The sequence below is a fragment of the Vanellus vanellus genome (genome assembly GCF_965231255.1).
Source record: "Vanellus vanellus genome assembly, chromosome: 3".
Classification (NCBI taxonomy): Eukaryota; Metazoa; Chordata; class Aves; order Charadriiformes; family Charadriidae; genus Vanellus; species Vanellus vanellus.
Window position 1 is genome coordinate 11,810,300 of NC_138907.1, and position 288,358 is coordinate 12,098,657.

The window sequence follows — 288,358 nt, forward strand, 5'->3', positions numbered from 1 at the left end:
CCCCACAGTCCACCAGCTGTGGGACAACGCTGCCGTTGGATATCATATGCAAAATATTTGAGGCAGTAAGGAAAAAAAAAAAAAAGGATCCTGTAACACCATAACAATTTGCCCAAAAGCACTCCAAAACGCCAGATAACTCACTCTGTCGGGACTGCAGTCTTACTGCATCGTTCCTGTGGAATACTGATGCACTTTTAATCATGGAATAAGCAAAGAGGAGATACGCAAAAATAGCACACAATACAAAGATTAATCTAAACCATTTACCACATCATCTCTCACTACAGAAGACTACCCTGCGGTTCCTGCTTTGCTCTGCTCCTTGTAAGCTATATAATTGCTCATCCCATGACAATGCTGTTTCTGTTGCCTCCACTCACACTGTACATTACTCTCTGTCCTGCAGAATATACACATACATGCTAATATATTATTAATATGATAATACAGGGCCTCATTCTCTTGCAATTTTTTAATACTGAATCGGTAACAGCTGCACTGCAGCTTCTGTTAAACTGGTTTGCAGTAGTAGAAAACTTCCAGGGGGAGGAGAAGAAAAAAAAAAAAAAAAAAGTATTTTCATTTGGGGCTTAAATTGGCCTCCAAACTACCATCAAAATACTGCTTAAAAGACGCATTTTTGCAAACTGTGGGAAAACTCTTCATTGATGTTTGGGTTATTCACTTGGGGGGCAGAAAGCATATTCTGGTTATATGCACACCTCAAATTGCATGCAAGCTGAACATTTATAACTTCCCTTCAGATATCTGAACATTACAGAGGCTGGGAGGGAGATGGGAGGCAAATGAAGAGAGAAATACAGGAAGACAATAATTTTAGCACACACCAGACAAAATTTTACATTTGCTCTTCCCTTAGAGATACGCAAAACTTCAGCAAGTGAGCACTGCAAGCTCATAAGTAGGATATCTGACCTGCAAAGTCAAATTTTATAGTGGCACCAAAGCATTTCACAGCTCCTAAATAGTGTAAGTGGAGAAACTGGATTCTCTGTTTGCAGTTCTTTTTGCAAAGGCAATGAAGTCCAGATTCAGCAAAGTACTTGAACAGGTTCTTAAATGTTAAGCAAGAGCATTATATCAACTCACATGTATGCAAGAAGACAGAAGATTCAAGCTAGGCATGCCTTGAAAAGTATTTTTTTGAATCGACATCACTCATCTGACTGAGAACAGATGTGAAAAATGAGTAAATACTAACATGGGGGCTATCATCCTTTTCCCCCCTCTTTCCTCAAACCCACAAATCCACAACTGTACTCAACCATGTTGGGCAAACAAAGATTTTCCACTCACTTGTTTTTATGAACAAGAAATTCAAAGCAATGGTTTTTCTTATAAATGCTCTCCTGCGATGGGAGGAAAACTCTTGTTCTGCTTTTATCTTGAATTCAGTAAGTCCTGTGAGAGGTGATTGTTTACACTTGGCCAAATGTTTCCACATTTGTGACAGTTTTAAAACCACAGATTTATTCTTCGCAGCAATTATCGATGCTGAGATGATGACCACATTCTGTATTGTTCTCATCTACTTACAAGTATAACTAAGCTTTCTACCAAAAAATTTCCTTTTAAGCCTGCAAGTGAGACAACATCTTTCACATACAAACCAAGCTGAACATGAACAAAGGTACTTGCTAAAGGCCTTACTTAGTGGCTACCATTATTCACAATAAATGTTTTCAGTTTAGCCTAGATGTTGAAAATAAAACCAAAAAGAGTCACACCTGTATATTCAAAAATTAGTCATAATCTCATGTCACTGTTCACAATTTATTATGAATATCAGTCCCAGGCACAAGCTGAGGAAATGCTCAGTAAAGATCGAGACTATGGACATGATTTGCTGCCACCTACACCAGTACAAAAGAGGCATGTTTTATAAAAACAGAAGAAGGGAAAGATTTAGCTCAGAACTTTAGCTGCATTTTTAGGTGGAGGAAATAAAATAGGGACAGGACAAGCAGAAGGAGCTGCTGTATGCCTTCCATTCTGTATCTCCTCTTGGGTAACCTTGAACCGTCATCCCATTTTCCCCTTCCCTCTACTGTCTATGTCATGTTCTGGGACACAGGCTGATTCACATGGACTCCCAAAGCTCATCTTAACATCATTGTTCATACCAACCACAACAGCTGAAATATCCCAGCAGTTATAAAGGCAACAGGGCAGCAGGTACTTCAGCAAATGCAGAACTTAAAGCATGTGAGGAGCCTCCTTTATTTCAAAGGGAAGTGGTCTGCTGGAACACCACTCTGAGGGCCGTAGCTGCCTTCTGGATACAGGTAAAACTCTGACACACATCTATAAAAATTACCTTGCTAGCGTAAAGGATTCCTCAGACCTCTTCCAGTCACTTTTCATTACTACAAAGGGTTTGTCACTACTCTCATCTACGTAACTGTTTCCTTGTCATGAACCTTTATTATGATATAGCTAGTTTAATGCTGTCAGTCACTGGAATTAGCTGTTGGGTGTTTCTTGATTAAGAAATGCTGTACAGTAAGTTCCCCTTTCAGACAGTAACATCTAACCTTGCCTCCAGCATTATACCTGCCCATCTCATTCCCGTTGCAGTACAGGACACACTAAACCACTGCCACAATGATATCGAAGTTGGAAGACTCCCCTCTCTCCAGAGCTTCTATAGCACAAGAAGTCTCCTCTTCAGTTTTGCCAGATATTATGGGCAGGCTGGTGAAACCGTTTCACCAGGGGACTTCTCTGGGGTGAGCATCAGATACCTTGATTTGAGAGTCTTTGCTGCATTCTCAGCTGATCAGGAATTTAAAACAACACATACTGTTCTCAATAACCTATTTCATCTTCCCTTTTAGTCTTCAAGGTGTCCCAGCAAGAAAAGAACAACTTGCCAAGAAAGCAGAAATTGAACTGTGCCTCTAGAGAGTAATTCCATAGGAAGACTTGTGCTACATGCAGAAATCTGCACAGAAAACCACTGTGTACAAAGTGCTGTGAGTGGAAGGCCTTAGAAGAGAAGTTTCTTTATAAAAGGCCCACAAAGAAGAAAGTAGGCTGCTCAAGTAACCTCTGCATCAAGAGATCTTCTGCATGAAGATCATTAAGCTCAACAGCTTCTTCTTGCCCCTTCTGCAGACCAGCTCAAGTGGTTTTAATCTCCCCTTTCTCTCTATCACTGGACATACAGGTTTCCACTGCAAGTTTTGAGACTTGACTCTCACTCTGAGCTGCACGAAGCAGATGCTGAACTGACAAGCTCACTGAAATTTCTACCAAATTTCTGTGAAACGCACCCATAAATAAAGTCTGTCAACACTTGCTGTTCTACACTGATTGCCAACATCTCACTATTCTCAAAATAAATACCTCCTACAGCTACTTTTAGTTGCCTGGACTACTAGATCATAGAATCATAGAATGGTTTAGGTTGGAAAGGACCTTGAAGATCATTGAGTTCCAACCCCCCTGCCATAAGCAGGGACACCTCCCACTAGACCAGGTTGTCCAAGGCCACATCCAGCCTGGCCTTGAACACCTCCAGGGATGGGGCCTCAACAACCTCTCTGGGCAACCCGTTCCAGTGCCTTACCAGATCTTTAAATATAAGTTAAAAAATACAACTTCCAACGTGGATTAATGATCTTTGCTCACCATTAAAGAGCTGAAACATCAAACAGATCTGAAAGATCAAATCAAAGTCAGTTGCTGTCTGTGCGTACAACTGCTGGGCTTCAATGGACTTCCAACGGCCACCCATTCTGCCTCAAGTGATTTACGACAGCTGCTTCATCCCACAGTTTTACACACGGTAGTCAGTAGTGCATTCCTAGGTTTTCTTAAATCCTAGGCAGAGGATAACCCTTCTAAATTTCTGAAAATCAGAAGCATTCAAAAACTAACTCAGGTAATCATACATAAAAGGAGGAACACATTCAGTTGTAATAATCATTTTGAGAAAAAAAAAAAAAAATCAAGCATCTAGAACAGAATATATATCCCATTTCAGAGTAGACTTTCTTTACAGTTTTTAATTATTTTTTTTTAAAGAAAATAAGCAACAGTTTAAGGAACAGCAATACTCACTGTTAGTTATAAACCAGCTAGCAGGTTGTAAAATACTAAGGGAAAGCAACCATACACCCCCAAACATCAGTTCTTGGCTGAAACCAGATATCGAGCATTCCAGCACTAAGTTATGGATACACCAACACTGAGTTATCACTACGAAGAGTAATACTTCACTAGAGGTGAGTAACTTTGCAGCATGAAACTACTTTTACCCAACCATCATACATTTAATGGTACTTGGGTTGCTAATACCTGAAGAACTTACCCCAAGGCTTTTAATGAAGTGCATTATGCACCCAAGATGAGATTAACACAACATTAGTAGCAAAGAAAAGAAAAGGGTAAAGATACCTTTGAAGAGGATTAATACACACGGGTCCACCTGGCAAGGTCCATCCCAAAGACGCAGCCAAACATTAGACCACTGAGTCGTACAAAAACACTGCTGTTTGATCACATCCTTCTTCCCTTAGCAAACAAACACCACAATAATCCAGAGTTTGCATTTCCTCTGTCTGTGGGCTCATCACAAATAGTTAAGTCCATCTCCTTCCTGCTACCAAAGCTGTAAAGAGCTGAACACTTGCAAAATCACCTAGGACAGCAGGTCTGTATGGAAAGAGATAATTTCTGCCAGCCAACTCTGAAAGTATTAAGAACTTTAAATTGGGCTCAGGCTGAACTCTGACTATGCAAGAGCCTGAGCAGCCATGTTACCATTTCAGATAGACTCACCAGTACCAGGAGAAAAACGTTCTACAGTATAACCCCGCCTTCTAAACTCAGCCACAAAAAAGGCTGAAGTTAAAAAAACACAGTACCAGTTCAGCTGCTGAGAGACTAAACAGGTCCTTTCAGGTTAACCAGTCGCAATGGATTGCCCCAACGTTGCTTACAAATCCAAACTGAGCAGTAGCAAACAAAACTGTGCTATGGATCCCACCCTCCACAGCCCTTAACCAGAGGCTCAGAGGCCAAATTCCCATCTCCAGCAAGAGAGGCACATAACCACTTCCGATTCAAGTTCGTATCCTCTCATTTGATAAAGCATAGCACATCATTACAGACATCTTTTCAATGAAAGGGACCATTTATTTTACACATGCAAAACCAGGCAACTTAATTATGACCCTTCTGATGAGACAGTTCCTAGGTTTTCTATCAACATGTTCCCAGGCCCATTCCCAGGGGAATTCAGTGGTAACATGAAGAGCGTGACCATTTGCTTGGCTTAAGGAACACATTAATTTATCTGGCTTATAGAATTTAAACATCTGACGAATGACAGTGTGGTTGATTTTATTCATCAGCTAATTGCTTTGCCACCTGGAGCTGCAGCTTTATATATTCAGCTTATAAAAGATCTGAAAAGGATCTCAATTATTCTTTAATTTGTTCCTTGAATATAAAGTAGGAAAATCTGGCTTAATCAAACATTGTCTCAATTCTATTGGGATATGTCTAGTTACCTTATAACAAGGTAAGCTTTCATTTAATCATATGATATGATAATTCCCCACTTTCAAGCCAAGTATCCTCTTAGTTACAATCAATTTTCCACTGAAAAATAAACATTGTCTCTTTACTGAAATCCCCGTAGAGGAAAATAGTCCTTTTAATGCATCTTGCTGTTAGTACAACCACCCCAGGAATTTTTGTGTTGGAATTCATTAAGCCCCCTCATTTAGCACTGACGGGTAAATTGTGATATCCTGAGTTTTTAGAAATGACTCTTCATACACAGGGCATTTTTTGGCATAGTTGGAAAAGTCTGATAACAAGCATTTGGGCAGAATGGTGGGATCAGCAAAATCTGGGGGTCATCTTTTATTTTACCATATAATACAATTTTATTTTCTGTGGCATCCTCTCCAAAAATTGACTGCCCAATAGTCTTTGTACTCATTTTGACAGCAAATAACAAAGGGCAGAGATGATATATCAAGCACCAAGTGGCTTTTCTCCAAAGATTGTGTTTAAAAATTCTTTGTTTCCGTAGGAAGATAGTACTAGAAAAAAAAAAAAAAAAACCAAACTGGGTCATAGTCCTGCATAGTCACATAACAGATATTTACCCATAACCGCACACCCCAACAAAACATTCCCCAACACTAGAGCACTTTCACCCTTACCAGAGGAAGCCTAGATCTACAGCGAGCTATGGAAAGAGCGCAGGAGAGATCAAGAGTAGGCTGCGTCCCTAGCTCAGTGCAGTAGTATGGAGTTCGCTACCTGCAAATAGCAGGTTAAATTAAGAAGGTTAAGATAAGCACCACATTAAATGAGAAGCAAACATAAGTGCATGTTTGCATAGGAATAATTGAGAGGATAAAAACAATGGGGGGGGGGGGGGAAGAAAAAAACATACAGAGAATTCCCAGTGAACTTGAACTGCTATAAAACCCTTTCTTTAACCCAAACCTGCTGCCTGGTGCAGTCATGAGTGCTCAGCCAGACATACTGACGAGTCCAAAGGCTAGCCTGGCTGAAAGAAACCTCCTCCTGATGAAAACAGCATCACAGGCACTGGAGAAATAATTAGATAAGGAAGTGACATGAGGAGAAGCAGTAAAATGAGTTAAAAGCAAAAATTAAGTCCTGAAACACTGCTGGGAAGGGATAACTGAACCTGCTCATGCTTCTACAGGCAGAACTCTCCTTGCAGCCAGAGCACTGAGGACCATAACACCCGGCCACAGAAAAGGCAGTGGCAATAGCAGGATAAAGGGAGGAGAAACTGAAGGAGAGAGTGAAGCAGCTGACAGCCCCATCTGGGCCACCACGGAATGGTTTGGCAAGATAAAAATGCTTATGAAGAACAGGCTTATATGAGTTCTCAGATGAGGAAGAGGAAAGGAAAAACAAAAAAGAAACCACCCAATGAAGGAAGCAAGTGAAGAACTACCTAATTATATCTCTTTTGCATCTCTGGTTTTGGTAACATACAGTCCAGCTCCAATTGCCTGCCTTTATTTGCACAGGAAGCTCCTCATTTTGCAAGTCTGGAATTTCATAGCACTCTTAACATGCACTAATGGCATTAGCCATAGTGATTTGTAGTATTAACACTATACTTTGTATTAATTGTTAATAAATTCTCTTTTTTTTTTTAAATTATACTTAGATTTGAGCAATACAAACAACTGAGTTGCATTAAGGGGGAGCAGGCACTGTGAGGGATTTGGAGGAGAGGATGAACTTCCCCTGAAATTAATTTCTCCAGAAATTCAGATTCTTGCTCTCCGTGGAAGACTTTACATGCAGCTGGAGAGCCACAGGATACAGCATGCATACAAACACACAGTGGCACTTGGAATTCAAAGGCCGTTGACTTGAGTAAATACTCTACAAGAAACTTGGGATCCTTGTCATAAAACGAGACGAGCGTTTCTGTATCCAAATTTTATACTCCGGAGTCACAAGGCAGAGTGGAAGCTTTCAGTGAAGGAGCCTGGCATTTGGCAATACTTCCTCGAGATCTCCCTGGAGCTCTCTTCTCTGGGAATGGCAACTTTGCTCCCCTCTAGCATCTGATACACATATGAGGTTGAAGCAAGAGCTGACTTCTCAATTAGCTTTTTTCACTGAATTCAGGCAATAATGCCTGTATTTTTAGCACTGAAAAATCTTTTAATCAGCCTCACTATTGCTTCAAAGAAAGCTGGATCATGGATGCATCCAAGCCATTGTGAATTTCCGATCTGTTTGCTGCCAAGTGGAATAACGCAATGGGTTCTACAAAGCATCACAGAGCATAGGAAGTGCTAAGGTCTGTCCTGACTTTTATACAGGGGTAGCATAAGAACAGAGAGCGCTTTAAGTTTTGTAAGAGTGTAAAAGCACTATGTCCAACAGGATGACTCCTGGCAGGAATCAGACATACCTACTGTATACTTACAACTGAAGCCACTATGAAGAACCGAAATGGAGTATCCTCTGCCACAGCTTTTAGATCATCTACTAGTGCTCACCTTACATTTCAAAAAACTGCCAGAAGCCAGTCATGATAGCCACGTCTATGTCACTAGGGTCCATATGTCTGTATATACTTAGTAAACCCATTTATTTGGAACTTAGGTGGGCCCTTTTGGTCTATTCCCATTCTCTGGTTATGAAAATAGCAAGAGACAACAGTAGCTCCGTTAGATTTTGGCTAGCATCGGAGAGGCTGTCCTGGCCAACAAGGAGGGTGTACTTCATTCTCCCAAACATATGGCAGCGATCAAGTGGAGCACTCAATTAGAGCTGTTCAGTGCTCTCCCAACTTAATCTTTTTTTTCCTCAATGAATAATCTTTTGTTTTCTTAAAGAAATACCTATCCATGAAAAACACATGTTTAACAGGGATTTGGGATAGTGTTTCCCCTATTAAAAAAAGGTATTATTTTCATCTTCTAGCCTGTGTTCCTCTTCCTTTTTTTTCTTCTTCTTCCTCCTTCATCTCTTTTGCCTCCAACAACTAATAGGGAAAGTAAAGGAGTCCCATCCTCCCCAATTTTTAGAAACTGAAAAGCCTTGGAAGAGTTTCATTAAAGAAAAAGAAAAAAACAAACACAAAAGGGGGGTAAAAATAACTTGCGGAACAGATCAGATCTTTTTCCCAAATTTCCAAGCTCCAAGTGTTGCCAGAGCAAGCAATACTTCCCAGGCTCAAATTAAACACCATTGCCAGCAGTCACCTCCTCTCCCATTGATCTCCTTGCCAACTTGCAGCCAGATCAGCCTTAGAAATCCTGACAGCACTGGCAAGACATACCGTGATGTGAAAGCCCATGTACTTTGAGCATTTCTTTAAAAACCAGCACTCCACATAAAAGTAGAAACTTTGTAGAGGGATGCAGCTGCTACTCCCCTTGCTTTGGCTGTTCTCTGAGTGAATAAATTGTACTCTTAAGCACATCACTTAATTTTAGTATAGCCCAATAATCACGGAATCACGGAATTTTCAGAGTTGGAAGGGACCTCTAGAGATCATCTAATCCAACTCCCCTGCTAAAGCAGGATTGCCTAGTATATAATATTGCCTAATATTAACAATCTAATTGTCAGGGGTAATAATAAACTAAAGGCATCAGAAAGACCTCATCCATTTTCATCTAAGCTCAGTCAGAGTTCCTGTCTTTTCACCTTCTCGTCACACAGACAGAAGGACAAAAAACAACAAGGAAGCAGGAAAAAAAAAAAAAAAAACAACTGGGGAAGCAACATCCAAATTTTCTCTGCCAACCTCCTACCACAGCACACAGGGACAGCTTTCCTACCAGCACTGGCACGTAACTTTAATTCATTACAGGACAGTCTCATTAAAATGGATATGCCTTGAATGGACACCACAGCTAGAAATCACTCATGAGTTCAGGTATACAGAGCTCAGCACCAGATTCAGCTGGGCTGATTAGATGAATGTATAATTCTCTCAGCTATTATTTCAAACCCTAACAAACCTGTCTTCCACAAGAATTTAGTACCTCCCTAATTTTACTGAAAAACAGATTTACCCCTGAAATAAAGAAACACAGGAAAAAAGATGTTGTAGAAAGAGTTATTTCCAGTATAGGAACACAGACCTGTACACTCTCAATCTCTTGAAAAAGCAAATGTTTATTTTATGTCTTCCTCGCTGTGGATCTTTGTCAGAAACCTTGTTACCCCTTGACAAGGTAAGGCTGAAGACTTTGGAGGAAACATAATCTAAAAATGACCTGCACTGTGGAGAGAAGAAACACAAGAAGACTAATAAGACCATCTGAGCAAGAGCAATAGATAGCTCAGAATTTGAAAGGCAATATTATTGCATGCACATAAGCCAAGCCAATATTTTGTAGCAGGCGATATCCCAGCAGAGAGCACAAAGCTGATAACCCTCACGCTGCATAGCTCAGATCCAGGATCATTATGTTAGTTTGTGGGGACGATATTATGAGGACAGTTATTAATTAAAAGGAGGAATCAGAGAAGCAGCCAGGGAACTAAGGAGGCCGTCTTGAACAAAGATGGCAAATGGCCTTCAGCTTCGATAGGCAATGACTGGGAAACTCCTAAGAAGCCACTTATCTTTAAAGGCCAGAAATCCCACAGACAGAGAACTTGTTATTGCAGTCACTGAGCAAGAGCACAACCACGGACAGCCAAGAGGAACACTGTGAACAGCGCCAAGCAGCCTGGGGCTTTCACTGTTCTCCTCTCAGCTGGTTGTGTTGATGGAGCACATGGAGACACTGCAATATCGTGTTTAGGATGCCCTCAGGGAGAATTAAGAAAAACGAAAGCCACATTCCGAAGTGAAGCCACTGAAGTTAAAATAGTAGGACTACAACCCGCACAGGCTACAAATGGATAAAATGGATAAAAATAAATCCGTATCTGATTTATTCTCAACAAGAAGCCACCTTTTTAAGATAACTGAAATAATGAAAATTCCACCCCAATCTTAAAATGTAAAAAGAGCTCCTGTTTTTGTTGTTGGGCACTCGCAATATGAGCCAAGAAGATAAAAAGTTGTGACTCATTCTTAAACAATAACCTCACAGATAGGATACTGCCACCTGCTGGAAGTGTTCAAATAGCTTCCTTCGCATGAGGGGATCTGAAGTTCAGCCTCTCATCTCCCAGAGCAAAACCATCAGTGTCTTCTGGGGTACCTCCACCTCTCCTGTTGACCATGTTCCATTTTGCAGACCCTGCTTGAATACTCAAAGGTCCAAAAAAGCCAAATTACTTTAAACACCAGCATTTATAGAAGACTAGTGAAAGGCTGGATACCTGCTTTCATCTTTTTTCCAGTCCTCTCAGAGAGGACATCTCAATGAAAGAATTCCAACTCCTTTCCACCGTGGTCCAAGCTCACTTGGATGTCATCCCACAAACACAGGTAACAAAAGCCATCGTTTCAGCAGTCCACGCAGGCCTACTGTTGGCAGACAGAGCCCCCCAGGATCTGCCTTGCCCTAGCTATACTGAGACGGGTACCCACGCTATCTTTAACCTTGCTTCATTTACTAGTGCTGTAATCCCCTTCCCAAATACTCAGATTAAGGTACTTCCAGGTGTGACACTAGTCAGCTGCGGAGCTCCCTCTCACAGTAAGCAGCAACAGTCATACTGCCTGAAGATTTTAATATAAGACTGGACAAAACACTGAAAAGCTACTGTAGGGAAAAATCTTGCCTCAAGAAAAGGTCTGTTGAACATTCCTCAAATACACTTCTGAAAATGGTTGTTGGAAGACCTAAACGTTCTTTAATTTCAAGAATGAATTTTACATGGATCCTCTGGTTTCCTCAGTTGTGGATCTACTCTTCAAGTTATCTGCTGATTAAGCCAGGATGAGAACTGTTATTTCTTCTTAATCTCTTTACATACACAGAGAACGTTAAGAGAAATGTCATGTTTCAGCCCTTTCCTTAATTTCTACAGATTTTAAGCAAAGCTAGAAGACCTAATTTTGCTCCAGCACATGGGGGTAAAAAAAAATCTGAAGCGGTCACACTTAAGTTAATGAAATTGTACCCCTATACAACTGGTAAACTGAGCCCCAAATCAGATTTTCAAGCTTAAACAGACTAGCAAAAGGCTTCTGCAAATGATAGTATATGGAATGTATGCAATAGCTGTCTCATCAAAGCGGGACGCTATGTAGAGATAACATGGTACTACAACCATGTACTTGGCTACAACAATATAGGCAGCACTGTAATTACAATAATGACCTCCCGGAGCTATTGTGTCTTTAATTAAGTCTTTAAGAGTAGGCATTTGCCACTTAATCCTAACTCACTGTAACTACTGCAGCGTATCATCTACATTTTCACAAAGAATTAGTGTCATATTTCTGTCAGAAAGATGAAAGGGAATATTTTAGTTCAAGTGGCATTTAGAGAACGAAACCATATAAAGTAAGAGGCCCAGAGATGTCCTTTTAACAGCACTTCAGACCAAGTAAATGCTTCTGTTCCCTTTCTTTCTCCCACTACTTTGCTTCCTCCCAGCGTAAGCCGGGAGAAAGCAGGCAGGAGGAGCTACACAGAGCCAATATCACACCTGATTACACGGATGATAAAGCTGTGACAACAGATTTTAACCAGAATATGCTGCACAGCAGCAGTGCCACAAAGTAAGTTTTCAGGTTTCACTTAACTCTTTACCGCTCACCACAAACCAACCAGCAAATTGTTCTCATCGGTGCCCACCAATTCGCACCACCCTGTCTTTGGATGGAAGAGCTTTCCCGAGATCCTTTTCCGTTCCTGAAGTGTTTTGAGAGAAATCAATATTCAGTGCAAATGAGTCTCGTCATGTTATTTTCAACATCATTAACAAACTGTTATTTAGGGGTATTCTTCTAATAATGGCTCTGCAAAAGTGAGGAATTCTTTCAAAAAAAGATGTGGGGGTGTGTATGCAGAAGAGTTTCTCTCTGTTGCCTGAATGGCACCACTGTTAACTCAAACACAGAGACTCTGAGTAGCTCTGTCAGTTCTACTTTGCTTTAACAGACTCACAGGCACCGGAGATGAGAACAATTTTCTGCTTGTTTATTTGAGGGATTCTTATTCTAACTACGGAAACCTGACTCGGCCCAATTTCCACATCTTTTCAGTGTCGTCTTTGATATGAATATTTTCACTCTGCTCAACTCCTCACCTCCATCAACTCACATACCACATCCAAAGTCTGATGAATGAGAAGAATTAAAACTAAAAACTACAGAAGTAGTAAGGGAATTAAAAAGTGATCAGCCTCTTGTGTATTCCTATATCATCACAAAAGACTTTCAACACTTTGTCTTGCCACTGCACACCAGGGAAGAAAAAAACAAGGCGATCTAAAGTTTTCCCTATAAACAAGGCAGGGACGTTTAAGCAACAGTCAGCACTGGTTTAACTCAAGTGCTCTTATTGCTGTAGTCTTTCCAAAAGCACCCGCATCCCAGCATCATACCAGATTTTGATGTCTTCTCCGACCCTTCTGTTATTTCTCCAAGTGAGTGTATTCAGTTACTTCCCTGGCTGGTCTGTAAAATACCAAAAAAATAACGCATTGCTTGCATTAATACACTATTTGAATGACATGAAACACAGCCCCAAAAACCTCCTCCCTTGTCATCAGAAACACTAATGTATCTTCTGCAAAGTCCTCTTTTATTATCGTCTTTCTGATCTTTGTCATGCTTGTTCTTCCCTTTTACAAGATTTTTTTTTTTTTATGAGCCTGGAAAATACACGCTGTTCGCATCACAAGACAGACATCAACAGTTGCTTGAAGCCTCTTCTTGCTCCTTTCCCTTTCTTTCCTACCATTCGCTGGAGTGTTAAGATGATATAACCTACCCAGGCCCATCTTGATAGTAATCCCTAATTTCTAGAGCACGAGAGAAACGGATGCTGTGTGGTCCTTTTCTGCCACTTCAGGTGTAATTTCTACTATCAGGTACACAGATGCAACATCTTAGCAAATTCTCATCTCCTGCCCACACACCGTGCAAATCTAGAGGGGTAATCTGGGCTGACACCAGCTGGTAAAAAAATTGAACAAAGTTATTTAGCATTATAAGGCTCAGTGGTTTATTTCTACTACAAACCAAATTTAGCACACACAGGTGGATAGATTTATCGACAAATAACTGTTGGTATGGACAAACTACCTGTAGATAAAGATGTTTGAAATGGTTGACGAGAATCACTCTCTTTGTAAACAAGTAATTCAAGTGCTTCTAACACATCAGGAAGGATCTACAAGATTTGCCTATAACCAGCACTGCCCAGTGGGGTGCCACACAGAAAAATATGTTTATAAAAAAATTGGTTCCTACTAGCAATTATATAAACAAGGTCTTTTCTCTGGTGACCTAATTGAGGATGAGGAGGGAAATGGCAATACTTTTTTCAGTTCTTTGGATTTCAGCTAACCAAAGGAAAACAAAGAAGAAAATATAGCTTCCAGTACTTCTGCTCAGCACAAGATTTTGTAGTCCAGCAGAACTATTCCATTTCATTTTTTTTATTAACTCCTTATGGGCGGCTAATTGTGAAATTAAAACACTTCTTGAAAAGATTCAAAAGCTCAAAGGAAAGATACTCTCACTTTCCCTAAGCGAAAAGTATTATTTCAACATTTCAGAAATGCTGTTCCTTGGTGTTTCTACTTTTAAAGAATTATCCACCATCCCTGTGTGGATACAGCAACGTGATAGACACATCTTAAATTACTTCCCTAAGGTGAGAGAAAGGAGTTCAGCCTTAATGAACCATCCCTCTTGCCAACACTTTTGCATGCCAACCTTAACCAGACCCTTCTCTCCAGGCTTGATGTGAAAAGGTCACTGGCCTTTTATCTGGAGAAGATAGCCCCTGCAAAGTCCAACCATCTCCTCGTTTCATGTGACACCAGTGACACAGCCTCTGCTGTTAGAAGACAGGCACCTCTGAATGCCTGATCACATCTCTCTCTACTACAACTTGACAGGCTCGCAGTGTGAAGGATGTGTTAGAGTTCATTCCATTTGTAAAAGAACATCTTTAACTGCTGAAATCGTATCTCTCTCTCTCTCTCTCGACGTGCTAAGTAATCGCAAGTTCTTCTTGACAATTAGAATCACATCCCAAGACTTGCCATTGATTTCAGCGAGCTTTAGATCAAGCACACATTTACCGAATGAGACTGTTTGGGTTTGATTTCTTCACAGAATTTAGGTTGAGTCCATAAATGCTACAACAGTCCCAGGTAGCCACGCAACCTGACCTACAGAGTCTCATACTTTCACACCTTAAGCAAGATGGGTTTCCCCACACACATATGATTGCTCCCCTTTTGAAAACCCCATTACATCACACAAAACCATTTTACTAATAAAATTCTTATTTCTACACAAGACAGATTTTTTCCAGTTCCTCTAGGCTGAATCATTCAGTCAGATACTACTTCTGGTTGAGCTCTGAAACAGTTTATTTTAAAGTCATCCCAGGAGTGTGAAACAGGTATCTCTAGAGATTTCTGAAATTTTATTCTCTCACAGCGTATGTATCACAACAAATAACCTTGCATTCCCTAGGAACAGGAGGAATCAATGAACTCATTTCTTTTGAAAAAAAAAAAAAAACAACAAAAAAAAACACCTTTTTCTCTTATTTTCGGCAGAAATCCCTTTCACGCACTGAAAGTTAGGCCACCTTTAGGCACTTTAGGCATGTAAAATACTGACAGGGATTCAGTAGGTCAAACCCTTCTGGCCACAGAAGCATCCATATCAAAGACAAAAGTAAAGCAAAAGTCCAAATTACAAGAAATGAACAGATACATTCAGGTTCCAGCTCAGAGTCTACAAAAAAAGCAGCTTTAAGAGAAGGCAGAAAAACCTGTGGACAGGCAAGTCTGAATAGCAGACTGAAGGGGACGGGGCAATAATCTGCCAATGCAAACAAGGCGGTTGCCACCAGGAAGGGGCTATTCCATCCTCTTTCTCCATGGCAAATAGGTCAAGAAGTTTATAGGCTTAGCTTGCCACAGAAAAGATTCAGGGAAAGACAGTAAGGGTAGAGAACCTGGAGCCTTCCAATGGTTAGGAAATGGAAACTCGGGAACAGATTGCTGTGGCCTGGAAGGGCAGAGGCTCCACCAGTGGCGGCCTTCAAGGACACTGCTTTTTCCAGAGCAGCAGCAGCAGAGCTGATCCTGTCTCAGGGGAGAACAGCATATCTGACATCTGGATTCTTCCCAACCACTTCAGGTGGGAGCAGGATCCTACGCACCAGAGATTTTTGCTCTTGATTTTAAATGCATGAGGATTTCTTTCTTTTTGTAAACTTTTTATCAATGAGTAAATATGGCCTAAGAAGGTGCATTTCCGCCAAAGATAATGCAAAACCTCTTGTTACAATGACTTGTGAAAGCTATGCAGCTCACCAGTGACAGCAGAAAAGGTGGGGAAAGGCTCCCCAGCCCCAGCATCGCACGTTGTACGTTGTTGCATACAGAACTGCTCTCGTGGAGTCTGAAGTGAGCCAACTGGAAAGCAGACAGGAGCAGGTACTGCTATTACACCAGAACATATTGTCACTGCTAGAGCCAACTTACCGTCACCGAAGCTGCCAATTATTCCCAAGTCACTGATATATTATTTTTTTTTAATCCCAGAGAATGATCTTCTGCTGGAGGCTTTTTCACACCCATGACTCTGAAGTATCCCTGGTGGCATGTTGGCTAATTAAGAGCAAAATCCATCTCTTGATGAAATAACACTGCCACTGAAAAAGATTTCTACAGTTAGAGAAAATGCTTAATCAGACTGGAAGGAGCAGCATCTTAACACTTGCACTAAGCACAGGAAAGAGGTCTACAGCTAGCAATTAGCAATGATGAAAAGGACAGTGATTTAAAGCATATTGCCATGACATTTTTATCAAACTAAATGAGTTTGCTAGGCCCAGCGGCTGCATATGCTTATTGTCATTTAATGTTTGGATAGCAACACATCAGGCACTGAGTATCAGGAGGTGCCGAATTTAATAAGTCATTTTGACACTGGTGTGAAACGAGCAAATCAGCATTCTGAGGAATGTGTTCACACTCTGAGCAGACAGGCAGACATCCTAAGCATGTGAGGTGACACCAATCAACAAAAAAAAAAAAAAAGGGGGGGGGGGGGGGGAGGCGGGAAAGAGAGCGAGAGAGATGAAAGCCAGGAGAAGAAACAGGCAGCAATACTCCGGTGAAAAACTAGTTCTGTCCTGTCTCCTGGTCTGGCTGGTTGGTGTCAACAAGGCAGATTTCTTTTCACTAAGGCTGGGATGCACTGTCTATCTTCAACAGCATAAATCTCATGTATTATTTAAGCCCTACATGGATTAGCTCAAATGAACTAAAATTAATGTCATGGAAACCTTTCAGGACTTTTTATTGCTTTAGCGGCAATGCAAAAAATTCCTGCCACGTGCACAGTTAATCAGAACTTGTTTTTTAGCACAACAAGGCTGGCTCTGCGCACACACTTTGAGAGCCCCTCAGACACATTTCTCCCTGAAGCCCAGAGGAGTTGCGCCTGTGTGAGCAAACTAAGGCTCTGGCTTTTCATGACTTTCAAAGAACCAGCAGCAGTTTTGATCCTAGCTCCTCTGCCCTCCACAGATTGGCTGCTCGCTCCGTCCCTCGCCTTCCAACCCTCTTTATATTCTCTTTACCTCAGGGTATGTCTGTAGTGCAGAGGTACCAGAGTCAGCTATAAAACTCACCAGCTCAGGTGCTGCTGTAGATGAGGCTGCGCGGAGCTCAGTGCAGACTAATTACTCGTGCTGTCACTAATTCATTTAAAGCTAGGTTTAACCATGTCACCCTGACAGACTCACTCCCCACGTTCATCCTTACCACCACGTCCTCATCCTCGACCCTTCACTTCCAAATACTCCATATTTCACCACCAATCTTTTCAGTGGGTCGATCCACTTCTAAATTAGTCTCTTTTCCTCCCCCCTAGAAAACCACTGGTACTAATTCAACAATCCTTTTGCATTTTGAGACCTATCTCAAACTGTGCTTTAGCTACTTTAGCTATTTTCCCCCAGTCCTGAATGCCTAAAAATGCAAACAGCAGAGTCGCAGAAGAAAAGTGTCATTTCCTTGTCTTGCAGAGCATCGGTAAGCACATTAGGATATGATAAAACTGTTACGATGAAGAAAAATGAAGCACTTTTTGGAACATAACCCAGAGTAGGAGCAGCATTAGGGAGATGTGGTGGAAAGGGAGGAAGAAGAGAGATGAAAGCATCCTCTTCATACGTACTGTAAAAGTTCCATCAACAAAAGTGAGAATAAATCTACTTTCCTCACATACACTGTTTGGACTTACTCCTCCCCTATTTGGACTTGCACTCTTACCCCAAAAAAGATCAGAAGTTTGAGCTGTCTGTCAGGTAAATACACCAACAAAGCAAGAAAGGAGAAATGAGATACCATTGATACTGGAACCAAGTCATTCTATCAACACGCATAACCCACATTTGATGGGGTATCCACTAAAAAAATAAAGACACATTATTTTGCTGGGCTGATGGGAGGTCTCAAGAGAATAGTGTCAGGTTTGCAACATAAGATAAAAAAACAAACAAAAAAACAAAAAACCCTACCCAGGCTGAGATGATCTTACGTGGCCCAGGAACTCCCCATCCTCAGGCCTGGTCCAGTCACAGATTACACCAAAAAGCTGGTAGCTATCTACCTCTCCCCTCCAACCCCCCCTAAAACCAGTAACCAAAACAAACACAGTCTTCAGTACAGCTTCAGCAATGAAGCAGAACATAAACATTTCAGCCACAAGCCTCCTGCAAGAGACAAATGCTTCATGCCTTAGGGAGATTCAGGACATAGCACCTTCCACTTCAGAAGGGACACACTCACCAAATTCCCCCGGATCTCACACACAAGTGGGGCACAGGCTGGGGGGCATTTTACAGGATCAAGGGGTGGGAATTCAGTGCGATCTCTCCGGCAGCATACGACGACTCTGGGCTATTAAAGTTAAAAGTGTGTTATATTGGTTGTTAAACTTTTCAATAAGGACTGAAACAAGAGTAAGAGGGGCTCTGGGACCACAAAAATCGCAGTAACAGGAAGAGCTGTACACAATGCTGGACAGGGAGCAAGGGACATGCAGCTGCGAAAGAAGAGAGAGGGGGCAGGAGGAGGATTAATGAACATGCAGACTTGCAAGCGGATCAGAGCCAGCCAGAAAGTGCTGGGAGAAGATAGGGGGGGAGCACTGGTGCTCAGCTGGGTATGATATTCTTCTCAGGGCCATGAGTGCATTCCCCTTCTAGGATTTAGTTGGCTAAGCAAAAGAGTGTAGCTGGCTGAGTCCAAGGTCAGCTCCTTCGCCGATAAGAGCTGTTGTGAAGAAAGCCAGAAGCAAGGACCTGCCCCTCATTTCCCTTGGGAACTGCTTTTAAGCTGGAGCTTTACCACTGGTGTCCACCTTTCCAAACCATCAGGGAGCAGCAAGGGCTGGCTGGGACGGGAAGCTAGGAACAGAGTGGGATAATAAAGCACGTGCAAGCACTGACCTTGCCAACATGGAGTTGGGATGGAAATCGGCAGGTCCGGGTCAGGATCAGGGTGGGAGACAGAGGTCAGGGTCAGACACGGTCCAGTGATCACCCAGCAAGTCTGCAGTGATGGGGCAGGTCCAATGTCAAGCCAGGATGCCCAGCCAGTGGTCCAGGTGAAGGTCAGAGTTGGGGCAGTACAAGACCATCACAGATACACCTGCAAAGCTGTGGTGGAGCACGGGTTGGGACCAGCTGTAAAGCCCCAGCTTAAAAGCAGTTCCCAAAGGATAGGAGGAGCAAGCCATTGCTTCTAGCTTTCTTCACAACAGGTTTTATCAGTGAAGGAGCTGACCTCAGGCTCTGCCAGCTAAACTCTCAAACCTACCCAGCTAAACTCCTAGAAGGGACCTGTGCCCCAGACTTGACAGCTCCGACTCCTCAGGCCCCACACAGGAAAGAGCATGAGACAGAAAAGAGGGTCTGGTGGACCAGGTTGTCTGCTCCATTCCTACTCGTAGGATCTAGCAAGACTGAGGTAGAAGAAAAGAAAAACTGGTAAAACCAGTGCCCTTTACAGCAAGGTTCAAGGGCCACCTGTCAGCTGAGGAAAGTTCTCAACCCTCTGAAATTCAGTTCCTTCTCTGTGACCACAGGTTGCAAATATTTTTTTGTTTTCTTTACATGTTTGGAAACCAGCTTATCTACATCGTAAGTCCCTGCAGGGAGATGAGCTAGAGCAAAAATCAGAGACGGAGGACTTCTAAGACCTACACATCCTCCATCCTTGTTTAATTTAGGGGGTGGGGAGGAGGGGAGAGAACTAACTAGGGACCCAAACTGAACATCACTTTGTTCTTTCATCCTTCATGGAAAAGGTACATCCAAACATCACACCAAAGCCACACTCTTTGACTTCAGGCTGCAGCAGTTTACACAGCCCAATTTAAAATGCCTTGCATCCCCTGGAATGTGTAAAAGGTGCAATAAAATTTTTACTAGCTGAAATTATAATAGACTTTTCCCTCTTTGGTCTTTCTTCTCACACTCTCTCCTAAGACCTCACCGTTCCATGTGTGGGCAGCAAAGAACAGGGGTAACTGTTCCCATCCAGTTGCTACACCACAATGCTAATACTGGGCAGCAAAGGCGTTATCAGCCCAAGATGAAAAGAAAGCTTTTTTGAGTCCTTCATCCTTAGTTAATATCTTTTCCTTCCATGTAGCTACATTGGCACTAACTCAGTGTCCAAGAGGGCAGCGCACCTCTGGCAGTGTGATGGGAAGCTGGTGCTAATGCAGCTTCTTGGTCAGCTGCCAGGCGCAGCACCATCAGCGCAGAGTCCTCACATCCCCGAAGAAGTGTAAGAGCTTTTCCTCCCTGTTCTCTGAGCTGCTGGCATGCGTGATGCCGCAGAGCATGAAATCCTACACTGTCCCTAAGCTTGCATCACCAGAGGTACAATTAGGTCATGCTGTCGAGTAAATGTTTCAAAAGAGACCTAAGACAACTTAAGTGAGGACCTTCCACTTGGGAAGGAGCACGAGTGCACAAATATATCCCTTTGCTTCCAGCCTAAAATGCAACAGAAGCGATACCAGAAACACTTTCCATAAGAGTTGCAGAGTCTGCAAATGCGTCTACCGCCTTCTGCGTGCAGTAACCCATTCTGTGCCTGCTTTTTAAAACAGTGACTCCTCTCTAGTCCTACGCAGCTTGGTGTTGTGTTGCCTCATCCCAGTTGGGTTGCACCTGCTAAGTACGCTGGAAATCAGGGACACCACCCAGAGAGTAAAGTAATGTTCAAGCTACACAGGAACAGCAGAACTTAAGCCCCAAGGGAGATTTATCTCCACACCTTCAAGACCAAACAGCTCTGACTTGTCATTCTTTCATTTTGAGGTGGAGAAACCAGAATATTAAATCCCATCAGGAGATGCCCAAGCGTGTCCGATATTTTTGCCTTTTTTTTTCCTCCCCCCTTATCCTATCATTAAAAATAAAAATAATAATCACAGTTTCTCCATGGTTGGAAAAACAAAACAACAAAAAAAAAGTCTGATACAATCCAAATGTTGAAACCAGTGACAAGTGAGCCACGTCAGGGATTTTGTTTTACAAAAGTAGGTACCACAGATGGAACAGGGTGTGGTTTCTACCTTAAATAAGAATGGCTCAAAATCAGTAACAAAGCCATTTAATTACACAGCCCAACTATATAACTCTCTACACGCATCAGGTATTAAATAGTTGAGAACAAGTAAAAAACTGGCAGATGGACAAGCTTATGGTCTCCTGTTCATTTTCCAGTCGAGTTACAAAGAAAGCTGCTGGGTTTCCCTCCCAGACTGGCAGTTTTTGGAGTGACAAGCCACAGTATCGCCATATATGACACAACAAGGTTTTGCCAATTTCTAAGGAAGTGCAGATTCTAAAGGCGGTGTGAGCTGGTGAAACACTATTTCATGTTCCTGCTACAAGCGACCTGCAGACATTAGCTAAAACTTCCAGAAGGACACGACGGAGATAAGAAAGGTCAGCTTAGAAGCATCAATAGGTTTGAGTCTAAAAACAGAAAAAAACACCCTCTTGAGTGCCTCCAGACTCTCGAAGCTGGCCAAGGGGACAGCACTCTTATCAGCTTCTACTTTGACCTCCAAAGGCAGTTTTGCTGCTCTGACATTAGCTGAGGAACTATACTAACCAGCAGAGAGGAGCTAATGATGGAGACCTCCTTCAAGAAACAGAAATATGGAACTGCCATCATCATGAGAGTCATAAAACATAAGAAGCAAAAGGAAAACGCAGCCTAGGTAATAATACAAAATTTTTTTGTATTCTCTTCCTCCAGGTCTTCACTAGCAAAAATAATGTTGCTTTCTGAAGACCGTGCCCAGGCACTGCTAATGCACAGTCTTTTACAGCATCTGTTGGAGGTAAGAAGTTAACACTGCTGCTTCCCACCAAAACTGGCTGGGAACTGAATTTTGAATCATTCTGGAATTTTGCTGCTGGATTAACTTTGCTCTTTCCTTTAGAATATCTTTGTTTCCTTGGGCATCGGGTATAGACATTTCATGGTGGCCAAGGAAGCTATATAATGGGAAATTACATTGTAATAATTAGCGCACAAAACAAAACCAAGCCCCCATATGGCAACGGAAAGGTTGGATTAGGTAGAACTCTGGAGAAAGCCAACGTCCCACACAGCTGCTTTCTGGGTCCTAAAAAAAGGATCCAAGTTCAAGTTGTACTAATTATACCCAGGTGTAGAATAGAAGCTGGTTTTCATTTCTTTTCAATCTCAACCAAAGGACTGTTTTTCTGCCTAGGTTAATTTGTCCAGGGGGCCTTTAAGGGGTGTGGCTTTAATTTGCATCTGGCTTCAGTTTGGGGGTTCCTAGCAGTGGCACTTTTCTGAACTCTTATGAAATTAATTGAGCACTCATGCGTAACTCCGTTGGGCACTCATGCGTAAATTAATTGGGCATGCAAGCGTGAAGCAACTGAGTTCTCATGCATGAATCAATTGGGCACCCATGCATGAATTAACCGGGCATGCAAGCGTGAGCTAATTGTACGCTGAAGTGTGACCTGATGGGGCACTCAAGCATAAACTCATTGGGCACTCATGCGTGAACAAGTTGGGTGCTCATGTGTGAATGCAGTAAACCCTGCAATTTATGCCCTTACATTCTACCCTCCTCCTTGGTGAAAAACACATAGGAACAGTTTCAATATCAATCCATTACAAACCCTACTTTCAACATCATCACAGTCTTAATATACGCCAATTATAAGCTCCACGCTTATCCTGTAGCTCAGACAATAGGGACAAGCACTGCTTGGAGCACATAATTAGCCCCTCTGCACCACACAGCACAGCAGAATGCAGATCTCCTGGGCTTTCCCAGCCCCACTGAGCCTTCAGGGAAGATGCTCCGGGATCCCTGACATGGAGTCAGCGCAGGTTGCAGGCCACTGGGGCTTGAAGCAGAACCCATGACGTATCTTCCCAGTCACCTTCCCATCCCTCAGGACCTTTCTTTGGTACCTTCCAACTCCACATTTCCCACCTGCTTACACAATGTCCACACCTACCCCCCTGCAGACATGATGGACCCACCACAACACCCCAAATTCCAATATGAGAATCAATACAACTTCCTGAGCCCCAAAGTCACTCAAATTATTGCAGTCCCGGGCCATGCCAGCCCCGGGTGCTGCCTGCATTCTCCACCAATTACTGCAGTGTGCAAAGCAGCCTCCACCGGGGAAACCTTTACTTAAGTTACTACAAATTAACATAACTTCTAATTATTAGTTCAGGTATAAAGAAGGCAAAAAACTTAAGCAATTAAACACTTAAAGCACCTTTTCTTCCTCTTTCCCGGGCTCCATTTAAGCCAAATGCACCTTCCTAATCTCAGCTTCTCTTGTTGGCATCACAGGTTACACGGTCTGTCCCCATCGTTTCAGTGAACCGATGGGCAACACAGGATGTTGGGGTTGTGTACACAACAGCTTCTTCTGTCTGCCGCAGCTTCTTGTGTCTCACTAGGTCTCTTCCACTCCCCCCGGGTTTCCAGTGTCACTGCGCTGGCGCAGGTCACCCATGACCACAGTCATTCAGTGTGTCCCTGCTCTGGTGTGGGTTGTCCATAGGCTGCAGTCCTTCAGGTATGAGTTCCTTGGGCATGGAGCATCCTCTTACTTGCATGCCTTCTCTGCCATCTTCCTGTCCGCATGTCTCCTCCACCATCTCCCCGCGCGGTCTGCGCTGGGGCACTGTGGGCTCCTCAGAGGGCTCGGCATTTTGGGGACACCATAACAACCTCAGAGCCAGCTGCCACCTGCCCAGGGCACTTCATGGCCACCTCCCACACTGGCACCACTGCAGCCCCTACATGCCAAACCCTGCCACGTGTGTCTAGAGTGGCACTCGTGTGAACTCATGGCACACTTGGGGGGGTGAACTCATCGGTTGCTCATGCATGTACTAATTGAGCATTCATGCATGAGTAAATTGGGTGCTCATCCAGAACTAATTGGGCTCTCAAGTGGGAATTGATTGGGCTCTCAAGCACAAACTAATTGGGCGCTCATGCGTGAACCATTTGAGCAATAAAGTGTGCACTAATTGGGCACCCATGCATGAAATAATTGGGTGATCAGGCATGAACTATATAGGGCGATTACGCATCAGCTAATTGGTCACCCATCCCATGCATGGACTAAATTGGCACTCATGCATGAGCTAATTAGGTGCCCATGCACAAATGTAGTAAACCCTACAATTTAATCTCAGTACCTTCCACCCCTTACCTCCGCAAAACGCATCTTTAAGAGCTGTTTCAACATAAATACATTACAAACTCTACTTTCAACATCCTCACAATCCTAATACAAAGCAATTATAAGTTTCATGCTTCTTTCCCACAGAACAGATAGTAGGGATTAACATCGTAGCAACACTAAAGTTTTGTTCCTTGCCCCACAAACCACATTACAGTGGCTCAAAGAATCATTTAGGTTGGAAAAGACCCTTAAGATCATCTAGTCCAACCATTAACCTAACACCACCAAGTCCACCACTAAACCATGTCCCTAAGCGCCACATCTACACAATCAGAACACCTCAGCCATCACAAGCTCTACCCTTTGCCCTGGTAGGCCAGACTGTATGGGGTTAATATCATAACAAAGTCCACATGCACCTGCTAAAATTCTACCCCTGAGCATGGGACCCAGATTACAGGGGGTTATCATCATCACAGTCTCAACTTTTATCTATTACAAGCTCCACCCCTTGCACTTGTGGACTAGATTATTGGGGTCAACCTTAACACAGTCTGATCGCACGTACTCTTCACAAACTTCAACCCTCATCCCCCTAAATCAGACTGTAGGGGTTAATATTCTAACAACCTCAATGCATACGTATTATTAGTCCCTTGGGGCATAAATTGCAGGGCTTACTGCATTCATGCATGAGTGGCCAATAAAGCCACACAGGGATGCCCAACTAGTTCATGCTTGAATGTTCAATAAATTTGTGCATGAGCACCCAATAAATATGTGCATGAATGCTCAATTAGTTTATGCATGGGCATACAAATAGTTCACACCTGAGCAGTCTGTCAGTTCATGCATGAGGGTCCAATCAGTTCATCCTTGAGAGCCCAACGAAGTCAAATGTGGGCACACAATTAATTCACATCCAAGTGCCAAATTAACTTATGGCAGACCGCCCAACTAGTTCGTGCATGAGTGCCCAGTTAGTTCACGCATGAGTGTCCTGTAAACTTACACTTGATTATCCAATTAATCACTGCATGGAGGCACAATTAATTCATGCTTGAGCACCCAATTAGCTCACACGTGGGCATCCCATTGGTTCACGATGCTCTATTAGTTCATGCATGGCTGCACAACCAGGTCACACGTGATCACTGGATTCATGCATGGGAACCTGACCACTTCATGCATGACTGCACAGTTCACTTGAGATTGAGATGAGCAACCAATTTACTCATGCATGAACACTCAATTAGTACATGCATGGGTATCTGATGATCTCACGAGTGTCACACTGGGTACACGTGGCAGGCTTTGGCATCCAGGGGCTGCAGCAGTGCCAACATCCGAGGTGGCCATGAACTGCCCTGTGCAGGTAGCAGCTGGCTCTTAAGCTGATGTAACTGCCCACGGCATCCCAAAATGCCAGGCCTCTGAGGAGCCCACAGTGCCCCATCACAGAGATATTTAAGAGCAGCAGACACAAGGGGAAGAGACACATGGGGAGATGGTAGAGGAGACACATGGAGGGAGACATGGCAGTGATGATGTACAGGGGGAGACCTGCTCATGGAAGAAGGCACTCCATGCCTTGAGGGGTGTCCCTGAGGGACTGTGGCCCATGGGTGACCCACGCCAGAGCAGGGACACCCTTGGGAGACTGTGGCCTGCAGGCAACCCACTGCCTGAAAGCTCCCACAGGTATTCATAGTCGCTATTTCTCTTCTGCTATGAGCTGGTGGGAAGTCCTACTGATCTAGCAGTGACCTATATGTATCATCACACAAAGGGAGCGTGCCAGAAGACAGGTGCAACATTAGCAGCAAGGATAATACTGGAAGAACAGTAGTACGGCTGACCTGGGAAATAGTGTCGAAAAGGACTGAAAATTCTACTTGCTGCCACCCTACATATTGGGACTGTTCCTGAAAGATCAAGGACAGAATAGGATGAAGTGGGGCAGAAAACCCTTCAGAGACGAGAGCTGTGAGTCAAGGAATTGCAAGTACAGGGGAAAACAGAAGGCTCAGTTAATGTTATCCAGGATGTGGAGCAAGGTCCAGAACAGTTGAGCCATTTGGTGGACCATTTTACTCCCCAGGTTGAGAAATGCCCGTGTTGCATCAAGAGAACATTCTTCACCACCTATCTGAGGTCTGGACAAAGCCCTACAGCTATTTGACTCACGAACCTATTGGTACCTCCAACAGTCGTGTTAATCTTCACTTGTACTGTTTCACCATCTGCTTTGTATGATAGAGTATAGAAAATAAATGAAAAAATCTGTTGCATTCTTGATTTTGTGTTTTGCAGGAACAAGGCATGAAATTTGCAGTAAATGCTCAGATTATGTTAACCCCAATAAGGCACTCCACAGGGGAAAGGGGTGGCATTTATAATCCATACATATTCAAACTGTTGTGCCTTCATTACATTTGTTGCTGGAGCAAGGAGTGAAGTTTGTAATAAGTGTGCATTCAGATTGTTATAATATTAACCCATACGGTCTAGTCCACCGGGACAAGGGTTGAAGTTTGTGAATAATACATATATTCGGACTGTGATAAGGTTGACCCACATCTCTTCCTATTCATCTTCCCAACCCTCGGGACCTTGCTCAGGTGGCTTCGAACTTTTTCCCCCTTGCTTACATATTGTTCACATCTACTTCCTCCCCCTTGAAGACACAACAGCCGAACCACTTACACCCCAAATTCCCAATACCAGAACCAAGGCTCCTCGTTGGGCCCCAGTGTCACTCAAATTATTCCAACCCCAGACCATGCCAGGCCTGCATTTTCAACGAACTACTGTCCTGGGCGCACTTACTGGTGTTAGCAAGATAGCCTCCATTGGGGGAATTTTTACTTAAGTTATTGCAAATTAACACAAACTTCTAATCACCGATTCGGGTAATAAGAAAGAAGAAAGGAAGCAATAAAACACTTAAACACCTTTCCTCCTCCCTTCCCAGTTTAAGCTGCCTTTGCTTTCACCGCAGGTTACACACCTTTGGCGAGGCAATGGGCACTGCAGGAAGGTGGGGTTGTGCGCGTAACAGTGTGTTGCTGCTCTCGGCTTTGCACTGGGTTTCTTCCACTCCTTTTGAACCCCAGTCTTCCTGCCCTGGCATGGACTGGATGGGCAACACATCATTCCTGTTCTCAAGACACAACTGAGTGATTTATTTTTTTTCAGTCAGTGAAAACTGCACTTAATATCTTTTACTCTCTCTTTTCTCAGCAATTATTCAGAAGCCCTTGCAAATGTTCACAGTATCTGCAGCAATATAAAAGGTGAAGCCATAAAGCCTCAAGAACATGCACAATGCTGAAGAATAATGTTTTATCCCTAAGCAACAGTACACAAAAAATCCCAAACACATTGGTTCAGTGCAATATTCACCACACTGTATGAAAAAAAAAAAATCAAAGGACTTAGATTGTCAAGCACATCTCAGTACCTCCCGGACTACTCTTATCCCATTCTAGCCATGCAAAGCATTCAGCAGTGCGACGTGGCTGCCTGTACCAGAATGATAACTCCTTTGCAACAGGCAGCCTGGACTGTATTCGGGAGCCTGGCCCATTTACCGCATGTTTCTGCCAAGATACATCTTAACTTGCAGCTGACTTTGAAATGCAAACCACTTAGCAACCCATAATACGATGCTTTCTAATCTCTAAAATCCCACACTACCTACTAAAGGCAGGAGGCTCAGGCCTTGAAAATGCCAAAGTGCTAACAGAGTCACATTGACAGAAACAGCATTTGTTTTGAAAACTCTTCAAGTGCATTGATACCAGAGCAGGGCCCATAAGAGCCTGTCAGCCAAGAGTCACGTCTCCTGTTCCTCTCTGTGTCGACTGGTATATTCGCTAAGATGTCTCTTGAGCTATACAAGTCAGGAGGGAAAAAAACTTGTAAAGCGGTCAGAGTGAAAAAATAAGCCTACTCTGTGGCTATGCCTCACCAGTGCAGAACAGCTGCAATTTGTGGCAATACTGGTTGTAAAAGTACTGTTTTGGTGTGAGCTTTGAACTGTCACACTCCCAGAGCTCTGTCAGGAAAAGGCTGAGTATTTCCTGACAGACAGGAGGAGAATATCTATCCCGTACAACAGCACCAGCCAAAGGTTTGCCCAAAAGCATATTCTGAATCAGAGAGGGATGATGACTCACGTTGCTGAGATTTAAACCCTGTGAGCACCTCTTCCTCTCCAAATATGTACATATTGGTTTAACATGGCTGTCTACAATGGCAGATAATCGGAATTTGTCTCAGCTGGCATCCCCCTGTTTAAGGGAGCCTCCAGCAGGCATTTACACAGGCAAGTAAAAGAAACAAAAATGAAGGGCTGAAGAACAGGAATCATTCTTAGTGTACTACTGTCTACTCTTTGTGTTAAAACATAACCAGGATTGACAGAGAAGACACCTGGACGGTCTGAGCATATACTTAGAGGCATGCTCTATTAGTGGCCCTATGGAAGAGAGACTGTCTCTTCCTTCACCCGGCAAAAACATGCTCCTGCCCTGCCTCCCATGGCTGTCAAACTACCTGAAAATGCTGACAGTGGCAACTCCATTCCCGGGCACGAGGGAAACACCTGGTAACACAGTGCTGGAAGTCTGTGCCCACTCTTGCAGCATGCCTAGATACACGGAGGTTTTACATGGCCAACTCATCTCCTGTGTGCTGGACAGCCACGCTGGGCCACTTAGCTTAACCACACACTTGTTAGCCATCCCCAAAATTAGCATGGAAAAGAAATAAACACCATATCACAAGAGCCCAGTGTTAAAATGCACTCTCATTCCCTCCCTCGATCCGAATTTTGCATTCTGCTACAAGCTGACAAGATAATTGTTAGGTAATTACACTGTCTTCATTTCCAAGCGCAGCAAAGATGCAGCAGCAAGAGAATGTACTAGCATGATAAAACTAACATGTTTGTCTGCTTTTCTCAAAAATCATCCAGCTGGCCTGAATATTACCAAATAAGTAGTGGGCTGAAAGGAAATGAAGGCAGGAGAACGCTTCAGAGCTCTGTCTGCTGCTCTTGTTGATGATATTGGCACTTGCAGCTAGAATAACAGAGGGTAACAATAAATGGTAGTGCTCTCCTCACCACCGCTTCCCTCACATAGCAATGCTGGGGTACCCAGACAGAACTTGGGAGGTATCACCACACTTTTGTCAGCCAAACCTCTCGTAGCAAATAAGGTAACTTCAGCTGTTTCTGGTGTATTTCTACCCTATGGCTATTGCAGCCCACATAGATCTACCCAAATCAGCTTTAAAAGCAGCTCAGCCCAGGATTCCAGACTGTGCCCAGGAGGAACAATGTGGCCCGCAAAAACCCTGCTGAGAAATCCAGCCTTCATGCAAGCCAGTTTGACACTAGTTGTGGTGTGTCCACATGAGCAGAGATGCTCTAGGAGAAGGGTTGTTCTTGCACCAAGGTGTTTTTAGGATCACACCATGCCACTTTCAAGTCTTAGCCAGGAACATTTTTACTCTCCATGGTGAATTTCTAGTGCAAGGTGGAGGGAGGTGTTCAGAGCAGCAACCCTAAGTTTTCCTTATTCAGAAGTACTGCAATCCAGCGCTATTTGGTCTTAAAAAGCCTGAATTGGTTTATTAACCTGTGTGCCTTTCCCTTCCCTCTTCTCCATCCCTCAGCTTTCATGAGGGACTTGCCTAAATCTGAAACAGGAGATAGTTTTACATTTCCTATCCACCTCTGCCCAGCACACTGAAGGAGCAAGTCCTTAATTAATGAAGACCATATCCTAAAACACTCTAAAGCAACGCAATGCAAACTCCGCCCCGCCCCCCGTGTTATTCCTATATATTTCAGCTACTAGAATTTTCAGCTAAGGCTAGTAGCTGATGATTGCTTTTGCTAATCATTGGTTTGATCATGTCTTTCTCCTCTCCTTGAGGGACTCAAAAGTTATCCCAGAGGGCCCAGGTGGGGTTGAGAAGGTACTCAGGCAGCAGAGAGTTTGATCTCTTGTGCTCCCCCTTTCACAAAATAATTGCACATCACAACTCTCACGTTTGTCTGTGAGTACCAGGGATGGATTTGGATATGACAGATGGAGAGACCTGAGGAGTGGTGCGTTACTGGGAAGCAGGGGGGAAGAATGGAAGAGTATAGATGGGAGCGGGCTGGTAGAGAGGAAGAATTTCAAGCCACTGGCTGCAATTGCAAGCAGTGTATTCCTTGCAGCATATTCCTTCTCACTGAAAGTCTGTTTCCACCTGAGCTGTGCCTGTTAGGAAATCTGCTCAGTGGAGTCATTGGAATAATGACCTAGATTCAGTTCAAGTAGACATTCAAAATAGGTCATTTAAATCCCTCTCCTATGGCACCCGTTTCCTCTCAGCGAATATACAGGGCCGCAGGTGACAAGTGCAGCTGTGGATACTGGAAACGTCCACACTAAGCAAGATGAATCTCAGCCTAAACATCTCAAAATCATCAGTGTATTTATCATCTCAGCATTCCTAACAGATACGGCAGTAGTACCCTTGACAAAGTGAGGCAAGAGAAATCACAATATACAACTTCAGGCCTAAAACTCAGGCTTAAAAACAGGAGCCTTGGTTTCCTACGTCATCACTGAAGCTTAACAGAATGCAATACAGAGAAAATTCCTAAGCAAAGTGACTTGAGTCAACTCACTCAGGAAGGAGCTTGCAGAAAATAGTAAATAAATATCTCAAGTAGACACACCTACCCAAGAAACTACATGTGCAATCTACTTTTTTTTCCCCCCAAATCAGTATGTGGGGGACCTAAACAAGGTCAGAAGCGTACACAAAAACAACAAAAGCCCTGAAAATACTCAGAGAAATGGATTCTGTAGTCTTTCCAAAAGGATATATGCTTTTCAGTAGGTGCTTCTTGATTTGGATGGAGTCATTGCACTGGTTCCCCAGCAAGGAGCCTAGAAGCCCTAAGTCTGAGCTGATGGAACACATCTCAGCTACTTCCCTAGTCTCCTGCACTTTCCCTGTATGGGAGATCAGGCATCTTCCCCACGAATCCTGGCTGTGTTCCTTCAGGAGCATTCCCACAGAGATATGTTGGTGGTTCAGTGGGAAACCCCTAAGGTCACAGCTAGGACCCGAACCATACCATTTGCTATTCAAAAAGTCTAGGGAACTATAGGAATTATTTATTGAGACTAATCTCAACATTAAAATAGTACACACCGGAAGCTATGAAAAGCTATTTGGCAGATTTCCATACCAAGTAAACAGGGATGATTTTTTTTTTTTTTTTTCTTAAAGATATGTATTTGTCTCAGCTTTGGTAGCCACCACAGAGGTACACATAGATTAGGTCTAGGTCACCCCTCAGCTTTCCTGCAAGCCAGCTCTCCCTAGAGATGAAGGCACCACGTCAGTACACCCAATTAAGAGCTTTTGCTTGATTTTTTTTTTTTTAGAGGGTGTCTGGATCTGGATGCCATGAGGACCTACCAATGGATATGCAATGCTACAACTTACAGACTTAAATATATGAGAAATAACAGGGGAACGTATGTCATATTCTTTGTGGCAAGCTTTAAATAGTCTCAGCTAATGAACCTTACCATACCATCTCAGGGGTATGTGGGGAACACTCCAGCTCCATCATTTGAGATGTTCTGAAGCTTCTTTTATTTTGCGCCAGGATGTCTGCAGCTTTTCACCCATCTTCAGATACTTCTCACACTGTCTGTCTGGTGCAGGAAGTATCTGGAGAATCTTCTCAGCTGACAGGATAAAAAGAGCACTGTAAGTAAACAAGACAATTTCAGAACACCTTTATTTTAAAAAAAAAAGGACAGTTGAGGTCCCTTCCAACTCTGAAACTCCGTGATTCCATTAATGTGCTCTAGGCAATCCTGCTTTAGCAGGGGAGTTGGACTAGATGATCTCTAGACGTCCCTTCCAACTCTGAAACTCTGATTCCTTGATTCCGATATAGGATTCTAACCAAACCCCATCACCAAGGAGAACTTATTTCAGCTAAACTCAAGAGCCTGGCCGTGTATTGCAGCGCTATAATTTGGATTTCAATAGCTTTGAAAAAATAAACTAAGACTCTTAGATGAAATAGATGAAAAGGTGCAGAGGTGGAAGATTTTAACAGGATCCTTTTACTGACAGAGGAAGCACTCTTGGGACATCTCCCCACAACCAGGAAGAATATAGCAAGGCACAATATCATGCTTGTTGCATCTGGTGTAATTTTCTCAGTCTCCTTGGTACCACAGTCCAAGAGCACCTTTGAACGTTGGTGACACAAGCAAACTGCTGTTTTGTTCAGGTAACCCAGGGAAACAAAAGGCAAAGTGAGGTCCAAAACCACGGTTGACACAAATCAGCCAGCTCCCTCAGAGTCAGTAGAGTTCATCCAGCTGTAAACTGAACCCTGTTTATATATTGTTTTTTTGCCTCATAGGCATAAGTAAAGTTGCTGTCATAGAAATGCTTTTGCGGTTGCTTTACTAAAGTAACCTTGATGAACCCTGCTATTCATCACAGCAGCACATTTGAGCACCACAGTCCCCAATAAACAAAAACATGCCACAATGCCTGTAATTCTTAATCAACATTTTTGAGCTTCCTCTCCCCAAACACCACCATTAGAAAAAAAAAAAAAATAGAGTGGATGCCAGTTTCCCTGCTGATCCAAATGAGTATAATTCCATTGAAATTAAGAAGCTTCAGCCAATTTAAACAAGCTAAAAAATTTGGACCTGGTGCTGTTCCTGCTCCTGCTTAGAGTGGTTTTTAGATCACACAGAGTTCTTGCAGGACATGTAACAATGCAACAGCTATCTCCTAAAGCAGCTTTCATGCAGAAGTTTGCAGTCCTTTACAGAGGAGATCTCATTACCCGTGAGTTTTAGTTCAGGCAAAGGAAGAAGTGACTTGTCTAAGTCTCTTAGGTAAACAAGAGCCAAACAAGGATATGCCCAAGCCCTGGGTTTCAGAGTTTCAGAGTGCCGGTTCCACCATTACGTTTAACCAAATATCTTTTCAATGATGGATTTTGAAATTAGGAACCTTTGCATTATTTTTTTTATTGCTCAGAACCGCAGCTACCACATTGAGACACATTCCTGAGCTTTAAAAAAAGGCTGCTTTCAACATTCCTAATTTTCACTGTTTATAAGCCATGACTTTATTGAATGATATTTTTTTCTGTGTAGTTGAATACGCCCTGTATCTAGAGGGTAATTTTGGCTTTAATCTGCTCTAAACGCTAGAATGTTGGACAAGTGAAGCATTTGATGGTGATGATAATGAGTAGCCCATTAAAGGTAATTTTTAAGAAGTTAATGAGCTCTCACTAAGGGACTGACACGTACTGTAATGAAAAATGTTTGCATAAAGAATATAACTTTCTTGCTATTTATTTTACTTTATAGAGAATCTATAAAACTTTTTAATATGCCTTCAATTAATTCAGCAGTTTAGGTGATGCTTGAGTTTTATTCTTGTTTTGCCATAGTAGGATACAGAAAGCTAGTTTTCTAAGGAAAGCAACTGATATCTCACAGTTAATCACTCTCTTTTGCCAGCCTGTTCTCTATTGAATGTCCAGGGATTCAATTCCCCCCCCTCCCCGCTTAATTAAGGGAACTCAGCAACAAAGTGATTTAGTGATAATGACTCTTGCCATTTCTTTAGCTGTGTGGTCACTGTTAGCCACTATTTGAATTTACCAGCATAAATAAAGCCCTTCAGTGGCTAAACAAAGTTAAAGTAGCAATAAATTAAGCCTGCCATGTACACTTGGTTAAACCTTTAGCCAACATAAATACAAGCAGCCTTTTGCTGTGATTTGCTTGGTACAATGACATCATACATTTCCAAACAGAACAGCAAGACCACAGCCAAAAAGCTAACACAATTCCCCTTACGCGAATCAAATTGCAACAATCTAGAGTTTGTTGCACTGACCGTTCAGTTTCTGGCTTCTATGCCCTCCGCTCTCATGTGACCGCATTATAAAATAATCTATACGGTGATCTCAATTTTGCATTTTCTGCATGATTACATTTTGGCAAGGGGACTCCCTCTGTCATCTCTCTCTGCAGGACTGCTTTGAAAGTTACTGAAAAGTCAGAATTTGCCAGCTCAGAGTCAAATCCAAACTTCTTGGCCTGAACCACATCCTAGGAGGAACAAAGGGCTGCGTCCAGAAACAGACCGAAAGGCAAAAAAAGGGCACCAAAGTCACAAGCAGAGACTGTGTGAATCGGAGTTAAACCTAGCTGGGGCTGATGAAAGTTGTCTATGCCCGTTTGGATGACAAAATGTTTAGGTGGTGGAGAGGAAAACAAGGGGGCACAGGGGGACAAGAAAACTATCACAATATCCTGAGATTTTCTCAAAGTCCATAATTCTGCTCACCTCCCCATCCATTCGAGCATCTCCTGGGGAAGGTGCCTATGCTGCAGGACAACGCACAGCCCAGAGACACCTTTACAGAAAACAGCTTCATTGCTGAGAAGTGTCACCCCACAGTGCACCAATCTCAGAAAGTGTTTGCTTAGTCTGCTGACACCAAAGTGAGCCTGGGTCAAAGGCACAAACCTCCACAGCAAGGCAGCACCTGAACCCTTCCATCAGAAATAAGGCTGCTCCTCCTGAGGGTTTTTATCCCCTGCAGGGGATGACCCTGGCCAGCTGGGATTAACAGCAAAGCATCAGGCTGCTTTTTGCAGGATAAAGGTGCTCAGCTGGCTCCTACCAGGCAGCGCTAGTCACACTGCTCACAGCAGAGGAAGCATCACTCCTGGCGCACCTGCGAATAGCACTTCCAAAAGCACAGCAGGCAGCTTTGCTGGGCTACCACGCAGCTCATTTTGTGCTACTGCTGCTGCTAAAAAAATAATAATAATAATAATAATAATAATAATAATTAAAAAAAAAAAAAAAAAGTAGCCAGAGGTGTTGGTGGCTGCTGAGCCTGTTTCTGAGCAGGCAAACCCCATCCTCAGGTACCCATGAGCTAGTAACTGTGAGTGACTGTATCTCAGAGAGTTCGCAGGGAAGTCTGGAGTCCTCCTGAGCTCCTGGAATGGAAAGGAAAATATTCTGCGGTTTCTTCTCTTCTCCCTTGTATTCCCACCTTGGAAGCAGCCAGGTTTAACCCAGAACTACAGGTTACTTCTAAAGAATCATGCTCTTGCATTTATTTCTTCACTAAGTAAAGCAAACCAATTAAACTTCCTAATGCAAGAAGAAAAAAAAAAAAAATGCATCACAGATCCAGAGATGAGCAAAGGGTGAGAGGGAATACCTCTCTGAGCCCGTGTGCACAACACAGAATTATAAAAGGAGAAAACTAATAACTAATTTGTTTTAACTTTACAGTGAAGCTATAAAAATGGCAATAAGAATATTTTGCCTGAACCAGTCTTGTGCCAGGCTGTATGATTTTGTCACTTTTTATTTATATTTTCATCATGAAAATTTTGTTGAAAGAGAAGCACTAAAAAAATAAATATGGTGAGGCTAGACTTCACAATAGATTATACTTTTACAGTATTTTAAAAACAAATAGAGAGTCACTCATATATCAGCTTTTCTCTACTCTGTTCTTCTAAGCCTGTGTTGAGTAATAATTCTTGCCTTCTAAATCATGACATATTGAGGACTTCACATCCTTTTTCCCCTCTCTCCCTTTCTTTTTATTATTCCTTTTGAAAGATCTGCAAAAGGCTGAAATAGCATCCAGGCCTCTATGAAGCCAATCAGCACAACACTTATTACGCACAACACCGAAGACATGATCTATTTTTAATTAAGCCATCTTTGAACAATGCAACGTAAGAAACCTGGCTTTTCAACTGCGAGGCAATCAGCGAATGGATGGTGAGTGAATTAAAAGTAAACAGGAGGAACAATTCCAAATACAGGGAGGGGATTTTTTAAAAAAAAAGGAAAAAGTTTCCTCAAGGAAAGAAAAAAAATGGAGATTTTTCTCATCATAATTTTGAGGGTGCATTTCATTCCCTATTTTGACCCACTTTTCAAAACCACATCAGGTTGTTTGTAGAAACAATTTGTTAGCAAATACATGGTTCTCCTCTGCCCGGAACATTAGAAACTGCAACATATATACAACACTTACTGATGTTTAAGTATCAATCAGATTGTGTATTATTTGAGCAGAGTACACATTCAAGTCCACTTTACACCGTTATGGAACAGACTAAACAAACCTGACCTCCAGGGTGACCCTCATAGGATCCCTAAAGATTGCAAATGTATAGTAGGCAGTCACCATGAGACATTTACAGCCTGGTAATGGCATGCAAATGACACTCTGTCTCTGTAACGCAGCCAAATTCTGGGGTTGTATATGAGAGTAATTTCCTGAAGAATTTGGGGAAAATGTGATACTTTTCCTTTTATGTACGAAATTCACAACATCTCGTCCTTTTACTCCAGGACTACAGGGAAAGCGCTGACAAACTTATCGCCGAACCGTACTGTTCCCTGTAGTAGCACCTCTCCAAAACTCTCCCCTCTGTAAGCAGAGCGGGAATGTTTCCCCAGTATGCAGAGAGAGCCCAGTATGCTGAGCCCAGTTTCCACACCCCAGAAAACATGCTCAGCACCTCACCTAGACTATGCCTGTGAAGCATCCTCCTCCAGAGCCCAGCTTCAGGCTGGAGATGAGGGGAGATGCTCTGAATTGCCCTGTGTAGGATCCATTCTCCCTCTCCAACATTTATACAGGGTGCAAGGAAACTGGCTCTGGTTGGCTCCTTAAAATCAGTCCATGGGAATTCTACTCGTTCCCCTCAGGGCTGCGTATTTTTTAACAGAATATGCAGCAATACAGATGGTTCCGCATGAGTGAAGCTGGTTAGTGGGTCTCATGCCAGCGCAATGGGTGAAGGCTTAGCTTTGGTTGCTCCATCACCAAGGATTAGGCTGATTTTCACAGTGGCAGCCGCACCTACACATCACAGATGTAACTTCTTGTCCACACAGCTCGTATCTTTCTTGGCACCCTCAGTGCTGTAGCTCTGTTATTCCAGTTTTGCTTCAAGGCTTCCACCGCAGCTGTGTATACATTTGCCATAAATCAGCTTATCTGTTCCCACTGGAGCTCTTAGCAGAGGAAAAGAGACAGGGAGGGAAAGGTAAATGCATCTTCCACAAGCCTTTGTACTTTTATGTACACTGGCTAGCGAAGGACCAGGATCATACTGGCGTAACACAGAGGAACCCACTGGTGGTTCCACCCTGGTCTTTGAGGAAACAACCCACTCGAGCCACGCTGAGTAGCAGCTCCCAAAGGACAGCATGCCATGGCCACACTCACTCAGTTTTAACAAGAGTTCACAGATGGACATCTGTTTTAAGACATTCTTATGACCACAGGGACTCAGAAGGGCTTTTTTGTCTCTCAAACTGGCCATAAGACTCCCACTGCCTATTGGGGACCTCCCTAACATTACCTGTGCTTTTATCAGGTCGCTGCTGTGTTGCCACAGTCTGCTCCATGCGCAGGCATCTCAGGGATTACTAAACCCAAAATCCGAAAAAAAGAGTACAGCAGCCCCACTTTTTTGCCCCACTTCTCAAGGGCTGTATTTGGTGCTCCTACCATGCAGTTTCTTTCACCTGACCTCCTCTGCTATGAGGCACTGGTTGCTACCCAGAGACAGGACTGTGCAACAAGACTTACACCAATGAATTATTTGGCCCAGTAGGTTAGGAACCTTCTGTGTGCGGTGACTGCATTAAAGGGAGACACTGGGAAACTCTGCCAAATGTAATAAAGCAGCGTTAATTTAGCATATCTGCTGTGTGGAGCACTTAAGCATAGGGCTTAATTTGGAACGTTCGTCTAGCTTCCTTGAGGTACTGCTTGTTAAGGTCAACCTTACACAAGGACTACACAAGGACTGCTGGGAGAAAAAGTGCTGGGCTCCTGTACTTTCCAACAAAATAAGACAGAGTGAGATTTTGTCGCCTTCAAGACCCGCTTTAGCCGTTTCTTCCTTTTCCCAGTGCCCCCCTTTCTTTCCTCTTCCCAGAATCACACTGTTGGTAAATGGGTTTTCTTCCAATATATAACATTACAAACCTATGGGTATTTTCCTTTCCTCTGCAGTTCCAACCTCTTCTGGGGAATTAAGTTATGCATACTGCATGAAAATAGGACCACAGGCTGGGCCTCTACAAGCTGCTAATTGAAAACCTTGTCAGAAGTAGGAGGAAGTGGCAAGAAACTTGGCAGGCCCTCATGCTTTTCATGCCGTACTTAGCTCTCGGTACTTATGAATGGCAGCTCTGCAGCGCTTTGCAGAGGTTTACAAGTTGTGCCAGTGCTGTTTCTGCAATTATAGAACAACATGTTCTTCTCTGTGATCTGAAAAAAAAAGCCAAGAGAGGTTATATCCAGAAAGCCACATCCTGCCTTTTTCATCCAGGTAATGCTGCTGCCGAAACGGAAGTGAAGACGACAGAAGACAAGACCTAACATCAAACATATTAGACATGCACAGCTATCGGCTACAGAAAAAGATGATGAGGCAATGTTATTCTTTGGGGGAAAAAAAATAAAAATCCATGTGTTAGATTCTTGGCAAAGATGATCTCGGGCTGTAGTAGGTAAGAAAGCAAAAGAGGGCACAGGGAAGATGTCTTGACCTCATCCTGCAGTTCTCAGTTGAATCCTGCTTCAAAACACCAACTCACACAGCAGCTGAAGAATCCAGCCCCATTAAAAATTACTACAAATTACCTGATATGAAATGCTTACATTATGAAAACAGGGATGATTTTGCATCTGTTAATGAGGATAATGACTAATATATTCAGGCAGCAGACGTGACAGCTGTCTGTATGTTTTTAGGGGCATGTATTTTTAGATGCCATTTACCTCCAAACATATTAACTACTACATTCTTCCAAAGCGCTCCAAACCTCCGAAGCTTAAGAATGCAGGTTAAATTTCTTTCTGCTTCTGCATCACTCCGTTACATCACTCTGCCTCATTATTTGCAAGCTCTCACATAAATCTGCCCCTCAGATCCTCAGCTAAGCGCTACGGTAAAGGGAAACGGCTAATGCCAACGTGAAACAAAACAAATTTGAAATCACAGTCTACAGAAACATTGCTTAAAGACAACTGCACTGCCTGCTGCTCCATTTTAACTCGTTTAATTGCTTGCTGACCAAGCAGGGCTTATAACTGTTAAGGAATATATGTTTGTACTTTTCTGCTATTTTTCAAAACCAAAGATTTGCAAGAGGAACTCCAATTTTAAGACAAAAGTCACCCCATTAAATCTTAACAGATGTTTCTCAAGTTTAGAAGATTAAGAAAGATTTCAGCATCAAAAATCAAAGAAAATATTCTATGACCTTAAAAAAGGATAAATCGCAAAGCTCTAAACAAACCAAAAGTCCACTTTGACAGCTGCATCTGACTGAATTGATGAGGTGCTATTGATGTTTGGATTAAACTATGCCTCTGTGATCAAGTACTCAAACATGGGATAAAAGAGGAATATATTCTTTAATCCCACCAACTAATTTTGTGTAGGCAGCAGTTGCAAAAAGCAGTGGTTACAGAACAAACGTTGGAAGTGGCTTCACTTTTGCTTATTGACAAAGCTATTTTTATTTCATTAATTCACCGAGTATACTATCAGCGTTTAAACTAACACAGGGAAATCTATATCAGGCACAGTATTCTCCACAAACAAATCACTGAAAATTTCAAAGTCATTAAAGGTAGAATCAATAGGATATGATTCTGAAGGGCTGGGAAGATGCAGTGCTAAAGTGTAATAGAAAAATTAGATATTGATTTTTTTATATAATCTTGATAAACAGAGTAAACAACGCAGGAGATTCCAGTTCTGGTTTTATAGCATCTCTTCTCCAAAAAGGGAAAGGGTTAAAAGACAGTTAAGTCACTTGTTAATTACTGTCTTCATCTATCTCTCTCTAACCCTAGAAACTAGCCACCTCTAGGAGAAGACTACATTACGTGTGCTTTCCAAAACTCCTAGTGCGGGTGGAACTGAAGCAAAGCTATGCTCTAGATGCTACGTTCGTAGGAATCCAGATGGAAGAAACCCTGAACTTAAAAACTAGCCATCTGAACACCTTAATCCTCATCAGACTACAATCGGGAAAGGGCTTTGGAATAAACGAGACTCCAACCTGTAATGTTTAAAGAGTGTCACTGTGTCCGCTGCTGGGTGCTGGGCTACCTCCCGGTGTTCAGAACCATCATGAGAAGGATTTTGTATGAAGGGATGGGAAAGACTCCGGCTGCTTGCAGGAAGCCCGGTCCCAGGCTGACACCGTGTGTCTGGACTGTCAACATATGAAGCCCTGCAACCTGAGCAAACAGCTGAGCACATCATTTTCTGGAGTAGAAAGTCAAGCGTTGAAAAAAATAGACTCTCGGGACATGGGGATCCCAGATCTGCAGAGGAGAGGGCAAACTCACATGTAGTAAATTTGTATTCCAAATAAACCTTCCCCACTCACGCACACAAAACAACACCCAAACATTTTTTTCACTTGAGGCACTCAAGAATGTGATTCGGAAGTAATTTACTGGAGAATGATGTCATTTTAGGGGAATAACTCCCATCAGTAAATATTTACCGTGAGCATCCTTTCACTAAAATAAAGGAGAAAAGCGTATCCCAAAGAGATCAAAGGATACAGTAAAGGCAGGCAGCCAGTCAGGGAGCTCTGTGGTGGGGTGGTGAATCCACTGAAGCTCGTGGCAAACTTCTCATTGGTTTCAAAAAAGCTAGGACTTCATCTCTAATTCTTGACGCATCTGCCTCTTTTTGTTACTTTCTGTTTCACTTTAACAGCTGCTCTTTCCATACAGGTAAGGAACACCTACTTTCCGATCCAGATTTGCACGCACTGTTCTTTTATTGTGCATACATAAAAAGGAGAAAGCTTTATAATTCCGAGAACCGCTCCTGAGAAGAGCCAAGCGCTCCCAAGCTGAACTGAACTAACCCATACGTTTTGCAGGATTAGGCCCGAATTAAGCAAAAGCAGCTGCCTCGTATTCAAGAGAGGCAGCAAAGGGGACAAATGATACCATGAACCATAAAAGAGAATAATGAAAAGCACGGATGGTCTCTTCACCTGACTTAGAAACCTAAAAAAGGCATATTCTCAGCTTTGGGGTAGTCTAGACTCTTCATCACTTCTTCAAGCACAGTTACATGCACATTTTCAGGAAGAGGCTGGGTGTAAAAAGAACTTGACGTTGCAATCAGTTTAGTCTGTCTTTACAGTCACTGCTTTGAGGCTGCAAAACCACACAATAATATGACTGGAAAACACCAGATAAGAAAATGTATGTGGTAATGTGTCCATGTATTAATGGTTATTTATATAAAAGTATTGTGCTTCTATGTTGTAGGAGAATACACAGAATATTGACAAAATGTTTGAGCCTATTGCTGGTTTGGGTTTTTTTTCAGCTGGATAAAATAAATCTTTGCAATTTTTTTTTTCCCCAAACTCTTTTTAACTCACAAATAGATCTTCTTATGCTTCCATAACCATAAATATGAAACCAAGCAACACCACTGGTTATGATTTATATAGCTGGTCTGTGACTATTATGCAAAGACAGGTTTTACCATTACAATTATACTTATGTAATTCTGACAGTTTTCTTTGTGTTGCTAGGGAATTCTGTAAACAAACCAAAGAAAACCACAGAGTACTTCTATAGCGGTGACAAAATTCCGTAGCCACAATACTGAGAATATGGTCTAATTATTCTATAAACACACTTTGATTTGTTTACTTCAGTGTCAAATTAACTTCAAATATGTAACAACAGTCACTGATTTGATATGGTATACAATACTGCCAGTGACTGCTTTCATTGTAGTGTGTGTAAATCTATCTCTTTTTAAAATGAGTTCATTTGTGAAAGCATCTCTGCCGTACATTGTGAATACTAAACAGGGAAACACATATGAAACTTATTTAAAAGAAAATTATTTCCAATGAATTCTGCTATGATCCAGCATATTTCGACTCCATTTTATTTTTCCTTCTGCACAGTAGAAGGAATAATTTTTAGGAAGATTAATAACTCATGACTTAGAGAAACAAATTATAATCTCACTGGGGAAAAATGAGCCAAACTAACCTCATCTCCATCCACGCAGTTGCCCTGAATCAGTATATTGTGCTACTTTAAAAGAAAGACAGAACTTGGACCCTTTTAGCCAATATATAAAACTGGGATAAAATCAAATTTTTTGAGCAGTTGCTAAGAACACCAATGCTGGAGAGATGCACTGAAGAAACAAATGATTCCACTGTGGTTTTCATTTCATACTATATTTAACTGAACTGTAATCTAGGAAAAACATCAATTGCTTACAAAAATATTCTGATGTGGGATTTTCACTCTTTATTGGGAGGTATTTTTGGGGGAGTGGTGCGGGGGTCGCTGCAGACCATGACCATCAGTGGTGGCAAGTAACAAATGACTTTGAAGTGGCTTGTGATACGCACGCCACAGCTTGGAAACCCCTGGCTTGGATCATAAAGTGCCTTTCACATTTAGATCTCCAAACGGTTTACAAGCTGCACTCACTATAGACAGGTCAGAAGCCCACCCACTGAAACAAGGCCAGCCAGGGACAGAATGAGGCCGCCAAATGGCATCTGTAACACTAAATAAGATAATTATGCAGAAAAAAAGAAAGAACATTAGTCCCATATTCTGCCAGTGACAGCTGTTTCTGCTCGTTTGCCCACATAGTATTGGGAGGTGTGACAATATCCAGTGGACAAATTTCCCTTTCAGCAAGCAAGGAGTTAACGTCTCACTCACCAGAGCCATGTGTATAAAGCAGAGAAAAGAAGGCAGGAGCAGATCTGCCCCAGAAACCAGAAGGTGAAAGAACAGAGGGTGGAAGTAAGGGCAGGTAGCCTGGGAGGAATACAGAGAAATTGTTCGAGCAGCCAGGGATGAGGTTAGGAAAGCTAAGGTCCTGATAGAATTAAATCTGGCCAGGAACGTCAGGGGCAACAAGAAAAGCTTCTTCGGGTATGTCAGTGATAAAAGGAAGACTAGGGAAAATGTGGGGCCTCTCCAGAAGCAAATGAGAGACCTGGTTACCTGGAATATGGAGAAGGCTGAGGTACTCAACGACTTTTTTGCCTCGGTCATCACCAACAAGTGCTCTAGCCGCACCACCCAAGTCACAGAAGGCAAAGGCAGGGACTGGGAGAATGAGGTACTACTGCCCACTGTAGGAGAAGATCAGGTTCAAGACCATCTGAGGAAACTGAAGGTGCACAGATCCATGGGACCTGATGAGATGCATCTGCAGGTCCTGAGGGAACTGGTAGATGAAGTTGCTAAGCCACTATCCATCATATTTGAGAAGTCATGGCAGTCCAGTGAAGTTCCCACTGACCGGAAAAGGGGAAACATAATCCCCATTTTTTAAAAGGGAAAAAAGGAAGACCCAAGAACTACAGGCCGGTCGGTCTCACCTCTGTGCCCAGCAAGATCATGGAGCAGACCCTCCTAGAAACTATACTAAGGTGCATGGAAAATAAGGAGGTGATTGGTGACAGCCAACATGGCTTCACTAAGGGAAAATCATGCCTAACAAATTTGGTGGCCTTTTACGATGGCATTAGTGTTGGTGGATAAGGGGAGAGCAACAGACATCATCTGCCTGGACTTGTGCAAAGCACAAAACACTATCCAATGCACGACATCCTTGTCTCTAAATTGGAGAGACACAGATTTGATGGATGGACCGCACGGTGGATAAGGAATTGGCTGGATGGCCGCACTCAAAGAGTTGCAGTCAATGGCTCAATGTCCAAGTGGAGACAAGTGATGAGTGGTGTTCCTCAGGGGTTGATACTGGGACCAGTGCTGTTTAACACCTTTGTCGGTGACAGGGACAATGGGATCAAGTGCACCCTCAGCAAGTTTGCCAATGACACCAAGCTGTGTGGAGCAGTCGACACACTGGAGGGACCTGGGCAGGCTGGAGAGGTGGGCCCACGCAAACCTCATGAAGTTCAACAAGGCCAAATGCAAGGTCCTGCATGTGGGTCGGTGCAACCCCAAGCGCAAATATAGGCTGGGTGGAGAATGGATGGAGAGCAGCCCTGAGGAGAAGGACTTGGTGGATGAGAAGCTCAACATGAGCAGGCAATGTGTGCTGGCAGCCCAGAAAGCCAACGTCATCCTGGGCTGCATCAAAAGAAGAGTGGCCAGCAGGGGGAGGGAGGGGATTCTGCCCCTCTACTCTGCTCTGATGAGACCCCACCTGGAGTACAGTGTCCAGCTCTGGGGCCCTCAACATAAGAAGGACATGGACATACCCTTAACTCCCTGCCACATGGCTTTTCTACCATGGAGGCTGTGACTGCATCCCAACCTGTTTATGTGAGCTGTCTGCTATGACAAAGCAAAACATTTCTGTTGCAACAACTGAAATGACAAAATATTGCAGAAAAACACTGGGAGTTTTGGGATCCTGCAGGCATTTCATCTACCTCACCTTGTAAGGGAACCTCCCAGGGTTTCTCAGAACAAAGAAGACAGAAGACTATCATCTTGGCAATAGTTAGAGATGGATGGAACAACTTCCTATGAGTGATTCGGGAAAACAAAGTCAGCTGTACAGCTGATGACAGTATTGGACTGGCATCCTTTCTGGCATGACAAGTGACAATAAATAAATGGATTCTAGGGTAAAACAATTGTAGAGACAAGAAGTGTAAAAGCCACATAAAGAAGTGTTGTATTTCCCCTGGGACATAAAAACCAGCTCCACAAAAGCTCCCTATTTACCTTTATCCTCAAAGATTGGTGAAGAAATAAATTGAGGAAATGGGCTAGAAAAAGGCAGGGAATCTGCCACTGCACAAGGTCAGCCCCCCAGCACATACCCGCAGCAGTACTGCTCAGGTTCCTTCAGCCCTCTGCTCTCTACATAAACAGTTGCTGAACCGTCTCGCTCCTGTTCTGCTACGGGACACCTAAGGAAGCTTTGACTTCAGAAAGATCCCAGTGACTGGGTATTGCGGAAAGCATTTGGTCCCAGGACACTAATGTGTATGCAGTGTAACCATCAGGAAGGCTCCACAGCAGACTCCCAGCAGTGCACCTAAACGGTATCGAGCAGAGACACAAGGACTCATGCCCTTTAAAGGACTAAAATCTCTGAGAAGAAAATACTGGATTTACCATCATTAAGCCGAAACAATCTAGGGACTCATGGAGAGCTTAGAGTTTTAATACTTGTGAGGTAGAAATTGCGGAAATTAACAATGAAGTTGTGGAAATTAGAGGCTATTATTACAAAGCCTCTATTTAAGGGATAATGTTCTTGGCAGAGAAATATACGAGGCAATAAATTGCATTAGTAGGTGATTATATTCCCAAAGCAAAAACTGCAGTGATGGCTGAATAAGTAACCACAAACACCATTATACAACAAAGGAAAGGACAAAAGCCGTGAGTTTGAGCCTTCTAAAAATATTTCATACACGCACATTATTTTCCTCCATTATTAGTACATTTAAGAGTCTTGCGCTTCATCTTTCTTAGCATTTCCATATTTACCCAAGTAGTATAGATGGAGCCTAAAGGAATTCAATTCAGAGGTGGGCCTTGGACACCTGACCTACCTGACACTCTCTGGTAAGGATATACTGATGGTTTGTAGATCAAGTTCATGGGTAGGGAAACATTTTCAGCTTCTAAGAGGTCATCCAGTATAGTTCTGCACTACCACAAGCACAAGAGTATAGTAAGAAACCAAGGGGAAAGGACCACCTTGCCAGAAATGCAAAAATCCACTTCTCCCCACTCTTAGCTCTTAGTTCTCCAAAAAAAACCCCACTCTTCCCTCACAGTTATTCAGGGTGAATTTCATCCAAAAGAAATAACTCTTCCAGCGCGCAACCCGTATGGTTAGCAGAAGCAAAGCAAACTACGAAGTACAGCAAGGGCTGTTATCTTCATCTTTCCTGTACTTTATATTTTGCAGCTTGGGGCTCTGATGGCTCTTCAGCTATTCCAAGACTGGTAATAAGGATTCCCTTTTTTCCCTCGTTATGTATGGCTGAAAAATTGTAACTGTTTCACCAGCTATGAGCCTCACTGCCATAATTCCTGCCTCCGTCACGTCACTATAAGCTTGCTTTACGTGTACGGAGCATGCACCAACCCCAGGCTACACTTAAAACTTGCTCGGAAATGGGAGCAGAATGCAACATGCCATTGTTATACGCAAGTTCCCAAGAAAATGATTCCTCTTCCACAATTTGCACTGACTGCCACGAAGTTTCCATGAGGGGAAGGTGTAATGGAGCTGATTTTGCCCTATAAATGCTGCTGGCTATTACTCCGTTTCCAGAAAAGAAGGGGCTACTGGAGCCTCTAGAAAGGCCAGTTTCAAGCTCAGGAAGACCAAGTTCTCTGGCCAGCTTCTACAGGCAACAGAGGGAGACCGATTCCTCCAATGAACTGGTGAACACTGTTATTTTCTGAAGTCGGGTGCCTGGAATGAGGATCTATCCCTGTCTCCAGAGTTGGGGTTCCCTACACTAGGTTTACTCTCTGTGAATACACACTTCCCACTCTGACACAGTGGCAGGGTTCTGTGCAGAAAAGTTCCCCGGCTCTACCATTAACCCCTCTCTAGCTCATTTAACGAGTTTGTGAGATTGCCCCAAAGTGTCTTTCTCCTGATATGGTTTCATGGATGCCAAGAGTGAAGGGCAGAGGTGCTGGGGGTCTGGCACCTTTAACCTCAGCTGGCGTGGCCGAGAGGAGACCTGTCAGATCTGTCATAAAGAGACCTTCAGGCTCAGCTTTTCAAGAAGATCCAGAGCTGAAACCCCTGCTTCAACACTGACTGCAGGGACAGCAGAAATATGCCGCATCACGTCGTGTGGCTACCTGTACCAACTAAGGGCAGGATTTGAGGGGCTAGACATTCCTCTTCATACTCATGAGGCAGGATCTTCAGATTTGTGGGCTGTAGGTGACCTGAAATGTCTGTTAGAGTGCAATTTAGTTAGAGCACAACAAGTTTTAAAGGGCCTGATTCTGCAGAGTCTTATTGATTCTGCTGTAACCATTCTGGTATTTGCACTCCTTACTTTTGAAAATGTGCCCTTCAAAAGCCTAATTTTTCATCTTTCATTTATCAAGCTGATTTCTGATTTCTGAAGATGATAAAACAGAAACAACACTGCCCTTCTATCAGCAGAGCAGAACACTTCTCTGTACCCAAGCACCCCACAGTATCTGTTGCACAAGGACAACAGGGTCTGCCACTAGCTTGAGCTCCATAACTCCTGGTGGTACCTCCAAAACCTCTACACTGAAGCAGCAAAGCAAGTGCTCCAAAAGATAAATTGAAACTTTACCATCTGTAACTCTGGGAGCCTTCCATTCTTTGACCGTTCTACTTATCAAAGGACCAACATTAATCAATTAAATCCACCCTTTCATGGACAGGAAATCCCCATACAAGGCAGCTGCCCAGGAGGGATGAGGACTTGTTAGAGGTTGGAATTGAAGTTCTGGAGATCAGCATTTATTTCCTCACACTGCACAGATTTCCCGTGCAGTCTCAGGCCAGTCACCTGATCTCGCTGTGTCCTGGGTCTATGTTACTGTCAGGTCCACATTGCTATATTCTTCCACTGTGCCTCATTTGAGATTGCTGGGGGTGGGGAGTGCAGGGATCAGCAGGTTTTTCATGACAGCACAACCCAGCACAAACTCTTCCCAGTCTGCAGCAATCACCCTCTTCCAGAGCTAGCTGTGCCATCTGGGGACATTCTCATCATCCAGTGTCTGTTACTCACTTGTCTGAAATGAGTCCCACCTGTATACACCCACTGGCAAAAAGGCTCACCATGAAAGCTCTCCCCAAATCTGCATCCAGCAAAAGTCAAATTGCTCAGCTCAAATCACCTGTTTATGCTAGCATTGGTCATTTTATCTTCCAGTAACTTCCAGTGGCTGTGTTTGAGCCTTGCCTTTCTGTTGCATTGTGAGCTTGAGACAACTACATCCATCTCTATTCTCCTTCTCTCATTCCCTAATATAATACTCAATTTCTCATACCTGCCACCAAACCCACCTCACCTCCAAACCCCACCCCACACAAACACATATACATTCAGCCTACTTGCCAGCTCGGTCAGTCCAACAGCACTCCAAGCCCAAAACCACCTTGGTGAGGCAAGCTTCAAACATTCACCTCACTAGCCCTTTGCCATCCAAGGAGTTCCTGGGTACCAACAGCCATGAAACTCTCCTGGGCAGGAAAGGAGGAAAAACATTAACCGCAAACTCCTTCTTGGAGGTATTTTCTGTTTGTTCTCATGGGATGACATCACCTTGCCTGAAAGTGGCCCCTCACACACTTTCAGAGAAGTCTGATTTATTTTCAACCATCATTTGCTAACCCAATAATCAATAAACTGGTCATTGGTTCGCAATCCCAGTTTAAACCAACCCATCTGGCTTTTCCTTTAACGGATTAGGGACAATGCATATGATCCCTTTCGCAGGGAGAGTTATAACACTGGGAAAAAAACATCTGGATAGTTTTCAGCTCTCGCAGCTGTTTGCAAAGCCTCGGACATGACTGCAGCAGTATTAAGTGAGCAACACTCTTGCTACAGGGGCCAGAGTCGGCCCCTTTGCTATAAGCACGCATTTTTACCTACCAATGGGTTTCCAGGCCTTAACATCTCAATCAGATGTGCCTCCATTACCCGAGAACTGAAAAGAAGCAAAGCCACATCCAGAGCAGACCTGTTCGGAGGAACACAGAACAGAACTACCCAAAAGCGATATAAGGCTTTAGGACAGATTTCACATCTTTTTCTTTATATTTCCTACTTATCATAAGAGCCTACAAAAAGGAATATGCCCTTGTGAATAATTCTAACTGAAGATATTTCTTGCCTGGCTTTTTTAGTAACCAACACAAGGATAATTGTAACTTTTTTCCAAAGCCTTTTTTTTTGCCCTCAGTGGAGTCTCCTCTCTCTACCTCCTCACACTTCTACACACGTAAGACAAATACCAGCCGCACTGCCAGCGATGCTGACAGGGCTGTGTGCAAGAACAAAAGTCCAGGAATTTCTAGCACACGCATTTGGTGTGTCAGACACTTCATGGAGCGCTGCAAACCCTCGGTGAAGGCTTTGGATTTGTGTATATTGACCATAAGCAAACACATTTCTTCTGGATTCCTCTGTGCCCACAGAGGCCTTGTGCCACTCACTTCTCCGTGCAAGCTGACCAAACTGGCTTTCATGCATATGCTGCATGAGGTTACATCTCTGCTGATAGTCACGCCAAGGAAAAATAAATTAGTAGATATCACAGTTCTTTCTGTCCTTTATTTCCTAAGACCAGATACATTTAGGACACAGAACAAGCAGAAAAAAAATTAGTGGAAACCTCTTTAACATATGAACCCTCCTACCATGGCAATGAAGTTTCTGTGTCTTTCTCCTCACTTCACTCTGACCTCTTCCACCTTAAACAGCACACTCCATTGCTGCCAATGGACTGGGCAGTCACACACCTTCCAAATCAGCTGGTGCCAGCTGATGGGGCAGTTAAAAGATCTAAAAAAGCACCCAGTATGTTGAAGCACACTGAGAGGTGTTGGGAGAAATGCTGCAAATGACTGTCCTGAGATTCAGAGAGGAAAAAAGCCTGCTACCACAAGTAGCAGGTAAGGATTTCTATTTCTGCACTTTCAGTACAGCAATTTGTAGCTGACAGGATCTGACAAGCATCCCACTAGAAAAAAATTACTTCCCCAGATGAGCTTCAAACCCATGGGATCATCAAGACAGAGGATGGGGAGAAGTGTGTGGGGGCAGGGGGAGAGCAAGAAGTTCTCGGTGCATTGAAGTGCAGTCAGATGCAATAAATATCATCAGCAACTGTGCATTGACAATCCATCCTGCCAAGGTCTTCAGCTGAGACAAAACAGGGATTCAACTATGTTCTTAATTCAGCATATTCTTAATTTCTGCAAGAGCATTGTGGGCTGTCCTGTTCCATTGATGATTTACCCTGGGCATACAGCAGTGCTACCAGAGCCTTCCGTCGGTGTAAAGTGAGATCTGGTGCAAAACTGAGATCCTGATCTCCCTCTAACAGGAGGAAAAAAGTATTTTCAAATCAAAAAGATCCTGACTCAGTTCTGGCCAGGTAACTTTCCAGAATTTCCCCAGGATCTTTTTCTTCCGTGTGTGGGAACCAGAGCTTAAGAAGGTGAGGTCCTCATAGCCAAGGGTGAGGAAAGTGGTCATTCAATAGTAAGGAAGGCAGAATACAAAGGAAAATATGGTGGATACATGCTAATGAAAGGCCCCCAAGAACCCTGCGGCTGAGATGGCTCATACAAGGATCACAAAACTATCCCTAACACTACAAAACTATCCATAATGCCCAAGGAACTGCTTGTACCATCTTGGGCTGCAGCAGAGAAGCATCTCCCTGAGCACTCCTGAAGATCTAGGTGAATTCAGATTGGCTTTCCCCACTCCAGACTCTGTAGTAAATCGGAGCAACCAAAAAATCTGAAGTGCGTGGAAAATAACTAACTTCTCTGAGATGCCCGCTCTTCTGACAAACTTTCTTGCCAAGTCCTAATTGAAAGACAAACAAGGCTGGTCTCAGTTTAAGAGATGGAAGTCAGCAGCTAGCAAACTGTTCAGTAAATTTCATCGCAAATTAAAAGGGCCAGTAACCCAGATTCAGCTATAAAATGGACCCAATGGGTTCTGCCACTGTCTGAAAATGAAGATGCTCTATCTGCCTGTAAAGTGATAGCTTCTCCTTAGTTGGATTTAGGGGTCTGCAAGGCAGAAGAGAGGCAGGACCCCGTTCCTCTATTGCACAGCAAGGAACAGCATTCCATATGCAGTTCAGGAGCAATTTTTTAGCAGTAGAGCATTTGTGGGATGAGTTCTGCCTGAGGAGACACAGAGATAAGAAGCCAAGCACCAAGCACAAGAGAAACAGAAACTGACCTTCCCAGAAAATCCTGTTACATGTTGCTGTTAGAAGAGGCTTCAGAGAAAGAGCTGACCTTTTGGGTAGCCTATGTCAGTACTCAGGCTCAATGAATCATTTAGTCACTGCTACTACTCACTCAGTCACAATTCAACAACTAACCGCTAAAACATTACATAGCACATTCGAAGTCAAATACCCTCAAGCTACCTCGGAGAGGGACAACAGCACAGAAAAAGGTGTTTATTAATTCCAGTTTCCTAAGCTATAGGGGGAACCCATCTTTCTCCTACGCCGTCCCTTTCTGGCTATATATCGTGCATGAACTCTGTCTTTTGGAACAGGGGCTATAGAAAAGGACTCCCGGTATTGTCTCCTTCAGAGGTTTGGTGGGAAATATAATCCAGAGTATCACAGCGGAGAAGGAAGGAGATAAATGGGCATAAGCAAAATAGCGGGTAAGGAGTGGGGAGAAAATGCAAAGGAAAATCTTTCTGTCTTTCGGTTACAGGGAAGAAGCAGCCCAATTTAAACGCTCTACTATGGATATATTTACGTAGATGACTTCAAGGGAGACAGGGAAATATCAACAAAAAGGTGTCTCAGAGGTGCGCTACCTCTTTTTAAATGGTTCCTTAATAGACAATGGATGTGTAAGAGAGGAGTTGGCTCAGTTGCCGACAGTAGAAATATTAATAGTTTTGCAACACAGTAAAACACACAAGGAGCTGAAAGCAAGTTGGAAGACAGAAACCAAATTTTGGGTCAGAAAATAAAAGGGCCTCTGTACCTGGCAGGAAGAAGGGAGCATTAAGCTCAGCCAGGAGCTTGGGAACACCACGAGAGAGCCCACGCTAGAAACAGGCTGTTTTGCTGCTGAAATTCTCTCAGTTGTGAGTCTACCTGCCGACTCTGCAAACACATTAATAATAGCAGACCGAGACAATTTAATAAGCTCACTCCTGCTGCCAATTCCTTTTCCTTCTTTAAAAGAAATAACCCATCCCTCTGGTTCCAGTCTGCTAACCATCTGGCATAAAGCCCAAGTGAGGCTCGGCTCTCCAGCCCTGAAAGGCAAGAGGTGAAATCCAGTCCTCGTTTAATACCAACAGTGTAAAGCCAATTTAAAAGTCTTTAAAAATCTATCTTTGATCGAAAGGAAGATGTTGTTTAATTGAAAAGTCTCCTTTTCTGGAACAGCTGGATTTTCCTCGAGCTGCAGCCACTTCAAAAGGATTCCCAGTAATGTCAGAGCTTCTTAGGTTTAAACTGTCAGCATCGGAAGGGCTGCTACAGGCTTTCGTCTCCTGCAGGTTCCTAAAGACCTCCAGTGTATAAAGATCCATTTTAAATAATATAAATGCTTTAAAAATACCGAAGGGAGGGAAAAGGCTAAGAAAAAAAAATCCTTCCAAATATAAAGTTATCATAGTTTCTGCAGAGAACGGATTTCTGCAGCAGTTGGGTGTTTTTTCAATAGTAATCCTTTTGCTTCTTGGTCCTTAATTTGCATAACATGTAAACAGTAATGAGGTACCCATTGCTGTGTACACACAAAAACATGTTTTGGAATTGCTGGTTTACTTCAAATGCATTGCATTTAAATGCAGATGGAAAATGCACTTAGGCAGGCATTATTATTCAATAAAGTGTGCCCTGTCACGTCTCATCATGCTTGACTAAAACTTTGTAACTCTGGCATAGCTGGCATAAAAATAGGGATGTGCCAGCATCTGGATGGAGACATAACATTCTCCTCCAGAGAGAGCAGACAGCAGCTTAACAAAATTGATGTCATACCCAAACTCCACTGAGCCCTCAAAATAAGACAGACTGGCTTTTTTAAAATTTCAGAACTGCCCTCTGCACCTCAACTTTCATGACCTGTGTGAGGATTTACCATTTCTGTATATATAGATTTAAATTCCTAGCACACACTCTTTATAGATCAGCAAGACCCATTGGCAATTGGCTTTAAAAGCAATTCTTCCACACAGACAATGCTGAGGTCTGTTTGAAATTAAAGTAGATGAGCAGAGATTCATCTATATTCTCAAATCCATGGGCTGCTCATGTTTAAGGACAAAAGATTTGAGACCATTTCACTGTTGGACTGGGGAGAGCTGTGCTCTATAGTCTGCAAAACATCAGATAGGATCAGTCCCTGTTCCCTCAGGTCTCTGCGTGGACTCACATAGACCACACTCAGCTGACCTGGATTCTATATCTCCATGCCTCACTTTTCCTGCACACTCTCTAAGAGACTTTTCGTCCAGCAGCTCAGGTAAGCTTTGGAACTTTCCCTCCCTGGACTGAAACCTTTGGGGTGAGGTCCTCTATGAATCTCACCCTTGTGCTTCTTTGTGCTTAAATTCCTCCCTTGCACAATGAGTGCCACAGGACTCCAAAGGGTATTTGTGAGGGCAAACAGGGCTGCTCAGAGGCTGTAGGAATGGAAGTCATAAAGTGGGACACTGCAAAACATGTGACAGGAAAATCTTCTAAAACATATGCACATATTTAATAACAACTGATTTTTGGGTTCCCCATGCATGAGGACCCATAAGGAATCTTCTGTCATGTCACACTGTATTAGTCAGAGTCACACCAGTGTATTCCCTTTACAGCGACTGGGGCGGCTGGTATTCTGAATACTCATGTTTGCCATCAGTAAATTTGGGAGTGAGGGACAAAGGGTTAGATTAGGACAATTAGAAGCTTGTTCCATTACCGATTACTTATATTGCTAAGCTACCCCTGGTGTAATTCTATTAAATTTTTGGAGTTGCAACAGGGACAAATTTGGCTCAATGTGCTTAAATATTTGTTTGTATTTGATACTCATGGCTGTATTTATATCCAAAGCAATATGTCTCTTATTACAAACATAAGTCTTTGTTATGGCATAAGCCCTGAATGCATAGGACATTCAGCCCATAAAAATAACCAAGGTCTGATCCAGTCTCCATTGAAATCATCTACAAAACTCCCATCATTTCTAATGGGAACAGAATCAGGCCCCAGCTTCTCTGCCCTTAGAGGGGAGAGTTGCATTAAGAGTTAGTGGTAATATCCCCATATTGATGAGTCACTCACTTTGCAGTACATAACATTTTATGAAGTAGAGAATCACTTTCCCTAAGCAATTACAATTTTGAGACAGGATCTCAGACACTGGCAAGTTCCTTTGTTTCACAGCCCACTCTTGTGTGGCGCTATAGCCGTTCTTAACGTGCCTCCCTGGTTATTTGCCAGGGTAAATAATTTGTAAAATGTGGTTTCTGTGATAAGAAGAGATCCCAGCTGGATATTAAAGTGTGGGTTAAGATTTCAACAACTGAGGGTTTCTCTTACACTTCTTACACTTCTCACCCTATTTCTTTGGGTTCTTGATTAGGGGCCTGTCAGTAAGAACGAGAACGTCCACCTCTGAAGCGTATTAGCCCTACCAAAAGCAGTCCCCTTTAACCCTTGTCCAGTATTGAGTGTGAACAACAGAAGCTCATTGCATGTGTAATAACAAGAGCAAGTGCAACTACTAGAGAAATCTTTAAAACCTCTGCGCATTACCTCAGTGCTGACAGAAATGTAGACATTCCTTCCACCATGTTTTGGGAAATATTGCTGACCACTAGCAAAATCCTCACATCTCTCCAGCAAGACTGCTGAGATCTAACGTTAGTTCTGCCCGCAGGAACAATGGGCTGTACTAAGAGCATTGCAACAACTGAGATTGACTGCTTCGTCAGAGGGAAAAAGTACGTATTGGTATCAATTGCTCAGCCTTGGTCAGGGAAATAGGAAGACTTAATTATTTGGGATGAAGCCTCCAAACCACACCTCTGTATTAAGAAACAGAAAAAATGTCTAAATGGACAGGGCATCAAATGGCCATTTGATAGATTGGGCCGGGGGACGGCTGTGTTCTTTTCAACTCAGAGAAATTTTACTTAGGCAAAGCATTACCTTGGCCACTTGCTCTCTCTAGTGGCCAGTATGGAGAATAACCTAAGCCTTCAACAGCAGGTACGAGGTTTCAAACGTTACTAAAGAAGAAACACTCTTAGGAAAGAAAGACAAACTACAAGCTATAAATGGAGATCATTAAACACTTGATCTGCCACTCAGAGCTTAGTCATCTCACCAGCACGCTGAGGAGAATGTAGGAAACAGGACTGAAATATCTGATTCTCCTCTAACAAACCTCCTTGAGCTGCTAACGGAACTCCCTGCTTCAGTTTTTGATATGGTCAAAGTGTCCTTGAGGCACACTGCCAATGCACAGAGTGACTTTAGATGGGGGAGAGGTATGATTCAAACAGTGAAGAGCCCAGTTCTGGTTAGCATCTACATGGTATGTTATAATATGGAATAGAATCTGCTCAAAGTCCAAGACCAGCAAAAATGAGGCTCCTAGAAATCAAATTGCTATGGGTTCTGCAAAAATATCCAATTCTTTTTTGAAAGGTAAACGCAATAACTATAACCCAAGACCGTCTTATCATTCAGGCTTTCTGAATCAAAGTGTATCTGCTCCCTCTTCCACTGTAGCTTCTGCTTTTACAAGCTTCAGATTGCGCAGCTGCACTGTAAATCCACTTCTAACGTTTCCCAAGGAAGAGTTGTGGACCTCTGAATTATGTTCTACTAGAACTGGAGAAGAAGACTTTTAAAATGTAAAGACGAAATGAAAGTTAGAGATGAAGGTCTAAAACAAGTGGAAAATAGATGTAAATTAAACAACAACTTACTGCATAACAGCAATGGAAAAGAGAGTGCCAAGGCTTCGGTTTTAAATAGAATACTTTCATCCCATGTCATTTTTTTAACCCAGAGATTGAAGTTACAAGGCACTACCTCAGTCTATTGTTTAATGACATTTATAACTCTATAATAGTATTTTGCAAAAATTACTGCTCAGGCTTAACATTTCTGATTATGGAATAGACAATACAGTGATGTCACGAATGCAAAGTTAGTAAATTATAATCTGTCATTTGGCTTTAAATAAGTGTATTTCTTCAGACAATAGGCATGATGAATATAAGCACAAATGAACCATGAATCTCTTCAATTATTCTTATTTAGATTCATTTTCCTATGAATTTTCATTTAATTCCAACCACAATCTCTTTACCATAAATCAAAGGCAGCCCTGTCTTGCGGCAACTTGCCTACTTAATATAATGAAGAAACACCTACAGTCATTAAAAATAGCATTTCCATGATCCAAGGTTCTTTTATAGCAGTACAGCCTTGTGTTTGAGGGTACATTCTGGAGTTTGCAATATTGTCCCTTCTCCTCTAGCATTAGATTGTTACTGTCAACCACAGCAATTACACAGAAACTACATTAAAAGCCTTTTACCTTTAACACTAAACCCAGGTAACCTGTATGATTCTCCTAGTGCAAGAACCTCAGCTCATCTACCCATCACCGTTCACCTCTTGCCCTGACAGCATGGAAATGAGCTGGTATTATCAAAATAGGCCATGTTGCCTCACTTGGACTCAAGCCCAAGGCCTGAGAGATTCCAGACCCAGCTTTTCAGTTCAGGCAGATCCTCGGGGGGACAACGTGGGCCCTAATTGCATCAGTACTAATAAAGATGCTTAGCTTTAGCTATCCCACTCAAGTCCACAGCCCCCTTGAACATGGCACGCAGCTGGTCCAAAGTTTCCCAGCCCGAATCCTTGTGCTCCATCTGGCTCACGCTGTCTTTTGAATTGCAAACCACACATCTGCAACGGGAATTCCATGCTGCTCATGACACCCTGAGACCCTCCTCCTGGATGTCGCGGTCACAGCTGAGGTCATGCCCCCTTGCGAGAGTAAGAAAATGCATCCCAACTCTTCAAGAGGCTCCAAAAGACTCCTGTCATACCCTCTGTTGGGACCACTGATTTAAAGCCCCACACAAAGCCCCAGGGTCGGAGGGTACAAAAATGGTGCCACAATTCCTTTATGTTGCTTCTCCCTCACCTGTTTGCCTCCACATCAGGGTTTAATCTTCTGTTTCCCTAACCTTTGTGGCATATAGTTGATCAACTTCAGCCTACTTCCGAAGGTGATCCTGTTCACCCACGGAGCTTCCTGCTCCCCTCTCCTGACGCTCTCCTATTGTAAGCGAGCAGAATAGGCAGAAGGCAAGAAGATAATCAGGCAGCCGATGTGGTCTGAATGCAAGTCTCGTTATCTCTTTATGCATTCTCTCCTCAAATTGTATGACCTGCATTTCAGGCACCCTTGGGCTTGGGATTTACATTTTTAATATTGGGGGCTTGTGACGCCGTCCTCTTGTTGGTTAATTGGTATCAGAGAGCAAGTGTTTTCCCTTCCACTGAAATAAATCTTCCCTAAAGCTGCAATTGCTCATTCTTTTGTTCCATCCTCATTTGAAATGGGTTCTGCAAAGCCTCCACACCATGCTAAATAATCTTCAACTCTCACTTTTTAAAATCTGTTGGTTTATGCCTTAATGGCTTTGATGGGCTTTGCTATTCAGTCTTGTTACTTAAACCACTTTCCTCATATTCCTAAACTCTGTGTTTTCATTCATCCTTACCACAGTGGACTCTTTGAAGCTGAAAGGATTTATTTATTATCCAGAATACTTTCCCCCCCTGATTTTGGAAACATACCTTTTTAAAAGACAGTGTGACACAGTTCAGGGTATTTTCTTGGTCTAGAATATTGAGCCTAAAACAAACGCATTTTGTGTTCCGATTTGCTGAAAAATCCATCTGTACCTTGCAAGGAAACATTTTTCCAGCGGATCTGTGTCAGCTCCAAACAATAGAAATGTTGCACTCATGATCAGTTTAATGTGATCTGAAATAACATTCTGTTCAAATTCAGTTGTTAGTGGTGTTAATAAAAGCTAATCAGTAGCAATGGTGAATTTCTGGAAGATTACTGCACATGAGCTGTAATTCTCTGTCTTCAATATGCATTGCAATTTTAAATTAAACAAATTTGGACACACATAGGAAATGTCAGTCTGGGTAACGCTGTGTAAACAGACTGAAGTATCACAGAGGAGGATCAGGAACAAATAAAATCGTCTGTGTGACTTTGTTCTTAAATCAATGTTGACACTTTTGCTGCTCCTACAACGACAATGTAACTTCCAGCTTTCTCTTCATGTGCTGTCCTTATTGTGCAACCCTGGAAATATTGAAAAGTGTAATCATCATTTTGTCAGTCATTTATTTTAATATTGTTCTCCAAATATTTGAAAATATCTAAAAACAAGGGCAGAATTTCCAAAGCTCATCTACCAGTCAGAGGCAGTCAGCTCTCCTTCCAACCCACATGCAGCTTCTTTGAAAAATGGAAAGATGTCCGTGTATTTGAAACATCGCCAGTTGCTTCCAGGCCAGCCAGATGATATGCCCAGATTCCTCCATTCTCTGGGGGGAAAAAAATGCAACCAGAATTGGGAGCCAAAGTTGTTTTGTTTTCTCTTACATTTTGACACTGATTCCAGAAAGAGATGGTGTCACCGAAACATTGCAGTCAAAACGAGTTTTTCTAATGACTGAAGCTGTGATTCAGCCCCAAAAGACATGGACCTTGAGCCAACCTGAAGCCAGAGATTTCACCTCATCTGGCTTCTATGGGAAAAGAACTGAATCCACATAGAGCCCAAATTTGTGGGCTGATATGGAATAGCATTTGCCTAATTATAGAGTCCAGCTGGAGGCTTGTTGTGTAGCAGGATACAGCGGGCTTTTACTTCTACAAAGCAGTTAGTCAGGCACGCAGGAGAGACCTGTGCTTTCTGCCACCTAACCAGGACATGATGGTGTTTAATGGAACGGTGACTCTTTTTGTATTGCAAAAAGGCCCCTGCAGAGCTTTGACTTTCCCTGCAGTCACAGTCTCTCATCTGCGGTACTTACATGCTCCATGCTGCAGGCTGAAATACCAGTTTTAAAGGTGTGGTCAAATACGGAGGCAGTAGCCAAGGTTTGCATCTGCACTGGGTGGCCTGGGGTTAACCCACTTAACTACATTAAGGTCATCTCAGTTTTGAGAATAATACCACCTATTTTAGAATCTCACAACAGGGGGGCACCAGGATTAGTTGATGCTCGCAAAGTGCTCTTGAGGTTGGAAAGAATTTTAAGTGGTATTTTGTAAAGTCATGTGCAGAACATGACAATACAGGCCGCTCCTTACCAGGTCTGCTGGTCAAGATGGATTTCTCCAGCATCAGATTTCCAAGTGATACAGTTCCTTGCTCATATTGTGGCTTAGGTTTCACCAGTGAAGAATTTGGAGGGATCCTGCTTTTAGGCAAAAGGGAAAATTGAAATCCCATGATAAAACCTTCCTGCAGTCCTTCCTGGTTGGAAACGGGTTTCTGCATTACTGGATATGCTGGGGCGGGGAGAGGAGGGAGGTAGTCACCAGGACTCTTATTACCTTGCACAGTGAAGTGTTCAATAAGAGCAGGAAGAAATACACCTTTGCTCTGCAAAATGCACCTTGGACTAGATGTCATTTGTGGCCACGGTTCCCCATGCTTCTGGGAGGACTATAAATGGAACTTCAAAGGGATGTAGTGGTCTATCTCCATACTCTAGTCATACCAATCCCTGTCCATTAAGACTGAGGCGTGCTATCAAGCACAGCAAAAAGACTGCTTGCCCGCCACAAGTTTTTCCCAATTTTTGTACGATGAGAGTGTCTCGGCCCTCAGGCACACTTTCAAGACACTGAGCATCAGCTGAGCTGTGGTAATTGCCCACGCATGGACACAGAGTCTAGAGGAGGATTTTGACTCACCTGAATTAGCTTAACCTTCAACAATAAAAATGAGTGATGTTCCAAGTACGTTACCAGTTCAGGGACTAAGTGCTTGTGCATGCCTATTTACCGCAGGTCAGACAACATGATTAAATATATTATTCCCAAGACCGGTTGACACTCTTTATCCTGATTTAATTATTTCAGATCTGGTATTTATTCCATAAAGTAACAAAAGTAAATGAATACACACCCTTAATGCTGACACTTTTATAGAAGAGCAATGGTATAACTTCTACTGCTTTCATATACCCTCTTGGGATCACAGAGGACCTATCTCAGCCCCTGCGCACCCATCCACCCCTGCTATAAGACAATGAGAGTGGGCAGGTCATACAACAGTTAAGTTCTGGTCTAAACAAGTCAGGCTAAATAAACCAGCAGCAAGACCTAGTAAAAATGACCCAAGTTAAAAGGGCAAGGCTTGTTAACAATCGCTTAACTGAACAGTGAAGACTAATTAACTTAAGTGGGCCTGTTTGGATTTACACCACACATACAGTTCAGACAGCAGACAGGAAGGGAAGGAAAGGAATTAGATCCCTATCATTGGGCCTACAGGTAGTAAATCAATGGGAAGTGAAGAGGGGAGACTCCTTCAGCCAGCGTAACTATCTACCTTGGAAAGGGACATCTGGGATGGCACCTTTCTTAACTGAGAGTAGCAGTGGCCCTACCTGGAATCTCCAGAGGTCACAGTCCTTGCCTCACAACTCCTGCAGTCACCTCCCTGCAGCGTTTAGAGGCCAAGTATGGGTAATCGGCTCCTGCCCTGAGCTGCTTCAGCTGCTGGCTCCATTTTTCCTTGCATGGCCTTTTCTGCCCTGGCAGTATCAGCCCAGAATTTGATTCGGGAAGGCTGAACCCAGAAAAAAAAAGTCTGTACCAGCTAAGAGAGACAACATCTCTCTCCCTTTGCTCACTGATTGGTACTTTTTAGCTGCTTCTGAGGGGAGTCCCCTTAAAACTTACAATTCAAGAAGTGGAGAAAAATAACTCTTCTCATTAGCAATAACAGCCATGTGAAAAAAATACTTGTCTCGCTAATTACGGGCATTGTGTTCGCAGTCCATTTGCTCTTGATCACCACTTCTTTTCAGTTACTCCTTGTACTGCCACTTCATCTTGCTCAGTGAGTAGGACAGCAGCACAAGGGGATCCAGTACCTCTTAGTGCTCAGCTACTTCGTTTTTTGCATAACCTCACTAACGCCCTTTCACCTCTCTCCCAGAGGATAATTTGGTATAGTGAGGGATAATAGTAGAAGTCTAGTGATGGAAAATCCTGTGTAATATTAGTCTTTACAGGCATAGCATATCCTAAAACAGGCGAGCCAGCAGTATTTTTCTGTGGAGCTTTCTCCGTCCCAAAGGGAAAAAAAAACAAAACAAAACAAAACAATAATCTAAATCTAGCAAGTCACTTAAATTGATATTATTTCCCTGGTCATCCAAAGGAGCAAGTGAGGACAAGATGCCACTGCGTTTAAGAAATGAAGTTAGAATAAGAGATGAGCTCAGCATCCCAAACTGGAAAGAAAAAAAAAATTTACAGTTCCAAACTGCCTTCTGTTCATCTGGTTTGCAACCAGACAAACCTCATTAGTGCTGAATTTCTGCAGAGCATCATAGTGACATTCAATGGACCAGTTGCAAAGTATGCATTTCCTTCAAGGGTCCAGAACAAACTATCTGGACCTGGAGCTGAGGCCAGCTGTTTGTTAGAAAGCCAAGCTTCAGGCAAAACACCCTTCCAAGCTTCCACACTTGCTCCAATTTGCCAATTAAACATACAAAGCAAATAATGGGGAAGGGGAAGAAGGAGGGGGGAGATCACAGTGTTGCTTTGCCAGAAAATGTCAAAATAAGCCAGACATGGGAGCCAGTACAGCTACTTACACCACATTATAATAAGCAGAGCATTGCCTGCCTCCTGATCCTGATAGTAATTTGTCATTATACCGAAGCCTCATTGCGTTTGTTTCCTTTAAGGGAGCCAGAAATCTCATATGCCACCCCCCCATCTTTGAGTGAATGTGGTCAGGCTGCCTATCAAGACATTTCAAGGGAAGGCCAAGATCCGCGCCTTGGAAAGTCAACAGTTTCTCTGTCTGTGCGGAAACCTAATGGACACAACATAACGTGGAACAGTCTGTCCCAGCAAAGGGCTGAACTACTAATCTTTGCTGTTACCGGCTAAAAGCAGCAAACACTCCTGATCTGGAAGCACAGTGAAGTATAGTTCTCAGCCAACTCAAGCAAGCAGTCAGTGCTGCAAAGGATGGGATGTCTCTCCATGTTTCAGTACCTGCCATCTATCTGCACACAGCAGGCAGAGTAAAGACAGGCTTGTGTAAGACCTACATTAGACTCAGCTTGACCTCCAATTTTGTCTGTGCACCAAGAACACAGCAACTGGACACCACTTAAAAAAGAACGATGCTGAAATCCTCTCATTTTATCCATCTGTTTGGCGCTCTGAGGGACATTTCTGGCTGGGGACTGTGACTTAGCCAGGCTGGGTGTAAAAGCATACTCACAATGACAGCTCAGCTCTCTGTGCAAACTAATTTAACCTCAAGGAGAAGCCAGCTCAGTATCTCAGCCAGAGCTAGACGGAAGCAAGGTTGTCCTCCCAAATCCTCACTCCCCCTTCCCGCTTCTAACACATATCTTGAGCCAAGACCCCAGCAATGTGTGAGTTGTCTGTCTACGCTATGACTTAAATTCCCCATGCAATTACATGCAGAACTCAACTCTAATTGCAATCCTGACCTTCCTTTTCTAAGTTCTCTCCCTTTTCAAGCATCCAAGCCTGAGGGTAAGGTTCCGCAGTAGCTCGAGCTCCAGCCTGTTTTGGTCCCATCTTCATATCTGTAACGCAAGTCACATAATCAAGCCTCCTTCCTTGCACTATTATTGGTGGTCATACAAACGGACCAGTTTAAGAAACCAGCACAGCTGAAAATAACCCACACCAAACAGAGAAAAAAGAAGCTATTAAGTTTCAGACAGATCAGTCTCCTGAACAGATTAACTGCACATGAATGGAAAAGCAGGGAAACAACTTTTCATGGGAAAGATGTAAGAAAGCGGTACGGTCCTAGTACAGTAGAACTGTCCCCACAGGCAGTGGCCAGGTGAGAAATGAACCTGATACTTGCTACATCCAGAATTATACCTGTGTCTGCTGATAGGTTGTAGCTTGACAAGGTGGGGGCAGATGGACAGAAGGAAAAGAGAGTCCTAGGGTGGCTCCAGCAAGCTTTGTGTACCTAAGGCCAGCTCTGAGCTCTGCACTACACTGTAGTTCTGCAGTACAGACATAGATATTCATTGATCTCAGAGATGGCAAGCAAAACCATCAGCAGTGACTCCAATTCATCTGCAATTTCCATTTCTAGCTCCAAATGTGGCCTGTGAAACTGTTCAAGAGTTTTTCCTTTCATGAATTAGGAAACGCACATACTTTGCTTCGTTCATATATTCCTTTAATTATCAGGTGCCCATCTTGTAGTCAGAAAATTTCTGATTTCCCTTAAAATATATTTCATATCTACCATTTACTATAAGAAAAGCAGCAATCCTTACAAAAGACAGATTCACAGATTCACAGAATCATAGAATCACAGAATCACAGAATGGTTTGGGTTGGAAGGGACCTTAAAGACCATCCAGTTCCAACCCCCCTGCCATGGGCAGGGACACCTCCCACCAGACCAGGTTGCTCCAAGCCCCGTCCAACCTGGCCTTGAACACCTCCAGGGATGGGGCAGCCACAGCTTCTCTGGGCAACCTGGGCTAGTGCCTCACCACCCTCACAGCAAAGAATTTCTTCCTGATATCTAATCTAAATCCCCCCTCTTTCAGTTTAAAATGCTTACCCCTTGGCTTAACACCGCACTCCCTGGCCAAGAGTCCCTCCCCAGCTTTCCTGTAGGCCGCCTTTAAGATTATTCCAACCCACCATCCTGTTTTAGACTATAGCAATGAAAAAATGTCATTGGTAATCTGGAATCTTGTTGAATATGCCAAAACGTTTGTTTTGTACTCTAAAAGGGAAATCAGATAATTGCTTTGGCAAGACTGCACATTGCTTATTGTACATGGTTATTGCAAAACCTCCAGCAAAGATATATTTTTTAAAAAAAGTTTTCAGAGCCTTTTAAGCCTATCCTCTTGCCCTCATACCCTCTTTTTTCCCACCCCAAAATCTCACAGCTTTATTTTAGCCCTGACTGGAAAATCAGCATAGAAAGTGAAACCTGACAGGAACTGGGGGAACAGTTTTTAAGTAAATGTGAAACAAATCTTAAAAGGATTTTGGTAATTTTTAAATATTTAAGGACTGCAACCACAAAATCAAAGTTTTGCATTTCGGATAGTTTTATGTACTGGTCTAACCAAAACCAGCTTTGTATAAAAATACAGTTTTGCAAGTCAGCCTACTTCCATAAAGAGAACTATCCCCTTAAGCTACTGTTTAAAGGTCATTTGGCCTGCAGGGACTTGCCCCCTTCTCTCGTACACTCCCGTTAGCAGAATGGGAATGACCCAGCATCCCATAAACCTCTAAGCCCTTGAAATACCAGAGGCACCCAAGTCAAAGAGTAAGAAAAGCCATTAATTTGGCGTTCATTTCCCTTTTTAGATGCCTGGTGTGAGCCGTTTCTGGACCTGGATCCTGCAAAGGCTCAAACACAGGTTTAGCTTTACACACTGCATGGGGTTCCATTTACTTCAACAATTGCAAACACTGGGAGGCCCAGGGACTTACAGACAAACTGGAAATCGGCCTCCGCTATCTCTTTTAAAAAGGATCCCATCTATCTGGAAAGCCCATTTGCATCGGGGGGGTGGAGGGGGGGGGGGTTAACCTATTACAGTTACATTACACCATGTAGTCCAACTGAAAGAAAACAGCAGGAACAAAAAAAAAAATAGTTCCTACTTCCTCTCCACTCCCAAGTTAGTTTATTATGTGTATTTGATGGCTCTTGACGAAGAGGCAGTAAGACCCTGAACCTGCAATGACCCCTGTTTCCACACAGAACATATGGACTTCAGTGCAGGGGTTTGCCTGGACAGGGCTCATTGTCAACAGAGACTCAAAACATCCCTGAGCAAGCAGAAAAACAAAAACATATTTTAATATCCCCCTTAAAAAAAAAAAGAAAAAAAAAAAAACACAAGTCTAGCAGATTTTTACTATTCTGTTTCTGTGAGACACTTCCTATTCTGTTGTTTTACAACGGGACACATCCTTGTAGGTGCTGGATGCTCTGCAGGGTCTGCACTATTTACATGTAAGGCACCGTTCTGCAGCATCTTGATCTGTGGTACTCAGCATCTCAACTCCTCCTGAACCCTGCTAGAGTTGAGAGCACTCAGCCCCTCTCCGGATGGGACAAAAAACTAGTTTACTTTCATCTTAAGTGCTGGAATTGTTGGTGATTAAATCTAATTTCATCTAATCCTCAAATATATCCATTCTGCTAACATTTGCAACTTCACTGAAAACAATATATGTAGAAATCACTAGCATCACACATCCTACTGAAGATGAAGTTAATTTACAGAATCTAGCCTTTAAAATACAAGGATTTCACAACAAATGTGTTGCTATAGCAACAGAGTAAGCTTATGTGAACTTCAGGCATTCATATTCATAGAAACTCCTGAAGCAAGACTGACTGTTGGCCATAACATCCCGACTCTTGCCAAGTTTCAAATAGTGCATGAATTATGCCAAAAATAAATGGGTGTGACTAATACAAGCACACAGAACACCGAGAGAAAAAGAAACACCCAAGCTTTTGCCTCTAAGGCAACATTTGTTGACAGAAAAGATGGGCATTTGGAAAGCATGCCTTTTCCTTCCCTTTATCTTTTTGCTTTACTTGCACTTCATAAAAGCCCCACATGCACATTTGCCTCCCATAAATTGTACGACTGCTAGTAATCGCACATCTTTGCAGTCTATAGAACAAATCTTTTTTTAAAGACTTGCTCCCTTTGTACTCCCCTGGTATTTCAGGAGCACGTGTGTGCTGGAGGAAGAAAGTCAATCTGTTTTAACTCATACCCTCCTCTTTCACAGAGATGCAAGCAATTCTTTTTGCAGCCTCTGAAAAAAAGCACGCCCAGCCTTAGCCCGCGACAAGCTCCGCGACATTGAATCCATTTCTCTCACATACTCTCCTTCCCGTCTCATCTCTGCACCCTAGCCCAGCCTGCCCGCTCTCATTTACCGAGGTCAGACTTTTCTAAGGGCCAGCCCTGCATTTACCACGCCGTATCCAGAGCCAGAAACTTCTCGCTAATTACTGTGGTCACACTTCCCAATCCAACAAGCATCAAACCGCACAGTAGTCTTTCAAGTGGAATAGGTCACCTAGCTGTATCTGCTGCAGGTCATTCACTTGGCAGATTTTTCTTGATGAAAGATAGTTCTGCAAGGTAGCTGTTCCAACATGAACAGCAATCTAGACTAATTACATGTGATACACCCGCTCTGAGTCATGAGGTAGCACAGAAGGAAGGGGAGGGAGGAAGGGGAAGGAGATGAAGAGAAACAGGAAGAGTAAGCACGGTAAGTCTTTAACTCATCTAAGAAACAGAAGAAAGTTTAAGGCTTTCCACTGTTCCCCATGGAATAGAAAGGTTCTGCCAATACTGGATTCCAAGAATTTATTCAAATCAAGATGTTACCCCTCTTTTTCTACCTGCCCCAGCTCCTCTTCCTAGGCTGTACACCGGCTCCATTTCCCACTGCGATTCAACCAAAACCAACATTTCTTTCTCAGAAGTCAGCAACTGCTCTGGGGTCTGATGAACTCTATAAATGCTGAACAACACCATATTCAAAACAAAACGTGAAGGCAGTGGGAGCATCTCTCTGGCTGTCATTTCACCCCATGTTCTCACAGATGATTTTACAGTCATTCACTCTCCCCAAATCCTGATTTTTGCTTAATGATGAAACTATCCCAAACACATGTTGAGAGAAGACTGTGAAAATGTGGGAGGCTCCAGGAGACCACAGTAGACCACCGTGGAGCAGAGGTCTCACAGGAGAGAAACATAAGGCCTGTGGGATTAACTTTACAACTGATCTTGAAATTCAGTGTGGGGATATGGAAGAAGGATTTCTTCTTTGCATGCGTTCCCTCAACATTCAGTCCACCTGCTCAGATCAAGTGTTAGGCCCCGAAAACATAATCTTTCACAGCATGTTTTGGACAGAATGACGCCTCTGACATGCCTCCTGTCAGGCATGATGTCAACGCACCTTCCTTCCTTTCAACAGTGATGACATCCACAAAACTTCAGCTCAGCAAGTAAGTTCCATGCGGATAGAATTTTATCCAGGCCTTAAGACAGTCACCTCATATCCTCCATAAGTTTATTAGCATAGTTATTTTTCCTTTATCTTGATAGTAAATTGATTTCAAGTGATTTGCATGGTTGTTCGCTCCAGATTCTGTAGAGAAACTCTTTGATAAAAGTCAGCCATGTCCACAACTGAATGCAAGAACATGCCATTTCCTCAGGAACAAAAGAATTGGCCCAATGGGATAGATTAAGAAACAACTTGTTGCAACATGGTTACTTCAGGACTGATGCCGCTTGACTGGGTTTCCTTGCACGTGTCCTGTTTTTGGTGGAGGTTGTACTGATCTAGACACTAGGTTGCATTTATTGTTTGCTCCTGCACCCCAAAAAAAAAGGAAGCCACCTATGTGTTGCTTGCTAAATATAGTATCTTCTGTTAGGATGGCTACAAACGTTCAAGAATGAAAAGCTGTGAAACACAATAGGTCCTTCTGAATAAGGAGGATGAGAACACAACTTGGTGATCCATTTTGACAGTCCATTGACAAGTCCACTTGTGCACGATAGAGCCGGCTGTTTCCAGTTTCCAGGAGCTAGGCCTGGAAGCTGTGAGATCTTGTGGGAAATATCAAAACAACAGAAGAATAAGAGGGAGAGGAAGAAGGTGAGAAATCACAAAAGCTACTCATGGTCCATGGATTATTTAAGAACACCTGTGTTACCTGAACACTTGACCTTGCTTTGCCCTGGATAATTCACAATGCTGGCATCGAGTCGCCACTTGCAAGGAAAATCGTATTGGGTTACTCACCATCACATGAGATGGGCCTGCCTCCAAAGAGTGCGGATTCAACCAATGCTGAAAATTGCACGTATTCATAAGCCTTTGCCAATTGACTGCCTATTTCCCAGCCATAAGGGTTTTGGTAGTTTGCCCTCCAGCTTTGCTGCTAACAGCACTCAACTGAACATAACAACATCTCTTCTGAGCATGCTGGGGCACTTAGCGGACACTGCAAAGACAGGTCTACCCCTGAGGGCTTGCTCAGAGCTCTTAGAAAGGCTTACCTTGGCTAACACAGACCTTAGGTCAAACTCCACTCCCTCATACCAGGCTACAACAGCCAGCAGTAGGGCAAGGAACCAAGATGCAGACTCACCCACTAGATTTTACACCACCGACCACAGTTGTTTTACCCTTGGTTTACCCTCTCACCTCGTTCTGAAATGTTGGTTACAGATTGGGTCTTCTTGTTTCACAGTCATGTTTTGGTCTCCCTTCATGGCTACTTGAACTCTGATGGAGTGCTTTCACTCCTCTCTGGCCACAGCATAGCACTCTACCACATGAACACATTTTCCTCTCAGAGTTTTAGTAAAGGGCTTCTGCAGAGTGTGAACCTGCACTGCCTCAGGCTTTAAAACATCATTATAATGCCAGCACCCTGGGGGTAACATGGACAGTCCCTGGAAAGGACTAGCAAGAGAATCTGGAACTTGTTTGCGTTTCTACCTGTTACATGTTTTGGGGGCCCTCTACCCTTTGGCAGAAATACTGAACTACCAGAAAACAGAAGCAAATTCCTACAGCTTTATTCTAATAGTAGCCAAGGCTGTGTTGGCTACTCCAAGTGGTGCCCACTGCCTTTAAATCGATTAATTCTGCTGTCTGGAGAAGCATGCAAGTAAGCTTTGGCAGAACAGGAATTAAGATTTCAGAGTGGTTGTCTTATAATAGTAGTTTAGCTTAAAGAATTACAGGTGTTCCAGATGTGGGCCAGCATGTTCAAACTGGTATTCTTAATACCAGTTCCCAGAACTGCTCAGGACTTGTATCTCCGCCTTTCTTCAGGAGTTGTGATTAGTTGACTTCACTGGAAACCTGAGCTTTTGTCCCAGTCAAGCTCCCTTTTCCTTTTCTTCCCTCTAGAATGGATAAATTAATTTCTACCTATTTAACCTATCGTACTTCTTACTCTTTTCTGGAAGAAAAATGTTGGCTGTTTCTAGCCTTCAGTTTTTTGGAGCAAAAGAAAACATTAGTTTCAGGTCAAAAAAAGCATGTAAACCAGTTTGTAGCTGTTAATAGCCAGGAAGCCATTGTTCTTCTGCTAAGAATGAAAGGGCAGTCTCCGCAAAAGCCCAGGTTGTTCTGGACACTGCCACCAAACTGCCAGCCACTGACACTGCTGAGTCAGAAGCAGCCTTATCTAAGCAAGCAGAGTGGTCTTGGCCAGGTACAGTGGCAGGCCTGACTACCCCTCGAGGAGATCAGTTTGGTGTTGAGTGCTTCAAGGCTGCCCTTTGCTTGCAATATGGGCAATATCCAAAGGTCCTTTGATACTTTGCTCCCAGGTAAGTGCCAAAATGCTTCTGGGAATTGCGGAGTCCTTGGCAAATTTGCAATGTCAGAAGTATGAGTGACAAAGGACATGCTATTGCTCAGGGCTTCCCGTTCTCCTGCTCACGGGATCCAAAAGGCTGTGTACTTTTAGTAGAGACGCCGCTGACCTCATCATGAACTACCTGAGGCCAACAGAAAAGACTCCCACAAATTTTCATGGATGTGAAACAGAGCCACTGATAAGTGTTTGTAGATGAGTCCTATTAGACACACTAAAGGAGCTTAACTACTTCTAAAAGACAGGAAAGAAACTACATTCCTAAGTATTATTTTAAGTAACTCCACTGCTTTAAATAAGTGCACTAAATATCTATTGAAGTGTCAGGTTCAGAATGACTCTGCTCTTGGTAAATGAAGGCTTCAGTTTTCCTGGTAGCAAGATGGAGATCTGGTGCATAGAGATGAAAAACATTTCTCTCATTAATTTCAATGGGTCTGCCTGAAGACCCAATTCTTAAGCACATGCTTATGTACTTGATTGAACACAGAAAGGACTTAAGCACATGTTTAAGTGTTTTGATGAGTGTTGCCATATGAATTTCAACATGGATTTACAGATCTGTGGCTTGACTGACAGACTCAACCCTTTCAAACATATATTATCTAATTAGTGCCTGAAGGGAAAGGCCTAGATATAGAACATTTGTCTTTTAGCACACAACTCACGCAGCATTTCATGACGTCTTGACACTTATTAATTGCATTCAGTTTGAATATAAACACTGTCTCATGATCCTTAATAGAGAATTGGCTGAAATACCATAAACAAAGGATTACAAGCAGAGAGCAGGGAGAGTGTGTCTCAGGGGATGCCATGGGGAATTTTGGTTGTGTCCAGTCTTGTCCTCACACGATAAGGAAAATAGATGGAATAAATAGAATTAAAAACAAGCCAAAGTTTGCAGATGGTAGAAAACAGACATGAGAGGAGCTAGAAAAACAGAGTACCTGGAAATGTTTGAAACTTGGTGGAAAGAAAGAAAGGAAGAGTTATACTGGAAAGGAAGACAGACATTTTTGTCTTCTTCCTCTCAGCTGGAACAGAGAGAATATTCTCACCACCTTCCATCCAAAGAGTTAAAAAAATCCACAGATGATCCAAAATATGCACAAAGCAATAGTAGAGACAGTATCACAGGATCATACAGAGCAATGAGAGTGAGATGCTGCCTCCAGGAAGAAAGGCAGAGGAAGAAGGTGTCTGTAAAACAACCATGCCTTCTAAAGAAACCCTAGCAGCAGGAATGGCACAAGTATACATCCCCTTTCTGCCTCCCCTCCATCTGCCAACCTTCTTCCCGAGGCTGCTCCAGTTTTGCCATCTCCAGGTCTATGACTTCAGTCATCCCAGCTCATGTTACAGGCTGGGACTTGTGACAGAGGCAAGATAAACTATTTTCCCTAGCTTGTCATGACATCAGCGAAATTCCTTCCTTGCTCAAGCCATCACAGCCTGGGACCAGGATGTGACTGCCACCAATAGGCAGTGGAAGAAGTTGATGACACAGAAGGACTCCTGGGTTTTAGGGTCTCCTACAGGCATGTATGACTTTGCATGTGTTCACAAGAGCATGAAAGTTCCTATGGGATTGCAGGACAAGACCCTAAATTTGCACTGGAAACTAAGAGGACTGCAAGCTCTGGGACCCTGTTTCTGGATGAAATACACTCTACCCTTCAGCTAAGAGGAAGCAAAATGCTGGAGCCTGCATTCTGTATTTGTAGAGCTGCAAGAAGTTAGCCCAAAGACATTTTTTCACATTAGTTTGGCATTTGCTAAAAGCCGCTACAGTTGCATTTATAGCATATCATTTTTCAGATGACCAGAAGACTTATTTTCATCTGCCTGTCTATTAATTCATTTATCATTTGGACCTTTCCTTTAAGTAAAAGTGTTCTCTCATAACTTTCATACCATTGTAAATTTTTACCATGTGGGGGAATCAAGTAAAATTCATCAGAGCTTTCAATCAACATAAGATATGTATAGATAGAGAGAGAGAGATATATGAAGGAAGTGCAGCAATGGTATTAAATTTCAGAGCAAAATCATTTATTCTGCCTAACAATGAAGCTGCTATCTAGAAACAAGACTGATTATTCATAATACTACCCACTGCTATTACCAGAACTCTTTACAGCCCCCGATAAGCTTTTATCCAACATGTTTAACATGTCAAAGTCAATTTGCCTTGCCACATGTATATTTCATAACGTTACTCAAGTATACAACCAGACACGCAAGTATTAAATAGAGTATACATTTGTTTGTATTTATTTAATATTGCCCTAGCTCTTGACAACTTTAAAAGAACACACGTCTTAGAAATAACTGAGGTTTCTTTAGGAAAAGATCTGCCATGAAAAGTTATGTTTTTTCTAAGCAGCTTAATGGTAGAGGGTTACCATTTCAAAGTGGGAAGACAGATTGTGTAATTATATATCTTTATAGTTACATAGTGCCATATTCAGTATAATTTACATAGCTAGAGTAACAAAGGATGAGGATATCGCCCCTAACAAACACCCAGCAATGGCAAACTCCGGCTACCATGAGAAATAATGGGAGTACACAGCAGACAAACTGACCGCACAGATTCGGGTCAGATCTGTCAGGCCTCCTGAGCCCTACAATGACACCAGTCCCAAGCCAGCCACTGGGACCACTGACAGTGCACTGTGCAGGTGGGGCTACAACAGCTCAAGTCAAAGCAACAGTACACAGACATAGACCAGGTCCAGTACTGTCAATGCTGAATCAGACTTCTCAGCCCCATTGACATGGGGGCAGGCTGTCTCTGCCTGTGGTCCATCTTCTAGAGACACCAGATCTATCAGCTAACAGCTCCAGGTCTGCTTAAGAGCAGTGCCGCCACTACTGGCATCAAGCTTCTCCTGAAAGACACAGAACTATTCCCACTCACTCCTGCACCTGAGCCAACACACCCTATGTCTCTGCGCAGAACAAGCTCATGCTGCCCCACCTCCATAGCCCAGGTGTAAGCCACAGCCCAGCCAGCCACTCGCAGAACCCTAACAACACCCTGCACGTAGCTTCATCTGCCCAAAGAGCTCCACTGCTTCCTCCTCACACCAGCAAGCCCATCCTCATCAGCTCCCAACACAGCCGGTACTGTACCAACAGATCGCTCACCCTTCAGAGAGCAGCTTCTGCTGGCCTGGTAGCCTGAGGATCCTGCTGCACCTCAAACACAGCTACAGGGCCCCATCTCCAGAACCCTCCTTCCCACAAGGGCACAGCTCTCCCATTCCACTATATCTCTTTATAGCCCGGCCTCCTCATGCTGCGCAGGACTCCTGGCTGACTTAGCACCTTTTAATGCTCCTCTGCCTGGTGAGGGTGAGAATGAGCCTCCCCACGCTGCTGTACAAACACTGAACAACTTCACACAGCCTCCGCAGGACAGAGAAATTGTCTTGCCTCCAGTGGGGAAACTGAGGCAAGCAGCTTGAGCATCATCTCTGCTGTCAGCACCAAACCTGCGCCCCTCTCACGTTAGCACATAAGTCAGGAGGAGCTGTGTGGGCCATAAGCAGATCAGCTCCTCACATGTGAAAAGCCCTGTCTAAAGTGCCCACCACCGATGAGCTCTGAAGCCGATTTCCATACCGTACTAGCAGGGCTTCCTTTTGGGCGAAGCACCTTTACAGCCAAAATGAAAGCCTGAGGAAAACTTATTATCCATGAAATGCAGACTTACCAAAAACATACAAAAACCTTCGGCATTTTGAATTTAGCTTACCTTGGAGCACCCCTGCCAGTTTAATATAAAGACACATGAGCACGCAAACACTGAAGTACAGGTTAAGAACAGCTAGCTGAAAACCAGGGCCCAATCTTCTTCCTGTTCACATTTCTGAAATAAGCCCATTTGGAGCCAGGATGTTCCTCTGCTTTCATATCACCAAAATCATGAGCAAAATCTAAACTACTCCTGGTAAAATACTTCTGGAACGTTCAGCTTTAAAATACATGTATTCCTCCTTCACACTGTACCCTGCATATACCTGATGGCATGAGAGAATGACAAAATACAATGTTTTTCTGTATTCACTTGTGTTCTTCTAAATAAATACAGAAAATACTGGAGATTTCCCCCTAAGTTACTTTGGAAAAGCTCCTGCAGTCATTCTTGCAGTCTACTGAGCAATTCCTCTAATAAATGCAACACCCAGAAAGATTGAGTTCATGTCACAGAGACACATCCTTACAGCTGAGAATCATTTTCAGGCTTTCAATCCAGCTAAAAAGAGACGCATTAGCAACCACAGATGATGCATTACTATTTTCTTTTAAAGGAGGTCTGACCGGCACACACGATGAATTCTTAGACCCCTACATGATCTAAATAAATAGCCGTGATTTTTTTATTATTATATTATTTGGAGGATCAGGCAAGCTTTCCCAGTTTGAGATTTAAATGAAAGAGACCACACTCTTTCCCATTTATAGTGCATACCTTGGACAGCGCTGACAGCAATCAAAATGGGCCAAAAAGGCTTCCCAAATACCTTGGCATTGTCTGGATGACCACTGAATTTTAATAACAATTTCAATTAATTAAGACGAGAAAATACCAGAATCGTAACACCAGCGCTATTTTATTAGCAGGCTACTGGGGAAAAAAAAGAGGATTCATCTGTTGGCCAGCAATAAAAATCAAAATAACTGCAAGTAGCCTCGGGGTTAGATTCTGCTCTTATTTACACCATCCAGGTAATTCTGTTTATTGCAGTGGGATTACTCTGGGCATATATTGTGGTCTTGCAGCTGTTGAACACCTCGTGCAGAATAGAGCCCTCCAAGGAGAATTTGGCTCCATGCATTTATGCTTTCTATCAGGCACATACCCCTAAGGGGCTATAATGAAATGTTAAATAAATGAAGTAAAATAAAAATAGGGCCTTCTGGCTCAGGTTTTAGCTCTGCCCTCCTGCACAAGGTTCCAACTGATTTACCAAGTTAGTATCGTGCCTGGGAGGCACAGGAAAGTATGAGGGGTAAAGAGCTCATTTCTCCATTACTAATTCCTATTATTGTTAGCTAGAGTCAAAAATATGGTGATTCAGAGTGAAGATGTCAGAAAAAAAGATCAAATAACTTGAACAGGCAATAACAGCACATTGACTAGCTATAGCAGCTGGATTACAGGTGGTAGTTCTTCCTCCCAAAGAATGGCTGGCATAGGAAACAATTTTCAGGGTGAAACACAGGACACTGCTCAGGACAGCAAGAGAAGAGACGGTCTTTGAATGAATTCTTCCATTACTGAAGTAAGATATCCTCCTAGAAGGAGGAAGACAGACTTTGTATTTTCACATGCCCTTATGTTTCCCTGCGCTCCCTTATGTTTCTCAGTCGCTGTGGAAGAAGCGTCAGCTGAGGATGGATGTTTGGCTGGAAGGTGAGTGAGTGATAACGGCTGGGGATCTATCCCTTACAAAGGGTTTTTCTGTCAGGCTACACATGAAGATGATGTCTTTGGTCAAGGCCAGTGCACCACAAAACATTCATGCACGTCAGCCGTTCAAACTGGTGTGACCAGGAGTAACAATAGAAATTCACTCACTGCCACTAGCTCAGGCAGCAAAGCCTTCATCTAGGTGACTGGTTTTACCTGAACTTTCTCGGTTGTGGCCTGCTGGTGGAGCATATTAAAACATGTATTGCCTCCATCAGATCCTTTCAGCTCCTAAGTATGTTCTTGTGACCTCGTCACAGTAAACTCTGAAACAAATGATCTGCAATATAAAATGACTTCCAACCAAACCGATTCAATTTCACAGGTCTTCAAAGACCAAATGCTTAAGGACATGGTTTCAAGAGAATGTATGCAGATGCTTTTAATTAGATGCAGAAAGAAGTGCTTTGCTGAATGAGAAGCTAATATGCAGCTGTGAAAGCGGAAGGTTGGCTTGTTAAGTGTAAGATTTCTCACATACCTGGAATAATACACCTGCTTAAGTTTGAGAGCAATAACTGTTTTGTACCTACGCTACCCACCAATGGCCAGGCAACCAAGTATGTCTTCTGTCTGCACTAAAGTTGCAGAAAAGTCTCAGGCAAACAACTTAGCAGAGAAAAAACAGTGTGTTCCATTGCACAATATGGATGACATTTTTCTTTACGAAACACCACAGGTTGATAGCAGGGTATCGGCACAGAGAAGTTATCTGTACTTGGTGACTAATTCACCTTTGGAAGATATTGCTCCTACAGCTGATAACAGACTCAGACAGGAGTCCTGCCCCTGAAATCATTTCCCATCAATCTCAATCACTCTGAAAGGCTCAGACACCAAAGGTTCCCAAGTCAGCTGGCACACAAATGTCCAGACCCTGCCAATATTTTGTGACCCACTTACTGTAAACACACAGCTAATGAATGTTCATTCCCTTGATGATTCTTTTGGAAAGTGGAGACATGTCTAAGAGTATTTAGGAGGTATGTAGTACTCCAAAAAATTGATAAATATTCTGTCACATCTTCAAACAGAGGCACCAACGCCTTCAGCCAAATAAATAATGCTAATCTTGTATATAGACATGAGTTATCTCAGGAGCCTCAATATATTAATTTCATTATCACTGAACATCACAGTTGTTAAATATTCTGACCCCATAGCTTGGGGAAGGACGGGACCAAGTCTAATGCAGATGAAAATTGTCAACTGTTATGGAAACCTCTGCATCACTGTGATGGCAGTTTTGTGTCAGTCTGTGGATTACATATTTCCACCATCAGCAATGGCTGTTGCTAACACATAACGTCCACTTAGCAGGACCTGAGATAGTACAGCTATTCCAGCAAACAGCATGTCGCAACTCAGGGAGAAATGCTGGCCTGCAAGTGAAAATGTGAGGTGCCAGGGTTGCTGCCCACCTTCCCACAGAGCTAAGCTAGAACCTGGCAAGGCAGTACCAACAGCCTACAGGAAGACTTGGATCCTATTTTTCCTGATGCCCTGAGGGTCTGTGGAGCACAAGATAAAAATTGTTGTATAAATGCAGTCATATGCATACAGACATGCATACACTTAAAGTTGAAAAGGATGTTTTAACAATAACCAAGAACCACCATGAAAAAAAAATTATTTGACTTGAATTTCTTTTCACTAGAAATCCCTCAAGGCAGATGATGGGACCCTTTGAAGGCACTATGAATTTGGCAATATGAAGCAACTTGCAGATGCTGTGTCTGACACAGCACATCCCCTGTGAGGCTGTATTCACTGGCTGCCATCTTAGAAAGCTTCAAAGCATCAAGGAAGTTGAATGCAATCTTCCGGTCCTCTCAGTCCTTCCACAGAGTGCGTCTTCCAAGGAAGGGAATAGGAAACCTGCCTCTTTGTGTGATCATGTTGCCATCTAGTGACCGCAACCTAGAGAACACTCAAGCCCTAACTCCCACGCTAGCACAGACGATGCTGTGCGTGAAGCAACAGGGTCTTGTATAACTGAGACCTCAAGGGAAGTCTAAGCTGTTGCCAAGATATACAGGATTATTTCTCCTAAAGTTGCAAACCTTACTTAAGCAGAAACAGCAAGTTCCTTCAGTAGGGTGATAAGGAACTGAAAGCTAATAGGGGTTGTAGCTCTTGCAGTATCACTTTTGTGCCACCCTTCAGCTCTAGGGCCAACACGGCAGTTCCCTTTCCTGAATTCACACGGAGAGTCAGCAACACCAACCACGACAGTCAGTGGTGGCCAGCTGATCTCTGCCCGCCCCCCCACTGTGAGATTTGCTCAACTTTTCCTGTTAAGCACAAAGAAAAACAAAACATCACTGAACAGGGCAAGGCCTCCTCTGCTGCTCGTTGCACCTGCATTCAATGGCAGATTTTCTGGGACAGGAGGAAAATGCAGTTATTTTCTACAGCCCAAAAGATCTAGGTACCCAGCACTCTTTTTATAAATGACTAAGATACGTAGGCAAATAAAATTTCAGGATTCCGCACATAAGCACTTCTGAAATCCAGCTCTCGATACTCTTCAGGCATTTTTTACCAATCCTGGCCCAAGACGTTTAATTGACGTCAAAGCTGTTTGAGAGTTTTTCAAACTCTCAGTGGCACGCTTCTTTTTTGGCAATTTAAGAAGGCAAACTTTCTTTCATAAACATGTATGTGCTCAGTCCACTAATATGTAGATAACTGTACATACGTGTATAAACACATATACACACACATAGCATCCTTTCCAGGACCCAATCTTTTCTTTTTTCCCCACTATACACATTGCTACCAAGTGAGATGTAGACAACTGGCCAGAGATACAGAGATGCACTTATACGTGGCTTTCTGCAGTATCTCTAGTGAGATTTTCATCCTGCCTAAGCACCAGATATTACCACCCCAAAGTCTCTGTACGCTGAAACTACCACAGTATCAGGTTTTGTGGAATTTCTCTTTGTTGAAAGAAGGCCTTCTACTTCTGCCTTAACAGAGTCACATATCAATCTGGATCAGTATCATCTTGTTGGTTCTGTCTATAAACACACACAGAGTAATAAAACCAGCTCACATGCTTTCTTCCTATTATTCCCTGTATTATATCTTTCTTTTGCTTTGGGATCTGAAAAGCCACTGATTTGTTTTTACTAAAATATAAATAAATTTTAGGCCATATATTCCCTGATCAAATACAGACAATGAAAAGCTAATTTCAGCATACTTTTCTCCTTAAACTGTTATAGAAGTCTCAGTGCGGTTTCCTGAGAGATATGATACATACAAGAATTGCTAGCAGATATAATTTACTGGCTCAAATTTATTAGAGATCAAAGAATGGGGAAAGCAGGCCTCATCTTTCTTGTTCTTCCTGGCAGTGGAACTTTTAGATCACTTGGAAAACCAAAAGGCAAGAGGAAAAGAAACAACATGAGGATATAGAATTGCACTGGGGAGAAAATCACGATCACACTGAAATACCTAAGGGACCTAAGGATGGCTTCCAAAAGCCTTCATAATAATTAAATGCATAAACCAAGTCAGATGCAGATTACCAAGCACCACGGCCCTTATCCTCAACAGCCATAAATCAATCTTGATGTAGCTATGCTAGTGTGAAATAGCTGAAGATCCTCCTCCACTGTCGTGATGCTCTAGGGTTTGGGATGGGATAGTTCCAGTGGCATATGGCGGAGAGCATGCAGCTACATACATCCCTGCCTGGGAAATAAGGGAATCACATTTTGTAAAACCTTTTCCATCAAAATGCACTAGCTGATGAAGCTACTCGACTACTTCTGTGAGATCTGCTCGACCTTTCCTGTTAAGCACAAAGAAGAAAAAACTGTGAAGCAGAATGAAGGATGGCCATGTGCAGGATTGCTATTTTTGCTCTATTATGCTATATATGATTATTCACATAGTCAATTATTTTTTTAAAAAAAAATACTAACTAGCTGAGACAAGAGACTGAAATTTTATTCTGTTCTGTCCTATGGGAACTTATATTCCTCAGGCAATTCCTTAAAATCAGGTTTTCTTTTAGTTTTGAGCAAAGTGCTTCCTTTCCAGAGAGACGACCCAGAAGGAAATAGGAAGTTTGAGGGGCAGAATGCTGAGTTCAAGCCCCATACTTACCCAGCCACCAAGGAGTTAATGCGTTGAGCAGCTACTTCATGTTCTCCAGCTATGTATGTACTGATTAGCAGTGGCTGGAATAAAAGACTACAGCCCAAGGAAAGGCAGAGCATTCTCAGAAACAGCAGTCTGGCAAGAAGCTGTCAAGGGAATAGATCCAGAACCCCCAAGAAGAATGAGACAGACTGACTGGGAACAATTAAGGAAAATCATTCCGTTCTCTGTAAAGAGGAGAACAGAGCATCTTTCTGAAGTTGTGGGGTCCCTGGAAATCCCCACTAACATTGGCTACAGCGAGGACTAAAAACCCAACAGACTGGACCATTCATAATCTCGCGGAGGATAACAACAAAACCCCTCACAAGGAGAGCAGAAAGTCTTCCCCAGCATTATCTCCCTAGCAAATGCGGTAATGATGGCAACAATGCTTCTAGAGCAGGTTTCACCCCGGTGCAGACCAGACAGCCGCTGGCTCCTTGTTTTGGGGGTTATTCAGGGTAGTTGTCCATTACTGCCTAGCTATGCAAAATTTAAAACAGCAAAGCTCCGATGGTAGTGGCCAGTCTCTCCACTCAACCCTTACCTGGCCAGAAGCTGTACTATGCTGCTAGAGAAAGCTATCCAAAAAGTGAAAGGTAAGAGTCCATCCCCAAGCCCATTAGTTCTTTGATTATTGACAGTGCTAATCATTAGCAATGACTATTGAGAGATGAACTGGCTGACTGACATTACCAGCTCCTTTTACGCACACAGCTGTACACCACCCAATCCCACTTAGGAAACTTCTTACTGAATCTGACCCAATTACAGCTCGGGAAGCAGACAGCAGTAGTCATCCCAGAGAAAGGTACAGGATGCTAGATATCAACAATAATCTGCTCCTCATCCATGCATCTGGACTTCACCTTGATTCCATCAGGTTTTGTATCTTCTTCCAAAAACTTGTTTAGCATAAACTATTAGGAAACTGGTCATCTTAATTAGGCAGACACAGAGGATTTCTTCTCTCTATCTCTTGCTGAGTTTTGGTCCCAATGTAATCTAGCAGCAACGAGTTTCGCAGACTAATTACATGTTATGTGAAGATGCATTCCCACAGGGCAGCTGTGATCCCTTCTAGGAATCAGCAGCTTTGAAGTTTTTCTGCTACAGTGACCATGCCTCTGCGGCCATCTCTTCTTCTTTCTTTCTTCTATGGGAGCACAGAGGACAAGGGCACATTCCTGGCTGGACCTGTGTCGCAGGATGATGATCACAATACAAAAATACCGCCTCCCCCCTGAAAACCAGTTTATTAAAACCATTAAATGATCAGCAAGGAGCGGGTCTCCTTAAAGATCAGAGACCCAGCTGGTCCCACCTCTCAAGCTGGAGTGAGGGCATGTTCCAGATCTAATCAGCACTCTGTCTCACAAAACAGAAGAGTGAATGGGGGACTGAGTCATGAAAGCGTAAGACACAGATACATGAAAGGAGGGTGCAATGTGCAGGGACTCAAAGATGAGTCCCATTGCTACTGCAGAGGATGTGCCAGCAAGTTATATTCCAGAAATGATGGAACAAGGAGAAAATTCCTGTCATCATTCTTACACTATTCCTTATTTGGGGAACTTTATCACACCCCATCTCCTTGATCCTTCTAAGGCAAATAAATCTGTTCTACGGCAGTGTCTTCCCTCTGGTCCATGGGGACAGCTGAATGCACTGCATGAGCTCAACACTTGTGTCAAGTACTTTTGTGCCTATATGCCTCTTTTGGGGACAAAGACAGGAGCAAAGCTTGTGACTCGCATCATCTCAGTCAACAGGTATTCTCTAATTCCCCTGAGTGTAATATGCCTGAGTAGAGCAAAAAGATAGTCCCGTTTTCACAGCCAAATATTCTCAGCCCTGGTGTGGAAAAGCCAGGCAAAACCATGGCCTGACTTTCAGAGGTGTCACAGAATCACATAAGGGTTGAGGTTGGAAGGGATCTGTGGGGGTCATCTTGTCCAACCCCCCTGCTTCAAGTAGGGTCACCTAGAGCAGGCTGCCCAGGACCATCAGCCTTGCTCCTATTGTTTTCAGTGGGAAGTACTAGCGCTTACAGCACCTCTGCAGGACAGATCTCTCTCCTTAGGCATGCATTTTATTATATACCAACATATAGAGAGGAAAGCAAGTGATAATATTTCACAGGAAGTAGTGCTATTTGCAATGGAGATGGAGTCTGACACAAAAGACTGTTTGTAAAGCAGCTATCTCCACATACACAAAAAAAAGCAGAAATGTTTAAAATACGTATATGCAGGATTAATTCATAACCTGTAAAACTCTGACTGCAATCTTGTATCAGATTGAGCCATCTGTTTATTTATCCATCTTAGTAAACCAAAAATATATAGAATAGCAAAACTGCACAAACCGCCCCCTCCCCTGAAAAAAAATGCATGTTGCTATCTCAACACTGAAACAAAAAGAAAAGCCACCATCTTTGCAAATTAATTAATTTATTGAAACCATTAAAGAACCAATCAGAAACAGTTGTTAAAAAATAAGGCTTCTTAGGCTGTGAAACAATTCAGAAACATGAAATCCTATTATTCTATTTGGAAGGTCTTCTTGAAGTACTTTGTAATGGGCTGCTGTTAACATTACAGATGGGAAAGCCAAGGCCTTACAAGGTGATATAATTTATCCAAGGTCCTTTCACCACCCAATAGCAGAAAGAGGAATATAAACAAGGTTTCCTAATCCTCAGTCCACTGCCAGCTTCCCTTAGCCTTACCTCTATCACAAGTAGGACTGGAACAGCAGTTGATAACTAATGTTTACTCGTGGGCCCTCGCATTGTGGTTCCATCAGAATCCGTGTGGGAACCTGGAAGGATGTAACAACACTGGAGGACACTCTGCCACAAATCATTCTTCCTTACGCAACTAAAGGCACTAAGGTGCAACAGGGACCCACTCCTGCATGAAGAAAAGCTACTGCAATTTCATACTAGACTTGAATGAAATGACCTTGTCTAGAAAATGCTGGGGAAGAGCTTTGAATAACTTGCCCCCAATCGAGTAACTTAAGGGCGCTGCTTCCTCCTCCCTAACTAGAGCCTCATTGCAGCCACTCATTAATTTGCCACCTCTTTCTTGTCTCCCCCTGAATCACAGATGGAACCAGGACATCTCAGAGCTTCCGCTCTTGAGGATGTACTTCTGCACACTGCTGCTGCGGTGCCAACCCCAGCCAGACCCCCGCTCCTATTCCCTTCACAGGCATCCCCACCTTGGGCAACATTAAACCATGTGGCAGACCCACCACAAGCCACAGCCACACACGCCAGCCAGCTGGACGGAGCAGAGGGCCTGGACCGAAACGCCACCACCCTCCAGCTGAGGAGACCCCAGGCTGAGGAACCCATTTCCACCAGCGGCTCGGAATTACCTCTTCCAGCCGAGCAGGGCGGGGAGATAACACTTCAAGAAGAGGCAGGGGCGGGTGCCATGATGGACAACGAGGGGAGTTCGGGCGACACCTCCCCTCCGTCCCCGTCTTTAGCCGTGAGGGGCCCCATTCCATGGCCGCCCCGGCGCGCACCTCGCCACAAGATGTCGCCCGCCCCTCAGGCAGGGCCGGGGCCGGGGCCGGGGCCGGGGGGGGTACCCCACAGGGCCAGCCCGGCCACCGCTCCGGCGGCAAGGCGTGGGTTAGGCGGCGGGGTCGATGATGGCTTACCGGAGCCACCCGAAACCTGCCGCCACCCCCCCACCTGACGGCTGTTGGGTAGGGCGGGAATTGCGCCGGCGGGCCAGCGGCCGCCATGTCGCGGAGCCGCTGTGGAAAGGCCGCCCCCCGCCGCGGCCTGCTGAGGGCTGGTGGAGGCGGACGGGGAGACCCCACTGGCCCGCAGGTCTGCCGCTTCTCTCCTGGCTTTTGGGGCACTTAAGTTTCGGGGCGCAAAGCCGCCCAGCGCTGGCTGCAAACCAGCCCAGGGCCTGGCAGACTCCAGCTCGGGGAGGAAGGGGGGCTGGTCAGGGGCCTGGTTCCTTCTGCCTCACAAAACTCTTCCTTCCCGCGGGCAGTTCGTTCTGCACTGCTCCTGTCACACCGCTGCCCTTTTGCCCCACTTGTTTTTTTGCTGTGTCTTCTGAGCAGTGAAAAAAAAAAAAACAACCCACCCAAATCCAGCAGTCCATGAGGATGCCTGCTGTTTCCCATTGCTAGGAGAGTGCAGCAGCATCTTATGGTGCCTCAGTGTTAAGGTAAAGATACCATCTTTACTAAACCCTCCCCCATCTGGACCAAGCACACCTCCAAAAATGACGAAATGCAACAACTTGATCCCAAAATGGGTCTCTTGCAAGGCTGAACAGCCTCAGCTCCTGTTCAACTGAAGGCAGTTACAAGTTAGGACTGAAAGACCTGGCCAGGATGCAAACAGCTGCTCTGCTGAAGGTGTATCCACCTCCCACTTAACTTGTCAGCTCCTGCCTGCAGGAGAGTAACCACCTTCCCCACACTGTAGGTGGGATCACCTTCTCTACGGGCTGTCTGATCCGCTCCAGGCACCATCAGACAGGCTGGCTCAAACCGTCTCAATCAGTGGGCTGAGCTCAGCCAGCAGATTTTCCTTGAAGCCCATAGGGGATGCTGGACAGACAACTCCATCCAAGTGACAGCGGTATTAGCTTTCCATAGGTCCAACCAGATGGAAGAGAATGAGTGTCTCTGGGCTGCCACTCTCTGGTGGCTTCCCAAGCTGAATGACCCTTTTCAAACATACCACAAGCCTTTCACTAAAGATATTTTGGTGATCCTGGAGAAGGCCTGCCATACATAACATCTAGACCCTCAACAAGTTTGCCAATGATACCAAGCTGTCTGGCGAGGTAGACACACTGGAGGGGAGGGATGCCATCCAGAGGGACCTGGACAGGCTGCAGAGGTGGGCCCAAGCCAACCTCATGCAGTTCAACAAGACCAAGTGCAAGGTCCTACATCTGGGTCAGGGCAATCCCAAGCACAAATACAGGCTCAGCGGGGAATGGCTGGAGAGCAGCCCTGAGGAGAAGGACCTGGGTGTGCTGATTGACGAGAAGATCAACATGAGCCAGCAATGTGCAATTGCAGCCCAGAAGGCCAAACGTATCCTGGGCTGCATCAGAAGTGTGGCTAGCAGGTCAAAGGAGGTGATTCTGCCCCTCTACTCCACTCTCGTGAGACCCCACCTGGAGTACTGCATCCAGCTCTGGAGTCCCCAACATAAGAAGGACATGGACCTGCTGGAGCATGTCCAGAGGAGAGCCACGAGGATGAACCGAGGGCTGGAGCACCTCTCCTATGAGGAGAAGCTGAAAGACTTGGGGCTGTTCAGCCTGGAGAAGAGAAGGCTGTGGGGAGATCTTATTGGAGCCTTCCAGTACCTAAAGGGTGCCTGCGGGAGAGCTGGGGAAGGACTTTTTACTGAGGCATGTAGCGATAGGATGAGGGGGAATGGCTTTAAACTGGAAGAGGGCACGTTTAGATTAAACATTTGGAAGAAGTTTTTCACTTTGAGGGTGGTGAGGCATTGGAACGGGTTGCCCAGAGAGGTTGTTGAGGCCCCATCCCTGGAGGTGTTCAAGGCCAGGCTGGACGTGGCCTTGGGCAACCTGGTCTAGTGGGAGGTGTCCCTGCCTATGGCAGAGGGGCTGGAACTCGATGATCTTCAAGGTCCTTTCCAACCTAAACCATTCTATGATTCTATGATTCTATGGCCCAGCCCAGACCACATGTGTTAGTACTCTGGTTCTGAGTCCGAGAGGCTCACAAATGTGTGACCATTAAGTGTGGGGGAGACGGGAAGAAAGAGGTCACCCGCAGCAGCCTCTGAGCAATCCTGTAACGATGGCGTGTATGTAAATGACGTAGGAGGGTTCAGAACAGGAATCTGCTCTCAGAAAAAATTTGCCCTCTGTGACACAAGGAGTCATGCTGATGTCAATGAAGCAGGAGTGGCAAGCCCTGGTCCTCAGTAAGGACAGATTTCCCTTTTTTTTTTAATATTCACACAATTACTATGAACATCTGGTAAACAAATTCTTTCTTAATGATTGACAAGATTTTGACCATTTCCTTTCAGACAGCTGGCTCAGAGTAGTGAGACACAGACTCTAGGGTTTAGACTCACTCTGTTTTTCATACATAGCTTCTTCCACAGAAAAAACAAGGAAAGCTTCTGCTTACACATAATTGTATCCACCAGCAAACCGTAACTGCTGGGGGGGAAAGTTTTCCATAAGACTGCGTTTAAATCCAAGCATCCCCCTTCCTTTTCAAGACTGTGCTTATTACTAGAAGACAGACGCAATGGTACTTTGGTTGGTTGGTACCTGTGGAAAAGAAGATTTAACAATCCTAAACTCTGTGCATGAAGTTAGAGAAAAGAGTTACACCGCGATTCAATGCACAACAAGGAGATGATTAAACCAGGCACACAGGAGAATCCTTTCTAATTGACTCCCTGGATCAGATTTTGCTGGCAACCATTGGAAGTGAAGATTAAACGTTTAACAGCTTCCCTTTTCAAAAAGCGATTTTTAAGAGGAAAATATCACCCTTCATTAAGAACTTCATCAGAGCTGCCATGAATTATGTTCTAAAGAAGACATACTTCATTGCTATCTTTGCTTTGGTTCTGTAGATTCAAGTGCATTCTAGGAGAAGTTATTTTTTGTTACCATGGTAAAAATTATTTTAACTGTATATGATCAGCATTGCCCCCTCTGTTTGCTCATAGTCTCTTCTACTCCTCCACTTTCCCCTTCCAAATATATAAGCATCGAGATTTTTTCCTTCTTCCTTTCACTCACATAGGTAACAGGAAAACAATCTCTCAAACATATCCCGTGATGACACCTGTTTATTAACTAGTCTGGATAAAAACCAGCTCTGTTTGTATAGCTAAGTATTCAAGACAAATCCAAAAATTTTAATAGCTGGAAGTTAAACTCCCTTTTTTATCCTGGCTTCCTAATGAAATGAGGCTTATGTGATCCTGCTGTCTGTTTTCCTCTCCTTTCCCACCCTCCTCCCCCATTCAAATGCTTTTAAACCTGTTGGCCAATTCCAGCTAAATTTGGCAGAGAGATAGGAAAATAATATCTCTGCAGCCTCACCGAGCTTAATGAAAATCAGCAGTGGGCTGAGAAGAGATACCCAAATGAATGCCCTCATTTTAGGAAAGACTGTGTAGTTCCACAGTCACCTCTTCAGCTTATGGGGTGAGCCAGCAGTGTGCGCACACCGGACAGCTCGTCTGTATAATGATTAATTGAGCTGTCCCACACCAAGTGTCTGCTGCTTGGCTAGCTGTCATTGTGGTATAGCAGGCGAGACTTAGATGATGGCTGGGAGGAACTGGAGGTGGTGCGGGGCTGTGCAAGGCATTGGGTGAAGTTGTAGTTATTGGGCTGTGTATACAGAGGCATGGGATAAAGACGCATAAGGAAGCAGCTTTCACTGCATCAGCTGCTGCCAGAACAACTATTCGCAGTGGCTGATACTGCCCACTTGGTAATAGCCACCTTCAAATAGCACAGTAATCCAAAGCGGCACGATTCTTTCCCCATGATACATTTTGCCATTCTACATAAGCAATTTGGGTAGGACACGTATAAGAACATTTCCTGTAAAAGGACTGGAGTATTCCTTATCTTCCATAGCCACTGTCTCCAGACAACCTATATTATGCCCTTTGCATCCTGGGTGGGAGCCAGGACTGCTAGAGTGATGAATCAATAACATTCATAAGGAAAATGAAATGGAGGAGGCTCTTATTCAGTACATTTATCTTTTGTTAATTGTTGCTATATTTCATTCCAGCCCCCCATCCTTCCAAATGGCTGGGACTGTGACTCAGCTTCATCAGTTTACATGCTCAGAAGAGAGTCACCCTCCTGGGGCTGATTTCACTATCATTTCATAAGCTCCATTGCTCAGCAGGCTTGTCCATCACACAGATCCTTCTGCAAGTCTCACCCATCCCGCATCCCGCATCCCTGTCTTGTCCCAGGCAGCCAACCACAATGGACAAGGACAGCCACTGCATCAGGGGCCAGCAAGATAACTCTGGTAGCAGGACAGCTGCATAGGGGAACTCTGGCTTTGGTCACCTGGTATCATTGTCCTGTCCTCATCAGATGCATAATCTAAATGACGGAGCATGAACTGGGCCTAAAGACAGTGAGAAACAAGCCCCGCTCTCCAGCCCTGCTGCAGAAATGCCAGCACCTGATGGACAGGCAATACAGACTAAGAAGGGCAATTATTTCTCTGGTTGTGGCACTTAAATCCAGTAGATTTGGTTTGTCAGTCATGAGTCAGCTCTGAAGCAACCTAGTGCCTTCAAGGTATGGTATAGATGCTTCACAGTTGACACCTAGTAAGTCACTCTGTATGTATGGAAAGCTTAAGATTGCGGTTCCTAGGTAGCAATCACACTAGATGGCTGGTTGGAAGGAGGGGTTCGCATAACTGGTAACCAGAAAGGAGGAGTCAAAGTAAAGTTAATGAGATTTCTTTTTAAGATAACTGCTGTGTCCTCCTCAAAATAGATCAAGGCCCTTTAGGTGTAAACTGAAGGGAAAGACTAGTGAAAGCAAAACAAAAAAGCAATGAATAGCAACAGGAAAATAAACTGGAAACGTGTAAAACAAAGACAGAGGCAAAACAGACAGGCCTTTCCAAGCATCACTTTTTAAGCCCCAGCTCCTGGGGCCAGGGGATGGCATACAGTCCCCAGTGTCATTAAAGGAAGTTATTTTCTCCTTGCTGTCCTCTGCAAAGAAGACTTCGAAAACATAACATAGGTGTGCTTTAAAGAAGAGCCAGAAAAGGCACCCAGATTTGGCTACCAAACACTGGGTCTTTAAAACCAGAGTGACCTGGTAATTCTTTGAGATTTGCCCCACAACTTTTGAACAGTGAGGAAGTGTTCAAAATGCTGGTAATACTACACGGGTTGGATGAATTAATAGTTCGGGCCCTGGAAACAACTATGCTGCCTTCTGGACATAAGAAGAGTATTTTCATAAAAAAGGTGTTTATGTTCAAATATGTCGCTTTCAGTTCAAAAAGAAACCTGGTATCAAAAAGTAAACAGCGAGGACAGAGATGGCAAGAGACGTGCTGAACCCTGTAAGCTCTGTATTATAAGGCTAATGTTTCCAAGTGCAGCTGGAGACAGTACATTTATATTGCTAAAAGACCCGGCCCACACCACAATGACAATGGGACACTATAATGGTATTGGCAGCTGACTGTAAGTCTTCTACTGCTAATGTTTTAGAATAGGTCAGACACCACAACCCATATTTAGAGCATGCTTTTCAGAGACACTGGCCACCCGCAATTCCTACAGGGCTGGGCACAGACATCAAGCCAACAGATGTAAAGCTCTGATTTCCAATGTTGCATTTCCAGTCAACACACAAAGCTTAGGTAAGGAGCATATTGTCAGGAATGTCTTCTGGGTTTGTCTTTTATTTTTTATTCAGCCTGTTTCCCAGCTAGTCTTACTGAAGAACAAGAAAATCAAATTACTTGCATGGAGGTCACAGACTGAGTCATCAGCTCAGCCTAGTGACGGTCAAATAATGCTTATTTGTAAAACTATAATTTTATAGTGCTCTACTGCATAGCTTTAAAAATGAATGTATGGGAAAAATACACCCACATATGACAAACGTACTTATACTCTTTCGGCTTTGGGTGGACGTTCTGTTAGTCACAGGGAAGCATCTGTGTAAAGCTTTTTTTGTTGCTGCTTTTTGCTTCTCTAGACATTTCATCAAATGGTCCCTGAGTCAGAAGTGGGTTTTGCTATTAAAGTCTGTGTGGAGGCTGCATTCCAAAGCTGTTGGAGGATTCAAAGATAAATATTCCTACTTTGGGGAAAAAAAAAAATCAAGAATCTTTGATTTAAAAAACAACAACAATCCAAACTGAATGTAATGTTTACAAAGACAGCAAATAACTAATGATCCTGCCTGATAGTCACTTTGGAACTGAAACCCAAGAGGAGTTTCATTAAAGCACAAGTTCCTTTAAAATTGCTTTCAATTGTATAGAGTATGCGCCCACCATGCTAAAAAAAAAAAATGGTATTGATTCATATTGAAACTAATTCCAACAGCAACAAAATATTAGCCAGCAACCTCATGCAGCCACTGTGTGATGAACAAAGCTCTTTGGAGCAGGAGTCAACTCTGTTCTGTGATTTGTATTTTGTGTGGTAAGGATGGAATGCAAGCCTGTAATAATCTCTCTTAAGAAAATATTTGGGGGTGAGTGTATAGGCTATGGCTCCTTCAGCTTGCTACTTTGGAAGCCTCATGTATCCTCTCAGATACATGGCTTGCATCGACAAAATGAGGGAGAGCTGTGCGGTGGAAGATGGTAGAGTCACCCCATCCTGTGAAAGCATTTCCCATGTACATACAAAACCAGCTGCTGCAGAACACACAGGAGGTGTCATACAAGGAGGTTGGACCATACTCGCCTTCAACTCAAATCTAGGTACATCGCTCAGCGTAGCATCCCTGCCTTAATTCAGGACAGCCACTGAGCAGTACCTCCAAACCCACAGCTCTCCCTGCTGTGGTCTGCCACAGACAGCAGAAATTACAAAGATGACCTGCGCTCTCCCTACATAGTATCTGTCATCATCCTTTACGTGGGGTTCCCTAAACCTTGGTGGGCTTGGAAGGATTTTGCCCTCCCGCACGAGGCAGAAAGTGTTTTCTCCCCGTTGCCCTGGGTGCGCTGATGAGCAGAATGGAGGGAGTAACTTTCTCAAGGAGGGGGAAGCCCGCAGCAAAGCTGGGCCCAAAGGTTGAAAGCAAAGTTGGGTTCTTACCCCATCCCACTTTGCCCACCTCCAGCTGGGATGGAGGCTGGATGATCTACTTCATACTAAAAGAATGCCCTAGACAAGGGCAGAGGGTTTAAGAAATTCATCTAGCCTCCCTCACTCATGTAGCTTTAACCCTTTTTTGCCTGGTTTCAGCAAACAGCTGAAGAGCTCTGCCTCACCAGCTGTTTGAGGTGGAGCTGGACATGAGGGGAGACGATGAGCCTCTGGAAGTGGAGCTTTGCAGAAGGAAAGCTGTTGAGCGAGACTGCAGAGGAGAAGGGGACAGTTTTGTTTGCGCTGGCCTGTTCCCAGCCTCACATTGCCGTTGTGATCACGACCTAGGGAAAAACACACCTCATCTCCGACAGTCAGATCACCAAGGCAATTGCAGCTCATGTTCAAGAAAAGCTAAGAAGATGAATGAATAAAAATGTTGAAATATTAGATCATCAATAGAACAATGAAAACCCCAAACAGATACAAACAATGTTATTGCTTTTTTTCCTTTTTTTTTTTTTTAACTTCAAACTGAAAACCTGTTTGGGCCATAATTCTTTGTAATCGTGCTACTGAATGTGCCTATAGTTAGGAGATGAAAAAAAAAAAAGAGGCGTTAAAGTTTCTAGGGGATGTGATCATCACAATGAGGGACTGGTTGCAGCCTGCAGGAACCTGAAAAGAAACTGGTGAGTGCAGGAGTTAGAAGGCATTGCTATGACAACAAAGCAAACCACCCCTGAAGAGAATAGAAAATATGTACAGCCATGCCAAGATCATAAGCAAAGAAATGTATATTCTAAGAGGAGGCAAATGAAACATTGACTTGGAAAACAAAATTACGCCTTTAGCGTGATTTCTTCTTTATACATGGCACCTCTTCAGGAAAAGCATGCATTTAGCAGAGGGAAAGAAACTTTCGTCAAAGCACCTCTTTGCCCAGTCCTCAAGCTTTGAGGAGGCAGCAGAAAGATCTGCACTTTATGTTTGAACTCTCAGGTTTCAGTTAGCCGTGGTTGTTTAAGCTTTCCATAAGGTGGTCTCTATGTTTTTTTCCAACCAACACTTACTGCATTTGTGAACAAATTTAATGCTAACTTTCTTACTTTTTCCCTCCTAATAAAATTAATCTCATTTACCAGAAGATGCCTTTTTATTCACTTTTAAAGCCTAGGATACTCCATGGAGGGCTAAACCTAGAAATTCCTCCAGCGTTCTGGCAGAGAAGGTTTCCATGTTCTTCTACAGCTGCACATAAGTCATTAACAAGATCAGTCCAAGCAGTTGTCTGGACCATACCTAGCAGAAAACTCCCCGGTGACACTGATGGTTGATGACAGTCAACTCTTGAAATCAGAGCCAGCATGGATGTTGACATAATGGTCCACATGTCATGTGCTCAGCTAGGAGAAGGAAAATCCTCTCGTTCCCAAAGTGAAGGAGCAAATGAGCAGGCTGGAGGAATACACTATAACAAGAGCGTGCTAAAGACGTGGTGAGCAGCATCTAGGGTTTGTCACAGGGAGCAGAGCTGGGCAGCTTTGTGCCACGGGTTTGTTCTGCATAGGGTATGTCCTACACTGGGAGAATTGAATAGATACTACTGGAAACAGAGCAGCATCGGGCTCTACCTGGATAGTCTTATGATGGTTTTTGAGATTTATCTTCTAATTTAGTTGTAGAGTGGTAGGAGAGAGGGTGTCATATACACAGGCTCGAGTGGGATGTCCTCTGTCTCTACAAAGTCCTCATGATGTAGCTCTCTGCCTCCCTCCAGCAGACCTGAGCAGTTCTGCATCACTTTCTGGCATAAATCCTCCCCTGCTTCAGCCTCAGAGATTTCGTTCCCCTATGGCACTCCTTAGCCAGAGACTGAAACACAGAGCTCAACTGTTAGAACCATATGCTGTACCCTGTAATGTGTCTGGAACATCAGCAAACCAATGCATGAAAAACGTTGTCCTGGGATAGGACATCTTGCGGTAACAAGAACAACAACAACAAAAAGCGTAATTGGCCTTGCCTGTCCTGTGAAAGCTACTGCCGTGAAGCAGCATGGGTTGAACCCCCTAGCAGAGATACGGCCTGTGCCACCAAAGGGAATTTCAGCCTACAGCAACGCCACCTACGTACCCAGACACGCTAAACTGTCAGAAACACTCATCTGTCAGCATAGCTCTGTCTACACCAGCGCCTTGCCAGCAGTGGGGGAGTTGATTTCTTTCCACACCCTAGAATTACACTGGCAAACCCTGTAGGTTACACTAAGCCACAGAGTGCAGGCCACGTGTGCGTACACTTTATTGGCCTTCATTTGATCCTGTGCATTAAAGGCAGCTGGGCTTCCTCTCCTTCCAACTAAATAATAATTACACCTATTGTTCCCAGTGGGCAAAGAGACCCTGTTCACACATATCCAGAAAGACAAGGCATATAATTAACACCTTGCTGGGATAGAGAGCTTTTGTTCTGGTTAGTTATTACATGTCTTGCAGCCTGAAAACAGTGCTTCTTACATTCATTTCAGCTCGTTTCCTCCCTGCCTTAGAGCTTAACTCCCTGCTTCTTCCCAGGTCTTTGTGCATGAACGTGTCCAAGCAGCAGTGTTTGGGAGGCTGAGTCCAACAGCTTAATCCAGATGTTCAGAGCAGGGGGTCCCGAACCGTCACATGCATCCCATGTTACAGGATCACAGAATCACAGAATGGTCAGGGTTGGAAGGGACCTCTGAAGATCATCTCGTCCAACCTCCCTGCCAGAGCAGGGTCACCTACAGCAGTTGCACAGGACAGCGTCCAGGTGGGTTTGGAATGTCTCCAGAGTGGTAGACTCTACCACCTCTCTGGGCAGCCTGTGCCAGTGCTCTGCCACCCTCAAAGTCAAGAAGTTCCTCCTCATGTTTAGATGGAACTTCCTATTTCAAATTTGTACCTGTTACCGCTTGTTCTATCACTGGGTACCACTGAAAAAAGACTTTCCTGAAAAAAAGTGTTCCTGTATGCAGGCAGGTGCCGTGGCTGTGATTGCTGCTGCCAGATCCATCTGTGAACAAATGGCAAAGGTCTCCACTAAAGATGCAAGGCAGAGGACACGTCCCCTCACCTTGAGACTTGGGCTACAGGAAGAAGGTGAGGTTCCACCAAATGGCTAGGCTTAAATAACAGCTCATTGCTCTCCTCTTCCTCCTTCCATTCTCTTTTCTTACTTATCCCATTTCCATCCTCTCTGCAGCTCTCATTTTCACTCTGGGTTCTGTCCTGTCTCTTCCCTTACCATGTGCTGGACTCCACCCTCTGCTGACCAGTGCAGTCAAAAAATCTCCTTTTTGGGGGTGTGAGGATTTAGGTTTTTTACTTTTTCACTTTAGGTTTCATTTTTCAAGCCTCCAGTTCAGTACATTCAACTGAAGGATCCCAAACAGGCTGAAGACTGGCACAAAGCGGGAAGTCATAGTTAAGGGCAGAAAGGAGGTTGACAGGGAAAGGGGGTGTGTGCTCCCCTCTTCTAGCAGCAATCCGCCGTGAGATCAGCTCAAGCTCTCTTCGGTAACTTTGCCATTTGTTTTACCAACACAGCGACTTGGATTACAGTGCTATGAAGAGGAAGGGAAGGTTGAAGTACATCATTTTGTCAGTAATAACGTTGCCTAGGTACTATTATAGCAGCAAAGAATCACTTCATTTCAGGGCCAAAATCCCATAGGCGAAAGCGTTGCATTGCCAGAGTAAGGTCTAACTTTATGACATGAGCTTCCCAGGAAGGCAACTCTCAAAAACCCTTTTGGATATGGTGCTCCCCAGCACACTCAAAGGGCCTGTGACCCATCCAGGCAGCGCAGGGAAATCTTCCCCACTTCTATGCTCCCAACTCGCAGCCTTCGGACATGAACTGCTGACAAGACCGTCGCTTGCACTGATAGGCACCAGCACTCAGGAATACAAGGCAGACAGCAGGAGCTGAAGAGCAGAAGCTACACTCAAGACACGAGGAACCAGAGCAAGAGCAAACCCCAAATGCTTTGGCACAATCCATACAGGATTTGGCCATCAACTGACAAAGGAGCAGATGTGGCTACTGCCTTCCAGCATAGGTCCTGGCAAGCAGCAGGGTTACCGACACCCAGCCGACAGGCGCTTACACAGCCAACGTTTCATCACTTCGCCCCGTGCTCAGTCCAGCATGTACTACCTGATTTTGCAAGGTCTCTGCAAGCCCAGGGCGGCATTTTGCCCACTGATGGCTTTAATTATAAATATCCAAAGCATCGTACCAATACAACCTGAGTGAGAAGGAGCACTTACATCAGCTTAAAGACACCCAAGTACCAAGTTCCTTTGATGGGACCACTCTCTGCTGCCTGTCATCAACATGAAGCTAGAGGTCAGCTCTGTATCAGAGCCCTCCCAAATCAGCTGGATTAACTTAAAACTCCTTTGTCAGCTCCATAAACTAACATGGTGCACAGCTGGGGTGGTAGCATATAACATTTTCACTGCCTCAATGCAGATAAAGCAGCAGCGGTGCTTCGAGGAGAAAAGGGTCTAAAAAAGACCATTTCACACCTGTACTAACTTAATAAAAACAGTAATAGCTGTGTTTTGTAAATGGAAAGTGCAGCCACACTCATGCAATACTGGAAGTCTAAAAACTCCTGTCGTGCACGGTTCTGTCTTCTTTTGCAGCCTCTAAATGCAGTGGCATCTCATGCCTTGGGGTTTCAGCCCTTCCAATTAACTAACAAGCTTTATCTCCCACCGGTGCAACTGAAAGGTCATTCTGTGATCTCAGGAAACACTAATTGCTCTTTTTTTTTCTCCTTGTTCTAATTTAAATAACATCCAGTCCCACCCTACCACGCAAGGAGCTTTAAAAATGTCTGTACTTAGCACAGGGAGACTGCAGCAGACAGGTAAGCAATTAGGCGAAATAAGCAGCAAGTTCTTCTAATAGAACAGCCATGCAAAGGTACTGTTCATTTCCTGTGACAACTACTGTATTGAAATGATGTAGGATGCTTAAATGGATATGACACCTAACATTTTGCTAATAATCTCTGTTTTCAGACCTCAGTGCTATGAAGTAGCATGAAGGTCCCTTATGTACATACCCCACCAAAATTGGTAGGACCCAGACAAGCATCTGAAATCACCGTGATAGCAATGTCCCTAAAACACATGGTAGTATTATGTGACGACAATTTGAAATGTTATTGTTAGAATTAGCAGCTTAAAGCCTGATGTAAGCAACAAATCCAACCCAAAACAAAACAAACACCCAGCCCCAGCTTCAGTCCTCCTTGTTCTCCAATTCTATGCTCAACAGTATTTCAGCAGCTGCCTCAGGAGAGGCTAAAATATCCCTGGCAAGAGTCAAGCACTGCCAGGGGAAGGACACAGACTGCTGGAGATGGGCATTACTTCCCCCGTCCCATGAACCTAGCCCAGGGTGGCAGCCAAAAGAGTGTTATTTCAGATCCTTTTGTAACAGCAAGTCAGGAGAGTTCAGCAGTGCCCAACAGGCCGGGCAGAGGCAGAAAGGATTTGTCGCAACTGCCCGGGACACTCCTTTCCTACTTTCCGTGGGAGGTCTCTAATCTGCTTTTACTGCTGGTGGCTGGAGATAATAGTAGCTGTACTGCCTTGGGCATTTTTCTCCAGGATCTCATCCGGTACCCTGAATGGGGACAGCAGATACACTTCCTTAGGTTCCCAGTCCATTCCCTGAATGAAAAGTTATCTACCGTCCCAGTTATCTCAAAAAGAACAGCTCTGGGAAGCACAGCTTAGCCCTGAAAAAGGCCCTGTTATGAGGAGGCAGGGAAAGTAAGATTAAAGAGAAAAGCAGCAGCAAAGCTGAACCACAACATCTGATTGAGATCTCAGGTTTTACTCACAGTTTACTGAAACTCCCTCCCACTTCCAAATTTTCTCATGACAGAATGAATTGCTCTATCAACAAGTGTAAAAGGAAATGATTAATTTACCCCTCCCATCCAAACTGATTACCAAGACTTCCATATCTCCAGGACCTGAGTAATGAATGAGCTTCCTGTGATTATAGCCAGGCACACCAAGAGGGCTCTGGTGTTAGCATTCACGCCTCTGGGTCAAAAGCTGTAAGGACCACACAGCGTATCTGTGCCCATCAGAGACAGCAGCAACGTTTTCGCATGGTGAACAGTAACTCCTGTAGGCTTTGACTTTGTGCACAGTAGTAATCTTGTTTAAAAAAAAAAATAATCTCTGTTTCACACCACATGACATGGCACATGGAGCTAATGGGAAAATGCTGGAGTCCTGGTTTCCCTGCCACGCAGACCAGAGCAAGGGTAGCATGCCAGCTTGGACTTTCTTTCCGAAGCGTGAAGCTCAGCTTGCTGGGAGAAGCACAAGAGGAATTGGAAGCTCCTGTCTCACAGAAAGACAAAATGCTGCCAGCAATTAATGGATGGTATCTTGCTTCCTTACATGACAAGCCTCACTCCTGGTGAGACGGGAATTCAGCACGAGCTAGGAAGCTGCAATTTTCTTACAGCTCCTTCTCTTGTAGTGGCATGCTTCCCAGTTGCTGATCTTACCATGTGCCAGGCAAAAATCTGTCCTCCTGCTATCTTTGGCCTCCACACTATCAAATGCTGACCCTGATTCAGAGCTGCGCTGGTCTGAGTTAAATGGCATAGCAGCAAGACAGTGGGGCTTCTCTGCACTAATGCACTCCCCGTCGCTAACAGCGATGGGAAAACCAGGCTGGACATCCAAGCGGGGACATGATGGTCACCCTCCTCTGTTCTGTCCTTCAGATCAGATGTTGAGCCAAAGCCTCTTCTCCAGCTGCTTTCAAGGTAGAAATTACAAACTGTCACCGTCATTCACAAAAAGAATAAAAAACGAACCTCAGCCTTAGGGCACAGGCCAGCATCCTCCCTTCCCCCCGGAGGAAAATGGTTTCTGTGTTAAACTTTCACAACTAAACCTGAAACCCAGTGATGTTTGTTTTAGGTTTTGTTACAAACCTAGAACACAGGCCAAGTTTGAAAAAAAAAAAAAAAGAGAAAAAAAATGGGCAAAGTTTCAAGCAAATCAAGACCGATTTATGGTTTTGAGTGGAAACCATAGTCAATTCAGTACTTTCACAGGGGTTTGATCTGAAACCAGGCTCAATCTGGCAGCCTCAAGCTGACTTTTGCTTCAGGTTAAATTGCAAGCCAAATCCAGCACATCTCCCCAAGTATCCAGGCCTATGGGGTCCTTGCAGGAAAGAAGGATTCACAATCACAGATGTTCTAGAGTTCCCATAATTGCGCAGTGGTACCTACACACCCGTGTAAGTCATTCCAGTCTCACACGGGCAACAGATCTGCCTTCAGGACAGTACTGTAATATACACTGAGAGCTTTCACTATAAAATACGTCATATAATTAAAATTCTAGCCTGCAATTTTTCATTTGTTGGGGTTTTTTCCCCCATTTCCTTTAATTGTTTGCTTTGTTTTTAATCTCTCTGCTGCTTTGGTACAGTTGGCTTTTTATCAGATTGCAGACAAAAATTCTGGTGGTCTTGTATCAAAGACCGTAAGTTGTTGCAGTAATTGAGAATGCTGTTGCAGCGCTGATAGTAATTCACGAATTTTATGGAGAGATAAGGCGCACGCTTTACTATGTGCATATACTGCATTATCTCCGAGCTCTCTCTCCCTCTGCCGAACACTGATACTTATGTACGTTTTTAGGTCTGCTTTCGAAATATTAAACACAAGTGTCCATTTGAAAAAAGTGATGGCAACTGTGCCATTGCTGGACAGACAGTGCAGGAGTCAGCATTTCACAGAGGCAGAAGGAAGGCTGAAGTAAATACTGGACAACCAAAGCCATTATTTAACGACCCTGTGCCTGGCTTCTAGCATTATTTCACATCGTTAAATGTAACGTCTCGCCTCTCCCTGCCAGCCCTCCATTTTCTAAGTCCTACTTAATACCTGGTAGATCCAGTGAGGGGTTTTGCATCCCTGAGTCTGACAAGACGATCCAGACATGCAAACGTTCACAATGCAGCAGCCCGAAGTCAGCACATCAGTATTAGGGCCGTGCAGTCCGTGCCTTACACACATATGTACGTGTGCTTGATTATAGGCTGGGAGTAGACTTTCATGGGATTAGCCACCGGGAACATTAAGTGCATGGTTAAGTTTTTGTGGGACTGGCAGGCCTATCTATTAACAAAAGAAACAGATACATAAATACTACTTTGCACGTATCCAGTCCCCCATCCTAATTCTTTGTATTTTAATCAGATTAAACTTTGCAGAAACATATTATTTCATGACAAAAACACCACGAGGAGCAATCCTTTGTATAGGATATCAAAGAACCATCTGAGACATGGCTCCAGTCGAGTTGGCACGGAAGAGGTAAAGCATCCCCAGCCACGAATCCTCCCCACGCCGGCAGGAAGCCACAGGGAAGTATGCTTGCTGGAGCCAGGCTCCTGGAAACGTGCTGCTCTCTGTAGTGGTTTCAACAACAACAACAACAAAAAAATCCGATAGCAAGTATGATGGGCTTAACACACGAACCATTCCCTGTGCAGCCGGCTTGATGCGCTTCAACGGGTGCAGGGGAATCTTTTTCTTGCTACTGATTTCCCCAGGTCCCTGCTGAGATTGGCTTTGCCTCCCAGGTGGTCCTTTCCCAGCAGGAGAATATGGGTGGAGATACATGTCCTCCTCTGGCTGTACAGCTGTGCTGGCTGAGTCGCTCCCACCGCTACCATCCCCACAGGTCCCTCGACCCACTCCCTTTAAAACCTTCTCTTTAAGCTGATTATCGGGCTCGTTTTCACCTCGCTGTGACAAGCAGCTGGAGACAGGCTGCAAGCAGCAAACATCCGACTGCACCTTCACGGGCACATCTCCCACAGGCCAGCGGGGGCCGGCCAGGTGCTTTGGCTTTCTTCTTTGCAACACCTTGAGCCCCAACAAGCCGTGACAGCCACCTCCATGCATTCCTCCGAGCCAGGGGACCAGCCAGTGGGTTTTGCCCGCAATTCTGCACCTCTACATGGACTTTGCAGGGGGTTAAATTGAAGTTGTGAATAGCCCAGCACTGCCGAGAAACCTGAGTAGCCCTAGTCCTTGCCAGACAGAAGGCAGCTTGGGTTGGTATTCCTTTACTTACCCTTCCCAAATTTACCAGGCTATGTGATCTTTCCAAGCGCAAATCACCCAAGGTGACTAAGGTTAGAAATTAATTTCTAGATGTTAATAACACTGTCAATTCAGCTAGTGCACAGAGCTGCCAAGTAGCAGACCAAATTCCTCCCTAATATATAATCCCAGCGAAAGGAAGGTTATTCCAGCAAGGGTAATTCTTACTTCTTCATGCTAGACACATGCCACTTCTTAAATCCAGTTTTCTATTTACATTTTAAGTATCCTCCTCGGAAGATAAGGGAATTAAGCAGCCGTGCTGTCTACTAAGGCTGACTGAAAAAATGAAAAGAGAAAACTATTCCAGCTGAAGCACAGCTGGACAACTTCTCTTGTTATTATTTGATGCCCTTCAGGATATAAAGAAAGTCCGTGCTCCATTGTTCCAGTGACAGAATAAAGCCTGCTGAGACCCCACCACTTCATTACAAAACATCGCATGCTGGAGCAACCACAGAAGGCAGCAGCTGGCCAGCTCTGGGAAAATCAGAAAAAAGAGTTTGCTAACTTAAAATGGCTTGAATTCAGAATTTCTGTCCCCTGCTAGTTGGAGCACACAGCATTATTTGTTGGTCTGGAAGGAAATGCCCGTCATCTAAGCTGCCAGTTACCATACATCTGGTTTTAAAGGGCTACTGCCTTCACATTAGATGTTACGGCTGGAAAGAGAAGCTCTAGGACTTGACATTCCGCTGGACCTCATAGTGTCCCCCTGCATGAGCTCCCACCTGCCCCTGCCCGAGACTGCCAACAAGTTGGGCAAACGCTCAAGCTGCAAACCATATTTCTGCTTCAGTCAGTTGCTTGGGATGTTTCCCTCATGCCTATCAGCATCCTCTCTTATCTGGAATGAGCACAAGGCATTTTGCTTCTCCGTACGTCCCTAGCCTGCCTGTGGATGAACAAGCAAGCCCCCAGCTCAAGCAGGGAGGTAGCTCCGAGTGCACCTCTACACCCGTAGCCCTAACGGGGCAAACCTGCTGAAAGAGAGAGCCCTGCAGACCCCCAAAGGGGATGGGGTGCATACTAATAAAACTAGCCCCCGACACCTCTCACATGACCCTACACAACTCTCTCTATACGACCTGCCAGCAAACGGAGAAAACCTGGAGTTTATTGGGATGAAAGGCTGGTGCCAGCGATCCGGTTGTTAGAAAACCAATCATCCAGCGGTGCAGCCATTTAAAACCAAGCGCTGTAAAGCTGCACGCATCCATCCCCTGTTGCCTCAACTCTTTCATCACTGCTGCTTCTTCAATATCTTTGCCGGGAAATAAGAGGGCACTGGTAATGCTCCTGCCTTCAGCCTTGAGGCTCTGCCCCAGGTGCTGTTGTGAGCCTCATCCTGTGCCCTGAAGATGCAACCAGGAGTTGCAAGCACTCCCAGTGCCTTTTGCTAACATAAGTTGTGACCCCTCCCCCAATTCCCCCATTCCCTTTTCTTGTTTCTGCAGAAGCAATTGCTCAGCAGGAATTGAGCGAGGCCAAAAAAAACCCAAAAATGTCTGGGGGGGAAAAAAAAGACAAACCCAAAACGTGCAATTTTGGAGCTTCCAAAATGAACGAAACATGGCAAACATTTTGAACTGTACCCAAAATATAGGGGAAAAGGACATATATATCTACATTTCTTGAAAGAAACAGTTTGTTTTGAAAATGCCACAGTATTTTATTTCAATGCCTCTTAAACACAACCCTTTGATTTGCTATTTTGAAGTGGCATTTTCCACTCAAAAGAGACCTGAAATAAAAGAAACTGTGAGAAGCAAGAGGGGTAACTAACCTCAAAACAAAACATTACATTCAAAATGTGATTGGGGTTGACCCAAAACAACACATTGGGTTTTTTCTCATTTCCCCTGAACAAAAAAAAAAAGGAAAAACAGCCATTTCTTTCACTTTGACCCAATCCAGTTCTTTTTCTCTCCATTTTCCAGCTCAGACCCTGAACAGAGGCAGCTATCATTTTCCCAGGTCTTTCCAGAGGGCATATCCTCTGCTTTGTGCCTTCCTGCCATGCAATTCATGGGCAAACACAGAGCGAGCGACAAGGCTGTGCTCCTTCGGGGCAAACCGAACCCTCAGGTGCCTTGTTTTTACTCAATCTTAACTTCTACATAAGAAACGAGTCAGTATTATCCAGGCCGCCTGACTCACGAATTTCAGGAGAATCTAAAATGCTCAATGCAGATCTACAGTCTTCGCACGAGTGCGTGAAGCAGGCAGGGTAAGAGGAATCTGTTCATATTTAATCTCCTTTCTAACTCTGTCACACTCACTGTGTGGCTTTGGCAAGTCGATTTGCTCCCGTGACTCAGTTTCCCTGACTCCAGAGCAGAAACAATCTTTATCAGCACAGCAAGCTGCTGTGCCTGCTCATGGGTGCGCTCTCCTGAAAACAGCACGTTAACCACTGCGCTGTTACGCACCGTAATTTCTTCCCCTTTATTTCATCACCTACAGAATACCAAAAGGTTTTAATGGTCTAAACCTGCCTATTGCTTGTGTCTCTTTTGGGGGATGTTACTCTGCTTGCAAGGGCAGCCAAGCTTGGAGAAAAACAGCTTCTTCCCTCCCCCCCTTTCCCCTTTTCACTTTTTTTTTTTTTTTTTCAGTATCTTCCTCCGTGGGTTTCCGGCGGTTCCTTTCAGCCCCACAACAGACAGCTGTGCTCACTGTACCTGTGCATGCGTCTGACTTTTCCTCCCCAGGAGATTTGTCTAGCAGATAAGCACAAGCTTGCGGAAATCCGGTGGCACCAACCTTAGGGCAGCTCTTTGTAGCAGGGATCCCAGTGACATTTTGCCCTCCTGGAGGTCCCACTGACGGACACATCCATGCATTCTGCACCCCCTGAAAATCTGAAGTAAAGCTTTGGGTGCCTAACACCATCTCCCCAAACACGAGGCTCCACCGCTGCTCTGTGGTTTTTGCTGTGGCCAAGCTTACTTTCATTTTCACGTGGTGGAGGTGAACGTGGTGCCTGGGTTGCAGCCAGGGAATCCTGCATCAAGGTCCCGAGTGCTACACCCTAAAGACACTGCACACACAAGAATGATCCCTTTGTGGGGGATCGATGGGGAATTTATCCCTGGAGAGCTGGGAGAGCTGGGGTATAAATGCACCAAAGTTATGAGGTGCTTAGTGGAGCGATGACTCTGAAGGGAGAAAGGAGCAATGAAGGGAGGAAGAGCTGGGGAAGGTGGTGAGATGGGTCAGGCATGTGTCTCCTGTGTGGGAGAACCCTCTCTTCTTGGCATGGAATAAGGTCAGTTCATTGCGTACTAAGAAGGGTTTGTTGGGAGAAAACACATACCCAGAAAAGAAAATCAGGACAAAACAATATCCCAAGGATGCTTGTTAGGATGCCAGGATGGAGGCAACCCGTGGGCATCTCGTTGCCCTAAGTCAGAGAGAAGCCAGACGCAGAGCCCCCGCAGTTTCACTGATGTTATAGAGGAGTTCGGGGGCACCTAAGGGCCAGCAGCCAAATTTCAGCCTTTCCAAAGGAGCCACTTTAGTGCCTGAGACAGCTGCCTTCTCCTCAACATAACAACAAAACTTCCCAAGACAGACCCCACAATATTCATCACAAAGCCACACAAATACACATAAAAAAAGCGCCAGGCTCTCCTTTCCCCGAAGCCAGCACTGCGTACGATGTATAAGACTTTTCCAGTTCCACTCTGACCAAAGGGGTCTACATTGCATTTTTTTCCCTAGTTTAGAAAAACAAAAAATATTTCTTGGGCTTTTGTTTCAAAAATCACTATGCTGTGACATTTTTCAGCAAAATATTTCAATTAGGGTTTTATTGTTCTTTTTTTTTTTTTTCACTAAGACGGATTTAGTATCTGGTTTCACGGAGTCAGCAAGAGAATAAATCAGAATTTATAGGAAACTGGGAAATCCCAAGTGGACCTACCCGGGTACAGAGCAAAGATTTAAGACTTATTTGAGGACATGGAAGTAAAAAGAACAACAACATTTCCTTTGGGAGGAGCAGCTCTTGTATTCATGGCTTCCAGTTTAAACAGAAATGTCTTCCCTCAGCAATTTTGCATCACGGGCACCTTGGGAGACTAGCGCAACTGGAAGAGGACAGGGAGGGGAATCCCAAGGACTCGATGACAGTGTTAAGTAATTCCAGAGACTGTCCTACAGGAAATAAGAGTCAAAAGAGGAAAAGGAAAAAGGTCAACAACACCTTCCAGTTCAAAACTCTCTGCAAGCCATTGTTTTGCAGATGAAATTGTCAAGGGAGGCAGTGTCTTCTGGTGGTGAATATTCCCATATTTCCTCTTCCTTTCAAGCTTGGTTAGCACATTTATGTCCAGCCCAGTAATGCTGCAGGCGGCTGAATAACATTTACCGCAATGTCTAGACACAGGAGAGCACTGCGCCTCTTAAATTAGCCCAGGATGCTCTCCAACCACGATGCTCTAGGAGAGGGACCACCAATGTCTGACACTTGAAACAGATTGCAAAATTTTTCCCCCCAACAGAGAGTTACAAGTAAAGAGTGCCGTCGAATAGGGGCAGAAGAAGAAGTCTCACTCCGGCTGGAGTTTGGGGGGGTCCCTTCTGTATACCCGCAGAATGATGGAGCCAATGGCTCTCTGAAGCTACCCATTCGGCACCCGGGAGCCATGGAGGTGGAGAATGAATTTCACATCAATCCCATACAAACCTAGAAAGGAGGACTCTGGTTCCGCAGGGATGCACAGCCTATGGCAAGGTTTCCATAGCTGAATACCTTCAGGGAGCTACATTAAAGGCCAGCCACTGGTCTCACCACGGTATATATATCCAAAATAAAGGCACCAGTGGTATTATTAGGGGTCTATACCACCACACCGGAGAGGAAAAATTTTCTTCAATAGTCTTAATGAAGAGAAAGCCACCAAGAGCTAAACAAGTAATTCTTTACACCAGGCGTGATCGCCCCTTCTCAGCCTGCAAACCACTAAGCAAAATCACCACGGAGAGCCACCAGACCTTGACCTCAGAGCCTGAAAACCATAGGGAGGAGGAGCTGGGAGGCAGAAAGGGAGCTGAGCACCCCTGAGCTCTGCAGCTCCCTGGCTCGTGCTGGGTGCCTGGCCACAGGAGTTCCTGCACAGTCTCCCGTCCTCCAGGCAGTCGGCCACCCCGTATTCAGCACTGGGCTCAATTTTCGCAGTCGCACACGTCTCCAAACCAGTGGGAATTAGAGGCTTTATGATCCGACTTCCATGATTCAGAAGCTTGCAATTTTGCGGGATGTGGGTGCTTCCCTCGCGTGGGACATCTGAAAGGCCAAGCCTTGCTCATCTTCGAAATTACATATAGTGTTTGGGTATCTTTCATGTCGCAGTGCAATTTCCAGGATGAATGCATATGCTGCACCCCTTTATGGTAAGTGTGTTTTAATTTAGGTCTCTGTGATGTAAGACCCTGAAAAGTTCATTTAAAATTGAAAAGGCAGCTGGTCCTCAACACTACAGGCACAAATATGATACCGCAAAACTTTTTCTGAAGGGTGTGCCTTCTTCAAACACACCTTCATTAGAAAGATTAAAATTCAGAAAAGAGACGGCATATGTCTTACAGTCATTATTAAAAAAAAAAAAAAAAGTCGGGGGAAGCATTATAACTAAGAAGCTAAGTTTAATTCTTTATCCAAGTTACGTGTTGGCACGAGTGCAAAGGAAAGGGCTCTTGTTTAGGCAGCAAAAAGTATTTGTAGGTGAAAACACTTCTTTGGAGGGTGAAAAATGTGTTTCATCTGTAGGGAGTCATTTTCAAACTTGGAAATCAAGGTGTAAAGAATTTTCCTAGGGTAGAAATGCACACAGGAGCACTTTTACTCAGGCCATAGCAGGCGAACGATTACAACCACGTTCAGTTTGATGGGGCAGCTTCACAGCAGCATTTAATTTTAATCCATGCTGATAGAAACCATGAGAGGAGAATAAGCAGTGTGGCATTTAGGCCTGAAGCATTTAACTTTACTCCAAAATTCTCCTAAGTTTGGAGTAATTCCGGTATGTCTCACAAACATGTTAGAATTTATTTCTGTCCTTTCTAATAGTAAATTACAGGGGAACAGAGGGGCTTAGGTGATTTAAATAGCCTTTACAGCCAAGCAATTAGACACACATAAATAAGCATGGGAGATTAAACTCAAGTGGATGTTATTTTCCTGTCCTAGATGACACCCAAGTGCTCCTGAGTCTGAGTTCTCCCCCTGACACCTGGGTGTCTCCTCAGGCTGTGATTTCTTCTGCTGTAAGGGAAGACCAGCGTTCTTCTCCACCCTTACAAATGGCTGTGAAGGATGCTAATGAAAATTAGTATATAAGACCAGACATGATTACACAGATGCACTAACTATATTAAAAGTCACAATGTGTCATTTATTACCTGGGTGATTATCTTTTTTTCAAGATCTCGTGTTCCTCAGTGATTATCTCCCCCTGATACTTGGAAAATGACTATGAGAAAATTCTGTATAATGAAGCGCCATTGTTAAAAGGTCAAAGCCCCTTTTGGGGTAATTGTGTGCAGCAAAGTAAGTTACTGCAAAGTTTCCACTGCTTTCTGGTATAGCAGATTTTATGGTCAAGTAAAGCTCTGGCTGTGCTATTGGTGACAGCTGTATAGTAGTGCCACAAAGTCCTTTCCACTCTTAGTATTCCTCAGAAAGCAGAAGGCAGCAGGCTCTGGTGCCCTTTCTCAAAGTGTGCATCACTCATCCCGTCACTAGCAGAGGTAAAGTCCACCTGCAGAGGGGACAGAGTTGACCTTGACTTGCTACAGCAAGGTGAAAAATCACCTCTGCTTTGCACCCTCCCAGGTTGTTAAAGCAAGACAGCTATCCATCTTTCTTCCAAGAAGACAAAAGACTTATCCTGGTTTGCATGTGACCCCAAGAGAGGAGAAGGGCCAAAATTCAGACTGCCATCTCCCAGGCCTTTGATCAAGTCTTGTCAGAGAGCTTTCACGTTTGTTACTTCCTTAGACTCAGAAATGTCAAAGAGAAGACCCAAATCTCTTTAGAGCTGAGCAGGAACTGATTTATAAGCAGCTTTTCAATGTCACAGTTATCCAGAGCATTTTATGGAGTAATAAGTTAAATACTGGTAGTGTGCAATGGCTTTGGTACAAGGAGCGGCACTTATGTGCAAGGTAATGTGTACAGGCCACACGGTTAGGGTAATTCTGTCACCCCTCAATGAGTTTTGGACTACATTGTATGGGAGGAACAGATCTGGTGGGAGAAAAGAAGCAGAAAGCAAAAAGTAAAGGAAGAGCCCAGACTCTGTGAGAGGTCTGATGAAGACAAACCCAGTGGCATTAAAAGAAAATATCATCAGTCACCAAAATGTCTTCTGCATAAGCTCTCTAGCTCCCTGTTAAAAAAAAAAAAGTGATAAAATGCTTGAAATGCTGTACAGTGCCGCTCAGTTGGGGATGTATAAGAAGCTAAGGTGGATAAGGATACTGTTGAGAATCTTGATCTTTGTTCCCCCCAAAATGTAGGGCAATTGAAAACCTTTCTGAAGTGAGGCCCATCATTTTGCAGAGGTTCACGCCCACATTGAACATGTGTGACCCTGAAGAGATGCATGGTCCTAGCATACGTGTGTGTTCTCCGTGTCATCGATGGGACCTCTCCTCGTGAAATCAGGAGGCAGGGATTTGCCATAGGCCACTGAAGGTACATTATGGCTATTTAAAATAAAACCTCTCTTCTGGATGGTCTGTTCCTGCTGCCACGGCCTTCAGTGGAGCTGAATCAGGCAGTTATCATCAGTGCCATGTAACTCCTCCCGTAAAAACCACCCCTCCAGCCATACTTTGTAAAGCTGCAGTCAAACAATTATCACGTGTTAAAAATATGTGCAGGAGGGGATGAGATTCTCTTCCTAAACACAGCTTTCAGCACATCCATTTAAGTGTAAATGCTGGGGTGTATAGACTACAAGAGAAAAACAGAATCTAAGGCAAATGTTTACCTGCCATGGATCTAGGAGGTTTCCTTCATGGTTCCTACAACATAAGTCAAGTATTCCTGACTATGGAAACAAAGCCAATTTTCCAGAATGTCTTCCATTTGCTGGTTTCCAGCACATTCTAAATTCTTTGTCATAATAAACCTTAAATTAACCCCCACTCCTCCCCACTTGCAATTTTAGCATGATTGTATTAACTGTAGCATGAACAAAAAATGCCCTTCAGCCGCCCCTTCAGTACACCCCATATCTTGGATTGGTTTTACTTCCAGCTTTTAAGGTCAGAACACACACCCAGCAATAACCAGTCATCCCCCCCCCCCCCCCCTTTTTATTTTGCGAAGAGACTGGAGAGGCTCCTATCTGAAGCCAGGGAGTTTTGCGAGCGGGCTGTGAATTCTGGGGAGGCGAGCCTGTGCTTTTAGCTTTGCAGGCGTAAAGCTCTCATAACCTGGGCTTGCGATTCTGGGCTTCATTAATCCTGGCAGCAAACGTGCTGCTGGAGATGCGGCCGGGGGTAAGCACGTGAAAGGCCTTGCACCCAGTTTCTGCAAATGGCAGCATCTGCTAATAACCACGCACAGAGCAGAGCTGTATGTCTTCGTTCCCTTGTAGACAGAGCTGGAATACATACCAGAATATATGTACAGTCCCAAAAGATTTGTGTGGGGTGACTAATTACTTTTCTCCTTAGAAGTGGGCAGGTAAGCATAATATGTTGGTGATTACAAGGACATAAAAGGACCGTGTGATTTATTTTCCATGGGAATCCTCAGGAACAGCAATGCAAGCGTCTTGGAGGATGGCTGTCTAAGGTGGTGCTCTCTGCAGGACCATTAAACTCTCTTCCCAGCCTCTTCATCTTGTGCTGTCACTTATGCCTGGCGAAGCTACCCAGTGGTGCATGGGGTTAACCATGAACTTTCTTTAGCTCTAACTCTCCACCTCTGAGTCCTTCCAGGACACTCATAAGCCATGTGCTATATTTGCCTAGTTGGAGTTGTTATGAAGACGGTGACACAAGGGAAAATACCTGCCTGGAGAAGAGGATGGACTACTGCTCTTTGAAATTAAGTATTATCGAGCATCTATAAAGGACTGCGTGGGTCAGTGTCACTGAGCAGCCCTGAAGCTGAGGGCTTGGTTAAGGAGGACGCAGGCAGGGTACATAAAACACTTGTTCCACTTGTTTCCCCTGCGTACCATACACCACTAAAGGCGTGACCCAGCCACGTCCTCATTTCCATATTTCAAAAGCTTCATTTAACTCCAGAAGCCTTTCCTGATCTATACCCGTGTGCGTGTTTCTGCCACGGCTGGGCCTGGACTGGGTAAACCTGCGATTATAAGTGCTCACATATGGAACTAGGACCCTCAACTCGCAGCGAGACGCTAGGTGAGAAAAGCAGGTCAAGCCACGAAAACTGGTTTTGCCAAAGTAAGTAGTCAACAGTTCATCCTGTCACCGGCTGAGGCTGACCAAAGAACTTTGCAATAAAGGAGATGGGGGCGTTCAGATGGGATGGTCTCCCATTAGCTGTGCGAGAAAGGGAGGAACGCTGGTTATCGAGTGAATTTTGGGTATCGGAAGGCGACTTTCTTAAAATACACTCAAGGTTCAAGCCTAATTTAAAAATTCACCAAGGAGGGGAGGAAAAGGTGTGCACAGCTCCAGTGTTTTTCCCAGATCCATCCACTTTTGTGGCCCTTGAAGTAAAAACAGATTATTTGGCATCTGTCTATTCAGCTCCCATGAGGCCCTGGAAACAGCTGTATCATAAATACAGAAAACTCTTAAGGGAGGAAAGGCATCTTGAGAGGAGAGCAGCCCTTCCCTCATGCCAAAAGTATCCCAACTTTAGGACTAATCCTGAGGTTGCCAGTGCATCCGTGACACTGGAAGAGTTCGTGCATGTTTATTTTTTGATCTGATGGGCCAGGGCACACTCTGAACCACGAACGCATAGAAGCAAAGCACTACTGGGGAACTGAAGGTTCCATAGCAGTTTTTCCTTCCAAGCATTCAGCAAAAAAAAAGGTATGCAAGAAGTTCAAACAGCAGCAGCCACCTCTTGTCAGTTGGTGCCGACATCTCTTGTTGCCAGGGACTCAACTCTACTGGGACGCCCAAAAAACATCATCCTGCATCACTACGTCTGAAGGAATCACCCTCACCCATGTTGCTGTCTCACTAAATCTGCTAATGCCACCCTGTCACCAGGGTGAAATTTGGGGGGTGAAGGAAAGCTGAAGTGCTGAACTCAAGAGCAGGGCATTTTCCCGCTATTGGAACCACAAAGACAATATGTCATATGCTTGTGAGATTACAATTTGGGTTTGTTATCATCCCTTCACATCAAAAGGAAGTTATGCACACAAGGGAAACACCAAACCATCATGTCAGGAGGGCTATAAATCACTTACTGCTGAATATAAAGAGGACATCAGAGCGCCCAGTAGGAAAGCAAGTGTTTTGGAAAACTCTCTTTTCCCCACACTCCCTTCATTTCAATCAACCTTGCTTTTATTTTTGGGAGAGGGCGAAGGAAAGCGCGTGGTTTCGTGCATACAGCTACGAATGAAAACACGTTTGTCCTATGCGTGCGACTCACGGCTGACTGCAAGCACTGGTCAATGCCTTCCCGGCCATCGGGACATTGCTGTTACCCACGTGGATCCTGTGGTGCCCAGAAAGGGCTGAGCTCCTGCTCCACCTCTGCTTTCAGCTGAAAGCACCGAGCTGCTCGTCCAATCAGCCATTTATTTTATTTGAACTGGTGAGCACTGGGTTATTTTGGAGATCTCTACTCTTCTCCCCTGTTCCTCCCTTCCCTTTCTTCCCACCAGCCACCAGCTCCAGCATCTCAAAGTTGTGCAGAGTTGCATGTATGCAGTAGCGAAGAGATCGCATAAGCTTTGTTGCCATTTTCTGTCCAAGTAAAACACGTGGTTAGAAAAAAAACAAGAAATGGAGAAAACAGTGGGATAGTCAGATCTTGAGCAAAGCAGCCCATCTGGCAGCAAGGGTCCCTTTCTGCTTTCCTGCTCTGGTCTTATCGCCCTTCAAAAGGATGTCCTGGGAAGACTGTGAGGAGCCCTCCACCCCCTCTTCTCCTGGCAGGGGCCTGAAATCCTCCCGACAATTCTCCAAACCGGATGCTGAAATACCACTCCTGCTGAAGAAAAGCCTATGTATTTCCAAACTCCGTGACATCCCAAAACATGTCACCTCTGGAAGCTTTCAAGCTGACCACAAATGTTGCAAATCATTTCTGTAGCTCTTAAATTCTGAGCGATTATAACGGGGGAAAACACGGATGTAACAATTGCTTTTAAAACATGATTGCTGCTCGAAAGAATTATCGGGGAGGGGGGTAATTGTCTGGAGGATGGTGTGATTCAGGCCTGCTGACTTCTCCTCACTCATTCAAAGTCACCATGTGAGTCAGTGGATAAGTCAAGGTACTGACATTCATATTTAGGTTCCTAAATCAACAGCATGGGAGATTTCGGCTCAAAGGTATGGGTTTTAAAAGCAAGAGTGGGTGAAGGGAGCAGGCTACATTGCAAGCCTGCAGTAAATGCCACCCTAAACTCTGCCGCTTCAAATTCCAGGGCTTCTCACCCCAAAGAAGTGCCAGCTAAAGATGTAACAGCCCTTTGGGGAAGTCCGTTTTCAGTCCAAGCAGAAACAAGGTCCACACACCAGGTTCTCTGCAACGACTAAAATATTACCCTGCAAAATAAATGTTCCTTTTGAATATAAAACACAGAATAGTCGTAGCACGCAAATCATTAGTACGCAGAAGCTTCTGTCTTGAAGCTCTGCCACCAATGGCTAATTAATTCTAGGTACCGTAACGATCGCATCACAGGGAAGCGCTATTCTTTGTGTAAGCAGAAGCTCTGTATACAAACAGTACAATGCACAAACAGAAATTGCCCCTTTCATTCAGAAAAATCAGTCATCTTGAAAATGCTACTTGCAAGAACCGGCACTGTAACTTGAATATTAGAAAAATAAAATTCAACATTTATCGGTATGAAAGTGATAGTAAGAGGGTTATGCAGTGGGAGAAATCGTTCAGAGAATACATAGCTCAGCAGCCTCCAAATTAGCAGGACAGTGAAAGCAGAGATCAAACGCAAGATCTCGCAAATCCACAGGAAATGACTCAAGAAACTAGATCGAGTAAAAGTTCAGCTTACAAACCTCAGACACATTTGCTTCTTGCCATTGGGGCAAATCTACACATTCACAACACAACTACATAAAAATACATCAGATCATACAGTTGAGCTCTCAAGCATTAATCAGACAGTGATTAATACCTAGTCCTCCTCAGCGGTATATATGCATTATAATGGCCTTTTAATTACATGACTGCACCCTGGGTTTTTCGCGTGGCCATAACTGTCCCCTTATTCTGGTTCTGTAGTAGCCAACTGCTAAATGCCACGCTCCCCACTTCATCCGCATCGATGCTTGTGCTGACCACGGAAATTTTTGGTGTGAAAGATTTGAAGGATGTTAGACGTCTGTGCAATCTCTGCATTGTTGGGGAGGGGGGTGGTGGTGGTGTAAAAAAAAGACATACGATGGGTGGAAGTTTGTCAAATCATTACATCTGGTCTTTTATGGCACAGCAGCTGAAGATCTTCCTGCCATTTCCTTGCCCCCAACCGCTTACTCCTGCCCTGACACTTCCTTTCGCTGCCAGCTCAGATTTGCCAAGATGTTTATCACGCCATTCTGCAAGCTGGCTCCTTGAATAACTTTCCAAAATAAAGAGGTATTGGGGAGTATTCTTAGCTGGGACCATTTAGCAGATCCAGCTGCGTAACTCCCCAATGGGGAGATGTGTTAGCACAGCCGAGGGGATGTCAAACTGTGCTTTGCAGAGGAATGAATGGGTGGGAAGGGGATGGGGAGAGCGGCAGCATTGCCAACCGAATGAGCATGCCACAGGCTTCCAAGGGGCGGGAAGGGGGCTAGCGCCCCTCACGTGTTATCTGGGTGTCATGGCCAAACATCTAGCAATGACAAGTGTGTTACTATAATACTGTAATGCCACCAAAGCTGCGGATTCTGGTACCATCTCCAAAGGACATGCTGCTTCTCCCTGGGGGTAACCTCCCATAAAGAAGACCTCAAAGCTTTCATCGGCTCTTGCCTCCACCGCATTACTAGCAGTCCACAGATTTTCCTCCAAGTTTCCACTTCTGTTCCTGAAAAGAAAATTTACAGCGCTTAGAAACTGAAACCCAACAGAGCAGAAACACAATTTCCACCCCAAAATCTGAAGGCCCCTTTCAAGACTAAATCCCTTAGACTAGACTTGAAAGATAAATCGGTTAAGTGGCTTCCTTAGGAATACCAACTGTGGGATTCTGAATATACTTATGATATCTGAATATCCCTATGGAGTGAGAACAGAGACAGGACATCTCCCCACCCACAATGGGAAAGAGATGCTGCAGCTGAGGAATCTGCAGAGGCCAGAAGGGCAGGGGTGATGTGCTTGGGTGGGACAGACAGATTTCTTCCCCCAAGATTGCCTGGTCACAGAGAACCCGATGGAAAAAGCAAACCCAAAACTCACTGCTAGTCATTCAACTTCATGGGCCACCAAACTTTCGTTTCAAAAGTCGGCTCCTGTCACCCCTTCCTCTGTGGACCAAGTAAGTTTCCAGGGCAGGAGAAGATGTCACGGTGTAGCTGTGGACACCCCGCAAGTTGGGAGAGTGTTTTATGGTTACGGCGCTGTTCATTGTAGCTAAAAAATGTTTCAACTGACATTGAAAAGGCTGTGCGGTGCTACCAGCACACCTGCCTTCACCCCCATAGTGTTGCTGAGCATGGCTCCAAGGGTTGGTCTGGGCTCTTGCAGAGGGCACAATGGGGTGGGAAGAACGCAAGGCTAGTGACAAACAAACCCAGCTGTATGGGCAGAGGAGCCCCGTTAACTCAAGACGAAGCTCTGAGGGGCCAATGTCTGCCTCCCCGAGCTCTTCTTCTACCAACAGGCCGTTAGACCCCTCGCTGCACACGTAAATCCTCCACACGTAAATCCTCCTCACGGGGCCTTGTCAGCCATGACAAGGAGCTGCCCCCAGCCAGGCCTGCGTGGGCCAAACCCAACCGAGCCGGGCCGGGTTGGGTCAGGCTGAACCTCAGCCGCGCTGGGCGAGATGGGGCTGAGGCGAGCTAGCCCCCGGGCAGGGCTGAGAAGGTGGGGCCGAGCCGGGTCAGGATGAACAGCACCGAGCGGGGCTGGGTGAGGGATGAGACCAGGCGGGAAACACGCTGAGGTGAGCCTCGTCCAGCCGAACCGAGCCGAAGCGAGGCGGGCCGAGCCGGGCCGGGCCGGGCCGAGCCGAGCCGAGCCGAGCCGAGCCGAGCCCAGCGGAAGCGATGCAGACTGAGCCGAACCGAGCCGAAGCGAGGCGGGCCGAGCCGAGCCGAGCCGAACCCAGCCGAGCGGCAGCGGGCGGGGCGCGGGGGCTGCGGCGCGGCGCTGAGGAGAGGGGGGCGGCGCCGGCGGGCGGAGGCGATCGCGGCGGCGGCGGCCGCACCCCGGGCGCTGCGCCGCGGGGGCTCGGTGGGCCGGGCCGGGGCGGGCCCGCGCCGCCGCGGGGGGAGGCGCCACAGGCAGGCGCGTCTCCTCCTTCCTCGCCGCCGCCGCTCCCTCCCTCCCGCCCGGGTCCGGCGCTACCCTGCCCGCTCCCGGCGGCCGCGGCCGCTCGGCAGCGCCGCCGCTTCCTGCCGGGGCTCCCCCCTCCCTCCCCCCAATCCCTCCCCACCTCCTTTCCCTTCCCCGCTCCGCCGCCACCCGCGGCGCCCCGCCATGGCGTGAGCGCGGCCATGGGGCTGGCCCGGCGCCGCCGCCTGCCCCCGGGCGCTGCGCCGTTCCCCCGGGCCCGGACCCCGCCGCGCCGCCGCCGCCGCCGCCGCGCCCCGCCGCGCCCCCGCGGCGAGCTGACCGCCGCCTCTTCTCCTCCGACCCTGGCAGCCGCCGCACGGCGACGAGCGCGGCCGTAGCTCCCTCCCCCCACCCCCTTCCACCCCGTTCCCCCCTCCTCCTCCGCCGCCCGCGCTCCCGCGCCGTCGGGCCCGGCGCGGCCGCCAGCCCCGGGCCCGCCGCGGCGCGGCCTCTTCCCCGCCATGTGAAGCGCAAGGAAGATGCGGAGGCGCAGCCCGGCCGCCCGCGGCGAGGGATGAGCCTAGACGGGGAGAAGATGACCGAGGAAGCCTATCCTGACGAGTGAGCGGGGCCGGGGGCGGCGGGCGGGCGGTGGGGGGACGACGACGACACCCTTTGTTGCCCCGGCGGGAGCCGGTGCGGATCCTTAAAATCCCCCCCCCCCCCCCACGCACACAGAGACATACGGACCGCGGGGTGGACAGAGGGACGCGGACACGCGCGTACGTGTGCGCGCTGCCCGCCCGCGCATCCGCCATTTCGCGCTCCCCCCCGAGGGCCGCGCTCATTTGCATACCGCCTTTTCATTCATAAAAAAAAAAAAAAAAAACCAACACAACCCAAAACATAAAAAAAAAAAAACGGGGAGGCGCGGGGACACCGCAGGCGGCGGCGGGGGAGGGGGAGCACATACACACACACACACCCGCCGGACACCCCCATCCGCCGCCGCCACCTCTCCCCGCCCCGGCTTGGGGGGAGGGGGTCGGGGCGTCCTGCGGGGGATGTGATGGGGGGGGCAGTGTGCCCTTCCCCCGCACCCCCGGGTTTTTTGAGGGGGGGCGGGGGGGGGCGACATATACGCCGTAGCGGGTCCCCGCCCCGGCCGCCGCCGTTTTGTGAATAGGAGTGCGGCCGCCGCCGCCGTCACATGACGCCGCATTCATAAACCCGCTCACCGGCGGCCTCCCCATTCACCGCCACCCCCCCCCAACCCTGCACCCCCCCCCCCCCCCCAAACCCACCCGAGAGCCCGCACCGAGGCTTTCAAAAACGCCTCACGGTGCTCTCCCCCCACCCCACCCCCTTTTTAAAAAAAAAAAAAAAATATCTTTTTTCTTCCTCCAAAATAAAGCTTTAAAGCTCTCATCCGGCGAAATTACAGGAAAAGCTTTTACTGGGTCGTCCCCCCCCCTACCCGCTGGCCCAAACCTTGTTCCTGGCTGTCTTCTTTCTGGGTTTTGACAAGTCGTGAAAAATGACTCACTTTGCGTGCCGGGCTGGTTCTGTGCCAAGCGCCATAGGATGTACCCGCACTTTAAAAAAAAAAAAAAATTACTTCTCTCGGGGCGTCAAAATTGTGCAACTTTTCGGCTCGGTTTTGGGTTTGTTGTTTTTTTTTTTGGGGGGGGAGGGGGGGAGTCCCAAGGAGGAAAAAAAAAAAATCATAATTGGGGGCATGTGCAGCGCTTATACCTTTGTAAGGGTGAACTTGTTTTAAGGCGATTTACCAGAGAAACGCGAGTGCTGAAGGAAATGGCTTCTGCCTGCGACATGTGTGTTAGGAGGAATTGTTATTTTGGTGCTTGTTAATGAAGAGACTATAAATACGTGTTTATATGTAGCTTCTGAAATTGTGGTTATTTTGAAGTTGGTATGGTTCTTCCAAAAAAAAAAAAGTGTAGTTTCTCTCTTGTGGATTGCTATGACCTAACAGGCTGCAAGAATGTGGCCAACTCGTTTTCCATAAAAACCCACCGATTATTGGTTTGGTGTTGGTTTTTTTGGTGTGTTTTTTGTTTTTTTTTTTTTGTTTTGTTTTGTTTAATTTCTTAAATTGTACAAGAGGAGGAGAGGCGGGGGTCCCTGCCTCTGGGTTTTGAGAGCGCAGGGGCAAGACAAAACGTAATTTGGTGGCTGAAAGCTGGTGCTTGCCAACCTTCGTCTTGCAGGAGGACGTTGCTCTGAACACGTTTTCCTGCAGGGCTCATTGTGGAGGTGAGTGTCTGCACCCATGGTTAGGTTTGGTTTGGTTTTCTGACCCCCTTAACTGTAGGCTGCAATTTGTTTTGGAGTAAATTCTTTCTCCACGTGCTGCTGCCACACTGCTGTGGCTGAAGGAGACTTTGGCTAATAGGTTTTGTGTGCATCCTACCTGGGCTGAAGAGGATCACGCCACCTCTCCTGGGGCCACCGATCAACCCAGCAAGGTGGTGCTTTGGTCCCTGGGTGCTGGGGACCGCTGGTGGCGACAGGGAGCTGGTACCCAACACAGCGTTAGCTGGTTTCTTGGCTTCTGTTGGCTTTCAGGGTAAATGATGCACCGTGGTCCTCACCCCAGTGCACATCCCTATTTCGGAGGCTGCAGTTGGGCTTCTTCCAGTTTAGTCCGGGCCTTGCAGGCATGGCGAGGTGTTTTAGGTAAGCCATATTTTCCTCTGTTAAGCTCTTTGCTTCTTCCAGCCTTGCATTGATTGATAGCGTCGCTGAAGCCAGTGACTCATGGGTTGTTTTTCATTTCGGTGGTGGGTGAAATGATTTAATTTTTTTTTTTTTAATCTTCCCCCCCCCCCCCCCCCCCCCATATATGGTGTTAAAAGAAATAAGGACAGGCTCTCCTGATAAGTTTTCTCAAGCTGTCAGAACAATGGTAGCATAGCGTGCTATTTGCCCTAGATATCTGGCTTTAATTTGCATAGCTATTCTCATTTCACTGAGTGCACTGTGAGCAAATGTTAACAGCCAGATAGTAAAGAAAAAAAAAAAAGGACCACTGTCAGGATGCAGTTGAAAATAACTCTTCAAGTAAATTATGAAGGTTTTTCCCCCTTGTTTTTGGCTTTTTGTTTTTGTTTTTGTTTTTTTTTTTTCAATTCCTTGAGAATAGCTTGATAAGATTTTGGGTTTTGAAACAATTTAGAAGAGATTTTTGGGTTTTGAAACAATTTAGAAGAGATTTTTGGGTTTTGAAACAATTTAGAAGAGATTTTTGGGTTTTGAAACAATTTAGAAGAGATTTTTGGGTTTTGAAACAATTTAGAAGAGATTTTTGGGTTTTGAAACAATTTAGAAGAGATTTTTGGGTTTTGAAACAATTTAGAAGAGATTTTTGGGTTTTGAAACAATTCAGAAGAGATTTTTGGGTTTTGAAACAATTCAGAAGAGATTTTTGGGTTTTGAAACAATTCAGAAGAGATTTTTGGGTTTTGAAACAATTTATAAAACCAAGGATGGGAAAGTGGGGGAAATAGGGCTTAATGCTGCTGAAAACTCATTGGTTCCTTCAGGACTGCACCATTTCAGATCGATACTTAGAGGTCAACTTGTCATTGCAAAGCCAGCGCCTCTTTCTGCATCTCAGCCTTTATTTCTGCCTCCCTCCTTCCTCCCCTCCCCCACCTCCATCACCGCTGTGCTTCTCCTTTGCGGGGCAGGGGTTGGGAAAAAAAAAATGGGAATAAATGAGAGGGGTGAAGCTGCAGTGCTTGGGCATAAGCAGTGGGAGAGTTTTGAGCAGTGCTGCCAGCACCTGTGGGGAGCAGGGACCTTCTCTCCGCAGCTCCCGGGTGGGCTGCTGGCATCTTTCCACTTGGAAGAGGATGGAGCCCAAAGCCTTAAAGCCGTTGGGTTATGATGCCCGCCCGGAGGCTCGTTCCGACGCAGGGTTCCAAGAAAAGTCGCAGGAAGTAATTAAATGGAAAAGGTCAGAGAAGGAGGAAGTGTTGGTCCCGCAGCCTTTTCGCTGTTTGGGATGGAGCTGGACAGATGCCCTTGCCCCGGCCAGGCAGCGGCTGCATCCCCCGGGGTGTCCCCGCCAAACACCCCCTTGATTTATTGCGGCGAGCCCGGAGAGTGCCTGCCAAGTGGTTTGCTAGTGGGACTGGTCCCCTGGAGGTTTTTAACGAGCTAGGTTAAGTGGGATACATCTCCGGCGGTGGATGGGGTTGCTGTCTGACGGCAAAATGCGGTGTGAGATCACGGCGATGCTTCAGGGGTGTGTGTGTGCATTTTTCCCAGCCCAGGGAAAGAAAATTAAACTTGACTCACGCTCGTTTGTTCTTTCCCCCTTCCCTCCATCACTGAGCAGGGACTGGCAATGCTTCCTCTGAATAACGAGTCTTATCAATATTGCAGTTTGCCCTTTATGCTGAAAAAAATAATTCTCTTTTTTTTTTTTTTTTTTCTTCATTTTCACCACACTTTTGCCCAATACTGATTATTTTTCTGTAGGTGTCATAAGCGGCTCATTCAGCTAAATTTTTTTTCCTGAGGAAAGCATGGGCCACGCTGTGTGTCATGACATTATTGCTCGCAAATAGGACAGGAAATAAAGGGTTGCCAAAATATAACTGTTTATTTCTTGGCCTGAAAACATGCCTGTTTAAAGTACAACATGTAAGTAGCTGGTTTGTTCGGTTACTGGGAGAGGCTGCTGTTTATAAGGGAATAATAGCTCTGTCGGATGAAGGGGCGGGGGGGAATGAAAGGGAAAAAAAAAAAAAGGGATTTACCCTTTCTATTTCTGTCTCGGAAGTGCCTTGGAAAGGAGCTGTAGGTGGAAGACGTATGGAAGGGGGTGTTTGGTCGGACAAGTGGAAGGAGAGACCTGTGGGAAGGGGGTTGCCACAAGCGGGAGGGAGCTGGACATGAATTTCTCAGCATGTTACTCCACGCTTCGGCCAGGCAGTCCTTGGATAACCCTGAAACCTAAACAACCCACCTTTGGGCCAAAAAGTGAGTTGTTTTGGTTTTTTTTAGCGTGGCTCTTCTCGGCAAGAAGCGTGATGGGATGGTGGTGGTGGATGGTGTCCAAATGCAGCACAGATGCCATACCCGTGATAGGATCATCTTCGACCTGTTTTTTTTGTTTTGTGTTGTTTTTTATCTTGCTGGGGCGCACCCTCAAGCGTGGGTTAAAAGGTAGGCTTTATCTGCCCGTTTAATTAAATCCTGAGGCTGCAAACAAAAATACACCGGGCAGCAAGGCTTGCTCTTAATGTGGCCTCAGTTTGCTGGTAGCTAGATTTAAACCACAAAATTGTTTCCTGTTGGCCACCGAACTGCAGGGAGATGATGGTAATTGTCCTTTTTCTTCTGGGCCAGGCTGGAAAATAGGAGCTGAGGAACAAGACACAACTCTTAGTTTCAGTCCCTCCTTTTGCTTTCTTATGCGCTCTGGCATGCTTGAGGAATCGATAAATCCAATTTCCTTCCCTCCAGCGCAGTAAGACTAAATGATCCTCCAGAGGTTTAAAGCCTGGGAGAGACGTGCTCGGAAAGTTTGAGTACCAAAAGGGTGCGAGCAGGTGGCCACGTCCCAACACGAGCGACGTTGTGTGTAGGTCTGTCCCGGTGAACGGCAGCAGAAGTCGAGATCTTGTCCTTCATCGGCAAAGGTGCACCTCTTGCTTTCTCCACTGTTAGGACCAGCTTTGGCCAGAGGAACTCTTTCCTACAACAAATTAATTGGAAAAATGTGGTTTGTTTTATTTTTCCTTTTTTTTTTTTTTCTCCTCCTTTTTTTTTAACAGTAGAAGGTAATCCTTCTTGCAAGGGTTGTGCAGGAGCAGAGAGGGCACAGAGATCAGTAAAATTAAAAGCAAAGTTCTGGGGACTGTGTTTTTGACATACGCCCTGTTTCCTAAGCATCACGTTTGATTTTTGGAGGACTTAACACTTCTGAAGCAGTGCAGAAATTTTAAAAAGAAAGGAAATTAAAAAAAGGTCAGTTGACTAAAAAAGGTACAAATAGACTGCAGAGTTGATTGATGGCAGATGGGAAGCGCAGTGGTCCTGACTTCTGTGGACTACTGAAGCAAGAAGCTGTTGTCACGTAAATCCCAGCACTGGTGCACTGGTAAGGGAGGTGTTCTCCAGCACCTGGAGCTTCTCCAGCTCTGCCAGCGAGGGCAGCGGTGCAGCTTCTCCCAGCGCCTTGCTTGCACTGATCCTTTTCTTGCCACCTTGGCAGTGGGTGAACGCAGCTGATGGTTTCTTAATGTGTTTTTTTTTTGTTTGGTTATTTCTTCCTTTTCTTACCTATTGGCTTTCTGCCAAGATTTTGTGAGTTTTCCTTTCCTTCCTTCCCTTTTCCCTACCTGTGTCTGCCCCCTTTCCTTGTCAAATTTCCTTTAATCATTTATTTTTCTGGTGCTTGCTCTGTACTGAAAGCCTGACCCTCTGACGATGCGGAGAAATGCTTTCCCTTTGCGCCTAACCCTCACATTTGGTTTTGCATCAGCATTTTGGAGCAAAGTTTGGGTTTACCTGTGTAGTTTCTCACATTTCGTTTCCTCGCTCGGCGAGGCTGCCCATCTGCCGGTCCCCTTCGCTCGGTGAGCTGAGGGTGCTGGGTTGCAGAAACAGAGCCGGGGTGAGCCCTGCTAACGCAGCAAGAGTAGCAAAGCAATGCCCAAATACTGTGTTTCTGCCTGCTGGTGTAATTGTTTTTTGGGGTTTTTTATCATACTGGTGTGACCATTGGTGTTGGTACCTGCAAATATAGAGATGCTCTTCACCTCTTTTCCTACTCCAGCTTGATGCCAAACAAATGTTGGATGGGCAGAGGAAGATCATCTCCTCTAGGTCCAGGAGGATGTCTTTGCTCCATCTCATTGCTGTCCCTCCTCTAGCAAAGTCACCAGTGGTTCCTCCATGGTATACTGGGAAGCAGGGCTTGCTCCGGCACCCGCTGGCTGGCTTTTTGGCACGGGAGACATAGCTTTGCCTCCAGCTGAGGTTGGCAGCAGCTCTGTGCAAGGAGCCAATGAGGGGCTGTTCCCTCCTTCTGCTGGGTTTCTGCACTTTCCTGCCTGCTTTCTCTGTTTCGCTTCTTGTTTTGTGCTCTTTCGTTTCCTTTCCTCTGCCCTCTTGGGGTTTGGGGTTTTTTTTGGTTTTTGTTTTTTTCTTCTTGCTTATTTGCTATTCCTTTGCGAGTCGCTCTTGTCTGGAAGCAGGACTTCTGCCATGGCCACAACTCCTGCTGCAAACCAAACCCTGCGGCAATATCTTCTCCCTAGCATCAAGGGAAGGTGGTCTCCCCTAATGATGTGCACCTGATGTCACCATTGGAGTGAAACACTGTCTGCTCCGTGCAGCAGAAGTAGATGCTTTGCCTTAAAAGTAAGCTGTGTTTTATCAAAAGCAGCGTTACAAAGCATGCTTTCAAGACGGTTCAAGACCTTTATGCCAACAGCCGGCAGGTTCTACCTGTTGCAGTAGGTCTAAGTGAGATATAACCTAAATTATTATTTTTGTCTCTGGTCTCCTTGTTCTTAGGCTTTTTGAATAACTTTCTTCTTTGACTTTCTTTGCTTGCAACTCACACTTCAAGGACTATGTTTTGGGTTTGGTTTGTTTTTTTTTTCCCCTTTGTTCTCAACTCCTACGTGTGCTGTAATCGGAGGAGAGATCTTGAGTCTATCAAGAAAGCCTGACAGCTGATGGCTATTCCAGCTAGGAAGGAAACTTCTTACTGGCAGGTGCGGGGAGGAGGGGTTACAGTGCTTTCTAACAAAATTACTTGATTTCCCCATCTGTGGTGTTTTCAAAAGTGGGATTGTGGAGTTGTCCACCTCCACAAAGCCCTTGGACTTTGACAGCAGTGCCTAGCAAGGAGAAAAGCATTTCGTGGCTTGAAGACTACCATGGTAGCAGAGCCTGTTCCTTGCTTGCTAGTGCTTTTTGTCCGAGGTGCTACAGAAACAAGGCAAAACGCAAGCCAAAAATAGCATCTTTAGTGAACTACGTGAACAATTAAATGGATTTTTTTTGCTTGCACATGTATTAAGTGGCCTTTCAAAAGTAACGTTAGGACTTGCCACCCGGCTACATCTCTCTCTCTAGGAACAAAAAGTGTGTGTCTCTTGTTGAGAGCAACCACTTCCCCCCCCATCTCTTTTTTTTTAATTTTATATAATAGGAAAGTTGAGCTGGTCACTGTTACACCTCTACTGTTGCTCTTTGTGGGACGCATGCGTTTGGCGGCGCTGGGAGATGCGTTGTAAAGCCTGATAGTGTCTTTTGATCTAGCGTATGGGAAACACGTCTCTCTGCTTGTAAGGACCTGCGCTGCCAGGCATGGACAGGAGCATGTTCCATACATGCACTCAAGTCCCGAGGAGGTCTGGAAACTTTTAGATTATCTTTTTTTTTTTTTTTTTAATTGCACTATATATATGTCCTGTTTGGATAGTCCCATTACTTACTACTTTTTTTTTTTTACTAGTTAAAAGAGTCTCTGAAGAGCAGGCTGCTTCCCTCCCTGCGCTGCGCCTTAAAACGTTAGTTCTATGAGTAGTTAGGAGTGAGATTCGTTTCCTTTGCAATAGCTGAAACATACTTGAAGGTGTTTGCACAGCAGTCCCGAGTTTCAAAACACTGCGGGAAATCACAGAGCTTCTTCCCTAAACACCGGAGCCTGTTGCAGCACCGCGGTCTCGCCTGCCAGCTTCTTCCTTGTCCTCCCCTCGCCTGCGGAAAGACAATGTGTCTTAAATGATGTGGTTTTATAGGAATTAAGTCCAGGCTTAGGATTAGTTGATGCCACTAGCGGCAATTAGCATCTGAGTTGAAGCACATCTGTGTACTATTTTTTTTTTACTTTTTGAGTCTCTAGACCATTTATGCTTTTTTTTTTTTTAATTATTTATTAATTCACATACTGAAAGCCAAGAGCTCAGCTCACCTCCGCTCACTGCATTTCTTCCGCTGACATGTCCGAACACTCCCGCCTGGGTTTTTAAGCGCTTGGAAGGCAAGCTGGCTGTTTACGTGGTTTTGTGAGTGGAAAGGTATGCCCTGAAGCTGATATAAGGTTACTAATGCTTCAAGTTGCAGCATATAGAGAAGTGTGTGCTTTGCCTTGAGTTGGGATGATGCTTCGAGGGCTCGATCCCTCTGCTGTGAGGACAGGCTGAGAGAGTTGGGGTTTATCCTGGAGAAGAGAAGGCTCTGGGGAGACCTTAGAGCCCCTTCCAGTCCCTAAAGGGGCTCCAGGAAAGCTGGAGAGGGACTCTTGATCGGGGGCTGGACCTGTAGGATGAGGGGAAACCATTTTAAACTTAAAGAGGGGAGATTGAGATTAGACATGAGGAAGAAATTGTTTGCTGTGAGGGTGGTGAGGCACTGGCCCAGGTTGCCCCGAGAAGCTGTGGCTGCCCCATCCCTGGAGGTGTTCAAGGCCAGGTTGGATGGGGCTTGGAGCAACCTGGTGTGGTGGGAGGTGTTCCTGCCCATGGCAGAGGGGTTGGAACTGGATGGCCTTCAAGGTCACTTCCAACCCAAACCATTCTGTGATTCTATGAAACGAGGCAAGAGCAGCGGGAGTAGCTGGGTTCATGCCCCAGTAGAGAGCAGCAGCCCGGACAGTTCACGTGTGCCTCCTTCCTCCATTGCAGCCTATCACCCTGCGTCTGGGCTGGGTTGCCTGGAGGGTACCAGCAGGATAGTTGTTCCTGGGGTCTTTATAAGATCTGCTGAGGGCTGAGAAGAGAAAAAGTATCCAGGTGTTAACACTGGAGAGCTACTTCTTTTTGTTTTCCAGAAATCAAAGGGATGCCATAATGAGTTGCTGGAAGGCATGAGCAGAGCTGTCAAGTAGACTCAGCTGCTGCTGCAGGGCTTCTGGGTCTGGGGTGGCAGGTTATTTACAAACAGTCTGGTTCTTAAAAATTACGTAGAGATCTGGAAGTATCACCCAGGCTCATTCAAAGCACGTTTGGCATTTTTTCAGCTGCCTAACTTGGGTTTTGTTCAATAGCACAACTCCTGTAATGCTTGGACCTTTGCATCTCTCCATCGTTTACTCATACTGCATGGGCAGGGGTGCGAGGACAGAGGTCCAGCGGCACGATAAATCCCTTTTTTGCCTTAGATGCCCTATACAGTGGGGTCCTCTTAACACTGGCAAGCTGAGGAATTCACCTTCCAGGTTGGCTGTTGAAGAGCTGCATGGGACAGCGTGTTGCTGAAAGCGGGGACTAGACCTGCCTTCTCCTACCTTCTCCACGGTTTTGGCAAGGCAGATGCCTTATTTGATCGTGTTTCCTAAAACCCAAGGTGCCTGGTTACTTAGCACTGATTTTTTTATTATTATTATTTATTTATTTATTTATAGTGTTTATTTTTATTTTCTAACTTTTATTAAAAGCCCTGCTGCCTCAGTGGGGGTGGAGAGCCGGGGTACAGCCACCCCCGTTAAACCACAGCGTAAATCCCTGTATTTCAGAGCTTGCTACACCCCATGTGTTTAAAGTGTGTGTGTGTGTGTATAAATTACAGAAAAGCCGCTGATACTTCAGTGGACCACGCTTGCGCTTTTTTTTTTTTTAATACTGGTGAAATTACAGCAAAAACTTTATTGCTGGAGATTTATAGCACTGCCAACATAATTCATCCTTGACTGAAACTTGGCATGGGAGGTGTTAAGCTGGTTGCAGCCAGTCAGTGCTTTACCTGTTGTTACTGGATGTATGCAGTTTGGTGGCTGTAAAGATAGAAAGGTTGAGGAATGGCACAGAGTTTTGTGAAACAGTAATTCCCATGCTTGCATTGGCTTCAATGACCTTGTGTTTTTAAAAAGCCATCTGATGTTGGGTTGAACTAGAGGGAAAACTTTGTGCAGAGCTTGTTTTCTGTGTTTAAAAACAAGAATAAAAGGCTGCAGTACAATTAAACCACTAGAGCTGCTTAAGAGAAAAATTCCCTGTTGGTTGTGTTTTGTTTTGTGTTTTTTTTTTTTTTTTTCCCTCAGCAAGTATTTAGCGTTTTGGTATTGTAATAGTGCATGAGAGCCTAAATGTTGAATGGCTAGAAAGTTGTTAAGCAGTGCTGGACATGAACTTGTGCTTGTTGTCCGAAAGAAGTGCAATGTAGAGAGTGTGCTGGCTTGGTTAAAAACAAAAAATAAAATAAAACATTAAAGGAGGAGTGATAGGAGAGCGGGGAGAAAGGGAACTTAATGACTTAGAGTTCAGTCCTACTGACTTCTTTTGAAGAATCTGCAGCCTCTGTACCTCTTGAGGGTATAAATACTGCGAACAGGCAGGCTGGGGCGGAGAGGAGCTGGAGGCGCACGGAGAGCACGGTCTCGCAAACGCAGCCAGGAAGTTCCAGAAATACCCTGTATAAACACTGCATCCTACAGGAAGAACCCTAAAGCCCAAATAAACCGTTTCCCCCTATGTCTGTGTATACATAAACTCCACTAGTTTTGGAAGATCTTACCAGGTCAGTGATGTGCCTTTTTACAGTAGTTCCTAAAACAAATTATACAATAAATATAAACTTTTTTCTTTTTTGAGCTGTTCATTGGGTCTATCTGTGCTTTTATTAGTTATTAAAAAGTCTGTGTCTTCCTCGCCCGCACGCAGAAGTTGTAAACGTTCCCAGGTCAGTTCATCTGAATAAGTGACCATTTTTTGGTTAAAATCCTTCCAAATGTAGAGTTACGCGATTTGGTGCAGATGGGCAGAGGCAGAAGGAGGGCGGGTGGTTTTATCTGTTTGACTTGATGTATGCGGGGGGGGGGGGGAGGTGTCTTCCCCCACCTAAAAGTTCTGCGTATGTGTAGAAATGATTAACAGACAGCAGATAAAGGGGAGGCAGAAATAGGCTTATTTTGATGCCTTGGGATGAACTACCTGGGGTTGCCGTGGCTGACTTGTATCATGTTGGGCTGGATGATGTTAAAATATGTGTGCTTGTGGCACAGTGAGGTTTTTACCGAACTTTTACCGACAAAGCCAAGTGCAGGGTCCTGCACCTGGGTCAGGATGACTCCTGGTATCAATACAGGCTGGGTGGAGAAGGAATGGAGAGCAGCCCTGAGAAGGACTAGGGGTGTTGGTGGATGAGAAGCTCACCATGAGCTGGCAAGGTGTGCTGGCAGCCCAGAAAGCCACCGGCACCCTGGGCTGCATCCTCAGCAGCGTGGCCAGCAGGGCGAGGGAGGGGATTCTGCCCCTCTGCTCTGCTCTGGGGAGACCCCACCTGCAGTGCTGCCTCCAGCTCGGGGGGGTCCCAACAGCAGAAGGACCTGGAGCTGGTGGAGTGGGGCCAGAGGAGGCCACGGAGATGCTGTGAGGGCTGGAACCTCTTTGCTGTGAGGACAGGCAGAGAGAGTTGGGGTTTTTCAACCTGGAGAAGGCTCCGGGGAGACCTTAGAGCCCCTTCAAGCCCCTAAAGGGGCTCCAGGAAAGCTGGGGAGGGACTCTTGATCAGCGGCTGGAGCCATAGGATGAGGGGAAACTGTTTTAAACTGAAAGAGGGGAGATTGAGATTAGACATGAGAAAGAAATTGTTTGCTGTGAGGGTGGTGAGGCACCGGCCTCTCAGGTTGCCCCAAGAAGCTGTGGCTGCCCCATCCCTGGAGGTGTTCAAGGCCAGATTGGATGGGGCTTGGAGCAACCTGGTGTGGTGGGAGGTGTCCCTGCCCATGGCAGAGGGGTTGGACTGGGTGGTCTTTAAGGTCCCTTCCAACCCAAACCATTCTGTGATTCTCTCCTGTGTTTGCACGTTAAAAATCTTGCTTCTCCTGGTTTTATTGTTAGGTCCCAGAAATGGTTGTGTACCCAGAGGCCAAGAACTAGCTGGGGTCTCCCAGTTTTGGGGTGTGGAGCTCGTGGTTGATGTGCCTGTTTACCTCAGCTGTGCTGATCCTTCCCCAGCGAGCGGTTAAGGAAATCACAGCCTATGAATGAAAAAAATTACGGCTTAACAAATTCTGCCACCAACCACTCATTTGGTTTGGTTCTGCATGCACGCCTGTAAAGAAAATCCCTGAAATAAATTTCCAGGGTGTGCAGAAAAGCCCTGTCCTCCAGCCCAAACCCTCATAAGCAATGAAAAAGACTGTTCCCTAAAGTTAGTGGTCCTGTGGATTATTTTAGAAATGGTGGTAATAAAGATCTATACATTGAAACAGGAAAAAAACCATCTGAGGCATTTTTGTCTTGGACGTGAGGCTTTGGCTATGGAGTGCCAAAGTTCTGCGGTGTTTAGTGCCTCTGCATCTGTATACCTCTCCATTTTCTTGTTTGGGAAAGTTCTTGGTGGATTGTAAACGGGGTTAATTTGTGAATAAAATTTGCTGCTCTGTACAAAAGTCATTAAAAAATATTTCTAGCAGCTTTGTTGCTGGTGGGGGTGTTTGGGTGGGTTGTTTTTGTTGCTTGGTTTGGTTTTTTTTTTTCCCCTCCTTCCCTTTACTATATCTCTAAGGAAGTGTGGGCTACCTTTATCAGAGTATTGGTGGAATAGCTTCCCCAGCCTTTCATGAGGGCGAATGAAAAAACAAACACTCCTCCTTATGGGAAGGAAGGGATGGGGAAAGAAGGGTGTTTGTGTAAACTTTCCCATTCATGTTTTAGAAAGAAAATATATAAACTTCTGGAGTCGGTGCCCTGTAACTCATGCGATTATAGGAGTTGGGAGTCCAAAGCTTAATTTGCTTTCTCAGCCCTGACTTACAGAAACAAAACAGGAATAGCGGTGTGCAGGAGAGTGCTTGCTGCTTCGGTTTTGCCTCTGTTGGACAACATGCGCTCCAAGTTCTGCAGTGGTTTAAGCAATAAAATCACTGGGTGCTTTTGCAAATCAGTTCTCTTTGGATTACGAATGTATCAAAGCTTTATGTGTTGATTTGGGGTAAGAAGATGCAGGGAAAAATGTGTTCTTTGTTCCAGCACTTAAATTTTGAGATTTTTAGTAAAACACATACTTTTTGTGCAAACTTTGTATCATTAAAAAAAAAATATTAAATATTAGTAGACTGTTTTCCTCTTCTGCTTCCTCTCTACTGCCAGAATAGGAGGAATAATTTTTCACGAGACCGTTCACCAGGTTGTGCTTCTACGTGAGTCTGGTACCTTTCTGAAAATACTTGACTGCAAGCAGTGCTTCCCTGTACGTGTTTTAAGAAGGAAAAAGTTGCTCTGATGTCTGTGCTTTTGGGGTACAATGGTAGAGGTGGGACTAGAAATGAGTCTATCCCCGGTTGGACCTTCTACAGATGATCATCCGCCTTGAATCACCGGTGGTGAACCCTGGCTACCTACTGTATATAGTCTATACTTTAAATGTATAGATGTTTAAAGCAGCCCCTGCGCTGTAAGCAAGGGTGGAAAAACCCAGCTGCGTTGCGAGGGGCTCCTGGATCTGCTGTCTCTGACCCGTCATCTGTAGAAGAGTTGGAGGCAATATATAACATGTTGTTTGTTGCAATTAATGCTATAAAGGATTAATTCCGTGGACTTCAGGGATCTAGCTGAAAGCTGGTGGTTGCAGGGAATGTGCCTGTACCTGGCAGAGGTTGTCTCTTCAGATGGTTAACATTAGCTGGCCTTCAGCTATGAACCAAGCATCAAAGAGAGATCCTTCACATCCTCTCTCCTGATTTTATGAAAATGATGGCCCAAGTATTAGGATGCATTAAAAGATGCTTGGTAAATAGCTCCCAAGGTTGCTTTTGAGTACGGTTAGTACTGGACTTTTTTTGCAGTGTGTATGGAAGTAAACAAACATTGCTGTGTGTAATGGGAGCAGTGGGGAGAGGAGGGGAGGATGGGATGGCAGCGAACCTTGTTGACTTCATTGGTGATGCATGAGCAGAAAAAGTACTAATGTTTTTTGTACTGATTCATTTCAGTTTCTAGTTTAACAAACTGCCACGATGTGAACCTGTGCCAGTTGGGTCACGCCTTGCTCCGAGGGGCATGGGAAGGTGGTGACTGTGTTTTTTCTCAGACAAGTAGAAGTGAATCTTCTCTGAGCCTGCAGACGGTGTCTTCCACTGTCAGACTGTGCATGTCTTCCTTGGCTTCTCGTTCAGAGGCTTGTTTCTTATCAGGTACAGAGCACCTGTCTTTTTTCTTAACCATTAAGCCCAGTATAATTTTGTCCTTTCTGGAGTCTGGCAGAGTGCAGATGCCCAGCAGCGTGGCAGGGTAGCAGGGGATGTGCTTTTGGCTTCAACCCCAACTGCTTGTTCAAGCATGCATGCCGTAGGTTCGTCCTGGAGGTGTTCTTCCATTCCTGGAGGTGTTCAAGGCCAGGTTGTATGGGGCTTTGAGCAACCAGGTCTAGTGGAAGGTGTCCCTGCCCACGGCAGGGGGTTTGGAACTGGGTCATCTTTAAGGTCCCTTCCAACTCAAACCATTTTTCTATGATTTTATGAAACCTAATTCTGCTTTCTTCCATGAAGCAGTGGGGAGCACAAGTTCACACCAAGCCCCTGTTTGCAAAACAGCCCAAGAGAGAGAGGGATGCTTAGGGTTTTGCAAGTTCTTTAATTGAAAGAGGCTCCCAGTAACTAACACCCGACTGCTCTTCTAAGCTGTTGTTTCCTTAGGTGGAAGGAATAAACACCTAGCCTCTCTCCTCTACTTCTGCACGTGACTTTTTTCAGCAAGAAACTTCTGCTGATCCTTGAACTTCTGAGTAAAACCAGCTCCTCGGAACAGAAAAGGGAAAGTCCTTGAGAGCACTCTCCAGCGTCAAAATGCGCCGTATAAAAGCACGTTTGTACATTTTGTTACGCGAAGGAATTCCTGGCCGTACCCAGCCTTAAGTAAATAGCCAGGGAGAGGCGACTGAAGCATGACGGATGGCTGCGGTTGGTGAGGAAAGGCGCGCGGCGTGGAAGTCCACAGTGCAAAGCAAACGAGAAGGGGAACCATGCCGCATTTTACAGAAGTGGTGTTGTGTTAGGAGAAAACTGTCTGGTGCCTAAAGCTGTGCTCAAGGTCTCTAAAAACAAGTACAGAAAGTGCAGAAAGAGTTTCTTCAATCCATAGGTAAATTTTCCTGTTACGCCACTCATTTCAAGACACTTGAAAATTGTAAGTCTTCATCAATGAGAGGAAGTAATCCATTGGGGCGTTTTGCTGATTTGATGTTTAGCTTCAAATTCTGGACAGAAAAAACCCTCCTGTTTTAGAGGATGCATAATATAAGGTCCAGGAAAGTCCTACCTATAGATTGCCTGAGGTGCCCTTGGTTGGTGAGATGGCAGAAAACCAAGTAGGGTTTTCCTTGGATGGCTTCAATAGAAACATGCCTGGTTGAGCACATGGTTCAGGCTTCTCTCGTTGTATTAATTCATAGAGGGGATTTAGAAACTCCCTTGACAGCAAAGGTACATTTTTAAAACCCAGAGAAAACTCAGGGTGGGAGAGAGGGGAAGAAGTGGCTTGTTGGAAGGTGCTGTGTCACAGGGAACGTGAACGCTGCTGCGCAAGAAGTTGAAATGTTGTGCCTGTTCACAGCTTGTACACATTCTTGCCATTTTATATTTAACTTCAGAAAATTGTAGACCTTAAATATAGGGAAGGAAATACCTAAAGGCTAAAATCCAGTCTCTGTATATTCGTTTTGTTTTGGAACATCTCGAATACAGAAACTTTTTTGCAGGAACGTGGCTTTGTCATTTGTGATCTAATTAAAATGCTAAATACACTAACCTCTTTTGTACTTAAGGAAGATATTTGCTTATGTATAAGGTAACTTCCTTCTGCAGGATAGCCTTGATTTTTCTGAAGAGTGGCTTATTGTAAAGGTCAGAGGGTGGTTACCGTCTTCCCTCCCATCAAATGTGTGCAGGCAGATGTGGAAAAAGTCTCTCCGAGATTGGTCTTTGTGGTTTTTCGTACCAAAACACACAACAACCTGGCACAGGGATGCATAAGCTTGCAAGAAACCTGTTTATATAAGGAGCTGTTCCTCATGTGTTTGGTGACTGGGAGGTGGCTTGCAGATAGAGTCTCCTGCCCAAGCGCGGGTGGCAGCCTGTGTGAGGCCATGCCTTTGGTTGCACCTATTGGTTGCAACACTTTGAGAATGAGGTTTGCGATGGGCTCCTTCAGCATGTCGGTGCAGACATGCCTGGGAGCTCCAAGGTTTTGGGAGCTCCAAGGTTTTGGGAGCTCCAAGGTTTTGGGAGCTCCAAGGTTTTGGGAGCTCCAAGGTTTTGGGAGCTCCAAGGTTTTGGGAGCTCCAAGGTTTTGGGAGCTCCAAGGTTTTGGGAGCTCCAAGGTTTTGGGAGCTCCAAGGTTTTGGGAGCTCCAAGGTTTTGGGAGCTCCAAGGTTTTGGGAGCTCCAAGGTTTTGGGAGCTCCAAGGTTTTGGGAGCTCCAAGGTTTTGGGAGCTCCAAGGTTTTGGGAGCTCCAAGGTTTTGGGAGCTCCAAGGTTTTGGGAGCTCCAAGCATTGTGCAGACTTTATCCCCATGTTGCTTAGCACAGCACTCTTGACTTACGTTGTCTACGGCTGTAGCTCTAGTTTTGTGACCGCTTTTTGCCATTTAACGCTCCTCTGCCTTATGGATCACATGTAAATTAATCTGCCCGTGTCACGGAGCAGAATTGTGGCAGAGTGGATTTTTATTTTATTTTTATTTCTTTAGCTAGAACATGTTCTTCCTTTTGGCTAAAATTAAACCTTCTTCCCCACCCTCAGCTGCTCTCCCACCCTTGGACTTTCACCACGCAAGGCATGAGACGTATGCAGAGCACACCATAGGTTGGCATGATGTTTCAATTAACTATTAAATTCTTTAGCCTGGGATATGACCTAATTAAGCTGGAAGAGCATGCTTGCCTCAGGTGAATGGAAAGCCTGCTCGAGCAAGCACTGGGATACCAAGCAAAAACTACTCTGGATCAAAGGAAAAGCTTAATTTTAGCCCTACAAATCTAAATGGGATGTAGCACCTTCAGCAGCTCGTGGATGCGGGTTATTGCGTTGCCAGCTGTTAGCAGCTTAAAGTCAATAAAATCTGCTATTTGGAAACAGCACGGACACTGCCAGGCTCATAAGAGCCATCCGTGACTGTTTCACAGCGGTGTTTCAGAAAAGCAAGGGAGGAGCTGCTTTGAGCTCGCAATGCTGCTTGCTTGGCGGAGGGTCATGAGGAAGTCCCAAGCACTCTCCAGGAGAGGGATTTTTGGAATAGTCCCCGTACCATCCTCCATACCGGCAACAGCTGGTCATCATAGGCATGATGGGTGTCTGGCGTCCTTGGCACCAGAGCCTAGCCTTCCTCCTTGCCTTGGTTGGCAGGAGAGTCCACAGTCTGTAAGTGCTGTGGAAATTTTTAAAGCTGCTTGATTTTTTTGATAATTATAACTTTTTATTTTATTTCTGATGTTATTGGCATGCACCTCTGACTTTCTGAAGTACCCGTGGACCTCAAATGCTGGTTGATTTAATGGATTAGGCAAAAACACCCCGTGCAGCCAGGGCTACGCAATGCCAAGAAGCCATGAGATGCCCCAGAAGAAGACATGTCCAACGCCTTCAGCATTGGCATTGTGCACCGCACGGTCTGTAAGAAGGGCTGCCAAAGCTTGGAAGGCTGGGGTTTTTTTGTCATCTTATTGTGCTTTTTTTGTTACTTCATACTGTTTTTATATGCTTTGAAGAAAGGGACTTGAAGAGCCTATCAGTGACTTCTGAAAGTATCTGTTGAGTATTGACAGGCAATGGAGAAAAATAGACTTTTGTATTTTGCTAATTGTCTTACACCTGACGACCTGCCTTAATGGTAGGAGTCAAAGTTTGGGGTTTTTGTGGAAGTATTGTCCAGATTTTTTTGGTAGCTCATTCCTTCATCTTCACCTAGAGCAAAGAAAGGGGTCAAGCCAGAATATCTGGGTCATTGTCATGACATTTCATTGAAATGACATTTCTGGGTGATGTTTAAAGGTGCGAAGCACAGGGAACATTGATGAACACTGAATATTGGGTGCAGCTTCTCACTGCTGCCTCAAATACTTAATTAGCCAGGGAGCGTGAACCTTAACGGAGCTCTTGATAGTGATTTTCTAGAAGCCGGTGCTCAAGGGCTCTGTCTGTGTCTGTTGTTATTATTTTAATTTCTGCTTGTAATTGATGCGAGTTCGTTAATTACCAATACCGTCAGTTAACGTGAGGAGCTACGAGGTGGTGCAAAACACTTTGTCACGCAAAACTGTGATATGCCAGCACACACGGGAGACAAAAAGTAGGGAAGATTAACAGCTGGTCTTCTTGGATGTGCAGCAATTTGGCAGTATTTTAATGCAAGTAATCACCTGAAAAGGGAATGTGGATTGGCATAAGGCAGGTACCCCCAAGCTAGCCTGCTGGGCTCAGGTGGGCTTTTGAGCACGGACCTTTCCTTCTCTATCATAATTGGGGAGCATGTCAATGCGCTTGGTGCCACTGTAGCAGCATCAGCGTTTCTTTGGACGGGAATAATTTGTGTGAACTGAAATTTTAAATTGTTTCAGAGTCAGATTTTTGCTTCTCTGATCTTACTGCAATTTAATTGTCCATACTGGTGTTATCATGGGTCATCATCTTAGTTGATACATACAAAACCAGAAAACATGTGGCTTGGTGTATTCTGTGTCAGACAAATAGCAATGCTTAATATTTGATGTAGATATTTATATATTTATACAAATTTTCCTCGCAGTGAGCATACAAATAGCATCTAGGTCTTCACTGCAGTGGTGGTAGAGGTCAAATCCAAGTGGATAGCTGGGTTGATAGTAGTGCACTTGCTTTTTTTTTTTTTTTTTTTTTTTTTTTTTTTTTAAGGTAGATAATTTTCCCGCCATAGTTAACTAACAACTGCTAACTAACGTGGAAATTTAATTCAATTTCCTAAGCGATGAATGCCCTAGTTCGAAGGGATCATTTCCAGTGGACAAAAATAATTCAACTCTTTATGGTACTAAAGAGCGAAATGATGAGAACATATTAGAAGCATAAATATTTAAACCTTTTTTTCAGGTTAAGTTAAACTTAATTTCTGTACTGATGGCTTTCTGGGAATTCTGCAGACAGATGTGAGCTTAATTCAGCTCTTAGGGTGGCATTCAGTACATGCACGTAGCATTGGTTGCGGTGGGAATGATTCAAATTTATCGCAGACTTTTGCAAGAAGGAGGTGAAGACGTTGCTTCAAAAAGTTCCTGGATGAGGACAAATTGATGTGGTGTCCCTGTCCTCTACTCTCCCCACCTCCTTTAATAGCAGAAGAACCCTGGGCAGCACTGTGCTTCAGACTGACTCATTTAAGTAAGATAACTTGTGTATAAGGCACGACACGAGTCCGAGGGCTCCTTGTGATGCCACTGTGAGCTAGCACGAGATGTTTCTCAGACAGAAGAAAAGGTTAGTGCATCCGGATGAAGCAATGGTGTCTGTTCAGCTTTGCGGACTTGGTAATGGTCCCAAAATAGTTGTGCCACCAAATTGCTGCAGAAGTGGTGGTTGGCTTCAGCACGTCCTCGCTGCATCCTTGGAGAGACAGTAATTCACAGCAGTGGTAGTTCTATTTTCACTCAAACAAAAACTAAGTCCAGAACAGCTTTTCTTGATATTTTCTGTTTGCGGCAAACCCTTCGTTTCCAGCAAGTACTACCTTAATATTGAGTATTAAAGTAAATATACCAAAATATCACCTTCATCCTGTGACTGCAGGGGGAAACACAACAGCATAGTAACTTGATTTATTGGCATCACCTACAGAACGTTGTCCACACAGCAACAGCCCTTGTAATGACTTTAAATGAGGTGAAAACCAAACAATGTTGGGTGGGGAGGCAGCTAATCCGTGATGTGCAGGATGGTCTGCCCAGAGTGACAGCTCTGGGGACCCGGGTGAGGAAACTCTCTGCAGCTGCTTTTTTATAGAGAATAGTGTGACCTGCAGATGGAGGTTTTTGCTGGTATCTTAAGCTTCAGAAAAACAAATATTCCCTCAAAATAACATTTTAAAAAAAAATAAACTTCCACTTCTTCCTGTTTTTATAGTTCGCTTATTTCCTCAGTGTCATGGGTTTGTCTCCAGTACTGTAAATTATTAATCTTCAGAGGATCAGGACCTTCGTAGAAGTATTTCCTGTACATGTTTATCTGTCTCTTTAACAAATTAGTGTCTACTTGTTCTCTTCTGAATTTTCCTGCAAATAATAGGAAACTATCCCTCAGTAATAAGGCTTTTTGCAAAAAAAAAATATCTAGATGAATTGCTGCCAGGGGTTAAAGTACCTTTTGTATGACTTAGTTGATGGCATCCGTTAGGACATCTGCATGTAGCCCCAAATTCCAAAGGTCACTGTCTTTGTGTTGGTTTTCACAAAGCATTGTTTCAGCTAAACTTCATTTATTTGGTTGTAAGTGCATCTGGAGGTCTCCTGTCCAAGAGTTACCTAGACTTCTAGAAGAGGGATGCTGCTACATCCAGAGCTTGTTTTGAGACAGCCGTAGATTTCCACCTAATTGATTAACAAGGTGAGCGTTGGCTGTTAGTCAACAGAGAAGTGCCTGTTTTCTATGTCCAACACTTGCGTTGCTGTGTTATAACAGGATGGAGGCAATCTGTTCAACCTCTACACTACTAACTTTTGTTACTTTTAGCCAATCTCAGCTCAGTTTTTAAATGCATGCATTAAATACATGCATTTAAATATATGCCTCCTAAAATGTGCATGCATGCGCAAGTTCTCCATGGACTCATTACAGTCCGAGCACACCTGGACAGGCTGATGTGAGGATGCGGTTTCACCCTTCTACCTCAAAATTGATGATATGCATCATCCCCGCATCTCCAAGGGAGAGCACCGAATTGGGACGAGTAGCTGGCTTTTCATCTTGGCTTTCTATTTCGGACAGAGCTGTCACCATCCAACTCCGTCACAGAATCCGCTGAAGCTGGGTCTGTTACGCTGCCCATAACTCAACGCTGGTGCTGGCACCACCATGGGTTTCCGCGGCATGTGCTGGATTGCATTGATATCTGCAGTGTCTTCACAGCGTTGACCTGGTGGCTCCTCCAGGGCTGTCCCCACGGTGGAGGAAACGTGCGCTGGGCACCTGCCTCATCGTGGTGCTAACATTCATAAAAAGGCGTCCCTGGATGAAGCAGCAGGTTGTGGGTCCTTCAAGGTGTAATCTTTTGAATTGCTCCTTGCTCCACCTTGCAGATTAATATTGGAAATACCACTTGATCAGACTCAGAAAGGCTGGGGGGTGTATTTTTTTTATTTTTTATTTTTTTTTCAAAGAACTCGTGATTTCCCATCACAGTGTGAATCGTTTAGCAAAGCTCGTATTCAGCTCACTTTTGGGCAGTCTGTGGTGTGTTTCTCTCCCTTAGCGTGCCAAAACGCCATCGCTGTTTTCCCTGAATATCAATTTCCAGCGGAGAATGAGGCCTTGCAGGTCAGTCTTGGCATGTCACAGTTCCGTCGCCATCTTGTCTGGGAGCCAAAACATCCTGCTGGAGCACTGGGCTGCTCTCCCTTTGCACGAATGGAAAGAAGACCTATCTTTAGACCAAGGCTTTTCCTTTCTAAAATTTGTCTTGCTCCAAGATATGAGTGGACACAGTGGCAGAGGCAGGGAAATCCTAAGCAAGGAAGCCAGAAACCCATAATAAAACTGGGTGAAATCACCTTAAGGGAAAAGAAAACCAAGTTCGTAGATGGAGCATCGAAGGATAAGTGTGCACCTCCTGTTGCTTTTGCGTCCTTGGTAAACAGGAATTAAAACCCTAGTTAAATCCGAGTTTAAGGGGAGGAAAAAGCCGGTTTGGCTTGAGATAAACACTTGTGGTTCCACTATCATCTGCTGAACATGTGTAGAGTGGTGGTAACAGCTTGAGACAGTGAAAAACAAGTGGGAAGTTCGGGGGGGAAATCAGGGTATATCTTCTTCCTCCCTTCTAGACATTACCTTAATAATTTACGGGGCTTTGCCCAAAGAGAAAAGGTGAATGCTTCCTTCTCGCAGATCTTCAGTGAGAAGATAATGTCACTTTCCTTCAGTATTCATTTTTTTATATATTTTTAAGTGTTTTGGTGTTAAAGGTAAACTTAGAGTGGTGCAGCCTGTTAAATGAGTAGACTTGCATAAGCTGTTACTAGGTATTTTCTAAGCCGAAGCAGTTTATTTGGTCTTGTGCGGGGCACTGGTTTTCTGGTATTCCCCGATAAACACAGACAGTTAAGATTGCAGCTCCCAGCTGTGCTGAAAATCATGATGGGAGCAGGATGAGAAGCTCCTTCACCATCTCTGCTACTCAAATGAAAGACCACATCTGATATGTTCCAGCTGTCCCTAGGCAGACGTACCAAAACTCACCTTTTTGGAAGGAATGAGCATGAAAACAGAAACGTGCAATATGTTGGACAACTTGGTCTTTGCCCGTCAGAATGAGAATATGGGCTGACCCTGAGGTGATCTCCCCTGATGGATTTCTCTGCCATATGCTGACAAAACTGCTCCTGCCAGTGGAATATTTGGCAGGCACCAAATAATTTAGCATTTAAAAAAGCTGCCTGTTAAAATGGAGCGCAGGAAATAGAAGCTGTTGAACGCGAGTGACACTTGCAACTGGGCAAAGGAAGAGAGGCACGCAACTGCGGGCAGCTTGAGGAAACTTCGCTTGTTTGTTGATGTTTTTTTAATTATTTTTTATTTTTATTTTTTTTTCCCCAAAGCCCTTTGGCTTCGCAAGGGAAGTGATGGCCGTGATGTAAACAGGAAAGCGGACTGCAGGGAGAACAAAGTTAAGAGGTCGGGAGATGTGCGCAGTTGGCTGCAGGAAACTGAAGGTATTGGTGAGAAATCTCTGCCTGCCTTAGGACTTCAAAGAATTAACGTCAGAAAGCTGAATAGTGATTAATGCTGGATGTCCCGATACAGGGCAGGTGCGATGGAATTTGCTGTACTCTGTACCAGAGGGGGAACCCGCCCTGTATGATTTCTGCGATCCCAACGAAACAGACAGTGAGGATCACTATCTTAAATGAGCAATAAAATAATTCCCATGCTACTAAAAATGAAAGCAGGCTCACAAGCGCTAACCATCTTCCTTTAAGTCTGTAAAACAGCAGCTCGTTCCCAATGAGGGCTGGTAAGAGCCGGACAAGGTACGTTTTAAGGGCAAGATAATGTTTTACTAACGCTTACGGGGGAAGCAGAGTGGTCTTGAAAATTTAAGCTGGTTAGCTTAAGCCAGCAAAACAGGGAGCTGGCTGAAAGGAGGTGCAGTCACCGTCAGCTCGAGCGTATGAACTTGGAGCTGGTCAGCGTGGTTTTATGGAAATATTAAGCAGATTTAAAAATCGAGGCGGATTTAAAAATCAAAATGGGTAAAGGTTAGTGTATCGTGGTGGTTTCTGTGTCTTGCTGCCTTTGCAGGTACTTTTAGCATGGGAGTGTTGAGTCCCAGCACGAGGGCTTTGCGAAAGATAGCGCTGACCCTCCGGAAGAGTGGCAAAGATAATTCAAAATCTTGAAAGAAGAAGTTGAGAAGACAAGAAACTGGATATATATTGGTCTGGGGTACCTATAATTAATCTGAGGGCACTGGCGTGGGAAAAATTTTTATCCTACAGAAAGGAAAAGCAAAGATGCAGTGGTTAGAAGTGAAAAAAAGATTCAACTTTAAAAAAAAAACACTTTTTTTTTTTTTTAGGGATGTTATGGATTCTTCATCACTTGAGATCTTTGGCAGATAACTGGAGTAAAGCATCTGTTAGACAAAGCAGTCTAGATTAAAGCTGAAATGAAACAAAAGTTTGATTTAGGAACACCAGCCAAGTCAAACTCTTTAACCTGTGTTGTGAGCAATTGATTTTCTCGGGGGGTCAGAGGGAGGAGCCCATTCATGGCATTCCACTCTGGCCACACTAGGAGATACCGGTGCAAGAAAAACGCAAATTCGGATGCAAACCATGGAGAGGCAGGACATCAAAAACACCTCTCCTTTGAGCTAAGTATTTAAGCATGAAAAAAGGGAGGAGGAAGGTCTCCGTTTTTTTACTAACTCTTTTTAATCAATTTTTTTTATCATGAAAATAAAAACGTGCAGTGTGCCCTGTGATTGGCAATCCATGTCACATGAGTAAAGCAAAGTACAGGGTTAGATTTCCTGGAGTATATTACAGCTGTTTGTCCAGGTATCAATTAGGAGCTATGGAGGAAGGATTTAATTAGAAGAAAAGCACAGGAGGCTTTTCCAGCACGGAGGAGCTGGGTGCATGTCATTTGTGTAACCTCTTTTCTGGTCATGGAGGCAAGTAAGATGCTCTTGGCGGCTTTCCTTTGATCTGTCTGCAGGAAAATTAAATCCACATGGCCTCCACCCAGAACCTTTCTGTGTCCTGGATGGAAATATCCATCGTATGCTGGGGTCATTTTTTATTGTCATCTGTATGTACAGAGGTCTGTTCATCAATAAGAATGACATGCCTCTCCAAGGCTGAGGCTTTAAAACAGCCAGAAAAGAAAAAGCAAGCTGTCAGTTGCCAGGAAATGGAACTTTTTAAACCAATATATAGAGTTGTCTTGGTTTGCACAGTTTGAAATGGTGAAGAAATGCTGCCTTCAACTTGCCATGCTCATTTAGCATCTCTGTAATTTATAAACAGGTCGTTCCTTCGCTAGGACCTGGGATTGTGGTATGCGTAATGATTTTGTCCAGCTGGGATGATGAGCTGCAAAGCAATTGCTGCCAGGCGTTCATGGCAAGATGCTCCCACCGTGCTGGTGGCATGCAGTTTGCTGGAGCCAACTGCAGAAAGCAAAAAGGATGGATCCTCTCTTGTTTGGCATCAGATGATGTCTAAAAGAGATTAAATACTGCGGCTTTCCTCTTTCCTCGGTTGTACTGGAGTACTCAGAGCGCGGCTGTGTTAGGGAAGTGTCATGCTCAATGATGCTCAACATCTGCGTGAAGGTTATATTGAGAAATAGATAAGCAGAATCGAGCTGCACCACTACCAGAACTGGTCCCGCATGGGCGTTCATGGACCATCCATCCCCCAGCAGACTCCTTAACCGCTGAAGCGGTCGGTATTGAGCTGTACTTTTGATACAACGCCCTGCTTTTGTGCTGGCAGAGGTGTGCAACATGGCAGAGCCTTACCCTGGTTTCATGGAAAATACGGGAAGCGTGGTAATGGTAGGGAGGGAGGAGCATTTCAGTGCTCATGAATATTCAGCAGCCCCAGGCACTTCATAAATGACATGAAGTCATTCCTAAGGATCAGCTTTTGTGCTCCTCTGTTTCTGCCGTACTTTCAACTCTTCCCTACAGCGCGACTTGAATGAACACTGTATTCAAGAAAGCTTTGTGGGCAGTAGGGACAGCATGAATGGAATGGGTGTCTCTGAAGCGTGTTGGGCAAAAACCTATGCTCACCATGTCTGTGAAGTCTTTTGGGGTGGTTTGTTTGTTTTAATTAAAACAAAAATGGAGAAAAGCATGCTTCTTTTACCCCTTCCAAGGCACAGTAAGCAATGTTTAGGCAATATCGCTGTAACAAATCTTGAATGCTACACCTAAGGTAGTTCACCTGGTGTTCCATGATGATAGAATCATAGAACAGTTTAGGTTGGAGGGGACCTTGCTGCGGAGCTGCCGTGCTGTAGAAGTTCAGCCCGTTAATACGACTGACATTAACGAGGTGACTGAGTTTCTTCCACCGCCTTGTTGGCTCTCCCAGTTGCCACGTTTACTTTCGATTTTGAATAGCACAACCGTGTAGCAGCGTGCGTCCTGCTGGAAATATGGGAAAATGTTTGTGTCTTGAAAGCAGCCGTTCACGGCTCCGGGCGAGGAAACGCACAAAAGCTTTGGAGGATATTTCACTGTAGCGCTGAGCTGGTTGAGATTGGTGTGCGAAGGCGATGTTGGACAGGGCAGACCTTAAGGGGAAATAAATAAATCGAAAGCATGGCAGCATTGCCAGCCCTGGAGCTGAGGTTTGTTAGCTTATCCTTAAGTTTAAAGAACATTTGCAAAAGTGAGAACCCAGCCAGTGATTCGGTTGATGCTAATGACTATCCGGTGGCTTGATATGCGCTTCCCTTTGGAGAAAACCCTTGGGAGTAGGGCTTGAAGCCAACCAAATTAGGTGGTGGTTCTTCTTCTTGCCTGATACAACAGCATCTCTCGGTGTAGATGTAAAGCCAGGGCATGACCTGCTCCGGTTGCATCCCTGTGGATGGAGCACGCTGTGACGTTTGTGATGGAGAGCTTCTCTGTGTCTTACATTTTCATGCGCAGAGTGTTTTTTCTCCCAGCTCCCGACACACCAGCAAACAGGTGATTCTGCAGAAAATACTCAGATTGTGGCTCAACCTGGCCACGTGAGCCGAGAGCCGCCCTGCCACGCTGCACATTCCACGCTCCACAGCCTGATGGCTTTTCCCTATAAATCCGTCTTTGGGTGTGTGATGACAGCATCGTCTCTGTTAATGCTGCTCCTCCATAAGACAACTGATGTCAGTGCTCAGTCCCGCCGCAGGCTGTGCTTTGAGTTTCCAAGAGGACCACTGGGAAGGCGAGAAAACAGAGAAGCTTTGGGGAGATGTAACCGGTCAAGCCATCATTTCAAAAACACAATTACAACACAGCTTATTCGAAGATAGTTGTGTCTTACTCTGGGAGGATAATTTCATCTTCCCCCATCCCTCGGGAGAAAAAACTTTAGAAACTGGACTTGCGGCAAAAAGGGCTTGAATTTTTCTGGCCGACGTTGCTTCGGACTCGTGTGCCGAGTTCTTGCTGGCGGCAACTGAGGCTGGAGCTGATGAGCAGGAGTGTAAAAGCAGTGCTACAGGGGAAAGCGAGGCAGCAGATCCTGGTGCAGCATCTGGGGAGGACCAGTTGTGGACTGGGGATGTGCGATTAAATTTTTATTTAAAAATATTTTGGTTTTTTTCGTTACTTGGATGGCACGATGCTCTGACTGACTAATGAGTTACCCAGTGGTCGCAAATGCAGTTCCACCAAAACATGGTACCTTTTGCCTGTTAAATTAAGGGTGGTTTTATGTTTTATATTGAAATAGGGTAGACACAGCTGTCGCTTGACCCCACTATAACAACCTTAAAATTCTGCCTGTTGCCTTCAGTGTGGCTTTGGACTGTCGTGACAAAATCCACTGTCGTGACAAAATCCAACCAAGCTGCCAATAGGTGCTTGCAGCTGCCCCCCACACATGAGAAGCAGCAAATACATGCTTCTGTCCTGGTGCCTCGGGATGTCCTCAGCATCCTCCGTGCAGCCTGGTGTCTACGCGCTGTAACGGGGTTCAAGCCTCAGTGGTGTCCAGCTCAGGGTTTCTGTGGTCCAAGCTTGAAGTTTTCAAGATTGTGTGTGATTTTTTTTTATTATTATTATTTTTAGGTTATTACGTCTGTAAAATCAGGGTGCAGCTTTCCTAAAGGATGCTTACAGGCAGCATCACCTCAGCCACTGTTCTGCGCTGTGAGAAAAAGGGGATTCCCGCCCCCCCCCCCCCAAATTGAAGTTGAAATGGTTTGGATTTGAGGAAGGCAGAAGTAGCTGAGCCTGGAAACACCTAAATTAGCTTTCTTCCCCTCTCCTGCCTAATCATCAGTGTAGACCAGTTCCGAAATCAGGCAAGCATTTTTAGAAGCTGCTTTCAGAGTCCCAATGTCACGGGTTTTTATTCTTGTTGTCAGTGCTGTGGCAGTTCTTGAGCAACATTTCTGCTTTTAAAAAAAAAAAAAAATGAGAGGGCATTCAGGGGAGATCGTATAACTTTGGGGGACAGACGGACACACACACGCTGCCTGAATGAGGAGTTAAACAAAGCAGTTGTGAAAGTTTCTGAGCAGCGAGAGAGTGCTTGAGACCTACTGCTTGAAAAGAAGCTGGTGTGTGGGGATGCTGCTGCTGCTTTGGTCGTGTGGGCTGCCCACAGAGGTATGGTGTACAAGGACCTATAGCTGATGCCGGTTGCAAAATAGAAAATATTTTCTGATCCTGTTAAAAGCTGTGATGGAGACAGGCTCGTTGGGAGGGCTGAGTGCTTCCCCCAAGCCTGAGGAGTTGTTTGCACCCTTGGTTGTGGTGCTGCGTGAGCAGCTTTTGGGGAATAAAGCGCAGGTGGGGTTACCGGAGGAGATGACGCCTGCTTTCAACCTTGGACCTGTTTGCGGTCCTGGGTGAGCTGGTGACGTTCCCACCGGTCTGGTACAACCTCCCAGCAGCGCGTTTCCTCCGCCCGCCACTGCTCAACGCCCACGTTATTAGTTTATGGTAGGTTGTATCGTAATTATATTATTTTTTTATTATTGTTTTTGCCCAGCCTATAGCCGGGGTGGGGAAGCAAGGATCTTTGGTCGGTGCGTGCAGGGAGGATGTTGGGAATGAGTAATGGTCTGTCCAGGGCTGTAATATGCAGAATACCTCTGGGATGACTCACCCGCTACAATGCAGTACATCCCTCAAGGAGACTGAATCACCAAGCGGGGAAAAGCCACCGCTTTCTCGCTCCCTCGGCAGCGGCCAGCTGGAACGCCGGGTCAGAAGCCTGGTAGTGGCAACGATGGTAAAATGGAGCAATTGGGGTGTAAAATGTAGAGGAGATGGCATCCCCCAGCAGGTATGTGCGTGTGCTCTCGCTGTGTAGAATTTTGTATTTTTTTCACTCTTGGTTTTTTTTTTTTCCCCTCTGCCTCCCCCCCATCTACCCCCACAGCCATTCTGAATCTTCTAAATCAGCGTATAATTTATCAGTGAATATGTATGACTTCTTCTGTGAAAGGCAGGCTTTCTTTTATGATTACTTTTAATTTTTTTTTTTTTTCTTCAGAAGTAATGGTTTAATGTGCACCCTCCCTTAAATACCGAGAGGAAAATAGATGAATCTGCTTCCCTTGATCTCCCCGGATGCTTTTTGGGGTTGGGGGGAGGGAGGTTTAAAGAGAGGTGGAGGGCAAACTCAATGGGCATGCTGGTTTTGATGTAGTTAAGAATGTCTTTTTATTCTGTTTTTTTAAAATGCGTTTACCTGGCAAAAGATTAAAAACCCTTTAGGTTTAGACCACACTTATCCTGCTTATTCCCTCCCCCCTTCTCTGATTTAGATTCAGCTGGAATTGAGTCACAGAAATTTTTTATTTTTTTTTTTTTTTAATATTTGCAAAATACTGTCTACCTTTTGTAGTTGTATCATACGTGTCACGGAGGATGTCTACAGGGGGATAAATATAGTTGCATTCTGCACTCGTCAAAATGGAGGAGAGTGGGGGGAAAATTGCAAATTGCTTTGGGTGATCAATTTCTGGGGGGGTTTTTTTGTTTTTTTTTCTTCTCTTTGTAAACTTTGAATTTTTCAGAAATGCTAGGTGTATATGTGTGTGTGCATACATTAGTATTTTTATGTTCCGGAGCATTGTTGATTCTGTAGCTGAAGATAAGGACCCGTTGCGTTATTTTCACTTGCGTTGTAATATGTAATTGCGTTAGGACGGGTAGCACTTAATCTGCAAAACGGGATGTTATTCGGGAGTAAGGGGATGCCTTGTCTGGGCAGCGCGTTTGGTGGCACCACAGCGGTCTACGGTGTGACAGCAAAAAACTCGTTGGATGGGGAAGAGGGTCACGTGGCAATAGCATCGTCTTGTGAATTGAATAGATTTCTCAATTACATTTCTCTAATTTTTGGCGAGCGGTATCAAATCCCTAGTTTTGTTTTTTTACGAAATAAGGAGGGCAATAAAGCTTTTAAAGCCGGAAGACAGTTGCTGTGCTTGTTTCGTTATTTTTGCTAAATATTGCCATTTGTTAGCTACCATAGGATAACAGTAACAGAGTGTTTGTGGTCAGTTTATGTTATGAAAAAATTACGGTGGAATTAGGCTTTTTTCAGGGGAGGGGGAGAAAAAAATTAATTCAGGATGCAGATGTCGTGCAACTACCTGTTCGGCTGGCTAAGCTTCTATGTGATTTCTGCTTATCTTGCATGTGATGTAAAACAAATACCATCTGTCATGCAATAACAACTTCCTCTCTCATTACAGTAAATGATAGTACTAATTAGCTTTCCTTGAAATCTGTTAATATTTCGTACCCTTGCATGAAAATAGGAGGACTTGAGTGTGCAACTCTTGCCTGTACTGCATGCCGGCTTCATGAGCTAAAGGGTAAATTAGTTAAATGCATTATCTTATTAAAACGGTACTTTTGTTTTGCTGCTCCTTTCAGCTTTCCGAGATGTACTGACATGTGCAACTATAACGATTTACTGTAGAATTGATCCATTAAACAATTCTGAAGAAAAGTCTTTTTTTTTTTTTTTTTTTTTTTAAATAAACACCAAACCTGTAATTTGCAATCACTGACAAAGCAGCCACTGTGCAAAGCTGTGAGGAGGCTGGTCCGGAGGTAATTCCATTCCCCAGTGAGAAGGAGGTTCGCTGTGATTTAATTTAATTTTATTTTTTTTTAAGAGGTTTCACTAAATGGTTGCTCATTAAAAGTTTTGTCGTTAGTGCGCATCCCAGTGGGTGTCGTCACTGCTGTCTTTTAGAAAAAAGATAGATTTGGGGGTGTTTTTCTAACAACTTTTGTTGTGGGTTTCAATAGCTCTAACATGGTTTCAACAATATATTACGTAGATACAGCCACGAGTAGTAAATTAAACCGCCCCTGATATGCTTAGACTTTCATTTTAATTCAATATTGTTTGTGTAGCAAGCTAATTTCTGGGGGTAGCCCTTAAAATCTGTGCACTTGAGCTGCCTCAGTGGATCTCTGCTTGCCCATCAGCATGTTTTCAAGCCTGATTTTTCTTTTTTTTTTTTTCCCCTGCTAAAAAGCTGCTTGTGGGTTCCTTTGGGGTTTTGCCCACGTGTATGGCACTTCATGGGGATGGCTGGGCAAGCCTGGCGCAGGAGAAGCTCTGCCAGTCGAAAAGGAACAGGTTTAGCCCATGGAGGGCTAAAACACCCTGTGAATTCACACAGCCGTGTGAATAGCGGTCGTCTTACCCCTGCCTGATTTTAACAGCAGATACGTAAGGAGGGGGGGCTGAAGGACCCATCTGCAGCAGAAAATTGCTCTCGTCCCCTAGTTCAGTGCATCCAAATTAGCTGGGATGTTGTGTTGGAAAAACAGGCTGTGAGAGTTATTCTCATGGCAGAAGCTGATGCTTTTGTGTGTCTCATTTTAAAAAATATAAATGTGTGTGTATATATATATGAAAAAGAAAAAGTATATGGGAATATAAGAAAATTTATATGTGTGTATTTTTTTACACACATATATATATAAAAATCCACTTTCCATTTACATCCTGCAAGGATCTGAAATAATTATGGGATTATGAAATCCCATTCGAGTAAGGTAGGATAGAGCTGTTTCTTGTAAACTCAATAAAATCATCCTTAAATCATAAAACCATAGAATGCTTAAGAGTTGGAAGGGACCTTTAAAGACCATCTCGTTCCAACCCCTGCCCCGGGCAGGGACATCTCCCACCAGGCCAGGTTGCTCCAAGCCCCGTCCAACCTGGCCTTGAACACCTCCAGGGATGGGACAGCCACAGCTCCTCCAGGCAACCTGGGCTAGTGCCTCACCACCCTCACAGCAAAGAATTTCTTCCTAATATCTCATCTAAATTTTCCCTCTTTCAGTTCAAATGTTTAACAAACACTTTGGTGAAAGGGTTCCTTTGTTCGTGGTGGCCTCAGTGTTTAAGGGAGATGTGGAGGCGGGCGGCTGGATTGTTGCAGGTGTCTTGGTTTTTTGAGAAGTCCTTTTCCTTCTGGGAAGAAAAAACAAAACAAAACAAAAAAAAAAAAAACAAAACAAACAAAAAAACCCAAAACAAACCAAAAACCTGCTATTAATCTTTCTTAGGGAGGTTTTTCGGATGGGTTGCAGTGCTGGAAACCAACCCAGGCCTGCTGGGCACTGGCCGTGGAGGACCTGGCCCCTCTTTAGGGCTGTGGTAGAGCCATAAAGGCGTCAAGGAATTAAAAATAAAATCAAAACGTACTTCTTGGAGTTTGCCCCAGCCTCCTGGAGCTGTGCTGCTTGCGTGAGGCTGTGTGTCATCTAAGACGAAAAACTTTTGAAGGTTGAAGGCACTTGAGCCTTTGAGCATCTCTGCCACATCCAGACCCCTCGCGGTCCATCTGGGAGATCACCCAGCTGCAGCTAACAGTGATCTTGGAGTTAATACAGTACTTTTTCCCTTTTTTTCCCCATGAAATGGCTAGTGTACAAGGTGAACATGTGCTGCCCAACGCAGTTCAGCAGCCGGGTGTGAATTGAGGAGTTGGAAGAGAAACTCCTTTCCGCTTCAGAAATGCTAGTAGCCCATAAAGTTTGCTCCTTTTGTTGAAAGAGAGAGAAAAGTCCGAAACTGAGCTTGTAAGGTTAGTATTGCTTTAAGGTAAAGCACCACAGGACAGATGTACTGCAGGACTCGGACAGCATCACTGGTGCATGGCATGCAGAGATTGAATCCTCTTGTATTTATTCTGACCAGGTGGAACCCCAGATTTCCCAGAAAACCTTTTCATTCTGTCAGTATTGGATTTGAAAGACAGAAAAACACAGGTTGCGAATTTGCTATACTGGAGATGGGTTATAGATGTGGTGGTTCTGTGTTCCTGCGGTGATGCAGAGGTGAGGGGCAAGGAAAATTTTTGGGAGGTTTTCCATGTTTGTTGTGGGGTTTTTTGTTGTGTATTTTTTTTTCTTGCTGATATTTAATGAAAAATCTTCAAACCTGCCAGAAATGTAAAAGGTGTTGAAATACCAGCTTTATTTTGCTGTGGCTCCGTGCGCTCAGAGGTTTTCTTTCTAACAAAGTAATAAGTTAGGGGTTTGAGGAAGAAAATGCTGGTGTGATCTGCAGATATTTCACCCTTGCTAGAAGATTCATAAACCAAGCATCAGATTGAGAAAGCGGGACTCCCAAAATAGCAGTTTTTCATGACTTCCATTAAAATGCTGCTGCTTTCTGTCCGCGGGATGAGCTCCAGAGAGGATCCTTGCAATGTAATTTCCAGCAGTCACCTGGGCAGAATGGGAGGGCTCAAACTCCAGCTGTCGGAGTCGCTGGGGCAGGGATGGTGGGCAAAATAAAAGTGCTGTGAAATACATCCAGCTCAGCCAAAGATGGATTATGCCCCTGTAGTCGTAAAGTTAAATTTGCATGGATCCAAATGGTTCAGATTAAGTTTAAGCGACCGGTGTCGTTTCAGCTAAACAGCCCTGACCTCTTCCCACTGGTGCATTAGCCACCTCCTGCTGTCATTTTGGCTCTTCCCTGAAATCTGGGAACGTTGGTGTGTTAAAGACAGCAGTCCGTATTTTTGAAGCCCGTTTAATGCAATGACCTTTCTGTCTGAGACCTGAATCTCTCTTGGCCTTGTAAGCTGCAAAGTTGAGAAGGGAGGAAAATATCAAAGTGCCGTATGGCTGCATTAGCGTGAAAGTTTATATTTTGGACAACTGGCTAGAGGAAAAAATATTATTGAATTACGGAGGGTGCGCAGGAAGTGTTTTAGATGCCAAATGTGACTCAAAAGTAGTAAATGTGGTGGGTTAGACTACTTCCCCCCCCCCCCCTTTGGATTTTTATACCTCTCAGATGGTACTTCCAGTTGCTGTGTTTGAAGCAAAGGGGAAAAGAAGAGCGGCTGGTGGAAGGGAGCTGCATTCTTCAACCCTCCTTTTACAAAGACACTGGCAAAATTAAAGCCTCAACTAACGAAGGAATTATTTGCCATGTAGTCCTGGATGTGGGATTGCATCTGTAAGCCCATGCCAGGCGTACAACACGGTTGCTGCGCTTTGTCCCCCGTTGCTTCCGCAGTGGTGCGGTTGCTGTAAGCGATGTGGCTCGTGTCGGAGAGCACTGGATGCTGTCGTCCGCGTTTTAAAATGTGGTTGGTGCGTGCTGGAGGAAAGCACTTATTTAATCCGCCTTGGACGTCACCTCTATCTTAGACACAAATGCTTTGTAAAAATTAAACTATAGGTAATGCAACTGTGGTACAACTATCACAAAAGTAATCAGTCAGTCGCTTCTTGTTTAGGAAAAATCTCAATATCCTTCAGAGTAGCAATTATGCACACACACTCTTATTTTTAATTATTTTTATGTATATATACACGCACACCCATGAGCTATAATTTTTAAAGCTCCTTTTCCTTCCAGTAAAAACAAGCACGTGGTTTTCGGTGCTACCTTTGCTCCCCAAGTTCATTATGGTTTTTTTGGCTCTGGGTGGGGCGGGCTGACAACCTGAAGCAGCCCCGGGAACACACTGGCCGCTTGCCATGCAGCTGGGTAATCCCTCCAGATACTTTTCCTCCCAAGCTTTTAAGGCTGCTGAAGACAAATCTGTAGAGTTAAGATAGCAAAGTATTCCATTTAAGAGCATAATTAAGAGTAGTTTGCATGAAACGCAGAGCACATAGGCCATAAACTCGACAATTAGAGTGGTCTTAAAGTTTAAGAAGCCAATAAAAATGAGGGGAACTAAGGCTGCTGCGGGTATTTTTTTTTTTTTTTTTTTTTTTTTAGCAGTATCATTTTTAACTCTATGAAAGACTTGCATTATCTAATTTCATCAGCAGTCTATATCTCATTAATGGGAACGACCCAAATATTTTCATGTACCTCATTAACCATTTATCTGGGAACAGTCGAATTGCACAGTTACGGTGATGAAAATGCAGGGGGACTGACTTGAAACATGGTGGTTTCGCTCCAAGAACCTCAGTGCACCGAAGCAGTGACACGCGTGTGGGATTTGTCCATGGCTCCTTCGCAGCGGAGGATTTTGAGCCCTTGCAACCAGCCAGAGCCTCGGTGTGGTCGCGTAAAATTAAATAGCACAGAAAATAAACAGCTTTTACGCGAAGGAAGCAAGGTCCTTATATGGACCTGAAATATTTGAGTACCTCCCAAGTATTTATCAACACTGGCATGAGGGAAAGAAGCATTGCCTATTCTAGGCTTGCGGTTGGAAACGGCAGGCAAGATTTTCACAGAGAAAACTGAAGGAAGTGGCACGTCGCCTTGAAAATTCAACGTGCAGCTTCTGAGTGCTGGTCCAGTGACTAATCCAAGCTGCCAAGCCCTAAGAAGCATTAACCACCTTCTTTCTTTCTTTCTTTCTTTTCCCTAAATCCCTTGACATAGGTTGCACGTGGCTCCTGGGTGGGAGTAGGGACGGGGCTCTCCAGGGAGGGCAACGTCACCGGTGACTTTTGGTCGTGCAGAAAAGCGTGCCAAGGGATGACGTTAATGGAGCCAGAGCTCTGCGTACCTTGCCAAAGGTGAACCCTTCTGCTGGGCAAGGTCCTTTCCTAATAGGGGAGCAGAGGTCTTCTTGCTGTGGTAGGGAGCTGGAAAGTAACTTTTCTGGTGTGATATACTTCAGGAGGTGGCTCTTCAGGTTGGGAGAAACGCAGTTTATATGGTGTTCTCCTGGGTATTTGGGGCTGACAGACAAATGCGGTGAGTAATGAAGAAAGGAGTAAAATTTTAACCTTTCACTTTACGCTCGGGTTCCTTTAAGTTCATATTATTTAACATATTCTTGAAAAGCCAGCAGATTGTCCATCTGCTTTCCATTAAAATGAATTACTAGATTACTCTGTTTGGGTCAAAAAAACTGCTATTCCAGCTTGTTTCCCCACCCATTTGCCCCCCAGTCCCTGACCCTCCGGCATCACAGTAGCATCTTGGATGCAGGCGGATGCCAACTGCCAAGCCCTGGTCCAAATCCCGTCCATCTTCTCACCCATCTCCAAGAGCTTGAACCAGGTGCACAAGGCATCTCTGGGGGAGGATGCTGACTTCCAAAAAATGCCACTCAAAAGTGGAAGCAGCAGTTTTGAGTTAACAAAGCACCTGTCTTTTCCCCTAATAGGTGTCGTGTCTAGTCATAGAGCTGTTGGACGTGTAGATGAAATTGGTGGCAGAGGTTGTAAGAGCCGTAGGTCACTGCATCGGTGTGGATATGAAGATGAGGGGCTGGAGATGAGAAGCTGGAGAGTGACTTTTTGCAAGGGCATGTAGTGATAGGACAAGGGGTAACGGTTTAAAACTGACAGAGGGCAGATTTAGATTAGATATTAGGAAGAAATTCTTTACTCTGAGGGTGGTGAGACAATGGCCTAGGTTGCCCAGAGAAGCTGTGGCTGCCCCATACCTGGAGGTGTTCAATGCCAGGTTAAACGGAGCTTTGAGCAACCTGGGTTGGACTACATGATCTCCAGAGGTCCCTTCCAACCCTGACCATTCTGTGGTCTAGTGGGAGGTGCCCCTGCCCAGGGCAGTGGGGTTGGAACTAGATGATCTTCAAGGTCCCTTCCAACCGAAACCATTCTATGAAAACCATATGGCTCTGCACCCCATCAGATTGTGATTATAATGGGCAGGGGTAGTAGTTGAGGGACCTAAATTTAATGTGTAAGTGTCCACTAGTTTTCAAACATAATTACGAGCCTAGAGAAATCACCGAGAGGTGATGGAAACACACAAATAATTGGTAGAAATCACAAAGTACTGAGTAGCTGCTGCTTGCTTAATTTTTCTTTACGTGGAAGATTCCTGCATCAGAGTAACTGAAGACAGCGTTACCTTTGGGACAGCCGAAGGCTCTGGCTGTAGCCGTAAAAGTGAATGGTAAATCCTGCAGGAAGCTATATTGCTGGTAGCAGTTTTCAAGCATGGAAGGAGAAGCAGCAGTTCGTTCGTGTGGATGACTTTGCGGGAGAATGGGAAGGAAGGTCGTATTGAGCAGCTCCGACTTCAGAAGAGAGCTTGAAATTTAATGGGAGTTCCCCAGAAGTGAGAAGAGTTAAACATAAGTCCAGAAAGGATGCTTGGGGAACAGGACAACTATATAGAAATGTATAGTTGGCTTTCTTTTTTCTTTATCTGTTAATTGCTAATCGTTATAGACCATACAGGAAAGGTACAAAGAAGAAAACAAAAATTGTCTTGGATGGAAGCAGCTCGATTTTTGCACAGTAGGAAATTAGCTGAAGTATTTTGCTTAATTCTGAGCATCAGGAAGCCAAGAGATTAAAGTTGCCAGTGGCAAAATCTAGAAATGGGGTTTTCATTAGAAAATAAAAAGGTAACTGGATCTGGTTGTAGATGCGCTTGCCCTGTTTCCTGTACCAGGATGCTGCTTTTAAGGACTCAAGAGCAAAAATATTCTTTAAAATGTTGTTTCTCAGTTCTGTGAATGCCTTGCATGTGTCAGCTGTGCTATGGGACGCGTATTTGAGTATGCTGAAAAGCTTTTTATCAGCCAGTGCAAGGTCCTCAGAGCAATAGGGGATGAACCTTAAGCATCTTTGTACTGTCTTCATCGTGTAGGTCTGGTGAGAAATTTGGTGTATCCATAAAATAAAGGCAGTGAAGGGGAAATTGCGGCGTGTATTTTGCAAGGTCTGTCCAGCTGCGGAAGGGATTAGCTGGTTCCAGCCACTTCTGCCCAGAAGATGCTTGCCGCCTCCCTTGGTCTGTCCTCAAAACTGCCTTCAAGTAGGATCTATGAGGCTGCTTGCTTAGGTATTAAATAAAATCTGGTCGTATTAGAGAAAAGGCAACTCAGACTTCAAATAATAGCACTCAGATTACCAAAGTGATGCCAAAATATTACCTGGAAAGAAGAGGCTGTTTTACCTGGTGCAGGGTGAAGAAAGCTACTGCTGCTTGTAATTTTGAATAGAAAGGGCCCGTTCTGATTCCCTAAAGGATGATACCAGTTGTTTTGAAAGATCTCCTCTTGGAGTCCTCTGCAGGTTGAGCTTTCTTCTGGTGAGCTCACCTAGTGGTCCAGAGATGGACAATTCCTGGGCAATTTTCTTTTCACGTCCATTTTCTTAGCCCCATTGATGTTCCTGGTTTTGCCCAGGTTTGAGCGCTCTGCGGCACATTTGCAGGCACTGGTGGGTGTCTCAGCAGCTCTGCAGCCAGCAGTGCTGTGTTTGTGCGTGGTTGACATCTAACCATGGCATGGTGACCTCCCCGTGAGGGTGTCTCAGCCATTGGCGCTGTTCCTGAGCAGTCACTGGGTTAATCCATGTCTTAACGTGTGACAGGTTACACCGAGCTGGGACTCAGCAGAAGTGTGAGGACAGTAAAGCTAATTTTGGTATTTCCCAGAAGCTCTGGGTTGGAGATAACCTGTTTTAGCTTGGAGTTTGTTGCGTGTCCCATACGAGATGCATGGCTTTTGCTTACGTCCTGTAGTGGCCTTTCTGCTCCCAAATGGCCCCCTGCCTGGTGATGTGCCCAGCAGATGTTGGAGCAACTGCTCTGTGGAAAGGGTACAGGCAGTGGCCTGGGGAAGCAGAGCCTCCTACTGCGGGGACTCTTTTGACCCCTTGCAACGGGCACCTGGATTATGCCCAAATATCTCAGGTGCTTCTAGAATAGCTTCTTGTGAGGTTATGACGTGCCGCCTTTGAAAGCCCCTTGAAATGCTGGCGGAGCTCTTATAGGGATGTGGTGTGGTCGTGTTGACCTCAGCTGAGATTACTCCCATCTCCTTTCATCTGAGGTGCCAGCTGGAGCCACGCTTTTGGTTTTGTTTTTTTTTTTTTTTTCCCATAAGGCTGTCCCAGTTGCAGGTGGATTTGAGTGTCATCTTCCAAAGCCCACTTCACTAAATTGATCTCAAAAACCTCGAAACACTTTGTTCATGGGTTATTTGAGCTCCACATGTTCTATCAACACTTTAGAGATGCGATGCCCCAAAACATTTCCATGTGGGTATTAGCAGGGTAGCTATGCAACACCCCCTCTCAGTCCCTGTCCCCAGCGGTACGAGGTACAGGGTGTCTGGGACCATGGGTTGTTTGGTCTGTATGTTGGTATTTGGAAACCCAACAGAGCCATTCCCTTGCTGTTTGATGGGTGTCTTTCCTGTGGTGGCTTGGGTGGTTAAGATCATCCATCATGGAGGTGGACTTCCATCCTGGGCAGAAACTGTGTGTGGGACCAGACCAGTGCTGCCTAAATACCGCCTTCAAGAAAAACACTCTGGAGAGATGGTGTGATGCTCACAGAAGGTTTTGTTTTGTTTTGTTTTGTTTTTTGTTTTGTTACCATTGCAGTGACAGCTATATTGTGCGAGTCAAAGCTGTGGTTATGACCCGAGATGACTCCAGTGGGGGATGGTTGCCACAAGAAGGAGGCGGTCTCAGTAGAGTTGGCGTCTGCAAGGTCACGTACCCAGAGGGCAATGGAAGAAGTGGATTTCTAATCCATGGTGAAAGGCAGAAAGACAAACTGGTAATAGAACCTAATTCAACTTTTGTCTGTTCTTATAATGAGAATTTTCCCAAGTCTATTGCTATTGTATTCTTGTGCAAGTTTTTTTTTTTTTTAAACATAAAAAACCAGACATGTGCAAATAGTACAAAACAAACCCATCCTCATCTAGAGTTGCCATTTTTTGCTATCTAGGTTGTCATGCTGCCACCTGGAAGGAGCAGGTAAATTTTCAACATCTGTGTGCAAAGGCTCCCTTTGGTGATTGAAAAAGGGCCCGTTTTTTTGTGTTTTTTTTCTTAAGACCTAGCAGAGGTACGCGAGAAGTGAATTGAAGTGTAAAGAACCCATGAAGCCAGTCACATTGCACTGAGTAATGCAGTGCAAACCTTTAAAACGGCCATGAATTATTTATGCTGCGTGCCGTTCAAGGTTTGAACGAGCAGAGTGAGACTATAAAGACAAGTTGTCTCTTATGAATTGACACAGTGGGTTTCTCCTGGTAGCTGTTTATCTAAAAAGGAGCTCTCTTCTTTCCCCACACAAATCAAATTAATAAAGCCTTTCCTCTAGTTCCAGGGTCTGTTTTAGATGTTGTAGTTTATCTCGTTTCTATATATTTGATCCTTCTGAAATTCGCTCCTGTGAAGAGATGGACTAGCTTAAAAATACACTCCCTGCACAGGCTCTGTGAACTCAGCATTTGGGGGGAAAAAAAAAAGGCATTATTTGAGTCAGACGTGACATTGCTTTCAAAAAGACTGCTGTTTTAAAGCTGTTTCAAGTCCAATTTGTCTTTTGCAATATTGTTTTGCTTAGGATGCCCTTTTTTTTTTTTTTTTTTGACACTTTTGGAGCCCTGCTTAGGGTTTTGGGGGACGAGGTAAGACCTACAAGTCATTCCTGTTCTCCCTGAGCATCCCCCTAGAGATGGCTTTCGGCAAAGCGAAGCTTAAGACGAGTGCCTGGCTGTGGGTGAGGGAGGAAAAAAAGGGTGAGGGTGTTATTCCAGCACCTCCTAGATCTGCTGGCAAATAACATTTCTGTTGAGCAAAATTACTGAGGGAAGAGGTTCTCCCTCCACCTGGGCCTCCGCTACCTGTAACCTGTGCCATGCTGGGTCTGGGTCCAAAATAGCCTCCTGGGGTAGCAAGGAGGCACCTACTCAAAGCACAAGCAAGAGATGTACGTGCGATGGCTGTGAGAACAATGACAGTGTCTGGTGTTTATTAGTCATCATTTGGTAGGGAAGGATGTTCCCCTATGCGAGGCGTGACTTGGCTTGCTTTTGGGTCTGGGCTGAGACGGTGCCGGCTGTGTCCTTGGGGTGGGAAAAGTGACTTTGCTCCTCTTTTGGGGCTCGTGCCCTCCCAGGTGGTGCTGGAGTGCTTTGTGAAGAAGGACCTGGTGTACACAAAGGCGAACCCCACCTTCCACCACTGGAAAGTCGACAACAGAAAGTTCGGGCTCACTTTTCAAAGCCCCGCCGATGCTCGAGCCTTCGACAGAGGAGTGAGGAAAGCCATCGAGGACCTCATTGAAGGTACTGTGACACATGGGAGATGCCACTTCCACCTTCCGGAGAGTGGGGAAGGGGGTTTTGAAGCACGGAGTTGGGAAGAGGGGTGGGTTTAAAATCAGTTCTTGGGCTTGGATGTCTAAAGTGCACGTGTCCAAGTGTAGCCGGGCACTTACCTTGTGCTGAGCAAGCCCCAGCTTACTTTCAAGAACTGAGTTTTCTCATCCCTTAAGGAGAGAAGGGATTTCAGTCCAAGTATTTTCCAGTCCCGTCTGGCCTAGTCTGTCCAGACTTCCCCTCCTTAATTATCATCGAGTCTGTTATTATGGCTTTTTTTGATAGACTTGGATACCACGCTAGCAATGGCAACTCAGACAGCCCAGGCTCTTCTCTATACACAGCACAATCTCATCTTACTGAATCTTTGTTAAATCACGGTATGAATTCCTGCCTGGAGTTGAGTAAAACTTTGGTTTGTTTTGGGTTTTTTTTTTCAGTAATTAGTTCTGTCTGCATCCTCTTAGTTGAGTGTTAGTTCTTGAAGACTTTGTTGTGTTTTTGTGTTGTTTGTTTTTTTTTTTTAATTCTGTAAAAAATGCGTTTGAATTGCCTGTGCTTTGAAGTTGTCATAAATTTTTCCTTTTCACATTTCATTGCAATCAGGCAATCATAATACAGCTATAATTCAATAGTACTTTATTTTAATGAAATTTGATTTTTCCTGAGTTTTTTGATTTTGGGGTTTGTTTGTTTGGTTTTTTTGTTTTTGTTTTTCACTTTTTCTAACCATACTAATTTATGTAGAACCATAGTGGTCCAAAGCCTTTCTCCTTCTCACCCAGTGCGTCCAGGATAGTTTTATATACAAATGGTACTATTTTGGGGGGATACTAGCTCAAATATATATACACATGTGTTTTCTTTTGGAGTACATTTGCTCTGTAAGACAGGATGCCCTGTCCTTGCTTTAACATGGCAATGGTAGATCCTAGAATTAACCCCCCGGAGCTCTTTCCTGGTAAATACCTCATCCGTTAGAGGAAGGATCTTCTCAACTGGTTATTAATTTGCTTTTTCATGTGCCATTAATGTGAAGAAGGCCTTCCGCTTTCTTCTTCAGGCTTGCTAAAACTGGGAAGCATTTTGAGTCATGAGTGATGTTTTATGTAAGTGGCACGGGATTGTGCGAAGTTTCAAGGAGACAATAACTCAGCTGTATTGAGTAGTATCTTGGAGGTGCTGCTACATGGCAACTCCCGTTCTGCTCTTTCTGATCCATTTTACAGTGGAGGTATTTAAAATGAAGTTCTGCTGTATCTCAGAGTCTTCAAAATCAGCAAATCTATATTTGTCCCATTAACAGCACAGACGGATCCTCATGAATGTGTTCCTCCTTAACTTCCAAATAAGGCTTTCTGAATGAAAAACAATAACTGGCTTGTGCACAAAGAGCATCGGCAGAGGATTTCATTTATTGTGCATATTTTGTTCAGGTAGTTGACCAAGCTTAGCGGGTAATACAAAGCACAACCATGCGCATTTGAAGCTTCACTTCATGAAATCGCTGCTTTATTAGAATCGTTGCTATTAATATTTAACCAATAGCTTGTTCCCTATAGCATCAGAAGTATAGAAGTTTCGTGCACAAGTGTAGGAATCTTGTGCAGCTCTATAGAAAGTCTGGATTTTTTGCTTTTAAAGCTAATGTGGCAAATGGCACGAATGTTTTTGCGTTAGTGTTTTAAGTAGGCTTTCGCACTTAGCTCTGCACATCTTCGTGATGATGCAGCTGAGAGCAGCCAAGGCTGGTGCGGATAGTGTTATATAAAGCGCGTGATTTTAAAAAATTTCCAGAATGAAGGTGGTACAAACAGTTCAACTGTGTTAGTTAGGGATGTGATGTGGCCCTAATTCAGTGTTAACAGTGGGCTTACATCAAAAAAAAAAAAAAAAAAAAAAAAAGAAATGCCTTTGACTTGGGGTTTCTCCCACCACCACAGCTTCTTAGCAGCCTCATGGGGAGGTTAAAGCCAGCCAGGAAGGGGGTCTAGGACTCTCGGATGGGGAGAGGGGACACCCCTACTTAGCCACAGCATAAACTTCACTGCCAAGTTCAGCCACGGCGTGTGCCACCCTCCCCACTGCCCACCACCTAACTCTTCATTGTCTGAGTGAGGTTTTTTTTTTTTTTAAATAAAAAGTCATTTTCCCCCCAGATTTAGGGAATATGTGAAGAACAACTCATATATGGTTTCCTGACAGCTGAGGATCTGGTCTTGAGCACTGATTAGTACGTAGCTTTACTGTTCTTCAGAAATGAACGTCTTCCGTGATTGGAAATGTTAACCGCTATTTTTAACATAGTTGATTAGCATTGGCAGCCATGCAGTTGCGTGTCAAAAAACACTTTCAGATTTTTCCTTTCCAACCCAGCTACCGGTAGATGGGTTTGTCTTCCTTAATTTGAGCCACTCTTTTAGACATCTACAATGTACAAAGTTGTGAGAATCCACATATTTACCAGCTTAATAAAAAAATAGTTGCACAGGGGTGCCATGCCTTTAAAAAGCTGTTGTGCTTTTTTTTTTTTTCCGCTAGGGTCTACAACTTCCTCATCAACGCTTCACAACGAGGCTGAGGTTGGCGATGATGATGTCTTCACAGTAAGTACATCTCAACCAAGGTTGTTTTACAATGAGTTCTTTACACTCCAGTTCACATGGTCAGGTTGAAAAGGGTTTTTCTCTTTTATGCCTTGGGGTTGGCTTCCAGCCATCATCATGTTTGGCCAGTGGGTGTGTTTTATTTGATGGAAGTACATCCTCTACAGAAGGTAAAGCCTTGGCTTTCTGTTGGCCTCCCGTCGCCACGTGAAAAGTGTGGCAGAGCAGATGTTGTCAGGGCTAGAAGTGAGTGAATAATAACTCTCAAATTTCCTATGGCTTGGTCTGAGTGGTACGCACACCTCTTAATACCTCTCTCTCTCTCTCTTTGAGAAGCTTCCCACAAACTCAAGTGGGTGGCTGCTACTCAGGTGCATACTGTAGGAAGTAAGATTTTGAATTGCAATTGTTAACAAAAGCCAACAAAAAAGTGTTTCGCCTGTGCATGAAATGTAGAAAGTTCAAACAAGTGTTTTTCAGCTGGAGAAAAGCACAGTAGCGGGCCATCTACCTAACCATCAGTGACTTAAATAGGAGTGAGTTGCTCGTATTTAATTTGTGGTAATGTCTACAATGTGTTTCGGAGCTTTCCTGAAGATGAAGAAGCTACTTTCCCTGCCACATATGCACACTTTAAAAGGGGGAAGAAAAAAAAAAAGGTCAGATGAAATTGTAATCCGATCACAGATACTCTACGGACTGAAAACAAGACGCTCACAACAAATACTTTGTCTTATTAAATTTATTTGCTCAGCTCCGATCACAATCCCCTGTGCACACACATGTACATGTGTTAGTTATATTATAAACGCCGTCCTTGTCCCGTGGCGCAGGTGGGAACTGGACGGCAGGAGAGTGGAAGGTGGGACATCCTCAGCACAGCAGCAGCAAACTCAATTAAAGTCATCTTTGGGATGCTTCCTTGCATCTTTAGGGTGAACAAGGGAAAACTGAGGTTCTGCATCAAGCTGGTTGAAAACAGGCACTGGGAAGCACCCGAAGCCAAAAGGTGTTTTTGAAAGGAGGATGTTTCACTGGTATGGGACCAGGGCAGGTTCCCTGCTGCGTTTTGACCGGATCCTCCCGACGGCTGGCATGTTGTCCGCGTCTGTCCTTTTGTCCCAGCTCCAGGAGACAAACAACAGCAGGCAGGGTTAAAAGGTGACTTCCTGCACTCAGCAGCAAAACTATCATTAGCAGCTGCTTCCCAACTACCTGCCAGAAGTGATTTATAGGCGCTGGGCTGGGATGGGACGGGACGGGGGGGGGGGGGGCACCAATTTACCAATTTGTGCTGTTTTGTCCCCAAATTCACCAGCTGGGACTGGATGTCATGATGGACTCGCATGTGGCTCTTTTTTTCATCAGAAAGGGGACAACCGTTGAAACACGTCTTAGGCAAGCACAGCTCTTGCTGAGTTAGATGTGGAAATACTCCGTGTTAAAGCAGTGAAAAGAAGCCTGTGGAAAACAGAAAGGATATTTTTGCTAAAATCCAATTGGCTGATGCTTAGGGACCTGGGAGTGCTCTTGTATTTCTGTGCAATCTCGACCTTGTGGCTGAGTGTTGATTTTTAAACTTGTAGGGTGCTTTTTTTACTGGGAGGAAGAAGTTGTTGCCTTTAGATAGGTGTTGCTTTACATTGGAAAAGTTGGATGAATGGTGCTCCAGCTGCATCAAAGTCACTCAAACTCCTGCATTCAAAGTGAAGAGCCAAAGCTGCGAGAGATTTTTTTCCCCCCTACTTGACCCCAGGGAGGTGACAGATTAACCCCCCGCTGTGCAGATATTTACGGTAGGATGCTCATCGGAGGAGGAGGAGGAACAAGATACTTGATGGCATTAGCAAGGAGGGAAATTTCAGCTGCAGTCAGCACCTTGTTAGGATCCAGGGGGACATCCACACGAGGGTTGTGTGACCCCCAGAGTGGTGAGAGGGACTGCACCAATGGTGGTAGCTTGTGTGATGCCGTTGGTCAAGCTGTCGCATTGAGGCAGGTGTGTTGTCATACTTGAAAAAACAACCTTTAGGAGCATCTTTTTCCCCAAACAATTTTTCTTTGCTGTCCCGAGATGAAGTCTCTCCTTTTCCTGCAGTCCTTAAGCTCTTAGAAGCTCTCAACTTCCCATTTATCTGGTAGGTGATGGTGGAGTATGAAGTCTGCATAATAAGCCAGAAGTGTGGAGGGGTTTTAGACTGGAAGAAATTGATAGGGCTGTGATATGTTTTATTCTTACCCTTCTGTTTCATTCTTTCTTTGCGTTTCTTTTTTGACTTGTGTATCATAGTCCATTTGGTCACACACAAAACTTCTTTACAACTTTCCGGTAAATGCTTTTCCCCGGCCGCAGCAGTGGATTTTTTGGGTTTGGGGTTTTTTTGCTCTGTTTTAAAGAGAAAGTACATTTGTTCTTTTTTATTTCCTAAAGTAGTTATTAAAATCTTCACAGTCCTCCCCCTCTCCCACACATGCATGAATAAACCTAACTGCGTGCGGCAGAATTTTCAAAAGCATCTGCATGATTGAGTCATTTAATCAGTCACTTACCCATCTCTGAAAATCCCAGCCGTCACCACTGCCTCAAATATTTGGCCTGAGATCCTGCCCCTCCTTGAAAATGTTTCAGTCTGTTCAACCACAGCGGTCCAAAACTTCACATTTCTTACACTGCTTTACAGATGGCCACCCCAGCTTCATCTTGCACGTCAGCACTGATGTTTGCACCAATGTAATGGTACCAGCTTTAAAACAACCACCCTCGTTACTTACAAGCACTGACCCTGATACAGCTGTTGGATATTGATTGGCACGGGGCTTTTATAGTGTCCCTGATCCTGTTAGCTTCAATACGGGTCTATGAGATGATGACTGTGTGCATATTTTTGTGTGTGCAACTCGTACATCATCCATTTCGTTTATTTGTCAGCCAGCACGCAACCCTTCTGGGCATCCAGCAAGTTATTTACATGGGGAAGAGAAGGTTTGCCCCAGAAGGCAGAGCTCTCTCTCAGGCTGTGGTCTTGTGTGGCTTAATGGAGGATCATTTTCTTGCACCAGAAGGTGGGGGTGTTTTTGTTTTTAAGGGGGTGAATTATCTGCAGCTGTGGCTGCGTGAGCATTTGTCAGCATTTGCTTGGGAAGCATCACTGGTGTCGGTAGCCTTATCTCCTCCATCACTGTAAGTTGTGGTACTGAGACAACAATTTGGGCAGCAGTACCTTGCTCCATCCCTACAGTATATCTGTTGTTTTAAAGCATGGGTTATATCTTTAAAAGCAGGACTTTGCCATCTAATAATTTTCCTGTGGATTAGACCTACAGCAACTAGATGAATCTATACAAACCCTTGTTCTGAAACTGATACCTGACAGGGCGGAAAGCAAAAGTGTATAGAAATAAATGTCACTGACTTGAGGCGAAAAATGCTTATTTCTAAAATGAAATCTCCGTTTAGAAGTTTTAACAATGTGTAGTTGTGTTTCTTTAATTCCAGATCCTCAGTAGAGCCCATAAATGTTTTCCATATGTTAGCAAATAAATTTCTCCTGTCTTGTACATTATAAATCGTCCTCTCAAGAGGTGCAATCTGAGTAAGACTAGCCATCCGTTCTGTCTCCATTGGGGGAAACATTGTCATTGCAACGGTCTGAGATTGTTCTGTTTGTCTTCAGCCAGCCAGCCTGTGTCTTCAGCCTTCTTTAATTAACATTCATTTCAGAAATAACGTTTAATAAGGACTGAATATATTCTCTAGTTTCTCAGCCACAGAATTTGCCATGTAATTGAGTTCTTGTGCAAAATCTACACTTTTACTTTCAATTACAGATGATAATCCCACATGACCATGAAGTGAAAAATGTGAATTGAGTCCAAGGAAAGAAAGGTCAATGTCTTCCAGAGTCTGCAGAGTGCCTGAAACGGTCTCTTTTAGCAACCCATCCAAAAAAGCAGAGGTGTTTGTTCCGAAACAAACCTTAAGACCAGTTCAGCTGAAACGCCACTCATGTTTGTCAGATAAATCTGCAGCCTTGTGCCTGCGTTAGTGCTAAAGAAAAGACACCCACTGGCAGGAGGAGCGACAGCTCCAATGTCAGTTCTGGTTTGCGAACCTAAAAATTACTCCAGTCCCCTTCTGGGTTAATGGGGAACATAAGGGAGAAAACAATAAAACTCAACCTTACTAAGTTTGGTATGCATGTTACAATTATAGCTGCTTCATGTAATCAATAATTTGTAAAAAAAATCTAGTTTCTGTTCAAAATGAGACTTGCAGAGTTTGGCAGGTAGAGCAGGCGTGCTCTAGAGGTGCATGGCTGAGCTATAGGGTTGCATTTCAAGACACCTAGATTCGATCCATTGCTTCTCTTGCTCACTCTGGCTAAAAATTTGTTTACCTTGGTTCTTCAAATCCCAGATGGGGAAACTATTCTCCTGCTTCACTAAGGTGATGTGGACAGATGTTGCTGCCACCACCGCCACTGCTTTCCTTCTCGAACTTCCAGCAGAAGTCTTCAGACTCATGTTTTTACCACTACGTTGCATGTTTGGAGCGATCCTGCGCCCCTCATGCCTTTTTCTCAGCATGAACGTGTATTCCTGTGCTGGGGGATGTTCGAGTTAGGAAGTTTGTCATGTGGCTTGGACGCTGCTGACAGTCGTTTAAGAGACAGACACAATTACCCATTCTCCGCCGTAGCGGTGCAGATTGTGGCAGATGTTAACGTTACAGTCCTCCTTGCATCTCTTCTGGTTTCCTAATTAAAAAAACAGATTTCTCCCTGCTGCTTTTTCCATGAAACCTTTTCCCTACTTTCATCTCCCATGTGGGCCTCAAGTGTGTTACAGCCTCACTATTAAAATTTATAAGATTTATGTTAGTTAGATAAACACTAAATCTAATTTTTCTTGCTGGCTTGGTCGTTCCACGTTCAGATGGTTCTTTTAAAGAACCACTGTAGCTCTTTTTCTTTAAAGTAGACATGTAGAAACCCAGTCCAATTACTTTGGAATATATTTGAAAGTTCTGTGTGATGCTGGAGTATCTCTCATCCCACCCCTCCATGGAAAATGATATTGCCGAGAGTGGAGAAGCACTGGGTTGCAAGATTTATTTCTTTCACGAGTTGTGCTCGGGGATTGAGGAGCCGCAAGAGCCTGCAATTTCCTTTTTCTGAAGGCTAAGCTAGAGTAACAGAAAGCAAAAATACCTTTTAGAGGAGCAGAGCCCTATACGGGGGTGGTGGGGTGCAGTACTTAGGTAGTCACGGTGAGCAAATCCACCTTGTTTGCGCTGTGAGGCTGAGCAAAGCCATTCGGGGATTGTCACAGCAAAAGGACTAGACGGCCTTACCTATGTTTTTCTTCCTGCTCAGCAGCTGGCTGTGCTGTGCATGTGCAGCCAAAGGGTTCATTGCTGCTAGCCACATCCTCTGATGTCTGGATTTTGGGCTTGCATTGTAAACCACAGCTATTCTAATTCAGATTTTAAAAGAAAAAAATAAAATAGTACTTGCCAAGAAGAGAGAAATTCACACACAGAAACCAGCAGGCTTAAATCCCTTCCTCCAAAGAAAAAAGAAAAAAAGAAAAAAAGCCTTTCCTGGCTTTGTGCAATGAACTGGACTAAGATTTTGTCATATTTTTTATAGTTGGGTCTCTCAAGTTATATGCAGTGCTCTGGGCATCCCCGTCCTACACTTGAACAGTCAGCACAACACCAACTTAGCAGTCGCTCGTCATATCTGAACACGGCTTTCGCTCTTCACACTTCAGCGCTGTGAAATCTGCCTTGATTTGTTCCAGCAGACTGACTACAGAGGTAGTCCCAGAGTCTGAATTCATTGGTTTATCCGTAGTTTGATTGGGTTTTTTTCTTCCTCCCGTTAATACCAGGGCCTCTTGGAATTCTTCCCGCTTTTATGCCAGGGGTCAGGAGGCAGGAGAGATGCCACTAAAACAGTGAAAAGGTCCTGAATATCCAGCTATTTTAAGGCTAGCTTCTTTTTATTCCTTTTTTTTTTTTTTTTTTTTTCACCTTTCTTCAGGTTAACTTTGCCCACATCAAATTCATGTCGCTCACAATGGGAATGGATACCAAGGCTCAAAGAGATTTTTCAGTAGGGAAAGACAAGTGGAAAGTTTTTTTTCTCTGGCTGTCAGGTTTTTTCATAGTGTTGTGTTTTTCCCTTTCCTTCAGGACCTCCTGTTTCTTTTAAAAGTGATGCTGGAAATTAATCCATTTATTTTTTGACTCTTTCTACCAATACAAGCAAGCTACACTCACTCTGATCGTTTAGTACGATTGTCGCTGAGACAGAAGTATCGCTGCTGTGATCTGGGGTGGCAGCTGCTCTTCTCTTTTCCTTCAGAACTGTAGGGGCAATTACTGTCTACTTCAGTCTATGCATTGTCCTCACTCACAGCCTGTCGTCTGGACAGAAGGAAATACGAAAATTAGGTATTAATTAATATTAGGAGGTATGCAGTACATAATCTATTTATTCTTCTGTATGTAACAGATTCATGAGATGTAAATAAAGTGAAGCACTAAGGGGAACTGATAGGAGAGAGAACGGGAGGAGTAGATTTGAAGCTTTATTTGCCTTTTTTAAAAGAAAGCAGGGGGAAGTAGAGGTCTTGCACAGTTTATGTATTGCTCTGTTGTATTTATCATATTTTTTTGCTTTCGGGTCAATCCCTGATGGGCAAAGGAGGCTTTTCTTGCTAGCAATCAGGAATATGCAGTGTAACACAATTCCCAAATACAATGAACTTCAGTTGCTTTGGCACTATTTCTGTCTAAGGCTTTAAAACAGCAAAACCTTCTGCTTTTTCTTCTTTTTTTAAAACCAAACTATCAGTCTGGTTGGTTTACCACACACAATCTTCGAACTCCTCAGTCCCTGGCAAGAAAAGGAGCACCCAACCAGCACTGCACTGCTTCCCGAGGGTCCAGCAGTCGCCGCCGCACTGGCAGAGAGATGATGGGACCGTGGTTGGAAATTTGGTCGGTCACAGGCACCCGTGTGCACTTTGGTGGAGGAGGCAGAAAAGTGCTTGCAGTCACAAAACCAGACCCAAAAGAAAGGATGTGATTTTTTATTTTTTTTTTTTTTAATTTATTTTTTCACGTTAGCCCAAATATGGGAAGCTGTCCTTTCCTGCAAGTATTCAGCCTACTGAAAGCTTGGGGTGTTTGGGGTGTCCGTGTGAAGACAAGGCGAGGAGCATCTGTCATTCAGTAACAAATTATTAAGCAGAAAATATCTGTGTTGCTATCAGATATTCCAAGTCTTGCTGTCATGTAGTTCTTACTTAGCTAATTACGGCAGTGACTTGGATGTGTCGAGCTACTTTGCTGAGGGTAAGCAATTTCTCCTGTCACAATTCTTCCCCTCAAGACTGGTTTTGTAGTGTATTTTCTGGCTCTGTACCGTTCCCACATAGAAACACAGTTGGTCCTGCACTGGGATTGGGATATATCCTGCAGGAAACTGAAACGTGATCTTCTGCTGTGATGGAAGTTTCCCTATAGCTGTATCTTGCCAGTGTGGTAATTTTGCACCAGTTAAGTATTGGGGTTTGTTCTGTTTGCCCTGGCAGTTCAAAGGAGAGTTTTGTCAGATTTTTTTGGTTTCTTTCTCTTTTTAACACCCGTTCTCCCCTTTCCTTGTGCTTAAATGATGACATGGTCACATTATAGTGTGCTGGCTCTTTCGATTTTACAGTCTACTTAATTATTTTGTTATGTATAACCAGACTTGCATTTATTTCAGTAATTTTCACATTACTGAAAGCCTGTTTACTTGTAATACGCAGTCACCTGGGGCTTCGGGATGAGAAGGGTCACCAGCAGACCTGCCTGTAGGATTCCTTGTCCAAAGGTGAATTGACTGGTGCCTTCCTAGCTGTGGTTTCTAGATGATGAATTTGTGATGTGCGTGCGTTGTAGCACCGTTTCACACTTGCAATCAGCTAGCTACGCGTTTGTCTTCCAAAAAAATAATTTGGCTGTGTAGTAATGTACTTAAACTATGTGATGAGTTAAAGTGTGAAGCTCTTTATGAGCGTCTTCCCTTTTAATTCATCTGGAGCTGAAGGCTTTAGTGCATTTGTGTGCTTAAGGCACAAATGTGTCAGAAACAAAACATAGCCAAGACAAAGTTGCTTTTCCTTAATGTACAGTAGAATGGAGGGGAAGAGATTTTTGGGTTTTTTTTTAATTTTTTAACTGTTTTTAACGGTTTCTTTTTTAACCTGGATCAGCCTTACTAGTTGGACTTAGCGCATGGCATCGCAGGCAACAGCAGCAGCCCAGGTAAAAGGGGGATGAGCATCCAGACGGGAAGCCCGAATTGCTTTCTGCTGACAAAGCCATCCCTGGGACCCCTTGCTGAAGGTGGGCTTTGCTGTTCCTCCCCAAAAGCAGCCACCATGGCCCTTCCTATTTTGCTCGCCTAGCTCTGATCCCTCACCTTCAGCCTGGAAGAGCGTTTGCAAGTACAGCTGGTCTTTTCCACGTTCCCAGCGCAGCGGTTTTGCCTCCCTCCGCTTGTCCATGAAGCTTCATAGACTGGGTTTGTGGCCTTCTCGCCTTGGCCTTGCTTTTGTTCGGCTGTGGTTCCCCAGGCATTTTTTTAGTGTTATGTAAAGAGGACCCGATTTGAGGCAAGATGCCTGTGAAAAGCAAGTTACTTTCCAGCCAGCTTGGTTCTCCCCACCTTGCTTTTGCAGCCTAGCCGTGCCAAGAGCGGGAGCTAGGAATGAGGTTGCAGGGGTTATTTGATGTGAAACCACAGCCAAGGGATGCAACTTGACTGGGTGCGTCTTTAGCCTCAGCACCACTGAGAGCCAGCCGAGCGGAGAGGGGCTCCTGCTGACCCCCTTTCACCAGCACAGCTGACCCCGTGCTGAGCCAGCCCGGGGAAGTGAACCAAAAACTAGCCCTATAAAAGAAAGCGAATACTTTTCCGGTGGTTTAGCTCCTCGAGCCAGCTCACTGTAGGGCCGGAGGAGCAGAAGTGCTGGCTCAAGGGAAACCGTAAGAGTGATCGGCTAAGCAGGCAGCAAAAAACCTCCACCGCCCTGCTAATCTTCATCGTGCCGCCTGAAATTCGTTGTGTATCTCCTGGCTGTGGATAGACTGCCTTTTGCAAGACAGCTTCGCTGCGTACCTTTGCTGTGCTTGTGCCAGTGGTACAGGCAATGTGGTTCTTGCATTCGTGGTTGAGCCTGGCTTAGTATTTATGGCATTTTCCTCCTTCATGTTGCTACTGCAAAATTCATCCGTCGATTGAGACAAGGAGATGACAGGATAGCTGAGGGGGGTGTATTATCACCAAATGTTATGCTTCTCCCTTGAAAATACATGGTTGATATTACTGTAGTTTTCCATTAGGTTTCTTCTGTAATTCAGGTTATGCCATTAGTCTTTTTTTGGCCGCAGGGTGCTTGAAAATTTTGCAAAGACAGAAAATAGCCTTTTCCATTATTTTAATATACAACCTAAGGAAGTCACCGCTTTCAGCAAGGAGCTGTATCTGTAAGCCGCAATCTCTCCCACTGCTGCATCCGAACAAAACGTTTTGTCCCGGAGCACTCATGGGAGGAGGCACTGGGGACGCCGGCCGGATTCGGGGTGTCTCACCCAGCCCTGGGTGCTGCCTCTGAAGGAGACAGACAGAGTAAACCCAGCAAAGGGTGTAAATGTGGTTGGAAAAAAGCAACCTTGGCTGGGGGACAGAGCAGTGATTGACAACTTCCCGCACTGCAGCAAAAAGGATTAGGGAATTGCCCGGCACATAACCCAGCAGTGCTGGTGGAGCCAGAGGGATGTGAGTCTGGAGTGAGCAGGCAAAGCTGTGCTGGGCCCCGGAATCACAGCTTCTCAGCGTAATTTAGAGGGGGAAAAGCATTTGGCTCCTGGTGCCGAGCTGGAGCATCCATCTTGGCAGCAATATGAAGGGGGCTGAGTTGGAACTGTGGGGTAAATGACTATGTTGCCCTGCTTTTTGGGAGGGAGCCTGTAATTTCCACGTACAGTATAAACACTGGGAAATCTAGTTTGAATCTGTTGTCTCGCTTAACAGGTAGAAAAGAAAAACAAAACACAGAGTTCAGGCATGCTTGGAGTGTGTGCCTGAGTTTTGCTAGTCTAACCGTAATTTGGTTGCATCCTCTCAAATGGATTTTTTTTGTTGTTTCTTTTTTTGGACAGTTAGTAAAGGAAAAGGAGGAGTTTTGTAAAGCTAAGCAATAAAATGTGCTTTTACATGAGGCTTCAAGAATGATTTTCCTTTAAAGTGGTAGGCTTCCCCTTGCACCCCTTTAACAGAAAAAAAAAAAAAACAACCAAACACAACCCTCTCACTGACAAAATACTGCAGGATGGTACTTAGCCCTGCCCCCAGGCATACGTTTGGTAGTAACTGAGGATGGACAACAGAATACGTGAGTCTGGGGAGCTCAAAATGGACCTCTGCCCAGTACAGAAATGCATTATAAACAACTGCGTCTAAATAGCCCTGTTTCCTTCCCTCACCTGCCTAATGTGTTTTGCCAAGGCTTTGCTCGCCCTGTATCTCGTAAATATTTTACGAAAATTAAATCAGAAGTGATTATAGGGAGCGGTTCATCTGTCTCTAGTTCTGTCTGCAAAAGGAGAAGGAAAGGCAGAAGTAAGTAAATACCATTGCATTTTTAAGTGGAGCTTGACATATTTGCAGTGCATGTGAAGAGGGTATTTTAAAAGTTTGCATCAGCTGTTGGGTTCTATTTTGGTGATGGATTCCAGCTAAAATAACGTGGATGCTCATAACTGTGTGAATAAATGACCCCTAACTGACTTCTTAAAATATCATACCAGTCTGCTGTGGGAAGTTTGCATTTAACTGGGTTTTCCCCTCCATTTGTAACCTGGTGTATTATATAGGAGCGTGCTGCTGAATGTAGAGGCTGAAATGTTGAATGTGTACCTAGCAGAGACACGAAAGATTGATTAGCTACACCAATTCTTTTAGCTTAGCTAATCTAATTTTTGTTAGCATTTTTTTTCTCCCCCATGTTATCTTCTTCCTCCCCTCCGCCCCTTGGAAATTTCTGTAGAGGAGCTGAGATTCAGCAGTGAGTTATGTGGAGCCATCTGTTCCCGGCTGCGCACAGCAGCAGCAGTGCGGGCTCTTGCCATCCCCTGTGCACGTGCAGTGTTTAACACCCCCGGGCTGAGCTTTGCTTCTTTATTTCTTAGCATCCCTACCTGTCTTCCGAAAGGAGAGCTTTTCAGCAGCATCAGATGTGCTCAGTTCCCTGTTGGCGTCTTAAAATAAGCAGCTAGCGCTTTCCAAATTAATTGCAGCTATGCCGATGACAAGTGGGTCAAAGACAGAAGAGTTTAAAGAGGAGCTGGCACCCACCTGTCTCTCCAGACCCCCCAGCCTCTACCCCCTGCCTCTCCTGGGGACCCTTCTGTGCCATCAGGGCACAAACCTCTACAGGTGGTCAATTGGGGTCAGGGAGCTGATGGGAAAATGGTTTTGGGCTGGATTCTTGTGGTTCTCCACCCAAGCGTGCACACAGAGCAGGTGATGGGATGGAGAAGCAGGCACTATTGCCTCCCCACGGCGATATAGGACCTCAGTGGCCGTCTGTCATGGCCGTCACAGAGGACAGCTGTGGTAACGTGGTTAATACTACTTGTTAGAGGAGTAAGGCTTTGCTAATCTTCACGGAGCAGTATGAACACAAATATTGGGCAGCTGATCATCCCAACAATGCTGTAGTCCGCACCGGGATGTCATTTCCAAGGCATAAACAGATTAACAGAGCCCTTTATGCAAAAAGGAAGAGCTTGCCTCTGTCCCTAGGTGGTTTTGAGCAATCGGTTGGCTTAAATGTTTCCAAGATTTAGGTAAAAACATCCCACTGAAGCAATGTAGCTCGTCTCAGCATGGACAAATACAATCAGGCCGCAGCAAGGAGGAGTTACAGGAATGAAGAAGGAAACGTAAGAGTCCTGATAAGGAGAGGCTCTGCAGATTGACAAGGACACAAGCACTTCACAGGTAGGCAGAGCCATCCCACTCTCACCGCTCTACCATGGGATTGCTGTGCTTGCTGCCTGGGAAGCAGCCCCAGTAACTGAGGCTTGCGGTTTTGGGTTCTCCCCTTCCCCCCCCGCCCCTTACAACATTCTGGTTTTCCCTTCTGAGCACCTGATGCAAAGGCTTTCCCTTCCATCGCAACAATATGCTAGCCCAGTGGTGTGGTAAGTGCAAGACAAGGGGCATCATACGAGAAGGAGATGTCACATGGACCCGCTCATCCTGGGCTGAGCCCGAGCAAAATCGGGTGCTCTCTTCACTCCTCCTCTGGCTTTTGCAGGCATTTCGCTTTGTATCTGTTCAAACGCCTGCTTTTGCAGAGATGTGTCTGATGCCGTGTATTGCTGGCAAGTAGCGAAACAGGAAAATCTCACTGAGGTTTCCCCCTCACCACATCTGAGTGTTTGCCGTATCGTCTGATTCTCATATGTTCTTTTTACTCCTCGAAGTGAGCTGTTAAGCCACATCTGTGGTCCATGCAGAACTGACTGATGATGCCAGGAGTGGGTTTAGCATTAGCTTAATAGAGATGATCTTGTGCACCGAATCCTTGTAAACATTCCTTAAGTTTTGCTGACTTAAGACAGCACAGCCACCAGCATCTTTCTGGCACTGAAATCCATAACCGCAACATTTAACAATAAAAAAGGTAGCAGTAAAACTAGCTGGCTTTCTGCAGTTTATATTGGTATTCATGTAAGTGGTGACTAGGAAATGGGCCAAACGTTTGAGAAATTATAGTCCTGTTCTGGTTTTAGAAAAATCTGAATCCGTGCTTATTGTAATGGTTGTGTACGGCTCATTTGTCTTTGAACTGTACTGGAATATGAACTGTACTGGAATATGATCTAATGTGAAGCTTTTCCTTCAGGCTCTCTGTGAGGGAATAGGACTAGATTCAGCTCCAGCAGTCCTCAGTGGATGGAGAGTGTCAAAATGTTTCAAAAATTTATGGAAGTGTTTTTTCTTCAATACAATTTCTGTCTTGCCTTCAGTGATGGGAAGCAAACAGAAATTTGACAAAAGCATTTTCTTCCGTGGCTTTTCTTGCCATGACAAATTAAAAGCTGGTGCTCAGGAGGCAGGAGTCTCAAATCTTTTCTGATTCTTCACACTGAACCTTTTTCTTTCTTAATACTTAGATAATCTAAGCTCCTTTGAAGTGGGCTGTCCTGAATATAGGGGGCACATGTAGAGGAGGATGGAAAATGTCAACTGTTTCCTTTTCTAATTTTCTTGAATAGAGAGAAAGAGGTGTTTTGAGACAAAAATTAGGATTTTTGTTCTTCCCCTCCCTGTGAAATTCAAAAGTGCTATATCTCTTTAGGCTTAAAAAAAAAAGATGGAGGGGAAAGGAAAGACTTGTTCTGGCAAGATTAAGCTGAGGGAGTTCTGTGAGACTATATTTTATCTTAATTTCTTCGGAAAGGTGGAAGTTTCTTTGCCATATGTCCAAAATAGCTCTCAGACTTCCTTTTTGTGAAATTCATAAACAGCCGAGGCTTTGCAGATAAACTTCAGATTGGTGCTTGGCTCAGTACCACTCGCTTGCTGTACCGTTTCGCCAACTTTATCATTTTTCCTTTCCGTATTGATAGCACAGCTGTGCTTCCCCTTATTCCAGCGAATTAAAAAGGGCCAAGCAAAGAAGAGCTGGCTTGTGCCGGGGCTCCTAAGGGGATCACACCTGGGCAGAGCACACAAACAAAGGGCTCTGGCTGCCTGCGGGGAGCTCGTCGCACTGGTCTCAACCAGAAGGTCTTCAGGCTATGGCCAGGGGAAGGATGCAGCTTGCTGGCTGTCATTTTTCCAGGCTCATCCTCAAGCTGTGAATTGGCGAGGGGGCTGGGTTTCTTGTCCTGGGGATGGTGAGGATGTCTTTTCAAGTGACCATGGGCTCCTCTTCAACGTGTCCAGGCTTCCCAAAGTTCGACAGTTCCCCTCAGATACAGGTGATGCCGTGAGCAGGCTTGCACGGCAGTGGGAGATGAGCAAAGCGGAGCGTGGCAATAGAGAGCAGCTTGGCTTGTAGAGGGACTTGGACTGGCACAGGTTTTTGATTCCTTTAGGACCATTACTTGCAAAACTACTTGTTCAACATAACGATACTTCTATTCCCCCTTGTTCTCTTCACCTCATGTAACTATTAAAATCCTAGAGGGCAAAAAAAAAAAAGCATCTTGTCTTGCTTGACCCACAGTTATTTTTGACAGCACACTTGCAAATGCTTTAGCTGGCTGAGAGCACTTGGGGAAGTTACAAGTGACAGAACTCCATAGTTCCCCTCTGGCAACCAATTTCTGACAAGCTGCCACAGATTGTATTGCTTCATAATTTGGAGATGAATCTTTCTTCTTTTTCTTAGTCCCCCTTGGATGTTGCATTGCACGAGGTGAACCTATTCTGTAAAGCCGTTAGAGGCAAGGTGATCAGTCCAGTTCAGGAGCAGGAGAAGGCTTTCTTTTTCTGAACGGTTTTTATGATAGATGCTTATCTCAGAATATTACTTAGGCACCTGATTAGCAGGCCGTTCTTGTGTAACAAATCCATTTCAATGAGAAGTAAACTGCAGTAAATGATTAACATAATCTTCTTTACTAATGACTAGGGTTTTTTAATTTAATGAGTCACTTCTGAAAGTCGGGGGGGGAGATATGGACACTTTTTTTCTTTTTTAAAACGATCACAGTGCAATCATTTGCATGTAGAAGCCCGACGTCGCTTCTCAAATTGGCCATATCAAACATGCAGTATGTGTGCTTGCTCAGATATGTACAGCTCACTTGCAGAAGGAAATGTGTTGCACGCTTTTTATAAAATTACTATTATGGTCATGATTAATGATTTTGTTATCCAAGCAGTGAAACCACAAGACTTCGCGACCGCCATAGCAATCGCAAAGCTCTAGTACGTGCGGCACAAATTTCTCTAATTGAGCGTTTGAGGGCATGTTGAAACAGAGTTTCTTACTGGACTCCCTGTTCCAACAACTTTAGTTTTGGGTTCATTTCTCTTATGTGGCTACTGAGCATGTTTTCAATAGTTTCCCCTCAAAAACAAATACTGTAGCTGGATTGGTTTCAACAGGCTTTAGAGGAAGACAGTGTTTCTCTGACAGACCAATGGTTTGGGACGTGTTTTTCCATATATCCTGACTCTGGAGACCACGTCCTTTCTGGATATAGTCCTGTTCTGTTTGAACCTTCTCTGAGACTGTTCCAGTGAATGCCTCACGATCTTCTCTTCTGAAGGATACCAAAAGAACAATCTCTTCCTATTCACATTCCCATGGGACTTAAGATTCCATAGACTTCTCCTCTTCCCATCTTCATGGTCTCTTCCATCGTCTCTTTTCCAGGCTGGAGAGACCCTGGCTGGTTTGTTAGCTGTTGTTGAGAAGCCATCCCGTGCCCTCGATTGTCCTGACCGTGGCTCTGTGAGCTTGCCGTGATGGAAATACCCTTATTGACAGAGGGCAGAGGAGGGGCCTGAACCGCAGGCAGATTGGGGAAGCACAGCAGATAAATGCAAGGCCTTGATGATCATCTTTGTTGCTGCTCCTTTTTTATTTTTTTTTTTTTTTAAATCTGTTGCTGAGCCACCAACCTGACATTGTCAGGGCTGTCTGTTTTAACCCCAAGACCTCTTTCCCGAACAGCGATATCTGGTTCAGAGTGCATAATTGTACATGTCAGACCGAGGTGTTTCCGTCACTTTTTGCACTTTAAGGGTAATATATTTTTTTTCATTATTTTTTAAAATCCAGCCTCTCAGAATTACAAGATTCTTAAGTGAGTTTTCAGGGCCAGCTTTCATTTTTACTCCCTTGAATAACTTAAATTTCATTGGAAAACTGTGTCATCTTGTTTTTCACCTCTCACTTCAGATCAGTGATGAGTATGCTCACCAGCACAGGTGAGGAGACTGTTTGGTTCATTGGTGACCTTCGGGTGGAGGGTATTTTCTACCTTTTTTTCCCCCCAGTCTTCAAATCATTCATTCCTATGTGTTGAGAGCCTTCTCTCTTCTGCAGAAGTCAGAAGCTTCAATGGGGGACCTTGTTGGAAAGCAACAGTGCTTATCCCAGTCGATGGTCAGCAAGGTAACTCTGCAGATGCTGCGTTTGTCAACCAGTTGCCTTTAGCGTCACCAACCAGGAGGCAGTGGGAATGTTTTTACGGACGAGTGAGCAGAGACCGAGTCCTGGGTAGCTTGCTTTCTCCCTTTCTGGGCGCTTAGAGCAAGTGTTTGTGTTGGCAAACTGCCCCTCTAATCTGAGGGCATTGAACGTGGAAATGCAGCAATTTTTAATAAGGCAAAAACGGAGGCCAGAGCCACAGCCTCTGTGGTATGCTGCAAACAGGTTTTGTAGCCATGTCAACACATGTGGAGGAGAGGCTCGGTTGCCCTGCCGGGTCTAGAAGGAGAATAAGGTGTGGAGGAAAGCAAGGGTAGATAAGAATCGGGCAAGATAAAAATCACTACAGCCTCTTTTCCAATTGCCTATTGCAGAAATCCTGCCTTCCCCGAGAGGCAGCAAATAGCAGGCAGCTTGGGGGGCTGGTTATAGCTCCCAGCTGCACCACTGAGATTATCTAGCAGTTATATCCAGTTTGGGATTTTTATTTTCATCTGGGAGGGCGAGGAGGTTGCAGGCCCATATGTGCAATCTCCTCCAGTTGGGTAATTTTCCCAGGCTTTGTTATTTTGACCATGAGCACCCATGATGTTTTCGGAAGGGTATCCATGAAAGGCTTGTCCCAGCAGGGTTCGGCTGCGGTTCTGATGAAGGTGAAGGGTCCTGCTGGCTGGCACAGCACCGTGTTACGGCCCTGCCTCCTTTTTCGTTCATGCCAGTCAAAGTTTAACTTTGAGAATACTGGCTGAAGCTGCCAGGGCTATGGGATGTGTGCCTTTCTGTTGTTCCGAGAAGCTTAAATTACAACTCGGCATCTGGGTCTGCACCACACACAGCACTGCAAAAAGGTACTCGTGTGAGGTGACTGTTGTAAATAAATCCTAACTCTTCTCAGGTTTTCCAAATAGGTTGGAAGCTTAATGTTATTGTGAAGTACAGGCTTGTAGAAGCTGCTCATTTTCTTTTGAAACATCCCCAGAATGTGCTAGATATTGTAGGACCTAAAGTTACAGGCACAAGAATTGGCTTTGAAGGGTTTAAACCCCAGATTTGAAGTGCCTTTGTTATGAAGTTATGAAGACTGGGCTGGTGAAACCACTTTATAAAAAGAGGCTGAATATCAGCACAGTTATGTTTTTGAGGTGGTGTTAACTATCTTAAGAGTAGTTCTGCTTCTAGGTACTTGTTTAAAAAAAAAAAAAAAAAACCACAACCAAAACAAACACATGCATTAAAAGTCTGTTCCTCGTTGGTGGGTCAGCCATTCAAAACTCATCCTGCTTGTACCTCTCAGATAACCCAGCCTGGCTTTACATCACACTGCAAACAGATCTGTGTGTTTGCTTTCAGTAAAGTAAGTTGGGAGTTCAGTGCTTTTAAGTGCTGTACCGGCTGAAGAGGATTAGCATCTATTTTGTGTTGTAATGCTTTAAGGTGTGCTCACCTTTGGACAAGAGTCTTGCAGAGCGTTGTTTTAAGAATAAACAGATATCCACAATGAGCGTTCTTGTATTCTTGGAGTAAGAGACGTGTCTAGTACAATTCATTGGAAAATAATATTTAGAGAGTGCATTCTTGACAAGGAGAGGTTTTTCAGGTAAAACCAGTCTTCTCCCACTACCGATACAACTTTTCACCGCTCTTGAGGTTGTGTCTCTAGCTAATTGTTGTGGCAAATGGAAGCCTTTCCCTTGGACTTGTCGTAGCTGCAACACAGCTTGTTAGTCAGAGGGGGATGGAGATTTTTCTTAGTTCAAAACACTGATATTTTAGGCACCTGCAGTGTTACGGCTCCTCTCATCGTTGTGCATGGAGGCTCTTTTTCCCGCTCCTGATCCATTAGTGCATTTAACTGCTGTCCTCTTGATATTCATGGTAATATGAAAAAGCCCAATCAATCTATGAAAAGAATTAATAGGCAAAATCCTGAATGTCTAGATATTGTATGGAAACCATTTTAACTAAGGAAGGGCTATGGATAAAGGATGGCTGAGACTGATATCCCACTGTGTACTTCTCCAGGAGGAGAAATACGTATATAAAGAAGCTGAGGGTATTGGCAGCAGCATGTTATTGCATGATATTTCACTCTTTTGTGATTGTTGTTGTGTAATGATGTAACTAATTAACCTAAAGAAAATGCTCACCATGAGCCAGGAACGTAGAAAAACAGAAGTAACATTCATTGCACATTAGAGAGTAGTGACAAAACGAGGAAAAAAAAAAAAACCCTGAGGTTTATAAAGGAAAGCTGATTACTCAAGTAGCCTGTGATGAACTAGAATTCAGTGAGTGCGCGGAGAAGAACATGTAAAGGAGTTTTTGGCTTAATGGGAAGCCTGCAGGTCAACAAAATTGCCAATGTTTTTATAGCCTGGGTAACTAGTGGGGTACAGCCTCAGCACACAGGTGCTCTGTCTGAGTCTGCCCGCAGGACTTAACACAATTGCATCATTTGACACAGTTTAAATTTGCTCTTCAGAGGGACCTTCTAGCCTTGAACGCTCATCATCCCACAATACCCAGTATAACAAATAGCATGCCAAGCAAATACGAGCAGTGTTGGTGAATATGTCACGGGTAGGCCGTGGCATATTAATTTTCCATGTGTGTGGCAACAGCTTTTACGGCCTGGCAACAGATTCGCCTCTTTCAAGTACTTTATGTGAAACTTTATGAAGCTGCCCGCTGTCAGGTGTTGCCAGTATTGCAGGTGTGCGCGAAGTCAGTGAGTGGCAAAACATGTCTTTTAATACCGCATGCGGTAACGGCTGAATGTATGACGATATTTCCTCTCCCCCCCTGCATTTCCATTTAAAACAGAATGCTACAGATAGCTCCTCTAACTCCTCTCAAAAAAGGGAACAGCCTGTGCGAACTCTGGCTTCTCCTGCATCCTGCGAACATCGAAGAATTTGCACTCGTGGACACCTTCACGACCATTATAGCTCTGACCACTACCATCTAGAACAAGTAAGGTTTCTTCCCAGTGTTGCCACCTAAAGGGCTGTGTCTGCCATAGCTAAGACCGGTGTTTGGTTTTTCCCCCCACATTCCTGAAAGACACCCCCCCTCCTTCCTTCCTCCCCCTTTCCTTCTCAGTTAGCTTTACATGGCTTCCAATTATTAAAAAAAAAAAAAAAAAAGCCGTGGGGGTGTTACACTGTGATTTAATATGTTACGTTGTACCACGTGCACACAGACGTGTCACAGGTCTGTGACAATTGTACTTGTTCATCAGTCAAAGGCTGAAACTCTGTGATGGGTCACGGTGAAGGGCATACAAAGAAGGAAAGACAAAAATGTTAAATGCCGGCTTTTCACTAAGCAAGGAGACAGTGATTGCTGATGGCAAAGTGAGCTTATTTATCTTTTCTCCCTCTTCATCTCCATCCCTACTTCTGCAGTCAGTACCGCGATCCTACCGGCACGTCAACTTTCCAGACGATGATGAGGAGATAGTGCGCATCAATCCTCGGGAAAAGATTTGGATGACTGGATATGAGGACTATCGCCATGCCCCAGCACGAGGAAAGAACTTTGATCCTGATGACATGGACTCCTACGTACGTTTTGCCAAAAGCGAGGCCTCAAAACATGAATACACTTACCCTTATGTAGACAACTCGGACTTTGACCTGGGTGAAGATATCAAGGGTGCTGTGATAAAGACTCAACCTGTCAAATTTAAGCCCAGGCGGAAGGAAGATGGTGAGAGGTCGCGGTGCGTGTACTGCAGGGACATGTTCAACCACGAGGAGAACAAACGTGGTCAATGCCAGGATGCTCCAGACCGCGTCAAGACTTGCATCCATCGAGTGAGCTGTATGTGGTGCGCAGACACTATGCTCTATCACTGTATGTCCGATCCAGAAGGAGACTATACAGATCCTTGCTCGTGCGACACCAGTGATGAAATGTTTTGCCTCCGGTGGATGGCCCTTATCGCCTTGTCTTTCATTGCTCCATGTATGTGCTGTTACTTGCCGCTTCGGGCTTGTTACCACTGTGGGGTCATGTGCAGGTGCTGTGGTGGAAAACACAAAGCTGCTGGATGACTACAGATGCATTCAAAGTGTTATGTTTTTCCTGTAGTTCAAGGAACACCTTGGTTTTGGAGCATTGAGATCACTCATTTTGATGCAGCCACTGTGCCCAACAGCATCCAGAAAACACCAGTTCGGATCACTTTACATTCAGTCGCCTGGGGCTCACACTGCATTGATTTGCTCATCAAGTGTTCTAACTAACTAACCTACAGCATAGACTTTTGTATTATTAATCTGTAATCAAAACAGACTGTCTTGTACATGTTCCTTTTTTTTTCCCAGTTAAAATGAGTTTGAGAAAAGAACTGCTTTAAATGGTGGTGGATTGTAGAACATCTCCAGGTTGTGTCCATCTTGCTTCCGCAGTCCCATCAGCGTGTTAGCAAGCTTTGGCATTTCTAGAAATGGGGTGGTGTAGCGAATGAAATCTCACTTGGAAGACATTTTAACTTGCCATCAAGTTATCGTGTGTGTATAGAAAGTGTGCTAGTAACAAACTTGTACCACAACACAGTATTTCTGTCACTGGTTTTCTTTGGGTTTTTTGTTCTGTTTTCCAAAGCCAAAATAGCCATCTAAGCTGCAGTTTCTCTTCTAGAGTCCATCGTCATTTCCTTCAGCAAACATCTTAAATTATTTCTCTGTTCGTTAAGCTCTGTGAACAGAAAGCAAGGCTCAGTTACCATAGTCACATAACCATTGAGAATCTGGTAGTTCTCCTTACCTGTAATCATTTCAGACCACTACTTGAAAGGGAAACTTAAATTTTAGGGCTTTCTTTTTTCCCTAAATAGCATTGGAAAAATAAAACTGTGTTTTCAGAATTCTGCCCAAAAGAAAGGGAACTTCTTCATTAGCCAGCCATGTAATGATCTGTGAATAAAACACTAAGGTTCCACATAAGGAAAATTGTTGTTATGCAAAGAATTACTAACAATGCAATGTCAAAAGCACTATTATGGCAATTCTGGGGAAATGCTGCATTAAGTGGTGGATTATATGGAAAATCGTATTTGTTTGTTTGTTTTCTGTATAATACATGAGCATGAGAACATACGCGTCCACGGTAGAAACTACATTTAGCAATCTAAACAGGTATTTAAAATCAAAAGCCAGGATGTTGACCACCACTTCCATTTCCTGACCTGCGGTCGCAATCCTCCAGATGCTTACACATGTCTCAACGCTTCATGCGTGCAACTGGCGTTTCCATGCCTCTGTATGTCGGATTTTAAGCATGTGAGTCTTTGCAGGAACCAGACCGAAGTGTCTCCCTGGCTTTTCCCTCCCCAGTTCACCACCCAGATTTATCAAGTGGATGCATAAGGTGCATACAGCAGGATAAGATTACTTTAATTTTTTATTTTTTTTTGTTTGTTTTAAATGTCATGTTGTCTTGTGTACAAGGCTTGTAATTAGCTTGGAAAAAGAGTATTTTTCTAATATATTACAAGGAATAGCCAAATAATTTTTATTAAAAAAAAAAAATGATTTAGCGCAGTGAGCTCTAACTAGCATAGTACAATCTGAATACTTTGAGGCAGCTAGGGATTGGCTTGTCAAAGCTGGCACTGCTGTTCCTGCCATAATTTCTTTCTGCAGTAAATTGCCAGTGGGCGCATGTCCTTTCCCTCCCTCTATTGCACATTGACATCAGTCTTAAAAAGAGAGGAATTTTTTATTTTTTTTAATTAATTTGCCAAATAAATGTAAAAGGAACGCTTGCCATTCTTTCTTGGTGGAATGTCCCAACGGTTCCTCTGAGAGTTAATCACAGCTTTTTAGTCAACCATGAATTAAGTATGCAATGTGCTTATACACTATAGAGTTTGGTAGGCTTAATTCGTAGCAGTTGCTGGGGATTTTTTCGGTTGGGGAAAAAAAAAAAAAAAAAACACAAAAAGAGTGATAGTGGAAAAGGGATGGAGTTTTACACTCTGGGTGATGTGTCTGGGTTTGCTGAATGAAATATAAATATTTTGTGCCTAATAGCAGTTGACAAATCTCTCAATGGTGTCTAGTAAACATCAAGCCAGCCTCGAAAAAAAATAAACAAAATTAATGGAACAACCTTTTCCTTTTATTTCTGTTCTCAAAGTTGTTTCATGTAAACAAACATCTGTAAGATCTTCTCTCTTTAAAGCACAACACTACAAAAAGATCTTACAGCTTTTTGTCCGGTCTTGAAGTGCCCCTATTTATTTAAGTAAAGTAGACATACTCCAAGCCTTTCTGTATGTCTGGAAATAAAAGTTTAAAAAAAAAAAAAATCCCTCTTTTTTTTTTTTTTTTTTTTTTTTCCCTTCCCCTCTTCCTTCCTCCCTCTTCTCTTGGGTTTTTGTAATACTTGTAGATTTTGCTGCGTGTGTTATTTGGTTTGTGAAGGCAGTGGTGTAAGGGCACAATGATAGAAATGGGTGTTTTTTTGTAAATATTTCTCCTTAATTTCCACACTGCTGCTGAACAGTGTGTAGCGTTCTCCCAGTCAGCTTTGCAATACTGACATCAATCATTTGAGAGAAATTATTCAGATTTTATTTTTGTATCTGTGGTAACAAAACATTAACCAAATTATTTTTTTTTTCTGTTGTGGAAAGTTTTTGGTTTTTTTTTCCAAGCTATCGCTCACGTTAACAAATTAAAGTGCCTGAAGCCTCATCATTATTGTATCTATATACTAAAAGTTAAAACCCTGTTGTATTGATTTTTATAAGCCTTTTTACCTCTGTGTAAAAAAAAAAAAATATATATACAAGTGTATGATGTACATTTTAGTTCTTAACTTCTTTTTTTATTGTTTCTAATATGTATGATCAGTGTAGCTATTGCTTTAAAATGTACCATGTAAATATAAATACATCATATCAAAAATGACACTGTTTATTGTTACTTGGCTGGCTGGAAAATGAGGGGAAAATGAAATGCCGGGGCCATTGCCTGAGCTGCCCCCGCCCCCAAGACCTCGGGGCTTTCTCAGGAAAAGAATTGATTTATTTTACCTTTTTTGGTGGTGAACGCCTCGGGCATGGGCCATGCTAGCCCCAAACGCCACAGGGAGCATGGGGGGAGGTGTTTTTTAGGTGATTTTCAGGCATTTTGCACATTTTGAGGGGAGGGTGGCCTGGCCTGGTGGCCCCAGGAGGCCCTGGCGGCCATGACAGGGGCCGAGATTCCCTTCCTGCTCTTCCTTCTTTTCTCCTGTGTGCTGCTTTGGGCTGGGCTAAATACGCTGCAGGGATGTTTTTTATTTTATTTCACTTGATCTAAGCAGAGTGGTCCCAAAGAAAAAGGGGAAAGCGGAGAGAAAGGCCTGCAGATGTGGCTGCCGAGCAAGGGCCACCTTAGTTTTTGAGGGCTGGCCAGCCGCCGCTGAGGAGAGACGCCTGGGGCAGCTGCCACCGCCGTCCCCGCTTGGAGAGATTTAACATGGAAAATGGAAGAGGAATAACCCAGTTGAAACGGACTGATCGACAGAGGAAACCGGAGCAACACCAGTGAGTATATTTGAATTTTTACAGTTATTTCAGGTTGCTCCAAGCCCCGTCCAGCCTGGCCTCGAACACCTCCAGGGATGGAGCCTCTACAACTTTTCTATGTGCTGCTGCTGCTTGTTTTGCCACTGAATAATGAAGCTGCCTTGAGGGGTATGTAAGAGGGGAGGCAAAGAGCACAGGTGCCAAACTATGTGTCGTTTTCAGAGAAAGGCTTTGTTCCCTGCAGTGGCAGTGATTTTCATCATCCACAAACCCCCAGCACACGGGGTGACTTGCTACTAGTTGCATAAATAACCTCGGTTGTTTAATTTTTCGCAGCTTTGCTGAGATCCTGAGTCCACATTTGCTTTTTATTGGTTTATATTTGTATTTGTGTATTTCTAGAAATACTACATGCTTATATAAACATAGATTTCTGTTTACATTTATGATACAGGTGTGTATTTGCTATAAATCTTAAAAAAAAGTACTTTGTAGGCCTTGTGAGAAGCACATATGCAGTGGATCAGGTGTTGTGTTCAGGAGGACTCTTATACACAATATTCCTCGATCTGCGTTGGTGTTCGCTCCATCCACAGTTAAGCTGAGGGCCAAGGGACTCTGTGACAGCCTGTTGTTTCCAGTTCATCATACTCTCTTGACTAATTATCGCAGGAAGACTTCAGTGCTGTTCCCTGGCCATTCAAATTAAGCTTGTCCTGCAGAAGGCCTGGCTAAGCCATGTTACCTTCTGCCATGTCCTCTTGCTTTTGTCTGTGAATCAAAGGGGTCACTTATGCCTGGAGATTTCTAAAATGAACCTGTAAGTGGTACATTTGGACCCTGGATCCGTGGAAAATGCAAACGCCACCAAGATACGAGGCACCATGAAAGGCAGCCAACCTTCCACACCCTAATCAATGCAGAGGTCCTGGGCTTACTCCTGATCATCTGGGATGGGTACTGTCCTCTTGACAAGGTGCAATAGGAGATTGAGTTTGGAGAGGACAGAGGAGACAGATCTTGTAAGCTGCAACCATATGAAACAAGGTTGGATATTTTGCAGCTTTAAAAAAAAAATCTGTTTCACTAGTAAATATAATATAAATTGCATTTTAGAATAATGTCTTTCACCCAGGCTGAGCTTTAGGCACTGACAAATGCAGTTTGGCATTTTATAGCAAACGTGGTTGGGTCAGAATGGCTCTCCCAGCCTCTCCTTTCCCTGCTTTGGAAGCAGGAGCAGTGCTGACCCAGTTCACCCCCAGGCCTTTCTCCTGGGGATGCATCCTTGGGTTCAGACAAATGTCACAGCAGTCCCACCTCTGTGAACTTTTCTCCTTGTAGCCTGTGAAACTGAAGAGACACAGGGCAAGGAGAGAATTTGCTTGGCTGTACTCACTCAGGAAACCTGCAAATACTTCCAACAAGCCTGTACTCAAAAAAAAAAAAACAGTATCAGGTTAGGAATTGCAGGGGGAATGGAGGGTGGCTGTGAGGGATAACCAGTGCGAGTCGCTCCAGCTACAACAGCTATGTTTTCCTGCAAGGCACCACGATAATAGGGTCAAGTATTTCTCCAGAGTGACTGCAGCTGCCCAGCATTACCTTCAGGGCACAATTTTTGCTTGAGGAGGGTTCACGCAGCCTCCTTTAATCGCTCAGTAATAAAAAGCTTTTCTCATTCTGTTCAGAAAGCTGTAATTCAAATAGGCAAAACTGACTTATCCTGGTTGTGAAAATGAGCAAGTCCAAGAGAGTTTGAATGACTTGTGTAATGTCACATGGGGAATTTGTGGCACAAGAATCCTGAGTACAACTCCACCAATATCTTCATCCAAAGATTGTCTCTCCTGTCACTCTGAAGATTAACTGGGAGGTTTGGGCTCCTATAGGAGCTCGGCTGCATGGAGCAGAAACCAAACCAGTCGGCCTGATCAACAAGGAATGTGTAAATCTCCTTACTCTCCTAATTCCACTTAGAAATGCAAATTGGAAGTAGCTGTCAGGAGCCTGGAAACAAGAGGTATCATTGCATGTGTTCCCAATGCTTATCACAGGCAGAACTTGGCTTCTCATACAGACCAAATGCAGCCTTTTTCACAAATCATTTGAGAGCGAGCTTGCAGTGCGAGCAACCGGAAACACTTTCCTTTCTTCAGCTCATGATGCTAGATGAGTTAACATCCTCCTAACACCTTGTCCTTTTCCAGGATGTTCAGCCTTCTGGTATTTTCTTAACATTTTGAATTAGGCAATTAAATTCCTTAGTATCTTGGTGGCATACGTGGAAATAAATAGAAAAATGTTTGGCTTCCACCCAGAGACAAGATATTTAAATGGTGGAAAGTATGTGTGTATTTTTGGGGTGGCGTACTTAGATCTCTACAAATATTTTTAGTTGCTTCCCTGCACTCATGCGCAACCATCCCATGCCATTCATCTCATTCCCCCGTTCCCCACTTGTAAATTCATTTAGGAAGAGTTGACAGACTTCAGTTTGGCTTCTGTTAGATTTCAAGCCTGCTGCCTAATGTCGTGTGAGACAGGATCTCACAGTACTGCTCTGGGTGGTTGTAAAGAGAAAGGTTTCCTAGGACTGTAATGCGCCCCAGCTCTCTGCACTGATGTGTACTCTGAGGTGGGAAGGAAAGCACAAAGTCCTTTCCAGACTTAATAGAATTCACGTAGTGACCTAACGAGTCACTGGTGTTAAGAATACATATCATTGCATGGGGGAGCTAGAATTAACGCTTACTTTGGGATGGCCAAGACATTTTGAAGTCATACACAGCCTTAAACTTAATTCTTATCTACAATTCTTAATTATTCTTAATTATATAGAGAGCGTAATATGAACTGACATTTCTGTTTCTGCATTTTCTAAGGTTATGTCACAAAGAGCTGCAGAATTGGCCAATATCTGTTTTAAGGGAACTGACAGGACTAGTATCAGGCTTACCACTTTGAGCAAGCATTTTTCTGATTTTCACACTCCTAATCTCTGTTTCAGTGTTGTGCCGATGTTAGCTCATTAACTGTTTAAGCTCTTGATGTGAGATTTCAGTCTTATGAAAAAAGGACAGGGACAGGGAACTTAGTGCAAACAGTGAAATCTTCGATGTTGAAGTATCAAGTCTGGTATGTTCCCAAATGTACCCTATCTTCTAATCTGAGATTAAGAAACTAAAAGATCAGACACTTCTAAAATTTGAAGCATTAACGTCCTTGTGCCCTGGAGGGCCATTTCCAACCTTAAAAGCCCAATTCTAAAACTACTGAACTCAAGTGATTTCAGTTTAAAAGTGCTTACTCTTTACAACTTCCTGAGAACAATGATAGAAGCCAGGTTAGAAAGTATAACTTTCAACCACACTTTGCAAAAGTGCTGGCCACAACTTAAAATAGAGAGCATTTTGATGTGCACAGCCAAAAGAAGCAGCACTCTGCTGTTTTTGTTCATGAGCCTGAACATTGCAAAATTCGAACCCCAAGAAATTTGTTTCAGAAAACTCTGAGCAGCTAAAAAAGACGAGTAGAAGCTAGGACTGAATGCAGATGTAGGATATATGGTTCATCCCAGATATGAAATATAAGTAGAAATACAGTCTTTTTTTTTTTTTTTGAGGTGTACCTAAAATTAAGCTCCCAGTGTCACAGTAGTGCGTTGGTACAGGGCCTGATGTTCAAGCTAAAGTACCGCCAGCAGTTTCCGCGTATTCCTGCCGGGAAGGGAAGATGGTCTGTGCCTCTGAGAGGAGCGTTCAGACCAACACTGCGGCTTAGGCTGCCAAGCAGGAAATGTATATACACATATATGTGTGTGTGTGTGCGTGCACACGCGTATCCTTTTGGAGCAGAAATCTGAAATTACCAACATGAGCTAAAAACCCAAGTGACAGTTACCCTTTAAATAAATAAATAAACAGGTAAAACTCCAGCTGTGTGGCTGACCCTGGTGGCTTGGCAACAATGAATGGGGTTTTCTGTGCAGTGGCCCCAAGTATTGGGTATCGCTGCAGGATTTCTCTGTTCACTTAGTGAATAGACCTCAGTGAATGTCCTCATCGTGGGGAAAACCCCAGAACCTCATTAAGCGGTTGAGCCAGTCCCAGAAATGGGAAGGCTTCCAAAGAAGAAAGCAAAATAGCGATGGGATGAAGCAGAGAGATGTATTCTGCTCAGAGGAGTTATCTCCTTTGCTGTGACTGGAGGGTCATGGGCTGAATGGTCAGCGGCTGTTTTTCTGGGGCTGGGCTGTGGGGAAACCATGGGCACTTTGGTGACTAAGAAAGCCTGTGCATTCATTCCTCTGCCTGAAATGGGGGGGGTTGGTGCAAACCATTTGGCCAAAGCAAGGCAGCCTTTGCAATTATGCCAGTACCACAGTTTAGATATGGTTTCTGCCATATGCCACAGGGCTGAGACATAGTTGTACTTCCACGCGTGGCCAGAAGTGCCACAGGCCTGGAGCAGGCTGCTGGGTGAGCAAAGTCCTTGCACTCACCTCTGTCTTTGCAGAGAGATTTGAAGGGCTGTAATGTGTCAGAGAGGCAGCAAGAAATACCACATATATGTAATTTCAAAACCAATGGCAGGAGATTGCGTTCACCCATTCCCTGGGGTAAAATCCTGGCTCCACTTAAGTCAGCGGCAAAAATCCCATAGACTTAAGTGAAGCCAGTACTTGCCTTCTGAGATCTGCAGGATTTGGGTGCCAGTATCTCAAGGTTTGGCACCAAGAGTACCCCTCTGCTAGCAACTCCCTGAAGGTGAACTTTCTTTTTCTTCCTCCCCCATTCTCCTAAGGGGCACTTGGTACAATAACAGCCTAAGTCCATAAAAAGGGATTTCTTAGCCTATACAGTGCACCAGCTCCCTGATTCTGTCTTTAAAGGGCTGTGTTTGACATGGGAGCCACTTTCTGCTCCCACAGTTACAAGTGGATGAGTGAGGAGTGAGAGCGCCCTGCTGACAGCTGAGGAAGGGCTTTGTGGGACCCCAGGATCACTGGTTTTAACCTTAGCACTATAACACGTCACCTTTTTCCCTGTGCCCAATTGCCAGGTCGTTTCATTTACTTGGACCTTCACAAACCAGCTTGGAAAAGAAAAAAAATTTATCTAGGAGGAGTAAGCAGTTATTGACTTAAAAAGTGACAAACTGGCTGGGACATTCCCTCAGCCACCTTTCACTCATTTTTGACAGCTTGCAGGGTTTCGAGCTGGCAGAGATTCTTTCCGCTATTAGGTTGAATTCCCAATCGAAGATTAAAAGGCTGAAAAGGTGCCTATGTACTAACATACATGAGAAAAAGGTCCTGTAACAAAGCAGCACCCCTGAAAGGACTGTGTTTTCAAACCCACTCACATACATAACTTTTTTAAGATCTGTCACCATCAGAGCACATTTTATGGCCAGTTCCTGAAGGAAGTGGTTGTAAAGATGTGGCACGAAGAGCAGAAAATCCAGGTGCTGAGCAGAGAGCTTTTGAACTTACAGCAAATGCGTGATACTTTTTTCTAACCAGAACAACTGCTGTTTGTGACCATCTGAACTTTGAGCTACAAGAAAATGTCTTTGGGGTTCAGCAGGCTGATATCCTGTCTCTAACCACAGGCTGTACCAGATACTTCAAAGGGAGAGAATACAAGAAACTCTGTATTGGAATCATCTGCTAGCAGAGGAAATTTCTTCCCAACATCAATTTGTCATTGATTTATCCCCTCAAACAGGAAAGTTTATGTCCCTCTTAAAAAGAAAAAATCCAATTTAATGTCACAGCAACGTGAGCTTATTCATTAAGCCTAACAAATTTTTATTTGAAATGTATTTGATTTCTCTGAAATACCATAACAACCCTTCTTTTTTCTCTGGAGATTTTTCTAGCGCTGAAGTGATAGTTTGAGATTTTTTTCCCAGCCAGGTTTTATACGGATAAACCTGCAAATGTGATGATGTTCAGGAGCTGTGGCCCTATCACAGCCATTTTGCAAATCCCAGTGTCTCCTCCTCCAAATCCTTCTCTGGCAAGTGTTTTTAATCCCCTTTTAGGGGTCCTTTAACCTTAATTTTCTTATCATTGAGCTGATATTGTGTTCTTTTTGTTGTACAGTTTCTCTAAAGCCTCTTATGTGTCAAAAGACACAAAACGGATTGAGGATATGAGGCGGGTAGTGAAAAGACAGCAAATTTATTGCTTTATTTATTTGTCAGGTTGCTGACATGAGCTGGATTTATAATATTTGTTTTCTGGGACTCAGATACTTTCAGAGACGGCTGTGCTCTAGCTGTGAATCTAAACTAGGATGAACTGTGTGTCTCAGATGAAGGTGTAAAGTCCATATTTAGGCCCCTAAGTACAAGTGGCTTTCCTCTGAGAGGTGCTGAATGTCTTAATTTCTTCCTGAAACTCGTAAGATTTCCTAGATGGGTAGGTGTAAAACATTGGCCCCACTGAGGGCCACTGAAGGCCCAGTGGCTTCAGTTAAAGTATAATCACCCCCAAAATACAGGGTTAGGAGACTAATTATTGGCAGCTATTTTTCTAACAGCCTGGCTAATACATAGAACAGTACCAAAATGCCTTTTTTGTGTTTATTTCTTTGTGCAAAGCTCTTCTATGCATTTTCCCATCCCTATAAAGAAATACAGAAAAGTTCTGCAGCCTGAGTTGCCATCACAATCTATTTAAGGGTCCTCTATTTGGTCTTAGCCACAAGCAACACAAGCGAAAGACCTGCTTCGCTTAAAATGAGGCCTGGGCAGGTGAGCGATTCAGCCAAATAGTAGAAACTTAGTGGTTCTGATGCAGAATCTCCTTCGTTGATGTTTGGATCCTAATTTGAGACTTCTAATTTGATTGTTTAGCAATTGTTGATTGCTTCAACATGAACTACAGATGATCAGCATCTCTGGAAATCAGGCCACAGATTGCTGAAAATAGTAGGTATGGGGTTTTTTTTTAGGATGTGGGTCCTAAGGCTCTGTGCCTCATTGAATTTAATCACAGCTTGGAGGAAAAAGGCACACACAAATTCAGCTTTGGCTTGGTTTCTAACAGATTTGAATTTGCACCATTAATCTTCTGCCTATCCTATTCCTGTGATGGTTCTTGAACCACACGGCCAGTGAAAACCAAACCAAGGTCTTGAAGAAGCTAATTGCCTATGGGCTTCATAAAAATAGGCAGCTGGATAAAATGGAGAGCTGTTAGTACTCTTGCTGAGGCAAAGCAAAATGTGAGCTCATCCCTGATTAGACACCAGGAAAATAATGTGGGAAAAGCCTTGTTATGACTGCCCTACCTGTGGATAAACTCTCAGCTGGCAGTCATGCCCTCCTGGACACTAAACATCCACCCCACAAGAGCAACTTCACTTTCACACCATACCTCTCTCTTAAACAGCCACTCATGCTCAGGCACATCCTTTGGAAACCAAGCACTGTTGTTTTCATCGCTTGCGGAATACTTGTTTTAACATATACCAGTGATATCTAGGAGGGAAGTGACATGTTTTCCCAATCAGGGCAAAGAAATGTGTCAAGTAATGCCCTGGGTTTTTTCAGTCTGGCTCTAGCTGCTAAAGGGTCTGCTTCACATTTTGTTAATTCAGCTGAGAGTGTTGGCTATATCTCTGAAGGGCTGTAGGTGGATGATTTGCTTTTTTTTTTGTTGCCAGATTGAAGTCTGCTTTCGCCTTTTTTTCTTCACTTGCTTGTGTATCAATATGAGTATCTTTCCATCTATGAAATTAAATTATTGTAGCTGGAAAGTCAATGACTACAAGATATTTCCTTGGGCTTCTACTTGCATGATGACAGAGATTCCTGGGCTCCAAAAGGCTTAAAATGTCTGAGTCTTGCTAATAATAACGACCCAAAGGGAATAGTCCAGCTGACTCTATGTAGGCCAGACTTAATCAATTAACACACTGAGATAATGACATACCAGCTTATGGATCCTCCTAAATATGATCACATGTGAAGACAGCCCTTGGCTTCAGGAGGGCTGATGGTTTCACAAATTAAATAGCACAGAACTGCCAATACTTAGATCTGGGATTTCGAGAAAGCCACGCTGAGACAGAGCAACAGCAATTTGTGAAGAAATGTGCATCTTTCTGTGCTAATATCTAAACCGAAACCACGGCTCAGGGGACATTGATACCAGAAATAAACGTCTTTCAGCTACAGTCCTTTATGGCTGGTGGTTGCAAACTGATACGTGTTGGAGTTGTTCGGCAAAGTCAATGGGACCGTTCCTGCACATGTCTGTGCAGAACGGGGTCCAGCGTACAGAAGTGTTGCTTGCTTCAGAAGTTTCGGTTGTACGCGTCTCCGTATTGTTTGACCTCATGTGAGCCAAAGTTTGCATAACAGCTCTTAAAAAAGTGGGCCTCAAAAAGTCAAAGGGAGCCCCCTTTCATGTAAAAGATGAAAGCCACGTTGCCTTGGCTGAATTCCAACATCTATCCTTGTGTGTTCAAGCGGATGATGGAGGTTTTCTTGTGATGGCTCCTGAACCGGCTGCCCTTTTACAGCCGATAAAGCTAAGTTGATTTGCCTTGATTTTGCTGTGGGCTAAATTGTGTACAAAGGGGTTACAGTAAACTCTTAATTGGTGGTGCAGCTTGAATGTGTGTGTGGACCCTTAGTTCACCCATCTGTACGATGAGGGCAAAATAGGGCTCCCTTCCTTTTTGACCCTTTTGTCTAATCTGGTTTGATTGTAAGATCTTCCAGGCAGAGATTGTTACCACATGGTTGCACATTGTCTACTGGGATGGGGACCCTGGTCCCAGTGGTAAATAACAGCCTTCAACAGTTACTCTCACGTGAATAAAATACGACCGGCAGAGTGATCCAAGTCATCTATCAAATAACCCACAGCTCCACCCACATACAGCTCCTCCATATGAATCCTGAGGTTAATTAAAAGAATCTAAAGAATGATGGGGTTACGGTGATTTTGGTTGAGCACTGAAGATTGATGTATCCTCATAAGCTCCCCGTGCCGTTCCTCCAGGCTGGGAGTTTTGCGTGGTTACTGGCCAGTCCCCGAAAGACCAGGGCTAGGTTTCGAGCTGCTCTGTGCAGGCTATGCCGAACTACAGGTTTAAATATTCATTGCATTCTTCACATGCCAAATCATCTAAGTTGGAAAGCAGGAGCCTAAGATTTTGCAAAGCTGCTTTTGCACATAAAGACCATTAAAAATTCATCGTGACAAGGAAAAAACAACAACATTGCCAGTAGTAGGGAACTTTATGTTGACTTGGCTAATGCTCTGTGGGGCTAAGTTAGAGCTAACTCACATTAATCCACTTAAATGGAAGGGTGAGCCTGATCCAGTAAAAGCAATAAATCCTCTTTACAGCTGACCAGACTCCAGTTGCACTAGAGGAGAATGGGGCTGAATGGCAAACAGTTGGCAGGAAGTAACTGGATGGGGCCTAAATTTCCACTGCGCCAGGTAATTTAACCCACAGCATCCCCTTTTCCCCATAAGCGCAGACCAGTTGTGGGTAGAACCACATCCCAAAGCTCTTGGCGCCAGAGGTGGAATGATAGACTGTGGGGCGGGGAAACTTCCTGCCAGTATAGAGCTGGAAAGGTTGAAGCAGCTCTCCATCATTGCAGGGAGCGGGTACCCAAGATGCCTGTGTTGGCAGAGTTATTATCCCAGGCAGCTCAAGCAAAAGGGTGAGATGCAGAGAGCAGAGATGGACAGACAAACGCCTGACCTGGAGCTGATGAGGCTCTGCCTTGCCTTGGAGACAGACTGCAGATGTCAGGAGAGAAGGGCCAGCTGCTGCTGCCTTGTTATGGATGAGGGACTAACTGGGTTGCTGTTAAACTCCACAGAATTACATCTGAAGCTGAACTGGCGCAGGAGCAAGCAGACCTGCGTGCCTGGGAAGTGGTTGTTACTATCAGAGAGCAATTTTCTCAAGGCTGACCCAAGGCATGGAACTAAATCCAGACTGGGTGAATATCTCTGTTTCCTTATTCCTCTGAGAAACTGGGCCTGAATTTAAAAGGCTGTTTAACACTTTGAAGCCACCCACAGTTCTGTCTTTGCCTCCCACACAAGCTCCAAGGAACTGACTCATTCCCACCGTATTTTCAGCTGCGCATAGATCCTGCTCACAGCCCAGGAAGATCCCCGTTCAGCCAAGCGAATCAAGCACACATTGTGACTTGAGTTAGCTGGTCTTGAAAGGGTTTCGCCACGCCGACTAACTGTATCTGAAGACATCTGGCCTGCCTTTTAAAGTAGAGTAGGAACCATATTCTTTAGTTAGCTGTATAATTTATGCCTTGTTCTCTATTCATGATGCTTCCTTATGTTGACTGTTAAATAGCTGTCTGTGAAAATAAGTGACACTGTCATCTGCTGTTAGATGAAAAGAGGTCTGCTCTACGAGCAGGCATTCACCTCTCCTCTCCCCTTCTCCGTGGCAAAATCATGTTGCTTCTCTCCCCAAGGGGACGCTGCTTTGGGTTTTGCAGCTCTTTAACGAGTGTGAGTGATAAGTACAGCTCTCGATGGTTCGTAACTCAGGAAAATCAACAAGCGTTTCTGCAAAGGAAGACATAGGGTTGTCCTTCTGTCCCCTGCCAATCCGCTGAGCTCAGATGCTCTTTCCAGTTTGGACTAAAGTCCTGACATCCCAGGATTTCTAGCTCGCTAATTCTTCCACTGCTGAGGAAAACAACTCAATTCTTGCTGACATCATGCCGTCCTCCCGCTATGCCGTATCCACTGTGAGTCTTTAAAGCTTCATGCTATGCCTGAACAATTACACCCACGTTTTGGCTGGGAAACAGAGACAAATGAAGGCAGTTAGAAGGAGGACATGGGAGCCCTGCCTTCCATGTTCCTGTTCTTCACACTGGGCTCATTACTGCCATCTTTCCCACTGCCTGGTAGCAAGGCTCCAGCAAATGACTATTGGGGACACCGCTTTGTGCCTTTTCCCTGCTTCTCTGGACCACTTCTGCATGCCATGACATCACAGCACAGTCTTTACAGATAAAGATTTGCAGGTTCTTGGGCATAATCCTGCTCACTATATTGTTGGGAGTGTTGGGGGAGTAAACATCGTTTGCAGTACAAAGGAATTGTCAACAAACCTTGGAGAAGAAGGGGAGAAATATCCCAAGGCATGCTCCATATTTGGCTTGTTGCATTTGGTTTCCTTCATGCAACTCACTGAATGTTTGCCCCCCTCTGCAAAAATCTAGGGCAAAGGCCTGGCTCTTGGCTGCACTATTAGCTAACAAAGTCAGGAATTTACCTCTGTCACCACCTGGGAATTGAATAACGTAAAACCCAGCTCCTCCATCCTACTGGCACTGGGCTGAGTTCCATTAGCTTCTGAGGAGCTTTTTGGAGTGCAGAGTCCTGACCTGCTCACAGTGGCTAGTATTAGCTGAGACATGAATAAACAATAAAGGAGATAAAGGAGAGGCTGGGTTAAAAGCAACAGCTGTTTCCTCTGGACTCCTGAATAAATTCAGGCTTCTCTTGCTGAGGGGCTGTGCTTTTGTCCTTGTGCAAAGGAATGAATTGCTCTGGGAACCTTGTTCTGGTATGGGAGCAGAGTGGTATTTGTTTATAGTTACACATAAAGGGCAAGCTCAAGAAGAAAAAAATGTCTATTTTAAAGTGTAATTATTTCAGGTAGTTCCATTATTATTTCTTTTAGCTCGCTTCAGCTGTGACTCAAGGAGCAGAATTACACCCCAGATTTACATGTGTAGATCATATATAGCAAAGAGCAAAGTCCTTGGCCTGAGATAGCCTTTTGCTGACTCCAGATGTGCTCTGCCATAAAACACTTTGGAGGCCCAATAGTACATTACACAAGCCACTCTGGTTTTAACATTGATTTCAGCAGAAGGAGCGATCCCTTCTCTGTGTAACTAAGCAAAAGGTTTGGCTTGAGCCTGTTGCTATAATGAATTTGTAAAGCTGGGCTTGTGGGAATGACTCTGCCAGCAAAGCAGGAGTCTCTGCTCTGCCCCCAGGAGTGCACAGCAAATCTCCAGGCTTCAGGCATTCACTCCGGATTTCCAGCAGTGGAGCAGAGAGAAGAGTTTGGCCAGGAGAGGTGGATTTTCCTGGTACTTCTCTTCTGTAAGCTCATTCCGTTTGTGTGGAAATCAAAAGTGTTTTTCTTTTATACGGAGATACAGCCTTCGGTTATCTCAATGGTACAGCAAGAGGAAATTCTAACATCATGATCCGGGAACCAGATAAATGCAATCTGTCTTCATGCAACAATCTCCTTTTTGGTTACTCCTGCCAAGTTACTATATCTGAAAATCCTTTGCAAACTCTATTTGCTCAGGTAATCTCTTAATTTGCTGAGGGAGAGGGTTTCTTTTGCAGGGGGAGGATTGTTTTGTGCTATGCTTGACAAATCTTCCTTGAGCTGATGTAACAAGGCCCCAGACGGTCTGCGGGGCCTGGCCATTTTTGTTTACATGGGTGAAACCTGCAACAAATTTAGCTCCCAGATTAGCTGGTCCTTATCCTCCCCCTCTGCCTCCCAGCTGCAAACTGCAGCAGTTTGATCTTGACACTGTCACCGCAGAGACCTTCCCCACAAAACAATAAAGGGTTTGGAGATTTTGTAGGGAGCCAGAGTTTGAACTGACTCCATTTTTATGTTTTCCTCTTTTTTTTTTTTTTTTTTTTTTGGAAGCAAGGAGGTATAATCTGTTTTAACATCTGAATTAGCAGATCCTGGTGTAGGTGCCCTCCCTGGTGGATCTACCTTTCCAAGCTCTTGGCTCTAGCTGCAGCGGGAATTCAGGGCAGCTGGGGCTAGTGGGCTGTGCTGTGAGCCAGGGCAGCCACAGCTGCAATGAGTTTGTGGCTCTCAGGGGTGGCTTGGAGGTACCTGGGCTGCTGGCAAACTGGCTGCCTTGGGAGAACAGATCCCATCAGCCCCATCTCCTCAGTGAATCTAGGGGTGAATGGTAAAGAGGAGCCATGACTGCATCTGCTGTGTCTAGGTTGTCTGTTTGTTTCTTCTTTTTTGGGGGGCCAGGGGGAGTAAAATCCCTGGAAGAGGAAAATCTAAGGCTAATCAAGCTTTAAAAGTTTTGCTATTTGGATATTTGAAATGAGTAATACCTTGCCTTTGAGCAAACCTAAATGTATAGAAATATGAACTTGCTAAATTTCTAATGCTGTTTTAGGAGAGGACGACTTTGTTTTGAAGTTTAATATTAGCTAGAACTCGAATGGATCCCTTCAGCATTTCCTTTTTTTCTTTCTCTTTTCTGTTTTTCACCAAGTTTTGCCCATCTCGACTGCTTTCCTGAGGCTCTTTTTTGTTTATCCTACACAATTTCCTTCCTTCCTTCAAGTCCAGACCCCCTTGCTCCCCTGGGGCTTCCTATGATAGCTAGGCACTAATCATGTACTTCTGCCCCAGAAGCACAGATAGAGGCTTCCTCCCCCTGCTTCCAGTCAAAGGAGGATGTAAGGCATAATGGTAATCTTAAACAACACTGCTATTCATTGTTTGGGAGATCTGGGAAATATCCTTGAATTCAGCTTGCTAAATTAGCTTCTTCTTGAGTAACCCACAGCTGCTGCGTATCTATCCCATTACATTTTACAAAAATGCAGCAGTTCTCATTACATACGATATTCTCTCGACATATGGACCTTCCATTAGTTTATGTCTCTGTGTAGCACTGTTGCCATGAATGTATACACAGAAACATTTTCTTTTGTACTTAAAAAAAAAAGAAACAAAACTCAAACCCAACAATTCTTGAAAATACATTAAAGACAGGCATTTGCAATTATTCAGATGGAGCAAAGATGTTGGAGCACCTCAGAATACAGCCTCTGTCAGGAGCCAGTACTTAGATTAAAATGTTGCTTCTGGCAGTAAAAGTGTAACTACTAGTGATTTTAAGACTTCATCCTGCCTGTTGTGCACATGAATATCTCCCTTGAAGTTGGCAGGCGGCGTCTTGTGCGTGCAGATATTGGAAGTCAGATGGACCATCAGTGTAAGGTGATGCTTAACCATCTATCTGAAGCTCCTAAGGAGGCAGCGACATGGTTTTTTGGATTTGGTCTTCTGCATTTGCCTCTTCACAGCGATTCACAGAGGAATTTGGTTTGAAAGAAAATAGATTCCTGGTGTTAGTGGATTTACGCTCCCAACCCTTTTAATAACTTTTCTGGCGTGAGCAGGGAACTTGAACAAACCTTGGGGAGAAAGGTTTCTGTGTCTCTTCCCGCTTGTGCGCTTTTTTTATAGGCTTTGCGTCTCAAAGTGAAGCTGTCTCTTTGAGGAAAACCCAGACCTCCATCTTTGCTGTGCTTCCTGTGAAATAGCTGGTTCTGGTAGGGTGTAATCCTTGATGCATCAAGTAATTCAAATAAAGATGCAATGTTAGAACAAGGAAAAGTTTTCCTTAGACGCCTAGAGCATTGTTCAATGCCTCTCTTATCCCATCTAGGCCTTATTTCATTGACTGCAGAAGGAGTCTGGCCAGGGGTGAGCACCGGCTCTGCTCCAAACAGTGAAAAAGGGCCACAGGTTTGCACACAGACTGTTGTCAATTTGCACAAACCATGGAGGGACAGACCACATCCTCTAAAGGGCATCCTCAAGCTATGCTTCGTCACGTGGTGGCCAGCAAATGTATATGTGACAGTGGTCTTGACAGGGTAACCATGGATAGTAAGCCAGTGGTATCCACCTCATTGCCTGCCTGCCTTCCTCCCACCTACCCTGGTCCTCTCTCTTGTCCCTTTTTCCCTGCTTCCATCTCTCTCCTGTTCTGTTTGTTTTTCTTTTCTTGAGTTGCATTTTCCTTATTCCGTTTTTGTCTTGCCGTGAGCTGATGACTTGACTCACTGCTGTGAGTTTGGGGCTCTAGATCTGTGTCATTCTTTGGGATGTTGCCGTGCTTAATCCTGTCTTTTTTGGGGATACGATTTTGGAGCTTCCAATTAAGCATACTGAAAATTGAAAAATATGTAATTAACTCCGCTCTGTTTCTGGTTTGCACTTCTTTCCTCCTTTTATAACTGAACTACAAATATGCCTCCTCAAACCTATCCACCTAACTACAGACACAGCATGCTCTGTTCCTGTAGCTGAGCCGTCTGCGATGTACATTTATGTGTGATACCTGCTTAGTGCCCCTGTGCTGCAGGAGGGGAGGATCATTACTCTCCCGCCAGGGGCTACAGAGCGGTTGGAGACCTGAATCTCTGCAAGGATGTGGCTCCCCTGCATCCTGCGGGAACTGCCAGTGCTAGAGGCTGTCAGGTTTCATGCTGGTGCATGTGTGAGGGTGTGCAGAGGATCTGTGTGCAAGTTGCTGCCAAAACCTGGCAAATACGAGAGGCTGAGGACACTGCTGCGGCCTCTCAGTGCCATTCAGGTGCTTAATCCTGTGTTATAAGGAGATGTCTCCTCCCCTTCAGGATGCACAGGCACTCTTTGCAAGAGAGGCCCTTCTCATGAAATAGAGGAAGAAGGTTTGGGTTTCCTTTCAGTGGCCTCTAAATCATTTGTCCAGAGCACAGAAGTGTCTCTTCCTGGAGGTATTTAGGCCCATTCCTTTAGAAGTCATCTATGATTGTGTTAGTATTTATGCATAAATGAATATTAATGGTGAATGTGGTCTGACTACTGGGCCCATTTCCTCCCACAGCTGTTTTTGTGTGAGACCTGATCCAAAAACATCTTGTGCGCACATCTTCCAGCCTGGCTCCGCAGGCGAGCTTGACGGAGAACACTTTGCTGGTGAGGGCCTGTTGTGGTTTAGGCATGGACACAGCACATAGCTGCTCAGTGCTGTCAGGGTCTCAGCAGATCTGCACTTGCCTCACAGCAGACATTTAGGTACCCAGGGAACAAGTATTTTAGCTGGAAAATAGCTTATGTGCCAAAGGCCTCCTGTTGTAAAGGAGGCTGCAGCTGAGCAGAGGTATGGAGAAGCTGAATGCCGGAGTTTGCTGCTCCAGCTGGCAATGAAGGCCCACCCACAGCTTGGGTGGTGTTTAGGGCTCCAGATTTCAACCTGAGCATCAGCACCTGAAATCAAGTATTGGAGCACCTGCATTATAACACTTTTATTTTATTTGGATAGGGTTTCTACACATTTCTGCTTTTATGTTTTTGTGGATTTATCCCAAAGAAATTGCTGGGACTGAGCCTGGGACTCCTGCAGCAAAAGACAGTCCCAAAGACAAGAGGTTCTGAGAACAAATACTCCCAACAACCTATTTTTTAATTGCTAAATCAGCACATCCTTACAGATTTAGATTTATTTAAGTAGGGAAAGGGATTCGTTGTATGACTTGCTTGTCCACACTAATTGCTACTCAAATTTTTTTAAGGCAAAACCATCACAACTGCTTGCCAACAATCAGCAATGGATGTGTGTGCTTGGAAACTCCTGAGCAAGTAATTTTGGACGTGCACACTTGAAAAGGTTGTTTGCAGACGATGCATGTGCCGACACCTTCTGTTGAGAAGGGGCCTAATTCAGAGTGTACGGCAGACAGCAAAAGGTTCCTATTGCTCAAAATTACTCACAAATAATTTGCCTGGCTCTTGGTTTTAATCACGTGATCCAATTACAACTTAATCCCATCAATACGAAATAAATGTTCCCACCTTTGGTTATTTTCTCGGTGTGGAAAGCTGCTCACAGCCTCAAGCCTGGTAATTAGTCTGTGTTTTGTGTTCCTGTTGCAAAAGGGGACGGGGGATGGAGGAAGAATGGTTGGTGAAATGCTTGAAAACCCTTCTTTTGGCCCAAAGTGGGAGCGGAGCAGCCCACAGAGATACTGTCATGGATCCAAGCAGGCTGGGGTTAAATGATTTCCTCAGCTTTTCTCCCTAAATCAATTTGAATATTCTTGGCAAGCTCTGTTACTATGCATGGTGGGCAGCTGTGATTCAAGCAGGGATTTTTTTTCCCCCCCTTTCTACTGTCCCAGTCTTCCTGTCTTGTGCAGATGTGATCCTTTCCCTCTGTCTGCCTAACAGCTAATTATTTTACCAGACGAGCCAATAGTCTGAAGAAAACAGACCATGCATATTCTTGAAAGCAACAACTGTGTTACAATGTCAGGGGGGATGGGGAATTAAAAAAAAAAAAAAGTCACTTCCTTCTGACCCACTCCGCTCCTTAAGAAAACCTCCAAAAATAGCAAGCGTTCTGATTTATAAAGGGCCAACCTACCTCCCAAGTTAGTAGCCCCCTTTAACAGCAGAAACTTGTACCATGTATTTGGGGAAAGTGGGGGAAAAGCCAGCTTGAATGTAAAAGACATCCAGCTAATATCTCTGTAATTGATGGCAACCCAAAAATGTACATACCCCTGTTACTGGAAGGATGTGGAGAAGAGCACATCAGCTGCTCCCCAGAAACTGCCTGGGTGTCACTACACTCGCTGAAATTTCATTCCTAGTCGCAATTATGCCTTTCTGATTAAAATCATTAGCGCCTGGTTCTGGAAAGGGCACAAATTCTGCTTTCTGTGTTTGGTGGTTATGTTTGAGGGGGCTTTTCTGGTGGGGTAGATATCTGGGCTTCACAGCCTGCTCCAAAGCCAACAGCTTTAAACCACCATTTGCCATGTCCCAGGTGTGAGCTGTGAGCTACCAGGGAGCACGACAACCACGCAGTTGTTTTGTAGCCCATGGGCTGCGTTTTGAGAATGCCTACGGTATTGTGTTTCATAGGCAGGACAGGCAGAGGAACGCTCTGTATTCAAATCCCACAGAAGCTCAGCACCGGTTGCTTGCTGGAGGACTGCTGTGACACATGGAGAGGCGTGTTGTCCTGCCAATACCTGCTGAGCCACGCTTACTGCCAGGAGGAGGCCTGCCTACATCCCACTATGGCAAAGAACAGCAGGTCAGGGGTGTCCTCTTTGTTCTGAAGAGTGTGGTGTGTCCCTCCTATTTGGGTTTAAGCAATGGGGTTCTTGGTATTTTTGCAAGCAGGGCAATAGCATACAAATGTTGAGACGCAGGAATGAGATGAGGTAGAAGCTGTCTGGTACCTTTTGGAAAGTGAAATTAGAGCCTAGGGTGCTTATTGTTAGTGGGTTCAGCACTCCTGATAAGAGTCTTACAGAGGTCTTACTGCTGCTGGCAAAAAAGCTTGCAGGGTCTTTAATCATATAGGGAAATACCACCGCTTTTTTGACAGGCAGCTCTTTTCCTAGGTGGTAACAGCATGTCCTGACATGGGGTACAACCAAGGCCTGTCCCCGCCACGCTGCATCCGCACCAACAGACTGAGTGCTCCAGATGTATTCTCTTTAAAATTCTGCACAAGAAAATCTTTGAATGTAAAAGGGGACCCATACTGCTCTGAAGGCCAGAATCAGCTGCCTCCCTGGGTAACCTGGGTCAGTGAATCCTCCTTAATTTTGCTCAAAAGTTGAGTTGCTTTTGAGTATGCACTCTACTCTCCTAAAAGCAAGTTTCCCGCCTCAGTAACACCCTACAGTATTCAGAGGATGAGGACGGGGAGAGCTCTGTCTGTCCAGGACTGACGCATTCACCTTTCGAGGCGCACGTGACTTCACTGACAGTACTGGAGCAAGAGCCAAAAGAACGAATATTCCTCATTTCTTTGTTGCCATTTTAAAAGCGGATAACCATTTAATTAGTTGTTCACCCTCCGGGGCTGTAAGTTCTTGTATAATTAGATAATGAGCAATTATCATTACAGCATTTTGTTCTCACGTGGTACTACATGGATTCCAGCACTGACCACGTTTCAAAGGCTTCATGTTATTACCCAGTAATGCTAGGGGAAGAACTAGCACCCCCTTTACAAGAAGACTTTCTTAGAGGGGACAATCAACTAGCATGACAGACGCTAATATAAATCCCACCTGCTCTTACTGGACTTGCCCCATGGTCGTTTGAAGTACTGTTGATACCCACTACAATGGGAAAACCCTAAAATATGCCAAGGAGATTATGTGGTTGGGTGCTTCCCGAAATACTGCCTTTCATGTCCTTAATGCCACCCTTGCCTTTCCTGCTTTGGCAGGGAAAACCAACATCAGGGCTACACAGAGCAGTTTAGAACGGAAAGTTCTTGGACAACGCAAAGTTTAGATGTGGAGTAGCCCTCAGAAGGGCTGCTGTGCTAAGAAAAATGCTTGATGCAAGTCAGGACTTACAGGATGTACTTGTGTTGAGGTCAGCAACTGGCAATTAATTAATTCGTTAAAATACCTGGAGAGATTTAAAATGGGCACATGGTGAGAACATGCGTGCAAGAGGAGGATCTTGAAACCACTTAAGCTTTAGGGCAAACAAAAAACAGATGGGAGATGGGCGTGGTGATGAAAAGGTGTAGGCAAGGGGCCTGTATCTGTCATTATTCCTGCAGCTACAATTTAATTACCATTCCTAGGCTTTGGGAAACAGAGATTATTTTTTTTTTTTAAGTATGGGAAGGAACACAAGTTTTGCAGTTGGAAGATGCCCCTTAGCATCATCCCAAGTCTCTGCTAAGACTCTTAATATGCTTTACTCATCACCCAGAACAGAAACCGTTTCCCTAATCTTTAATGTTACAGAATTGCTTTCAAAGGGGGGGGGGGGGATAAATTGAGAAGCAAAGCCCCACACTTCCTCACCTCTCCAAACTTCTTGTTTCAGCAGCACCAGAGCAGAACTTGGCACAAGGAAGGCAAAAAGCCCTTCTCCAGCTGTCTGGGTGACAACCAGATGTGCACTGCAATCTCAGTTTATGCAGTTGTTGGCTGTGACAGCAGGCTGCACCAGCAGGTTTCAGAAAGGTAAGCTACTTACCTGGAGGATGTTACTTAAAGCTGATCTTAATGTTGTAATGCAGTGAAGGTAAGAGGCAAAATTAGCAGCCTATTCTGAATGGAAGATTTTTTTTTTTTCTTGAGGAATATAAAGGCAAAGTTATAGTGACTTATACCACCTGGACAATAATCCAACCCATTAGAGAGGAACAAGTATTATATTGAAGGACTTGAATAAAGCAAATTTTTAGTTTAGATATTAATACTTGCTGAAAAGGTCCAAAACATTGTTTTCTAAGACTGTTCTGGTTGCTAGAACACAGGAAGAGATATATTTGGATTTAAAAAAACCCCAAACAAACCAACAAACAACAAAACCAAAAACATCCTTGATTTTTCACAGTATTGAAACAGCTAATGAAGCTTGTTTGTGGAAAATAGATGAAGTGCCTGCAGGGAGGAATTCACTATTGAAAAAGTTGACTAGCAAATGTCGACTGAGCTGTATTTAGTCCTTTCCACACAAAAGCCACATCAGGCAAAGCAAGCCAAAGGGGAGGAGCAGGGAACATGAATTACTACTGAGTGGAGGTAAAGCCTGATTTATTTTATTTTTTTTCCAAGAATGCACAGTAATGGAATGAAGATTTGGGTTTGGTGGGACTTTTTTTTTGCTATTAAAATCCTGTCTACCTTTACCAGTATCTAAGATGGCATGTGCTTGATCTAGCCACTGAGACAGGCACACCCAGAGCCAAACTGCCCGTACTGGGTCACCCTAAGAAAACCAAAGCCATTATCCTGCTGGGGACATGATGCATGAGGAACATACCTACAGAACAGCATGTACAACATGCTGGGGTGAAGATGCTGGTTGAACTCATTTCAAAAGCCAGATAAATGCATGGTGATTAGCAGGTCAGCCACTAATGCACACAGCATGTCTGAATTACAAAGTTTCAGGTGCAAGAGCTGCTTCAAACGAGTGCATCTTTCTAAATGCTACACGTTAACCACTCACATAGTTCTTATAGCAGGTCAAATGCAGGTGATGTAGCCCATGAGGTCGCAATCACGGAGATTTTTCCTAAACAGAGCATTATTATGTGGCTTCTGAGCTTAGCCAGGCATGATGAAGTCAATAGAAGTTGAGGGCTCTTCCCATTTTGCAGTACCATGCTTGAACTAGAAAAGATTCCTGTCCAAGGATAAGGATTTTACTTTATTTTTAAAGAAACTAGGATGGAGGGAGGGGAGTCTTGGCTAGAGAATAGAGTAGGGCTGCTTTTCTCACTCTGTGACAGCAATCAATAGGGAATGCGTTATTTTGCCACATCAGATTTCCTCAGCATAAGCAGCTCAGGATAGTTTTGTGATGGAAGTTAGAGAAAAACTGACAGAATTGTGATTTCCCAAAGGAAACAAAGCAAACGTAATCTACTTTGAAAAAAATCTGATTTTATTTTCATATTGAAAAGACCTGTCAATTTAAATAGATGTTTATTTCCATTCATGGTTTCAACCAGTGTTGCGTGTTAACATTATTCAGAACTGTATAAAAAGCCATTTGTGTTACATCAGTTAACATCCTAGAACACTTGGGGAAGGGGGGGGGAGGGTTTGAAGCAGCTTAACATTAAAAATAGGATGTTCCCAAAAAACTTACAACTGCTGTGGCATCTTCTATTCTAATTTTATAGGAGCTGAAGCATATTGCAAATACAACTCAAGTTATTTGGTCTTCAGAAAAACCGCTTTAAACCCAGATTGCTTTCATAGCAATATTGAAGCTGTCAGCTGAGAGAACACACGCACACACTCTTGTGTGTGCAAACACACACACGGAGAACCACACTGAGCACAACTGGAACACCCCATTCAGTTATTTGGATTACGTATGCCTTCTGAATCCATGATTGCTGTAATTTAAAATGCTAGTTGCCTTTTTTTTTAAATATATACATGGTTTCCATGGAAACCCAAGATTCTGCACAATCAACTGACATTTATTACTCATGGTGCTGTTAAGTTCTCTAGTGAAAGGGCCAAATTCCAAAACCTTTACTCAAATGTGCACATACCTAACCGAAGCCAATGAACAGGGGAGAAGATGGTTTAGAAAAGAGGTTGCAGGTTCAAGGTCTAGATTTGGAAAAAAAAAAAAAAAAAAAATTACATGACAGATTGTCATTCAAAAAAGGTTTTTAAGTCATTCTTTGGTTTATTTCCATGAGTCTCAACACTGTCCAAAAAGCCCAGAGACAGTCACATGAGAAACCATAGCTCTAAAGCAAGCCCACAGCATTTTTAAATCTTGCGTATTAAATGTTCAGAAGACTACAGGAATTCAGAGTACCCCTTACATTCATGTCCCCAAAAATCTAGTAACTGCTGAAGTGCATGCACTGAGGCATGACCGGCATGCCTGTAAATTCATATTGTTCAAGTTAAGAGTAAATATAGCTGCAAAAAACCCCACCCACCTATAATTAAATGGTCATTACTAGCAATACTATAGTGACTGTCTTGTTATTAAAGAAATGCAGACGTGGTTTCTGCCCATTTGGCGCTCTCAGCCAAAAGGAAGCTGTCTGCCCGATTTAGAAAGAAAGCAAATTTTAAGAGTCCAAGGGAGTTTTAATATTTCCATGTTCCTGGGGTCAATTATTACTGTAAAGATGTAGACAAATGGCAAGTATATGAAAGCATATCTCATACATTCCAAGGTTTGGAAGTCAAAAGCAGAACTTAACTTCCTTAGGCTTAAATGTTATGGTAGGCTTGGAAAACCAGTAAGAAGTGATACGATATTTTCGTGAAAAGCAAAGCAGAACTAAGTCTAACTGGCATTTGTATGCAAGCAGTTTTTGCTATGCTTTATGTAAGGCAGATTTTATTGCAAGGATAGTTACCAGTCTGCTAGTAGGAAAAAAGACACAGGCAACTATACTCGGAGAAGATGGCTGATAATTACTAGTGACAACTTCCATTTTTTCAGAATAACTCAGCTTTAATGTACTTTCTGGAAACAGCATTTTAATCACTGGTTTTCACTTCCTTCCCCATCACACATTAAGTATCAAAAAATCAAGACTGGAGAAAATGAATTGTGGATATTTACCAACCAACAACATCTCATATTCCAATGTTATTTTTAACTGGAACAAATACAGGTCATTCTTTATAACCTACTGCCAGTGGTTGTTTATAAATATCTGCTTGCTGCAATAAACACTGGTCATTGAAATATTCATTTGCAATAACTACTTGGCACTAGGTTAATATACTTGTAAAGTTTAATGGAAGTGCTTCTGATGTACACACAAGCACTTAAAACACCAGACTTGTAAAACTTAGTTTGGGGGTTTTAATATCTATAGTTACAGTTTTCACAAGCATTTCTGAAAGTATTAAATCTCTTCAGAAGTTTAGAGGCTCCTGTCTCAGCACATCTAAATTTCTCAACAGTTACAGAATAGCTAATTTATCATTCTTGCTCCCTATGCTGAGACAACACGGTACCAAAATTTAGCTATAAAAAGAGGCATTTTTGGTCAGACTGACCCCCAGCTGTCCCTTAACAAAAAAGCAACACAGCTCCAACCTGTCTCCTCCCTCCAGAAAAAGACACCTAAGGCCACAAATGTACATTTGCCAGAATAGCAGGTGTTTTGCTGTTTGTGGCAACTGCGTACATGCCCACTTAGAGAACTACAGTATGAAAGGCCCCCCCCCTTTAAGGATAAACCACCTCGGAAGCCAGTTCAGGCAGCAGTGCATATGGAACCACATCACATTGAAACAGTGTGTTAAAGCCATTCCAGCTAGTTAAACTAGTTTCTAAAAATGTTTAATCAAAATTCCTAATTGCAGGAAAGAAAAAAAAAACCACCCTTAATGTAGAGAGAGGCAAAAAGATGCAAATATAACCACCACGATGATCCAATAGCAAAAGCTCCTGTTTAAAGGTTTTCTTATGCTAAAAAAGGCACACAAACCCCTTGTGAACTAGAGACAAAAGCTAGCAGTACTACAGCAATAAACCCAGAAGAAAAAGCCTACCAGAATTACCCAATTGCCTACTGGGAAGAAACAATGAAGTAGACAGGCTGCTCTTGCTTTGTTTTGTTTGCAGGGAAGTGGTCAAATTTAATAGTCAAATTTAGCCACATTAAGAAACATTTAACAAAAGCTACCCCAAGAAACCAGAACAAAACCTGACCTTTGGGTCAAAAGGCCGCAGACAGGCCTTTCCATAGCATGTAGCTGAGTGAGTTCAGAGATTGGCAATGAAAGAAAAAAAAAAAAAGCTTTAGACATGTGATGGGAACAAGCTTTGGGATTTATCGAACAGTCACACCAAGCTTCTCCAGCACACGCACTCCCTTTTCTTGGTATTCTTGTCGGGTCATCCAGAAGTTGTCTTTGTCTTTCATGATGTCTGCTAGAACCGCGCCACCCAAAAACACCATGTGCTTTCGACGAGGTGGATCTTCAATTCGGATCTTAAATTTCTAAGAAAAAAAGAAAAGAAACTGTTACAAGGATTCTTGAAACAAAGCCTTTCAAAATAAAATTGTGCTTTCCACCAGAACAATGAAATGGAAACCCTTTAGTGAGAAAAATGCAACCAAAATACTGAAACACTAGCACAGGGGACTCTGTGTGAGCTTCCAGCTCGCGCAACCAAAGTAAAATAACTACTTTGCACTGGAAATTAGAGACGGCTATTGACACTTTCCCCAGAATTATACATTTGGTGTATCCACAAAAAGCCCAGAAATCAAAATACAAAATTAAAGACTGTATTTTTGCATTTCATGAACATGGTAAAGAGTAAAATACTTCCTAAGGGTCGATGGCTACAATTATCAGAATTTACCAGATCACAAAATAATTTTGAATTATACCAAGTTTTAGAAGGGCAGACAGAACAGATTTAAAATGTACATAATCTAAACCAGTTTAACTATTAATATTCCCCTAAATTCTTTGATGCTAAAGCCCTAACTTCGAGAGCAAAAATGAGTACAGTCAAAGCTACGTATGAAATACTGTTTTTTAACTTAAAATATTCTGTACAATTGAGTCAGTCCATATAGCTGCAAAAGATCTTTAGAGAATGCTGTATTAAGAACCAGGGAAGCTCAATGCAGTTCGACATTAGAAACTCCACTCAAATGAATTTTCTCTGTAAATATCGCCTCCTTGAAAAGCAGATAGCATTACAATGCGATGTTACCTCTGTAACGTGTGTGTGGCTGTTGTCTGCTTATCGCAGTAACCAGTGAACAACGGACATTTATTCCACTTGAAGGTGTGTGAGAACTCTAGCCTCTTACACTTGAGTACTTCACTTACAGCATGAACCAAAACTTTCAAAAAAAAAAAAAAAATCATTTTTGCTCAACAGTGACAACTTTCTAAGGCACAAGAACTCATTAGCTTTGTTAAACCTATATTACAAGTTGTGCCCTAGCATTTAACAGCCCATTTTACATTCAGACTAACCAAAAACTTCAGTAATTACCTGCTATTAGCACGGACTAGAAGGTGGCTTTATTGCAAATATATACACAACGAGCCGCTGACTCAAAACGAACTGAGAGGCAGCAATTTTGCAAGTCGGGTGGAGGGCCACCAGCAGCTTCTGGCATTTCTGACTGCTTGGTTCCCTCTAGCGGGGACTCAGGATAAATCTCTGCCCCACACAGATAGAGCAGCGATACGGTACCCACCGAGAGTTTTTCCACGTCTCCTTTCAGAACTCGTTCCAGGTAGAGCTGTTTAAGTTCCCGCTCCAGTCGCGAAGGCAGCCCGGGGTACATGGTGGACCCTCCAGACAGCACGATGTGCTTGTAGAATTCAGACCTGACAAAAAAAAAAAAAAAAAAAAAAAAAGTCTTCCTAGTGTCGTGTAGTATACTCTCTAATACAAATAGGTACCTGTACATACAGGGGAGTAAATACAAATCTAAAAACTGGTTGCTACACAAAACCAGCTTTTGTGTGAGTTTGGCAGACTTGCTCATGCTTTTCCGGGTGTCCCAGAAAGCTGCATTAAAAAAAGAAATAACAAAATACTGTGCTTTAAAGATTTTACCCTTGCTCATTCATACCAAAATAATCAAGTTTCCAGAAAACCAGTAAAGTTCCAAGGAGTCATCTCAGATTGACCCCCACTCCCAGTATATATTCTCCCCCCAGCAGCACATGTATTTGTGTCTAAAGCAAAATATGTTATTTTGTTTGAACACAGTTTTCACGTAACTCAGCACCCTGACAGAGGATTTTAAAGTGTTCCGCTCTTACCTGGTATCGATGTCAGCGGCCTGGATGGTGTTAAACAGCAATTCAGCCACACCAACCCCCTCTACGTTGATTAAGTGAGGCTGGAAGAGAGCCTCTGGTGCCTCAAACCGTTCTCCACCAACTTTGATAATCCTGCCATCTGGGAGCTAGTGAAGAAAACCCAACATTTAGAAGACTACTTTTAGCTACTTGGATACTAAACAAACCAAGAGGAAATGACCTACATTGTTCCCTAATGTTTTAAAACAGGAAATTGTTGATAATTGTCACCACTGCAAGAAGTCATTAAGTACTACCGAAGGAAGATACAAATTCTTCAATTGTTAAGCAATTTACTTAGAGACATCAGGGACCAGATACATCGATACCAACGCAGCAAATGCATTTCCTTGCAATACAGATCCTAATATCGATTTAAAAGATGATCTTACAGCAAAAGTAACGCTTTCCTGCAAGATCTTTTCTTCCGTGTGATCACAGAAGTTTCCACTAAGAACAAATTTACCATTCTTATCACCAGGTATCAGCCTTATACGTGTCACTGCTACATGGACGAAGCTGAAACAATCTGAAATGCTAGAGTAAGACCACTTTCTCTCTAAGTTCCTGTAATTTAATATTCAAATTTCAAGGATCTACAATGACAAAAATGAGTAAAAAGTCTTATGGAAAATCTGCGGGAGTGGAAAAACTGAGTTACTGCCAAGAAAAATGTAAAAGGAATCAAAGCTAAAGGCTACCCAAATTTAAACTTACAAAGTTTAGGACAAGAAAAGCTGTCTTAAGACACCTACCGTGTAGGATTCAACTAGTACTGTGGTCTCTAATGCCAGTTTCTGCTCCTGTTCAATGTTGTATCCCACGTAACATAGTTTTTCCTTGATCATGCGAACAGTCTCAAAATCAGCAGAATGGTTGAAAGCATACCCTCGCAGCAAGAGGAGCTACAGCAAACACATTAGGTTAGCAGTAAATAACAGGAACAATCAAGGATCTCTTTTAATCAGTAGACGTGTACATTCAAACATGCACCTTTAAAAGTTTGTCTCCCTCTTTTAACTGCAAATTTAGTATTAAGTCAAATCTATCACAGTGTATCTGTTCTTACCAGGAAAGTAGAATAGCAGCAGCATTACTCCACGTTGGAAATTTTCTTCTTCAATTTTCAGTATAATAATTACAAAGACAAGTGAAAGATAACCAAAAGAATTCTCATATATTGGACTTCGCTTCAGAACACTCTGGTGTTCCAGTTCAATCATCAGATTTGTCAATCCAGAATGCTGCTTATATTTTTTTAAAAAATAAATATTCTATAAAACATATGATCTTATTTAATAATCAGGTAAGAATTACTACACTATTTCCTACACTGTAAGCAAAAGTCTTTCTGAAAATAGATGAGTCGAACTGGTAGAATACAATTTTGTTTTCACTTTATATATCAAGAAAGCCAACTTTTGAGTTTTTGCTTCCCAAATACGGGCTAAAATCCCTTCCTACAAGATTGCCACTAAGAAAATGTGAAGTCTCTGAATAATATCAATAATATCACATGTGATATAATAGGGAAACATAATAGATAGACTGAAGCGAAACAGAGAATACAATAGAGTTCTTTATGTAATTAACATAATACAATACAGTACTCTTTATGTAATTAACATATAAATAATAAAGGAAAAACGTATAGTGGTTTCTTGCTACCAAGGGATTTTAACTTGAACCAGTGTACCACAGAAATCAGCTTCAATCTTCAAAATTCTTTCCAGCTTACCTTAATGAGGTACCTAGTGATATCCCTCCCGGCGATATCTAACCGCCTGGTGAGATGAGGGAGAGAGAAACCTTCATAAACTGGGCAAATATGAGTTACACCATCTCCAGAGTCCACAACAACACCAGTCAACAAACCTAAAAGAATCCGGGGGGAGGAACAGTACAACTTTTATTAGCACCTTCATAAATAGAGCAGAATAGTAGTGAGTTTAAGATCGTTTTTTTCACTGTAATCTTAACACAACCTCTGCTCCCCCAGTCATCAGTTTGGGAAAAAAAGTCACAATTTACAATTCAGTTATTTCAATTCAGCTGGATTTTAAACTTCAGGTTTTCATAGTAACGAATGCTTTAATATACGTTTTTTAAAAGTATTACCTCTACTTTTTCCTAGATGCTTAGAACTCTACCATTCACAATTTTATCTGGTGTTTTGACATTTTAAATTGCACTCTAATTAAAGAGGATATCTAAGATCATTAAAGGCTTGTTGGGGCACAAATTCCTCCTCAGATTCAACTGTATATGTGCAACTTTATATTAATTTCTCAAATATGAAGAAACATAGAGGTATTCAGGCCACAAGTTTACCTCGTTACAATTGTTAAGACTTGTTGATCTTGGCTGCTATTCAAAAACTAAAACAATGCTTTCATAAGGTAGAGAATATTTGGACTATACAGCACACATCTAATTTTTTTTTCCCCACAGAAATAGCGTTAGGCTGAATCAGATCCACTTTCATAGACTAAAGAAATGAACTCTGGTGAAACAAGTTTACCATAAACCCATTAAATTCTAAGGTGTTCAAAACTGAACTATTATAAGCCTGTAGGGACAGAAGCTTCTATACTTCACTAACAAAATATGTCAGAAGCAGAATTACCACTGAAGAGTCGATTAGAAAACAGTTTTATAGTTTCTCACAAGCTACATAAAGCAAGAAAATGTATTTAAAGGGGAGACCTTAAAATAATGAAGGAACATTTAATAGGTAATAGCAAGGTGCATTGGTTTGGCTACTGTAATTTGCTCAAGCTTTGTAAAGAGAAGGCAAACAAATTGGTTATTTGCCTCAAATGAGCCAAAGAACACACCTTGGTTCAGTTGTGTGATCAGATCTTCTGCTTTATTCATGAACTGGAATAACCGCTATGCAAACACAAGTCTTGCAATCGGACACACGCAGTAAGGAAGGAAATAGTCACAAGGGACTACACCTAACTCCAAAAGGCTGTTGTGAGGAATCGCTAAAGAATTTCCTAATTAGAACTAGGTTTTGATATATAAACCCCTTTGCCTTTACAAGGCACGCAGAATTCCAGGTAAAAGCAACAATTAATCTTAAGAGAGTTTTAACAGCAGCAACAAAATGTGGTGCACTGAAATGAGGCATGTAATTCTAGCCACTACTTTAATCTTTAATGTAATGTTTATAAGTAAGATGTTTTAAAGGGCTTTTTTTTTTTTTTTCAAAAGTAAATGTTCTATTTATGTGCCACTTGTTTTTTATATCTTAGAAGGTCTTCAAGTTTGATCAGATGATAGTATGTAGAAACAGTGTGGACTGTTCTAAGGTGTTTCCTGTTTTGTTATTTAGAAACTAATTGAGCACATTACTAATTGAGTAATTTAGCACATTGCGCTAAAATACATGTATAATTACAGCAGAATTTAAGACTGTATATATTAGTCAATTAACTACTTATAAGGAACCACACCAAAGAAAAATCAAGGGGGGTAAAAAAAGTAATAGCAGAGATCGCAGCAGATAAAATTAATGTCCAGGTCTGCAAATGTGGTTTTGGTTCAACTAGTTTTAATGACTTGCATTAACAGAACCATCCTTCCAGTATCCCATCACTTTTCCTCTTGGACCTAGAAACTATGGTGACATGTTAATGGCCAAGGATATTTACATCCTGTACGTGACAGCTAAATACACTGAGCCACTGGTGAACAGATGTAAGGAGGCATGTTATTAGAATTGATGTGCTTGAGTAACTTCTTAAAATTCTAGATGGATTGCAGTCAAGAGTAGAATTTCTGTTGAATTCAGTGAATCCATAATTCTCTCCTCAGGCTGAGGATCATTTATTCTAGTTTATCTACAGCAAAAGGATCAACTTCTTTTTTTAAACTCTAAATAGTGCAAAAGTCACCTAGTCATCTTCTTGAAATTCACTTATGGTAATAATTTTTTCCTTTATCAGAAAAATCAAAAGCATGTCATTAAGACTTGATGCCAAAGGCTAAATGACTACACCCTGACAATGACAGTTGTAATAAACCAGGTTTTTCCATTTACAAGCTTGTCTCCAAGTCGGTTCATGAAAATAGCACTGATAGTGGTACCTATCAATAATTCCTCAAAACAAAAAGCAAACCCGTAAGTCAGAGCTGAGGTTGCTTAAAACAGCGTTGAATTAAGACCCATTAATACCATATTAGTACTGTGGCTCAGCAACATGTTTATAAACTGAAGAGATGTTATCTTTGCCTACCTTGAGCATACAAAGTAAGAACAGCCTGAATGGCTACATACACCCCAGAAAACTGGTATGTCTCAAACATAACCTGTAAGATGAAGGCAAAAATTAACATCCAAAACAGGCCAAATACTTAAAAGAAATTTCAGAGAAGTTTGAAACCGTGTTTCTAGAATTCTGCATTTTTGCTAATCAAAGACACCTTCCAAGAAATTTCATTCCACAGATTCTACACAAACATTAGAAACCTCTTTGCTTTATGGCAGTCAGTAGTACATTCAGTTCTATACCTTACCTGTTCACACAAGACGAGCCATATGAAATATTCCACATCCGTTTAGCAACGAAAGTGGATACTTAAAAGAAACCCACACACACCAATTTCTGCAGCTTTACCAAGCCGTGTTCCAAAGTGCTTAATGAGTGGGAGGCAGTACTTGTAGACCAGCCAAGTACTTCATTACTGAAGTGTGACTTGGGAATAAAGTGTTTGTTAAAGGTGTATGCTCTAAATCTAATGAAGTTCAGGGTGTTTTGTTTGGTTTTTTTTGTTTGTTTGTTTTTTTTTTTATTCTTCATATCAAGCCCTACAGACTTTGTACAACTGCAGAATATGTCAAGTAAAGACCAAACAGACTCCTACGCGTATGGGTGTAGAATCACCCCAGTGTCACGGGTTGCTCTCTGCATCTGGGCCCCCTTCTTGCCTTCTTTAAAGCACAACTGATGACAAACATCCAAAATCAGTGCAAAATCCACTTCAATTGAAATAGTACAGGTAGGGCTGTCTCTGTTACTACATACAGAACACCAGGGGTTTGCAGAACTCTTATGGAAACACAAAAACCAATGGCATTTCTTGTAGATTATGTTCCCCTAACCACTAAACTAGTTTCAGTGAAGAAAGAGTCTCTAAGATTAAAGGATGTAGAGTTTATAGGATCTTAGCTTCTTTATAAACACAAAAAAGGCCAAGTAAACAAATCATACTGTACAGCAGTTTTCCCCTCAAAATGCTTTACCAGGACAAACAGATGAACTCTGATTATTCCAACGCATACAGAAGTTTTGCTTTTGCTATTCTGCAGCCTCCTGAGCACTTCTGCAACTTCTAGGATTAGAAACTGATTAAATCCTAAGTACTCCCACAGCTCAAGTAAAAGATATCTAAATATTTTTAAAGAAAAAAAGCTGATGCTTGACAATTTTAGAATTCTGAACTATTTAAAGAACCTCCTCTGTTAGAATAGTGTGACTTTAAATGGCTGGCCCATATCAAAAACCTGATCCTTGCAAAGTCAAGTTAATTATTTCAGAGCTGTATCAAGCACACCACAACCCCCCTGGAAAAGCTGATGCCACCCTCCTTGGGATATTTGCTGTGAGCACGCAGTATAGCGGAAGTCAAGCAGAAAGGGACACAGGAGGGGTGAGCTGCAGAGCACCCCGCCATGAGAACATCACGCTTTGGGTTTTTATAAACCCCTAATGCGAACTGGGTAATATAAAAGGAAATTTAACACAGTAGTCAGGTGCATGGGCTAAGAATGAGCAAGACATCACAAGGCTGGCTATAACTTCCGTATTGGCCACAATTTAGCACATATGTAATACCTTCAGAAACAAGCAGCAGAAGTGTCTGCCAGAAAAGGTACAGTTGAAAGGGCAGCAATTCAAAATGAGATCCCATTTGAGTAGTCATTGTTCAAAACCAGCACTATTCCAATAGATCAGTCTTTCAAACAACCTGAGTGCTTACAAAATGAAAAACTAATTTAAGAAAAATCTAAATTACCATCTTCATACAACAAAAATCAATATTGAAATGGCTTAAGTTACTGCCTTCACATGTACTAAACCCTAGAAGCTACTGCAAAACCCTTTTATAACCTATATGGTAGGCCTTTGGAGGGTTGTTTTTCTTTCAAGACATCTAGGTCTGTTCTATTTGACACGAAAAATGCCTTGACATGGGACATACATGTTAACAAAATTTAAGATGTAAACACTGAGCAGGATGTTCTCCTGAAAAGATGATTCTTCTCATGACAGCAGCTTTTAGATTACCTACACAGTGATGTTCTAAATGGGCACAGAAAGGAATAACTAAAAAATAGGAAAAAAGATAAAGACTACGGATTGGAATTAAGAGAAGTGCCTGTACTAGTGTATCTTCACAACTACATGATATGCCATTACAGTCTGGCTGCTCCTGGGGATATTGCAGAATGAGAACGCAACGGGTAACTAGAGACAAACAAACAACAAACACTCACTTAAGCTGAGGAGCAACCAGTGTCTTGTACGTGCTAGGAAAGAAACCTTTTTTAATACACATTTTACAATATAGCTGTCACTTGCTGCTGTTGCGATGTAGCTGAGTTTGATGCAGCAATGGGGTGAGGAGAGAGAATTAGAATGAAGTACAGCATACGTAATTATGTGTCATCTTGATATGGTCCAGATGACTAAGCTTTTCTTTTAAAATGATGCTGCACTATCACAAAATGCAGAGGCATTATTATATTTACTGTGGGCTTTAGGAAAAATCTTAATTCAGTCCTCTGCTTCATACTGGGCTAGCCTCCCTGTAAAGGAGGAGTCCATGTCAAAAATGGAAAGAGTATAAATACGCTGCAACTAAATATTGCTGGTCTTCGTAACACTGTGATCCATTCAAAATATTAATAGAAACAATGAGCTTCTCTAACTCAAATTTAAATTTACAATAATGGATTCTAGGTCTCCCTAATCCTCTAGATTATGATTCAGTATCTACAATTTCTGGAGTGGTTTAAAAAAAGCAAATGGAGCAATACAAATATTTTATCAGACTTCAGAAGCCATACAAGACTTTTCAATTTATAGTATAAAATTACTCAGTCCCAGAATAACTAAAGGCCCAGCCTTTTGTGTTTAGCAGGAAGAAAGAAACAAGAACACTATTGTGGACAGCTGAAAAGCGAAGAAGCCTGAACAGGAAATTCAACCATTCCTGCTACATGGAGACCACCCAGAATAATCTGCTACGTCTATCACATCACAGCTGACTGATACACAAGAGACGATATCGCTAATGCTGCATCACATAATACTTCACTAATAGGTCCCTAATGTCCACAATTGCTAAGAAATGCTGAATTTAGATTGCACAGTTTTATTTTCTTCACTTAAGTTTTTCCAATTTTGCTATACTTGACTTGCTCCCAAGTCACTGAGAGAAAAAGATGAGTGCAAATATATTCACTGCCACACCACAGAAAGCACTACTGTAGCTGTAACAACAAAAGGATTATAAAACAAAGATCAGCAGGTAATGATAAAGGCAAATTCTTATTAGACTAAGAAACAGATTTGGGAAAAAATATATGTATACAAAGCTTTCATATTCAAAGTTCTGATAAACGGATGAGTCTTCAGACTTAGAACCCATTTTTCCTGCCCTATCAGCTACTCTTAACAACAAATTTTTTTAATTACATTTTTGTTACACTGAGTACTTACATTAATTGAAAATACCCATGATGCTTGGAAAAAGAAAAAAAACACCAAAACAGGAAACTAAACTTTTTGTTCTCATCAAGCATTACTGCTCTCCAAAATTGAGTCTTTGTCACATGGTACTAGAGCTAAACAATATACTTCTGACAACTGGCATTAATGCAAGGTTCAGATGGAGCTTAGGTCGCCAAGGGCAGCACTATGAGATCGAGGATCCACGAATCAGGCTTTCCTTCTAAGAAGGCTTTAATTGATAATCCCTAGCATTAATCAAAGATTAGTGAATTGGTTGTCATCACACCTTTGTCTCAGCTACCTCCAACAACACTGCTCCATCTGGTAAGCATCATCTTGCTCAAGCCTCAATCTCCTCTGAAGCATTACTGGCTTACAGAAGTCCAAGTCATTTAAAGTAATTAACATTCATCCAACAGCTAGTAATCAATATATCTTGGATACATGAAAATAAACATGTATTTCCAATTCTGTGTCTTACTGGTGATATGGCTTGAGACAAGGAGCCTGCTTATAGCTTTTCAATAAGGTCACCTTGTTTGAATTTAACCACAGTAGCCTTCACGGCTATGGCTGAGGATGAGTTTCGGTTAGAAAACAAGAGAACTGCTTTGCCTCAGACAGTTACCAGGTGTTCCAAGAAGTTAAAATCTCATAGCAATGCTTCAATGACAGAATATATCAGTTTCTACTAGACAGACATACCTCCACGATCTTCTCCCTGTTTTTAGTTGGATTCATGGGAGGTTCTGTAAGTAGTATTTTACAATTTTTTGTGTCAATATTAAGTTTTTCTGGTCCAAACGTGTAATCCCAGAGGTGCTTCATATCATCCCAGTTCCGAACTATTCCATTCTCCATCGGATAATTAACTTCCAGCATTGAGCGTAATTCACTTGCTTCATCACCAACCATGAGATCCTGTAAAATTTTAAACACAGAAACATGTCAGTGCTTGCAAAGTTTTCCAAACACTGAAATCCTCAAAAATGACAGTGAACTGCTCCAGCTTGTGTCCGACTGTGTTCTTAAATAATGCCCATATTTTAGAATAATTTTCAGGTACTTAGGAGAAAAGTAGAACATATTTCATGCAGCATTTAAATTTAGTTGTTACTCATCCCAAGCCTTTTCCAAAATAAGCTTCATTAATTCCATTCTCCAATTACCCTTAAACAAACCAATAAACCCTGCCACAGCCAGATACCACAAAGGCCTTTAAAAGTACAGATGTTTCTTCACTGACACCTCCAAAATTCTTTTAATCAAATACTATTTTCAAAAGGCCAAGATGCAAAATAGCACATAAGGGTAGTAGGTGGGATTGGCAGAATATTTTTCCATGCATGTTGCAAATTTCTGTGCACGATACCAAAAAAAGGAATAATGAGTGGTGAATAAGCATACCGAACAGTAGCAAAAGCAAATAAGAGATTAGAAGTTCCACACTAGACATTAAAAGAAACAATGGTTTACATATTGCCTATGTCAGTAGGGTGTGAAGAGACACATCTAAATATAAAATATACCCTCGTCTGTTCCATGCTAAAAGTCCCAAGCCAAAAACACCAGTAATGCATTCTTACACAAATACAACCAACTAATGCATAGTCTGTATAGTCATTTCACACTGATTAAGCAATCTGTTTCTTAAAGTTAGTTATGCAAACATTGCACGTTCAAATTAGTAGCATCATATCTTCTCCTTTCCCACATATTTCCCAGAGGAATTATACACAGTAACATCTTTGCTCCCTATTATACCCCATACTTTTCTAAAGAAACCTTAACTGACTTGCTCATATTTATATTTAGCCTACAAGAGCATATTTCTAGGTACCAATTGCACTGTTTTTATACTAGTATTATATTTATTTCATTGCAAAAAAACCCAGCTGCTTCATACAAAAGTATGCCACCGCAGCTTGCAGTTACTGGGGCACTTTGCAGCGAAGGCTACTCAACCAACTAAGTCAATGCTAGGCAAAAAAGATGCACAGTGAAAAATCCAGCATCCGGTTTAGAAGTATCCTTTTTTTTAAAGTAACCTAAACAGTTATTGTTGTCCATAAAAAAAGGAAGTTAAATGAAAATAATCTAAAGCAAACCATTCCTCTTCGACCCCCTCTGCCTGACAAGGCGTTTTATTTGTTCTCCCTTGCACAGCAGATCACACGTCCGTTCTCTACTGCACGGAAGACAGAAGTCAAGACTCTAACATTTTAAATCAAATGTACTCTAGGTGAAATGGTACCATGAAAACTCCACCACACAGCCACATTACTCAGAATTTAAGACAACAGAAACTCCACCAGTTAGCAGAATCAGAAGCCTTTTTTGTGCGCTGTTGTTAGAGGATCTATGCTGCCAAACAGGACATAGCCCAGGAAAAGCCGCTATTCAAACGTGCAATGAAAGTTGCACAAAACTTTCACGTCCTTTTAAAACGAAGTTAAAGGGCAGAACAATTGCTGTCAAGAGCACGCTAACAAACAGGTGCGCTTGGTAGGTGAAGAGGCAGAAGGACAGCACAACTGAATTTGCCAAGAGGAACCCATATCATGGCATTCAATGTTTCCACCACTTCAGTACTCAGTAATATTTCTCTAACTGAAATCTGAAAGTTTTTTTTCAAGCTCTTGGTTTGTAATGTTAAATATAGCAATTTCTACTGTTAAAGATGCTGAGCTTATGTTGATCTTTAAGAGTTATTCTTACATCTTGCAAAACTACAGGTTATGTAGCATTTAGAAGCAATACATAAAATATTCTCACAAATTAGTTGCTAGTAAACCAAAGCAATGAACAACGTCCAAAATAAGTATGTATTCAAAAGTAAAATGTAAAACAAGACAAAACAATGAATAGCATCAAAAAATAACGTAACAGCTACTTGGTCCCATCAAGCAAAAATGGTAAACAAACAGCACAGGGGCACCTCACTTACCATCTTTTTGTTATTCTACTTCAACAGGCCAAGAAATGTGAAGAAAGAAGGTAGAAGCAAGAAAGTCAGAAAAGGCCTAAATGAAATTCTCAAATTATTTTCAGTACACAGTAGAAATAGGCTGAAAAGAGATGCATGTACAGCAGGAAATGATCTGAATTAGTTTAGTTAGGGCCAAACTAATGTTCTCAGGATCTCAGATCAAAATGTTTCTTTAAAGAAAGCTATTGCTACTTGTCAGTGGCGTGTCATGTTCATGCATCTTATGTTGCAAAACAAGATCAGTATGTCTGCCTATTTCTCATAAATAGGATTCTGTGCATAAATGTTCTGTAACACTGGGGTTTTACCCTGGGCAAGGTGTTTATCTGCACTAGACAAGACTCTGCACGCGGCATTTGACCATAACTACCTCTGAAATATGCTAAATTTAAATTTTGTTTTAAAAAACCTGTTTTAAATACCCAAGAACTGAAAACCACAACAGAGAAGCGTTCACCTATAAGCAGGCTAATCTGTTCATATATCATGGAACAAATACCCAAAAAGAATCAAATAAGAGATCTTTACTTAAATTATGGCATCTACACTCAGAATGAAAATAAGCAATCATGAAGTGCAGTAGCAAGAACAGTGTCTCAAAGCTCTTTCCCTGTAGCAAGCTATGGAAGTAGGAAGATAATTAAAGCTGCTGGGAAGCACTATGAGAAATAGGAAGTGTATGTGTACAAACATTGTCTAAAACTATACTAAAGCCATTTTCACGATTATTGAGATTTTTCCTCCTTCGATTAAAGTGACTTTGAGTCACCTAAACTGTCAAAAGCCATAGGATAACTATCAGCGCCATTAAGGCAAATCTACTTAATTCTGCAAATTGTGTCAGAGCAAAAGCGCAGCTTTTTTGCCAGTTCCTGGCAGCTGCCTTTGAGCATGCAATAAAGAGGCTGGTCAGAGCGTGGCCCTCTTCCTCGCTTCAGGTCCAGAGAATGAAATGACCTTCTCCAGGCTGTCTTTGTCAGAAACTGAGCAGAACTGTAGGACACAGACTATCACTCAGCAGGTCACTGGGTCTGATCTGTCCTAAAATCCTAATTGTTTTAACTAGCCAAAGCTACTCATCAGTCTTGCCTTCCTAAGAAGGTTATTAACCCCCCAAACCAGCTTCAAATATTAGTAAGTCAGTAAAAGCTAAGAGCAGCATCTATGCTTCTGATTTTAGAGTTTCAAGGTTGCAATTTTAAGCAAAATAATACAGTAATAACTGAATTTTTGTGTTTATGTCCTGAACTGGGGACTCTGAGTAGGAGAAAAAGCTATATCCTTGCTGCTGACTGAAATGAGACTTCTTTCTTTCTCCAGAAGGAAAACATGGACAAAGCAGCTTGAAATTGGTAACTCAATAGATGGATGATAACCAGTTTTGATCAACTTCCAGACTCTTTTCACAGAGTTTCTGAATTTCACAGGAATGACGGCTTTTCTGAATAGTTTTGAGAAGTTAAACTGATAATATTCTTGCCAGCTTCCTTTAAACTTACCCTGTAAGAATTTGCAGCGAATGGCTAGAATTAAATTTTGGCATAAAACTCATCTGCTAAAATACATTTTTTTAGGAAACCTGCAAGAATCTCAAAGAAAAACAGCACTCGCACTTAACAAGTCTTCCTACTGTATTATCCTACTGGGATACCCAAAGTATCTGTGGCAGGGATTTCTTCACTTGATACAGTTTCCTTAAGGAAAGAGTGACAACCTATTATAGGCAGATCCTATAAAACTTCTAAGAATCTAGACACTGTTTATACTCTCTAAAATACACTCGCGTGATCCATGCTCAAGCAGAAGATGGGCAATGCATGCGAAATTATAGTTTACTGGTTCTTTCACACTGATCTAATAGCAACTACCCACTTCTACCTTCTATCTTTCCAATTCAACACTATCATCTGTAATGATACTCAATTAAGTTATCAGATAATCAGAGGACACCAAAACTGGCAGGACAGGCTGTATCAGATCAGCTGGAGAAAAAAACATGACTTCAACAATGAGATTTAATGCGACATAATTTTATTTGGACTTAAGACTTGTAAATCGCTGCATAACTTTCATAAAACTTTACCAGGACCTCTTTGAGGAAATTCTCACATTCAGTTCAAGTAGATATGCAAAGAAACACCTCTCCCCAAGTCTTACAAGAGAAAGGAGAATGTTTTCCCTCTCCTTACAAAAACTCCTATCTACTCTGAAAGCGAAAGATCGCCATCATTTCAACCAAATCGTCCTAGCTGACACCAGGTAAGCAGTATTGCAATATTAATATAATAAAATATTAGAATATTATTATATTTTATTAAATTATAATATTAATATATTTAAAAAACAAAACAAAACAAAACAAAACAAAACAACAAACTAAAACCAAGAGCATTTTGGAAAGGTCTGATGTCTTACACCCTCTTGACTTCCTAGTATGGCCTTATGCTGATACTACTAACTTTTTACAGGCAGCAGCAGAAATCAGATAACTGAAGTTCTCCTTGTTACCCACTGCGTTCTGAAAACAAGGAACAAGACTGGGCACATTTTCTTTTTCTTTTTACTAAGCTGCTGTTCAGAAGCAACAAGGAAAACAAAATTGAAAGCCTGTACATGTGTGGTTCTACTTGACCTTCAGTGGCCTAAGCGAGGGCTTCTACACTTCTGCATCGCCTCCTGCTTCTCCCTCAAGTTCCTGGTTCTGCCTTGCTCTCAAACTGGAGCTTGCGCAGTTGTCTAGCGAGGCAGTCAGAACTTTACCTGACAAAGAAATCACTCTTTTTCAGCTGGATCAGCTCGCTAAAGTGGCTCACCACATGACTGCACAAGCAGCTCGACCAGCACAAGGGGAGAATGTGTGGCTAGAAGCAAGAAGGTAGGACATGACCACAGCAGAGCCAAGACATTTACTGAAGCCTGTATTGCAGAAGCACCTAGTAACATTTGAAGTGTTACTCTTTAATTACAAAACAAAGTGAGAAATGATAGCTCCCCAGACTTCAGAAAAAGATTCTCAAACAGTGATGTGTCCCCCCTCATTCCAAGCTTGGAATGATGTCATAAGGTGAAGTAGCCTGAACACAGCCTCTCCATCTCTAACTGGTGTGGAGTATCCATGTCTGTCAACAGCAAAAAGAAAAGAAAAACAACAGAAACAATGAAACGCAAACACAACCAAGGTTAAACATCTCATACAAGATCACAGATGATCAACCGTGAGTAGAAAGCAAACAGTATAGAAAGACCTGGAAGCTCTGGCACTTCTTCAGCATTGTCTCAGAATCCCACGGTACAGCCTGGTGACAAAGATCAACCACTTCCATGTGATTTCAGCCTTCCGATCTTGACATCAGATACATATTGACATTTGAAGCCCCTTTTTGCCCAGAACCACTTGAGCCCTACCTGCTGGCTCCTCAGTTGTACTATCTGAAGGCCTTCAGCGCTTCAGGTTACTCTCTTAATAACTTTATAGTTTGTGACAGGCTAAAACCCAATACACAAAGAGGAATCGAGATACTGAAACGGCATAAAGCAGAATTAAGGAAAAAGCACTTCCAAATATTACATAAGTCAAAAGCTGCCCTAAATATTTTTATCTGTCAGAAATGAAAAATAATGAAAAAAAAAATTTACCTTGATTTCAATGTTTCCCACTTTAGCAGTTGATCTTATAATGGGTCTTCCAACCAAAGCTGGAAAAATGTGCTCCGGAAAATTTGAGCCTGCGTAGCCACATTTCACAAACTGAAAAGGAAGAAATAATTTTATTAGAATATGCATTACTTTTGATTACTAATAGAAACCTGGTTTGGGGTCAAAAATTAAAAGCCCAACTTTAAGAGCATGTGTCCCACTGGAAACCAATTGGAGTTACACTTCCAAATCAATTTTACACATTTCAGATGATGTAAAATTGAATTAAAAACTATTGTCCAGAATGAATCAGACTGTCAGATTTTTGAGAAACAGTATTAAAATGACTAAGTACGTTGAGAGGTGTCCAGTGTTTGAATTTGGATTTCCTGCCACTCTATAAAAAAGTTCTCTAGCAACCTGAAACCCATCATTTTGTAATGGATCACCTTATAATGTGTACTCAATTAGATGAAATTAAATTGCCTCTCCAATTAGAGTACACAGTAGCATAATGAATTACACATCAGAAAAAAAACCAAAACCTTCATCAGAAAAAAACAAAACCTTGTGAATTCAGGTGTTATGCTGGTCTAAGAAGCGTTTAACAACGAACTAGCAGATAGTCTGTGCAATTCTGATGGATTTCTCAGTTTCATCATTTTCAGGGCTTCTTTTAAGGATAAAGCTATAAGTTTGCAGTAAGCACTTCTGAAACCAACAGCGCAACCGAAACCTCAGCTGATGGTAGTTCGCACCAAACAGGATATTCTGAAAGAGTGTTTGTTACCAAAATATGTACAAAAGGAAGCTTTATATCACTGGGTCCCAAGATAGTACGTATATAGGCTAAGAAAACAGTGAGGATTAACTGAGCATAAAAAAAAAAATAAAAAAAAATAAAAAAAAATACAGTCACTAGGGAAAGCAGAGTTATAAAACAAGTACTTTAAATGTACCAGCAAGAAGGTACAATTTTAGCTCATGGGGATCAGCAAATTATGTTCTTTGGCTATCGTACTCAATGTTCATGTATCACGCTCTGATGTTCTGCCTGCAGCTCATATAGCACAGGCCTCTCTTTTTTTTTGATGCATACTTAGTGTACTGTGCTACATGCCAGAACGACATCCTGCAGTCCCAAACTAAACCTTATGCATTCTCATCTGCAAAATTACTCAACCATCTAGGTGTGTAACAGCAGTAACGCGGCATGATGGGATCGTTCAGGTTGGAGGGAACCTGAGGAGCTCTCTTGGACAACGTGAGGCTCAAAGCCATCAGCACTGAATGCAGAGCGGGTTGCGCAGGGCTTTCACCAGTTGGGTGTCAGAAGCCTCCAAGGACAGACAATTCACAGCCTCCTTGGGATCCTGTCCCAAAGCTGACTTCTCCTTTTCAGGTCATATTAAAAGCCATCTACTAGAATTTCCAAAACGTTCACCGAGTTTTCTGAAGTGAAGCCTGAAGACTGCCACTGAAACAATTATCACAGCAAAGGGTACAGCTAATTGCAGCTGAGGGGAATTCTGCCTTTACACTAAGGGTAACACGAAAAGTCACTTTCTGTTGCTCTAAATTCTTCGGCTTACTGCAGTAAAAAGGGCACCTGTTTTGGAAAGAAATTTATAAAGCCAGATATGCAAAGAACCAAGAGATATTTTAATTAAAGTTGGGCTATTATAGGGGGAAAGGGATTTTTTTTTTTTTTTTTTTTGCATTTTGTGACCCTAATTTCTTTCACCCATTCAGGGCTTGTCTCCAAAGGCAGAGCTGCTTGGAATACCTGAGGAATGACACTGGATATACAACTCATTTTGCTCATTCTACTTCAATCCACCTTCTTTGAAAAGGCCAGTACTTATCAACTCTTTTGCTTATATTAAGGCCAGAAGTACCTAGGAGTGACATAGATCTTATCTGTGCATTCAAGAATGCAGCATTGCTACATGAAAGCAAAGAGCAGCCACAAGCATTTTTGGATCACGCTACCCGAATACACCAAAAGGCACTATCAGAAGTTTTCTACCAGAGGAAACACGAGCCATTTTGAAGGACTGAGCTAGGTCTAAATAATGGTGTCCAATTATTTTTTTTTTTAAATAAGCTCGCTTGCAGTAATTTGCTAAGTCTGAATTCAGGGCAATTACACAATTTTTGTTAAGACTACAATATTTGGGTATGCTTGTTATAAATTTCATTGTGCAGGACCTGGTTCAACTAGAAGGAAGTTCTCTAAAACAGCTCATACAATCCCATCCTCCAGCTTAGGGTTTCATAAATCATTCCGAGTACAACCATAAGCACCTCCAGATAGCCCATGCACCTTTACACCCATATAAATATGAGGAAGAAAATTTTTACACTGAGGGTGGTGGCCCAGGCTGGCCAAGAGAGGTGGTAGATGCCTCCCCCCCATCCCTGGAAACATTCCAGGCCAGGTTGGCCGGGGCTCTGAGCAATCTGATCGAGTTGAAGATGTCCCTGCTCATGGCAGGGGGGGGTGGACTAGATGGCCTTTAAAGATACCTTCCAACCCAAACTATTCTATGATTTGCTTACAGCTTTTCCTCCTTTTCCTTCCCCCAGCATGAAGCAACTTCCCTACCAGTCATCACCAACTGTGTTGGTCAACAGAAGCAACAGGACCTGTAACATCTAAATGAATCTTTAGGACTCAAGCTACTGGAGCATCCCTCACGAAGCTCCACTACCCACACTTTTAAACCCTGATGCCTGCGCAAATAAACCCTGAAGGTTACACAGCAACCACCGAGATACACGACCAAAACAACTACTGCGCAAAATCAGTAAGTGCTTTTTGGCCAACCTTAAAAATACTTCTTGAAATCACATACAACTACGCTGACCTAGAAAATCCCAACCTACAAAAATACTACTCTAAGTTCTTACTATTTGAACTGTAACAGTAACTTCCAGCCCCTTTCCACGTTAAAGACTTGACACACCTTCCCAGGTAGTTAACAATGTTGGCAATTAATAAATCCTAGATTTTAAAAGCAGACTGTCATTTCTCCAAACAGCCTAAAACAAAATCAAAACCAGATTTAATCCATGTAAACTACAATAAGCAAGATTAAGCTTGGACATTCATGGTCTGTTCCCTACCTCTTCCAGGCTGGAAGAGACAGCCTTAAAAATGACATTTTAACAAAGTTTGGTAAACTCAACAGTAGATAGATGGGGCAAAATGTTAACTCTGTCTCTACCCCTTCAAATTTGAAATTTATCCCCCCAGGCTACATGTAAGTTCGGTGAAGATGAGAACAAGTCAGCCTCGTACGTCAGCTTTCCCAGCAACAAGACAATACCCACTGCAGTATTCTCCCTGACACCTTACTGAATATTCAGCTGGTTCGGTAGGTTCATGACATGACGTGACATTGGAAATTATGGCTGAAGAACCAGACTTGGTAAAACTACCAACAGGGCAATGCACACTTGTTTCTCTTCCGTCCCTCATTGTGCACACCCCTTGGAACACCTATCAAATCATTTCAGTACAATGCTTTGTATACACCATATCTTGAACAATAACACCAACACTCAATGAATTCACACATCTTTGTAAGGAAGCCAAGAGTTCATCATCATTCATTTTTGCAAGCATTTGATACACACTTAGAATGTTTTAAGAATAGCTACTCAGCTTGCCTGGGTGCAAGACCGCATATGTAAGAAGTTTTGCCATATATAGTTTCTTCTCCATTTCATTGTGGTTTATACTGACTCTTTCACTTCCTACTGAGTCATCAAACAGTAAGAACTTGTATGTATAAGTATTCTTTCAAACGAAAAGAATGAGGAAGCTCGCAAACAGGTCACGTGACAAGTTTTAAAATGAATACTAATATTCTTATCAGGTCTCTGTGCTGAATTCTTTCCATCGATGCAACTCTCCAACAAAAACCCTAAACACAATTAGAGCAATTTTACAGGGCAAATAACTCACCATTTGTCCTATACCAATAAGAATATCCATCTCTAATGCTTTAGACCTTGAAGATGTCATTGCCTGCCTCTCTGCTACGGGTTGCAAGAACTTCCTCCTAGTCACCTCTTCCTCACAGATCGGTTGCAGCCAGATACATTAGAAGTCCCATTGCAGCATAACAAGACCCGTAAAATTCAAAGACAAGCCTAAAGTTAAAATTGCACCGTATTTTTCTGTTCTCCATTTTTATGTAATATTTCTGGCACCTGGCAAGAGATTTCATTCTAATCATGGTTTTAAGTATGACACATCACAGTGTATCAGAAATCATTCCGACATAAAGCAGCTCTTCTTTGTCATTCAGAAAAAATATTATTATAAAAATACTGGTTTGACAATACAGGACTACTTGATAATCTCAATACACAGTTGAGGCTCGAAAGGTTTACCAAATGGAATTTTCTTCAAGTTTCACTACCCCAATCCTAGCTCAATTATCCCGATTCAACCTCAACATTTTGAGTTTATTGATTTAACAACGATTTCTTGATACTTTGGCTCTCCCACATAATGCACTCTGTGACCAGGGTACTTCCATACACGTGTTATTCTGCTCAGAAGCCCAACACAACCCAAAGCAGCACAAGCTGAAGTGACACAGGCCCCTCCTCTCCGCACCGTCCAGGCACCTTCCACTGTTATAGTTATTTATATCCTGCTGGTACAACTCCCAGAGGGAGAAAAAAAAAAAAGGATCATTCTAAGATGTCTCTTGATTTAAAAGCGTGCACAGATATGTTACACTGTACAAAATCTGTGTTGCAAACTCCACTTGGTAAAAATAATGGCTTCTACACCACGCCTCGCACCTTACTGGGACTGGCCACAGCACAACACTGCTGTCGCTGCCGATATATAAAACATTTTACAACCCATTGATTTATTGTTACGTAAAGAACCACACTAAAGGATAAAGCAAAAAATATTCTGGGGGATATGGACCTGACAATAAGAGTATTAAACAATGAAAAAAAGAAAACAACCCAACAAAAAAGCTTCCACATCCCTTTGTAAGAAGAAAATGGTAAATGCCTTCTTTTTTTCCTTTTTCTAAATAATAGTGTGAAAAGTGCCCAAAGTCTACAGACCCTAGCCTTGTTAAAGATAATTTTTGCTACCAGGAGGAAAAACGAGAAGACATTCGAACTGTCAGACCCCAGAACTGTCAAATACAATGTTCTTCTTCCTGAACCATCTAATCATTTCAGACGCTAATCGGAAAACCCTCTAATTCAGGATGCTGAATCTCTAACAACGGCATCCTTTGTCTTAACTATTCCCTCTCGGGCTTTGAAAAAAATAATAAAATATCTTCTTTATTCCAAGTGTTTATTAAAAAAAAAAAAAAAAGAATCACTTCCTTTTTGCCATTCAAGAGATCTTTACATGTTGTCAGCTGTGTTAACTCCCCACAAAGTCTTTCTTTACTGGGGGGAAACCGTAGATTTCTGAACAAAATTACCGAGAGGAAATATCCACTTCTAGCATCTTCTCTTTTTTTTTTTTTTTTTTTTTGCTTTAAAATGGTTTTCTTTTTCTCTTCCTGTCGAGGCGCCTCGAAGCCTGCGTACCACTGACAAAAGGGTGAATTTTGAGTGGGTGCCTGCACACTCACGGAGGGCAGAAAAGGGGAAATGATGGGGAGAAAACTTTTGGGGCTCTTTCGATGTAAAAAAGAATGCCAATTTTGGGTATGCTGTAGATCAGGAAGGTATAAGGAAAGGATGATGCTCCATTTTGACTAGTAGCTGCAAAATAAAATAATAACAATAATCCCTAAAACTAATAATCCTGCATGCAGGGGACACATCCCCGATTGCTCAATGCATAATGGGCTCGATTCAATTTTTTTTTTTTAAGAAAAAGGTATTTTTGGTTAAGTACTCGTTGCTGCAGAGACTTGCTGAGGTTATGTAGAGAAATAAGATATTCACGGTAAAACATCAAAATGCCGGGAGGGAGGGAGGGAGGGAGGGTGGGGTGGGTGGGAAGCCCCGAAGACTCCCAACGGTAGATTTCGCTCAGTCGGTTTAGAAAAAGGGGAAGAACGGGCAAAACGCCGGGATCGGCGGGGTTTTTTCTTCCGCCCCGAGCTCCCCCCCTCCCAATTCCCGCCTCATTCATTCCGTAGGCCAGCACCCACCCGCAGCGGGGCCGGGGCTGGCGGAGGGCGGCGCGGCCCTCCCGGGAAGGCGGAAGATGGGGTGGTGGTGGGGAGGTGGATAAGGCGGCCAGGCCCGGTAACGGCGGCGGCAGCAGGCCGGGCGCGGCCCGCGGGCGTGCCGGCAGGAAGCCGGGCCGGTGTTAGGGGGGGGAGGGGGGGAAGCGGGGGGGGGAATCGCCCTGCTTCCCTTTCCCGGGCGGATCCCGGTGCCGAAGCGACTCACCCCAGTGCCGTTGTCGCACACCACCACCTTCCTGCCCAACGTGTCCATCCCTGCACCGCCGCCCCGCACTGACACAGACCCGGCCGCCGCCGCCTCAACCTCCGCCGGGCCCCCCCTCCGCCCTGCCACCCCGCGCGCGCGCCCGCCGGAAGCCGTCAGCGCCCTCCGCCGCCCAATCAGCGCGGAGACACACACCCCCGCCCCGTCGGCACCGCCCGCCTCTTCCCGCCCCGCCCGCCCCCGTTGCCATGGCGACGGCCCCGCGGCCTGCCCCGGCCCGCTGCCTGACAGGATAAAGGGCCCGGAACAACAAGCCGAACAACCGGATTTTATTTTTATTATTATTATCATTGCGTTTCACCGATGCCTCGTGCTGTCGTGACAGATAGACTCTTCCGCCGCAGGAGCGCAGCATGAAGTGCCCGGGGCAGCCGCGGCAGGGAGCCGGGCGGGAGCAGCCTCCCCCGCCTCCTGAGGATAGCAGGCCGCAGGCCTGGGGCTGACCCGCACCTTCCCCTCCCCGGCAGCCTCCGCCCTAATGGATTTATCCGCCACCTCTCCTTGCGCAGAGCGACGTTAGGCAGCTGTTAAAGAACTATTTATCATTTCAGCCTGGAGAAGAGAAGGCTCCGGGGAGACCTCAGAGCCCCTTCCAGTCCCTAAAGGGGCTCCAGAAAAGCTGGGGAGGGACTCTTGATCAGGGGCTGGAGCCATAGGACGAGGGGGAACGGTTTTACACTGAAAGAGGGGAGATTTAGATTAGATATTAGGAAGAAATTCTTACCTGTGAGGGTGGTGAGGCACTGACCCAGGTTGCCCAGAGAAGCTGACTGCCCCATCCCTGGAGGTGTTCAAGGCCAGGCTGGATGGGGCCTTGGGCAACCTGGTCTGGTGGGAAGTGTCCCAGCCCAGCACAGGGGGGTTGGAACTGGATGATCTTTAAAGTCTCTTCCAACCCAAACCATTCTGTGATTGTGTTGATTAATATTGTATTATTTCATAGCTCAACATCCCAGAAGAGCTTTTACTCTCCCCAAGAGGCTTTGCCCAGGTCTGCTTTACAAACAGTTTGCATTTGTCTGGCGGACTCCAAAAAAATAATAAGTATGATCTCCTGGCTTGCCTCTCACAACCCAGTATTTTTTTCTTGTGTTGTCCAAAATTCCACTGACTTCTGCAGGACTTGAGAACTCAGGAATAAACCCCCTTTTTACTTCTGTGCGGTGAGCTATGTCAATCCGCTATGAACAATGGCCTGTTACAATTAGGCATAGCAGAAATGATGTAAGCCCAAGGTGTAGTTATATGTTATATATAAATAATGGTGCTTGTAATGTTTTTTTCTGCCTTGAATTTTACAGACTAGTGAGAACAATGAGAAATCTTAAAAATACCAGAATATAGACCATAATATTTGACTTTTTTTTTTTCTTTTACTTTAGTAACATCCAGATATTAAGAATGAGGAGAAGAAAGGGTATTACCTAGTAGCATGAACAGGCTATGCAAACAAACATGGACTAATGCAGTGCCATGCAGCTATAATGGAAGGACATCCTGGTTACTCTGGAGCAGTAGTAGCTTTACTTGGGTATGAATTGCTTTCTAATATACATATGTTTAATATTCATACTTTAATCAGTTTTTCAGGGCATGATGTTTTGGTATTTATACAAGTAAAGGATTTACATTGCTGGTTGACGCCAGGTACGTAAAGCAATTGCCTTAAAAGCCAGCTCTTTGTCCAGAAAAAATAGTTAATCTGTATATCTGAAATCACTCGTCTTGTTGAACACAGCAAAGAGGGCTCAGACAGGGGAACTACACCCTGTTAATTGCTCTGCTCTTAGACTTGCTGGGTAATTCTGGACATATCCGTTAACCTGCCTATGTCTTAGTTTCAATAAGCTGGATAAGGTACCATGCCATATCATACTAATGCTCATTAATAAAACATCTGCAGTCTCTGAATCAGAAATGTTTAATTTTGGGTTCAAATCACCTATTATTGATTTGTCAGACAGAATGCTTCATGCCTCCTCATATACAGTGATGGCAAAATTTACTCTGCTTTGAGGCAAATTATGTTTTAATTCAGCAGACCTGAAGAAAAAAAGAGCAGTCTAAAGAACAAACTGCCTTCACAACTTTTCTGAGATTAGATATTCACTAGATCTTTATATATGTTTAAAATTTTAATTTTATTACATTAATATACATCCCTTGTAACCTTTACCACATGAGCCTTTTCCTACCAGGGATTTAGACTATTAGTTAAAGAAAACGCTGTATGACAAAGGGTTAGAGAACTGCAATCAGAAATTACAGTGTAAATAAAGTCAGTCAAGTAATACTGATATTATTAGTGATATAATGGTTAATTTGCTGCTTCTAGCATAGCATATAAGATTACATATCAAATGGATGCAAGTTTTGTACCACAAATAGGCCTATTAAGGAGGAACTTATGTACTGCGCGGTAAAGTCAGCAAATCCATCGCTGTTCTTGCTACCAACTCTTGCTGTCAGTTGTTGGATAGCCTTAAAAGATTTTGGTGTTTTCTTAAAGGTCATGTACCATGCAGGAGAGGAAATATAATGTGGTTTGAACGGAAATCTATTTTAAAGCTTGTTTTACTAGTTTAGTTGAACTGAGGTATTACTTCTTGTTCTAAAGGAAAAAAAAAAAAGCCGTGTCTGTAGGAAGAAAGTTGCAGAGCATGGTAGCAACCTCGTTAGTAACAGGAAGGGAAGTTTTGTCATGGTCTGGACTCGTCAGTGTCATTTGCTGCGAGCAGGGTAACAGGGAATGTCTTCTCCGTGCCAGTGCATCCACTGGTGTGTCACTGGCATTTAATTAAACACCCCAGAGATCCTGCGGAGTGTCAGTATTTGTGAAATACTTGAACTGTGCTAATAGTACAGTGTACTTATAAATAAATCATGGCTGCAGAGATTTAATTTAGTTACACCCAAAATACACAGGAATTGGTATTTCTTTTGTAGGTCAGTCATACGATGCAAAGAAATCTTGGAGTGGAAAAGCTTAAGAATCAGTGAATAGATGGTTGAAAATATAGGGTACTGTATACATTTGAATTATCTTCTTTGTGTATATATTGCACATATTCCGTTCTATGTATATTCTAGTTAGTGCAACTTGCTTAGAAGGTTGTAAAGAAATAAGCAAATGGAAGAAAATAATATTTTTTTTTCTCTTTTCAGAGTAATTTTGTGTATATATACTTCATAACTTACTTTTCAACTTACTGCAAAAAACTAACCTTTGCATAATATTGTGCAAATAGAAGGTTTCTCTTCCAAAAAGCTACTGTCTACTCTCTACTGCTTGTAAAGCCATGTAGAGAGCTACCCACAGTTTCCTAGTAGGAGAAGGTGTGGTGACTTGATGTGACTTTTGCAAGAGAGCAAGTCTTTGTGATAGAAGATAATAAAAGTATGATGACTAAGCAGAGTGCTGAAGCTTATCAGATAAAGTACTATGACTATGTTATACTGACTTTAATAGATTTTTATGAATTTGCCGATTAAGTGCTCCGTGCTTATCCTAATGTGCAGGCATAGAGAAACCATACAAACAGAGTCAGGAAATACTCAGAACAGGAAGGGAAAGTGAGTTATTGGGACAGCTGTCCCACAGCTCTGCTCAGTATAGCAGAGGAAGGAGGGTCAAGGAGGAACAGATGACATCTTACACGCAGCACAGCGAACAGTGTGTTTCTTAGTCCCACTTTTACTTACTACAGAGCCCTCTCTTTCAGTGAAGGTGTACAGGATTTGCACATGCCAACTCTGTGCTGTCTGGGGAAACTGAGGCCTGTTCCTATGTTGGTGAGGCCGGTTCCAATGTTGTTTTGGCAGAACAGGGGAAAAACATTCTAAGTATTAGTATTAATCTTTTCTCTTCATTAATTGGTTTTGTTTCTTATTGAGGCACTTTACCTTTGTCTCAGAATTATTTCATTACTTTACCAAAAACAGAAGATTAGAAATATTCACAGAAAGCGACCCTTAGAATGGACTAATGCGGCTATCATTTGCCGGATTTATGAAACAGTAGATATAGTAAGTTAAAACCATTTAGGAAGTCTGAACACTTCTAAATAGATCATGGTTTAAAGGGCAGATAAGCCCTCAACAGACACACCTCCAACATTGTATGACTACCTTGTTAGCATTAAGGGACTCTGACCTGTACCAAATCTTGAATATCTAACTTTCCTGGTTATCAAACCCAACCTTGCTCAGGTGCCAGAAGCAGTGTGGTCATGGTAGCCTCTGCAGGATCATTTTCTTGCTAAGTAAAGACAACTTGTGTTGAACTTTGTTGGACTAGAGTGCTCAGCAGGCCTGAATTTCTGTGAAGGACAACAGGGTCTGGATTCTCCTCCCTAGAAACACCACCCATTGTGAGTCATCTGAGCTGGAAGTACTGGCGTAATCACAAAACATCTTCCCACAGATGGTATGCTCCAGTGTATGTTACACTAGAATTCTTGAGTGAGATATTTGGCTGTTTAATTAAAATATGACAGCGACAAGCTTTTACGGTTGGGGATTTTTCACTAACGTTTCTTCACGAGGTGGATAAAATGTTTTTCCACTTTAGTGTCACAGGATTACAGAGTATGAACTTTTATTTTTGTTGACTTGTTTCCAGAGAAATGTAAGAACAAATCATAAAGGTCACTTTGTTTTCTAAATTCAACCCAAATTTGTTTCTGTGTAACATCTCTATCCTGTATCGCATCTGCCGTTCAAAGTTTTTAAAATGCAACTTCAAAGTTACCTTGTAGAGTTCAGACATTGCAAATCATAATGAATTTTGATCACTGTATGTGTGATGATACTTTGTCACAAATATCCAGATCCCCGCAGGGCATATACTTACGTTGATTTCACTGAAAGTTAGGGGCCACAAATAGTTTTATGGTAAAGAAAGTCTGCCTTTTCAGCTCTGGCTTCTTATTTGAAACACTTTAATTTCTGATGACCTAAGCTGAAGCACCGAAATGTGCAGATGAGGTGTGTTGGACATTGGCCACCTCACTCATGGCAAGCCCCTGGATGCTCTGGACCCTACTCTCCATTGCCCTAAATGTTTTGCAGTTGTTTAGGCATGTGCAGCAGATGCAAAGTATTAATAAATCTGAATTTGCCACTTATGTCACTGGTAACATTTTAGGGACACTTTGCAGAGATATAAATGACAACCAATGGAAATTCAGAGTTTGAGGAATCTGATTTGCAGACATTTTGAGTTCTTTTTGTACCAGCTGAAGTCAATGGAGCAATTTTCTGAAAATTGGGTTCCAGATATTAAAGTCTGGCAGGCAAAGCTGGGTTATCCAAAATTAGATGCCACCTCTGAAAAGATAATTGTAAACGATTATCTCATAGGGGAAGTCTGAGATAGAGCCAAAACTAGAATCTAAATCATCTGATACCCAGTCCTGTGCATTAACTACAACACCGATTTTTTAATAGTATGAGCTTGAATACTGACTTGTTAAAAAATAAGTGCAGTTTTCAAAACTCATCCACAGCATGTGCAAAATAGTGTTTTGACATAATCCGCTGATGGTAGAATTCTGATAGCTGAAGTCTACTTGCACCTCACATTTTCAAAGAATGGGGTTTCAAATCCATTCATTCTTCGTTGCTGTGACGTTATGCCCCATACGAGTGAATGTTACTTTTAAACAAATTGATTAATGAATTTATTTTTTGTTACCATTCCTTATGTGTTTTCTGCATTTTCAAATTCACTTTTTACAGAATATTTTTACATGGGTATATGCTTGGTTGCTATAAAAACACAATGGTGGAATGCTGTTGTTTAGAGAGAAAATATTGTTACATGCTATTAGATTTTAAGAATAGCCTTTATTATATTCTTTTTAATAAGAATATGTAGAAAAGAAAAAAAGGTCCTGAGAACATGACAACTGAGGTAGCAGTAATTTATGTGTATTATTTAACTAGTCTGTATTTACTTGCAGTAATGACTTTGTGATAAAATATGACCTGAACAAAATTAAGTCACTGGTAATCGAGCTAGCTTGCATTTGTGTACATGTATATGTGATGATAGGGATGTTGAATTTGTGATCAAAAGTTATTGTCAGCACCCCATTGGGATACATTGATCTGTAACAATTATTACATACTTAACAGCTCATGTGTAGTTTTCATAGAGATGACATCCTGCCATGTTTCACAGATACATGATTCAAGATCCAGTGTATATTTGAGGATGTATGCAGGACTGTATGGAGTCTAGTTGCACATGAGGATGAGTTATGGTGAGAGTTGAAGTGTGTTATAAGTATCTGTTATTTTAATTCATTTGAGGAAAAAAATATGTTCTATACATACTAGAAACTAGAAAGCAGTGAGTTTTTCCATTTCTCCTATGAAGACAGGCTGAGAGAGTTGGGGTTGTTCAGCCTGGAGAAGAGAAGGCTCTGTGTAGACCTCAGAGCCCCTTCCAGTCCCTAAAGGGCCTCCAGGAAAGCTGGGGAGGGACTCTTGATCAGGGAGTGGAGCCATAGGAAGAGGGGGAACAGTTTTAAACTGAAAGAGGGGGATTTGGATGAGATATTAGGAAGAAATTCTTTTCTGTGAGGGTGGTGAGGCACTGTCCCAGGTTGCCCAGAGAAGCTGTGGCTGCCCCATCCCTGGAGGTGTTCAAGGCCAGGTTGGATGGGGGTTGGAGCAACCTGGTCTGGTGGGAGGTGTCCCTGCCCATGGCGGGGAGGTTGGAACTAGATGGTCTTTAAGGTCCCTTCCAACCCAAACCATTCTGTGATTCTATGAGTTGCAATGACTGAAGCAAGATGAGTTGCGACGAGAAATTTCAGAGCAGAATGCACCATGGAAGTAGGACATGTGGGCTTAGTAAATAGGCCGTGTGCAAGGATATTGGAGAGATTCAATCCTCATTGATTCAATACTGCCAAGCATGCAGCGTGCAAGAGGTTAGGAGATGGAAACATCTGTACCTTGGTTTCCTGGTCTATGGGATGCAGGAAAGCCTACTGTGCTGCTGTGCTCCAGGGTTTTTCAAGCTCTCCTGCCTGACAATGCTGGTCCTGCAATGCTTGGAGAGCTCTCTGTAATACTTTGAAGACTAGGGAGGTAAATGAGAGACATTTCAGAATCAAGTGTGCTGTCGTTCATTAAGTAGCTTTTCCAGAAGGCATAAGAATTGTCACTATATGGTGCTGCTATGTGGTTTGAATCGCACCTCTCACTTTTTTTCAAAAGACTTGTTTTTTTTAAAGCCTTTTGTTTTTAACAAGGACCAAACGGATTTCTCAGAAATGCTGGACATCTGCAAAGTCAATTGATTTACATGCAGTGCAGATGCTCAGCATGATTACATTTTTACCATACTCCATTTAGTGTTAAGAAGTGTATCATATGAAAGCAAACCAAGACCTGCTTCAAAAACGATGCACTTTCTTTTTTTGTCCTTTTTTTTTTTTTCTTCCCACTGCCATGGCACAAGAGAAATAATATGTACAGTGTTGAAGTGAAAACTAGTGAGTACTGACCTTGAAATTCCTGACTGCAGGCCTCTGGTAGCTACCCTGGTTAAACAAAGGCCAAAAACTTAGTAAGACTGAGAATCATAGAATCATAGAAAGGTTTAGGTTGGAAAGGACCTTGAAGATCATTAAGTTCCAACCCCCCTGCCATAGTCAGGGACACCTCCCACTAGACCAGGTTGCCCAAGGCCACGTCCAGCCTGGCCTTGAACACCTCCAGGGATGGGGCCTCAACAACCTCTCTGGGCAACCCGTTCCAGTGCCGCACCACCCTCAAAGTGAAAAACTTCTTCCTGATATTTAATCTGCACCTGCCCTCTTCCAGTTTAAAGCCATTCCCCCTCATCCTATTGCTACATGCCCCAGTAAAAAGTCCTTCCCCAGCTCTCCTGCAGGCCCCCTTTAGGTACTGGAAGGCCACAATAAGATCTCCCCGGAGCCTTCTCTTCTCCAGGCTGAACAGCCCCAAGTCTTTCAGCCTCTCCTCATAGGAGAGGTGCTCCAGCTCTCGGTTCATCCTCGTGGCTCTCCTCTGGACATGCTCCAGCAGGTCCATGTCCTTCTTAAGTTGGGGACTCCAGAGCTGGATGCAGTACTCCAGGTGAGGTCTCACGAGAGTGGAGTAGAGGGGCAGAATCACCTCTGATCTGCTGGCCACACTTCTGATGCAGCCCAGGATACGGTTTGACCTTCTGACATTGCTGGCTCATGTTGATCTTCTCGTCAATCAGCACACCCAGGTCCTTCTCCTCAGGGCTGCTCTCCAGCCATTTCCTGCTGAGCCTGTATTTGTGCTTGGGATTGCCCCAACCCAGATGTAGGACTTTGCACTTGCCCTTGTTGAACTGCATGAGGTTGGCTTGGGCCCACTTCTCCAGCCTGTCCAGGTCCCTCTGCATGGCATCCCTCCCCTCCAGCGTGTCTGCCTCGCCAAACAGCTTGGTGTCATCGGCAAACTTGCCGAGGGTGCACTCAGTCCCACTGTCCATGTCACTGACAAAGATGTTGAACAGTACAGGTCCCAGTACCCTGAGGAATGCCACTCGTCACTGGTCTCCACTTGGACAGCAAGCCATTGACCGCAACTCTTTGAGTGTGACCATCCAGCCAGTTCTGTATCCACCAAGTGGTCCATTTGTTGAATCCATGTCTCTCCAATTTAGAGACCAGGATATCGTGTAGGACAGTGTCAAACGCTTTGCACAAGTCCAAGTAGATGACATCAGTTGATCTTCCCTTGTCCACTGCCGCTGCACTGCCGCTGTAACCGCTTCATAGAAGGCTACCAAAGTTGTCAGGCATGACTTGCCCTTGGTGAAGCCATGCTGGCTGTCACCAATCACCTCCTTGTTTTCTATGTGCCTCAGCAGTTTCCAGGAGGATCTGCTCCATGATCTTGCCAGGCACAGAGGTGAGACTGACTGGCCTGTAATCAAATAATTGGATGCACCACTAGCTTAAAATAAGGAAAACCTCTCTTCTCTTGTTATGCTGAAAAATACCTGAAACTTTCAACTTGCAATTTTGTAGAGATTATTTGCCCTGCATTTCAAATGAAATAGGGCAAAACAGAAGGAAAACGAAAGGAAATAAAGGTGTTTTAATTTGTAAATTTCAGGTGAGGATTGGGTGTAGTCAAAACTTTTGTATGAGAATTTTTATGCTTCCTTACAAGGAGGATATTGAGGTCTCAAAGTAGATAATAACACACGAATGTGCGTTCACATACTTGGACTCCAATAGCCAGACTCGTGAAGAGAAAGTCTCAGATGTGAAGGAAAGACTGTGAGTTTGTCACCTAATTGATTAGAAGCAAAGAACTCTCAGACATCTGAAGTGTGCAGAGCATAAGACTGTCCTCTAATTTCTCAATTTCGGCAGTTTTGATGTCACTTTTACTTAATGTCAGTATTAATTGTTGGGAAAAAATGCAACCTTTCTCCCTTTAATCTTTCTTCCTTTAATCAATAGTTTATAAATGCAGTAGCACATTTCAGATGTCAGTAATGTATTTTTATCTGGCAATTGATTAATGTGCATAATAAAATGGATGGGCCTGTCCGTTGAAAGACACAGCACAGTGCTGCTTGAGAAGGAAATAATATCTTTTGGGGATTTTCATTAGGTCTAGTATCTATAACTATTTGTAAGACAGATACAACGTATTGCATACTTTCTCTACTTCCTGTAACTTACGTAAATATTTGTGTCTGATTATTTTTGACGAAGCACCTTTCTACATAGAATTAGCTTTACCAGCAAAGGGAGTATTAGGAGAAACACCCTGATCAAGTTAGTAATCAGCGAGTCAATGAGTAGGGATTTAAGACAGGAGGTGGCAGTCTTGAGTAGCAACTCACTGCTGTCTCTACTTAGTTAAGCTCAGAGCCGAACTGGAGTCAGAGCTGAGCACAAATAACTCAGGATCTGAGCCCCTTTTCTTAAACATCGCAAGGACAAGTAGCTTAGATATTGAAGATGGCAACAACTAGCTTTGTCCTTTGTGCCTGATAATTAAAAGTGTAGCTAAGTTATTTAATAATTTCAATGTGGAGTTGTATGAGTTTTCCTAGATTTTTTAATATTTGGATGTTGTAGAGGGAAAGACTGCCGCACCGTGGAGAGGCAGAATTTAATCTGTCTCAGTCTCATCTGGGTTTCTTTATTTTAACTGGGAAAATCATGTTGCAAACAGGAATAACTCCCAATAAAATACTGTATTGTTTTATCCAAATAAGAGGTGTGTCTAATTCTTGTCCTCCTTTTAAGTATCCTGGAAGGCTGGGTGATCCTTCCTTCCCTGACTGTGGTCTACAAGCAGATCATGAGGTACTTCTATCTCCCTCACGAACTACCACAAAGTAATGGCAAGAGAACCGACTTTTATTAATAAGATCACTGATTGAAATTTTCTAATCAACAAATCAGCACAAAACCTTGCAATTACCCAGTCTCAGCAGAGAGGGGAACTTGATGACGTCATTGTTTTTCCCCTGTGAAAATGCTTAGTTGGAAAAAGACAAAAAAAGATTAAATGAATCACAGCAGCTACATGCAACATCCCACTTCTAATCTTTTTGAAGAATGTGAACAGTACCTTTCACTGGGACGATCAAGATGTAACCAAGAGAGTTATGCAGCATTGTTTCTTTCCGCTGGGTATTCATAGTAGGAATTTTACCTGTAAATTTCATTGTAAATTTTGTATATCTATTGATTGGTTTTCCCTACAGCCCCACATTTTAAAAATATGTATGTTGGACCAAATCTCAGTTTACACTCAGATGCACATGAAAAGTCTTCCTTTAAAAGGTTTCAAAGCAACAAATACTTCAAACAGAGTAAGTTACAACTCTGCTCTACCTAGAAAGTATTCATGAATGTAAGCCTTGATCCATAACAGAACTGATTTTCTAAGCTTGTTTTTTTTTGTCACAGCCTGTAGACAAAAAATACAGTCTTGTCTTTTTTCCCTGTGGCTTGAATCCTTCAGTTAGCCCATGCATGCACAAATCTGTCTGCTCCACACAGACACAATAGTCTACCTGGACGGATCTGAAGGCAAGATCAGGTTTTCTGTAACAGTCCAGTCCTGTTAGAAGCAGCAGACATTGTCATGAAATCTTTTGTTTAATCCTTTTATTAAACAAACATTTTCCTAAGTTTGCATAAGCAGTCGCCCAGCCATGGCTTCCACACAGTCCTTTAATAACTAGCAGGGTGTGGCGATTAAATTTCCTCAGAGGCTTTTCTTCCATCTGACTACCAAAGAGTAATTTATTCCTCAGTTATCATCGCTTACTTGCTTTGTTTCTTCACCTCCTTCGTCTGTCGGAGATAGATGAGTGAGTTAATAGCTGTCTTTTTAGTGCAAAAAGGGGGTGGGGGATGATTCTTTGAGCCTGATTCCCTAAAGAAATAAGGCTTATGTGATCATACTCTGTCTGTCCCAACATTCAGCACTAATAACATGGAACCCCGTTGGCCATTTCTCTTCAGATGGAAGAGAGACAGAGGACTCCAGTCTTCCAGCTTCCTGGCAATTTTATGAAAATGGATGGCTGGGAGGAGGAAAGAGATCCTACTACTACCTTCTAGTAAGGGAAACCTTGCAGTGCAAACTCATTTCTTATTAGACAACTGAAAATTCATTCAAGCTCTCCTTTGAGGCACAGATGTCTGAGACACCAGTCTTCACGAGTTGCGTTGCTGAGAATTTGTTCACATGGGGATAGCTCTCACGTCAGTGGACACTAGCGAAGACAAGGCACGGGCAATATTTGTACTTTGGGTATATGGAAGTTCTGCAGTGAGATGATAGCTATCACAATGTGACCGCGTGCCTCTCCTTTGTAGTGAATATGAGGCTGTGCCTCTTCTGTGTAGATGGGGTACCTGAGTATGGTTGTCACGGTGCTCTTTGGGATAACGCTGTCTTTAATCATTCCTGTATCCTTCTGAAGGTGAAATGTACTATACTTGATGCTGAAGAGGTATGGAACGCACTTGATTTTTGCATGTCTGCAACAGAACAAGGTGTTTGTTCATTTAGAAGATACATGCCACATTTCAAATATCAAAATGATGTGATTTTAGAATTTATTTGGGGTCAAGGTGAGCACCTGTCTCTTTGTGTGTGTTGTTTTTTTTTTTTTTAAATAAGGCCACTGAAACTGTGAGATAACATGCAAAACTTGCTTCATACAGCTGATCAGTACTGATCAGTACTCTTAGGTTGAAGGCTGTGTCTTAACAGTTGTTCTGTGTATTAGTTTAATTTTCACTCCTTCACAGTCATGTTTCTGGGATCAGAGAATGTGCCAAAAGATGTTTTGCTCTATGAAAAAGTGCAATAAACTTGGGCCTTACAATGTCTGTGTTGCTGGAGAAATATGGTTTCCTTTTTTTACACAGGTGTTTTTGGAGTCCTAAAGACTCCGTTTCTGTTTCTTGGTTCTCTTAGGACAACAATAGCTGCAGCCTTGGCTAGTTTAGAACATGGACAGATGTTTTGTTCCAGATCCAGGTGTGCAGAGGAAAGAGATTTTCCATCCACAGCCACATGGGTCCTTCTGGCCGCTACAGACTGACCTGTCAGAGAGCAGGTTTTGTGAGTTCTTCCTAATTCGTATTAAGCCCAATTAGGTAGATTATTTTAAGCAGTTTAAAATCCTGGTCTGAGATATGGTAGCTGGTTTTGCCTCACCTGAGTTAGCAGTACTCCCATAAACTCTTGTTAGCATGTCTGAAGAGCGGTGAGGAACTTCTGCGATTATTAATCCTATTCACAGGCATTGCTAGATGTAGAAGCAATAATTTCTAGCCCTGAAAATAACCTGGAGTTATATAGCCCTGTTGATAACGTACAAGCATATGGCATTGCGGGCAAGACTTCTTCTTGCATGAAAGATAAATGAATACCATTTGAGTACTTGAATATCCAAGCGCAACAAACAGAAAGAAAAAGACTGACTTTATACTTTTACAAACTAATGCCAGTGAGCAGAGTCACATTTTAAACAAGGCCACCTATGAACATAGTTTCTTACACTGAGAAAAAATGTAGATAGGTGGAAGTAGGGTATTTGAAGATCTGTTTAGTGGTTTGGGGCACTAAGGAGATCTATTCTGAGTCTGGAAAAAAGTCCTCATTAAACGTACATTGGAGTTTTTAAGAAGAAGAGGTAGTTGGAGTGTAAGGGATAATCTTGGACTGTGAATGGCATAAGCAGATATTTAGGGAACCCTAGATGTCTGTGTGCTAGGAAAGTCTAAGAGAAATGAGCAAGTATGTCCATGAGCAATGGAATCAGTGAAGCCTGGTTTCCAATGGATTTGTGTGTCATGCAAGTTTTTCCCCTGGCCTGGATGGTCTTTGTGTCTGTCCTAGGTGGATTGTCTGATGTCTGATGAGAATGGGGGTTTTGCTACATCCTTTTCCATGGCTGGAGGCTGGATCTCCTCATCTTCCTAGCTGGCTGCCTACTTCCACTAAACTTGTAACAACTTTGTATCTTGAAACCTGTGATTCACTCTCAAATTCAGTTGAAAAGCAGACACTGGATTCAAAAGTTACTTGAAGAGGAAGTGAAGACAGCGCAATAGGCACTCATACACAAAATATGATGACAAAGGCCTTTTTTCCTTGGGAAATCAGAACAGTTGGAGAAGGCACTTCCTCCAGATTTGGTGGTTTCCAGAACTGGCAAGGTCATCTCAAACTGGGGCATAGAAAGGGTACATGGAAGCAGCACTAAAACCTGCTTTCCCGTTGCAGCCCCTGAAACTGTTTCATAGAGAGCTGGGGTACAGGCTTACAAGTGTACTCTTGTGGTGGGTTTCTTGGCATTTAATTGGAACCTGGTTAGTTATTAGGTGAAAGTATGTATAGTTAGAATTCCGGGTGTTGGTTGAAATTTGTATGTAGATTACATTTTTTTCACTATTTGTTAGGCAGGCATTACTGATATGATTTATTTTGCTTAACCTGTTAGTCTTTCCAAAGTAATATTTTTTTTTCTAGGTGGGAACTGCAGTGTGTATGAATGAGAAAACAAAATCCAGTAACAGGTGCATAAAACAATCTACCTGAACATGTATCTAGATCAATTTTAATAGGCACATTTTGTGAACCAGAACAATTTTCTGTTGGTCTTATCAACATTTTTATCAAATCTTCATCCCAGTAGGTCAGAACTCCATTGTTTTGCTAGTGCTTTAGTTGACTTGAAAAATAACCCTCCTTTGACTATTTGAGAACCTGTAGCTGAAATATGTGGCAGTGGCAGGCTATGCTTTTGTCCTAGGGAAATAAAATGCTTAAATGGAAAATGAAAGAGGAAACTATCAGAAGAACTGTTCAGAATAAACAGCTGTGTGTTTTCCCCCTTCGTCTCTGAAAACTTCATTTAGCTCCAGGCATGGCTTTGAATAAGATACCTCATGTTTGCTAACAACAGCTAAAAATTTATTCTACACAGAGTAATGTATACCTTGAATCAGAGTTAGTAAGAAAAAAAACAGGTTTCGTGTAGACTATGACATTGCATGTAAAAAAAAATGCAAGCCTTGACTGCACAAAACAAAATGCTTTATCTAGGTGCTTATCCAAGTGCAAAAGTTTTTCCACCAAATAAAAAATATCTGTTGAGATAACTAGGATGGGAGAATCCATGTAGATAGGTGTGATAAAAATAATTCTGTGCCTCAATGAAATTCTCAGTCGGAGTGCACCGGCCACTAGTGCTTGTAACAGAATAATATTCCAGTTAAACAAACTATAACTTATGCTTTTAGAAAGTAGCAATGCTTCTGCAAGAACTGTATGTAGACTAAACCCTAGGATGTGTTGTCTAACAACACAGCTCTTATCCAGGGATAAGTTCTTTTTAAATCTGAGAAAGTTCATTTCTATTCCCCGCTTTTATATCATTTCCTATATTACTCTAGGAGATAGTAGACTTCTGTGATTCAGTTCCTGCCTTCCAAGCCTTACTTTTTCAATTCTAATAAGCAGTCAGCTTGCAGGGCACGCGCCCTACTTTCAACAGTTGCAGTTTATAATATTCAACACTCCTGAGGTAGGTAGATTAGGATTCCCCTCTTTAAGGAATTCAAGGTGGTGTCAAACCTGTCAAATGACTCTTGCACAACACTCTGATACGGGTGGCGTGACTGGTGTGTTCAAATGACTCCTGCCTGAGCAGTGCTGGGGTTGTTGTAAACTAGTGCGGATGTCTTGACTGTTCGCATCTGTGCCTGCATAAGCTTAGCCGACATTTGAATCAACTTTAGGGCCAAGAAAGGCAGTAGTGGTGGGCTTTTACACACCTTAGACCATTTTCCTGCATTGAACATAATGTTTGCCAGCACGTTAGAACTGCGCCTTGGGTATCATCTATGAGTTTGCTGGGTACGTATGGTAAACGGGAGACATCTTCCAATTTGAGGCCTCCTTTAGGTATCAGGAAGGTTAAGTGCCCTCTTTCTGTTTATTTCAATGCCTTATGTACTATGTGCATCTAAATGGGTAGTTTGGGGTGTTCTTTGTACTTGACGCAGTATGCGAACAAAGTGGTTCTCGTGATTCTGTGAGTGGAAGAGGTCTTTTTGTGTGACCTTGGCAGCAGACATAGGTATGTGTTCATGGCTACGGGAGGGACAAATGGTTATGGAAGCTGGGGACTGGGGGAATACTTATGAGAAATATCACTACATGTTTACCTTAGCCTGAATAGTCTTCCTTTGACTTCCTTTGGAAGTGTCTGTGTCATGGAAAACAAGATTTAACCACAAAGGCTCTGTAGAGTGTGATCCTGGTGCCCGAGAGCACAGACCATACCCATAGCAGCCACAATCTTCCTCTTAACATGCTTAGTGTAAGTCACAGCATCTCAGATCACACTTTCCAGTAGCACTTTCAGCGTTCCTTGGGTAGTATTTTGAATATTGTCAGCTTAAAAATTAACTTGCTCAAGAATATTTTACTGATTTCATTCGTGAATAGCTAAGAAAATCCGAAAGCTACAGCTCATGAACAGGACAGTCTTCCATTTAATTTCATTTTCTTTCCTCCTCCCCATTTTTCGTTTCTCCTTGAAGCTGGCAAAGCCTTGCATGTAGGGATTTTTACTCTCTGCTCTCATGCCCTGAAATATGACCTCATCATTCCAGGCCAATTTGTGGTAGTCATTTAGCAGTACCTCTGCTAGATACGGGGATATTAAAGTTAACAAAAAAGCACGTAGTTTAACTTCTAGGACCCAGGCTAAAAATTTAGTGCCAAAGCATGGAAAGTCTGTTCTTTTTTCCCAATGAAAATGAATAGACTGAATTATTGAGACAATAAAGACAGAGTCCCACGATGGTATTGTACACAGCTTTGCTTTTCTTATTGAAGAGAGCTTAGAAGTAATTGACAAAGTAAAATGGATCACACCCTAAATCCGAGCCAGCTTGTCTCAGCAAATGGTCAATAGTCAATAAAGAGAAACAGGCAATTCAGAAAATGATTCGTTCCATCTATCTTCAATACCTACTTCAGGATAGAGGAACTCATCCCTCAGAATGAGGAAGGGATGCTGTCTTGTATGTGCAGCTATCATTGCTTAGCTTTCAAATTAATTCCACTCTAACTAGCCTGTCCAGCCCGTTTTTGTTACTAGAAACAAATGAAAATGCAGTCAGTATTTGCAAATGCAAAATTCTGCAGAAATAGAGGTCATTCTTCTATATCTCACCCTGCTCCACAGAGCAGCAGAGAAGACTTTTTAATTTACCCACTAAGAGCAAAGTGCTGATTTGGCTCTGTGGTTCTTGGAAACCATCTTTGCTCTGCTATTTCCTGTTATTTTCTCAAGCTGTGTGTTTCAGATGTGAACAGGGACCTACCTAAAATCTCTTTATATTTGTAGTGGTATGACATGATTCCTTGGACAGATGTAGATGGGTGTTATTTGCCAGTAAAAAGGGAACAGAAAGCAAAAGCATGGCAGAAAGTTTTCTCATTTTAGTTTTGAGGATTTGATGCTCACCGCCAACACACTGTGGTTAACAGCCTTCCCCAATGCTGACCTTGCTCCACATGTTCAGCAGAGGCTGCGCGCAAAATCGCATTTCCTAAGGCTTTCAGCACTTCGCGTGATTGTTGCTCCTTTCACCCCACGACACACTTGACGTGGCCGCACGGTGGGACCGTCCGGGTTTGCTTTTGTAGCACGGGCAGCGGCGCTTAGCAGCTTCTTTCACACAGCTCTGCCGAAGTCTGCCATTGGGAAGTTGTCTGCAGGCCAGACAGAGCTGCAGGAGACACAGACACTTTGCGATACCATTTCTGGCTGCGTTAACAGATGATTAAATTTAAAGACAAGGCATTGCCACTGTGTTCGTGTGAATGATTGTGGTGCTTCGGGGTATGCTAGTGTTTGTAAAACAAACATGCTAGTGTATGTAGAACATATGTAATTCACAGAATTTTGTTTGTGTGTGTTGGAAGGGGGGAATATATCACTGCAATGATCTGACACCGCACTTACGTTGGTGGCCTTATTTCAAACCTTTTTGGATGCGAAAGTGCATAAAGTGCTTTCAGACGCTGTGGATGACCTGGCAGGAACTGAATGATTGTCCTTAAAAGCATTTGTACTTTCTGTTTTGCGACCTTGGCAGATCAGTGATTGGGAAAGTTGTTCACGTGCCATCTGCACCTGCTAGCTTTGCCGTGCAGCAATAGGTCATTTCCCTTCCAAACGCAACTGGCTTCTGATACCAGTGGGAAACTGGCAGCTCTCATATGAAAGCAGTAGATTCCAGTTTCCTCTTTTGGCTTTTCACTGAGATAGGAAAGGAGCTGTTATTGTTATGGTCCCAGTGCTCTGTGTCAGAGCTCTCTTCCCCACATAACTGCTTTTGCAGTCATTCAAAACCAGTTTGTCAATAGTATACGGCATCATATCTTCTACTGTGTTTTGGATTGCCCCGAGATCATTTTTTTCCCAATATCACAGGCTTAATTCTAAACAGAACTGCACAACCTATGGAGAAAATATTTCCCTCTCGTCTCTTGGTTTTTCTTCCTCATATCTGTTAAAGAATAAGGGAGTGCAGAATAAAATGTCTACCTGGTGGCAGGGCTTAAGAAACAACAGAGTGGAATCGAAGTGTACTTTTCTCCCTATTTCTTTGTCATATCAAAAAGATGAGGTGAAGTGACATTCAGCGTTCTTTCAGTTCTCTTCTCCAGAAATGATGGAAAGCCGTCGCGACTTCTTCTTTGTAAGGGGTCTTTAAATCAGCAGGTAGGGAATCAGTGGTGTTGGGCAGGATGCGGGCAATTGCCTCATCTCCAGCCTGAAGTACCACCTTTGCAGAGAGCTGCAAAGAAGCTACGTTGCTGACAGCGAGGTGGTGAATTTTGTTTCCGCTCTTAACAGCATAAAGCAGCTGCATTGGCTTTATGAGTGATTCAAAGATTTGCTCTTCCTGAATGTTCGGGTAAATTTGTTGTTGCATGTCTTTATAAATGTGCACTGTCTTTTTCTTCCTGTCGGTTACTGGAGATGGAGGTAAAATCGTGTGTTTTTGTCCGTGCGTTCATGTAGCGTTATTAACGAAACAGGTAATCCTATTTGTCTTAAAATCAAGGCAAATATCTCTTGTGTTCTGTCCATCTGTTCCAGACACCAACAGCATGCTCATCACCATGGTATTGGAACAGTCTGGTACACAAATAACAATCAGCAGTTATTAACATAATATTACTACTTGGTCCATAAAGCTAATATTGGCACAGATACTAGACATCACACACTGTGAGATAGTTTCTCAGCAGATGTACTTTGTTCTGCCAGAATATGATAATATTCTGTGTAAAAATCAGTAAAAGGATGCATTTTGTATTATTTCATGCAAGCAGTATAAATTGCCAGTATAATATATGTCAAAATTTTCTCTTTACATCCAGAAATTTACAACCCATTGTTATCCTGTTGTAGAACAGCATTCTTTAGAAAACAAATGTGGGTTTTTTTACATGCATCAGATCAAATCAAATCAAATCACCGAAAGTTCCCTTTTTCCCTCCTTTCTCCCCTAGCTTTTGATACAGACTGATACATGAGTCGCTTTTTACATGCAGAAGGCGATATTTCTCAAACTTGAGCTAGACGAGTTAAGGTTTATTCAGCATGCGATCTCCTTCTGTGGTATTGGAGGGGCGGCATGTGATTGCAGCCCACCGGGAAACCTGTCACTCACTCTGCACACACTAAACTCACTCTCTGCTTTTGTAGCCTGTGGAAGGAACGTGGACCTTTCAGACCCACTTTTTTCAGGACTTAGCTTACAAGGGAAGCACGCGGCACTGCCCAAAAATATCCCGAACACAAAACATGTAGGTTCCCCACCTGTCCCTACTCCCCTTCACACATCTCATTTACACATGGTCAACAGTCCAGCTTCAAATGTCTCCTTTTTCTTTGGTCACTTTTCCTTTGATGTAATGTATGATTCTATGATTCGATAATGTATAGATTTGTTTCAGAGTTGAACAGCCACACTTTTAAAATCTCTGGTATTTAAATCGCGAGTTAAAATGAGTAGATTCCTCTCAGGTGGCATGTCTGTGCCCATCTGGTTAAACAAAGAGGCCATCTCTATATAATTTTTCTTCCCATCTTAATCAGAATATATTCCTGGGAGATCTATTTTGCAAGCTTGTCTACTGTGACTTCTAGACAGAAGCAAGATGGAGCCTTTTCAGATCGCAGCTTCACAGTTGCAGTGTTATAACTATGAAACGAAAGTGAAACCAAGGCATTATAGTTCCTAGTTTTTATACGCAACAACTTTTGCTCGCTTTAGGTGCCAAATTGCTGCTAAACTAACATTTCTGTAAGCATTACAGCGTCCGTACAAGTGCTGCTATAATGAAAGGCAACATCTTTCTCTGACCTGGTTGTGATGATGTCGGTAGGCACAAGCAGATTGCATCAGCCATTATCACTCTTTAAGTGAACATGAAACTTACTGGTTGTGATATTGGTTCAGTCTCCATTTTTATATCAATCACGTAAAAAAAGAAAAGTTAACTACAATAATCAAGCTTTACAATAAACTAATTAAAAATGTAAATGGATTGTTAAGGATTCTGTTGCCAAATGGGCTGTGTATGTGTGGAGCCTAACTGAAATGGATGGAAAGGGCAACAGGAATCTTGTTACAAAAATGGAGGCTCGTTCCCTACAGTTCAGCTTTGCCTCCAACACTTAGCTGTGGGAAGGAGTCTAAAGTACTGGGTGACTTTCATATAACAAAGGGCAAAGTGCAGCATTTTTATCCTGTCATTCCCTTTTATCAGTCTCAGTTATTAAACAAGTGGTGGATATTAAGATCAACCTTGACTTAAACATATAATAGACTTGTCTCATTAGACAAACTACATGCGTCCCGTTGTATTTCTTTTAGGGTCTGCCTCTCACTGGAGGTATGCCAGACTCTCCTTCGGGATACAGTCCAGCCAGTAGGAGAACAAATGTGTTTGAAGTTGGCATAATTGCAATGAACATAAAGGTATAGTTGGAACTTTTTTGGAACACTCTTCTGTCTTGCTATCGTAGGGTGGTATCTTGGTTCTCTGCAGTCAATTGCTTTCAAGCAACGTTGTTGAGATGAATAAGTCGCTTCTGGCTCAGTTTAATGGGTTTATCAGGACTGAAAAAGCTATAGCTGGACTAAGTGCCATATCCACATTTTATGTAGCTCTTTTTATCATGTACAGTGACTGGTCACCAAAAGAAAATGAAGATGTATCACTTCCAGCTTTTATAAGAAAGACCTGTAACGGGTTTTGTCGTATCCATGAATAGAAAGTAGTCACAGAGGTCTTTAGCTTTCTTTGCTCCCCTGGTTGCAATGTACATCACAACATTACATGTTACCATTGCTCCGTTTTCTCATGTCCCCTTAATTTTAGATAGGCTGCACCCTCCTCAGTAATCTCTCAGGTTTATGACATGGAACATAAAATGTAACCACTATAATAGGGCGGATCATTATTTTGCAAATGTACATCTTCTACTCAAAGTAGAAGTTGGGGGAGAGTATGGCCTTACGGTTTTGTAGAACTGGGTGCCTCCCAAAACAGCTGCTCGAAGTGGGGTGGTCATTCAGTTTACCAAGCGTTAAATTATGGGCATACTCAAGAAAAGACCAGGTGGACTGTTTTGAATTAATGAGGGACGCTGGGATCTCTGGTAATGTTAGTTAGATCTTGATGGAAAGCAGAGTAGTCCATTGCCCTTTCTGAACTATAGTTTTAAGATGAAGAGCAATGAAAAATCATCACAGCGGAAGCTGTCACCCTTGTTCCCACAAGTGTTACATCTTTTCCATGAGGATCTCCTGTGGATAACAGACAGGAAAGCAAATGTAGTTGCCCTGGTTATTTTTTTCTTCAAGTGCTATCTCACATAATAAGCCTCTGTGGCTTTCTGCCTCACCCCATGTTTTGATGCTCTTGATTTAGATATGATATTACTATGTCTTCCGAACCATGTATTTTAGCAGATTTTGTATTTGGACATAAAACCCTAGCTATGGAATGAATATTACATGGGGCAATATTGTGTTAGATAACAGTCAAATTTGAATAGTTAATCTCATGTATTCAAACTGTGACCTTTTTTTCCTCAGTACAAAAAGAATCTCATTAATTAATGAACATAGGCAATGCATGCAGTGTATAGGGAGTGACTGCATTTAACTATGAATTACTTGATCTTTAAATAGCTTTTTTTGTCCTTAAGGTAAAAGGAGCAAATAATTTCAGTACCCTATCTTGATTAACATTCTTTCTAATTCTTTTTCACCACAATAGCCAGTGAAATGTACATCTTTTTTTTTTTTTTAATTTCTTAGTGGAGAATTTATAGATCCTGAAATTATATATTTGTTCTCTCTCCTTTTGTCTGCTTTTAGGGAAAAAAACAGAGCTGCTTCATCAGTGCCATTTCCATACTGTGGCTGGTCTTAAGAAAAGGGCTACATTGATGAATTAGTGCAACAACCCTCCCAGCCGTGGAAGAACACATCTTGCAAGAAAATCCATAGGTGACTAATAGGCCAGATTGGTCATCCCTCACCTACAGGGGTAAACAGTCTTTTGAGATCTGGGAGAAACTTTTTGGTATACCTGGAAATCAGTCTAGATCTAAATTAAGTTAAATTAAGCATCTAAATACAGAATTTGGAATTTAACACGGTGTGGCTTATGAAAAAAAAAAAAACAAAAAAGAAAAATGAATTTCCACTGTGGCTATTTTAGTCTTGAGTCATGCTTTTCTACCATGTTTCAGCAATGTGTCTTATATCTTAATACCTTTGCTTTCGTGTTTCTTTGTTTTTTGTCAGTCATTACACAATGTCATTTACAATCAACTTAGCACTCTTCCATTGTGTTGAACGGTTCCAGTGAATAATGATTCCAGGATTAGCCTGCTAGTAATTAAATGTTGCTGCCTCTTAGCTTGAAAATGAAACAAGACTTTCTTGCTTTATTTAGGTTGTGTGTCTAAATAGTATGGATAGGTGTACCAGGTCACTACAGACAGTGCAATCTTAAAAAAAAACAGCAAACAAACAAAGAACACCCACCCACCCACCCCCCAAATGCAGAAAGAAAAGAGAGAGGAGGAAAGAAGAGAGTAAGAAAGTGAAAGAAGGAAAACAAATTCACCCAATCATTAAAACTTTGAATTGCATGGAAAATTTCCCACATTTAGCTGAATCCTGAGTGTAATTTCCTAATTTTGCCTTTGTACAATCCAGATAAAGGGTTCACATCTGTACTCGTTTTGACATGCATATGGGTCTTCAAAATTTGCAAGGGATAAGTTGTGTAAAAGAGAATGTATTCCCTATTTGTTGAAGCGTAGAGGTGTACCTGTTTCAGTAAAGCAGAAGCGAGGTTCTTTGCTGTTTGGGGACTAACAAACTCACTGGGTGCTTGCTTCTCATATCGGGTTTACTACTATGCAGAGTTTTACCACTTGAATTCATTGGTTAATGTTTTATGCAAAATGAAACCTTTGTTAATTTCATTTTTTTCCAAATCTGCTACCAAAAATCACAGCATTTCACCATTCAAAGACAGTTCTTTGCTTCTTCAAAGACTTTTATTAAACTGATCTGTACCATCCTCCTCACAGGACTGTAGTGGTGTACCCTCGTATGACACAAATGATGAGCTTCTGTCTGAAATAATAGGGATGATACCTAATCCTGAACTGACACCTGAAGGATTTTAAATAAAGGTTATTGATGGCAGGTCTGTAAGCTAGCCTCAGTTAGTTATGTCGGCCCTGTGTCAGGATGAAGATGAAAGCATATGACTCTCTACAGATCCCGATCCTGAGCTTTTTTCCTTGTGCTTTTGTTACATTTAAGGATTCGTGCTGAATAACAATAATAAAAGATGGATCCCATCTGGTTTTCTGTTGATTGTTAGTTTAATTTGGTGTATGACTACTCAAAGTTTAGTCTGCCAGCCAAGGAAGGTATGCAGTTATCAACATTACTGATAGGATAAACCAATTATGTAAACTTATTTTCAAGTCTCCCCAAATCCCATAATACTTAACAAAGTAAAATTCTTGAGCTGAAATGCACCTGTTTACAGAAAGATACAGCATCAGACAGAGGTTTCCTTTAGAGCCTTGGGTAGACTAAGTGGCCTTGTTGACTGATTCTTTGCCTGTTGCCATTTTTAGGCATGAAATATAGCAGGAAACTGAAAAGAAAATATGGACAAGAAAAACAGAGCTGTTAAGACTTTTATGCTTACAAGGCTGCGGAGGCCCAAGCACTGAAAAGATCAGTATGTGCTGGGTTTCGGGGGGTCTAGTTAGCGCTACATCTTTGAGCTCTAACAGTATTTCCCAAACTGTGCGTCCAGCCATGGCCTTGGCAGGACGCCAGGTCAATCCTGTGTGGGGAGAAGAAAGTGCCTGTGGGGCTTGGCGAAAGTTGTTTGTCCTTTCCTTGTGAAGATACGCATTTGTTCCTGGGTAGTGTGGGAGGTGGCTCTTCATTTCTCTCTGCGCTTGTAGCCACTGTGAAAACAGATTAATTCCAGGAGACGGTCTAGTATGCAATTGCAGACCCAAACGTCGTTGTCGAGGTCTGAGACTCTCTCTCCTGACACACAGCCGAATTGTACATGCCTGTGCAAGCGGTTTCACAAGCTGGCTAATGAATGCCCCAAACCAAATTAGGTGAAGCTTACAAGGGATGAGTAGGGAGAGAACAAAACGCCAAGGGGCAAGACTTAAAAGCACAAAGAACGATGAGGAAGAAATTAAAAATGTAGATCGTGGAAAGTGTAAAATGGTATCATCAATGTCAGGCCATGAAACAAGGGGGACATTCTGTTGTTGAATCGCATGGAAGTGTGCAACCCACAAAGTATGGAAGATGCTGTGCGAGGCAGGTGTGTAAAAAGGATGCACAAACAGAGGAGGACTGCGAACAAAGAAAAACTGAGAAGAAAGTTTTTGAAAACTGAAGAGGTCGGAAGAGAGAGTAATGGCACAAAAGCTGGTATTGAAGAAAAGGAGTGAGACAGTAGAAGGAAAAATGAAAGAAAGTACAGCCACTGATTTGCTTTGCTGTTTTTCATTAGAAATGTATCCTTTTGCCACTTCTGGATGCCATATAAGAAAACACAAGCTTTTCAGCTTAATGGGGTGAAACTCCCTTCCAGAACCCTGGCATCAAAACCACCCGCAAAACCCAGTAAAACAACCTTCAGTATTAAATCGATGTCAGTGTTAAATAACATCCTGTGCCAAGCAGGGAGATGCCAGCCCAGCTGGACGAATTACGTGCCAGAGCATTTAGATGATAACTGGTATGATGAATCGAACTCTTAAGCAAATAGATACCTAGGCAAAGAGCAGAGCGACCAAATTCCATGGTGCACTACCCTGCTATCTCCGCTGGGTTGCAAAATGTATGAGTCAGAGGTAGAAGATAGCCCTCGGCAGTATCTGTGGCGAGTACTATGATCCCCGCTTAAGCAAACCCCGTGTGTTCTTACTTCCTGATGTTTCTGGGCCCTTTTCAAGCGTGCTTTCTAGCAGTACTCTGCCCCAATGTCTATGTGGCTGTCAACCAAGGTCTGCATCAATAAGAAAGGCTTCATTTGCTAGAAGGAAACGGGCGCTGCAAGCGGGACACCGGGAGATGGCAACCTCCGAGTCCAGCCTCCTGTTTGCACAGTTGTGGTCCAGAGTCTGAACTGCCATTATAAAAACAACACACAGGCTGGATCCTCAGCTGGCGCAGAGCCACAGAAGCTCAGCATATTAGCTCGAGCTCTTGTCTTCTTTATCTCTTGTGGCACCAAAGATTATGATTAAAAAGATGCCCAGGATATAACAGATGAAGTAAAGTGTACTGAATTCACCAGCAACCTTAAGTAAAAGCCTAAGCTGCTTAATTTATCCTTGGAATCATTTTACCACTGAGCTTTTTTTACCTTTCTTGTGGGTGCTGTCATGAATGGCCTGTGGGAACAGTGGAATTATCATTTCTGGACGTTTTCAAGAATTCTCACTCTTGGGATTGAAATAGATGCAACTGAAGCAGAGGAACCGACTACATCATCTCTTGGTGTCTCACCCAACCTAATTTTTTTTCCTATGATTTTAGCAAATGCGTTCAGTTACTGTCCTAAGCTCGCAGCGTTACGCTGCTCCCACTAGGCTTGTGTAACAACAGCCCCAACTACTGAACCCCTCCGCTTCCTCCGTGGCTACTCATGCAACTCAAAACGTGGTATTGTCAGTTTTGCAGAAGGTTGGGAAATCGAGATCTGAACCGCGGCGACAGCGTAAAGGAAAAAGAAAAGAAAGATATCGAAGTTAATAGGTAGCCAGCTTATTACAGTGTTTCATGTCCTGCTCAAGATAATTTTCTACTTTAAATTTGGCTGACAGTTGCCGCAAAAACTCCCATGTGCTCACCACAGTACTGAAGTAAACTGGGCCTGGATTCTGAAGAAAGGAGCCGCAACAAGGAGCTAGATCTCCTTCTAGGAGTTTCCCAGGAGCGATTTATCTCACCAGATTTGGACATCTGCTCTCTTCTCCTTTGCCTTTTACTTCCTAAATTTAGAATCACTAAGGAGAAGAATTTGCTACCACTGTTTTAGGTGTGCTGCCAGCACATCACAAATGGACTGGTTGTATCGTCAGAAAAACATTGGTAGCTGACAAGTCCTGCGGAGAGATTAAATGCATGGGAGGACCGTGAGCAATACGAGAGAGACATGCTGCTATTGATAAGCTAAAATCAGTGTTTGTTCCCCAGCGCTCCCTGTATCAAAAGAGTCCGTTGCAACATCTCAGCTCGCTGTTGTGCATTCCTGGTACCTGACCTTCTCCGCGTGGCTGTTGTGCATCCGTGAGCCTGCAAGCTTCCCACTACACGGACCAGACACTGAGAAGGGGGAGGGGAAAGGAAGAGCAGAGGAAGGCAAGAGGGGAAATAAACACCAAAATTGTTTTCTTTTTCTGATTTTACATATAGTCTAGGGAAAAGGACACTGGCAGGAGCCGGATCATATCTGAACACTGCTGTGCTGACAGCTTTAATGGAGAGGCAGTACTGGGTCAGGAGCCTGATTCCCCCTACCTTTGGTTCAAGAACAGTTACACAGGGGACAGACAGACATTCACAGGGTAAAAACCATGGTAGAGTTGTAGAGAGCAGACCTGAAACTTTCCTTTGCCCTGTGACTGTGTGGGGTCATTATATAGCTACAAAATATTGGCCATTTCATACGAAATAAGGGCAGAAGAGGAAGATAGAATGAATCCTATGCAGCTCGCTGCTTTCCGCAGGCTGCAATCCACAGGGGCGATACCCTCCCAGTCCCACTGAGCGCCCCACGGCACAGCAGGCGTGTGGGCTCCGTTCTGCAATGCAAAACCTGAGCTCATGCGGTTGTAACCTTCCTCCTCCATCATTTGTGCTGGCTTTCCTCCTTCCCCTTCCCTCTTACACCTTCCCACAGGCACTGCAGCTTGTTTTCTCTCTCCCTCCCATCTCCCGTCCCCTTATCTCCCAGAGCCTCCTCTGGCACACGCCTTTTGTGGCCTAGAGAGGAGAAGGATGGGAGCAGGGGCTGGCAGGTCCCCGTTACAGTTCAAGGTAATCTGTGCTCACGGCTTTTCCCGGGCTGCTCTGGTAGAGCGCTATAGCCCTAGCCAAAGGCAATTCTGCAGCTGATTTCACTAACAGGATAAAATCAGCCTCTATTGGCACAGGCAGAATTCAGCCCTGAAGGTATATGAATAATGTTTCCCTAACTGGCATCTGATATTGCTCCTTGCATTACACTCCTATTAGCGAGAAACAAGCGAGGCCTCTCTGACCGTCTGGTGGTTCATGGTGTTTGAGAAACTATGAATACCCCACTGAAGGAAGGAAGAGGAACGGCACAGAATGTGAGACACAGGTTATAAATCATCGCTCCGATCCCCGGCTAGAAACCAGGTGGGGGTCCTGAGCTTCATCCAGTTAAACGGCTACATGTGCAGACACTCAGCTGCAGATGACATCACAGCAGCAGATGACCTCATCCTGCAACACGGGCAGCGGAAAGCCCTCCCTGCACCTCCCCGCAGAGCTGAAGCAGACCCACTTTTCGCACTTGCCCTTACACCCAGCCTGGAGCCATGGGTTGCTACGCCTGCCGCACTGCCGGTTCAGTTGTACACATTAAATATGCTCTTCTCAGACACGGAAGCTATCATTTCTCTGAGATGAAGCAGCATCCCACACTCTTATTAACCTGTGCCCTACTTCAGAAGTAAATCTAATTTGCGGCTTTCATCGTTAGCTAGTGCTGGTGTTGGTTTGTCCCTGTGTCTGCTCTGACTTTGTTGGAGACGTTTATGCAGCGCCATACGCGGCAGCCTGTACGCATCGTTCCTCACAAGAGAATAAGGAATTGGGGTGGTTGGAGCTTTTTGTTTCGCTGGGGAAGAGAAAATTAAAAGCACAAATGTTAAAAACGTCCCTGCAAAACCCATTTTTTCTATTCCGCAGAGAATGAGGTGCTACCTGAGAAATGAAGTTTGTCATCTGGGATGTTCCTGCGCATCTGGTCACCTTCCACAGGGCGTCTTGAGAGTTGTGCTGTACGAGAGAGGGATTCAAAGGATTCGCTGGATTTCTGATGGTGAACCTCAGACAAACGGGGTGTTGTTTCACAAATACACAAAGTAATAGGGAAAGGGAAGTAGGACCTTCAACAATGGCCACCGCAGCAGCAGTATGTACAGTAATGTATGTGGTAGATTATGTTGCCTAACGAGCAATGCGAGAAAGCAAAAGAAACCCAAACCCTTTTTTAACCAATGCTTGATATTTTCAACAATAGTTGGCACAGTTTATTGACTTTTTTTAAGGAATTGAACAGAACTGTGTTAAAGCCATGAAGATGCGTGGAGGGTGAGGGACTTTTTATGATCTTACAGAGAGGGGGAAAGGACAAGACGGCACAATTTCAGTTCCTCAGGGGATTCAGCTCTGTTCTGTTGCTGTCCAAGGGACAGACTCCCATTCACTGCTGTTATTCTGGTAGTCCCTCGCTGTGCTTACACAGCAGGTGACTTGCGGCATGTGACCAGGCAGACACCTAGATGGCTGTGGTAACACTTGCTGTAGGAAGACGAAGCCCTACACACACATGGGCTGTTTCGGCGATCTCGCAATCCGTTTGCAGACTGTTCCTCCTGTCCTTTGAGCCAGCTGGAAGATAAACTTTGGTCAATGTGTTATACTGTGCCCTTTGTAATGAAATAATGTCAGATAATATGTATTTATTGTGGATTTAAATTCCGAACTGATTACAAGGAGATGTAAAGACTTGGAAGGTTTAGCAGTGCCATGTGTACGAGTCTAGAATGATGTATAGCATTGCAGCCATTCTGATGGCGTTGAACAGGGTACGACTTCGTTAAGAATAAATCTGAAAGCATATATGACTACAAATACAACGTGATATTCAGTAAGAATTTAAGTGGTTGACCAGAAAACCAGGCTCCTATATTCTGAGTTCTTTAAGTAGTCATTTGCTCCAACATTCCAGGTGTGCAACGTAGTGATAGGACGAGAGGGAATGGTTTTAAATTGAAAGAGGGGAAATTTAGATGAGATATTAGGAAGAAATTCTTCGCTGTGATGGTGGTGAGCCCCTGGCCCAGGTTGCCCAGAGAAGCTGTGGCTGCCCCATTCCTGGAGGTGTTCAAGGCCAGGTTGGATGGGGCTTTGAACAACCTGGTCTGGTGGGAGGTGTCCCTGCCCATGGCAGGGGTTTGGAATGAGATGGTCTTCAAGGTCCCTTCCAACCCAAACCATTCTGTGATTCTGTATATCTCTCCCTGCCCGTTTCCCAGCAGTGAAACGAGCGGAGTAACATTCCCTGCACCCAAAGAACGGTATGAAATGTGACTAAATCGTGCTTCTGATGAAAGATGCAAAATGGGGTTGTTACTTATTAATGCGAGTGGAGAAGAGCTCTGACCCCAACAGATGCCCATCGATGCCGCTGTGCTCCCCGTTGTCCCTATTTTGATGACAATGCCTCCATTTTCACCCCTCACCCGACACGAAGGCGAGTGGTAAAACGAGCAGCAGAGCGGGGCGTCCCCCTCCATCCCTTGCCCTTCCCCTACTCCTTCCCCTTCCCCTTCCCCTTCCCCTTCCCCTTCCCCTTCCCCTTCCCCTTCCCCTTCCCCTTCCCCTTCCCCTTCCCCTTTCCCTTCCCCTTTCCCCTTCCCCACGCCGGCCGGGGCCACCGCTCGCCCCCGCCGCCCCGCCCCGCCCCGCCCGCCGAAGCCCCGCCCCGCCCGCCGAAGCCCCGCCCCTCTCCTGCCCGCGCGGTGACTCGTCTCAGCTGCCACGTCTTCCCGCCGACGTCACCGCCGAGCCGGCTCCTCCCCGGCCAATCGGCAGCGCCCAGCCCCGCGCCGAGCCGACGGGGCCGAGGGAAGAAAGGCCGGCCGCCGCGCATGCGCCGCTATCGCCGCGAGGGACGCCGGGAAAGCGAGTCCCTGAGCGGCGGGCGCGGCCAACAGGCGGCGGCGGAGTGGACTCGGTTTCCCGGCATGCCCCGCCACCCCCTCCCGGCCATGTAAGCGCTGCTGGGGGAGAGGCCGCCCCGTTTCCTGGTTGGGCTCCGGCAGCCATTTTGGGCTGAGGAGCGAGCGCGGAGGCCGCGGAGCGGGCAGGGCGGCCGGCGGAGGGGGCAGGCCGAGCCGAGCGCCGGGCGAAGGCGGGAGCCGTTGGACGCCTGCATCCGCGGAGCGCCCGCCTCGGCGGCGGGAGGTGCCAGGCCGCGACCGCCCCCACCCCCCCCTTTCCCTCCCGTCACAGCGAGCTCGCCGTCCCTCGGGCCGCGGGCCCCACGGACATGTCCAGCATGAATCCCGAATAGTGAGTGTAGGCCGGAGGAGGGCCTCGCCGCTGCGGGGGTTGGGGCGAGGGAAGGCCGCCGCCGGGCCTGGCGCGGCGGGGGTTGGGGGGGGGGGGGGGGGGGGGGTGCGGGAGGGGAAGGCCGGGCCTACGGGCCTTCCTCGGCCCTCCGCCTACCTCCGGTCACCGGGGGAGCCGGACGGCGGAGGGCAGGCGTTAGGCCTGCTGGTGCTGTCCCCGGGGAAGGGGGGGTGGGGGGTTGGGTTACGGGGGGGGGGGGGGGGGGGGGCGGCGGCGGCCATGAAAAGTTAAAGATGTCTTTGCTGTAAACCGGCGCGATGGGCCCGGTAATCCGGGTGGCTTCGGCATCCCCCTCCCTCTCTCTATCGCCGGGAGCGCTGCCGACGGCGAAGTGAGTATGGGTGGTGTTAACGGGGGTTTTTCCCGGACCTCGAAAATACGCATCGGATCCCGGGGTCCAACAAGTGGGGGGGGGCGGGGGGCGGTGAACAACAAAACCCGGCTCTTTGTGAAAGCCGATCTTCCTGGCCGGTTGGTGCTGGCAGCTTAGTAGTCAGAGGTCCACCCTTCACTTTAGCTGCAAGTCATGTGTGTGTCACATGGCTCTTGCAAAACACTTCTTGCCTATGTAGATTTTGCAACGCTGGGACTTGATAATGAAATGCTCTTGGGGCTGTCTTGAGCTGAAATAGCACTTGCCTAGAAAACCTGGTGATGGCACAGTTTTTTGGGTTGGTTTGGTTTTGGTTTGGGTGGTTTTTTTTTTTTCCAGAGGGTCGTTGTCCCTCGTGTGTATATGGCCTTTTTCTCTTAACTGGCCTGCTCAGGAGTAAGGATATCTGAGCTCTCTGGTTGTCTGTATCCTGGCAACTGTAAGAGCAGTGGCTTGCCCACCACAATATCGGGGACAGTAAACCTCGTTTTGCTCTTGGCTTTTTTTTTTGAGTGAATTAAGAGGAGAGATTTGGGATTAGTTTAAAAAGGCACTTTAAAAAAAAAAAAAAAACAACAAAAAACAGTTGCTGCACTCTCAATACTCCAGTGTTTGAAGAGTGTTTTTAGGATTCTTTTCACCAATGCTCGCTTTGCTGGCACTCCAGTTTGGGATGATGAAGCCACTGTGCCCTCTAATGTAACTGAAGTGGTTGCGGGATTGAAATGCACATGTGGTATGTCATTACTGCTCTGGGTGCTCATTGTCTCTGTCTGTGGATGACACTTTTAACAAGTTTTGTCCTCAAAGCATGGCTTTCCAGGCAGCTGAGGCTGCTGACTTGCATGGTCATGGCTTTTGTGCTCTCTGCTCATGGCAATGTGGTTGCAAGAGCTCTGGGCCCATTAAAATCACCTGAAAAGCAAGTAGGAGTCAAAGTAGTCGGCAGCCTAGTGTTGAGGGAGTTGGTGAAAACTAAGAGGTACAGCCAAGAACTCAAGTTACATCTTGGCAAGATTACCTAACAAGCTTGCTCGTGTGGCTTTGGAAAACACCAAAACAGTAGCTGGAGGTACTCAGTGGGTGAAAGTCCAACAAATTGTTGGTGTTTCTGTGGTAGTAATGACTCTCGGGATTTAACTCAAATTTACTTGATTGGTTGGTGGGTTTTGTAGTGAAAAACTGCCTGCAAAGTGTGCAGAAACAGGATGAAGGGGGCTTTTTCCATAGACTTTTTTGCCTTCCTGAAGCTTCTCAGTTTTCTAGACTGATGCAGAGAGTAGTTCCCTGCAGTGGGATACTGAATGCTGCTATAAAGGTGGGGAAAAATATTTTGAGGGAGACTCGTTTCTCAGTGAAGAGTGCTCATTCCTGATGGTGAGGACAGCTGAGTTCTTGAAAGTGAAACAGAGAGGAAAAGCTGTAGTTTAAGATTAATTTGTAGTATTAAATTGCTACTTCCTGGCAGGGTTGTGCCTGCAGGATGAGGATAGGAGATGGGAAGGGTGTGGTGAGATGGGCAAAAAATATTTGTCATGGTGATAGGTATATGTGGATCAATGCTAAACCGGGAATAAGATTTATGGGATTATAACATTATTCCTTCTAGCTACCTGTGCTGTGCTTGTAATGTAACACATTCCTGCTTCCTTATCAGAGCTTCAGATCAGGCTACAGCCCCAAATCCTCTCTCCTAGGCATGCTAGAACACTCTGTCAGAGGTCATTGGGATCACCAGTTAAAATTTCTTAATAAAAAGACCTGCCTCCTTCAATTTTCCTATTAAAGTTATAGGATTAGAACCTGTTGGTGCCAGGGTTTGCAGGGAGTGTGCGCTTGAGAGCTTCCTTGAAACATCAGGGCTGCGGGACAGCCTAGTGGACTAATTAGTGTGCGTTTCCGTTTGCGTGAAGGAGCTCACGAGGGAGGGATGGATGAGATATTAGTGCTGGTGTTTGGAAGCTAAATTCTGAAAACACCTGCCCGCCTAGCACTGGGATGTATTCCTTCTGTGTTCCTCCCCCCCCTTATGGTGATTAAATGAGCAAAATGTCAATATTGACTCTGTTGTGACTAGATCATGTTGGGTTCGGCATTTCCTACCCCTTTTGCAGCTTGCAGGTGGTAGGCTGACTAGCATAAACACACTGGTGTGTGAACTATCTAACAGCCAAGTGGTATCAGGATTTAATCCTGATCGATGATCTATAGTGTCTGGATTTTGTTCTAGATACCTTCAAGGGGAGATAAGGAAATGAAATACTTTTTTGGAGTAAATCTGGGTTTTGGGGTGGGGTGTTTTTTTTTTTTTTTCATTCTCCAGAGGTATTAGCGAATACCTGTGTGGGGATTTTCAGTCTTGTATGAGTTCAGTAGGTGACAATCAAGTGACAGCTGCTGGGTTGTGGCAATCATCTGAAATTGTTTGTGTTCTAACCTTTCTGAACAGCGATCTGCTATGCAGAGTGGCATCGTGTCTTCTGGATTCTGTTTACTTACACAAGCAGTGTGTAATCAGAGCAACAGTCATGCTCCTCTTCAAAATTTCTTGGGTGGTAGAACAAAGACTGGGGGTTTGAGGCTGCTGTGAGTACCTGTTTACTGTAAACTTGCAGCTGACATCAGTGATTAAAGCTGATTCCAGCAGTTCCTTGTTGGAGATGGATGACTACCTAGTCGTGTCTGTTCTGGCATAAAACCTTCCTGGCATTTAAAAAAAAACCCAACCCATGTCTGCCTGTATAAATAATAGTACCTTAGAGGCCCACGGGTCCCTCGTTCCACACAGCTTTGGCCAGGTCTGTCCTCAACTTGACTTCCTCATCTTCTGCTGAATGAACTTGCTGCCTGATGCGTGGAAAATACACATAAAGGGAGGATGCTGCTCTCTGCTCAAAAATTCCAGGGTTGTTTTGGAGGTGCCTTTTTTTTTTTTTTTTGCAAGACGCAATTAAATGTAGCATATCTAGCCTTTATCTCTTTGGCAAGAGGAAGTTGCCATATCCTCTTCCCGATGGGGAGGATTTGAAAGCCTCACTCTTACTGACAGCACCTACCTGCCTCGCTGCACATATCCCTCCAGTGTGCTCTCTTACGGGTGCTCACCATGGCTTGCTTATATAAACAGTGAGAAATAGTCAAAAGGTAAATCTGAATTTACACTGTTCTCCCAAGTAGTGTGGAGAAGACTGTGCTGCATAGCTCGCACAGCTTCATGCCGCTCCCTGAACTGGAAGAGCTGAGAAGCCTTCAAGTTTAAGGAGTAAAATTCAGTGGCTTCAGAAGTGGTTGTGTGGCCCTTCAGAAGCAAATGCTGAAATTAACCTGTATGGCTTGTTGGACACACTGCTGCAGTTGAACCCGTTACCACAAATATTTCATCAGTGTTGTTTCAGTCTAGGAGTAGATTTCTGCAAGACTTCTGTAGCTTGTTTTCATTTTTTCATTTGATTTAAACTGTTGTTGTGTCCTGAGAACTGTCTCTAGCATCTCACCATGTGTAACGGGCTCCTCATTTGGTTCTCAAGGCCCCTATATAGGCACCTGCTACATTTTAAAAGGTCCTAAAACAACTGTACCTGGAAAGAAAGGCACTATATCATTGGAATATGGAATGAATATATGGCTTAAGTCACCGTACGAGCCTGTGGTTTTCACTTCTGGAAATATTGAAGCCCAAAGTGAGGGAAGGTCTTAATAGCAAAGATGTCAAACCCACAACTTAAGGCTTCTGCGCTCTTGTGTTAACTTAACAGTAGTGCTGTGTATAAACCATTATCGTTCTTGTCTGCTTCTGAAGAGGAAGAGATTTAATAGCACTGAGGAACAGAGGAAGGCGAGTTACTTGATTTTTGGGGGCTGGGGGGAGCTGAATTCCCCTTGGAAGCGAGGGGAGGCTCTGAAGTTCATCCTTAAGACTCATAGCTGAAGTCCTGCCTACACCAGGAAGGAATGAATTTTTTCCCTCTAATTTTAGTGAAGACAATATAGTGGTAATATTAATGTGTTACCATTCTTAAGGGGATTATAACATGCTGCAAGCTCTGATACTTTCAAGTGTATTAGTGCTTACTGTAAGTAATTAACTTCAGGATGGCTGAAAATTCTGCTTTTGCAGAGAACTGAACAACCAAAACTTCCTGCTGAAGTAGGAAGGAGCTGTTTGAAGGCTGAGGCAATAGTGGCTTCAGTTTACGCGTAATCCTGAGGAAGAAGATGTAGGTTTAACAGTGGACCGGGTCTCAGAGGTGCTGTACTTTACCTTGGGCTCCAGGTTAGACTGAGTTTCTCTCTTGGGGCACTAAATTATTAGTGGGGGTAAGAAGTTTTAAATGTCTCTTGCAAGGGTTGTTACCGGGTAGCCCTTTGCCTCAGTTCCTGAGTGATGCTGGTGGTTGAGGGGCAGCAAAGCCAGTCCAACTTCAGTGATCCTTAGGCTTAGAACACTTTTTTTTTTTTTTTCTTTTTGGTGCTGAAGCACAACTGTGCCTCCTCAGCCCCTAGCTCATTAGTGTGGCTGGGGTGGTGTCTCAGCCACAGGAAACCCCAAACTGCTGTTTTGAAGCACGCAGGGAGGTGGTGCTGGGGACTCCAGGCTGTGAGGAGGGGTTTTGGTGTCACGTTATGGGCAGGCCCAAGCTTCAAGAAATATGTATTTTTGTCAGTGATCACCAGTGTAAGAGTACAAGCAGTAATAATGCTTCTGGTCAGTAACAGTGCTTCAGCTATCTTGAAGCTGTTGAGATATGTGGGTTATGATGTAATGTAACTTATCTCCCCTGAACAGTTTGGGTTAATAACTGTCATTCTACTAAACCCATGTATTAGTACATGACTTGACAGGTAGAGTAGTGAGTTCTGTGACTGCAAACTGCTAGATATCCTTTGACTTTGATTTTTTTTTTTTTTAAATACCTTGAGTGCTTTTAGCTTTACACTGTAGGGGAAGGTTGCATCTTTAAGGATCAGATTATTAGATGCTCCATTTATGACTTCTGACTTCTCCCTAGCTTTGAGGGAAGCGGTGTGGAAAGAGGTGGAGGTTTCAGTTGAGTGTGTTCCTGCAGCCCAGGACTGGCCAAGATGACAGGCGTTTGGGCACTTGAGCAGAAGAGCGGTGAAAAGCCGAGCAGTTGCCCATCTGCTTGGCTGCTACCAGCTGGGGATGGATGCTGTGTCCTGGCTGGATTCCCACCAGCCGGAGTTGATGGTGATGTTAGCAGGGAATAATAGGTGGGGACAGTTGACTTCACGCATTTGCATAAATCTTGTCTTCTCAGTTTGGTTAAGTAGGCATAGAAATGTCTGATGTGTGCTTAAGTGGTTAAATGAGAACAGGACTTAATCCTGGATGTTACAAGGCTCAAAGTTGTAAACCTAGAAACAATTAAATCGTGACCACTCTTGGAAGTATAAGACTAGGCCACTCATTGATGAGGCTGAGCTTCTTCCCTCAGTATCTGGAGGACTCAACATTAAGCAAAACAATTATCACCCCTGCTGGTGTGACTTCAGGATTCCTGACAGCACACCTGACACCCTTGAGAGGAAGAAGGTACCCTCATCTGGCAGTGGCTTTAGCTTGATTTTATTTTCTGAAAGGCTGCATGTGGTGGCTGTCGGCTGTCAATAATCTATCATGGAAGGCAGATGTTCATTTTGCTGTTGAAGGCCACTAAACATGGTGTTAATAGCTTGTACACTTGTATTGCATGTTGCACTAATGGATTCTGTAGGAACTTACATGTGGGTAACTTAACCTGAGGGAAGGATTGGCTGCTTTTAGCCAGCGATGTGGTATTTGTGAAGCTGGGCAGTGGAATTGAGCCTTTGACTTCAAAGGTGATATGAAGATAATGGCTCTGGTGGACAGCGGGCTGCTACTGCCATCTGTGTGTTACCCGAGTCGCTCAACCAAGCAGCGAGGCTTGCGCTTAATTGCGAAGCCGGATTTTAATATTAGCTAGGCCACAGAGGGCTGAAGTAGAACTGTGCTAGTCTTGGTGATAGTCACCTGAACATCCCCAGAGTAACTTCCTAGGGAAGCACAGTTCTGCGTGAAAATGCTGTCCTCAGAGCATCTACCTCAAGCCTGCCTTACCAAGCAAATCAAGTAAATCCTGGGAGTGTCTACATGGGGTGGAGAAGGTTGGAGTTGTAGGTGACTTCCCTAGTAATGAGTTAATTTACCCTTCTCAAACATCATAATATAGTAGCTATAAGGAACCTGGTTCTCAGTAGTGTTTTTCGTTAACTGACTTTTTTTTTTTTTTTTCCCTTCTGCAGTGACTATTTATTCAAGCTACTTCTGATTGGAGACTCCGGTGTTGGGAAATCTTGCCTTCTACTTAGGTTTGCAGTAAGTGATCATGCTTGAAAACTTTATGTAAAAAAAAAAAAAAAAAAGCTACTGGGTACTTAGCAAGGATTTCTCAGCTACAAAAACTACTTGAAAGGACTGATGTCTGTCAGGTCTGGGATACCAAGGAATGATTAAAGTGCTGCAAAGTCCTCCTGTCTTCTGCATTTGTTTCTAGCTGACAGATTTGTTCATGAGTAATATGAAAAGAAGTAATACCAAGAATACGTCCAGTTAAGTTTTAATTCTGATTTTTCTTAAGAACAAGAAAAAAATCTTAATTTAACTTCATTATACTAGTGGTAGAACACTGAAGACGGAAGAATGTACTTGAATTCTGGGGTGTGTGCCTTCAGGCATGGAGAGTACAAATGTGTTAGGGTGAGATCTTGATTGGTTATTACTTGATCTGAATATTTTCAGGCAGATGAAGTTTGATATTTCCATTGCAAAGGCTTACCAATTGCTTAGCTAGAGGGAGAAGTAATTTAAATAATACTCTAGGAATAATAAGGTCTTATGGTTCTTTTGAATGAGTGTATAATAAATGTTAAAATTGCTGATGGGCTGATGTGGCTGAATTTTAATGCAAGAAGCTCTCGTTTTCCTGTCAACAGGAAAAATTAAGATGGGTTTGACAGCTCTTGGTAGAAAAAGCTGGAGTCCGGTGAACGCCTTATCTGTGTCTATGCCAAAGTGCAGCTTTACGTGTCCATGGGAGGAGAAAATGGGACATCCGCTTAGAAACTAGAGTTTGGTTCTGCTGCAAGGTGATGGCAGTGGTTTCACAGCCTAAATAATTGCTCCAGGCACCTCTGGAAAGAGCCTGTTATGTCATGTTGTTCCCATGACATGGCTGTCTGGTGTGTACAAACAGCATCAGCCAATTGAAAGCTATTACAGCTGCTGCTGTGGTATTAGGGCAGGGGGACACTGAAACCAGTATGAACACTGGGAAGATGTGACCTGCTCTGCCCACACAGCTGGAGGTGGTGCGTTGGAAGTGACACCAAGGCAGGAGCAGTACTCCCAGATCAGTCCAGCCTGTGTCTCTTGCACACACTTTCAGATTAATTTTGGTTTCATGTGAGTAATCCAACTTGTCTTTTTTTTTTGGATATCCAGCTTAAGTTTGTATTTAGTTCTAAACTTGGTGTTTCTTCAACTAAGTAGTTTTTTCCTTTCGAAGTTTGACTTTTGAACTAAGCTATTTTATTTTGACATAAGGAATTGCCACAGCATTCACTTACCTGTGTTCTTCCTGCTGCAGATTAAATGGCATCAGGCTTTTCAAACATACACTTTTGAGTATTGAAATGTTAAGGAAATAAACGTCCTGTGATTCTAAAAGGCTTAATGCTTTATTCTTACTTGCCTCTGTTCCCTGGGGCAGGTGGATTATCTAAGGTGTCTTCCATTCATGACCCGAAGAAATCCCTTGCTTTTGAGATAGCTGTTGGTTGCATAAAGCCTTTTGTGGTATATTTTATCTGAAGCTCTATCCTGCTGGTGCTTTGGGGATAGAAACTCCCTTCATGCTGGCAAGCTACCGATCACTAGAAGGTAGCAAAGACTGATCTGGAGCTTCTTGTGTGCCTTAAGGCCTGCTGGAGACTGCCGTCAGGTCCACACAAGCTGCATTTTCCTTCCTGTATTTACACAGGCTGCAGAGCAGAGGGCTTCACACAAATACCTGAGCTGTAACTCTAAACTGCTGTAGCAACCAGCTGTGGCAGCAGAGGGTCTGAAATTTAGCTGTGGAGCGCCACTGAGGCATGGCCTCCCACTTGTAGGTAGCTGCTGTGTGATACAGGTGAAAAACCATCAGAGGAAAATAAAAATCTGAGGCATTTTAATAAACATAATGGTTATTTTAAGTAGCTCTTCAGTCTGCCAGCATGAACAAAGACTGTTTTGTGTTTTGTTTTTTTTTTTTTTTTTTAAACTACAGTTCAAAAGGAGTTAACACTTATTTCAAGAAATTAGGTTTTATTGACTACTTCTTGGAATATAAATCTTGTTGTGTGGAGTGCTGCTTTTAAAAAAAAAAAAAAAACACAAACCAAAAAAAACCCCCAAAACAAAAAAAAACCCACAAACTTTGCAGAATTTTTTAAAAGTAAATACTCTGTGAAAATACCCAGCTACCTGCTGGACTTTGCCATGAATGATCAGACTGTTTTTTTGCCAGGGTATTAAGTACTTTTGCCTGCCTGGTGCGTAATAAAGGAGGCGACTGCGGAAGAGGTGCAGCAGGCTTAACTTGTGTTCACTCTTTCTCCTAGGATGACACGTACACAGAAAGTTATATCAGCACGATTGGTGTGGACTTCAAAATCAGAACTATAGAACTAGATGGGAAAACAATCAAGCTTCAGATAGTAAGTCGTATTTCTCAACTCCGGGGTACTTTAATCTGTTGAAGCGTGGAATTATATTTGTAGCTATTGGTAGTTATCTTTGTACTTTAATCATTAAAATATAAGTGATATCTTCCCTGTTACAAGAGGTTAGCCAGTTTTTACAAGATTACAGGACTCCCTGTGACCCTGTCCTTACAGAAGGATGCTAATCGAGGTGCTCTGCCTGAAAGAGGAAGTGACCTGTTACAAATTTATTTTCCTGGGAAGAAAATGTTTAAGAATTGAAAAGTCACTATGGGCTGTGAGCTGGAGAAGGGCAGAATCCTGTGCTGGAGTGCTCTCATACCAAAACTGGTGTAATTCCACAGTATTTAGGGAGGATTTGTGCAAGTGTTGAGGATATCACACAGCTGTCCCAGAATGCCTGAATTCTGCAGCTGCTGTTAATAGCAGGCTGTGCTGTCTGCTGCTGGAGATGCTGGTTTTTGTTTACCTGAACAGAAAAACTGACACAAACACTTGGTCACTGGCCTGTCTGCCTCAGCACTGGGCAGTGTTTTCTGGTTGTGCTTTCACTCGGAACGAGCAAGGGAAGAGATTTGGCATTTCTTTCCTCTAATCTTGAAGCGCTCTGAGAGGGTGACTGGTGTAATGAAATCTAATATCTATGCAAGGTCACACAATCCTTGTCAGCCGCTGCTTCCAGCTCGAGCAGAGGCTCTTGGGACTTGAAGGCAATGACTCAGGGATTCCAGGCTGTGTTGTGGAGCCAGGACTCCAGTTTACGGCCAGAAGCCTGAGCCTGCAGGCTTGAATGTAGCTGTCCTGAGTGCAGAGCAGCCCACTGGGAATGCTGTCACTGCTGAAATCTGCCTGTGGGCCTGGGGGGTTTTAATGCGCAGCTAACCCTGACGTGGCTTCAGGGAGATAAATGGGTGAGTGCTGATCTCTCCTCCTGGGGAGAGCGGTAAAGCACTTCGTGTCCCTCCTTAACTCTCCCAGTAGGAGAAGGGAACCAGGTTTGGTGTGAGTTGTTGCATTTCATCCTCTGAAGAGGGTGTTGCCTTGAAATACCTTTGCTGTGGCAAAAGTGGAAGGGAGCAGTCACCTTAGAGACCCACATCTCTGACCTTATTGCTAACAGGTTTTCAAGCCCTGGCTCAGGTTTGTTCTTCTGACCGCTGAACTGTGGCTCCTTCATGGGGCAAAACTGCTTAATGTGTTCCTCAGTGAGATCTCAACTACAGGTGTCTGAAACCAAACAAATGAGCACTTCTAGAGAAGTACCTACTGAAGTGTCATTCTTGGTTAAAATACCTTGATTTTCTCAAATCCTGTTTTATGCATACAGTTTCAGAGCTGCTTCTGTAGCTGTAAGGTGGGATGGATGATAGGCTAAGCTGCATTTCTGGAAGTTAACATGCAATGCTGGTACAGCTACGCTGCAGTAACCGGTCCTGTTATTTGTCTTGTAGTGGGACACGGCGGGACAGGAGAGGTTTCGAACTATCACTTCCAGTTACTATAGAGGAGCTCATGGCATCATAGTTGTGTATGATGTTACAGATCAGGTAAGTGTTAAACTGTGCCTGGAGAGTTTCTCCAGGTGGAATATATTAGGCTGATAAGTACAGAAAACTGGAAATTTCAACAATTTGGCACTTCTTAAGGAGACAGTGACCATGTTCTTCAGGCTGCATTAAGGTTTATGTATGTGTTAGTCTCTTGTTTGGGGCTAAACACAGAAATAAAAGGAGCGGTGGGGTCTGTGGATCTAAAGCAATTGTATCTAAGGCTTAACCTAAAACTGGCTGGGCGGGTAATTGACTGCTCTGTGTGCATAATTCTCACCCTGCCTTCGGTAGCAGGGAGTCTGAGTTACTGATGGAAGTTGTTGAAAGATTTTTCTCAATGTACTTGAACTTTGGTCTCCAATAAAAGCTGGTGTTTGAAACAGAAAACTGCCAGCATGTGTGCAGGATACAACCAAGCCAGTGTTTTCTGTGAAAGAATCTCTGAAGATTATGGGTGCAGTTTTCCTGTTTGAAGGGCTCTTGGGAAGCACAGAGCTTCCTGAATTAATAGAAAAAGAACAATCGGGTTCAATCACTAACTTGAATATCTGTTCAGCGTGGCAGTTCTGCATTTCCGGAGTCAAAGTTTTGTTCCAGCATCTCTACAACAAGTACCTAATACCTGGTGCTTTGTAAAGGCCCGTGATTCTCCTGGTTTCAGCTGTGTGCCTTGTCTTTTATCTCTGCTACAGGAGGAGGAGGAAGAGTCCCAGATGGTAGAAGTTCTTGACCATTCAAGATATGGAGCGGGGACAGATAATAGGCAGGGGGGAGCGCAGCAAGGGAGGAAGGGCTGATTGTGTAGGGCTGAGGGCACAGACCGAGGAGCTGTAGGGACCCTGTGCTGAGGCGACGGGGGCAGTACGGTAGCACTGAAGTCGAGAGTTTTCTCTCTCAGGGTTGTGAATCGCACCGCTAAGTTAAGTATGTTGTGACATACTCTTTCCCAGTGACTACTGAATACTGCTGAGCTTTCCTCTTGGTTTTATGGGCCATGCTGATGCTTCTCTTATCTCCTAGGAGTCTTTCAATAATGTAAAACAGTGGCTGCAGGAGATAGACCGTTATGCCAGTGAAAATGTCAACAAGTTGTTGGTGGGGAACAAATGTGATCTGACCACAAAGAAAGTAGTAGACTATACAACAGCAAAGGTATGTGGATATCGATGTGCGTTTGCTTAGATTGAGCACTCAGTCGGGATGGGAATGCACCCGAGTATGTTCTAGTCTTGGTACCCAGGTGTGGAGGTGCCATAAACACAGGCAGCTTAACAGTCTCATGCAGTGCAAGTAGTCATGGGACTGGAGTTTGGGAGTGGGGTGATGGTGCAGCTTACGCAGAAGCGCACTAGGAAACCAGGTAAGGTATGAATTGGTGTATGAGCTTACTGTTGCTTGTTTCTTGGTTTGCAGGAATTTGCAGATTCTCTTGGAATTCCATTTTTGGAAACCAGTGCAAAGAATGCCACAAATGTAGAACAGTCTTTCATGACCATGGCTGCCGAGATTAAAAAACGAATGGGTCCGGGAGCGACAGCTGGTGGTGCAGAGAAGTCCAATGTTAAAATTCAGAGCACTCCAGTCAAGCAGTCTAGTGGAGGTTGCTGCTAAAACTTGCCTCCCCCCTTTTTGTCTCACAACAATGAATTTGCAATCTGAACCCAAGTGAAAAAAAAAAAAAATTGCCTGAATTGTACTGTATGTAGCTGCACTACAACAGATTCTTACCGTCTCCACAAAGGTCAGAGATTGTAAATGGTCAATACTGACTTTTTTTATTCCCTTGACTCAAGACAGCTAACTTCATTTTCAGAACTGTTTTAAACCTTTGTGTGCTGGTTTATAAACGTGTAATCCTTGTTGCTTTTCCTGATACCAGACTGTTTTCCTGTGGTTGGTTAGGATGTATTTTTGTTTTGATGTTTCTATTGGCATGTTTAGATGTCAGGTTTAGTCTTCTGAAGATGAAGTTTAGCCATTTTGTATCAAACAGCACAACGGTGTCTGTCACTTTCCATGCATAAAATTTAGTAAGATATATGTAAGATCTGATTTGCTAGTTCCTTCTTGTAGAATTATAAATGGAAAGATCACACTATCTGATTACTAGTTTCTTCATACTCTGCATATAATTTGTGGCTGCAGAATATTGTAATTTGTTGCACAATATGTAACAAAAACTGAAGAAATGTTTAATAAATATTGTACTTATTGGAAGTAATATCAAACTGTATGGTGATAAATATTGTCTTAATTTGTATGGCTAAGGGGGAAATCAGGCTTGCATTGTGCACAAAACATATCTGTGTGCAGCCATGGCTCTCGGACCTTCCCGTAGCCCAGAGACCTTCCCTGCAACTTAAAAAAAAAAAAAAAACCCTAGTGACTGTGGCCCCAAAGCCTGAGTTGTCATGGTGCTTAAGGCATGTACGCTGTACCAGGAACACCCTGCCAGTGGTCATGGAGGCAGGATGCACTCTGAATGTACAACAGTTCCCCAACTTAGGCTTGGGACTTAATTTATTTCTCAAGGACTCGATGTAGGGAATTCCTGTCCGCTTTGCATAGTAGGGGAGAGAACAGTATTTCCCTAATGTGAATGACTTCAGCCTAACCTTGAGATGGTGTAACTTTCTACCAGTATATTATGTCTTTTCTATATACTGTTAATTCCATCCTCTTTTAATCAGTACTCTTCTGACTTAGTGCAACAGCTTAGTTTCTGTACTGTTATACATAGAGGTGTCAGAAAGATGAAATAGGGACAGGACAGCCCCGCACCAGACTGTTGCTCAAAGTAGACGCTATATCTCAAACTGATTTGGAACTAACCAGCAGCCAAGAGGTTTTGGACAGTGTGTGATTCTTTGTACAGAGCTAATCAAATCATTAGTGCCTGATGTCTAGCTAAAAGCCACAGGAAAGCTAGCCTATAACACTTCCTATACATGTAAAATTGTTCAGCTTTATCTAAACTCAAAATGTTCAGCTTATTCTGTAAATAGTCTCATGTTTGAAAGACCATGTAACATTCCCCTAGTAGTAAATACACCCTGTGATAGTAAAAAAAAAAAAAAAATATAGCCTAGGTATGTTGTGAGGTATAAACTAAAATTGGTGCAGATATCCTCTGATTTTTTTTTTTTGGGGGGGGGGTGACTTTGGCTAACAGCTTTCTTCAACATAGTTGCATCAATCAACAGGCAATTGTAATACATAAAGTATTGTCATGGTTAAGTTGAACTCTTCCACTTGAGACCTTCACAATAAAGTGATGTGCTTTCTATTAGAGACGTGCTTGTTGGTATAATTCATTACCTAATGTGACTCGCTCCTCCTGGAGAGCGGGAGAGCAGTAGGATAGTGAGTGCTGCCGAGAGCAGGAAGCGAAGCAGAAGGAGGTGTATTGAGGGCAAAACATCTTCCCTTCAGAGAAGTGCACAAATGAACTTAAATGTCAAGATGCCTGCTACATACTATCCAAAACAATGTTAATATATACAGTAATAAAAGCATTGCAAAACCAACTTGGGCTACACCAGTTGTTTGGTGGTTATTTTATTTTATTTTTTTTTCCCCCCTAAACTAAATCATTACTGTGTTACAGCACTGGTGGTGTTAAATGCTGCAGCCTGGGGTGGCAGAGGGTAGAGCAGGCCTAAAAATTGTGAATAAGGGTGCTGCAGTCTCACCTGGGAGCTGAAATAGTAAATACCTTTGCAGTAAGACCTGCAGGTGGTAGCAAACAGGCGGCGACAGCAGCAGCAGTTCCCTGCATGCGAGGCCCATCCTGCCCACTATGGGTGTTTAAGCACTGCCCTGAGTGCCCATTGGTGTGGTATGGGAAACCAGTGAGCCCCATCTCCCTGTAACCATTTGCTCCGGCCTTTGTGCTGAACTCATGCTGATTTATTGCCTTGGTGATTAAAAAAATAATTGTCCTTTAAGCTGAGGAGGTGGAAGATGGGGAGAGTATCAAAAAAACCCAATGAATAATTTGTCATTCATAACCAGTTTACCGACGCTTTCAGCTTCCAGCTTTGGCAGGACAGAACCTTCATGTTGTTCTGTTCACAAGAATGGCAGGAAATGATGTATTCCGCACAAGCACATGATGATCACCATTTAGTTTAATGGTTAATTAAAGCCTGAGAAGAAACGCTCTGGAGTCAGCTGTAACTTTTAGGCCGCTTACCTTGTTACTCTGCTTCAGAGGAACCCTTTTCTGTTGCAGAAAGTGTTCGGAGCCCCTTTGTGACTGTTTTGTGAGCTGCGCTGGCTGTGAGAGGGGAGAGGCACAAACTCCTCACCCAGGGAAACCAGCACAGCGCTCGCCCCGCTACCGCAAAGAACAGCTCGTACGTAACCGCATTCTTCCCTGAGTGTACTCATCTGTTAATTATTTTACTGAGAGTCATATGGCATATTGGCTCTTTATGGGTAAGAAACCTGAGCGTTAAATAGGTGCTGCTTCTGCAGGGAACGGTAATTATAAACACGTTCAGTTTGCACCCAAGAACCAGAAGGAGATGCTATTTCTTGGCTTCTAGCACCAATTTTTGAAGAGCATAAACAAACCATGAGAACACGGCTATTAAAGTCACACGGCTTTACTTAGAAGTGAGTTGCACGGCACACTGTGGATTACTCAGTTAAAAAAAAAAACAAAACACAAACCAACACAAAACAGCATGTTCCTGACATTTTGCTAACATGTGGAACAGGCCACTTCGATAAAAAAAAAAAGGAAAACTACATTAAAAAACAAACCAAAAAAATAAAGGCCAGCTGTACCACCCTCACACGCACAACTTCCAAATGTAGCCCGCACTACTAATGAGCCAGCCCAGTAGCCAAATAAGTGCTGCCCAGCTTGCCTTTCTCAAGCCATGGTTAAGAAAAAAACCAAACAAACCATGAAAACCATCCAAGTGCCATCGTGCCGGGCTGGCTGCCGCCGAACGTGGTGCTCAGACCTATTTGGCATCTCCGCCAGAGGTGAAAGCGGTGGTTTGGCGTGTGCCGCGTGTCATCTCAGCCATCCCGCGACTGGCTTACAAAGCCCAGGGCTCATGGAGGCAGCACCTGAAAGAAAATGGTTTATTATTTATTTAAAATAAAAATAAAATAAAAAAGTTTGCTATTGTGCTTTGGCTGAAGCCCAACAAACAACCCCGCCCCAGCCCCCACTGTATTTAAATCACTGCCACATACACTCGGTAGTACATAGGATATAGCTATGTATAGTTAGCAAAAAAAGCCCACAAACCTACTTAAGATACTGTTACTCTCCTCTGAAGAGCTGTAAATAGTCCCCTTCCCCCCCCCCTTTGCAACGCCAGGTTTTAAGGCATGTTGTAGACCGTGGGGAAATCAGCTAAATCGGTGAGGAGGGATGGTGAGGAGGGGGTAGGGTCTCCTGCAGCACCCTACCTTTTGGTGCTCAGAAGCTTTTAGGAGCCTTCCTGCATCTCTGGCCCCAGCGCCTGGTGAACACCTGGGATTGTTTCCTACAGACGCGGGTTTATCATAATTCCCAATCACCACTGGAGGGGCTGAGGGCCGGGGCGGCACGCTGCCAGCCCCGTCTACACCTCTCTGACTGCCCTCGGACACCATGTGCCCTGCTGCCCCTTCACGCTGCCCCTCCTGCCGTGCCCATCTGAAACACTGCTGCCTCTGCCACTTTATTCGAAGGCAGATGTTCAAGAAATCAGTGAACGTGTTTCCTAGCCCGTATTTTACACCTGAATTCACCTGCTTCCCTTCCTGCAGAATTTTTCTTTGAGAAAAAAAAAAAAAAAGAGAAAAAAAACCCCAACCAAATAAAAAAATTCCCATCTTCCCTCTGCTGTCCAAGTGATTTCGGCAGAGCAGCTGTCTGTGTTGGGCTGCTGCCCCGAGTGACAGTCACCCTGAGTGACAGTGACCTGACTGCTGGCTCCCTCTGAGGAGCTGCCATCGCTCTTGGGTTTCATCAGCTGGTTCACCGACACCCTGCTCTTCCCCTGACACGCATTTAAAGATGGTGGGGCATCCATTTTGCACTCGCCCTCGCCTTCTTCTCCTTTTAGGCTTTCCAAACATCAGATTAAAAGAAATAATAATAAAGCCTGATGTGTATACAGTGTTTGCTGATTTGTTTGTCTTCCTACACTTCCCTCCTGCCGTGGAAAGGCTGGTTTGCCCCCCTGCTTACCCATGGCGCGGCCGACTGCTGCACCCCCTCGTCCTCCATCCCGTCCTCCCCCTGCGCGGGACCCACGGCAGCGAGAACAGACTCGTACATGTGCTCCGCTTGGGTTTCTAGCTCTTCCGACTGTTTCGCGATCAAACCCAGCGTATCTTTCAGAGCTGGAAAACGAAACGTACAGTGGAGGTGGTAGTACGGTGAGAATTTGATGTCTGTAAGAGCAGCGAGAGTTCCACTCGCCCAGACAGACTTTCAAAGGAAATTGAGTGTTAGAAATCAATCCGCTGATCTTCATCCCATCCGAGTTGTGATGCAGAGTTTGGAGGGGGTATGAAGCGACCGAGGAGGCTCCGGGTTAAGAGAAAAGATGCAGAAATAGGGGGGCTGCCGAAGGAAACCTTTGGGACTGTGTAAGAAAGCCGACCCATACCGCAGCACTCGACCACAAAAGCCCCTTTGGTGAGCGCAGGCGCAGCCTGCCCTTCAGCAACCCCTTGTGCAGGATGCACCGCATCACCCCAGCGACTGCCCCATGCGTGCTGCCCCACAATTCCGGCTGGGCTGTCACCCCAAACTGGCTGCCGCCACCTGCCCTGGCACACACCGAGTTGCAAGCAGGGCGTGAAAATCACCTCCTCCCAGCTGCAGGCCCACAGCCCAGCGGGAAGAAGATAAAAACCTAAGAAGGGACGTGTGAGGGGCAGAAACGCATCCATCACCCGCGACGGATGGCATGGCGCAAGGCAAGGGTCAAGGCACGGTGCAGCTGAAAGCGCTCGGGTGTTGACTGCTTCAAACCTCCAAGTCTCCAGGCAGCAACAGAGGTGTAAAACCATTCTTGCTCCCGTACAGCTGCTGAATGGCAAACTCTGCCCATGCACATGGGGCCAGGGATTTCGGGGGGCAGACGCTATGGCCACCATCACCGGCTGTGTCCATGACACACGCGCTTCTCCTCACCTGGCGAATTTGATGCCATGCAGTCAAGGAGAGCCTCTCCCCTCTCCAGCACGCTCTCTGTCAGACTCCGGTGGTCGGCCACGTCTTTCCTGAACTCCTGGGATGGGAAGGAGAAGAGGAGCGCTATTTAGAAGGATTTTTTTTGAAAGAGACGCACCTGTGGCAGGTTGCCCAGGGAGCTGTTTCCCCTGAGCAGGAGTTGTTTTGCACTGTTTGCTGCCGGCGGCACCGAAGAGGAAGAAGAAACGCCAGTGGTGATACCTACCAAGCAGCGGTGCAGCGATGCCTTCAGGCTCTCGGCATCCGGCGAGGGTGGTACCCAGCCATCGGTGATGTCCGCGACATGGTACAGCCAACGAATTAGCTCTTCCAGCTGGCAGCAAAACATCTACTTAACGAAGCATAAAAAAAAAGGGGGTTACTTATCTATTTCTGCAACAAAAAGACAGCAGGGACAGCCAGAGGTGAGCCAGCAGTGTTTCAGAAAGCCCCTGTTCGCTCTCCCACCTACCCCCAGCACACAAACATCCCTAAGCTCGGGAAACCAAGGGTTGACAGAAAACAAAAAAAAGGCAAAAAGCAAATTAAACGCCTAAACACACCCCAAACCCCATTGTGTGGCAAGAATCAAGGGCCAGTGTGAAATGGTGCTACGCAGAGGTGTTGGAAGCCAGTGGCGCCCAGGCTGAAGGAAGGGGTTTGCTTCCACCAGCTCCCAGCCAAAGAGACACCCTCTCCTCCTCTCCAGAGCCGCACAGTTAATTTGCAGTTGTTTTTCCCCAAGGGTTTGTCTCGTTCAATTAAGTGCTTTCATTTATTTTTAAAGTGTCTTGGTAAGGGATTATTTTTGTAAGATGCTGCACAAAACCCAGGGGCCTCTGCTCACACCGAAACCAGACTCCAGGCCGCCTCCCGCTCCACGGGAGTTGGGGTTTTGCAATAAAGCTGGGCTGCTTCTCCCTGGCACTGCAATTTGGGGTGACAGATACACCCTAATGCTGACAGTAGAAAAGACCCTTTTAAGTTAGAAGAGTTATTGCCATACAAGAGGAGGGGGATGAGTTGCACTGGTGCTTGCAGCTCTGTGCAGGATAATAATAATTACCCTCTTGCAAACAGCCCAGCATCGCTTCCAAATTGAGCCCAGGGCTGACGTGGGGGGGAAGATGGATGGGAAGGTGCAGAGCAATCCCTGCCGGCTGGGGAGCACAGCACCCGTGGCAGGATGGCCATGAGGCATCACTCACTCAAAAAATAAAAATTAAAAAAATAATCAGGAAAGTCTTTAGAGAAATCCTGCAAGTTCTGCTTGACCTTATTATACCCTTTAAGCAGGATCCAGTCTGGTGAAGATGAGCAAGCCCGGGGTGGAAGGGTAAGTTCAGCCACGGCGCATTAAATAGCCGGAGCGGTGGGGCAGGCAGCAAACATGGGGTTTCACACTAGTCCAGCCCCAACTGGAGCTCTTGGCTCTTCTCCAGTGCAGCACCGGCCAGTGCCAAGGAAGCCGAGTGCCACATCCCCACCGAGCTTAGCCCCGTGATGCTGAGCCCCGGGAAAAGTGAGGCGGGCTCTCGCTCCGTCAGAAGACATTATCTGCTCCGGTGAGCCCCCCTGCATAAATTACTGCCACCCGACATCATGCAGAAGGGGAAACCTTAATTAATTGTGCCATAAATACAGGCACATTTTACGTGAGATCTTTCCATAATAAACTTTGTTTCTTGTCTCAGCCTACCTTAACGCACTGGGCAAGGGACTCGCTCTGCTGGCTCTTCTTCGGATGGCCCTTGACCCATGGTTCATTTAGGTACGTCCCATCCAATGCATCCCTGAGACTGGTCGGTACATGAAGGCCCCACAGAGGATCCCTACGGATCTGGCCACGCGATCCACTGTTTTCCCAGCTGGGCTTTCGAGAGCTGCAGGTGTGCCACAGCCCAGCATAATCCTCAATTTTCTCTCTCTCATCCCTGCCACCTGCTTCTCCGAAAGCAGCCCACGCAGAGGAAAGGGGCCGCCTGCCGTCACCGTGATGTGGAAGGTTACGGTGGTCGTGCCCAGGCGTCCTTATAGTTAAGGAAAGATCGGACAAAAAGTGAGCCAACCTTTCCAGCTCCCGTAGTCTTGGAGGCAGGGAGAGAAATTCTTCATCGTCCTCCCACTCTTTCCTCAGAGGGAGCACTCGCGTTGTAGGTAAAAACCTATTAGTGCTTTTTGCCTGCCCTTTGTAGTTTGGGAAGGGGCTCCCTCTGGTACACCAGCTTCTCCCGTCCACGGCGGGACAGCCAGATGAACTCAGCCCAGCTGACTGCGTCTTTACATCCTTAGCAGAACCTCTAGAAGGACGAGACGAGGCACTCTTGGAGAAGGATGCTTTTGCAACAGGTGAAGGTTCATAGTACGAGCCAGCTCCTGCGCAGCCTCTTTTTCCAGGCCCTGGGGTGGAGGACCTCTCTGCAGAGGCCATGAACCTCCGACGTCCGTTTTCTCCACCTCCCCGAGGCTGCCCAACTCGGCCGTAGATGCTGGTGGACCTCGACGTGCCCTCGGGGGAAACAGAAAAACTGTCCAAACCTATTCCTGAGTCGTGGAGGAAAGGCTCCGGCATCTTTCCCAGCTTGTATCTTGGCTTCAGCGGATAAGCATAATCCAGCAAGTCCTCGTACTCTTTATTGGGGTTCCAGTGGGGTGAGCGACGGTCCGGAGATGGGGGTAACGAATCCGGTATGGCACATGCCCAGTAATTGGCTTGGTAGGATGACATCTCTCTGATACGCTCCATGATGGAGTGGTCATCAAGCAGAGGACTGAAGGGCTTGCGCACCTGTGGCGCCCTGCTTTCTGCTGCACCCATCTGACAGCACAGGGCCTGGGTGGCAGTGGCTGCAGGAGAAGGCGCATCTGCGCTGGCCGGCAAGCTTCGGGGCGGCTCTTCAAAGAGGCCATTTTCTTCTGAAGACAGAGTGGAGAAGCTCGATGCGGAGCGACTGCGCAGGGCGCTCTCGGGACTGGGGGGGGTTTGGGGCCGCAGGAGCTCTGGGGTGGAGGAAAATGGGGATTGAGCTCCCAGCCTTCGGCTCCGACGTCCAGCACGGGCATCATGGCAGCCGCCAGAGAGGATGCTCTCCTCTGCGGAGCTGCGCCGGCTGGGAGGGCTGGATGCCGGCTCCCAACAGCCCGATGCCTTCACCTGCTCAAAGACGGGGACAAAAAAGGAAAGGGAGAGAGAGAGAGATGCATAAAATGAAGCACAGCAGCCAGACAAAAGGCTCCTTTGAGCTGGGACGTGGAGATAAAAGCCCAGCCCTGGACCCACCGTGAGGGGAGGCTGGAAGGGGAACTCTTCCATCTGCGGGACAGCACGCAGCTGCCCGGAGTGAGGCTTGTTTTTAAGGGAAGACATCCTGAGGGCTTGGGAAGCTGCACAAGTCGTTTCACAGCAAGAGGAGCCCTGTCCCGAGCAACTTTCCAGCTCCACGGCAGCAATATGGGAACATAACTCAGGTGTTGGAGCTGAAGCCTTTCCCACCGCATGGCTCAGCCCGGGGCTGGGGTGGGCACAGTCTGGCTGGAGGAGGTGGAAAGCCCTTGCTAGGACAGCCCAAATAAGTCCCCACCTCACCTGGGACCTCCCGGTGATGCAGCAACACACAACCCTCTCACCTGCTGCTCCCCGGAAGAGAGGAACCGGTGGCTAACATGACGATGTACATCACTGTCGTCATCAGCTCTATAAATTAACGTCTCTGTCTCCGAGAGGCTTGCTCTTGCTCTAGGAAATCTGGATGCAGATGCTGAAGATGCTTCTTGGCAGTAGCTCGAGCCTCGCTGGTTAACACCAGTGGCCAAGTGACCGCGTCCCTTCATTGCCACACTCTCTGTCCCCTGTGGGCAGGGCTTGGCTTCCTCTGCCCTTAAAAGCTGGCGCAGGCTGTCCACTAGCTCCGGGTAGTCCGTCTCCACGTCTGCGCAGTCCCACCTCCCATCGCCCTTGGCCTTCCCGCTCAGTGAGGCTTCAGAAGGTGATCTTCCCACATCCACTGCCATCGTGACAGAACCACAGGATGATGCCAAGCCTTGGGCTCTCTGAAATAGAGCACATGGTAGCAGCAACTCGCTATCCCCCCTCGTCTCCATGTCAAGTAAAGAAACTGGGTATGTCTAATAACACAGAGCTTAAGCACGTTCTGGGTGAGACCCCAAAAATCATAAAGTCTCATCTTGGTGCATCAAGTGGGACAGAGGAAAGACCAAACCTTGACACCTCAGCAGCGTTTTCTGGTTTCAAGAACATGACACACAGGGAAAATCTAATTAAAACTCTGGCCACACTGAGAACAAACCTGGGCTTTATACCTTGCCGGCACGGTGCAACTGTCTCCTAAATTAATGGCCAATCTCACAAACGGTTTGCGCACCATGAGATTACTGGGCCCAAATGAGACATCATTAACCAGGACGCAAAGCACCTATTAGCGTGGCTGAGCCCTGAAGGCTGTCGGGGTGGAAAGTTGAGGGTTTTTTAAGAGACAAACTCTAAACCTTGAAATGGAAGCCACTCAAAAGCAAGCAGTACATATAAAAAATTAGAGGGGGAGGTAGGAGGTTGTAAACCCCAAACTTGCTGCTTAGCTTTGCAGCTTTTACCTCGATTCATGAAATTAACTCTTTGTGAAATTAATTCATGGGAATACTTGCTCAACCGATGACACATTTCCGAGCATGCCGTACAGCCAAGCCCATTGCACCTTGCTGCAAATCCTTCTAACATGAGATGATATTATTCCGGAAGTGCAAGCCCCGGGTGCTCCACGCACGGAGATGCTCCACCACCACCCTTCTCGCTGCCCGTGCTGGACTTGAGCGAGGAGCTGCAGCAGGACAACCCAAACAATGAGCCAAATCCAGGGAAGCCAATCTAGCACAGGGGAGATGTTGTTTTGCAAATGCCAGCCAGAGCCGAGTGCCTCTGCGTGCGTTTGCCAAGCTAGCAGGGCTCAAAAATACTCTCAACACCAATGACACCTTGCGGGCACCCTGAGGAGCATCAGAACCGGCGCTGCCAAAATCTGAATTGCTTCGGCAATACCAAAGCCTCATCAGGCGGCTCCAACCCAAATCAGGGTGCCGGCATTAGGAAAGTCCCAGCAGAGTGGTTTCGCCGGTAGTCACCCAGGTAGTGCTGGGCTAGCGATGGAGACACCAGGCAAGGGAGTATCAACAGCAAACTCAACTTAAAAAGAAATTTAAAAAAAAAAAAAAAAGGAGGAAAGAAAGTATTCCCAAACAATATGTGGAAGTTGGAAACATTGATACTCACACCCTCCGTCAGCTCTTTTGTCGCGATCACGTTTTATGATCCACCCCTCTGGCGATGGGAGTTTTCCCACGGGCAGAGCCCATGCAGGCGAACAAAGAGCGGTGAGGCGATGCGCCGGGTCTCCAGGGGAGACTGAATCCCTGGCACAAGGCATGGGCAGGCACCGCAGCTGCCTTCCCCCTCCCCAAAAGCCGACAGCCTGTTCGACTGCCGGGCAGCTATATTCAGCACGGTGGCAGCAGCTGAGGAGAGGGCGAGTAAAGCCTGGGGTCTGCCAGCCCTCCATGCAAGCCGTGTCCCTCTGCCGACACCTTGACTCACCCCCTTGATCACTTAAGTCGCTACCAAATACAACCCTACGCACGTTGTTATCTTAAAATTGATGGTATTGCTCCTCTTTTCTCCCAAAAATGTTGTATATCCAAACAAAAAGGCATGTTAATTGCAATACATGTAATAGATAACCTAGCCCTGCTAAATTCCCTACATATCGTACAACAATGTAACTTTAAAATATATATAAGCATATATACCTTACTTCACAGAAGGTAGATTTCGGATGGTAACAGAAAGAGAATCCCAAACTGCTCATGAACAAGTGTGTCTCCCACACAGTGTGTTTGGGATTTCTTCACGTACCCATAACAGATTTTTAAAGGCCAGAGGTCTCCTGAGCCCCTCTTACCCGCCAGCCTTCACCCACTCCCATCAGCCTTGTTCAGACAGCCAGGCGAGCAAGCATTAGCGATTCGAATGCCAAATCCAACTTACAGGTGATTTAAACGCCCAGAAAATCCCCTGAGATATATTTGTTCACTGGCTTTGAAAGCCAGCGCCTCAGCCAAGAGGAGAAAGGATGCTCACTGGTTGGATTCCTCCTCTTTCAACCAAAACCTAACGAGCAGAAAGCCGCCGGAGTTGGCAAATCGCAAGGTACCAGCATATCAAATTCCAGGATCCATTTCAGAGCCTGGTTCAAATTCACCATTTTGGGCGCTTTCCTCCATGACAAAAAGCAGGTGATTCAGTAGAGAACAGCACTAATTAGCACGACATGAACAGGCATCTCACCGGCTCTAATCCTTCCCCACACGTCCTGGCAGCGCTGCACATCCAAAAATGATCCAGTAAATATAAATATTAACAGAGAGGAGGGCACTGGACACCTGTGGCTTAGGACATAAATGCCTCAACAATTAGTTCTGTTGTTGGATAGGGATTTTAAAAAATATATAAAAGAAAGAAAAGCTTAAGAAGGCATCAAAGCAGACTTTAAAGTTTTAAACTGAACATGCAGTAATTAATAACTGACGTCACTGCTTCTTTATTTTTAAGAAGATGCCGCGTTAAATTCAAAGTGACGTTGAACATCGTTATCTCCATCAGATTTAATGGCTCGAGTCACGTGTCAGTCATCCCAGTAAAAACAACTATAAAATCATACAGAAGCTTGACCTTAAATCTGAAAAGCACGTGCTAAGCAACATTAAAAAAAAAAAAAAGAATTATAGATCACAACCCATCTGTTATTTTTGTGACTGTATGCAGGAGCGCAAAGGTTGAACTATTCTGAACTTCAAAGACTATTTGCTGACCCTATGAAGGCAGCATGCAGGGATATACATTTCCTGGGTGCCATCAGTCGTTAAAGAAACAGCAAATGCTGGTTCACAGGTTCGTTAAATCTCCAGAAGCTAACTGGAAGCTAAGGAGAAACCAGGAAACCTGCCAATACCCAGGAGTAAGAGTAAATCTGCTTATTTCAGAATTTGTAAGGATATTCCAACAGCCACCGGAAATTTCACTGCAGTTTTAGAAGTCTCTAATTCAGGCAGCTAATTGCAATTAATTTCAGGGGGGACCTGGACATCCAGCCACGCTTAGATGCAAACTAAGTGGGGAAGTCGCATGCATCCCGTATGCAGACCAATCAGGCAAAAAGTCATATTTAAAAAGCAGAGTGAAATAATGCCGCTAAGGGCAACTCACAACTACAAAAGCATACAGAAAACAAGGTTCCTCACCATTTTCTGACAAAAAAAAAAAAAAGCGCAAAAATTCAGAGGTCAGGTTGCTGGTGTCGGCAACGGATCAAGATTAACCCTCACGATGGGTTAAGAAGCGAGCCCAAATCCTTGGGCAGCACCAATGCGGCTCTGAAGAGGGATGTATGTAGGACCCCAGCTCTAGGCACGGCGGAGACTTTCCACTGGCCTTAAAACCACAGGAAAACAGCCAGAAATCCCGGCTACACCCCGAGCCCTCCATTGTCTCACCAGCGACGGGGCGGCACAAGAAACAGTATAGCCGGTGGCCGATTGTTTCGGGGATTATTTTTTTTTTTTTTTCGATAAGAGCTGAAGACAGTGGCCGTTTCATTCATTCCAATGGGGGGAAAGCCCACAGGGAAAAAGCGACCCCTTTAACTTTTCCACGTCGCCAAAAGCGAGCCGCCTGCCAAAAAGTTGCACAAAGCCCGGCGGACAACGGCAGCTCTGTCCCAACAAGTGACGTCCCACCGCCCATGGCTGGCGGATTTCAGCAAGAGCAGGGGACTCCGATACCAGCCCCCGTTCCCCCACCAGCGCTGGTTTTGCTGGGGAGGGTGGGGTGGTATTTTTGGGGAAAATAACCCACTGCTTTCGCCTTTTGGGCCTGCGGGATCCGAGTTTTGGTTTTGGTTCGGTTTTTTTTTTTAATTTTTTTGCTTATTTTCTTGCATGCTTTCTGCCCGAAAAGCTGAAAAAATGGCAGATTATAAAATAATAATAATTAAGAAATAAAGGCCATAAAGCCGAGGAGGCACCGCACCCTGGGGATGTCCTGAACTGCCACCGGGTAACGGGGTCGGGCTTCCAAAGGGAAAGCCACCCGCTTCGCCCTCGGAACTCACCGCCCTCCCCCCCACCCGGGGACCATGGCATCCCCCGGGGGTGCTCCTCGGTTCCGGTTCCCCCCCCCCCCGGGGACCGCCGCCCCCCCCCCAGCCCCGGCCCGCACCTACCGAGCGGCGGCGGCCGTGGCCCCGCCCCCCCGACTGCCAGCCAATGGGAGCAGGGCGCCGCCACGTCAACGCGGGCGCCCTTCGGCAGCCAATGGGAGCCGAGCGTGGCGCTGGGTCACCGCCGCCGGGGAGAGGAGGGGAGGGGTCACCGCCTCCGGGGAGGGGCCTCCCCGACCACTCCCCGCCCCCGCAACATTAAACCCCGCCCACTCAACACGCCCCGCCCCCCTCAGACCCCGCCCACTGCCGCACGCCCCGCCCCCTGGCATTGCTGGAGCGGTGTCCCCTCCGCTGCCCTCGAGGATCTCGTTGTGACTTTAAGGTGTTTGTTTTATCCTATATATTGACCTTCCCGGGTCTAAGCTGTGCATTCAGCACCTCTCCAGGCGTTACTGCGCTGTTTCTGGGGTGGGAAAGCCACCTGAAAATGGGATTGCAGGAGCAATGAGGTGACGCGTCATGGCAAAGGGATTTTAGCGTCCTACAAGGACAACGAAAAGCCCCTTCAGCTGCAGGAGGAATTCCCCAAGACCTTCAGCCCTCTCAGGGAAGCAGGTCCAGGGGCTAGTTGTGCCCCGAGATTTGGGCAGCCGCCTGGGTGGAATCCTCCCACCACACGTGGAAGCGGGCTGCGCTGGGGTTCGTACCCGGCCGGGCCCTCCTTTGGTGGATGGAGCAGCCACATCCCGACATGTGCCCATGTCCTGTAGAACATAACAAGGCTGGTTCTGGTCCTTGTCTGCCTATTAATGAGCAAATCCGTTATTTCACTTACTTTCCTGGAGTGCAGACATGTTTGTGGGGTGAATGTTGCTCTCACCAATCTCACATTTTTGCCTCCAAAAAAAGTCTGTCTGCTATGAACTGGAGCGCACTGAACTTTCTCACTAGGCAAGAAACCAGCACTGGAGGACGCAGGCACCTCTAGAGAGTGGTTCAGGCCACCCAAGGTGGGGTAGGACTGGCCTCCTGACCGGGGTTTCTGTGGGGTAGGATGAACCTGGGCCTCAGAGCAGCATCTTGCCTGTTCTTGTGCAGCGGGATGGATCTTGTGAAAGCAAGAAGCCGATTTCTTTGGTAGTGCTGAGATGTCCTAGAGGTCAGTTATCATCAAGCACTTTATGAATGACATTGATGCCTGCTTTAGGCTATGAAGGACCAAAGGGATGTCTGGGGTTTGCCCAGCAGGCTGGCCCAGGTCGCTGACTCATGTTTTAATCTGCCGGCCACATTCCTCAGCCCCACGAGCATGGTCCACCTCTGCCACCCCCTGTATTGTGGTCCAGATTCCCAGCTGCTATGACCTGGGTTTATTCTACTGACCTCAACAGAACCGGCCCTGTTTACCATCCTGGCGAATTTTGCTTTTTACCTTTAGAGAAACAGAGTGGGAGTATCTTTTTCAGCACTGCTTTGAAAAGCTGAGCTGTAACGCCACGGTGTAACATGGTATGGCGCTCTCAGAAGAACTCACAGCCAAGAAAAAGCTCACAGCATCTCCGTTCCTGCATAATATTTCTATATTTGGGGTTTCTTTCATGAATGTTACGGCAGGTTTTTCCGGCGGGCTTCACATGCCCCTGCCTCAGATGCACGCTTTTGAGAGTCGGCTTTTTTTTTTTTTTTTTTTGGTTGGAATTCACGTGGGCAAAAGCCCTGGTGAAAGCAAAGGCCTTTAAAAATGTTGTTTATTGCTTATTCTCCAGGGAGCCGGTTGCCTGCCAGTCGAGGCTGTGCTGATTTCAGGCGAGTCGAAAGGCTGAAGCAAACACGGATGGGTCATGATTCATACCCAGGCTTGTCTGGTTTTAGCCCGTTTAAATGACTTGCAAGCTGCCAGACATTGTTCTCGGAGCTGAATAGCGCTCGGCTGCAGTCTCAGCCCTGGCAGGAAAGGTTCGCATCCTGTTCCACCTCCGATCAAACGAGTGCCAGGAAGTCTACAAGAACAGTCAGAGCGCCACAAAAATCTTTCCCCTC

The 288,358-nt window shown here is 44.1% G+C and overlaps 4 protein-coding genes across 6 annotated transcripts; 2 read left to right on the forward strand and 2 right to left on the reverse strand.

The window, feature by feature from the left end:
- Window positions 1-114,143: 114,143 nt before the first annotated feature.
- Window positions 114,144-182,069, forward strand: SPRED2 (sprouty related EVH1 domain containing 2; the record flags this gene model as incomplete). The annotated part of the gene is made up of 7 exons (XM_082480227.1): window positions 114,144-114,330; window positions 152,043-152,121; window positions 154,569-154,746; window positions 156,100-156,268; window positions 158,843-158,907; window positions 177,970-178,119; window positions 178,554-182,069. 7 exons carry the CDS (start codon window positions 114,144-114,146, stop codon window positions 179,202-179,204), a joined length of 1,479 nt encoding a protein of 492 aa, XP_082336353.1. The 3' UTR covers window positions 179,205-182,069.
- A 21,841-nt stretch (window positions 182,070-203,910) lies between these two features.
- On the reverse strand, window positions 203,911-229,689 carry ACTR2 (actin related protein 2). Of its 2 annotated transcripts, XM_082480524.1 has the most exons (10): window positions 229,596-229,689; window positions 223,194-223,304; window positions 219,516-219,530; window positions 217,274-217,489; window positions 213,068-213,140; window positions 210,562-210,698; window positions 209,579-209,728; window positions 208,785-208,930; window positions 208,211-208,343; window positions 203,911-206,986 (listed from the first exon to the last, which is right to left on the reverse strand). In XM_082480524.1, the coding sequence occupies exons 1-10, from the start codon at window positions 229,641-229,643 to the stop codon at window positions 206,816-206,818; spliced, it is 1,200 nt and encodes a 399-aa protein (XP_082336650.1). In that variant the 5' UTR covers window positions 229,644-229,689; the 3' UTR covers window positions 203,911-206,815. The 2 variants fall into 2 exon arrangements, with proteins under 2 accessions (XP_082336650.1, XP_082336651.1); XM_082480525.1 differs by lacking the exon at window positions 219,516-219,530.
- Window positions 229,690-259,746: 30,057 nt separating this feature from the next.
- RAB1A (RAB1A, member RAS oncogene family) lies at window positions 259,747-274,425 on the forward strand (the record flags this gene model as incomplete). The annotated part of the gene is given in 9 exon segments (XM_082481957.1): window positions 259,747-259,797; window positions 259,799-260,017; window positions 260,020-260,067; window positions 260,070-260,170; window positions 266,889-266,961; window positions 269,247-269,342; window positions 270,800-270,895; window positions 271,919-272,050; window positions 272,312-274,425. Coding segments are annotated over 9 exon segments (1,014 nt in total). The 3' UTR covers window positions 272,510-274,425.
- Window positions 274,426-275,004: 579 nt separating this feature from the next.
- CEP68 (centrosomal protein 68) lies at window positions 275,005-282,262 on the reverse strand. Of its 2 annotated transcripts, XM_082480642.1 has the most exons (6): window positions 281,718-282,262; window positions 279,790-281,244; window positions 278,317-278,439; window positions 278,052-278,148; window positions 277,098-277,252; window positions 275,005-275,983 (listed from the first exon to the last, which is right to left on the reverse strand). In XM_082480642.1, exons 1-6 carry the CDS (start codon window positions 282,189-282,191, stop codon window positions 275,969-275,971), a joined length of 2,319 nt encoding a protein of 772 aa, XP_082336768.1. In that variant the 5' UTR covers window positions 282,192-282,262; the 3' UTR covers window positions 275,005-275,968. The 2 variants fall into 2 exon arrangements, with proteins under 2 accessions (XP_082336768.1, XP_082336769.1); XM_082480643.1 differs by lacking the exons at window positions 275,005-275,983; window positions 277,098-277,252; window positions 278,052-278,148 and having other exon boundaries at window positions 278,342-278,442.
- Between the last annotated feature and the right edge of the window lie 6,096 nt (window positions 282,263-288,358).

Excerpts from the sequence above, each read along its gene's own strand:
- ACTR2 (XM_082480524.1), bottom strand. The coding sequence starts at position 229,643 with ATGGACACGTTGGGCAGGAAGGTGGTGGTGTGCGACAACGGCACTGGG. Across the intron at positions 209,729-210,561 it reads TCACTAGGTACCTCATTAAG|CTCCTCTTGCTGCGAGGGTA; the intron begins GTAAGCTGGAAA and ends TGTTTGCTGTAG. Across the intron at positions 206,987-208,210 it reads GAGACGTGGAAAAACTCTCG|AAATTTAAGATCCGAATTGA; the intron begins GTGGGTACCGTA and ends TTTTTTTCTTAG.
- CEP68 (XM_082480642.1), bottom strand. The coding sequence starts at position 282,191 with ATGGAGACGAGGGGGGATAGCGAGTTGCTGCTACCATGTGCTCTATTT. Across the intron at positions 281,245-281,717 it reads TCTCTTCCGGGGAGCAGCAG|GTGAAGGCATCGGGCTGTTG; the intron begins GTGAGAGGGTTG and ends GTCTTTGAGCAG. Across the intron at positions 277,253-278,051 it reads CATGGCATCAAATTCGCCAG|CTCTGAAAGATACGCTGGGT; the intron begins GTGAGGAGAAGC and ends TTCGTTTTCCAG.